Below are 264,570 nucleotides of genomic sequence, written 5' to 3'. Positions count from 1 at the left end.
CTTTGGGCTAAATTAATAGCATCGTGAAAACCAAACAGTCAATTAATTTATGTCAACATTTCCTTGTTTGACATCGCATGCAAACATTATCTTATTTACATAATGGTTTTGACCTCGAGTCATGAGTGGTGATTCATTGTTTAGGCCAAGTAAAATAAATAACGTGTATATCGTCCCCGCCCTCTCCGATTTTTGGAGATTTTCAAATATTTTAGTTATTTTTCCTATTTGCTTCCTTACTTTGTTTATAAAATTGTTGTGATGAAATGACATGTTTAGAAGTTCTTGGTTATCATTTATAAACACATTGCAAACACTTTCTTCAAGCTAGGGGTAGGGCTTTGGGGAAATAACAAAAATATTAGGGCCTCCCGATTTTATGATGTGTTGACAAACATTTGCCATTGCAATTTTACACAGAAATGAATGGTAAAACAATAACACGATAACAAATAATAAGGACCTCCCTCACCAATTTTTGAAAAAGTCCGGACATATACATTTTTTTTTACTTGGCCTTAATTGGCATACTCCTCTAAATATTTTACCGCAAAGTCCTATGGTGGAGGGCTATTTTGTAGTCCTACAAAGGTGGGTGACTAAAAAGTAGCCTGTTGGTACATGTTTTACCGTACAGTCCTATATATGTGTGGGTTTTTATTTTTTTATTTTGTTGTCCTAATTCGATTGCTCTTAGTTCGTTATTTATATAACTTCAAACACAAACCTTCTTAGGGATGCACCATTAGATTCTCAGGGTGGGGTAGGAAGTTTTTCAAAAAAAAAAAAACTTCACCCACTTCATGAGCAAAAAAAAACTTTCCCCACCAACTATAAAAATAAAAAACTTTCCCCGACCCCAACTTCCTACCCCCCCTCTCAGTATCAAATGGTGCGTCCCTTACTTTAATTCTTTCAATCAAAATTTCACTCCTCTGCTAATGATGACAAGTGATAATCGAAGTAATACTGCATTAGGCCAAATACAAAAATAAACATGTTTCACGTCCCCTCCCTCCTTTTTGGAGGTTTCTTCAATTATATTTTTATATTTTGCAATTCAGTTATAACTTTAAAAAAATTATGTCTAGGGAGTTGAGATGCTTTCTATAGCCTTCTCAATATACAAGAAACAATTTGGAAGGTTTGAGATCATTAGAGGGGCCTACCCTCAGAACAACAAATAAAAAGAGGCCTCCTCCTTTTTGCAGGCATTATTGTGCACGCTAAAATAGCTCTAAATATGGGTATTTACATCGATTCTGCGATACAAAATAAAAAGGCCCCTCCTACTCCTTTTTTTCAAAAACCTGGACGTGAAACATGTTTTTTATTTTACTTGGACTTATCAATATGGAACTACACCTTTATCTTGACAATTCATTTGCTCGCCCTATTCCTTTTAAAGGAATTTTTATTTATTGTGAACTTGACTTACTCATTCTTTCATTTCTCTTGACAATTTTTCATTTGCCCACCCTATTCCTTTTAAAGGAATTTTTATTGATGAAAGTCAATCTTTGACAAGATGTACATGTAACTTTGCTACAGAAAGTGCTATGACAAAAAGGTTTTCAGTTTTGGCTTTCTTTACTCAAGGGCTTTAATTTGATATATAAAATGATGCAGTTTGATGGCAAATTTGAATTCACCTAGCATACCTATCAAATTGCATCAGAATTCATGAATCAGTGAGGGGGTGACGCCATAATACATGTATGAAGCAATGGATTATTTGGAGTACTACTGTAACAAAGCCGATCACAGATAAGGTGTTGCACGGTTTTTCGGTACATTCAAAATTTTCGATGTTTTTACCACCATCGATCGAGTTGTCAATGATGTTAAAGTTTACTTGAGAACTCTAGCTTCGAATTTGCACACGATAGTTACGCATTCGATGCTAGAGTCTAATAGATGGTTTTTCGGTCGGACAGCGGTGCAATTTTTTACACCAGAGTTATTCTGTTAATGTTGAAATTTGAATGAAAGTTATTTCGATGAGTCAACTGTATCTTTTGAGCAAGATTAGTGTATTTTGGACAGTCTAAAATTTTGCTGAAGTGTAATTTTAGCAACATTTTTGATGCAATCGCCTGTCGTGATCGGCTGTGTTTACTTCTGAACTTCCATTGCTTTCCACGGTGTCATGCTTCAGCGAATCCGACTAAGATTTTGAATGCAACGGGCTCTAGCCTAGAATGTCAAAGCTATCGGTGAGCAAATTCTTGGCTAGAGTTTTCGAGCAAGTTAAATTCTCACCACCAAGTACACCAAAATTTGATGTTTTTGGTGTTCTAAAAGTGACATCAATAAAAATGACATCAAAAATTAATGTTTTACTTTGTCTTTTACTCACAGTATCTCACATATGGTGAAGAATATTCCAGCATGAAAAAGCTTGTAAAATCATAAATTTCATGATTTCATTTGCGAAACGAGCCTAACAATCGATTAACTTTGCTTGCGAGTGTAAATTTTTGATCTCTTTCATCGACGCTAGATTGATTGAGAACAATTCACCGCTGCAGGGGTGTGAGAGACTAGATTTTAATCTGTTTCCAGATTTTTTTTTCAACTTCCAGATTTTTTTCTACATTTGTTGTGTACAAATTTATATATGGTTTAAATAATTTCAAATTTTTTTAGCTGTTCCAGACCCTCCGTTCACCAAAAACAGATATTTTTTCAAAGACACACTCTCGGCCTGCCGCTGGCATGCACAATCGTAAAACCGGTCCAAGTGTAATTCACACAACTTAAAAAAGTCATACGCGATTGGTCTGGATATTCAGGATTAAAGATTCCTCACATTATTTTAATGCTCCAGCTAGTAACCTATAAATTTCTGAATGTAATGAAAAATGTAGACCTGTCTACTTTTTCTTGATTACTTGAGGAAAATTAGTGGTACTAAGGGCATGATAATCAACTTAGGAAAATGTGGAACCAATTATTGTAAACACTACATGACATTGTATCTTAAATATTGTTATTTTATACAGCTGTAAATGAATAATATATAGGTGTACTGTATGGGGTATTGGTACAATTTCGATGTCATTGGTCAATGTTTTTTTCCACCACTCCAACAGTTTAATCACGGACAGGTCTAGCCCCGAAAAAATTGCTAAAAAGGACACATTGGCAAAGTGTTAGCATCGTTAAGGTCGGATGTCATTTGGTTATCTTTTGTGTAACATAATGTTAAAGGGCATTTTGTGATCCACAACCTCATCCCCCCACTTTTCTCCAAAAAAGTTGAGATTTTTATACCACTGGAAACCTCTGGCTACATTATGTTTATGTACCAAAAATTTCTTGCAAATTAATTCGTTTAGCGAAAATATCGTCAAATTTGAATTTCGTTCTGGTATACCAGAACGAAATTACACACAGTGGCCTATGGAGCAGTGTAATGCACATAATCATGCATAACTCGCAAACGCAGAATCGGAATCAACTGAAATTTTGGGAATAAACTTTTTGCGTGGAAATCTACTGAAAAATGTTTCATGAAGATGCTAGTATCACAAAATCCTCCTTTAAATGATAAAAATATCACCAATTTTGATTCACTTCAACACAACTTTTAATAAATACGTTTTAGACCATTATAAGTATATATTTCTGGAAAGCTTTTATTACAAGGATGCCAAATCAACAAAGTATAACATCATAATACAGGGTGGGTAAGAAATATACAGGGTGGAACATCAACAAAATTAGCATCTTTCTTGTCATGGTAAACCCCATATTTTCTTTTTCTGAAAGCTATGTAGCTCAAAATAAATATGGATTCAGAAAGACATTGCATGTATGGGCCCTTCAAACAAATTAGGAAGGAGAGTTTGGTATCCCTTGCGTTAAACATACAGGGTGGTCAAAATTGTAAAATAATTTTACAATTTGGTATGACATCATCAATCAAAACTTTTTTCCTCCATGTCTGGCACTAAAACTATAAAGCATAATTGAATTCCTCATCTTTAAAAGATATGTGTACTTTTGAATAAGCAGGGTGACTCAGGCAAGAGCTCTGGTCATTTAGAAATGTCGGAGCATTACGTGCACACTTTATACAGTAACATAATAGGGAAAACTCTCTTAATTAGTATTTAATTAAGGGGGTACTACACCCCTTGATAAATTTATGACTATTTTTGCAGTTTTCTCACAAACTAATAAAACACTGGTAACAAAAATTATACATATTATAGGGGCAAGGAATCCAGTTACTACACTGGAATTTCAGTTACTCAAGACAAGTAGTTATTGGTTTTCCCTCAGTTTTGACTGTAACTCCACAACTGTTGTCTGTGCTGAAATTTTCAGTGCAGTAGTTGTAGTCCTTGCCCCTATAATATACATATCTAACTTGTCACCAATGCGCTATAATTTTTGAGAAAAATGCAAAAATAGGCTCAAAATTGGCCAGGGGTGTAGTACCCCCTTAAGCAATTGCTTAGTTACATCTTTTGTTACAGTTGATCTACTATGAGGTAGATCTACAATCTGTGTGCAATTTGTGGTCCATGCTAGTTGTACCTTTTATTAATTAAATTAAGATACAGGTACAAAGGTTTGAAGTTTGCCATATTTTCACAATTTTGTGTAAAACCCTATGGGGCTCCCCCACCCCAGCTCCTCGTCCTCCTCCATTGACACATCTTACATATATTTGAGTATAAATCTCAAAGTAGTTGTCCAATTGACTTTTTTGTATTTTTTTGAGATTTTGTATTTGATAAAGAACATAATTATCTACAAAAATGACACCAAAATTTCTACAATAGGTATTATACTTTTGGAATAAACCAAGCTTGAAGTGTGAAGAAAGCGTTTTCATGTTACGGCTCCTCTATTTTTGGGTGACATGCGACTGTATTGTAGGCTCTTAAAAATGTACAAACTTTGCTCCTGAAATTTAAAGATGTATGTGAGTCATTGGGTAACTTGGGTTCATTTTGCACATGGGTGGTTCTGGAATAAATTAAGCAAAACATTACATGAGTATCACCATGAGCTCTTATAAATCAGTGAAAATAAGACATTTTCCTGTTCAGTGAATTGTTAACAAACAATGAGCTTGGATTTTAATGGGGTGTATATTTTTAAATATATAGTATAAAGGTTATACAATGGATTTTTCAAGGGCGTATTAATAATAGAAACAGCCATGCAGAAAAGAATGAACTCAAGCGTACCGGTATATCAATCCACATGCACTATGAAATTGTGGCTTGTGAGTCATCCTACATACATGTTGCAGGGATAGGGAGGGGGGTGACCATGCTAAGAAAAGAGGTAGAATGTACCGGGTACCGGTACCTTATTTCTTAACATACAAACCACTTGTCTTGAATCACTGAAATTTCAGTGATCAATGTATTGGATTCCTTGCCCCTATAATATACATACCGTATTGTTTGTAATAAACACTCCCCCTCTAATAAACGCCCCCCTCCAATTTTTCTGTAAAAAATTGACAAAAATGCAAACATTTCCATGCCATATCGTGTAGGTAAGCTTAAAACTTGCATTAGTCATGTCAGTCACGATCGCTAAATTGCATGGAAAAAATCTATTTTGACTCAACTCCCATCCATTTCATTGCCTAATTATGGTAAAATTTCACTAATTCCATGCACTTTACAGCCTTACAGGTGTCATTTTGTTGTATTTCCCACGTAAATTGTAATTTTCAGTGGGCGTAGCCATCTTGTATGGTCGTAAATCCCTCGGTGTAACAGGAGCACCATCGGGAAATTGAACCCGATTTTTAAGCTTTTTTCACTGACAATTCACTTCCAATAAACGCCCCCCTTTTGGAAAAATGCAACGCCCCCGGGGCGTTTATTACAAACAATACGGTCGTTATTTTTTGAGAAAAATGCAAAATTAGTCATAAAATTTATCAGGGGTTGTAGTACCATCTTAAATTGAGTAGAAATTTTTGTTTACATTGTGCAGCAATCAATATTGGATAATAGAGATCTTCAGAAATAATTCACCACAAAACATTTGTAAAGAAATTGGGTCGATCCTTCATGTAATTATTTCATGTAATCTAATCCTAACTCTAACCCTAATCCTAACCCTAACCCTAAGCCTAATCATAATCATAACCCTAATCCTAACCCTAACCCTAATCCTAACCCTAAACTAACCCTAACCTTAACCCTAACCCTAACTTCGTGTAAAATTACATGAAGGAATAACCAGAAATTGGGGTTTGGGAGTTAGCCATCCATGATTGTGTCTGTTATAGAGGTTGTGCATATGACGTATCATACCGTAAATATGGCGGACTTCTAAATGCATTCAACAAAAGCATGATTGCAATCTACCGAGACAGTTTGTCACACACATTTAGAACAAATGCACTATGATCAAATAGGTTGATGACAACATTTGATTAAATGGACTGCACTGCGCCATGATTACGGTGAAGGACACCGGTTCAAATCCTTTGTTTGGAGCCAATCGATAAAAACATGCACTGCATGGCCTCTATGGGGGGGTAAAATTCCGAACGGCCCGCCAAAAATCGCTTCCCCCTCCCCTCGGCCAGCCAAAAATCTTTGCCCCCCCTTTACACATGCATATTAGAGCGTTTCTTTACTGTTTTCTTTAGCCTTTTTAGCGCGTTTTAGGCGCCTCATGAATGTGTGCCAAAAATCACTTGCCCCTCCCCCTCTCGGCTCGCCAAAAATTGCTTGGCCCCTTTGGCTCGCCAAAATTTCTTGCCCCCTCCCAATTTTACCCTCCCCAGGGCTCATAATTATTGCACAGCCCATGTAATACAAAAGTTTGTTGACTGCTCTATATTCCTATGGGCACATTTCTAATAGGTATTAAAAATGAGCACTACAGCCACACCAAATGTGACAAAATGCTATCAATTTCAGAATGGGTGTACTTGATGATTGTATGATGAATTTGAAAAACATTGTTTGAAAACATTGTTTTACAGGTGACTATTCTGTGCCCATTTTAGGTGCCACATAAAGGCACATCATAGAGATGTTCTTCGACAATGTATTTATAAAGTTTTCTTTCTTTTTTTCCAAACAGACTGGATGAGCTGCACGTCCAGCTTGAGGTAAGTACAACATTTGTTCCCTTAACCACCCAATAGACATTAACTTTCTTTGTTGACAAGTTGAAAACATGGTCATTATATTTGACAATATAGCCGGTATTGACCACGGATGATAACTTTACTCAGAAGGGAAGCATAATGGAATTAATCAAGTGGATGCTTAAGAATTACTTGCTTTGCAAGATGAAAAGTCACTCTGTGGAAGATTAAGGTCATGTCTTCCATAGGGGTGTATGGATTTCAACCGAATAGCCCAATACACAAATTGAATAAATAAAGTATGGCGCAACAAATGGAAGCTACAGGCAAAGTTCTGGATCAGTCTATTTTGGGGTATGGTCATGATTGCAATTGATTATTACCCAATCCTCTAAGATCACTTGGTATCTAGTTTAATAACTTTTCCATTTATTTTTTCAGAATGGAAAAAGCAAGCGAGACAAGGCTGCTGTGGATGGAGTGTTTTTCAGGTAGGAATTGAACTGTCACTTTGAAAAGGTGCCATCCAATCTATTTTGCTGTTCGCAGACTTCAAATTACGACGACTGGTAGTACAATTTGCAAAGTAATGAAAGTATAGACTACTTGACATATGACGTCATTGCCCGGCAGTATGCTTGCGTATTATGGCAATTTCCATTGTTCTTTGCTCTGCAGTGTGCGTACGCATAGAAAGCCATTGAACAGTTTAGCGGTTCGTTCAAGCATATCGATAGACCAGTCCCTCGCCTTTGTTGATAACCAATGATGTCAAGTGGTCTATACCTTTTGCTATACCACTCTCCATAGCAGATATATTAGAACATCCCTGAATGCAAAAGCAAAGTGCAAATGGGCAGCAAACTAATCCTAAACACCCTGATTTCAGTCTGCACATTGTGGGATAGGCTTCTACGACGGGAATTCATAACAATTAGTGGGTTTTTAGCAGGGTTGCCATCAGACAAGTTTGGAACTGTCAAGCTTTCACCAGGAGTAGCTCTGACTTCTGCAGGACAAAGTACCTAAGAATGAGACGTGTCGGCCGCCCCTTGCTTACTGATGACTCTGAAAAGAGGTGCATCAGACGAGGTCTGCTTGTTTTCTGTTGACAAGGGGCAGTCTTCAGTGAACGGCTCTTTTCAGAGCCATCAGTAGGCCTACATGTCTCATTCTTAGGTACTTTGTCCTGAAGAAGTCACAGCTACTCCTGACGAAAGCTTGACAGTTCTAAACTTGTCAGACAGCTAACCCGCAAAAAAACCCACTAATTCTCAGTCTGCTCATTGGTTAGTTCCAGGACACCAATGAGATAGAATAAAAGAATGCTGATTCCACCATGTTTGAGTGTCACTCATGGAGGGCAAATAGTGTACCTACGGATTATTTCACTCTGCACCCGGCAAACTTTGATTCAAAGTGTGCGTTCTGTGTGTAACACTCAAGTTTAAAGATTTAGCTGATGAATGTCAGAGGTACATGTACACTATTTGCTCTCCATGAGCGACAAACCATTATGGTTGATTTGCCATAGGCCGAGGCAATATTGAGTTGATACTCCTTGGTCCATATGCACAATGCAAGTTAAACCTGGTCTGACCATGGAGGTTGGACTCAGGGAGGAATCCTTTTACTCTTGTCTTTTCTTCCTTTATTCCTAGCAAAGTCCAAAAGGTAAACTGGGGCCATCTAATATTAAGATACATGTATTTGCCCTTAAAGGGACCATTGAAAGAAAATATGATTTGGTATCAAAATAAAGCTAATAACATATAGAATCCATTTCTAAAACGATAAAAGTAATTTTCCTTCATTTTACCCCCCAAATAAGCAAATAAAGACAAAGCGCCCAATATTGCGTCGTTCCGCCCAATTCATATGTTCAGAGACACGTGGCAACCCCTGTGACGTCAAAGTGGTTATCCTTTCCGCTGCATAGCAACACTGCATAGGCCAGACTTGGTCCTAAACCAACGCATGAACGTGTTTACAGCAATGAACTTTTCTGTGCCTTTTAGGCCTAACAAGTATATTAAAAATTGAATTACAAAGCTTACAATGACTGTTGCAAGATGCCGACCAAGAGAAGGACACTAGACTGGTAGGCCTACTATGATAAGCCTATAAAGTCTAGCTACAAAATTGGCCAACAACGGGGAAAGTATTAGGCCTACATATTGACAAAGTAAACCTAGCTGTGGTAGCTGCTCGGCTTTTGCAAGAGAGTATCATTTGTTTTGAGGCATTCTGATATAGCAACTCTTTACTTATTATTTACTCTGAAATATCTGGTGAGGATAGGAAAGAGAAGGCCATGATGTTTCGGGTTAGCCCATGACATGCGACGTAAATTCTTCAGGCCTAATAGCCTACCTCCCGGGCGTGCGGCCTAGGTTTACCACCGCCGGGCCTAAAACGCAAGCCGATCCTGACTCCGAAGTTTGGAAGCTGAATTGCGAATGATTAAAGTGTCGTAGGTTTTCTCCGGGATCCCGATTCCATGCTCGCTGTCGTAGGTTTTCTCCGGGATCTCCAGTTTCCGCTTGCTTCTCAAAAATCGGTGATTAGTTGTTTGGTTATCAAAAACTTCCTTCACCCAACATGCCCAATGAAATTTGGGTAGCTGCAAAGATAATTGGTGGATGTTTACAATCTAAGTGCGGCTAGGTTTGCGCCAGGTTCGGCAGCATCCAGCCTATTAATTGTTGATGCGATCTGAAGTACCATGGCAGCGAAATTACAGCGCTTTGAACCCTCCGAGATTTGGGAAAAGGCGCTATATATAAAAGCTAAAATTTATTTTTATTTATTTTTAAAAGCCTATGAAAAATGAAAAACAAATTTGAAGATAAAGAACCCCAAGAGGAACATATAAAGGCCACTTCCAAACAATCAAATGAACAATATATACTGTCAGCCTTTAGTTTGCGTTATGGAAATGCTTATAGGTCTAATCCAATCTCAACTACCACTGAAACTTGAAAGTGCAAAGTGTCCGAGCGTTTTATCAAAGGTAGGCCTTAAACAGTTCCAAATTTTATGTTGATTGGGTAAATGTTGTAAAATACAGCGCGCCCGGCTGAGTAGTTCGTTTTAGAAATGACTGACATCAATTTCAAGATAGCCTAGGCCTACCCGGGGCCTACCTCGGCCTAACCATCCATGGATTAAAATAAGTGTAGGCCTATATTACCCATTTGATGTTTGTACTTTTATTTTTGTAGCATAGGCTTTTTGAAGGCCTATGTATGTTTGTAGGCGCTCCTCGTAATTTATTTCATGAACAGCATGCATGTCATGTTCTTCATCTGCCGTTCAGCTACTGCCCCGGTGCCAATGGCTCAAATAATATTGGCAAGTGTCCCGTATAGGCCTACACATGGTAGGCCTATAGGGGAATGAATTTGCAAAATCGGGAGGGTCTATTTTGGCATGGTGGGGGTATGAAAATAAGCACTTTTGAAAGTTTAGTTAACTTATGGAAGAAAAGGCTTTTTTACCAATTGTCAGGTTTTGGGGAAAATAATCATCTCTTGAATATTTTAAGGTATATAGGCCCTACAGAAAAATAAAATCCATAGGCCTATAATAATACCCATGGGGCCCAGCTAGGCACGAGAGGTGCTCGCGCCGGCACATCATCTGCAATTTATGTGTTGCAGCAAATCTCGGCGATATTCCCTTCGTCATCGTCACTATCATACTCATAATTAGTTTTATGGTTTTATACATGTCATGTAGGGCCTACATAAAATCATCGGAATCATATCTTGGTCATGTTAACCGGGGGTTGAATTTATGAATAAGTAAAATAAGAAGCTGCATGCTTGATGGTGATAAAATAAATAACAATTTATCGTCCCCGCCCGCTTCCTTTTGCAGTCTGACATTTTCTTGCTATTTTCTTTATTTAGGCCTAAGCGAAAACTTCTTCATTTATTTTAATGTTTCAAAAGTTAATAATATTGTCAATTGATTAGATTTGCTTCTGTCCAATAAGCATTTCTATTTACAGGCTTTGTTTTAATCAATAATCATGCTCTCAGAGAACCATCAAATAACAAGAGCCTCGATCCTATCATCCTCCTTTACCATGTCTACAAGTTACACAACTAATAATGTCCGGGAATAATACATAAATGATCATTTTTCATTGTAAAAAAAATAATAAATGATAAATAAAAAGGCCCTCCACTTCCTCTTTTTGGTAACATGTGGACAATCAACTGGTATTTTGTTTTTAATGCTTGACCTTTAAATATATAAGAGGTTGTATTATTGCATCTGATATTTAGATCGCGATCGCTGTTGAAATTGTCCCGGCAAAAATGATAGCACAACACAAAACGCGTAACCACAATGACGTCATCAGGAAAGCGCCCAATTTTCTATTTTTGATAAACAACGCGCGATGTAGCGTCGGAAGGGGGTAAATCGAGTACGTTGTTTTTGTTGTATTTTTATTTCTAAAATAGTTAGTTCTCCAATTGTTTTAGATATTGATTCTATATTTTATGGGGTTTATTTTGGTACCAAATCATATTTTCTTTCAATGGTCCCTTTAACAGGATCTAAAATTGTATAGAATATGGTATGTAAATACCTAAGAGTTCCTTCTCCCTAAGTCTAATCTCCATGGTTAGATCAGGTCTAAAGTAAGACCTGGTCTGATGGTGCACATGGACCTTTGGGTCCAGTCTCTTAGCATGACTCTAAAAACTAAAGTTTATGATCCCTTCATTCCTGTTATGCCGATTTTAACAGTTTCTTATTTTTAACTCTTTTTAGCCGGTTGCTGAGCATAATGAAAGTGATCATACCACACTGGATTAGTAAAGAGGTATGTACTGGAATGTGTGTGTGTGGTGGGAGGGTTATTCATGCGCGTATTTTGGGGGGGGCTTTGGGGGCGCCAGTCCCCCAGGGTCAAAGTAGGGGGCGGCAAAAAGGAAGGGGCAGCAAAAACAGGGCGGCAAAAACGAAGGGGGCGGCAAAAATTGAAAAAGCATAAAAAATTAGAAAAAAGGTTGCTTTTAGGGCGCTAGCGCCTAAAATCCTTTTTTTTTTTTTTTTTTTTTTTTTGGCGTGAAAAAAAATTGGGTCAACCTTTTCGGGCTGTTAAAGAAGGGGCGGCAAAATTGTTTCTTCTTCAGCCCCCCGGGGTTGGGGCGGCCACGGTACGCCACTGTTATTGGTATAAACACCTGATACTGTGGTGTTGATCAGAATACACCTTACTTAACTGTGGACACCCAGCAACAGGGGACATTCTCGGTTCCTTTTTCCCCACCAAAGTATTGCAAACAATGTAATAATGCATGGAGACCATGACTGTTTGCTGCTATAGCATCAGGTCTCGGTTGGATTGTAAAACTTGAATGCATGTTTAATTTGATCCTTCCCTATTGAGGGTAATACCACTTTTTGCAAGCACTGCTTTCCATGTAGGCCCTCATCATACATAGAATGTGTATTATAGTACATGGTAAGTCCAGTGTTGCTAAAACTTTTCAACGCCAAGGTGCAGCGAATTTGCTCACCAGGCCGTGGTGAATGACTCTCAAGTAGTCCAATTTTTAAGATTCCACCAGCCCGTATACAGCTCGTTTTAAAAGCAATTAAAGTATGGAAGCCGCCATTACCCTGCCATCGCGTAGGCCTGGAACACTACCGCGATTTATACCGGCTATATCGCATCCGTGCTCTGCGTTCAAGTCATGAAAAATCGCGCTTGCTGCATCCACGGTTAGACTTTTTCAAGCCTGCTACAGTGCATTTTGTTCAAATGTTGAACAGGTTTTTGAATACTTTTAATTATATTTTTTAGCGCATCCATGAACTTAATTTATCAAATGCATTAAATCAACCAACAATCCCGCTATCCGGGCCAAGATTTATACAAGAAAAATACTGTTTCAATCACAAAAATTAACCTAAATTTCGCGCATACACATAACTTACGTAAGACTTGGCGATAGTCTATTCAGATATTGTTGTCAAGCTCGAGGTGATTGACCCTAATGATTGACAGTTGGGAACGCAGACTGTGCGAGATGCTGAACGCGTATTCGTGGTAGCCAGGTTCTAAAGTGGGTGCTAAAACCTCAAATGGCGACCTCCATGCGTGTACGGGGGGTGCTAAAGTGGAACCAAAACAACAGCGGGAATCGTGTGTTAAATCGACATAGAAAATAACAGGAAGGATCAGCGAAATTTACTGTCAGCCCTCTGATTCCACAAAAAGGTCCAATACCAGTTGTACCCAAATTTAGCATGTAAATCAACCAATTGGGTGGAAAAACACTTGACTTAAAAACTTCCAGTGCTTGAGTCACCCAATTGTGCGGAAAAGCACTTGACTTAAAAACTTCTGGTGCTTAATAGGAAGTTACTCACTGATCAATAAATGGTCACAAAATCCATTGTTCTTACAATTTGGAGCTTCAGAGACTAAAAACTTTCAGAATTCAGCTAAATTAAAAGGAAAATAAGTCAAATTACTGCCACAACCTGACTCTTGCAAAGTAGCCCAATTTGAGACAAGTAGCGGCACAATTTTTTGAGAAGTGTCAAGTGATAGCCAAGTAGCCCAATTGTGCGCCTAAAGCATGGCGTTGGCATCACTGCATGGTAATTTAGAGAATCACATTTACACAATATAATGCAAAAATCAATACATAATTGTGAAGTTTGCAGTGATTTGCAAAAATACAATGACTTGCAGAATTCAATGACTTGCAAAAATACAATGACTTCAAAAAATTGTTTGCAAAATCTGAAGTGATAACTTGTCTGTCTGAACAAGCATGTGCGATTGTGCGGGGGTGAGTGTGCACATGTGTTTGTGAGTTAGTGCATATACATGTACATTGTATGACTGCCTGTATACAGTTCACTGTACGGTAAATTGTTTACATTTAAACTTGATCTTAATCTTACGTAATCAGTGTCTAAATAAAACTTTTTCCTGTCTCATTGACAATATTATCAAGATGTAATTATTGACACTGATTATATAACTTACAAAAATTGTCAAAATCTCTGAATTACAGGTGAAGAGACTTTTTAAACTTGGATTTGCAAGTCACAATGACCAAGAAATAATGCGCAAGCCATACATACCATAAATTGTATTATTGGTAATTGTAACTATATTGAGAAATGTTGAGTATAGTTGGGAGGATTTTTGGTAGCACTCCTCACCACTGCGACACAAGTTTAATTGACCCTACTTGATAAAGGTCTGTTGGCCCATAATATCAGGGTGTTTTGTTTTTCCATCACCTAACTGTAGCGTGTATGACATGGACAATGTTTTATCCAAGATTTTCTAATGCACATATATAAATATATGTGGTATGATCAAACAAATTCAGTCTGATGTCGGGCGTATTCAATTTTTATTTTTCTACTTACATGTACAAAGCATTTGCAAAGCTACATTTTGCAGGAAGCCCCATTAATATTGGACACATCATTCCAATGATATGAGCAGTTGAAGGGTTTCCAAAACAATAGGAAACATAAGAAAATATTTCCTTTGTTTGGCTATATCTCAAAATCAGTATTTTCAACTTCCAACTGATTTGGCTTGATCTCATCACATACACACCAAGATCAAGAATCTGGGGGGTACTCAATTGTGGTTTTAGTAGAGGTGTGCCGGTGAGAATTTAAAAGTGCACCTATTGATATGTACCAATTTTTCAAGAAATTTGGACACATCAATATACAGTGTACCAAAAGTCACAATTTTCAGCCAAATTAAACCCAAATTGTTTAACTTTTTACAAATTTTCCTCCTAGATTGAGGCAAAATTGGGCTATTTTCTGACAATTTTTGGAAAATTTTGAAAAAAAGGACCGATCCATATACCAAACTTGGCCTAGAAAAAGGGGTCATTGATATACCAAAAGGCCGAAAATGCTACCCATGTTTGCAGCGCATCCCCGACCCTGTCAAGAATCCACTTTGAGGACAGTTTTGACCAGTATCTTTCAAATTTTCACAAACAATTCATTTTCATTGAAATAAATTTTACATCTCATATTTTGCTTTGTTTTCTGTAGACTGGGTTTATGTTGTTAGTGGCTGTTTCTCTGGCAGCTAGAACATACTGTGATGTGTGGATGATACAAAATGGTACAGCTATTGAAAGGTAAGATGCTGTACACTACCGGTGGGTGGGTGGGTGGTTGGGTGGGGTGGGCAAGGTGGAGGGTGCAAGGGTTTCTCTGGCAGCTAGGACATACTGTGATGTGTGGATGATACAGAATGGTACAGCTATTGAAAGGTAAGATGCTGTACACCACTGGTGGGTGGGTGGGTGGGGTGGGCAAGGTGGAGGGTGCAAGGGTTTCTCTGGCAGCTAGGACATACTGTGATGTGTGGATGATACAAAATGGTACAGCTATTGAAAGGTAAGATGCTGTACACCACCGGTGGGTGGCACTGGTGGGTGGATGGTTGGTTGGTTGGGTGGGGGTGGGCAAGGTGGAGGGTTCAAGCGTTTCTCTGGCAGCTAGGACATACTGTGATGTGTGGATGATAATTGACAGGTAAGATGCTGTACACCACCGGTGAGTGGGTGGAGGGTGCAAGGGTTTCTCTGGCAGCTAGAACATACTGTGATGTGTGGATGATACAGAATGGTACAGCTATTGAAAGGTAAGATGCTGTACACCACCGGTGGGTGGGTGGTTGTTTGGGTGGGGTGGGCATTGGCAAGGTGGAGGGTGCAAGGGTTTCTCTGGCAGCTAGGACATACTGTGATGTGTGGATGATACAAAATGGTACAGCTATTGAAAGGTAAGATGCTGTACACCACCGGTGGGTGGCACTGGTGGGTGGATGGTTGGTTGGTTGGGTGGGGGTGGGCAAGGTGGAGGGTTCAAGCGTTTCTCTGGCAGCTAGGACATACTGTGATGTGTGGATGATAATTGACAGGTAAGATGCTGTACACCACCGGTGAGTGGGTGGAGGGTGCAAGGGTTTCTCTGGCAGCTAGAACATACTGTGATGTGTGGATGATACAGAATGGTACAGCTATTGAAAGGTAAGATGCTGTACACCACCGTGGGTGGGTGGTTGTTTGGGTGGGGTGGGCATTGGCAAGGTGGAGGGTGCAAGGGTTTCTCTGGCAGCTAGGACATACTGTGATGTGTGGATGATACAAAATGGTACAGCTATTGAAAGGTAAGATGCTGTACCCTCCGGGGGGGGGTGGTTGGTTGGGTGGGGGTGGGCAAGGTGGAGGGTGCAAGGGTTTCTCTGGCAGCTAGGACATACTGTGATGTGTGGATGATACAGAATGGTACAGCTATTGAAAGGTAAGATGCTGTACACCACTGGTGGGTGGGAAAGTGCAGTCTCATGCCTGCATATATGGAATTAACACATTAGGCAGCTCCATTTGAATTTCATACACCTTCTGAGAAAGATTCAACCTGGATCTTCCACAGAGGGAGGGCAAGTTTCAAATTGATTAATATTGTAATTCCATTTATAATTCATTTTCCCCCTGTGGACAATATATTCTAACACCCTCACACTCACAGGGGTAGTGTGGATTTTAAATGGAATAGCCCATTGTGGAAAATTGAATTTAATGAAAAACACTTTGTTGTTGGGAAAACCTATGTGTCATTGGCCCCTGAACATGTTTAAGGATACGATACATGATTTACCGCCAAGTGGCTCATTTCGGAATGCGATCATGAATTTTGAAGCAAAAAAAGTTTCCACAGGCTTCGTTGGGACTCGAACCAGCGATTCTAAACTTCCTTCGATTACGCGTCTGTGAGATCAACGATGACTCGATCACACCATTTTGATTCAAGTGATTTATTAATCAAGGGATATGAGGGCGCTATAACATTTTACAATATCTTCAGACGGTGAGATACCTGAATACATTACATCCTCCTCCTTAAGCATAAAGATACAATAATTGTTCTTGTGTTCACAATGTAACTCAATTGTTATGATGATCAATAAAGTGTTTCACACAACAATGCACATATCTTGGTGTTACAGTCTCTTTTTGTTGTTGTTTCATGTAATTTCACTTGCTCATTTTCATGTACTTACTAACAATAACTAGAACTTAGCAGAGTTTGTGCCCAAGTTGACCTTGTTGAAATTAATGCCAACTTTCTTTTTTCTTGGAATTGTCACTTAACTCTGGTTTAAAAAACTCCAACTTATAAGTCCAACACTATCTACGCTAGTTTGATCAACAAACTTTTCTAACTATAACTTCAAATACATGTAACCTTACAATGTACATGTTCACTATTTTACATGTTATTGGTCCATTTCCATACTTGGTGCCATGTCTGTTTACTTTTCATCTTCATACATGTACCTAGGTGGCGGCTTTACTACACGCCCACTTCTGGTTTTTATAACCTGTGGAGATGACTGTGTATCTTGTACATTTTGTGCTTCTTTACTGGTGTCATCTTCTTGACCTGCACCTGTAGTTTGGTTTTCTTGGTTCAAATCAGGTGGATCTAAGCAGGGAGCTTTTTCATTTGTTTTCATCAGATGTTTGCGGTTCCTTCTCAAATCACCTGTAGGGGTTTTCACTATGAAAGATCTGGGTTCAGGAGATTTTTGAGTCACAACAGCTGGCTGCCACGTACCATTTTGTTGTTGAACTCTTACGGTGTCACCCACTCTCAATTCTGGTAAAAGAGAGGTGGTTCTGTCATAGTAGTCTTTTTGATTTTGTTGTCTGTTTTGCAACTGGTATTTTGCATTTGGCTCCACCTTTGGTTCCAACAACTTTGGATTGACTGGTATGGTAGTTTTTGTCCTTCTGCTCATTAGCAACTGACTAGGTGAACCAAGATTACCATCTATGGGTGTGTTTCTATACTCAAGTAGTGTGAGATATGGGTCTTGTTTACTTTTCATTGCTTTCTTGAGCAGATTTTTCACTGTTTGTATGGTTCTCTCTGCCATGCCATTAGACTGCGGAAATCTAGGGCTTGACATGACATGTTGAAATTGCCATTTATTGGCAAATTCTTTGAGCTTGTAACTACTGTATTGTGGGCCTCCATCTGACACTACTTGATCTGGGATACCATGACGGGAAAATATACTTTTCATGGCTGTGATGGCCCCTTCACTTGTGGTATTTTCTAGTAGCATGATTTCAGGGAATTTGGAGTAGTAATCCACTACAATCAAATATGTTTTTGTTCCCAAATGAAACAAATCGGTGGCAACTTTTGACCATGCACGATCAGGTACTGGATGTGGCTTCAGAGGTTCTTTTGGATTGGATTTTCTATTCTCCAAACACACAGTGCATTTGCTACACATGTCCTGTATTTGATTGGACATCCCTGGCCAGTAAAGGATGTCTCTTGCTCTTGCTTTACATTTGTTTATACCCAGGTGACTGCTGTGCACTTTTTCGAGCATTTCTCTTTGCATTGTTTTTGGTACAATTAGCTTTTCACCTTTAAATAACAAATTTTGTGCGGTATGAATTTCGTCTCTGAAATCCCAATATGGCCTGATTTCATTTTGAATTTCTTCCTTTGAATTTGGCCAGCCAGTCAACACCGTATTTTTTAGGTTTTGGAGTGTTTGGTCCTGATTTGTGGCTTCTCTGAACTCAGTGAGTTTGGCATCACTTATTGGCAAGTTTGAAACTAGCATGTGAACTTGAACTTCCAAATCCTCTGTTTCTTTGTCATGGTTTACTTCTTTTGGTAAGTATGCTCTTGACAGTGTGTCAGCAATCACCATTTCTTTACTTTTACCTGGTTTGTGTATTATTCTTATGTCATATTTCTGCACTGCTAACAATAATCTTTGGATGCGTGGTGGCGCTGTTGATAGAGGTTTTCTTGTGATGGTTTCCAATGGTTTGTGATCACTAATGACAACCACATCCTGTTTCCCATAAATATATTGATGGAATTTTTTACAGCCAAATTGGATGGCAAGCATTTCTTTTTCTATCTGTGCATAGCCTTTTTCTTTTTTAGTGAGCGCTCTTGATGCATACGCTACTGGGGAACCCTCTTGAATTAATACTGCCCCCAGCCCATCCTTGCTTGCATCTACTGATAATTCTACAGGTTTGTCTACATCATAATACCTTAGTGTGGGCGATTCGGTTGCTAGGTTTTTGAGTTTTGTGTACGCCTCCTCTTGTTGTTCTAGCCAGTGCCACTCAGTTTTTTTTGTAATAAGATTCTGAGTGGGGCCGATGTTTCTGACAGTGAAGGTATGAACCTTCCGATGTATTGTATCATCCCTAAGAATCTTTCCAAATCTTTCTTTGAAGTTGGCGTTGGCATTTCCAGTATTGCTTTGACTTTGGCTTGGTCTGGCTTAATGCCTTGCGCGGTGAGTTTATGTCCTACGTACTGAATTTCTGTTTGTGCGAACATGCACTTTTGTTTGTTCAGTTTGATATTATTCTCGCGTAGGCGCTCAAAAACCTTTTGCAACCGCTCGTCGTGTTCTTGTTTGTTTCTACCATACACTAGTATGTCATCAATGTAACATACCGTGCCTTCTACACATTCTATGACCTGTGACATCCGTTTTTGGAACACTTCGGATGCACTATGTATACCAAATGGCAATCTCAGAAATTTGTATCTACCAAATGGGGAGTTAAAACAACATAGATCAGAGCTTTCTGTATCTAACGGAATCTGCCAAAATCCGCTGTTGGCGTCCAAAATCGAGAAGTATTGGGCTTTGTCCAATTTGCTTATGAGCTCATTAATTGTAGGGATGTTATATTGCTCCTTTTTTATAGCCTGATTGAGCTCTTTGGGATCCAAACATAGTCTGAGCTTGCCATTGGGTTTTTCAACGATTACTAGTGAGTTGACCCAATCGGTTGGATGGTCTACCTTTTCTATTATATTTTCCTTAACTAGTCTATCCAACTCCTCTTTCAGTCTGTCATGCAGCGCGAATGGCACTCTTCGCGGTGGATGAATTACTGGTTCAGCGTCTTCGTTTAGCTGTATGTGGTGTTCTTTGGGCATGCAACCTATGCCGTCGAAAACATCTTCATACTGGTCAGCTATGTTGTAGGATGTCTCGACTTGATCTACCCTTTGAATGAGGTTGAGTGCCACAGCTGCTTTTAGCCCCAGGAGATTTTGACCTTCATTTACTACATAGAAATCTAGCTTTCTGTGACTACCTTTGTGCCTTACTTTTAACGTGCATATGCCTATCGCGGAGATTCTTTGGCGATTGTACGTTACTAGTCTGTTCTTTGTTTTTCTGATTGTGACATTTCTTGCTACCTGATCATATGTTTTCTTGGATATCAGGTTCGCTTTTGCTCCAGTGTCTATTTTCAGTGGAACACGCTTCTTCTTAATGCGTAGGTTTACCCACCATTCGTCTGCGTCTGTCTGTGTGTTGTCATTGCTCCAATGAACAGTTCTTGAATGTCGGCTTCTTCGTCATCGTCGGAAATTGCATTTATGGTCTTTGTACGGCAATATTCTGCGAAATGATTTGGCCTTTTGCATTTTCCGCATTGTTTACCCCATGCGGGACATTGACGTGGAGGGTGCTGTCTACCACATCTGCTGCAGGTGTAGTTATTTGAACCTGTTTTTGGTTCGCTGTACCTTTCACGGTTTTTCTTTGGTCGAGCCCCTGTGCCTGATGGCTTGTATGGCCTGTTTACATTTACTTTCTGGATTGTTTCTTCAACATTGTCATTGTTCTTGTCAGGATTATTTATGTTCTCTATTTGCTTTTTACTATATTCACTAGCACGACATATTTCAATGGCCTTTGTCAAGTCTATATCTGGTTGACTGAGCATCTTTTCTCTCAGGTCTTCACTCTGTACCCCAAATATAATTTTGTCTCTGATTAGACTGTCTGTGAGGTGTTCAAATTCGCAGTCCTTTGCCAAGATTTTCAGTTCAGTTACATAGTGATCGATTTTCTCACCATCCTTCTGGTCTCTGCTAAAAACTTGTTTCTAACGTATGCTTGTGAGGTGTGGCTTTTACAGTGTTCTGTGAACTTTTCCTTTACTTTGACTAGTTTATCTTTATCATCGGGATTGTCCCATTTGAAGGTGTTGTATACGCGTAATGCGTCTTCGCCAATGAGTGTTAAGAACATGGCTGTTTGCTGATTATCAGGTTTATTTACCTTGCCTGTTGCTAGCATAAATAGGTCGAAACGTTGAATAAACCATTTCAGATTATCCGCTGGGTTTCCGTCGAGGCGTAAACCTTTTGGTGGATCTATTTTGTCCATGTTTACGGTTCGTTTTCGTGCCCTTTTTCTGACACCATGTGAGATCAACGATGACTCGATCACGCCATTTTGATTCAAGTGATTTATTAATCAAGGGATATGAGGGCGCTATAACATTTTACAATATCTTCAGACGGTGAGATACCTGAATACATTACAGCGTCTAGCGCTTTACCGCTCGGCCACCGTGGCAGTTGAGCGGATGAGTGTAATGATAAAAGATAAATCTCATAATGCCATCTTTAGCCTTTTGTTTACTAAAAAAGACGCATTTTGTAAAGATATATTAGCCGTTTTATGCATAAATAGCACTTAACGTTTGGGAAAGGTTTCAAACAAATAATAAAGACACTGATGTGATGATGAAATTGCGTAAGTCGGGAATTATCTGCGTCGCAATGATTTGTTTTGGTTTTAGGAATTTGACCTTAAAATTTACGACTTCATGACATTATCATTCGAAATCAACAAAAGATATTTCAACACTATATGTCCTCAATCTTTCTCTAGAATGTTTTGTACATGTATGTGAAATAGCTTCAACAATGGTTCGCTGCATAATGGTAAAAATAGCCTTGACCTAAAAAAGGCGAGAGGTACCATATTTACGGATTCAGGCTAAATTTAAAATTGATATAAAACGTTTGTTTTTGATCGATTACAAAAATTAATTTTTGTCGTATAAAGAAATTGTATCTGGCGTGAATTACACTACAGTTTTTATTCCTAGGGCTCTTTGACTCCTTCAAATAATTTTTTTAATAATAGAGTGAATCCCCTGGCCCTCTATAATTACGCACAAAAGATCGAGTCCCCTTAAAGCAAAACCACCTACATATGTATGTAGCCTCTTGGCAGCTTTGTTTTAAACATGTTCTAAAGCCACAAGTATATACATAGGAGGTTTTCCTGCCCAACGATGACTTGTTATTGCTCATTCATGTTCTCCCTTATATTTTTTACAGTGCAATCATAGGACGTGATGTCAACAGATTTAGGAAGTTTCTGTTGAACTACGTCTTGGCGATGCCTGCGGTAAGTTTTAATTGAGACATGGACTTCATATGCATAATGGGCTGTTCCATTTGAAATCCATTTACCCCTTTATGGAAGACATGACCTTAATCTTCCACCCAGGGACTGAATTTCAAATGGGATTACCATTTGAAATCTGCACTCACTATGTGGGAGATTAAGGTCATGTCTTCCACAAAGGGTATGCACACATGTTTTCATGTTCTGTAATTATAATTATGTCAAATAAGGGGGGTTGTTTCAGAAGATCATGCACTTCCCATATCAATTAAAATTTGCCATTTTGGGACATTTTCTTTCTTTTTTCTTAAATTTTGAAGTTATTTTTTAAAAATGTTAACCGTACCCAGAATATAGTTGTATTTTTAGGTAAAAAAATGTGGGAAAAATTGCCAAAAACAGTAACGAAAAATGAATTGCACATTTTCCATTGGCATTTTTTTAATTCCTCTAGCTCTGGGGAGGGTTTTTTCCACTCTGGGGCAACCTTTTTTAGCCTAATCCATTGATAAAGAACATAACGTGTTTTTTCTGATCTAAAATGGCGTGCATAAGTTGCAATTTTAACTTGAATTTAGTAAGTTGTGAAAGAAGAAAATAGAAAAGATGGATTGTGTGACTTCACTGTTGAAATTGTGGGATAGGCTATTACGACAGCAGTTCATAACAATTAGCATGTTTTCAGCGAGTTGGCCATTGGACAAGTTTGGAACTATGAAGCTTTCATCAGGAGTACAACATGTAGCTCTGACTTCTTCAGGACAAAGTACCTAACAATCAGATTTGCCTACTGATGACTCTGAAAAGAGCCATTCATTGAAGACTGCCCCTTGTCAGCAGAGAACAAGAGTGTACAAGATTTGGTGGCCCTGAAAAGAGCCGTTCCCTGAAGACAAATTGATAGTGCTTAAAATTACTCAATGTTTCTTGTTTTTTTTACTTTTCAGATCTCACTTGTAAATAATCTTTTGAAGGTAAGTCTCTGCTGTTGTTAAGGAGGGATCATTATGTTGAATATTTTATTGAAGTAAACAATATTAACATCCATGAAAAGAGATGTTGTTGGGATTTAATGAGTCAATCCTACCAGGGTTCTAGCTATTCCAAGTTAAGTGCCTGCTAATTTTACTATCTACTATCCAATTAGAGTGCTGGCTTGGGGCACAATCTTTTTGGCGAACGTAAGGGATCCGGGACTAGACATGGGGGTATGATGAAAGAATCATGTGTTAAAAAAATTATATAAGAGGTTTTATTTTGGTTATTAAAAAAGAAACAGGCTTGGATTTTCGGGATTTTGACCCAGGCGCAGAGGGTAACGCAACTTTTTTTGGCCTTAACAGGGTACATGCATCAATCTGTGCAAGAGAGTACTATTTTTTTCTGAAAGCAAATGTAAGATAACGCAATTCGAAATTAATCTATTCAATTTTAATGCTATCGAATGTGTTTTATTGCAGTATGGATTGAATGAGATGAAATTACGGTTTCGAACTAGACTCACCAAAGCACTGTATGATCAATATCTCAGGTAAGATGCTTTTGCAAGGTTTAAAGAAGTAGATCAGTGGTCCATTTCACTAAACATTTAATCTTTAGTAACTCAAGTAACCGCTCGTAAAGTTACAAATACCCAATACTAGATGTTACTTTATGAAGGGTCCCTGTAGTAAATCCCTATTTCTTATGAAGGGTACGTAAGTTTAGTGAAATGGAACTTACGGCTCATCATAAGTTACGAACAATTTCGAGACTTGTATATGAAGCAGCGTAAAGTTTAGTTAAATAGACCCAGGCCCATAGCACTCGGTAGTAAATTCCTATACAGATTTGTAGTCGTCTCATTAGTCTCCTCCACAGCCCATGTGATTCCACTCACTTGGAATCAAACAGGTGGTGGAGGAGACTGCATGTTCATAATGTACATATGCCTGTCAGTTCTATGTATGTGAACTATGTAATGACTAATTATGAGTTTTGCAACAGATTTGCACACTAAACTCTCAGGGCACATTATCAGTGCAACTTATAACATACATCTAACATGCATGCCCTTCAAATTGATATTTGCCAGGTGAAAGACCACATTATCTTGGAATTAAACAGTTTTATAGAATCTGGAGTCTCCTAAGAATAACTAATTTCCTTTCCAACAATGTATACTTTTACATATCTTGCATTAATTTATGCATTTCTGAGATGGCACAGTCCCCTTAATGTGGTTATCTGTAGTGGTTCTGAAACAAGTTGTGAAGATATGATGAAGAAAGTTAAATAGTTACTCAAAACATAATTATTAGCTAACCTGAGAGCTTTTGGAATGCATCGCTATTCCTTTTTCACTCAGTAGATGGACTGGTGACAGATGCTTGTTACTGGTCAGAGACTGTCAGACTTGTGATATAAATCCCATGTCTAGCTCTGGTAGTAAGGAGTTGTGAAGATTGTTGTTACCATGCCCACGGCCGCGGATATACTGTGGTTCACATCAAATTTGGTAGTGACATCAATGATTTTTTGGGCGGTTGCGCTGCAAAATTACTTTTCCTTGTACGCATGTGTGTATGTACTGCGCAATTAACTTTATGCACACGGTTTGATACTACGACCAGCGAAAAATGCATGTATGTTACTACCGAACTTGAGGCGAACCACAGTTTAATAATAACACCGTCTTGTAAGAAGCGTCACTCAAACCTGATGAATGGTTGCAACAATAACTTTGACATGATGTGTCGTACCTTCATTATTCTCTCATAATTTACAGCTTTAAACCATTTGTTTCTTTTCTCCTTCAGGGGTTTTACATACTACAAAATGAGCAACTTGGACAACAGGATAGCCAATGCTGATCAACTACTCACACAAGATGTAGAGAAATTTGCTAATAGTGTAGCTGATCTCTATTCTAATCTTAGCAAGGTAAGTACCTAATGAATACAAACCTATATATCTGTTACAGCTATCCACAGCACTACCAAATTCTGAATTAACCCCATGAGAACTACCTACCGATTGGCCAAAAAGAAGTTTTCATTTTCAATTGGACCAATCAGCAACATTGTTAGAATAATTTCACCACACAAAAAAATTGGGATGAATTATTTGCAAAGCTCCATTCTATTAAAGTGAAGATATCATGTAATTGACCAATCAGAGGCAATGTTAGATCGGCAGGTAGTGCTCATGGGGTTAAGTGTAGCTATGAAGTGTTTTAGCCAGCCATCAATCAATCCACTTCTCATTTGGATAGAGCGTTTGATCCCGGAATAGGCAAATTTAATTCCTTTGACGCATGCCAAGTTGGATTATTCCAATTGAAATCCATACACCCCCTGTAGAAGACATGGCATTATCTTCCACACAGGAGTGCGATTTTCAAATGGGGTTACCTGAATGGGTGAGCGCACCCTCAAAAAATTAGGAAATTCTGGCTATATACAAAAGTATCTAGACAAAAGTAATTTTGACTAAAAATTCCATAAGCATGCAAGTTTCTGCTAAATATCAAAGAAAATGTATATATTTAACTAGCAAGTTTAAAGTCCATATCCATTAAAGTAATTTCCCAGGAGCAAAACAAATCACAGATTTTACTGTAGAAAACAATTGTAGGCCTCTCCAAAAGTACAAAAGTATAGGAGATTAACTAATTTTCCTCCTTTTTGTGCTTTTCCTCTTTTTTGATTGAATCTCCATCACATGCCTGTTACTTGAAATGTTGCTTATGTTCATTTTTTCTTCTTTTTTTTCACCCAGCCTCTTCTAGACATTGCTATTTACATTAGGCAGTTAACAGCAACAATCGGATTCCAGGGTCCTGGTTATATGCTTCTCTATCTTGCCATATCTGGACTTATGCTGACAAGGTAATTTTCATCCCATCCCGTTAAATGAGTTAGAAAATGGAACTGAAAGTGAGCTCCATTGCCTGTGTGTCTGCTAAAAATGTTAAAACCTATATTAATACCCAGTTTTAACCACCCTTTATCAGTGGGAGCTGGTAGCTTAAGGCTGAGTTCATATAGAAGTATACTGTATACAGTATTCGCTATACACTATTCGATCAGGCCAGTATAGGTCAGTTTGCCAATTTTAACACTGAACCTTCGTCTAATCAAATGCTTGTAACTTTACTTCTTGAGGTCACATTGCATTCAATGAGGTGTCATAATGTGCAGAATTAGATAGTATATCTATTAAAAAATAACTTTACCCACATATGATTTAGTTTTAAAATTAGGATGGTATATGCTGCACTAAAATCGAATGCGCATGAATCACATTATACTACATGTAGGTGCTCTCTTAATGACCCGGTATTATGAAATTACCTTGTCCGATTTAAGCTATACGTGTGCACCTGCAAAACGTGCACCATATACCCAATTAGTATACTTCTATGTGATCAAAGATCATGGGTTCAAATCCACGCTTTAGTTTTGTTTTCAAGTGGTTGAACCAGTTGTTTTCAGTTAGAACTACTAAAGGATTAGGATTTAGCTATGTTTCATTTGACAAAACATGGAAATATTTTTTTGATCCCAAAAAATTAGTACTGGATTTCTGGAATTGGGAGTACGGAGCAGGGCAAGTTCTCCCATTGCTCCATTTGAAAATAGTCATGACCATGACCATGACTAATTGTGATGACTAGACTATCTCTATCAGTCGTCTAAACTGGGCATGTAATGTGTAATGCTTCCTAGTGACGACTTAGTAACTTACAGTTCATATTGCATCGGACTTCTGAAAATATTCTATTGTAACTTTGGTTGTGCGCCATAGCGTGACAGATCGACTAGCGTTGCCCGTTGTGACAAGATTGCGCTCTGAAGTTTTAAAAACAACAAACTCGATCAACAGGATAGCTTGGACACAACTGTGCATGCTCTATGCCACAGGAATCCTGTTGCAAAGTCCGTCGAATTTTTCCACATAGTTTTCTCAGTCTTCGACTCAGACATTTGATGAATGAGGGCAGCAGTCTAGTCAATGACACCATGAACAAATGCCCATCCACACACACATTTTCTCTCTGTCCCTCTCTCTCATTTCACAATGTTCTTTATTTCTATCATTTACTACACTAGACTAAGGCGTCCAGTAGGCAGGATGACTGTGCAAGAGCAGCGGTATGAAGGAGAGTTCCGATTTGTCAACTCAAGATTAATCACCAATAGCGAGGAGATTGCCTTCTATCAGGGACACAAGAGAGAAGAGAAAACTATCTATAGCACATTCAAAAAATTGGTAAGATTTAAAGCCATATAAGGCCATAGAACAAAATTAGTTTGATTATTCTGTGCCGTATTTAAATTATTCACAATGTAAGTTTTGGGTGAATTTCAACTGTGATGACTTATGAGGAATAGGCATTTGAAATGTTTATTAAGTAAATTGTAGCATGTTTTCCCTTAGGCCTAAAAAAATTGTTTGATTGGCCTTACCCTAGACTTTTTCTCTTTTTTTGCAAAGAAATATAAAAAATTTAAAAAATTTAAATTAAAAAAAAAAAGTTCCAAAAGCCTTTATCATATGCAATTTACAGCTTAAAATGTGTTTGTAAAAAAAAAAAATTGCCAACTGACCTACCCGAATTTTTTATGTTACGCCAATCAAACAATTTTCTTTTTTAAGTGTTTAGGCTTTATCCAAGATGGCCGTCATCATCCTACGCGCAACTCGGAACATTGCAACTTGCGCTGGGAGTGTGATTTTGCACAACACTTGCAATATTGGGAATTGCAAATACCGTATTTCCTCGAATATTTGCCCCTTCCCTCAAATAAACACCCCACCACTTTTTTCAACCAAGATGTTTCAAAAATGCCGATAATTCCATGCTATCTTGTGTAGTAAGCTTACCAAGTTGCACACATGGTCGATAATAGCATCGATAATTGGCGAAAATCTGGTCGGAAACCCAGAAGTGAACCATTTCAGCGTGAGTTTTAAGCTTACCTAATGATTTTAACGGGAATTATCGTTCTAAAAAAATGATCTCTAATAAACGCCCTCCGTTTGGAAAATGCAACACCGGGGCGTTTATTCAAGGAAATATGGTAGGACTATGGGGGGCAACCTTTCTACTTCTATTAGTAAAATTTTAAATGGTGGCTTGGGTACAATAATGTTTTCTAGACGTGATCGTTACTTGTGCGTTTTCTTCCTTGCAGGTGTCTCATTTGCATGACTTCATCTTCTTCCGTTTCTCTATGGGTTTTGTTGACAACATCATTGCCAAATGTAAGTTTTCTGGCTGCATGAATTTTAACCCCCTGAGCACTACCTGGCCGATCTAACATTGCCTCTGATTGGTCAATTACATGATATCTTCATTTTAATCGCCAATCAGAATGGAGCTTTGCAAATAATTCGCCCCAATTTTTTTGTGTGGTGAAATTATTCTAACAATGTTGCTGATTGGGCCCATTGATAATGAAAACTTCTTTTTGGCCAATCGGCAGGTAGTTATCAGGGGGTTAAGCTGTTTTATTTCTGAAAATTCCAGGGTTTATTTTTTCTTGAAGTTTTTAGCTCAATTGCCACCAATTGTAGCTATAGGCATAGTCCGCATTTCTCTCTGTTTTTTTCTTTCTCTTGCTACATCGTTTGAGCAATGGAGCTGGTAATTTGAGGGAGCGATCTTTGCATGATCGTTCATGATTGTTACTTAATTAGCCAGGAAAATTCGGACGGAAAGTGTGATTTTTGGAGCATTTTGTTACGAAAATTTTTACAAAATTTCAGAGAATAGTCTCCTTTGCAGACTGTTTGTCGTGCTTATCATATTACAAACACTGTTCAAACTCCTTGATCTGGCCATTTTGTAGAAGAGATGTTGAATTTGATTGCTTCAGTGCCGCTTCAATGTTTGCTTTTCAGTGTTGCTTTGCCATACATTGCCAAAGCACCAATTGGGCTCGTGCTGTCTATAGGCCCTTACTTAGCTGTGCACCAGCCATGAGCAAGCAATGTCTCAAATCCTCCCAATTATATTCAGAACCATTGGCAACACTTAGTTTATATCATTGGTAATGAGGTCTGACCTCAAATCATGATTAGTTGAAAAGATAACAGCCCTTATGTAAACAAATGCTTTGTCCAGCTGCTCCAGCACATTTAAGGCTATATTGTGGGAAGTTCAAAGTTTTAGATAATTTAACTTTTCAATACAAATTATATGTTCAGCTACTTCAGTCTTTTCCTATAGAAAGATATAAATCTATACCAAGGTGAAAAATATAAAAGGTACGCCTATTACATGTAAATTTATTTATGCTTAAATGCTCTACATGTCTCTTTCTATAGGAAAAGACAAAAAACAGCAGCTGAAAACATTGATTGAGACTTTGAAAATTATTTAGGCCTACTTTTAAAAACTTTTGGTGAGAAAATCTTAAAAAAATAGGAATTCGGTAGTAGACAAAATAGGAAAGTTAGCATCACCACGCTTTCCATCGTATAACCTTAAATGTGGCGGTATTATAATACGTTATAGCTAGGCCCCTCTACCAGGATGTAATTGGCTAAGTAATCACTTGCAATTGGTATTTTATAGCCACCGTATAGCCTTAAAATTGGGAACCTGGACTTTTCATGCACACTCAGAGGTGATTAAAAATGAAAAAATAGGCCTATTTAAATTAAAGTGAAATGATGCAGTTCATGTGTACGAAGGTGGCTCAGTTTTCAAGTTATGAGCCTTCAAAGTTGACGCTTTTACTTTAACCTTTTCATGCATTTCAACTGCTATACATACATAGCCAATATCTTCTAATTGACATTGGCACTCAACTGTTAATTTCAGTTTTGGAAAAGATGAACAAAACCATGTGAGAAAAAACATGTGATCCTTCAGGTGGGGGTGGTTGGCTTCCCACAACGGCGGAGCTCTTGCGATTTTGTTTTTTTTGCAATTTAAAAACATTTAATCCTAGCACCATAGTGCTGTGATCAAGCCAAATAAGTTGTTTCTCAGGAATATTAATTTTGAGATATAGCCTGTGAGCGCTTTCAACTTCGGTTTTCTTTGCTCATTTTGAGGCCTTTTGGGCTTGTTTAAAATATTTTATGATAACCAGTCGATTGGAATTGCAAATCGATGAAAGTTTCAATGTTTCAATGTATGGGGGTCCTTCCACCTCGTTTTCCCGCTACAAGGCCACGAACAGCGCCCTCACTGTTTTTGACATGCTCTCAAGACTGCAAACCGGTTTCTGTCATTTTTTAATTCGCGGACCTATTTTCTCCATAATTATCAAATTTATGCATAGGCTTTACACTTTTATTTAAGCTATATAATTCGCTACTCTTTCTGATTAATTAGTCTAAAGACCAGCCAAAAATACCTCAAAAAGTTTCTGTATTTTACCGGAACTCATTAGGGTTACACAAATGGTGCATTAATTTAGTGGTGTGCCCCCTATACATAGCCATACATAGCTATTCATGGCTATACATAGCTATTCATGGCTATACATCTAGCTATTCATGGCTATACACAGCCATGCATGGCTATACATAGCTATGCATGGCTATACATAGCTGTGCATGGTTATACATGCACTATATATAATAATACATGGCTATACATAGTGATATGTGGCTATACATAGCTATACTTGTCTATACATTGCTATGCATTGCTATACATAACTGTGCATGGCTATATGGTCATATATGGCTATACATACATAGCTGTTGAAGTTATGAGCCTTGAGATTTACTCCAACCTTCTTTCAAAAATCTTCCACTTGGAAAGATCCTTAAATGAAGCTGTCTAAAGGCAGAGCTCAGCATTTTCTTTGAGGAAAGCTTTATTTTAGATTGCTCTATCTCTTGATGCAGATCATATGTATGCATGTGGCTCAGTTTTCATGTTATGAACCTTCAAAGTTGATGCCTTTACTTCCAACCTTTTTATGTTTTTCTTTAAAAATTCCTCCATATGGACTTAGTTCCTACTGACAGTTCTTAAAAATGGGGCTGTCAGACAGCAGCGCTCTGTCCATTTTTTTTTTTTTTCAGAAAAGCGGTATTTTAAAAAGGTTCATCTCATGATGCAGTTCATATGTACGTTGGTCAGTTTTCAAGGTCATGAGCCTGGCTTTAATGTTGACATTTTCCTTCAACCTTCTTTGATAAATCCTCCATTTCTCACTTACAATTCCTTAAATGGGGCTTTAAGATGGTAGAGCTTTCCCTACCGACAGTTCCTTATGGCTGTCAGATGGTGGAGCTCTGTCCAATTCTCTTCAAGAAAGCTATTTTTCAAATAACTCTACCTCATACTTCCAATTTCAATTTGCGCAGTCCATATATATAATAATAATGCTGAATATGGTAACTGACAATAAGTTGTGATATTATGCACCTATAATACCATGATACCAATAACATAATTCTATATTAGTTCCAATGACATGCCTATATCCAGAAACAATTGAGCTACAGCACCATTGGTGCTCTTGTTAAGAAGTGTCACTTTTCAATACAGTCTGATTACTTTAACAAATATTAAGTAAGTTTACCCTGGGAATACAGGTAATACACTTGAAGACCCAAGACAATATTGCTTCCAAATGATTGAACTACTTAAAATGATAGTCATAATATAGATTAATTTTAATTACAAAATTACTTTCTGGCAGAGCATAAAATAGGTGACATGGGCTGGCAACAGGAAACTTAACAGCAACCTTTATCAGCATAATCCTTACTGAATTTATGAATTAATTTATTTGTTTTTCAGACATAGCAACAGTAGTAGGATATACCGTCGTCAGTAGACCATTCTTGAACCTGGGTCATAAGCCTTTCTTGAACTTGTCACACTCAGAAATCATGATGGTAAGTATTGTCTACCCAGTTTTGCTGGTGTGTATACATTTTGCTGTCAAACATGGAAATTTGTATGATAAAACTCCTCCAACCGTGGACGCACACTGAAATGTGGATGGTCCTCGGTTGTAAACTTATACAATAGAATCGAGACATATTAAAATTACACTATTAAGGGACCGATCGTTATTTACGGCAGGGGGGGTAATGGGCATTTTGGGAAAAATATCGACAAAAAATTTCGCGTTCCCCCCTCGCGTCCGCTCAAAATTTTCGGATTCCCCCCGTGTTTTCCCGAATTTCTCCATTTAAAACTTCACATTCCCCCCTTGGTTCAACGAAAAATTTCGCGTTCCCCCTCAAGACCCAAAAAAATTTGATTCCCCCTCAAAACGCCCATTACCCCCCCTGTCGTAAATAACGATCACTCCCTAAGTCCCCCATTTGTTAGCACTATAAGCCTGTCCATGGGTAGAGAGGAGATCTTACACTTCCCATAATGCATTTCTTCCATGTTAATTTCTGTACTGATTTGCTATCTAGTGTAGCATGGGTTGATAGTGGTAAAAAAAGTTCCGCAACGAAAAGAGCACATCCATATGTGTTTCTTTCTTGACTATCAACCCATGTTTAGCCAGTCTATTATTCTCAAATTGAAAACAAAGTGAACCTATAAAAAGTAATATGAGTGTCAGGTGCTGTAATGAGGTGATGTATCATGTTGCAAAGGATTCTGGGAAGGGTAAGGTATCTTCCCTGGTCCATGCTTGCCCTATACTATCACGTGTTATTTGCATTTACTAAAATATTAAGCACAACAAATGGTGGAAAATGTCCTTGTATGTTGATGAATGCCAAGGCACACTGTGAATTTAGATAATTGAGTGTGTGGTCCTTGTCTGACAGCAAACTCATGTGGGTTGTTGGGGGATAAATAGGTGTTTGTGTTTGCATACATGTGTGTTTAGGTTGGTGTGAGGTGTGCGGAGAGAGATGGACTGTAAACACATTTTGTATTTGGTTGTGGTGTTTGAAAGAAAATAATAGCAACTTACAGTTTTAGGAGTAATACAAGGTGTCCCATAAAAAGGTTACATGTAGAAAATGATCGCATTTTGTGACGCTACAACAAAACAATGTCATTTTTTCAGATATTATTTATTCATCCTTCTTGTAACTGTTTACTAAGTTTCAAATCCTTATCTTAAAAGCAACTTAACTTATGAGCGCAAGATGACAGGGGTGTCGAGAGTGGCTAACCATCAAAATATCGCATAACAAAAGTTGAACACAACCACAACTTTGTTTTCAGATTTTTCTTTATTACTTTTTATGTTTCTCTTATTTTTCATTGTTGAACTTATTGCACAAAAGAAACATATTGAAAAAATTAAATATTGTACACTGCACTGAAAATAAATCAGTTTTAGAGGTGGTAACAAATAAAGGAAGATGTCATTAGCGAATAACACGTTTTTGGTGAAAGCAGTTCTGAATATTAACAATATTTTGCATTTAGGCCATGCTTGGATTTTGTTCACTTGAAATCGCTGCTATTTGTTTTTACATTTCTGACTGAACTCTTGAAATAAAACTGGACAAGTTTTATTCTTTGTTTATCAGAATAAAGTTCTGCATCTGCCATGCTATGGCTGGGCTTACTCAAGTGCCCCGCCAAATGCACGGTGGCTGTGACGGTGGTATATGAACCTTGTGTTGCATTATGTCACGTAAACAGCTTAGTCAGGAATGCCTGGAATGCGGGCTAAGTACATAGGTTGTGAACTTGACATTCACAGGAGTACTAGTAGAGGGTACATAGATTATGTTATGAAGAGGATATTTATATTTGTTAACATTAACTTAGATTATTTTCAAAAATCTACATGTAACCTTTTTTTGGGACACCCGGTAGTTATAAGTTTATTTTGAAAATAACATTCTCATCTGGATTCTTAAAGGGACTTTATTATCTGTCATGTTGTCACCTCATCCTTTTGGATGTATTGCAATTCACTAGTGATGTAACAGGATTAATTACCATGATAGGTCTACACTAAAAGCATTTTGCTCTTATAACCTGTATAATATGTGTGCAAATATACCACTCTTTTCAAAGACACTAATACAGGTGCGGGTGACTCATACACAAAATCACAGCACAATGTAAAATTTCTATAGAATTACGATCCAAGTCGCTATCCCTATTCATTGATAATCTGTGGTAAAATGCAGAGGAACAGTGTACCTTCTAGTGCAGGGCAATACATTCCAAAATAGTGTTCCTATTTTCCAGAATCCACCTCAAACCTAGTGTAAAGTCACCAGCTGAGCCAAAAAGCAATAGGAAAATCAATAGGAAACAAAGGAATTTCAAGATCAAAATTGATTTTTCAACACCTATTTCCCAAGAAGTTATGGCAAGTAACATATCATTTTTAAAGCTTAGATTTCAACTGTTTGATAATCTAAGATACTCGAAATTGTGACTTTAGACTAGGACCCGGTCCACACGACTGTATTTTTTCCCATCAATTATGATTGTGTCATAATCGTATTATGATATTGTTATCGTGTGTCAATTCAATGTCGTCAGCATAATTCAATCGTGTCATCATTCGCGAATGATGAAAATTTCCATCATTGGGTGTTTTGTAGCAGGATCGTGTCATAATTGCCGATGAAAATTACGCATTTAGTCATTTTATTTATGTTTACTCAATGGACTTCGTAATTGCCGTGGTGTGTGTATAACCAGAATGTATTACAACACAATGAAGAGGTGCTGACCGTGTGGACGTTCTCATCATTCATTTATCATAATCGTGTAATTACGCCACGATGACAAAAATATGCTGGTGTGGACTGGGTCTAGGTTCCTCATGGACGGTCACAATTGGAGTTGAGTCAGTTTACTCTTAAAAATCAGTATAACTCTGCTGCACTGTTGAGTATTAACCAATTGGGCTATTCCAGTTGAAATCCCTACACCCCCTGTGGAAGACACAACTTTATTCTTTCACATAGGGAGTGTGGTTTTCAAATGGGGTTAATGCGAAAGGGGAAATTTATTATTTTTTGCGCTCATCACGTCCCAAGATGCTAACGTGAAAATAACAATGCGCAAATATATTTCTTTTTTGTATACGTTAATGAAATGAAACTTAGAATTGTGAAATTTAACAACAAGAGGAACAAATCAAAATTGGAAAAGCAGGAAAAGTTAATCTTACAAAAATTCTTTTACGGTGCACTTACACTACCCAAATTACCATTTAACCATTACCTAAAGTTTGTTCGGCTTATAATTGGCGAAAAAATGAGACTCATAACATTGTGTATTGATATAGAATGGCAGTTGGGCGCAGCACTTACGCTAGTTGCGCATTGCTGGCGCACGCTTATGTGAATTGACACGCAGTTAGCAAAAACAAAGTAATTTTCACCAATTATAAGCCGAACAAACTTTAGTATTGACACGCACTCCATCCCATTATCCCCTACTTATTTTGTCACATAGAATTACTATAGATCAGGCTACATGATGGTGCGTATGGGGCAAGCCACAGGTCGTGTAGCACTAGCAGGTCGCGAACTCACCAGGCTTGCAGGGTAAGTGACTCCATTCCATTAATCAATTAATGTGGCACCCCCTGGGTATCTTGACTCATTCTGGTATGTTACCATAACAACGCTTGTTTTGGGCTAAATGTTGTTTGTTTTCTTTGCACCTTTTATAGGAGTTATGTTACATATATCTGTTTCAAATAAAACATTCTGTAGTTTTGTTATGTGATGTACTCTAATACCATCCCGGGAGCCAATGGTTGGTAACGTTTATGTCGGAGTTCGGTTATGGGTACATTACTATAATTGTTCAAGATACCTATAGGTCTGGTGCCATATTTAGTCATATTTTTATTTGATAGTTATTGTGCGTACATTGCTAACTCTTTATGTACATAGGAGTATTACCAGGCAGGTCGCATGCTACTAATGATGGCCCAAGCTGTCGGCAGGATAGTATTAGCCGGCCGGGATATGACACGACTGGCTGGGTGAGTGAATAGAGTGATAAGAGTGATACAATTAGGGCTTGAAGCTGCCCTATATTTCCTATTTTTCCTATATTTTTGAACTCTTTCTATACTTTCCTATATTGACTAAATAGATTCATCAGGTTTGTAGATATACAGTAAGATAAATTTCTTTTAAACAAAACCAAATTATGTTACTCTCTATTGGCGGTTTCACCTATCATGATCGATATTCATCATCAGAATGATGCTGGTTGATCCTTATTTCTGGTAGGTAATATGCAACTGTAGAGGGTGTATTTACAGTCAGGGAAGGATGGATCATGCATGTGACTTAGGTAGTGGGCCCCCATGTCAATGCAGTACTTTAAAACCGGATTTTAAAAAAAAAATTTAATAATGAAATTTTCAGAAAGCTTAGTATTATAATATACAAAGCAACAATTTAAAAATTGATTTATAGGTTGATAATGCGCATCATCATATGTTGGGAGAGAAATTGGACGCAATAATGCACGCATGCTGAGATAATGATGCGTCCAATGGGGTTTGATAGGATGAAAACATTTTAATCTGTACCCAGATTCAGGCATGAGAATTTTCGCGCTTTTGCCTGAACTCAGGCTATTTTGTTGTCCAAATTTATGCATTTATTTCCAGCTGTTTTGGGCCTTTAAAAGCCGAATTCTCACCATTTTTCAGGCAGTTTTTCAGAAAAAAGTTTGAGAAAAAAGCCATTCTCATGCCTAAGAGCAGCCAGTGCACATAAACATGCTCTGTTTGCATCAGTTATATGTTGTGTTGGACCTCGGAATATTCCTCATTACGAAAATGAATATCATTTAAACAACTGATAAGCATTTAAATAAGTTTTCTTTGTATTGTTCAGTATCGGATGCAATGTCAAGGTGAGACAATTAATGTGATTTCAAATTTTTTTTAACAATATGTTGTCTTTTCCCTCTCCAGATTCACTCAAAGAGTCACAGAACTGATGGATGTGTTGAAGGACCTCAATGCTGGACGTTATGAGAGGACCATGGTCAGGGAGTCCAAGGGTAAGGCTAAACCAGTGCTATACGGTGCGACCAATTTAGGCGCATTGGTGACTAGATTTTTTCTGATGCGACTAAACCTTCAATCCTTGGCGCCAATGGCGACCAACTGTTGAAGCTTTTATTAGCCAGCAAATGCAAAAGCGTGTAAATAATGTAGTGTTCAATAGTACAAATGTACGGCTATGAATATAATGACATCTCAATGAGGACTTTCTGGAAAACATATCTATAGGCCTACACTGTACATGCTGTGTATGGAGTATGTAGATTGAGTACAGCAACTATGATTCATTCAACGCAACATGTGGCTGTGACACGACAGGGAAACCCCCTTAAAATTGAACGTAGATATAAACATTGTGGCAGAATGACTTCGATCAAGAAAAGTTGGAATACGGTGCGTTGGCGCCTCAGTTTTTTTACTTGGGAGCAAAATTTGGGCGCCTAAATTTATAAAGTTAGGAGCCATTGGCTCCTCAATCAGTTTTTGCACCGTACAACACTGGGCTAAACAATAGGTCAAAAGAATAAGCATCAAATTCAACAACCTTGGCATACAAGAAATGCATATAACATTGATATGTCAGTTGTTATCTACTATTCGCCGTCGTAGTGCACGTTAGAATATGACCAATGCTAGGTCAACTGGATCACACTTTATTTGTTACGAACCACTGATCGAAATGATCGCAACACAAAGCCTATGGCATATCAAAATTCGGAACAGGTGTATGAGCCCAGGCTTGCACTACGACAGCGAATTCAAATTAGAAGTCCACCTCTGTCGACTATTTTTCACCTGTTCAAGTTGGTGACGTCAACGCTTTGAGACAGCTGTATTGTGGATGTATCTATGCATTGTCTTTAATGGTGTGTATGTGTATGCCAGCGCTTTGAACGATGGCTCGCAATTTGAAGAGGCGCCCCAATGAAATGTGCACTGACGTACTGACTTGCCTGGATGAAAAATAGTATATAGTGGAAGCTTTCATCATGATTAGCTGTGGATTCTTGTTGACAAAACTATCAGGAGTTGACCATGATGGCTGTCCCTAGACTGGAGAACTCAGTCTTCAATGATATTCCATCATTTACCTGTTGGTCATGTAATGCCTATCATTTGAACACTGAGCTATTATCATAAATCCTTTGTGGAGCAGTTTCAGACAATAGCTTGGGATTATCGGAGCACAGGTTACTTTTGAATCCTTTTCCACACCTCCCACCAGGCATGTGAAATATCAGCGTTTCCGTGGATTTACACGTTTTTAATAGAGCCATTTTCAAAACACTTGTCGCTTGCAACAAATGAATGTCAAAGATCATAAAATACAAATTTTGTGTACTTCCGCTACATGGAATACAGCTATATTAGGTTATATCTGGGCTGATCCTTGTTTGAAAGCGGTTTTGAAAAGAGCATTACATAGTTACAAGTAAGGTAATGGTCCATATCATGTCTGGGCACAGGCCGGAGTACACCCATATCTCTTTCAAAGCATTAGGGCAAGACTTAACAACACTAATATTTTGGGTGATATGGGTTTTCCACACCTCCCACAAGGCATCTGAAATGTCAGCATTTATCGATATATATCGGCCGTCCACAACATTATTTCTTGCTTTATTGCAGCAAGGATTGCTACAGGTGGCCGAGGTGATTATACCGTAGTTGTTGAATGTATTGCCATAGTTTTCACTTATCGTCGTTCGGCAGGAAAAACCTCCTATGTGTCATTGGCCCCTGAACATGCTTGAAGCAAAACCTCCTATGTAAATTGTTGGCAGTTTTGTTTTAAACATGTTTAGGAGCCACAAGCACATAGGAGGTTTTTCCTGCCCAACAATGTTATGTACTTAGCACATGAATATATTTTCTTTTAATTTGGCTGAATGATTTTATTGTACCCTTTGCATTAAATCCTATAGCGACAATATTGGTTATAATGTTAACCCTGATGCGCTAATTCATTTGAAGAATGCAACATAAAAGCACTTTATATATTTATGAAGGTTGTCATTCATCCTGGTATAATTAAATATAAAATTGAACCTCTAAAACTATTCAACTGGACTCTTTTGAGAAGCTTGGTATCGCACCTGGGATCCATTTCCCTAAACTTTTAACCCTTTTGTAACTCAAGTATCTGTTCGTAAAGTTACTAATACCCAATACTAGATGTAGCTTTATGAAGGGTCCCTGTAGTAAATCCCCACTTACAAAGGGTACTGTTCATAAGTAAGTTTAGTGAAATGGAAGTCGTTGTAAGTTATGAATGATTTTAAGACTTGCAAAGCTTCATAAAGTTTAGTGAAATCTACCCCTTATCCTAGTTGTAATTAAAAAAAACATACCTTAGTAGTTGGACTCAAAATCGATGACCTCTAGCAACGCCATCTTGTCATAGGTCAATGACCTGCCGCCAGACCAACAGTCGGCCTGAAGATGCACATAGGATAAGGTGCGATACCATAGCATCTCAAAAACCTGAGTCCAGGTGAATATTTTTACGAGGTCAATTTTATATGAAAGCACTTTGTCATTTTTAATTTCTTTTGATGAACTGTGACCTAGCTTAGCCATAAATTGTAATTCTTATCTTAACCCTAACACCAGCTATAACTGTTACACTAATTCTTATAATGCTACCCTAGTATTGTATGCTTCATTAATCCTTATTAATGTTAATGCTAAATGGAGCTGTATCTCTAACACTTGATCATATGGAGGAAGGGTTGTTGTAGTGGTTGTCTCACTCGCTTCTCACCACTGCAGGCGGGGTTCAATTCACCCAGTTGCCACATGTCAGTGTGGTTTCCGATCCATGCATGTCCTCCTATAGTTTATATCTGGATGCTCTGGTTTTATGATCAGACCTCTTCCCCTATCCCTGTAAAGTCATATTAAGTTAGCATCCCTTTAATTTAGTAGCCTCTGAGCACTAATAATATGCCTGGCTTCAACCAATTGTTACAAAAAATTAAAAATACTGAAGAAGCTGTAACCCATATTTCGACACACTATAAACTTATAAGCCAATCCTAAATATAACTGTAACCCTAATCTTTACATCAAACAGACCTAACTGTAACTAATAGTTTACCCAAGTATTGTCCAACTTTTAACCTCACCCTAAATTGATCTAACATTAACATTAACTCAATAAATCTGGTAAAATCTTACAAAGCAAAATCACTGTGCATGGGTGAGGACCGTGAGGATTAACCCTAATGCTCGAAGTGGCTTTTGGCTATCGGAGAGGAAAGAAGGAACAAAAAAGGAGAGAAGATGAACAAAAAAGTTGGAGTTTCCCTAGGTTTTGAATCGCAAGACCCCTCGCATGCTAAGCACTCCATAAGCGAAATGCAGCCACGGGTGTTGCGCTGGCTCGGCCAACAAAACCGTGTGTGTATGACTTAGGGTGATTGCATCACATTGGATGCATACATGCAACCATGACCTACATACATGTACTTGCAAAGTGCATGTTGTTTGTTTGTATACCTTCAGTGTACATGCTTTAATTTCTGCATTTGCTATGAGAAAACATTGCAATACCGTGCAATGAGTCAATGGTGGGGAACTATCCAAAAGTACCTGTCTGCTACTGTAAAAGTGGAAATTTCCAGGGTATTTAATTTTCTCACTTTTCGCACAGAACACAGCTACTGCGAAAATAAAAACACACAAATATGTTCTTTTATTGTATAGGTCTATGTAAGAAAACTCAAAATCACAAAATTAAAAACAAGCAATGTAGTTCAAAATCGGCAAAGCGTGAAAAATTACACATACGAAAATTTCCAGTTTTACAGTAGTCAGATAAGAATGTTACATCAGTTTACATAATTTATATATATTGTGTCAGTTACTTTGAATCAAAACTAACTGCAACCTAAATGGCCTAATATTACTAATTGCTTTTACCAAATTAACTACCCCAAATCATGACCTGACCAAAGTGACCATAAACCTGATCCCTGACCTTAACCTTTCCTATCCAGTGAATGACAATCAGCCCCCCCCCCCCCAAAAAAAAATGAGATTGGTTGCTTGTCGACCACTTTCCTTGGGTGGGTTGGTCAGTCAATAGAATTCCAGTCTATCATATCTTAAACAGTTGGGTTTTCTAGAAATTATTGTCGTCAGATGTATATTGTCGTTGGGCAGGAAAAACCCTTATGTGCTTCAGGCTCCTGAACATGTTTAAAACAAAACTGCCAACAGGTTGCATAGGAGGTTTTGCTTTAAACATGTTCAGGGGCCAATGACACATACAAGGTTTTATGATTTTTTCCATAGTCCTTATGTGAGCAATTAGTAAAATGGCATGCACAAGACAACACCAGTGGGTTTTTCCAGTTAAAATCCATACACCCCCTATGGAAGACATGATCGTAATCTTCCACACAGGGAGTGTGAATTTCAAATGTGGTTGCCTGAATGGGTGGCTCCATTTGCTATCTATACCCCCTGTATGGGAGATTAAGGACATGTCTTCAATAAGAAAAACTACACTTTATGATGTTCAATGTTGACCACCACCTTTCCTCATTAGGGGATTTGAATGTTTTAAATTTGTATAAGCAGACCATGTATAACTATGATGTTTTTTGTATATTTTAGTTGTGATTGGAATGTTGTTTTGTTTGTCATAGACATTCTTACTTGCACAATAGATGTAATTAGACTCTGTCCACAAACCCTGGTGCTAAATTCCCCCAATATTTTGACAAGGGGGATGGTCCATACAATCATCCCCCCCCCCCATGTTGATGCCTAATTGTGGGTTTCTGACCAAATTAACCTCATAATTTTTGGCCATTGTAGCTTAAAAAGAGCAAATTTTTGCATTCTTCACACCAATTTGGCAAAATTTTTTGCTCGCTTCACATGCATTTGTACCTTAAACTTATAAAGAAACATACGTTTCTTTATAGAGGTAGTGCCTTTTGGAATAAACTTCCAACTGATGTTAGATGCAACCTGTCAAATATGAGTGTGAATACTTTTAAATCAACTGTAATCAAGTAATTATATTTAAATTGTTTGATTTTTACATGTTGCTATTGCTATGTTGAATTTTATCTAATATGTGAAATGTTTATATTTAATATTTGTTTGTATAATTTTAATTAATCAGGGTCTCATGGGAGACCAGTATTGTATTACTGAACTGAGTAACCCTGAATAAATAAAGATTTACTACTACTACTACTACTACTTATTCTGTCACCAAAAGGTGCTGAATTCACTATACTTAAGGGGGTACTACACCCCTGCCCAATTTTGTACCTATTTTTGCATTTTTCTCAAAAATTATAGCGCCTTGGGGGCAAGTAAGATATGTATATTATAGGGGCAAGGACTACAACTACTGCACTGGAAATTTTATTTCAGCACAGACAACAGTTGTGGAGTTACAGTCAAAAATGAGGGAAAACCAATATTTGATCAATAAATCAATAACTACTTGCTTTGAGTTGCTGAATTTTCAGTACAGTAGTTGTAGTCCTTGCCCCTATATATATATATCTTACTTGTTACCAATGTGCTATAATTTTTGAGATAAATGCAAAGTAGGCCCAAAATTGGCCAGGGGTGTAGTACCCCCTTAAAGAAATTTGTTCCAAACTCTACACCACTGAAAAGAACTCAGGACCTTATTTAATCCTTGAAACCCGTACAATAAATTTCCTAATATTCGTTTTAGATTCAGACAGTGAAGATGACCGTGAACCCTTAGTACCAGGCAGTGGACATATCATCCATCAAGACTATATCATCAAGTGAGTACATAGTTGATTTGGAATCAATGTTGGCTTATACCAATATGACTGTTGTCGCAAATAGTATTGTAATAATAACTACCATACTTTAAAGTAGTTGTCTTAATCATATATAAATAAATATAATAAATGAATAAATAAAATAAGTAAATATTCATACAAACTAATTTGGTCCCCACAGTTAGAGAATTTGTTTAATCACCAAAGTTTCTATAAAAGAGACAGAAAAAGGTTTGTTGAAACCACAGAATAAACAGCTCTTTTCAGAGCCACCTGACTGTACAAAAATACTTAAGTGATTGGTAGTCATTTACTTAGGTATTCATAGTCTTTGAATATCTGTCCTTAAAATAACCAAGAAGTATGATTTTGGTTTTAAATAAGCAATCTCTAGAAAATCTTTCATTTGTTTGTAGAGGTAATAGTAACAGCTAACCTATAATTTTTTTGTATTTTTTTTGTCTTTACTCAGGTTCGAGCAGGTGCCTCTCTGTACACCAAATGGTGATGTGCTTGTGAGAGAGATGACATTCGAGGTCAAATCAGGGGTCAACGTACTAGTGTGTGGGCCTAATGGGTGTGGAAAGAGTTCATTATTTAGGATCTTGGGAGAGGTGAGTTTTTGTTCTTTTGTCCTTTCATACCCACTGCTAAAGCATGTGTGAACATAATATGCAGATCTGTGAAGGCTGTGTTATAGTGTGACATCATTGCGGTTGATTTTCCATTCCGACAGACGCTGCATGCCCAGTTCTTCTCAGCTACTCTTGGCATATTTCCTGCTCAAGTGATTAGTTGTCCATCGATTTGTTCACATTATCAAGGTTTTCTACTGCAGAAAACACTAAGGCCTATTGTAACCACTGCAGGGAATAATAAGCCGCTGCCACTGTTGCAACGGAAAAACGTCTAGACTATTCGGAACAAGGTTCTATCCGAAAATGCATGCTATATGTATGTACGCCTGTCAAACGCATGCTTTAGTTATCGTGCACGCATTGCAAAAGCCTACTGGGGCATTGCTAGGAAAGCACGAGAAACAAAAATGCACATTTTGCGCATGCGTTTGCAGGGAGAACCTCATTTTGGTAGCAAGATGGCAGATCCATGCAAAGGGCAAATAGACTAGCTGTTAGTCATCTAGAATTCAAGCCTGATTTTCTTGTCTTGGTTAAGCTGGATGTTGTATCCAACTAATAATGAAAACAGAATTTGAAATAATGTTATAATGTTGTAAAAATTAGTATGCCCTTTTATATCCTTTTAATAAGTTGAAAGCTCTCCAGAGCAGTAGTACTGCAATATATTTCCATTTTCTTACTGATCATCAGTGGTTTGTTACTTACATTGTTTTATCCTCATCATTAATTAATGTTGTCTTGAAATGAGGGGATAACATTCATGGTGATGCATGTATGAAAGAATGTGGGAGCAGTGTGGCATACTGGTTAAGGTATTTGCCTTTGGTGCAAGAGGTTCAAGTCTCCGCAGGACCCCCAAAAACTATTAAAAAACGCTCTCATGTGGCTCATTTGGAAAAAGGCGGGGCAGATGACCCATGTTGAAAAGACCTTGTTACAGTCGGTTCTAATCAGGGTAATATGCCCAATTGTTGCCAACACTTGCCTGTCCTGTAAAAATTCCCCGATCAGCTGTATATGGTGGCCCACTTCACCAGATCACTTGTGTCTGGCCAAAGATTCATCAGTGTTATCTTCCAGATTTCTACTGTTAATGCATTGATATGCTTGACAATGACATACATTTTTTTAAAAGATCTAAGATTTGTTGTGTAATTGATAAATGAGATTATATTATTGAACCAGATTTTAGTTGTTAATGTGTAGATATGTTTGACATAAAAATTTGTAAAAAACATTGTAAGATTTGGTGTTTAATTGATGAATGAGATAACCTGTCTTTGTTGTCTACACAGTTGTGGCCATTATTTGGAGGCAAGGTTACCAAACCACAAGCCAAGAAACTCTTCTATGTACCCCAGGTATGTATCTATGAAAGCTTAAAACATTAATGAATTATACTGTAAAGGAGTATTTTGTGATCCTTAGCATCCTCTTTTTATAACATTTTTCAGTAGATATCAACGAAAAAAGCTTATTCCCAAAATTTCAATCGATTTCGATTTTGCGTTTGAGATTTACGCATGGTTATGTGTATTATACTGCTCCATGGTCAATGTTGTAATTTCATTCTGGTGTACCAGAACGTAATTCAAATTTGACAATATTTTTGCTAAATGAATTAATCTGTAAGAAAGTTTTTGTACATAAACATGTACATATAGTTTCCAGTGGTATAAAAATCTCAACTTTTTTTGAGAAAAGTGGGGGGATGAGGCTGTGGATCACGAAATGCCCTTTTAATACCTTCAGTCAGTAAAAATATTTTGTCTTTCCAGCTGACCTCAGTATAGGCCTGTTGTTGATACATATATTTTGTTGTTGACATGTATGTTAACAAAATTTTTGAATTGAGTGCACTAAGCTCAGTAAAGCTCTAAACACTGACAAATTGACAGTATAGCTTTGTAGACAATTAAAGACCATACATAATATGTGACCATCCAGCACAACTGAGCCCTGAAGTCGCCAATCATCATTTTTGAGATATTCAACCAAAATATTCTGCTTGAAATTAGCTTTAAAATGATGTATATCATGTCTATAGTACTTGACATTTAAGTAGTGAAAAATCAATAAAACAGTCAATAAATCCTTTGTTTCCTATTGTTTATTGTTAAAGGAGGATTTCGTGATCCTAGCATCCTCTTTTTATGACATTTTTCAGTAGATATCCACGAAAAAAGCTTATTTCCAAAATTTCAGTTAATTCCGATTTTGCGTTTGCGAGTTATGCATGATTATGTGTATTACACTGCTCCATAGACAATGTGTTGTAATTTCGCCAGAACAAAATTCAAATTTGGCAATATTTTTGCTAAACGAATTAATCTGCAAGAAATATTTGGTACATAAACATTATGTAGCCAGAGGTATCCAGTGGTGTAAAAATCTCAACTTTTTTTTGGGAAAAGTGGGGGATGAGGCTGTGGATCACGAAATGCCCTTTAAGTTCAATGGAGCATATCTCAATAGTGGCACTGGCGACATTCGGGCTCAGGTGTGGAGGATAGTCACATATGTGAGATGAACAAGGGGAATGAGTCGGATGCTGCTAATATTGTTTTTGAGATATTGGCAAAAACAGTGTTCAAATTCTTTTGTTTTATATTGTTTTCAGCCATTGATCGATTGCTCATGATTCGGTAACCAGATGTCCAATTTTGATGGGGTTTGCATCAAGATGTAGCATTTGTAAACTGACAGAAATTGATGTAAAAGATTTCTGATTGAAAATTGCCGACATATGACTCATTCCCCTTGATCATGTCACATATAAGTCATCAAAAACATACTGTCATTTTCTGTTGATATCATTATTGTTGCTATAGAGACCATACATGACACTAGGGACCCTACGGGATCAAATCATCTATCCTGACAACAAAGAGGACATGTTAAGAAAAGGCATCACCGATAAGGATCTGGAAGATTCCATGGCAAAGGTAGGTGAAACTTTATCAAATTGAAATTTATATATTTATTTTTATGCCTCCACCGCGAGGCATACTGTTTTTGCAATGTCCGTGCTTCCGTCCTTCCGTCCTTCTGTCCTTCCGTGCTTCCGAGCTTCCGTGCTTCCGTCCGGACGCTATATCTCGGGCATGCATGGGCGGATTGACTTCAGATTTTCAGGATAGGTGGGTCATGGTCAAAAACTCTGGCTACTTTTTTTTGGGTGAGGTTCAAGGTCATATACTGAGGTTAAAGGTCATTTGAGGTCAGGGGGCCCATTTTCCTTATTTACCTCTTTTCTCAGAGACTAGGGGTCGCACGTTCCTCAAACTTGGTGGGTGGGTGCATCTTGACCCCAGGCAGAACGAGTTTGTATTGGTTAGTGGGTCAAGGTCACCTGAGGTCACCCAGGGGTCATCTGAGGTCAAATGAGCAAAAACTGTTGTATGGCCATGATACTTGGTACATACAATCAACATTTAGAGCCAAATTTTTGGAAGGTCATTTTGGGGTCATCTGGGGTCACCCGAGGTCAAATTAGTAAAATCTGTCGTATGGGCATGAAACTTGGTGGGTACAGTCAACATTTAGAGCGAAATTTTTGAAGGTCATTTTGAGGTCATCCAGGGGTCATCTGAGGTCAAATTAGTAAAAACTAGCATATGGGCATGAAACTTGGTGGGTACAGTCAACATTTAGAGCCAAATTTTTGGGAGGTCATATTGGGGTCATCCAGGGGTCATCTGAGGTCAAATTAGTAAAAACTGTCATACGTGCATGAAACTTGGTGGGTACAGTCAACATTTAGAGCCAAATATTTGGAAGGTCATTTTGGGGTCATCCAGGGTCACCCAGAGATTATCTGAGGTCAAATTGATAAAAACTGCTTTGTATCAACTGTTGAGTGCCACATCGCTCCCTTTGGTGGAGGCATCACGGTCGACGCTGTGCGTCGAAAACCGCGACATCCGAGAACCGCGGTCCATCTAGTTTATTTATGGCATCTGTATACTAATCAGGCAGTCAAGTTAGCTCAATAGATAAGGCGTTCGACTATGGTGTGTGAAGTTACGGGTTCGAACCCTGGTGATGTTTAGTATGCTCGATTGATCGGCCTGACGCTCTGAAAAGAGAAGAAAACAAAGAGCATTTCTGTATAATCAATTGAGTAATAATTCAGCTTTGGAAATGATGACTGTTTGTTTTGCAGGTGCAACTAGCTAATATCCTGGAGAGAGAGGGAGGTTGGGATTCAGTTCAAGATTGGATGGATGTACTCAGTGGAGGAGAGAAACAACGAGTAGCTGTAAGTAGCGCATGGGATGTTTGGTCAACTGACAGTTTAATTTTGACTATTGATTTATTTTGGGGGCACGACACAGGATTTACATTAAATATGTGTATTGATTAAGAGATGGCTTCAGAACCCAACTATTGGTGGACCGCAGACGCATTGGCAGAACTGGCAATTGGGCCTGGTTTCTATTATTCGGAACAATTGAATAGGTTTAAACTGCACATTCTCTCTGCCAGGAGTCGACCAGCAGTTGGGGGTTGAAGTCATCTCCAATGCATCTTGTATGAATTTTGTTTCATTTTATTTAGGTTTCAAGCCAAGGATTAAGAAACACAGAAAAGAATACTTACTTCAGTCTAAGATACAAGAAAGATTGCACTAAACATTATATTATATCAACTATTCAGCAAGCAAAAAACATACAATATTAGAAATACTGATACCGTTACCTACAAAGTTTGAATAATTAGATAAATTGAAATCAAACATCGGGTCCAGCCTGATTACAGGTAATTAAAAACATAGATTGCACACTCATTCTTAGTAGATATTGCTTCAAAAAGTGTTGTATTACTTCTTTCTTGAAAATATCTTGACATTGCTGAGATTGCACAGAAGGTGGGAGTTAGTGCCATATGACACATTGATTGCATTATATATAAAGGTTTTTTGGTCATGTGTGCCCATACAAGGCTTGAACAGCACATGTGTTCCAGACTATAGTCTGTCCACCTAGAAGTACAAAGTAAATAGACCTCGGAAACTGGAGGAATGAGAATAATAATTCAGTGTAATGCTTCTATGGCGCGCCAACTGCTGCGCGATTTGTGCACTACGCTCTTTACGCGTTGCGTCGCGCTCGCGTGTGACGCAAAGCATCGACCCCCGATGCCACAGATTTGGTTTATACTTCTAAGTGGACAGACTGTAGTTGAATGTTTATTATACCATCTAGAAAATAAGTTAAAATGAAATCTATACACAACTTATTGAATAGTGAGTACTATTCAATCCACACTACCCTGTGGAAGATTTTGGAAATATGTACTACAGGGGGAGTATGAATTCCAATACAATTAGCACATTAGACAGTTCTGTTTGAATTTCATATACCCTCTGAAAAAGATTCAACCTGAATCTTCCACTGATGGAGGGTGAATTTCAAATGGAGCTGTCTAATGTGTTTGTACCATTTGAAATTCATACTCCCCCTGTGGAAGATATTTCCAAAGTCTTCTACAAGAGTAGTGTGGATTTTAAATGCAAGAGCCCATTGTCCCTCATCTCTGTTCATATTTATTTTGATGTGTATAAATTTTTTGTAGATGTCTCGACTGTTTTATCACAAGCCTCAGTTTGCCATCTTGGATGAATGCACTAGTGCGGTTAGTGTGGATGTGGAGGGATATATCTATTCACATGCAAGAGAGGTAAGATCTGATTTAAATAGTTTCAAAGTTATAATGATGTATATTCATACGTATTAACGTAAATAGAAAGCAAATTTATACTTCTCGCTACTCAAATTTGGTACACTCACCGGAGCGCTTTCAACGGGTCAACCAGCGTCTTCAGTGATATTATTGCTCTGAAGATTGTTGTTAAAAGTGTTAGAAAGGGAGTCCAAGGACTTCCCTCGCAGGGTCTTGGAAGCAATCCATATTAGAACTAAAAGACCCAGACTGAACCGTGACAAAGGGTTGGACATCGACCCTGTCTGGGACAACCTCCTGACCCCCGGAACCAAGGGGCGGCACAACATCTTCAAGTTTGGCGTCATCAACATCTGTGGCGTCATCGGAGGTGTCCTAGTACTACATCACTAGCAACAACAATCTTCAGAGCAATAACATCTGCTGAAGACGCCGGTTGACCCGGTGAAAGCGCTCTGGTGAGTGTACCAAATTTGAGTAGCGTAGAAGTATAAATTTGCTTTCTAGTTTCAAAGTTTTTTAGCAAAATAATCTAACCCTTAAGGCTTCAATCTGTCCCTCTTCTTTCTTGTTGCTCAAAAAGAGAATAAATAAATAAAATAAACAATAAATGATTTAAATTAAGATAAATAAATAACAAAATAGTTCAAGTTTGAGTGAAATTGCTATGATTTTGGGTACAAAGCATCTTGTATAAGCCTGTTTTACTTTATATTTAATAAAAAAATGCAGTGATTTATAGTGTGCTACAAACAGATCCTAGACGTTGATCCGCAAGCCTCAGCATACTTTTCAGTTATTTGAGGGGGTGGAGGTAATCAAATCTTTCAGAACATGATGATTACACATTCAAATGTGTATTCCTATGCTACATACAAATCTATTTCAAATTGTTTCAATGTTTTTTTTCATCAGGTGGGAATCACTCTGTTCACAGTCTCACACAGAAGATCACTATGGAAACATCATGAGGTAAGTATAACCCCGTGAGAACTACCTGCCGATTGGTCAAAAAGAAGTTTTCATTATCAATTAGACCAATCAGCAACATTGTTAGAATAATTTCACCACACAAAAAAATTGGGGTGAATTATTTTCAAAGCTCCATTCTGATTGGTGATTAAAGTGAAGATATCATTTAATTGACCAATTAAAGGCAATGTTAGATCGGCAGGTTAAGATTATAAACACCCCAAAGATGTGATGTGAGTGTGCAGGTTTGGGCGATATTTTTGATGTTTTTGAAAAATAGCCCAATTTTGCCTCACTGAAACCAAAACGTTTTAAATTTCTCAAATTTGGGGTAAAATTTAGACAATTTGTGTTAAATTTGGCCCAAAATTTGGAATTTTGGTATAACGATGGCCGATGGGTCCAAATTTCTATAAAAACTTGTATATTGATGGGTCCACTTTTAAATTCTCAGTGGCACACCCAAACCAAACTTGAGTACCCCTAGGTTTATGTACAAAATCTAACATGTAATTGTAATCAACCATATTGTTTCCTTTCCCATTTCCAGTATTATCTGATGTTCGATGGACGTGGCGCCTACGAGTTCAAAGAGATAGAAGCTGACACTGTTGAATTTGGCTCCTAAATGCTGGCAACCATGCATGGTTCAGATAAGCAGGTTCTCGGCCAGTCTAAGGAAATGACTTGTGAGGATTACTTGAATTTTGTTTCATTCAGTTGTTCTGATGTCTGTCTGCACATGCTGCAAAATTTTGCAAAATCCAGAGGCGTGTTTCATTAAACTTTTAACACATCATATCGTAAATAAAGCGTCGTAAAGTTACTCTTTTAATACTCATTGTTATACAAACTGTATCAAAATGATTGGAGAGGACGACTGTTAATTTTTGCAGAAATTTTTTCACTATGATATTTAGGCCCAATTTTGTTAAGTATTTGAAATTATGGTAGTTTTATCTTCTCTAAGAATTTGAGGTCATGATGATAACACATTCCATTCAGAAGTTAATGATTTTAGTGAGATATTGATCAAGATCACCTGTGCAATACATTTTTTGGCAGTGAAGCTGTTCAACTTGTGTCATGTGAGTAAAACTATGAATATGTCAATCTTCATGTGAATGACAACAACTTCCAGATGCGACAACCTATCTATTGGCTTCAGATTATCAGATCATTTTAAATTTCACATCAATCATTTTGATAAAGTTTGTATTACAAATACATGGTAATGTTACTCATTGTAACGTTAGGATGTATCCCTTATTCTCTTATTAGTACCGTATATCTTATCATAAATGCCCCTGGGGTGTGAAGATTTTTAAAAGGGGTGGGGTGTTTATTAGAGGTCATTTTTACAACAATAATTCCCTGAAAAATTGTTAGGTAAGCTTAAAAATCATGCGGGAATGACAAAGTATGAACTTAGGATCAATGACCTCCGGTTCACTTTCAAGTTTACGAGGTAATTTTCACCAATACCAACACCATTACTGATCTTGTGCATGTGTGGACTGTGGTAAGCTTACTACACAAGATAGCATGAAAATTGTTTGTTTCAGAGGGAGTTAGGGGAGCAGTTATTTGATTCAATTAGTCAAAAAAACTTGAGGGGCATTTGTTTGAGGAGGGGCATTTACTAGAGGATATACGGTACATACAATGTGTATCAGTCATAAATCTCCTAATAAGTGAATAGTTACAATACAGCGTAACTTACGATCTATTTGGAGAATTGCGATGTGTCATAAATGTTTGTGAAACACACCCCATAATAGAGGTTGGCTAAAGACAAAAAAAATGTAGCTGGACTGCATTGAACTATACCATTTTCCACCCTGATGTGGCAGTTACGTCAAGGCACGGAAGTAGCCATTTCACGCGTGCATCCATGCGGCATCATTAAGCGGGTGCTTGTGTACGCCAGAGCTTTGAGCAAACACTAGCGATTTGAAGCTCGCACTGACATCACTGCCACATGAGGGTGAAAAATGGTATACATTATTTTATTTACCAGAAATATTTAAGTTTCCAAGGTCATATCCTGACCATAAGAATGGGCTATAATACATTGTAGTCTTCTTTACAATCTGGTAAATTAATGGTGAATTGTAAATTATAGGGTGACTGTGAGTAATTCTAGAATTGATTCTCTTGATGTAGTCTCCAGCACAGCAATGGGGTCATTAATTTTGACTAACATTAAATCTTAAAGTAGATAAGACTGGGGTAATACATAAGGGTGAATAATTTTATTTATGCAAATGGAGACCAACGAACTATTGAAGCATGATATCAAATGGTGCATATATTTTTGGGCAATGTGATTAATATTTTTATTATTATTATTATTATTATTTAAAAAGATTATGAAATTGCAAAGTGCACTACCACGAAAAAGAAAAGCATTGTCACCAAGGCTTATATTAACCAGGCACCCAGGCTTTTTTTACCCCATGGTTACCCAGTTTTGGCTCCTGGTGATCCAATATTTTACACTACAAACTATAGGACCAGGAGCCATCTTTGGGACCAGGAGCTCATTTTAGCTCCTGGTCCAGGCATGCTTAATATAAGGCCTGATTGTCACACTTCAAAAAAGGAGCATACTGCAAGATAAAGGGGCAATTATTATTATGTAAATGACTGTAAATGTAGTATTGAATGCGCAATTATTTCAAGGTACATGTACTGTGATTGAAAGCAAAATATGTTATTCTAAATTTTGCTTTTTTTTTTGGCCATTTCTGACATGAATCGCACCTTGCTGAATTAAGGGGGTACTACACCCCTGCCCAATTTTGTGCCTATTTTTCTCAAAAATTATAGCACATTGGGGACAAGTAAGATATGTATATTATAAGGGCAAGGACTACAACTACTGCACTGGAAATTTTATTTCAGCACAGACAACAGTTTTGGAGTTACAGTCAAAAATGAGGGAAAACCAATATTTGATCAACAAATCAATAACTACTTGCTTTGAGTTGCTGAATTTTCAGTACAGTAGTTGTAGTCCTTGCCCCTATAATATACATATCTTACTTGTCACCAATGTGCTATAATTTTTGAGAAAAAATGCAAAAAAAATAGGCAAAAAAATTGGCCAGGGTGTAGAACCCCCTTAAGTGAATTATCACATTGCACAGAAAGACTGAAACTTCATAATTACTTTACTATATTAAAATAATTGGTACCCAACAGTTTTCAATGATGATGGACAAAATACTGACATGTCAAAATGCACGTTGTGTTATTTTTTTTTATTTTTTTTTATTATGTCTAAACTATGCAAGGCATTAACAGCTGCTATCGGTATGATAGCGCTGATGGGTTGGCGTCAAGATAGTTGTTAACCTCCCGTTTGAAGCTCAGCCGATTCTGGTTAGAGATAATTGGACCAGGTAAAGTTATAAAAGTACTATGGCAACTTCGAGATGATATAATGATGCGTATGGAAGAAGCAGGCTCCATAATAAATATGAAAACTGATGGGTATCAATCATTTTGATACAACCTGTATTTCCCTAATATTTTTGGTAGTATTTGAATTTTAATCTCATAATTTTGGAATGATATTTGTGTCAATCTTGTTTAAATATTTGGAGGCATATGTCAAAAGCTTTGTGTCTTGATGTTCAGATCAGGAACAGGATATTTTGTATACTTTTATAGTCGGAATAACATGATTGAACTCACAGGCTAACCACAACTAAAATAATTTGTAAAACTAAACAATTTGATAAATCAAGCTACCGAAATTATGTGATCATGTACCACAAAGGTTATCTTGCCTTAAGAGGACTGCTTACGTCTCCTTTACCATGGAGAGATTTTAATTGAATGTCCTTGATTTCTTAAAAAATGTGTACAGATTCTGTGACCATTTTGTTATATAAATTCAAATTGTGCAATTTGGAAGTAATTTCACTGATTTGTTGTAGCTGGTATTAAATGGATGTAATTTTTGTAAAAATAACTGTTAATTTGTTGGTTCATGTGTGTGTAATAATGATTCTTTGTACTCATGAGAGACATGATCTTAATCTCCCACACAGGGAGTGTGAATTTCAAATCAGGTTACCTAAGTGGGTGAATCCATTTAATATTTGTACTCCCCTGTGTGGGAGAGTAAGGTCATGTCTTCCATTGGGGGTGTATGGATTTCAACTGGAATAGCCCGTTTAGAGCATAGATAGAGCATAGATAGATGGCATAGATGGTCAGTACCTTTTTTTCTAGTTTACCTCATTCCACCTGGGTGTAAATAAGGAGCTGTTTGGGGATTTATTGTCACAAGTCTAAGTGTTTGAAAAGTGATTTTCAGTGACTTGAATCCCACTGAATGGATGAGACTCAAGTGATTCTACTGGTCTCAAGCTGTAAAAACGGATAGAAGACTTTTGCCCACCATGACTGGGGCTCTTGTTGATGTAAAATGATCATGATTCATCTTGGTAAAGATATGAACATAAGTTTGGAAAACTTTAGGTCGATTCAAACAATTTTGCCCTTTTTCAGCTTGAGTGGTGTAACAGTTCTTCGGCTAGAGTATTTCAATGAAAAATGGACAAAAGTTTCCATGCCACATTATCGTGTGCCTGTGAGTAAGCTTAAAACTTGACACAGTCATTGTTAGTTAATATGCATGGACAAAACCTGTTGTGAATCAAACTTCCATCCAGTTTATAGCCTAATTATGGTAGAATTTAAATAATTTCATCAGATTCCTTTTTGATGTCTTCATGTGTCTGTTTATGTGCATTGAGATTGCCGCTAAGATTGAACCTTTTGTCACAGGTATCAAACTTAAAAGGTTGTTCCCCTCTATGATTTCTCATGCGTCTTGTCAGATCTTGATCATCTCTGAAAGTTTTCACACATTGGATACATTGGTATGGTCTGATGTCTTCATGTATGCGGCGTACATGTATATTCAGATAGGTCTTGTGTTTGAACCGTTTGTCGCATGTATCACACTTATATGGTGTATCCTTTGTATGAATGCTTACTATGTGATGCTTCAGACTACTTTCGTTGTCAATGTCTTCTGACAATATTTACATTGGTATGGTGCGACGATACAAATGTATGTTTTGTAACAAGTCATTTTGGTAAATATAATAAATCGCCATACCATGTTAAGGCTCACCAAAAGGTTCGACTTGGAGAGTTCAGATTTCCTATACCCCTTTCCAGAACACGAAATCTGACAAAGTTCGTTTCTCATTAAAGTAAAAGAGTACCCAAGTACCCACAGTTTGGCAAGTGGCAAAACAAAATATGTAGACTACTGTTTTGAGTGAATGCTTTGATGTCTATTTACACTAGATTTGTGTATATAGGCTTTCCCACATGTGCCACACTAAAATAACCTCTCTGCTGTATATCTAATGTGTGTTGACGGACCATTTTTGATGTCTTCATGTATTAGTTTATGTGCCTTGAGATTGATTCCTTTGTCACATGTATCACACTTAAAAGGTGTATCCTTTGTATGAATGCTTACTATGTGATGCTTCAGACTACTTTTCGTTGTCAATGCCTTCTGACTATATTTACATTGGTAAATGGTTTGATACCTTCATGCACAAGTATATGTGACTTGAGTTTGCTCTGTCATCTTAAGGCTTTACCACATATATGGTCTTTCTTCTCCTGGATGAACGCTCATGTGTTGAGATGACTTATCATGTATCCGTATAGAGGCCGTCAGCCTTTCGCCATCTTGTAGGTACAAATGATCTGTGTGTTCATGCGTCGGACACTACGCGCAGGGCGCAGCTTGCCACGCAGCTGTTATCGCGCCTCAACGCGGTGATTTTTGCTGCTCACGCATGGCACGAGGGCCGATCGCCGTTGACACTGTGCAGTCTTGTTCATGTTCACCGAACCAGAAATTACCCATCATGCAACGCTAGTTTGCCGAATAGTCGCGTCCATTTAGTTCCTCGTGGTGACGTCATCCCGCTTGGGATTGATACAAAACACAGGTTGTTCTGTTTAGGTATGAGACTACCAGGCCAGTTTGTGTTTCTAAATTTTATTTTACAGTCATATAAATTTATAGATACAATGTTTTATATATGGCATATTTTTTACACAAAAATGGATATTTTGACTGTTTTCAAACAAGAAATTTAGATTTATACCAATAATAATCCAAACTTTTTATTTCAATACCATAAACATTGACTGTCGTGCTCATTAAAACTAGAAACACATTTGGTCGGAAATGAAATGAAAGTAGTGAATTTCAACGATATTTGTGGGCCGTATTATGCACTGAATTTTGACATTAAAACATTAAAAACATGTCTGCTTGTTCGGTGCTTGCGTGATTCTTAAGGAAGGAATGTGTATGTTTTATAATTTCCGATAACCTGATTGGCTGAAGATTACTTAGGTCGGCGCAGATTGGTGTGCTTGAAGGGAATACAAAGCTCTACGGATGTCACATGGTGCTTGCATCAATCTGAGCAAGGGATTGCCATTCTTCTCTGAAACCAAGTGTAGTCTTTGCCGATTTAATTGTGGATAACGTATTGGAAAGATGAATTGTGTCATAGGAAAATTTGGTGATTTTTAAAAAATCAGTGAAGTATGTTGTCACACCTGGCGAAAGCTGAACGACCTTTTCAATACGACGACACACTTGTTATGGATTTGCTTTGTGAAAGCATCTCTATGTTTGTTTGTTGAAACTGTCGCTCCATGCAGAGATGCACTTGGGTCCTGATGGGACCAGGCTCAAACCAAATGTTCAAGCCAGGCTAAAAAGCTCATATTATATAATAAGCATGCTGTATGAGTGATATGATATTAACTGTCTTTAATTTGTGTAGTGGTAGAAATGTAATTAATAAATGCAGGGACTTGTAACGCACAACTTTATATCCATCAAGTGGATCTCTAGATGGATTGTTCTCACTCACCGTACTGGCTCATGAAATACTATGTACCCATCTTTCTTTCACCTTGTATATTTTATAACATTCAAGCTGAAGAAGTTAATTCATGTTCAGGGTGCTGTTAAAGTACTTGGACACACATTTCCTAGCTGTTTGCGTAATTGAAAGGAAAAGTATCATTCCTACTATTGGTTATCATTCCTGTACAGGTGACCAAAATTCTCTCTCGCAAGGACGGCACCGATGTCGAGTTGACTGTCACCCTGACGAACGAGCTTCCACCAAACTCGCCTATATGCCTACAGGTGTATAATATCATCTTCAGAAAGTAATTAAGTAATGCTAAAATAAAAGGCAGGACTATGTTGCCTCTAACAATCCCGTCAGTCAAATTACCCCTATAATTATTTGGTATCGCCTAACTAATGAAGACACGCCAAACTCGCCCAAGTGCATACAGGTGTATAAATATCATTTTCGGAAAGTAGGTAATTAATACTACTAGCAGTCACCCGTCGTTGAGATGACTTATCATGTATCCGTATATGACTAATGAGACTGCCCTTATGATTGGAGCATTTACCACATATATCACATTTATATGGTCTTTCTTCTCCTGGATGAATGCTCATGTATTGAGATGACTTATCATGTATCCGTATATGACTAATGAGACTGCTCTTATGATTGGAGCATTTACCACATATATCACATTTATATGGTCTTTCTTCTCCTGGATGAACTCTCTGTTCTGTAACAGTGGAAAGTGAGATGTCGATTGAATAACCAAATATCTTTTTAAGAGGGGTATTTTGTCCGATTTAGTTACTTCACCCCAGTAAATACACACGATAATGTGGCATGGAAACTTTTGTCCATTTTTCATTGAAACATTCTAGCAGAAGAACTGTTACACCACTCAAGCTGAAAAAGGGCAAAATTGTTTGAATCAACCTAACATTTTCCAAACTCATGTACATATTTTTACCAAGATGAATCATGATCATTTTATATCAACAAGAGCCCCCCCCCCCCAAAAAAAAAGACAAAAGCGGGGTCAAAAGACATGTCTGCAATGTTACTACATACAGTGGAATTACCTCTTTGCTAATGTCATTATATTGGAGTTACGTCTTTGTGGTTCTGAGCCCTTGATTACTGGAGTCTGGAAGCAGCTGTAATTTTATTTTGTTATAAACAGCCATTTTCAATGTCACATGTAAAATTCAAGTAAAAGGAAAGTATCTCGTAAATCAACTACCAATTTTAAAATGATATTCTCTGTAATATAATTTGAATTTAAAAAGTAGTTTTGATGTTAAAATCATTCCATAATTTATGTTGATTTATTAAATTCAATAGATTGTACTGATATTCCAATAGTGTAATGGGTCATTGGACGAAGGTTTACACAGCGGGTTATATCAGGTGGTCCATGAAAGGTTCAACTCTTTCCACACGTTATGGGTGTCAACTGCAGATGACAAGTTTTTATTTATTTTTTAAATTTAAAATATCAGACATGAACTTTAATGACAATATTTGGAATCAGCATAAAGAATGCATTAAAATGAGTACAAACAAGCCTAGTATTGGTTCAGTGGTTACTGGCCCACAAGCAGTTTGGAGTGGGCAGTAATTCATTTATGATTTTGATGTGGTGAAATCCTATTTTCCCAGCATGATATGCCAGAATTTGTCTTTAAAACTGGTATTAAAATGTCCTTATGTGACAACCTCTTCACACTAGGGTCCACAACATGAGCATTCATCAGGGCACAGTTCTTTAACCCCAATACATTTGCATATTCATTGAATGACCTTTGCCAATTTGGGTACAAAAACTCGTACTCTGCAACTTGAGGTCAAATTTTGCACTATGATTGTGTAATTGAGGTTATTGAACTACGCCATTGGGATGATGCCATTGTGGTCCATAGTGTCACTCAGAATGTAAATGTGGACCATTTTGTAATAAATAGACTTAATATTTACATATCAATATTTATATGGAGGCATTTTAGGGGGAACTTTTTTTTATTATTATTTAAAGGGAGTGAGCATATCACGAACATGTCATAACAATCAAACATGTTAGAAGTTGGAAGTTGAAATGTTTTTCTAATATTTTACAGCACCAACAAAAATGAATGGTCGCACAAAATTGTCACATTCACAGCACTTCATCTTGGGTTTTAACAATGAAGATATCTTACACTTCCCATAATGCATTTCTCATTTTAATTTCCTGTACTGATTTGGGTTGATTGTGATGAAATGTAGCAGGAACAGAGCACATCCAGATCTGGCAATATATGTGTATTTCTTGACTACTTGTATCCATCCATGTTTAACCAGTCTTTTCTCAAAATGGAAACAACAGGAACCTGTACAAAGTATTGGTAGTGCCATTTGATGAAATGAGGTGATGTATCATGTTGCAAAGGATTCTGGGAAGGGTAAGATATCTTCTCAGGGTAGTATCAAAGAGTATCAACAAGGCTGGTCGAGTGCAGATCTGTCGGAACACGCTTTTCAATACGGAATAAATGCTAACCTTATTGTGACATCATCCAAGCAGCAAAGTTCATTTCCCATTAAAAAAGCGTTATCCGACAGATCTGCAGTCGACCATTCTGCAACTCTGCCGTGTCTGTGTGTCACCCAGGGAGGGTAAATAGTGTACCTCTTGAATATTTTGCTGTGCGCCTATACTACCGCCTGGCAAACTTTGATTCAAAGTGTGTCAGTGGTTTCACCATTCTGTAGTGCCAAATATGTGTGATAAGTGCTGCATGCAGAAACCATAGACCCGGTCCACACAAGTGTGTTTTTCCCCGTCGATTATGTTCGTGACATAATCGTACTATAATATTTGTATAGTGTGTCTGCTCAATGTCGTCTGCATACAATGAACATGTCATGCCTTCATTTGCGAATGATGAAAATTTCCATCATTGTGCCGGTTTGTAGCATGATCGTGTCGTTATTGTAGATAAAAATGACCTGTGTGTACGCATTTATGTTTACTCAATGGACTTCATAATTGCCGTATAGCGTGTGCATAACCAGAATTTATTACGACACAATGACGAGGTGCTTACCTTGTACACTCTCATGATACATTTATCATAATTAGATAATTACGACACAATAACGAAAATATACTAGTGTGGACTGGGTCTTGAAAACACTCAAGCTTAAAGATGCCAATTATTGTTCTATTTTTGGCTTGAGCTAATTAACACAGGATGTTCACTATGGGCCAGTTTCTCAAAGCATGGCTAGTGGTCAGGCCTCCTAAGCCACCAGGCTTAAGACCAATTATAAGTCCTTTCATACCAGTGCTTACAATTTCACATCGTACATCGCCTAGAAAGATAAATCAGTAATGGATCCACTTGGTAGGGCTAACCTGGTGGCTTAGGAAGCCTAACCAGTACCACTAGCCAAGCTTCGAGAAATTGGACCTTTTTTCCTCCATGAGCAACAAGCCAATATGGCAGGTTTACCATAGTGTTTGAATCAATTCTATTTGGTTCTTATTGAAAGGGGAAAACAGGAATGGAAAAACAAAACCATGATTAAATTATTTTGTAAATAAGAATACAAATGATTGAGGGTGATATCATATTGTAAATTAAATATGCACAGATTACAAGAAACTTCATAATGACAAATTGTACATTTTCTGATTTGTTTTATTTATTGTGAAGGTCTTAAAATTTAATTTCAGAAAGTATTAAATGATAATAATCTGAAAATTAGATTCTTTGACAAGAAAACCCCTTCTCTTTTCTGTTTTGTCACTGATCAGATTATTTCTTCTTGAAAGCAAATGCATGATTTTGATCAATATTTTAATTTTGTTATTCTTTTCCAAATATTGTAAAATAATATCAATAATAACTATAACAGGGGTTCTCAATCGGCGGCCCGCGGGCCAAATCCGGCCCGCCAGCTAATTGTGTTTGGCCCTTGAATTGGTCTAAAATATAAAGGAAAACATAAGAAATTCAAGTGCATTTGGCCCTCAAGCAAGCAACTTGTTTTGCCCTTCAATGGCCCTTGAACATTTCTAATTGAGAACCCCTGAACTATAATAACTCTGTTTACTATCTTTGCTGCTTAAAGCCACGTTGTAACATTTTCTGTAAAAAAAAATAGATGTATTTTCTTTTCCATAAAATGTTACTTAATACTGTCAGATTTGTCCCCTTACAGGTTTGACTTGAACAGATTAGACAAAACAAAGAAATCGCTATTTAATACCAAATGTCACCAATGTGTGACTGAATTTGGTCCTTTTGATGCATTTTGACCTGGTCACATGCCAAGGGTGAAAATAAGAAATGATGAACCAGGGGCTCCCTTTTGTACAAAATGGCCCCTGGTTCACTTCATTCAACATGGAACCAGGGGCCACTTCTAATCAACAAGGGGCCAATATTTTGTTCTGGATAAGTTCATGTATTAATGGCTATGGAATTTAATTTTTGGGTGTAGTGACCAGGGGCCAGTTTCTGAAGAAAAGTGTCCCCTGGTCAGCTTATATTTAGATGGAACCAGGGGCCATTTCAGGGTTTCTGGGGGATAAACGGCTCCCGTTTCCGACTTGTTTTCACCCTTGTCACATGCCGTATATGTACAGTGTTATTGGTATCTCGTACATTTTAGACTAGTAATATTTCAATCATAGTGATTAAATGACACACTCTGCCGTTTTATTCAAATCTCAGATTTTGTCACAACTGCAGCATCTAAAGTCTTGATTTTTTCACGGTATGTTAGATTACCATTACATAACAATTGTGTAAAAATTAGAATTTTAAAGAAAAAAACTGACATAATTTCAGCAAATGTGTACATCCATATCAAAAGGATGCACTTGTCGGCTACTACATGTGTCTCTTTTTACATAGGAATAAATACCAGACTCATCTCAAGTATAACTTCAAATTATCTCCAAGTCACATTGTTTAGGAATATTCTCTGTATTCCTAAACCATGTAACTTGGGGATGATTTGAAGTGACCCCACTTGAGATGAGTCTGGTATTTATTTCTAGTTATCATGTAAAACAAGACACATGTAGCAGCCGACAAGTGCTTCCTTTTGATATGGATGTACACATATGCCATGGCTTAATTTGTGGAGCATTGCAAAACATTTTGAGAAAAAAACAAAACAAATTAATTTAAAAAGATAAAACATTATGGCTTTAAGCTGGGTTACTCATTCAATGGATCTTTGATCTGTTCTTCCATAAAGCCTCAAGGAAGAACAGATGATTAATTATGTTTTAAATTGATTATAAAGAAATAAAACAAACAAAAGCACAGGGATTACATAACAATTGAAGTACACCAAAATACATTGCAATATCGTAAAGATTCGCAAATGGCACAATTGGGCTCCTTTGCCTTGGGGTAAAATTTATGTGCAAATACAGAGCTTTCTCCTCTGAAATCCCAAGAAGAATAAAGGTTTTGTGCCCTTATTTGCTGGTGGGAATTTTACAGGAGGACACTTCTAGGTTATGCCTAAAATTTCACTTATTTCAAGGGAGCCCATAGCACCATTAGGCTAACCTTTATGGTATATCTGTATATGATATAGTACATTGTAACTTACAAAGATATAGGCCTACTGTATTAGCTAGTATTATATTTAATACCATATTAGTAATACATGAAATGATATTCAGACAATGAATACATTGTAATCAAAGTTATATAGGCTATATATTTAAAATCAAATTTACATCCAATGGCATAAAATATCATAAAAGATACTTGCATAGAGATGTCAATATAAAATAGAGAAAATGACATAAAATAATACACTCTAGAACTTGGAAGAGGCAATTTATCAGAATAGTCGACTGCAGATGGGAAATGAACTTTGCTGCTTGGATGATGAGGTTAGCATTTATTTTATTGAAAAGCGTGTTCCGACGAATCTGCACTCGACCGGCCTCTTATATTGCATAAAAATTGCAGAAATTTTTGTATAATTATTTGCATATGAATTGCAGAAATATTTTCATAATTAAAGCTTGGGACTGTGGGAGCCACAGCCACTGTGCCACATTTTAAGATAAATTTAACATTTCAAAATACATACAAATTAATCCTTACAAATAAAATTTTAAAACAAAATAGTAAGATTTTTTTTTATCTTCACACAGAAAAATATTTACAACTAACAATGGAAATAGTAAAAACTTGGAAGACTAAAGTAATAAGTTTCAATTTCAGTTTTTAGTTTCAGTGTTTTAATTTTATATTTAAAATATATACAAAATAATCCTTACAGATCAAATTTTTTAACAAAATAGTATGATTTTTTTTTATCTTTGAACAGAAAAATATTTACAACTAACAACAGAAGTACTATATTTTAAAAACTTGGAGGACTAAAGTAATGAGTTTCAATTTCAGTTTTTAGTTTCAGTTTTTAAATTTTATATTTAAAATATATACAAAATAATCCTTAATGAATAAAATTTCTGAACAAAATAGTATGGATAGTTTATAGATCTTTGAATAGAAAGATATTTACAACTAATAATGGAAAGACTAAATTAATTCAAGTTTCAAAATTAGATTTCAGCAACTGCGGTGCTAATTGTGTCACTGACAATCACTATTCACCCTTTGCACGAATCTGCCATCTTGCAACCAAAACAAAGTTCTCCCTGCAAACGCATTCGCAAAAAGTGCATTTTCATTTCTCGTGCATTTCTAGCAATGCACCAGAAGGCTTTTGCAAAGCGTACACAGTAATTATAGCACACGGTTTACAGGCACATGCAACACACACTTTGTGGGTAGAACCTTGTTTTGAGATGACCGTGCAAAGGATCTACTGTGTCACTTTCCAGACATTACAAAGGTAATCACATTTTGGTGAATGGGCTATTCCAGATGAAATCCATACACCCTTATGGAAGATATTTCCTTAATCTTCCACCCAGGGAATGTGAATTTCAAATGGAGTTGCATGAATGGGTGACTCCATTTAAAATCTACACACCCTGTGGGAGAGATTAAGGTCATGTATTCCATAGGGGTGTACAGTGTGGGCCAAAAACAACTTTACCCAATTTCAGAGGGTGGTTGCTCGAATTGTAGAAGAGCTGATCATGATATTGTTACAAATTCTAAATGTATATCTTTCTAAAAGTATGTGATGAAGAAATGAAAGCAAAAGGAGCTAAATTAACAAAATGGTGCTAGTTTTACGTCCGAGGGTTAAAAATCACTTTGTCCACACGTAATTCAATGGGATTTGTCTGATTGCTAAGAGTAAGGCATACATATGCGTTAGGCATACATGTAATTAGTAAACAGGTTTGGCCTGTCTTTGAAAAGTGATGATTGTTTTACATACATGAAAGAAATACAATCGATTTTAATCCCCATTTACTTGTCATATACTCAAACTTCACTCCTGTCATTGACCAACAATAAGCGTAATAATTATACAATTACAAAGGTTTCATCTGGCACATTTTTTTAATTTTAAATAGGTCTTCATGCATTTTGTGACCGCGTGGCTTATTTCTAAATAGGTTTGCAAGGTGTCAAGATAAGGCAATTCACAACACAAGAGAGGACCTTTATGGTAGAGGTATACTTAAGAACATAATGCTTTTTGGAAGTGCAGCATCAATGTCGGATTCGTTTCCCAGACGTAGGAGTCTTGCCAAGACCTCCCATAACTCTACTTACGAACAACTTTCACAACCTCGGAAGTGTGACTAATAGATGCAAAGCACGGAGCGGACGTCCATGAACTGGCCGTTCAGCTGCAAATATTGCAGCGGTACAAAGGAACTTGCAGCTAACCCACTACCCCAGAGTCAGTTGTCAAAGCAACAATTTACCCAACATACCACGAACGCAATAAGTGCAATAACTTTCTTGTAGATAACATTTGACAAAAAATGACAAAAATGAGGTATGAGGTTACAATTGCTTTGCGTATATTTGAAGAGAATTGTTTTTATATCTTTGCAGCAAGAAAGATGCATATCATGAGGAAATATCATAGCTTGACATTTAAATTGTTTATGTTTGATTTATATTATTGTGTTATATAAAACCGCTGAACAAATTTCAGAAATTTGTGCGTATAGTGAGTGGTTCTCATTCTCTATCGAACTCGCTATTGCAAATGATGCGACGCGACAGCTTGTAGGTCTTCGCGTGGACAAAGTTAATTTTGACCCTTTCATTTAAAACTAGCATCACGTTTTAAATTTAATACATTTTTGGATAGTTTTTCACCAAATACTCCTAAGAAAATGTTGTTTACGAACATGTGAAAACAATTTGAAGCAGACTTTTCAATTTCGAGATATGGACCTTTTAAATTGGGTAAAGTTGTTTTTGGCCCACACTGTATGGGTTTCAACTAGAATATCAAATAGCCCAGTATGAGTCTCAGTAATTACCATCATGCATTATAGCAATGGTCTATAAATTAGTTCTGCAATTATCTGGAATCAGGTGTAGTATGATTACGTTCATGTCTCCTCCGGTTACCTGCCTCTTTGAACCATTTATTACAGAAGTGACATTTATAGGGTTTCTCTTTGGAGTGAGTCCTTTCATGTTTTTTCATATGGGCTATCTGTGTAAAAGCTTTGCTACAAATTGTGCACTTGTAAGATCTCTTCTTACTATGTATACGTCTGTGTACTGCCAAGGAACTTGCATCTGAGTAGTCTTTCTTACATAACTTACATTTAAATGGATTTTTTCTAGTATGAATATATTCATGTGCTTCTAACAAACTTGAGAGGGCAAAGTTTTTGCGACAAAATTTACACTGAAAAGGTTTGTCTGTATGTATATATTCATGTTGCACCAAGGTAGATGACTGTGCAAAGCCTGTGTTACAAAATTTACATTTATACGGTTTTTCTTTGGTATGCGTATACTCATGTAGCTTTAAGCTATTTGCTTGAGTGAAGCCTTTGTTACAGAATGTACACTTATATGGCTTCTCTTGAGTATGAATTCTCTTGTGGGCTGTCAAGCTACCCGTCTGGGGGAAATGTTTGAAACATATTTCACATATGTAAGGTTTCTCTTTGGTGTGAATCCTTTCATGTCTTTTCATGGTACTTTGTTGTTTGAATCTTTGGTTACAAAATTTACATGTGAAAGGTCTATCTTCGTTATGCACTCTTTCGTGTATTTTCAAGTTCGATCCCGAAGCAAAACCCTTGTTACAAAAGGAACACTTGAACGGCCTTGAATTTGTGTGACAACGCTCGTGCGTTTTCAAATTACCCGGATGTGCGAAGCGTTTGTCGCAAATCGGACACGCATAAGGCTTCTCTTTCGTGTGACTGCGTTCATGTACCTTCAGGTTAATTTTTTGTTTACAAGTTTTGCTACAAAATTGACATTTATATACTCTGTTTTTGTCATGTACTATTTTATGCGCTTCCAACTCGAGTGATGTCGCGAAGCCTCTGTTACAACTAAACGGACATCTAAAAGGCTTTCCACCTGTGTGTATCCCTTCATGTTTTTTCATATGACCTTGTCGTTTAAATCCTTTGTCACAAAATGAACATTTAAAAGGACGTTCTCCAGTATGTATTCGAATATGATTTCTTAAATGAGCCGCGTCACGAAATCGTCTGCTGCAAAATTCACATGGGAAAGGTCGTGACCCGGTGTGCTTGCGTTCGTGAATTTTTAAATGACCCGATTGTTTGTAATAATTATCACAATATTTACATTTATAACGACGCCCTGACGTATGAACACCATATTCGTGTCTTTTCAACTGCTTTGGAGTTGACACACGTTTGTCACAGTATTGACATTTGAAAAGCTCTCCGTCTCTGTGAATCTGGGCATGAAGATTTAAGGCTTGCGACGTTGAGAAGCCTTCTTTACAAAATTCACATTTCAACAGCTTTCCCTTGATTTCCTTGATCTTGTTGTTACTCACTTTTGCCGATTCTTGCTTTTCCTCGCTAGGTTTGCCCCTCAATGAAGCATTCTGCAATCTCTTACATGTATCTCCACTAAAGCATGTCTTTCCTGTTTCTTCTTTACTTTCAGTCTTCGTTATGACTGTATTGTCCTGAGTTTGAGAATTTTTGACAAACTGTGTTTCTGTATTGCTAGTAACTTGTTTACTTTTCTGTTTGATGCCTTCTAGAACTTTGAAAATATTCTCACCATGGGTTCCTGATAACTCTGTTGTTGCAGACGCCGCTTCTTTACCTTTATGACATTTAGTCTTCACAACTTTAATGCTGTTTTCGGGATATGTTCTCAACTTCTCTCCGATTCTCATCCATTTTTTCACTTTTCTTTCAACTTTTCTCTTAACCATACACGTAAGCATGATCGAACTTTTGGAATCGGACAAAGATTTCCAAGTACTTGTACTTTTATAATCATACCAGTATGGACGAATCCACAGCTCGTGATTTCGTATGTGTGATATGTACCTGGACACATTATTGTAGAACCTCCGTCTGCAATAGGCACATTTGAGAGGATGTAGAAAATCCCAATCTCGTGGACGTCTGTGGGCCATTGTCAAAGCTAAAATAATAAAGTTCGAAAGCAAATTATAGAAACAATTCAAAACATGTTTCAATTTATAAATATATAAAAAATTTTAAATAAAAAGTGAACACTTTTATGTTGTTATTCAAGTGACCTGTTAGGGAACAAACGAAAAGTTTGATGACATCTTACTTTAAAAGTGCGCTTTTCACGTTCCAAACTTCTACCGTGAAAATAACAAGGTGCCAACATAATTCCTTTTGTGCTAAGGTCAATGTAAGGCCCTGCATTATACCACACACACACACTGACCCCACAACCCTATCACCCTATGCCACCACCACCCTAACTACCCCTATCATCATATTCCCCCCACACCTGAACCACACCACCCTACCCCACCCCACAACCCTACCACACCACCCCTACCACACCACCCCTACACACTACCACCCTACCCCACCATACCCTATCCGGGACCCTATCTCACTGCCACCCTAAGTACCCCTACCACCCTACCCCACCCCACCATCCTACCCCACTTGCTTGCCCTTCTCAGCTTACAAAAATTGCTTGACTCCCCCCCTTTGACTGGCCCAAAACCAGGCCAAATGCTGAGAACATAGGGGCTATAATTTTCTTCGGAAGGTGTGTGTGTGGGGGTGGGGGTCCAAATATACCGGGGGGTCATACCTTTTTGGAAAGAAAAATAGGGAAATTTTTTGATGACCAAAATGTAAGAAGTCGTAAGATGCCCACAGCTAATGTGTTTATTTTATTTTTAAAAAGACTGATTTCAATACAATTTTAGCCTGTTTAGGGGGTAAGGTGTATCTGTGGTTAGGGGGTCATAACACTTTTATTGCCAAAATAGGGGGGTCACAATTTTATTGACACCGACTTTTGTAAACTTGAGACCCCCTTTCTGAAGAAAATGATAGCTGTTAGCTAGATACCCCCTTATCCCAGCCCACCCCAGCCCCACCCAACATGACAACCCCACTACACCCAGAGAACACTACCACAACAACTACTGCACATGCACCGCAACCCTATCCCTATACTACACAGGGTTTAAAATTTGGTGAAGGAGTAGTCTATTCGAAATTTGTATAGCCTATATTATACCCTTCCAATTGTGATTTTTTTGCTCTGAAGGAGGGGGGTATAACACATTGCCCAGGGGGTTCTTTATATTTTTTAACAATGTACTGAGCTGTGTGTCTCAATTTGTTTTCGCCAGGATGCTCAAGAAACTAAAAGGTGGGGGATCATTCTCAATTTCTTTTCACTAGCAACTTATAAATGCCTACTATTAAGGGACCATTCACAAACACTTGTTAGGGGGCTGATGCAAAAAGGGGGGCCCTGAAATTTTTTAACTCTCCTAAGGGGACCTGAAAAATATTACCACAAATTTTCCTGGGGAAATTGAGTTTATATGCTTTTCTATGGGGTTGACCCATAATTTTCATGTCAAAAAGGGGGGCCCTGACATTTTTGAGATCTGTAAAGGGGGGCCCCGAATTATTTTCCGATTACAATTTTTTGCATCAGGCCCCCTCTCCCTAGCAAGTGTTTGTGAACGGTCCCTAACCCATCATCACTACCAAATGAACATTTTGGTTATTATTTCTATATGAAATCACTGACGCATGTACCGTATATTTTGTGCATTAACCCTGCCACCTTCGAGAAAAAACCAACCCTTAACAAGGATTTCTCGTCAAAATTTACCCCCTTTATTCAGGTTTGACTCAAATTTACCCCCTTTTTTTCAGGTTTGACCAAAATATTACCCCCTAAACATGTTTTCTTACCTATGACTCCCAAAAAAAACACCCCTTTTTGTTGAAAATCAGTATTTTTAGACCCCTAAACACGGAACGCGCATTACGCGTTCGTCAGAAAAAAGACCCTTTTACGCGTTTTTTGTTCACGCATGTGTACACCATTATAGCTGAGTGGCTCCCCCCCGGGCTCAGGCCTACTACCTCAACCAGGCTGACCCCCCCCAAACACCCCTCGCACTGACTAGTAACACTAGTACTACTACCTAGCTATTCCCATCCCCAGCACGGTCACGGGGTATTAATGGGAATATTACTTTATACCTATCGCCCGATACAATACGTATGTAGACTCCTACTTTACAAACTTACACAGCTTTAGGCCTAATGTAGGCCTACCAAGGATGCGAGAGTACGGAATGTAGGCCTCAGCAGCATAATCCTTGTGACCACAGCTAGCTACCACTAGCTACCACTTGTGTAGTGTACCTTGATCTTGCATGACTGGAGACTGTTACCACTTGGCACTTCCGGGTTTGATATGAACTTGACCCAACTCAAGTTCGTTGACCCAACTCAAGTTCGACTCACACTTAGGGACCGTTTGGGGGCTGATGCAAAAAAAATCATCACGGAAATTTTTCGGCCCCTCCCCCTTTACAGATATCAAACATTTCAGGCCTCCCCCCTTTTTGTCATGAAAATTATGGGTCAACCTCATAGAAAAGCATAAACTCAATTTTCCTAGGAAAATTTGTGGTCATTTTTCAGCCCCCCGTCAAAACTTTTAATCAGCCCCCCTAACAAGTGTTTGTGAACGGTCCCTTAGTTCGGCCAAAGAAACAGGTGGTGGCTGACATGATCGAGCCGGCAACTTATAGCGCCCGGCCGTATGGGATTTTCAATATACTTGGTTAGTTTTGTGGGGTTCATTATCGTCGATCGAACCCCAACGGTTTAAGCTTGTATTTATATTATTTATTAACATAGGCCTATTTGTTTGTGATATTTCAAGCGTTTTAAAATTTCAAAATAATCCCATTCAATAACACAGTTGACGATGAAAATTTACTGAATTTAGAGAATGCAATGCGGCCACCACCTGCAAAGAAAGAAAATGCCAAAAAAAGTTGTTTGCTTGTCCTCGTAAAGTTTTGTTTTAAACAATTTTTCCAAAAATGTCGTGAACTTTTCGTCTGAAAAAGTGAAGATATAAAAAGCTATGAAAGAAATGTTGTCAAATACCATTTGCTGCATAGTTTAGGCTAATTCCCCATGTCCAGTCGTAGGCTGAGGGTTCCTATTTATTGTATCATCCTCAGCGTCTACAAAACATGCACAAGTAAAACATGTTGAACCCTTAAAAGCAGTATTTGAAGTCTGCCAGACATGCACATGTCAAATAAAGTAGGATTTACTTGAATTTGTCTTTGGTGGACATTCTTCTGTGTTTGGAGCTGTTTGGTATGACTATGAATGTTTTGCATAGGCCTACATGCAAGTGCTTCACATGCCTACTTTTGGCAGGGCCTACTTTAAAAAAGAATATAAGAAGAAGAACAAAATAGGTCTAGATAATGCGAGCGCACCAAGAGAACGTTTCGATACTGTCCTCCTAAGCCTCTAGAGCATTTTATTTCAACTTAGCCACCCCATAAATGTATGTCAAAAATATCTTACCTTTTGATCTGCTAAAACTCTCAGTGACCCCCCCCTTACCGATTTTTTTTTTTAGTGGGCCAAAGACGAAAATAATCCCGGTTGCATTATTTTGACCCGCTTCCTTCGGGAATTTGATGGGAAACGGGCAGCACAGGAGTGAGAAGATTAGATTTTTAGGACCTCATTTCTTTAAAGGGGCATTTCGTGATCCACAGCCTCATCCCCCCCACTTTTCTCAAAAAAAGTTGAGATTTTTATATCACTGGAAACCTCTGGCTACATAATATTTATGTACAAAAATTTTCTTGCAGATCAATTCGTTTTGCAAAGATATCGTGAAATTTGAATTTCGTTCTGGTGCACCAGAACGAAATTACAACGCACGTGTCTATGGAGCAGTGTAATACACATAATCATGCATAACTCGCAAACGCAAAATCGGAATCAACTGAAATTTTGGGAATAGGCTTTTTCGTGGATATGTACTGAAAAATGTCATAAAAAGAGGATGCTAGGATCACGAAATCCTCCTTTAAGTTCTCTTTCTTTTCTTCGTTTCTTCTCTTTTCGCCTTTACCGATTTTCTCTTTCATTTTTGCCAGGAGGCACTTGCTCTCATTTTTTTTTATCGGGGCACTTCGAGTAAAGAATAAATAACGAATTGAACTTATTTTAGAATTTTATGACAATTGACCTATTATCATTCCTATAAACTTCCAAATCCTTGTTTCTAGGGTCTATGGTTTAGATTCTATGAGCAATTACAAAATAACCACTTTTAAGACTTTTTTTCAACACTGAGACAAAACTGCGCTGAAAATCATTGAAAAAAAAAGGATCACAAAGGTTTTGATAATGTGCCAAAAAAGTTTTTTGTCCCCCTCTTGCAACTCGGCCCGCCAGAAATTGCTTGACTCCCATCTCGGTCTGAGCAAAATATTTGTTCCCCCTTCTTTGAACGTGCCACATTTTTGGGACTACCGATTTTCAAAGCTTTTCAATTACATAATTCGAGCGTATTGAGAAAGACATACTAAAAAGGTGCATGTATGCAGTTATTTTTACCCTCCCCAAGAGTCATGATTGCACATCCCCTTCTGGTCCAAGTATGTTTCTGCATGGATGGACAGTCAAAATCATCATTGCACACATAGTGTCCGACCCAGACGGGGCTCGCTGGCATTCGTAACGCGACTTTAGTGTTGCTAGCCTCATTTTACGGCGTGGAACATTGAAAACCTGTGTAAAAGGCGCCGAAACATTTCAGTGACCATTTCCATCTATGGTTAATAATCCTACAAAGTAGCCCAATTGAGGTGTAAAATCGCGGTCGTCCTGTTGCTACCTCGTTTATGGTCACTTTTTGATATAGGGAAAATACGTGTAGATGTCAATCGAACAATTCAGTTATGCTGGCTCTAATTTGACAAATGGCGGCGTATGTCACCTGAGAATATTTTCCAGATATTTTCATCAATATTTCTGTAAATATTCAGGGTTCACTGGTGTTGTTTTTTTTGTTTGTTTTTGTTTTGAGGAGGTGACATTAAACAGGGAAAGGCAAAAAAGATCAGAAGAGATGAAAGAAAGACAAAGGCCAAATGAAAATGAAATAAAAGAAGAACAATTAATAATAATGTGAAGTATTATGGAAAAAGGCAATAAAAACAAAATAAAGTAAGAAAACTTGGGTTCTGTGCAATAATAATGAGCTCTTGGGAGTGTAAAGTTTGGGGTGGGTGGGGGGGCAAAGATTTTTTGGCCAGCCGAGAACTAGAGGAGGAAAGCAATTTTGACCGGCTTGCCAAAAGTAAAATATACTTCCCCCCCCCTCCTCGGTGCCAACTACCTATTACCTAGGATGATTTCATAAATGAGTGTTATCTACCTAAGATGACTTGTTCAATGGGTGTCATCTACCTATTACCTAAGATGATTTCATAAATGAGTGTTATCTACCTAAGATGACTTGATCAATGGGTGTCATCTACCTATTAGCTAGGATGATTTCATAAATAAGTGTTATCTACCTAGGATGACTTGTTCAATGGGTGTCATCTACCTATTACCTAGGATGATTTCATAAATGAGTGTTATCTACCTAAGATGACTTGATCAATGGGTGTCCTCTACCTATTAGCTAGGATGATTTCATAAATGAGTGTTATCTACCTAGGATGACTTGTTCAATGGGTGTCATCTACCTATTACCTAGGATGATTTCATAAATGAGTGTTATCTACCTAAGATGACCTGGTCAATGGGTGTCATCTACCTATTACCTAGGATGATTTCATAAATGAGTGTTATCTACCTAGGATGACTTGATCAATGGGTGTCATCTACCTATTACCTAGGATGATTTCATAAATGAGTGTTATCTACCTAAGATGACTTGATCAATGGGTGTCATGTACCTAGGATGATGTCATAAATGAGTGTTATCTACCTAAGATGACTTGATCAATGGGTGTCATCTACCTATTACCTAGGATGATTTCATAAATGAGTGTTATCTACCTAGGATGACTTGATCAATGGGTGTCATCTACCTATTACCTAGGATGATTTCATAAATGAGTGTTATCTACCCAAGATGACTTGATCAATGGGTGTCATCTACCTATTACCTGGGATGATTTCATAAATGAGTGTTATCTAGGCCTACCTAAGATGACTTGATCAATGGGTGTCATTTACCCATTACCTAGGATGATTTCATAAAATGAGTGTTATCTACCTAAGATGACTTGATCAATGGGTGTCATCTACCTATTACCTAGGATGATTTCATAAAATGAGTGTTACCTACCTAGGATGACTTGATCAATGGGTGTCATCTACCTATTACCTAGGATGATTTCATAAATGAGTGTTATCTACCCAAGATGACTTGATCAATGGGTGTCATCTACCTATTACCTAGGATGATTTCATAAAATGAGTGTTATCTACCTAAGATGACTTGATCAATGGGTGTCATCTACCTATGACCTAGGATGATTTCATAAAATGAGTGTTATCTACCTAAGATGACTTGATCAATGGGTGTCATCTACCTATTACCTAGGATGATTTCATAAAATGAGTGTTATCTACCCAAGATGACTTGATCAATGGGTGTCATCTACCTATTACCTAGGATGATTTCATAAAATGAGTGTTATCTACCCAAGATGACTTGATCAATGGGTGTCATCTACCTATTACCTAGGATGATTTCATAATAGTGTTATCTACCTAGGCTAACTTGATTTTATGAGTGTCATCTACCTGGGATGACTTCATCAATGGTGTATTATAAGGTATGATTAAAATCAAGAAATTTCTCATGTAACATTTGGGGAAAATTCATATTTATGAGCAAGGTCAATAAAGGTGACGAGAAAAAAAACCCTGTTCTACTGGTGGACGGACTTTCAAGTAGGGTCTGTCGGTTGGGCTTTTTTTTTAATGACCCCAAAAATCACCAAAATCTGTAAATATTTTGCAATTTGGGGAAATAACAAAATTTGTTCAAGATTTGTTCATTTGTACAAGAACAAAATTTCCCCAATTTTTGTAAAATCTGGGTTGGTCGGGCCCGTATAACAGGGTTTTCTTTTTTCGTCGCCTAAGCCCTAAAGTTTTATTTAACATAGCCCATACTTTCTGTCCACATTTTAACCTATTTTTCCATCAGGGCCATCTGCCCCTGTTTACATCATATAAGTAGGGGCAGAGCACACTGAGCACTATAAAACACGCAAGACTTTCTTTGAAGAAGAGCATGACCATAGAAGAAAATAATAGTCATAATATTTATTCACATATTTGCACATTAAGCTATATACAATTTTTCTTTTCTTGCTTTGAAATTATAATACAATATACAAACAAATAAAATAAATTGATTTCAATTTCATAAAACTAAAAAACGTGACCATTTTTATTGATATTTTATAGCAAATGGTGTATCTCTCCTATAGTATACTTTACTTTGTATCATTTTTGCTTTATTCCTGCCAAAAAATGAAATTGTTAGAAAATTAAGGTAAATAATTTGTTTGATTCAGTTACGAAACACATCACACAAAATACTACAGTTGTATTACTTGACCATATCTTGAATGTGATGCATATTATGATGCATAAAAATTTCTGAAAAACGGTTGTATGTGACAAATATCAATGCACCAGTAGTCTGCAAGTTTGAATAACTCCTATGGGATGACTACAAAACCAAACCGCCAGTTGACTGCTGGTGCCCTGGCATAACAGGTGGTGTAACCATATTGAAACCAGGCCCACTTCTACCTGTTTTCTCATGAAAAGCCTGTTCAGCAACTGCTATACAGTGCTTCGAATAGTCGGTGCTCTTCAGCATCTTCTATTTAGGTGGAATCACTGGTTTTGCCAGGGAGCTGGCAGTCAACTGGCGGTTTGCTTTTGTCGCCATCCCTAACAGCAATCACCCTTCTGGGTTCATTCTGTTTTCATAATTTGTCAGAGTTATTGGACTATTCCAGTTGAAATCCATACACCCCCTATGGCAGACATGACCTTAATCTCCCACACACGGAGTGTAGATGTCAAATGGAGTCACCCATTCAGGTAACCCCATTTGAAATTCATACTCCCTGTGTGGAAGATTAACGTCATGTCTTCCATGACAGGTGTATGGATTACAAATGAAACAGTTCATTTGCCATACCATAATACCAATTATGTAATGGTTTTAAAACATCTGATCAACCTAGAATTACGGTAATTTAGTTTAAAATACCAGAAACTAAATAACATGAAATAACAATAGCAGTTTCTCCATTGTGATGAACTATACTTCAGTGAATGGTCTTAAAGGTGAAATAAATCACAAAATAAGAAAAAAGAAGTGACATTAAGGAAGCAAATTAGAAAACACATTTTTGTCAGAAAATGGTATGAGAATGGTATTCCTGGTAAATCAATTAAGATATAAAGCTATTAAGATACATATGTACAAGAGAAAAGACAATAGGTGTTTGGAGATGCTGGCATGTGTTCTAGCTGATCAGAAAACAAGCATGGCTTCTTCTACAATAATTCTCACACAAACTTAAGCTATTGCCAAGACTTTATTGAGGGTTGGCAGTAATCTACGTCTGTGTGAAATTACGCAAAGGATCCACCCAAAAATAAAGACTTTTTGAAAGTTGGTAAAATTTGTAATTTCCCTGATGAAATATCAACTTTTAAATTTTAAAGAGATGTCTAAGCGATTCTATTTATTCAAATTTCTAACTAATCTCTTCCCTAAAAGTCGTAAAACCACTGAAAAAATAATCAAATTTGACTCAATTTATTAATTTCCCTCTTGAGCAGACCTGCCATCTTCCAAACCCCTCATTGTCGAAGTTATCACAAAAAACAAATAGTATTGCTTCCCACTTCTTTCTTAGCATCGTTTATGCCAGGCATTTCCTGTTGCCATGGCAACAAGCTCCATGCCACAAGTCAGTAACTTGGCAAGACTCCTCCTACATAAACCATGCCCAAAGGAAGTATCTCTCTTGGTAATAATACAACGATACATCCTTTTGCAATAAAATGATCACATTATATACTCCATCCAGTCTGAAATAGGAAGCAATACACAACAGGTTATGATTTTGAATACTCATGATTACAGTCCCAGCTTCCAGCTGAGATACTGTGTTCTACACAGCCTACACCACCATGTATGCAATACCACACCAAACTTCATAATAGATGAAGTATGGTAACAACCAAACAAAAAATTTGTTTTGAAGTATGAAATAAAACACAATAATCCAGTGCCTTATGTAATTTGCTCAGCACCACAATATCAAGAGATCAAATTTTGTATCATTGGGCTATTCCGATTACAATCCACACTACCCCTTTGGAAGATTTAGGAAATATCTTCCACAGGGGAGTATGAATCAATTTCAAATGGAACGTACACATTAGACAGTTCCATTTGAAATTCACCCTCCCTCAGTGGATGATTCAGATTGAATCTTCTTCAGAGGATGTATGAAATTCAAATAGAGCTGTCTATAATGTGTTTGTTCCATTTGAAATTCATTGTACTCCCACTGTGGAAGATATTTCCTAAATCTTCCAAAGGGGTAGTGTGGATTTTAAATGGAATAACCCATTCTACATCAGGGTTCACCAACGAACTCTGAATAAGGATGAAGGGTGCTACATGTTACCAAAAGTCTATGACCCAATCATTACGTCACACTTAAAGAGTGCACAATCTGGTCATTCCGCTGACTAGGCTGTAGTATCAACAGCTGAAAATTATGGAGATAACTGATTTCAAGAGTTAAATTTTTCTATAATTGTATCAATCTTATTTTGAAATCCTATCTAATAATAATATCACTTCATACTTCAAGCCAAACTTAGTATTATCACAGGGTTCCCGCACCTTGAAGCCTTTAAAATTCAAGGACTTTTCAAGGACTTTCAAGGTCCAAAAGCATGATTTCCAAGGACTTCCCGCAACATAAAAATCATGATGCGGCTCTCCATGCAGCACGTATTAATGAAAGCGACAGCTCCTCTCCACTCCCCAAATTTGGTCAAAATTATACTTTAAGTAAAATTCCAAATTTCAAGGACTTTCAAGCACCTTGTGCAAATTTCAAGGACTTTCAAGGCCTTGAAAAGATGTTTTCATATTCAAGGACTTTCAAGGACTGTGGGAACCCTGAGTATAGTCAAAAACACACTTAACACACACTTAATTGGAAATCCACTTGATGTCACAGCTACGATTTGGTCATAAGTTTTGTCATTTCAGTACAGCATATTCATATATATTTATCTGAATCTTAGAATCTTATATCTTACAATACAAGGCGCACTAACGGTTGCACAGATGGCTAATTTCTATAGGAACATATACAAGCTCTATAAAAACAATATTTTTTCTGTTATCTATTATACAAAGTAGTGGTGACTGATTTCAATTGAAAATTTTGTACAAAGATCACCGACTTGACTTCCATGTGGTGTGTTCTGTTCAAACAGGAAATTGTGGTATGTTCAGAAATGCACTTCACTTTGCCTGCGGAAATTCTGTGAGCATACAACAATTTTACATCCTAGAGTGTCATACTGTAAAACCAATATTTTCGCGACGGGTATTCCCAGCGCTTCACCAACATTTTTGCGGGCTTGTAGATTTCTTGGTGATTAAGCTTATTATGAACATTCGCGGGGTGTTCAATTCACAGGCCTATTTCAAATTGTGAAATGCATGAATATTGAAAAACTGCAAAATTTTTGGCTAATAATGTATTCTTGCTAAGCATCACATGATCAATGTGTACAAACTTTATGACAATGGATTCAGTTTGGTTCCCACACAAATACTCTGTATAAAACCACCCTACTGTTTGTTCAGAGCTAAATATTCACCACTGACATATTTTGTATCAATGCCCTTTTAACATTTTATATAGTACTAATACATACATCAGAGGTCTACGTTTAGTTCTGTCAATTAAATTAAGACATATTTTTTAGCAGTAAGCTAGCTGTACTGATACATTATACATTTGTCGATCTGATTCGACTCTAAGAAAGGGCTATTCCAGTTGAAACCCATACAACCCCCTTATGAAAACATAATCTTCTACACAGGGAGTGTGAATTTCAAATAGGTTACCTGAATGGATGACTCCATTTAAAATCTACACAGTGTGGTAGACTAAGGTCATATCTTCCATAGGTGTATGGATTTCAACAGGAATAGCCCAAATTTGGTCTACAACCCCATCAGTTTCCCATGAACATTATGTTGCAAAAAGCCTGATCATATCAGCTTGCAAGTTTATCATAACTTTACAGAAAATCCATACCAATTCATAAAACCGATTGATACATAAATTGCGTAAGCTGATACACTTGGTAGATATACAGTTCCAGAATTGTATAACTGTCCAGAGCAGCATAAGGAAATTATATAAACGTTAACCTTGCTAACATCACCGAGAACACCTTAACCACAGGCAAACTATAATATTTTGCAATAAACCTTTGACGAGTGCGTACTACGGTGATAATTCAAAGTCAGAGCTAACAACGGGTACGGCGCAAAGTGCATTAATAAATTTCCACTCGGCAACAGTAGATCGCCTCAGCAGCCAATCGGAGACATGTGTGTTTCAACGCAGTGAATACACGATGTATGCTTAAAATATGCTCTTGTCAAATGTTTACTGAAACTATTATAAAACTGGGGATGAATACAAATTCATCTCAAGTTTTAGTTAATTATTGAGTCATAGGACTATTCCAGTTGAAACCCATACACCCCTATGGAAGACAAGACCTTAATCTAACACAGGGGGTGCTGATTTCAACTAGAATAGCCCATTTATATTGATCAAAGAGACACTGACCCCACAATTTGCTATTTACAAATATTTATCTTTTTATATAAAAATTAATGTACACCAATTAATAGAAAAATAATCAAAAAATGAACACCAATGTTCATGAAATTGTATCACAACTTTCAGGTGGTAGTTTGCTTTATGTTTTTATAGGGAGGGGGTAAATATGATAGATTGGTTTCAGCTTGTAATAACCAAACTCCCTCCCTCTGTATTTGATACCAATCTTTTCAACACACATCTTGAGTGGAATTTCACAAATTGTCGTGAACAAAACAAGAAACAGAAAAACAACCCTGACATTTTTATAATATAGTATATATACAAATTCACTGTATTCATATAAGTCCTCTGCATTGCATTAAATACATAAAACTGAGCACATAATATATATAGATATATCTATGATTTTATAGGAAGTATGTACAATAACCACATAAATATTTCACACAAAAATGAAAACAAACCAAAGAAAGTTACATTTGCACATATTTGGACCGCAGTGAGGATCAGTGAGGGTATTAAGCCTTATTGGGCTAGTCTATTTAAAATCCACATTACCCCTGTGGAAGATTTTGGAAATATGTTCCACAGGGGGAGTATGAATATCAAATGATATTAACACATTAGCAGCTCCATTTGAAACTCACCCTCCCTCAGGGGAAGATTCGGGTGGAATCTTTCTCAGAGGGTGTATGAAATTCAAAATGGAGCTGCCCAATGTGCTCATTCCATTTGAAATGCACACTCCCTCTGTGGCAGATATATCCAAAATCTTCCACAGGGGTAGTGTGGATTTTAAATGGAATAGCCTTATTCAGAAGCCCGCACTATACAATGACTTTAGTTTATGTACAAAAATTGCCGTAAGTAACTATTATTATGTACAATAATTTTTCGTCTTAGTAGACATTTACAGGCACCATGCTTACGTATTAACAAAATAAAAAAATATGTGAAAATAATTGAGGAAATATGGTATTATTTTTTAATGAAGTTGTTAAGACTGATGATAACCCAACTTTTGACCATAATAGGTTAAAGCAAAATGGAAAAAGGAGTGCCAGGCCATGGTGTTGGACAAGTGAAAGCTCTTTCTATTATCCACTTTAAAATGATTTGTGAAAATAACACATCACTCTCTCTCTCTCTAAATGGGCTATTCCATTTAAAATCCACACTGCCCCTGTGGAAGATTTTTGGAAATATCTTCCACGGGGGGAGTAAAATTTTCAAATAAAATGAATACATTGGAAAGCTCCATAAGAATTTCATACACCCTCTGAGAAAGATTCAACCTGAATCTTCCACAGAGTGAGGGTGAGTTTCAAATGGAGCTGCTCAATGTGATCATTCCATATGAAATTCATACTCCCCCTGTAAAACATATTTCCAAGCCTTCCATTGGGGTAGCATGGATTCTAAATGGAATAGCCCAATGATTGAAATGCTGAGAAGTGTAAAATTGAATCTATTTGTATCCTGACGTCCAATATTGTTTACACTGGCCATATCAAATGCAGCTTAAATTGTTGACCTGGATTGAGAGATAGTGTACCCCGAATTAAACCACTGATTGGTATATTAGATAAACAGTAGACTGAAATGGCCTTCAAAAATGCACTATGAAATGAATTACTTTACCCTGTGTACATATTTTTAGTTGTTCACTGTCACATGGGTCTGTCATTGGAATGTAACTGGAGAGTTACAAAGCCACATCATATGGGATATTCCCATTGACATCCGAATGCCATCTATGGAAGACATGACTTAAATCCCACATAGGGAGTGTGAATTTCAAATGGGGTTACCTGAATTGGTGACTCCATTTGAAATCTACATCCACAGTGTATGTCTTCCATAGGGGGTGAATGGCTTAAATAGCCTGATGTATGAATATACATGTAAGCAGAAATCATACACAGCTGAATACCTCTATGGAACACTGCAAAGTCTTTGTTCGTACATCACAAATTAGGTACCTATGATGGACCTTTAGAGCACTGATAGCAAGTACCTACATATGGACTATGCAGGAACCCATAAGTTTCTAGTTGTGTAATGATAACTAGCATGTACACATATAATCACAATACGCTGATTTTTTCCCCTCTAAACATGGCAGATTATTAGTTAAATTAAAGTATATTGCTTGAAATTTAATTCCAGTAGTTGAAAAAATAACAACATTTTATAATGGGTGTTTTCACAACAACAAAAACAGGTGAATTTCAGACACTCCAAGTAATCCATCACTCTATTCACAGAACATTTTCAATAATACCTTGTTTAGGAGCAGTACTTGGAATACGCTCAAATGGTTAGGAATTCTGAAATTTGTGAAAGTGTATATTATTCAAATGACGATACTCCTCTTAAAAGGCTATGATTTCTGACATTGCAAACACTATGTTCTTGACAAAATTATTATGACATAACACATGTTAATTAAGTGAAAAAATTGTAAAACGTTGGTATTGCTTAAGCTCAATTTCAGTAGGAGTAAAAAATGTGTTGAAACCTTACATTAAAGTGATATTTTTAACAGTGTGTACACGGTGTATGAAAACTATTGTTTGTTTCACTAGTGTTTTCAACTGCCAAATTTTACCCTGAGTTTGGTAGTGATGTCGGTGTTTACAAGGTTGTGCTGCAAGCGCGCCGATAAACAGCCATTGTACATGTGCGTATACGCTTGGCTGGATCACGTTGGCGCATGCATTTTTGATACTGTGACCAGTCAAAGCTCATACCTCCCTACCAAACTCGATGTGAAACGAAGTATATTCAAGAGTCAAGGCCCCATTAAGTTTGGCTCAAATCTGTGCGCTGAATTATTTAAAAAAAATTACAATTGAAAACATGAAATGATGCAGTGATTTGCAGTCGACAGATAAAATATCCTTAATTACTTCGCTGTGTTTTAACAAAAACTTGTCACCTGCACCTTTTGATACACTTGTGTGGCGTAACCCTATGAGAACTACTTGCCGATTGGCCAAAATGAATATTGCGTCCAATTTTGAACCAATCAAGGAGGGTATTAATAAGATCATCTGCAAATGCAAGTTTGACCAAAAATAGTTTAAAGCCTAGTCATAATTGGCAATTGAAATGAGCATTTCAAGTTATCAACCAATCAGAAATGCTGTTATATGTTCAGTAATGTCCAGGGGGTTAAACATACACATGACTCAAATCATACATTTTGTTTATTAATTTTGTGTAGCATTAGTGTGTAATATTACAAGAAAACCAGGTTCCCATCAGTTGTAAATTAATAACATCGGAAATGAAAATCAAGAAAAATATTATTTTTAAAACCTGCATTCCGCATTAGATTTTGAACATCGGACTAGCTTTGAGACAAACTTTTTAATTAATGGGGCCTAAGTACTCATTACATGTTTGTGATGTTTGTTTTTATTGCAAAGAAAGAAAAAATAAATGCCACTACAGTTAAATAAGTCAGTCACAGCCTGAGGAATATTATCATTATAGGTACCAATAAAATATAACAACCATCTCCTCAATTCTATCCTAAACAACCTCAAATAACATAATTTCATCCCATTTGTGCAAAATCAAACAAGAAGGAAACTACAAAACAACATCATAATAAACATATTCATGGCAAATATAACAAAAATAACAAGATGTTTTTCCCTAGTTTTTTTCAGAACAATGTACAAGCTACTTACAGCTTTCTGTACACTAAAGTCAGTAAACATAGTAAACACATCAAAAGACATTCCTCACTTATTTGAGGGGTCATAAGTTTGATTAATTTTTAGCATACATTTGATATTTTAAGCATTTTATATGAACGATTGAAGAATTTTGTTCGCTGCAGTATGATACCACACTTGTGTGAAAAGAAAATGGAATAACGAGAGATATTCAAGATCGAATGAAATTTGGTGCAATGGGTTATTCCATTTAAAATCCACACTACCCCTGTGGAAGATTTTGGAAATATCTTCCACAGCGGGAGTATGAATTTAAAATGGAATGAACACATTAGACAGCTCCATTTGAAATTCACCCTCCCTCAGTGGAAGATTCGGATTGAATCTCTCGCAGAGGGTGTATGAAATTCAAATGGAACTGTCTGATTTGTTCATTCCATCTGAAATTATACCCCCCTGTGGAAGATATTTCCAAAATCTTCCACAGGGGAGAGTGGATTTCAAATGGAACAGCCCTATTCACGGCTGAATGAAATTTGGTGCAACATCATTTACTGTATGAAAGGATTATTTGAATAGGTGTCAACCATGCAAAATACTGTCCAAATACAGACCATGATCAAGGCAAGTTCTTATTGATCGATGACACGCTCTGACCTTCACCTACTTCAGGTGAGCGGAACATGTTAGGCTGAACTGCGTAACACTGAGTAATCTATTTCAATTTGCAACTTTTGAAATTGTATCAACTTTATTTATTAATTTCTTCATCATTCCCATTTATTTTTCCACAAGTACAGCATCATACTGTGGCTGTATTCTCCACACGTTCATATCGATCTTATTGCTTTTAATTATTTGTAACAATTCAAACTAGAGGAAACTTTCTTTTTTTTGATGCGTTTACATCAACAAGTGATTGTTAGAAGGTCAAAGCACAACATATACTTCATTACTTATAATTTTAATTACGATTATTCTGTTAGTTTTAATGTACAGCATATTAAATCTTTGGTCTCATCATTCTTAAAATAGCTCCTTCAGTGAAACTACTCATGCAAAAAAGTGTTTATATGCTTGAAATTGGTAGCGATAAAAAAAGAATACGATCAGTTCTGTAGGAGAAACAGGATTCCTCCGACTGTTCAACCCAAATTGCAGGTCAAATAATTTAGAGTCATCCAATTTCTCTCTTGACCATTGGTTTTTACGACACAAGAACCTTCGGAAACAAGTGGGGAGCCAATTTCAAAAAGTTGTCCAATTTTTTTGTACGGGCCATCAGGACTGGAAACGGTCAAAAGGTGCAGAAAAAAATCTTCACAAGTCACCCAATTGGGCTACAAAATAGCAAGTTTGGCAACCCTGACAAAGATCTCAAACATTCCAATGCATCATTACCCAGTTCTTTGACCCCCAATGTTTGTACACTCATACAATGACTTTGGAATATATTGGGTACCAAAACTCATACTCCAAACTTGAGGTCAACTTTTGAGGTATGAGTGCTGAATCGCAGTTACTGAACTATGCACCTGGAAATGAGACCAATGGGCTATTCCAGTTGAAATCCATACACCCCCCTTTGGAAGACATGACCTTATTCTCCCACACAGGGGGTGTAGATTTCAAATGGAATCACCTATTCAGGTAGCCCCATTTGAAATTCACACTCCCTGTGTGGGGATTAACAGTATGTCTTTATGGATTTCAACTTAAATGGGTTATGGATTTCAACTTAAATAGCCCATTTTGGGTCAAGCTGCAGAGGCTTGCAGAATGGACGCAAGAGAAAAAGATCTTCAGCTTGAAGTTCCAATTTTCAACGAACTGAGCACCTCGTATACGAGAACATACAATTTTTGGCAAAATTAAGCATGTTTAATTAAAGCATCTACAAAAAATGTGCTTATACATGATGTCCGATTCATTAATGACCTTTGACCTTCCTGCAATCATTCCAAGACAGTATGTTATCATCAATCAATACAATAATATTATAGTTTATCTATGTACAATGGCAGTACCAATAAGTGGAAAAAAAGAAATATACTCTTATTTTCTTAATTAAAAACAAGTATAAATATGTCAACACATATAATATTATATACACAAATAGTATAACTATACACCAATTAGTTTCTCATGCGAAGTTCAAAAAAGCACCGTTTGAAGATTTTACACATCTGTTGAGGAAGCTTATAAATGAAACATCCATCTCCTCTCACAAGCACAGTTTGTACAACCTACAAACATGGCCTCCTTCCTACATAAATAATCGGTCAATAGTTTGTTAGTTGTAAGTATTTGGAATAGAGAACTGTGCCTGTTGAGGATGATGTTGATTCAAGCTTGTAGGGTGCAAAACTAGTGCTCCATCACGTTTCCACTTCGCTTTAATTTCTGCTTCAGTTTTGGATCCTTGATCAACTTTTCGATGACAGATTTCTCTTTCTCCTTCGCTTTCTCTTTAACTGTTTCTCTCGACTTCACTTTCTCTTTAACTGTTTCTATCTCCTTCAGGGGCTCCTCCTGATCCAAGATAATATCTTCATCAATATCGGCAATAGGCACACAATCAAGTCCAGAGTCGGCGCGACTTCTTGGTGCACTCCCAAAAAGGTCTGCAACAGTTTTCTCATGCTCAGGAGACAATGCACGTCTCAAAAGTGGCGAGGGAGGTGTCTCCAAGTTCCTGGCTCTCATGCCAAATTTCTTGGTTTTGCACTTTTTCATTGGTGCAGCAAGAGTAGGGCTTGCGATCAGGTTGTGGGTCTGGTGATACTGTTGCGTTGTATTGGAACTGCCTGGCGAATGGCCAAAGTTAGTGACTATTGTTAGTGGACTAGGGCTGCGTACTGGCGAAGTTGGAATGGGCGACGACGTAAGTGGAGGTTCTCGAGTGGTGATAACGGAATGTGCCCGACAGATTTTCTTCGTGTCCCGAAGATCTGAACACTCTCGGCATCTTGTGGGCAAGCCCTGATAATGAACTAGGTCTTGAAGATGTATACTGTGACGTGGCTGGTGAGTTTGGGCAGCTGGATGACGGGGAACTACCCTGCGATGCTGAACTACCGCTACCACCTGATACATCTGGAGAATGATACATGGACATCGGTGGCGATCTTTGCGATTTTAAAAGAGTCGGCGACCTTGGAGAGGTGACAGGCGAGTCCCCCGACGATGCAGATCTATGCAAAGAAGTCATGCTACGACTCCCTGCCACACACACAAGGGAGTTATTATGATCACCCGATCCTCGTTTCAAACTGGAGCGTCTAAGAATGGAACTCTTCCGTCGCCTTTCCAGCGGGTCTTTCTTCCGGTGGCGCTTTCGTCTTCTCGCCATCTTGCTCTGGGCGGGATTTCGCCGTTTGCCATCTGTTTTGATGGTAGTGTTTTCCAGTGGAACAGCTCTGATAATGACTTGGTGTTCATCGCTGAGTAACAGCTCGATGATCTCACGGTGTATCAGACCCGACACAGGTGTGCTGTTAATGTGAGTGATGAGATCCGTTGGTCTCAGGCCAGATTCATACGCAGGGCTGCCACTCTCAACATGCTGCAGAGAAAGAAGAAAGAGTAAGTTTATGTTAATAACTTGCAAAACTGAAAATCTCAGTAGATAATACATACTTACTTACAGTTATATTTTTATTACTTCCCTGGTCTGTGGTGTGCGCCGAGCATACACGAGCGTAAACCCAGAAGTGATAAGCAATCACACTGATTGGCTGATCAATGTTCTTGACAACAAGACGGTTGACCCATTGTTGTCCGCACGTAGAAGTGGAGGACACTTCTACGCGATCGCAGATCACCAGCGCGTACCCGGACCACGGAAGTAATAAAGTATTTACTATAGAGAAGTTAATTGCTTATCAAATTACACTACTCTTACCAGACACATTTGTGACTGACTTCCACAAACCCAAAAAACAACTACCCAACAACATTTCCTCCACTCATAGGCTTGAAATTTTTCTTTCATAAGCAACTTTCAAAATTGAATTCTTCTTCTTCTTCCTTATTAGTGCCTCCCTCATATGTATGAGTATTATTACTGCGTACAGACAAGCTGTACTTATCTTTGACTCTGGAACCTAGAGTAGATGAGTGTATTTTGAAGTACAGTCAACAGTACCGGGATGATCTTTAACATGTACACTGCATTAAATATGAGAAAATACATGTACATGGGGCCGACGGCTTAAAGTGCCTTCCGAAGGACACAAAGAGCCAGCCGAACTCAAGCAGACCCACTCAGATTTCGAACCCGGAACATTCACAGTTCAATGCCTTAACCGTTCGGCCATGCTCCCCTCTCTTCTTGTACTTAATATTTCTTTGACTTTGGCACAGATACAAAAGCCCTTTACAGAACCAGGAATATCTCCATTTAAACACTATGTATCCCACATTACATGCACATTTTCCCTCATTCATGTCCTCGTTTTCGATAGGCAAAACACAGGTGCATACACACTTACCGTAACAAGGTGGTGAATAGTATAGACGTTAGTGTCGCCAATGAATACTCTAATAGATTTGATCTGGAACCCGTAGCGTTTGCTACGAGGTGGTTTTCTGATCACTATGGGAGGTTTGAGTGGCCCGGTAGCAGGAGAGAAATCCCTGGATGGTGAACCATCTCGTGAACTGGTGCTGGACTGGCCTGGTGATGTGATGGGAGAAGGCACATGTAGGTCTTCTGCTATGACAAAATGAGAAGGGAAAAAGCGTCACGTTTGAAGTTATTACAGTAGTAGAGGGTGAACTGTAGGGTTATACAAGTATGTTCCACATAATGTCACTGGGTGGGAAAAACCTCATGTACTTTTTGCCCTTGAACATGGATGAAGCAAACCATTCCAAAGTAAATATGTGACTTGCTACCACAAAATCAGCGTAAAGTCGCCACGACTTTATACTCATTTTGTTTCGAGATATTTGGTTTGACTAAGTTGATGTTCTTTGTTTGCCGCCACCTGTACAAGCCAGTAGTATTATCCTTCGTGAATGGCCCATTGTGCCCCATTCACAAAGGACATACAGATATACTTAGTGGTTTTAACAGGTGAGTGAACACCAACGCAGTAGCCAGGGCGTTTTGAGTGACTAACACCTTGCTGATTTCGTGATAGCAGGTCACATATGAGTTGTTTCCTGGATGTACTTTTGGCCCTTGAACATGGATGAAGCAAGCTCTTCAATATAAAGTATACACCTACAAGCCTTTATCCAGGTTCAAGGGCCAAAAGTACATGAGGTTTTTCCTGCCCAGTGACGATAACAGTAATTGGAATATTCTAGTTGAAATCCATACCCCCTGTGGAAGACATGACCTTAATCTCCCACATAAGGGGTGTAGATGATTTCAAATGGAGTCACCTGCTCAGGTAACCCCATTTAAAATTCACATTCCCTGTGTGGGAGATTAAGGTCATGTCTTCCACAGGGGGTGTATGGATTTCAACTGGAATAGTCCATTATTACACTCTTTCTTTTGAGTTGGGGTCATCAAATAAAAACATAACTACACCCAATATATTTTTAAAATTCAAATTACCATCTCAAATCAAAAATTACCATCTCAAATCAAATCAACAATTTCAGATGAATATTTGTTTTACGTTACTGCTGAAGGTCTTTCAATTTTACTAATGTTCATCTGTATACTACTTTCTGTTGTTTTATTGACCATACCTGGTGGGATGATAAGTGAGAGCGCCCCTGATGATGCCGACTTAATCACCGGCCTTGACTGGTGCTCCAGGCCTAAACCACCTGGTTTGGACTCGCCGTTATCCGATGGCGGTGATTTCAGTGCATTTGTACTGGGAGGATTATCCTCTTCGAGAGAGATGGAAAATCTTGGCAAGATATCTTTGAGGGCTGGTTTGCGAGTTAGACCCAGTCGACGCTTTGTGCCTGGAGAGAATTCGTCCGTATCTACAGGCTGTGAGTCGGTCACTGTCGACGATGAAGAATCCGCTGACTTTGTTTTCACGCTGAAAATGGAAAAAATTATGATAGTTTGTGTTACAGTACTTTGCACATAAGATAGATAAGAAACAGTTTTATCCAGTTTTCTATTCTATTTGAAACCCATAAGATTGAACCCCATGAGCACTACCTGCCGATCTAACATTGCCTCTGATTGGTCAATTACATGATATCTTCACTTTAATCACCAATCAGAATGGAGCTTTGCAAATAATTCACCCCAATTTTTTTGTGTGGTTAATTATTCTAACAATGTTGCTGATTGGTCCAATTGATAATGAAAACTTCTTTGTGGCCAATCGGCAGGTAGTTCTTATGGGGTTAAACTAAATCTTCCACAGGGGGAGGTGTGGATTTCAAATGGAACAGCCCATTTCAATACTTTAATGATGTATGATTTTAATCTATACTTTGATCAGCTCGTAATCGGCGAGCCTTATAACATCGCGGATTAACATCAAAATATTTTATTTTGAGAAACGTCTTGTGACATCTCGAAAGAAGCATCACAAATTATATGAATTCAAGTCCTACGTCTACTTTCTTTAACACACAAAATATAGACCAGACAGGTCAACTAATAGCACTCTTAACGTAGGTCTACTTTTCGGCGTAGTGATAAAAGCCTAACATTTTCCGCCTATTACGAGCTGATCAAACTATAGCGAAACATTAACTTTACTCCTCTTCAACTTACATAATAGGGGCAGTTTTCTCTGTACTGCTGCTAGTAGGTGATCTTTCCTTTGGTCTGGCCATGGGTGTCGACGTCAGCGTTGTCGTCAGTGATAAGTGCGACAGGTGTTGCATTAGCGATGAGGGACTCGTATCAGGCATTGGCATGGGTGCACTCAGCGAACGCTCTCTCCTCTCCGAATCGTCTGATGATTGTGACATACTGCTGCACGATCGGCTGTAACGTGGCGAGTATGCTGAGAAGTTGCCGATTTCTGGCAGCTCTTCGTCGTCGTCGTCAGAGTCCAGCTCGTGATTATAACGCTCAGATCGTGCTGTGTTAAGAAATATGCATAAACAGCTTGTTAGTTTTGGCATTTATGACTTTACTTGCAGATTAGCCTGACACCAGGAAGATAATACAAAATTAATTCAGTCACAGGTTTGGGACTTTTAAATGATGCAGACCGGATGGAAATTGATTCTATACTATGTTGTTCTTGTGGTTGAACCTTTTTTTTACTTTTACTTAAAAACACAGGTACGGGGACAGTCAGTATCACAGAGAGCCAGTTAGCTGATTTGTATGTTTTTTGTTTCATAATACCCAAATTTCCAGAATGAGCCAGGAATGTAACCAAAGTTTTCTCAACACAGGAAGTATTGGGTTATTACTATAACCTAAAAAACACAGGTACAGGATTGTGGGACAGTCCTTACATCTTAGAGAGCCAGTTAACTGATGGTATGTTGTTTGTTTCATAATACACTAGTACCCAGAAGATGCCCAGAATGTAACCAGTTTTCTCAACACAGGATGTTATTGTGGTTATTACAATAACGAAACATTCCTCTTAAATGCATGCATAAATAATTAAATAATGTGTAAACAGTTCAAAATATTACATCAATGGAAACTTAGCAAACAAATGGAAGTTGGTGCAGCGCAGCAACATATTGAGACATAGAAAACACCCCCGAACCCCAAAACCCTTTGAGAGGTTCTCCCTGCAAATTTGGAAGATTTTGGAAATATCTTCAGCAGGGGAGTATGAATTTCAAATGGAATGAACACATTAGGCAGCTCCATTTGAATTTCATACACCCTTTGAGAAAGATTCAATTTAAATCTTCCACTGAGGGAGGGTAAATTTCAAATGGAGCTGTCTAATGTGTTCATTCCGTTTGAAAGTCATACTCCCCTGTGGAACTTATTTCCAAAATCTAAATGGAAGAGCCCATTGCATGTGTTGGGATGGTAAAAACTAGCAGACGACAGTGATTGATGGTGCAAATATGTGACTCATCACATCAAAACACGTCAGTTGTCGTCAAAAATGAACTTACAGGTTTCTTTACCAGACTAAAGGACTGCTTTTAAGCTTTAAAATTACACCTCATCCATTGATGTCGTATGTAGAATGTTGATATTATGGGACAAATAGAATTCAAATTCCTTATTATATCCTTTATTTTTCGGGGCACATTTTCTTTATTATCTTTAAATGTGGGTTTCCGACAACTGCCGTGTTTCGATGTGATGGGTCACATATATAGAATTTGTGTACAAGTAATTTGCAGTTGGTTTACTTACTATCAAAATAGCTTGTGTCCTCTTCCCCTTCGAGCTGAGGCACAAACTCAGCTTTCTGTCTCAGTAATGAGCCCCAATCCTGCATAAAGAAGAAAGGGTGTTCCTTGACCTCATGGCTGCCTCCTGTACCTAGCCTGAACACTGGGTCTTGTGTGAGGAGCTTCATGATCAGATCCACCACATCATCTGGGACGCAATCTTCTCCTTCGGGCCAGTCAATGTCAACTGGAAAATAAATAAGATCAATAAAATTTATTAATAGAATGCATTTGATTATCAATCTATCAATCACTTAGACATGGAAAAGAAAAAGAAGAAAGAGAGAGAGAGAGAGAGACAGAAAGAGAGAAAGACAGAGAGAGAAAGAGACATACAGATAAACAGGGACAAGGAGACAGAGAGGAGACAGAGCAACCAACAGAAAGATAGAGGAACAGACAGACAAGGGAAGAGACCAATATCACAAAATTCCATCACCTTATATGACCAAAATGGGGGTGTATTTTTTTAATGGTTGACTATGAAGTGAACACAAATTATAACTTTACATATTGACAACACAAAATGTTCATTTTCTTAAAGTCAACCATGAATGATCCCAGCAATTAGCTCTTGATCCAGGGACACTCAAAATCCAGGGGGTAAAACAATAGATATTTTTTAAGTCACCCATGAATGATCCTAGCATTAAGCTCTAGGTCGAAATATTGGTGGCGGCACTGTACTCAAAGGTAGGACTATACATGTTTCAATACGGTAAGTTTTAGTCATGATTAGAAAAGTGCACTTATTCATCACAAACCAGACTTTACAATAAATCCATCTTTTTATTGGATCTCTTTTTACATTACAATCACTAGAAAAAAATTCAGGTGAATCTACTTTTCAGAACTTAATCATACTTCGAAATTCTGCCACATTTCATTTAATTATTGAACATAAATCTTTATGCGTGCAAGAATGTTTAGTATCAAGCTTGCAATCGTCTGTCTGGATGTCGCTTCTACTTTATCTGTGTTGTACCAATCCTTGTCTTTCTATCTCAAATTTTTGTGAAGGCCCATTACATAATCCAGATCATCGTTATCTATAAACATGGTTACTAACCCAAGGCATTGATCAAAAAATTGGGACTATTCCAGTTGAAATCAATACACCCCCAATGGAAGATATGACCTTAATCTCCCACACAGGGAGTGTGAAATTCAAATGGGGTTACCTGAATGGGCGAATCCATTTGAAATCTACACCCTGTGTTTGGGAGATTAAGGTAATGTATTCCATAGGGGGTGTATGAATTTTAACTCGAACAGATCAATTAGGTTACCACCCAAAAGGCTTAAATAATTATAGGTTAGAGTTACAGATGATTTATATATATTAGGATTGTTACACTTGTGTTTGCACATGGACCTCATTTTGTCAATGCCCAATTAATTGCAGAAATATTTAAGCCATCTTAATCGCCCCTCTTCTCTCGCCATGTAATTTTCCTCCCCCTTCCCTTTGCTAGTGGGGCGGTCATAGAGGTGCTATGGACCTGTTGATATGCATTTGTTTCCTCCAAACCCTCACTGAATTTTTTTTTCCTTTGTGACAACATTTTTGATTTTGATGAATTTTATATGCAATATATATCTATGTAATTACATACTTTCATATTAATGTGCCAACAGTGTGTAAAGTTGTAATAAAACAAGTGTATTAGAGTGTAATAAATAATATGAATAAATTATGCTATGATTAGGATTTGAAATATAAGCAGGATTACGCAAAGAATGAAGGGGATTGGTGTTGATTAAGATTGCAAGTATCAACTGGATTAGGTTCAACATGAAGATGACATTTGCATTACAGTGAGATTTTGGGATATGCTAAAAACAAAGATATATTTTGATGTAAATATTAGCATTAGTAAAATTAGGATTGAGGATGCCAACCTTCAATCGAAAAACTACGATAATCCCAAGACATTTCAACATAAAAACCTACTAACATACAAACCAATCCAGATATCATTTCACTACCTTAATCTTAACAAATTATCTCAAACTTTACTTCCTCCTTCAAAATTTGAAACTATTAACCCTCTATCAAAGCATGTTTACTTCTATTGATGAACTTTTTTTTATTAATTTAAACAAATCAATATTTTCCATATCCTATTGACTTATTAAGAAAAAACAGGAAAATACACTCAAATAAGTCCAAACATGCCAACATTAAGTTGGGTTCAGCGGTTCTTGAGAAAAAAGTTAATGTTTGATACGAAAAATTGCTTTTGGTTGTAAGTGTGCTGCGTGCAAAGCATAACAGTGATCCTATGACATGGCTGGTCTCAAGAGGTCCCCACCACCTCACGCACAGGGGTCCCTAGTGATTGCACGCTAATTATCTACAGGCTATAAATAGAGCTTTGACTGAAATATGAGATCAACTATCTCTTGCTACTTGGTGAAGACGTTTATCAATGCTGAGTCTTTTATTGCATCACGCTAGAACACCATAATTAATGATTTTGATCAACTTTGTTAAAACTTGCACGCCTAGTCGGCTATCTTTATTTATGTTACAACTTTATGATGGTTACCCTTCCCAACAGTATCGAAGTCAACTTTATTTCAATTGATCAGGTTAGCTTTAATTTCGCATACAAAAACATGTAGTACTTTTTATTTTTTTAATATGTGATGCGATCTGCTCCATGGGGGCCAAAGGAGGCAATTTTGAAATTGAGTTACTATAATTATTACCTTGTAGTAACATTAGGCTATCATTATACTGAAAACACCAAAAGTCTATCACACATGGTTCAAAAGTTATGAAGTTTTATGATGTGTATTTTTTTATGTATTTTATTGTTTTTTACTCCATATTTTTGCCTATATCTCAGTTTCAACTTTGCCGCCTTTGGCCCCCATGGACCAAATCGTGTCACATATATATGTAGATTGTTGAAATGTGTCGTAAAGGACTATGTTGTATAAACTTCATCAACACGACACATTACCAAATAGAGTGAAATACACATAAATACCCCAAATTGTAATGATATTTTGAAGGGTTTTTGTTTGTGTGAGGAAAGTTGTGAAAAATGAAGACAGGCAATTTGTTTGTATGTTGGCCCCCTTGAACACCTGATTTATTGATAAAGTAAAAAACCGTATACCGCATTAGATTTCAAACTCGCATGGGACATGAGACAATTTTCTTTTTGGGCTTAAGTGAAGAATAAATACTACATGCCTGAGTAAAACACTATTTGTACATAAATAGCATAGCAGATTCTTGTTGCTTATTTTTAAACTTTCTGAATAGGTCTGCTCTGAGAGTAAAAATGCAGTACAACAAGTAAAGAACATTGCAGGACTATTCCTGTTGAAATCTATACACCCTATGGAAGACACAACCGTAATCTCTCACACAGGGGGTGTAGATTTCAAATGCAATCACCCATTCAGCTAACCCTATTTGAAATTCACACTCCCTGTGCAGAAGATTAATGCCAAGTCTTCCACAGGGGGTGTATGTATTTCAACTGGAATACCCCATAATGCAATACACCTGTTCAGTAGTGTTGATGGGTTAAAGGAGGGATTGAACGTCTCAGGAATAATGACAAGAATCCCTGTGGAAATTGACACAGGAAAACGACCCTATGATACTCATCACAGCACTAATGTATAATAACAACCAGAGAAAGGTATGATACCAATCAAATGTATTCTTTATAATCCTACCATAACAAAATAGAAAAGGGTACCTCATACCCAATGATGGCAGTGGCAGTGTTTTTTGATCACTCACCAAACTTCAGTTATCTGAGCAGAGGCATGGCAATGGAACTCATATGAAACTTTTTCAGATAGACAAATGAATTCAGCTTTGCCACAGCAAGCCAACAATCTTGCGCGGAAATGTGGGGACACTTTGTCCATTTTGCGCATACCCACTTCCCTTAATCAATATTGAATGCTGAAAAATAGTGAAAGGTGGTTGCACTTGATGTCCACTCCAACATTCAGGGGTGTGCGAGGCCACACACTAAAAAAGAGGAAAATTACTAAAAACATTGAAAAACAGCATTAAATCAGGGTAAAAACACCAAATATGGGCTAAATATAAAAGAAAACACATAAATTTTGGCAACAAAAAAAGAGGAAATCAGCTGAAAAGAGGAACTCTTACACCCCTGAACATTGTTTCCAGGGGGAAGGAGGGAGAATAATCATTTGCAAGTACGTAACATGAGTTATGAATCATATCATGTATTTTCAGCTTCATGTACAAATAATTCTTCAAAACAGAACAGCATGTGTGTCCCAAAGATTTTTGCACAAGATTGTAGGTGAGGCTCAAACTTGATTTTATACTGGGTTCCCATATGGACATTCAATATATTTCAATGACTTAATTAACTCAACACCAACATAATTATACCAAAACATACTTGAAATCAGCTGCTGATCACCTTATCACTAATCTGACCTTACGACCAACTTTTAATGAACAATGTTCTTTTCTCTCTTTTATATTAATTTTACTTCGTTCATATTCTTGCCTTGAAAAATAACAACATTTCAATGACTTTTGACATTTTCGTAAAGTACTTTCCATATGCCAATATTCAAAACTCAATGATTCATTCACCACAACTTCGAACATTCAGTGGAATTTCCATGACCAAACTCAAAATTCCATGAAGTTTCCATGAATTTGTCAAATTTTAAGACTTTACCAGAGTATGTGGGAACCCCGTTATAACTACAATTCCACTGAGCCATAGACCGCTCAGATATCTCACCTTCTTCAACAGGTTCAAAGTCAAGAAACACATTGGGAAAAGAGTCCAGGAAAACACCCCCAAACCTGGCCTCTAACAAGGGAATCCAGCAATCATAAAAATGCTTAACTTTATTAAACGAAGGAAAGAACATATTGCAAAACTCATCAAAAGGTTTATTCATTATTTAGTTCTGTCATGACCAGACAGAATTGAAAACACCTGATCTACATTAGTTTAAATATTGGGTCATAGGGTTTATGCTGGCTTTCAAAAATATTGAAAAGTTTCTTCAAAAACAAGTGAACCATATAAATCATAGAAATATCATAGTTTGTTGTCTCTTATTAATACTTTTCTTTGTTTTTAATATGAAATCTTCACATAGTAAAAGAGCATTAGACAACACAACTATCTGTGAAATATTTTAATATGCCTCCACCTGCAACATGTGAGGAAAAACCAAATCAGCAATATTCTTTTATTCCTGAAAACGTGATTCTTTACTTTCTAATTGTGGCATTAACCAAAAGCAGCATCAATAAATATTATGCCATGATTTAATTGCTTATTATTTTGCCTTTGACTGCAATGAAGTAACACTAACTGCCTAAAATGTTACTAAATCTTACACCCTGAGTGCCTCCCCTGAAATATGGCCATGGTCAGAAAACACATATTACCCCCTCCCCCAACATTCAAAGCATACATTATTGTTACATACAGAGTCATTATTTGACATCAAAGAGCCAAAATATTTTACTTTGACAACTTATTCCTTCAGTTTCCTAGCTTTAATAACGGTAACACCCAAATAATAATATGAAGAAAACATTGAATGAAATAATTTAACAGTTGCCAGAGCATACAGATTTCCTTACAGAATTCCTTATCAAATGTAACCAGAATCTTTAAGAGGAAACAGTTTTTAATGAAAATAACACTAAAATGTAACAGAGTCATCAATCAAAGAACTTTCAACGAAAAAATAAAACTGCACCAAGTTGAACAATTATGAAAATAACATTAAAATGTAAGAGAGTCATCAATCAATTTTAAGAACTTTCAACGAAAATAAAACCGCGCCAAGTTTAACAATTATGAAAATAATACTAAAATGTGACACAGTCATCAATCAAAAGAACTTTCAACAAAAATAAAACCGCGACAAGTTGAACAATTACGCCGTGAAGTATAACAGGACATGACACTTTGGAGAAATGGAAGTAGGAGGAAATCAATTAAATTAGGAGGAAATTATCTCAAATTTGAAATAAATTGGTCTTAACCTGATAGTGCACATAGACTTCAATTTCCCGCCTTGTATGTATATACTATCATCACTCTATTCCAAGTTTGGTGTAATTAAGACTGGTATTTTCAAAGTGGGCTAATATCCTTCCTCACCATAAATTGGGCTCTTCCATTTAAAATCCACACTACCCCTGTGGAAGATTTAGCTAAAGTCGTCTGCAGAGGGAGTATGAGTTTCAAATAGAATAGACAATTGGGTAACTTCCATTTGAGACACAAATTTCCAGGTTTACTTGTTCGTATGTAACTGTGTATCGATGATTTGCTCCATGTTTTAAAAGTGTTCGATAGTAAGCACATATGCTAACTATTGAGTTTTTACGGTATGCAGAATCAAGCTGGTTACACCCAAATCTCTAGCAATGAGGCACTGTGAACTCTGAGACTTTATCCACTGTGAACCACTGTAAACTATGAAACTTTATTCTGATGCACCTCATGAAAATGCTGATAAATAAAGATTTTCATCACTCTTCCAAGCCAAGAATCGAGTCTTCTTGATCCTAAATCCATTTTCACTACATTTACTAACATGGCAAACTAGTAACACAACAACCAATTCTCAAATACCTCGCAGGCCCGCTTAAGACTTTTGGGAGACACATGGATCCTGCAGGGATTTAAGGTGAACCCCTGCAACATTTTCCTTTACATTTTTGATGTATTCCGGTGGAAACCATGTCAAAGCACAACTGAATCCTGATAACCGTCCTTGTCTCTTTATGTCATTATGACAAGCCACCAAGATACCATCCAGCAAAGACTTCTGGTGATTCCCACTTTCTTTTTGCACCTTTCTTTCAATGCACAATGAGGGAACCATGGGACACACTGAATCATACACCATCCTTGCCCTTAATCTGTCAAGGTAACGATCCATATGCCAAATATTTTGTCATTCCTTTCATTCAACATGCAACCATATCAATGTCATTCTGACATGGTATATGGTAATCATCCATCAAGGACATGAAAGACTTCTGCTGATCCCAACTACCTTTTTCCACTCCATTTTGATACACACTGAGGGAACCAGAAGACACAGTGATTCAAGCACCATCCTTGACCTTAATATGTCAATGTAGTGACCCACTTCCCAACCAGAACCCAATGTCATTCCTTTCAACATTCAATCATATCAATATCATTCTGACAGGGTGCCAGCACACAATCCTCCAAAGACTTCTGCTGATCCCAAGTACCTTTTCCTCCAAATTTTTGACACCCTTACACTATGGACCACAATGGCCTCATCCCAATGGCATAGTTCAATAACCTCAACTAAACAATCATAGTGAAAATTTGACCTCAAGGTGCAGAGAATGAGTTTTTGTACCCAAATTCTCAAAGGTCATTCACTGAATGTATAAATGTATTGGGGTTAAAGACCTGTGCCTTGATAGATGAGCATGTTGTGGATCCTAGTGTTATGAGTGAACTAAAAGACACTGTGATTCAAACACCATCCTTAATATTTTGATTCAAACAATGTCCTTGTCCATAACCTGTCAATGTACTGACCCATATCCCAATGTCATTCCCATTAACATGCAACAATTTACCATGTCAATCCACTCAAGACAACATATCTTTCAAAACATACCGGATTCCTTAACACCTAAAGCATATTCTAACTCCAATCGTCCCAGGATTTATCAAATACATATGTAATTCTTTGAATGACATAACAAGACATAATTCAATCAATCATTTTCACGCCTAATTTTTCTCATAATCAATCCACCAAAGACAGCGTATCTTTCAGATCATGCCAAAACACCTAAATCATGTTACATCCATGGATTTGCCAAATGCAAATGTAATTCTTTGAGTGACATACCAAGTCGTAATTCAATTAACCATTTTCACACTTATTTTTTGCACAAGATTTATTAAGTACAACTGTAATGCCTCGAGTGATATATTAAGTCACGATTATAATCTGTGTATCCGGTGTTCTATATCCCCATAACACTGACATCATTATGATGTCAAATCGAGGGCTTTGATACAAAAAATGGCTAAGTGGTTACGTTTGTATTGAAAACACCTGCTAGCATAGTAAGGAATACAAGCAAGTATTTGTGTAGTACTGGGCTATTCCTGTTGAAATTCATACTCCCTATGGAAGATATGACCTTAATCTTCCACACAGGGAGTATGAATTTCAAAATGGGGTTACCTGAATGGGCGACTCCATTTGAAATCTACACCCCCTGTGTGGAAGATTTACGGTCATGTCTTCCATAGGGGTGAATGAATTTCAACTGGAACATCTCATTGAGGAAGGTTGTCTTCTCCCCCTAAAGCTCTGCACTGCGGAACCGCAGAACTGGAGGCATTATGATCTGTCTGCACATCAAGGCCTGTTGTCTTTCCATATTTCCATGTTTCCCACATAAGCATCTTTGCCACAGTTGACTGCATGTTGACAGCTCATGTGCTAAGGGACGCAGCATTAGATATTATCAGAGGGGCTAGGGAGTTAGGGTCAGGCAGAATTTTTTTTCCCGCTGAAGGTGGCAAAATGTTTTTTCACTGTCTTCGGAAGCGGCAGCGAAGTTGCCTTTTTTCAATTTTAATGTATACCTCTATACAGAGCTGGGTAAGGACAATTTTTTTTTTGCTGATCAGTGAGGCAAAATTTTTTTTTTTTACTGATCAGTGAGGCAATTTTTTTTTACTCATCAGTAAAACAATTTTTTTTTTCAAAAAACTCCCTAGCCCCCCATCCCCGATAATATGTAATGGTGCGTCCCTAATCTAGTTCACAATCACCCTGCAGGATCTCATACATGCTCATTCATTAAGACAGGAACTTTTTAAGGTTGTGCTGGAAACTGAACTGATCTGAACTGAACTAAATGGAAGTCAATGACTATACAACTGTCAAAGAGACCATGTTGCCTCACAGTGAAACTGATGGGGATAGAGCCCATACATGCATATTCTGAATACTCACCATTAATTGCCTGTGTAAACAGCTCCTCCGGTGTTTCACCAAAGAACGGAGGACACCCAACAAAGAACTCATATAAGACGACTCCCATAGACCACCAATCAACTGGCATTCCATAGCCTTGTCTTAAGATCACCTCTGGAGCGATGTACTGGGGAGTGCCGCACACTTGTTGGTCGCGGAATAATTTGGATTCACGCTCAACACAACCCTCGTATAAATTTGTGGTTACTGTAAGATTAAAAGAAAGAAAAGAAAAACATTGTCAAGTTTTGGTCCATGTAGTGGCAGATCTTTGAAGGGTTACTGTCCAAAGAAACTGGAAAGATTAAGGTCCAATTAAATGTAATGGTTTTGCGATAACTATTACGTTTAGGGTCAAGTAGTCTAATTCTCATAACAGTACTGTAAAAATGTGATAGTTAGCATATGTGCTTACTATCAAGTGCTTTTGAAAACATGCAAACAAAAGTGCAAAGGGTTTTGAGTAAATCATTGATACACACACAGTTATATACGAACAAGTAAACCTGCAAATGTGTATCTCAACCCCATTAGCTCAGTTGGCTAAGTGCCAGACTTGGGTACAATTTCATGTTTTCAAAAGAGCTCGATAGTAAGCACATATGCTAACTATCAAATTTTTACAGTATGGTAATTTATCTTGCCTGTACTGCGTAGCTGCTTTACACTTGTGTAAACACACAAGACTATGACCACCTAGAGATGCAGTTACCTACACGGACATGATGATCTTAAATCCATGTTAATCTGTGGCACCTCAAGAGCTGTCATAAATATTCACATCAGCCAAGTGGCTCTGGTCATGGGTTTACAGTACAGTTTCACACAACAGACCTTTTCAAATTTATGTTTTCCAAAGACAACTGTTTGTTTATGACCAACTTCATAATTCTGGGTCATCATGCAACTGTTGGGCGCAACACTTACGCTAGTTGCCATGGTTGTGCTTTGCATAATGCATGTCACTGGTAAGCGCTTATGTGAATTTACATGAGCGTAGTATAACGTACATGCACACACCCCGTACACGTAGCCTGATTTTCCTAACCTTTCCGATGTTCATTTGAAAAAGTCTGTGGCAACATAACCACACAGTACATGGATGATGATACACCCCTAAAACTTGTCAATAATGTCTGAGAATTTGTCTCCAGGTTAGGATTTGACATTTACTAAGCCAAGTTTCTCTTTCACTACAAAACAAAACACGAGCAACTTTTAAGAGTCATTCCTCATTGTTTTTCAAACGCTTATACTCCGGACTACTATGTATAAAGAAGCACCGTGTTCAGCTTAAGGACTGTTGTATGGCTTATACCGCGGCATATTGGTTGAGTTGGAAAGAACAACATTGCTTGAATCCATCATGCTATGTTTCATCCCACAGGAAGGAAAGGATTGCTGCACTTGTTGAAAAACTAGAGCCCCCCTTGTAATAATTCTTCTTCGTTTCTGCTCCATCATTGTTATTAGAGCAAGGTTTGTCACCCACATGGGATTGCTTTTCAGCTTGGAATTATGCCCTTTAGAACAAGACAAATTATGAAAGACATTCATGGAAATTTAAGCCTTCTTATCAAAACTTGACTGAATGTCAAAAAATTATTGAATTTTTGTCACAAGTTGTAGAAAATAATTATTTGATTTTAATTGCTTCTTGGATGAAAGGATACATTTTGTAAGATTCTTTCTATTTTAAATTACACAGTCCAAAATTATTGGGGGTAATCCCATTTCGAACATTCGGTTTTGTTTCTTTTTTCGACTAGTTTTTAATGGTTATGAAGAAGCAAATCTTTAGAATGGAAAACCTTTAAGGGCTGGGGTATGAGCGACCTTGAAGTTCCGGTATCTGGAGAGGGGAAGCAATGAGTTACCCCAAATCACAGCGGCAGGTAGTGACTGGGCCACGAAAGTGCTAATATATATTTATTTTGGAAGGTTCGTGTTTGTTTTAAATTTTGGGGCGTTTTTCCAAAATTTGATATTTTTGGTCATATTTCAAAAGCGACATGCCAAAGACAACTCTTTGGGCACATAGTTTGTTATTGTTATTGCAGTTCTTTTCCACATACCTACGTTAACATTCGATTTCGTGATTTACTAATATTATATATTTTATGACTGCAATTTGGCGTTTTCAATGCGTTTTACACGTATCATGAAATTAACGCAAATATCTAGTCACGCTTGCTTTTAGAATTTTTACCTGATCGCCGGCTTTTGCAGGCAACAGAATGCAGATCGGCTCACGATAGATGGCGTATTCCTCTATGTGGTTCACTCATTGATAAAATGAGTTTGCATTCCTTGTAACAACACACACAATGCCGTCTGGAAACCGGGTCTGGTACTGATTTTGGGACAGCCAATAGACTTCTGCGCCGTATCAAATCTCATAAAAACCACACGACTGACGACTATGTGTTTATGTTTCCCGCACGAAAGCTTGTGTCTACATCTATTATTATACTTCTTTGGAAACGTTGACCTTTGACCATTCTTTGTATAACGCCCTGATATGACCTTGATATGTTCGCTTGATTGGGTACGTTATAGCATCCATTTCATTGAGGTGTTAGGACTTGGTCAGTATAATACTTGCAGGGATACAATAGTTTAACATGGTGTGTGAGCATGGTGAAAGACTCATTATTGATTAGGCGCGGACATATTAAAGGCACAGGTCCTTTGCGTGTATAGCAGAAAATTATAATAGAATGTGTGAATAGAATGTTTGAATTTTGCAACTAAAATACTAACTGCATTCTGCATTATGTATTTATTTATTTATTTAGGCCTATGCCTATTTATTTATTTACTGACTTATTTATTTATTTTATTTATTTGGAATATTAGTTAGTAGGCCTAGTTAGTAATATTCCATGATAGGCCTACGTCGGTTTATTATTGATTGTTGATAACTTGACAACTTGATTGATTGATCGATTGATAGTCATTTCACATTATATTCCTAGTTTATAGGCCAATTTGAATAGCATCGTACATTAGATAAATAGACCTATCAGTATTGATTTATTCTATTCAGCAATATCAAGGATTACTATCAAACTTCTCATAGCTGATTGTCAGTTGGCTCAGTGGTAACGCAGTAGGTTTTACGACACCGAGGTCCCGGGTTCGATTCCCACCTCTGCCTATTTTTTGCAAGGCTGAGAAAAAAATGAAATTTCTGGACTGCAAACTTATTTGGCGCGCGATCTGAGATGGTCCTTTTCTGGTGGCTGTGTCTGTTACAGGCACACTCCCTCTGCATCCAAACCAGGTTCACGCTCATTAGACCTCCCTTAATGAAATGACAAAAGCTTACAAACTTAGAAACATTCAAAATGTGTGTGTGTGTGTGGATAAACAACCGCTTTGATGCGCTCACTTACTGGAGAAACTACCCTTTGGGGAATAATGCCAAAAGACTCTGCATGCTAGCCATAGGCTTCAACATAAAAAGTCCCAAGTTTTGAGATGTTTTCTCAAAATATCAATAACTATCTTCAGAACCACTGAACCAATACTAGGCTTGTTTGTACTCATTTTAATGAATTTTTCATGCTATCTCCAAATATGGTCATGAAAATTGACAAATCTGAAATTTTTATATTTTTACAAAAAATTTTGAAACTTGTCATCTGCAGTCAACATGTGCATGGAGAGAGTTAATAATCACTCTACATATTATAGAAAAAAACACATAGCAATATGGTGTAAAAAGGTTCCTGTGCCTATATTATTCTCACATTTAAAAGGACTATAAAAAGGTTCAAAAAGGTATAGCCACAAGGAGAACTAAAAATATCAGGCATTTCAACACCACCAAGCAAGCCTTTCAAAGGTATTTTCTTTTAATTTCCACATCTTCCTCTCCTACATAACATTGTAAGTGTCTTTCAATTTGAACTGGATAATGTACTTTTTGAAAGGAAATGGGGAACTGACCTTGAAAACCCTGACAACGATGAAACGTTTCATGTAAAAAACTATAATTTTATTTTCATTTCCACACCTTCCTCCATAAAATATCCTTCTGGTTCTCATCAACTTATCAACTGCTGATGTACTTTTAAAAGGAAATGTAAAATAAACCTTCGCAACTATGAACAAAAGTTTCTTTTGGATAATGGAATGCAAAGACAGGATGTTGTGTGTAAGATTGACTACATTATGACACATTATTAATGTGTCACCTTTTCCTTCTCATTAGTCCAAGACCTACACCAGGTGGTGTGCGCCGTGCATTCTCTAAATTCAGTAAATTTCCATCGTCAACCGTGCAATTGAATGGGATTATTTTGAAATTTTAAAACGCTTGAAACATCACAAACAAATAGGCCTATGTTAATAGATAACATAAATACAAGCTAAAACCATTGGGGTTCGATAATGAACCCCACAAAACTAACCAAGTTTTTTTAAAATGCCATATGGCCGAGCGGTTTTGCAAGCTCTCTCTGACCATCATGCCTCTTGCCGCCTGACCTACACCTTGATTGACAAGGTACTTGCTCTTCAAGCACAGATCATAGTGGGTATCCAAAGCCAAGGTAATTTAACTCCAATTCCAAAGTTAGGAGTAAGATCGAGATGCCATCCCAATCCTTATCTGAACTCTGACCTAATCTCAACAACAATAAAATTGCTTTATTGTGACCTATTATTAAAGCCTAAGTTAAATTTAAAGGTTGTGCCACAGCATTGGACTATTCCTGTTGAAATCCATACACCCCCTATGGAAGACATTACCTTACTCTCCCACAGGGGTGTAGATCGCAAATGGAAAACCCCATTCAGGTAGCCCCATTTCAATTCATTCTCTCTGTGTAGAAAGTTAAGGTCATGTCTTCCATACGGGATGTATGGATTTCAACTCGCGGCTAGCCCAATTCAGCAGTGAAGAAACTTATCGTGACCTTTGAAATTTTACATATATTTTTCCTCTGGTCTGGATGAAACCAGGTGGGACACAAGTCTGATCATACAGCCCCAGTACTTATCAAAAAAGAAAAACAGTAAAAATGTCATGTATAATTTATGACCCGACGACTTCTTAAATCCACAAATGTGTCATTGATTTCTACAATTACAGATGAAGTTATTATGTTAAGTTACAATGACACATGTTTATTCAGGTGACACGTAACAAAGTCGTACATCAGAAGTTACGCCTGCGTCAGGAAATGAACGGGATTGAGAAATTGGTCTCTTGGTGGTAGCTTTGAAATATCCAAGGAGAAGGTATTAGGTGAGATCTGTGTTAGTCACTAACCCATAGTGTAATGGGTAATTGATTTGGGGCTATTCCAGTTGAAATCCATACACCCCCTGTAGAAGACATGACCTTAAGCATCCACACAAGGGGTGTGAATTTCAAAAAGGGTTACCTGTACTGGTGGCTCCATTTGAAATCTACACCCAATGTGTGGGAGATGTCATGTCTTCCATAGGGTATATAGATTTCAATTGGAAGAGCCCATGTTGACTAGTCGGCCACAAGCCCGGGGCACAAGGTGACATTGGTTTTGCATAGTTGTATTAATGCCAAACATGATTTTAACTCATTATTTTTGAAAATCTTCTTCAAGGTTAAGCATTTATCATTTTTAGAGTGATGAAAATGGGACACAATCTGATAAGTCAAATTTTTTATGGTAAGGTATACATGTATCTCTAGGTATTTACTTTTTTTTTTTTTTTTTTTGCATGAAACTTTAATCTTGTTGAGACTGCTAACAGGCATGCACCCAGATAGCCATCAACCTCCTTGCTGAAGCTCGCCCTAGGTCTGATAGCTGGGATATGGGGCAGGGAGAAAATTCCACATCATGGCAGGATTTGAAATTAGAATTATGTGCTTTCTGTCCTTTTGTAAAGCATGTTGGCACCATGTAATCAATTCATATTTTGAAACAAAAGCTCAAATTTTGTCATTGAAATTGATTACTAAAGGCTGATATCTTTTAACTTAGAAATTGGTTGACACTTTTCGCAAGACAGAATGCCTACAAACAAAAAGCAGTAATATTTATAAAAAAAATTAAATTTGACATAAATCATGTCATTTGTGATTGACATTTCTCGTAAATTGTACACATGCCAAATCAATCTGCTGTCAATCACTCTGAAATGGACTATTCCAGTTGAAATTCATGCACCCCCTATGGAAGACATGACCTTAATCTTCCACACAAGGAGTGTGAATTTCAAAAGGGGATCACCTGAATGGGTGGCTCCATTTGACTTCTACACACCCTGTGTGGAAGATTAAGGTTGTGTCACCCATAGGGGGTGCATGGATTTCAACTGGGACAGCCAAATTCACACTCAATGCATGACTTATCTCAAAATTGCAAACTTTGCCATGCAATTTCTCAAAATTTTCTTTATTTAATTTCCTTTTTATTGATAATTGCTAACATTCATTACCAATTCCCTCGATTCATTTTGATATTTACCACTCCAAAGTGTCATTTATAATTAGTAATTCATACGAATGTTGGTCACAATAAAAAAAGGGATTGGTCGTTTTCTGTCATTGTATAATTTTATTATTTCCATACCTTGGCTACCTTAAAAGCTAAAATGTGTAAATGTGTGCAGGTGTTTGTTTTCACCTACAAACATGGACTTTTTGAGTCCTGTAGTGAAAAACCACACATTGCGAACCATGGACGTCCACAGTCGTAAGACAGCGACAGAGAGTGCTATACAGCAATGGGGCAGGGTCCTCTATTGTAGGTGTAATACCAGGTCCATGGTTAGTCAATTAACTTTCATATTTTAACACAGAAGTCCACATTTGGATTATGATATGTATGTGTGTGGGTCCACTGTTGTCAGTGAACAACCACACACACATAATACGGGTCCACGGTTGTCGGTGAAAATGTGTAGGGGTGGGTTTGTGTTGTGTACATGCACACAGACTGTTTCGATGTCAAACATAGACTTGCACCTGTAATGTCAACCAAGCACCGAACCATAGATATTTGCAGTGTCCTTCCAGAAGCATAACATTGACTTTTAATGTGCCACTATTTTTTAGGGTATGGCAAACATCCTAATTGATATGTGACTAACAGCAATATTCATTCACCAATTACAAATTCCAATCTCATTTCAAAGTACTACACTTCACAGATAACAGTGTCATCAGACCCAGTAAAGAGGGATTTTGACCAGTACATGAACCCAAACCAGATCAATAGCATTTACGTCATCAGAAACTTTACTACTATTCAGCATGAATAGCTGTCATATATTTAAAAGGAGGGTGTTTTATGAGACACTATCTGATCTAACCAGGCCAGGCTTAAAACTCTTTGATGTAGTCTTATCACTTGTTGTATGTGATGCAATCAAGCTTGACACTATAATTGATTTGAGTTCTAGCCAGAAGAAGTTCTTCAATTCCTTTTTCAATTTCATTGTTTGAAACAAGGTGAAAGTTTTAAAAAGCACAGTGATTAACAGTTTGCTATGCACAGGCATAAACCCACAGGCCTCAGCTGCCTTCTTTAAGTCGTATACAGACTCCGAGTATTGTAGGTACAATATTGCATGTACAATATGTACGTTATTTAATCTATTGCCATTCTATTTCCAGTAATGTTTAAGTTCTAACGAATGTTTGATGACGAAAAATCGATAATATGTTACATACAATATCTAGCAGAAATATATTATCGATTTTACGTCATCAAACATTCGTTAGAACTTAAACATTACTGGAAATAGAATGGCAATAGATTAAATAACGTATATATTGTACATACAATATTGTATGCATACAATAAAAAGTCTGTATACTGCTTTACAGGAATTCACTGACCACTGTAGCACACACTATACAGGCTGTATCAAAATGATTGGTACCCAACTACCCATCAGTTTTCAATGATTATAGACAAGACGACCACATCAAAATGCAACATATGATTCACCTAATTTGTAGATGAATGTTGTTCAAGGATGTCAACTCTAAATTTTTGCAATATCGATATGATCCAAAGTTGCATTTGCAGGCAGCAACTTTTCAATAAACATGAAAATTGATGGGTACCAATCATTTTGATACAGTCTGTATAAACCATAAAACATCATTCAGGGACATGTATCTCTATAGGAGCATACCCTAGTCAGCCTATTATCTAGAATAAACCATCACAGCCAGGATTAGTTCCCTGAGTTCTCATATGGGTAAGTGAGACAATAAGCAGTTAGTTCCTCAGTTATTCACAAGACTGAACAGGGACTGAACACCAGGGCTCGAAATCCCATCGCCACACCATTTCACCTGAGTCATAAAGTTTGTTCGGCTTATAATTGGTGAACATCATTCAGTTTTTGTCAATGAGCAAGTCCTACCTTAGGCTCGCGTAAATTCGCATAAACGCACACCGGTCACGCAAGTAGCATGCTATTCTATCAATACACAATGTTAGGAGTCTCATTTTTTTTGCCAATTATAAGCCGAACAACCTTTAATGCTTTTCCGATTGCGCTAACTGGACTGTTTAAATATATCTCTGGAACTCTAATACCAATTTTGATTGTATTTTCAACAACCTCACACCAACAACTAGGGCAACATTATTAAATAAAACACAGTTGTTATTGTATGACAAACCATTCATCTTACTTGTTCACATCTGAAAGTGAGTTAGGAATAAATTGCAACTTACAGCTCATAATGCCCATCTTAGATAATCCAAAATCTGTCAGCTTTATGTGGCCAGTTGATGTGATCAACAAACTGTGAAGACAAATCAGACATATTTGTATCAGTATCACATTCAATCATTATGAGTAAACACAGAAAAAGAATTCTATCGGAAAAGATTTTAAGATAAACTTGTCAGCTTTTGACATGCAAGTAAGTTTTAACTGTCAGCTCTAATAAATTTGCTTTAAAACATGTACCACATTGCAGTACTTCTTGCTACGTTTTATCTTCGTAAATGTCATAAACATCCGACATAGACTACATTGAATGTAGTTTATTTTATTGGCTAAATGGAACCAAAATAAACAATACCCATTTACATTTAATAGCCTCAAAAACAAAATGCAAATTTACAAGTTCACTCTAAGCATAGGGTGTGTATAGATCTCAACTGGAATAACCCATTAGTCCTGTGTACTTTTATTACTTTCATTTGTAAAAACACACCCTTTTGGAGCACCTGTATCATGCAATTTTGAGTTGCAATGGCTGTAATTATTATGTTCTACAGGTCCAATTTCTAGAATTGTGAGCAGCAAAAACATGTCTAGTTAGTGCTTGAAAGGTCAAATTAGGATGAACAATTGCTCAGCAACCCTCAGTATATATGCTCAGTTTGTAGCTGAGATACTGAAAAGGGTGTTCATTATAACTTTGTAAGGAAAGTTAACTGAACATTGTCAAAGCGAAACAGGTTTGCTGTTCACAATTCTAGAAATTGGACATGTAGAACATAATAATTACAGCCATTGCAACTCATAATTATAATTGCATGATACAGGTGCGCCAAAAGGGTGTGTTTTTACAAATTAAAGTAATAAAAGTATATTGTATTTGTCCCAGGAAATTTGCATTGTTGTGACCTTTTTTGTATCTAACACACTTTCACAACAGATTTTGATTATAATTCAGCATCTGTGAGGCATTACTTTGTCCCATCCCAAGAGTAAACTCCCCGTCCCAAATGACAGTCGGTCAGATAGGTGTCTAGCTAAGACACTGACCCTCTTCACTTCAACACCCCCAGGGCTACTTACTAAGGCTGAATATGGTAAAAAAAGTGGGCAACATAAAAAGTTGGTTGGTCAAACAGATTATCAACTTACTTGTCTGGTTTAATGTCTCTGTGTACTATGCCATAGCTATGTAAGTATTCAACAGCTAACACTGCCTCCGCAAAATATAACCTGTGGTAAAGATAGAATTAAAACAAACACTTATTGTTAAAACACACAATAAAATACTATACCATACAATTCAAAGCAAAGTGTTCAAAGACAAAATAAAAAACTAGTGCTTCTCCACCTTCTTTCTCACAACAAAATAAAGTAAAGCTAAATTCAAATGCTGGAAGGAAGTGTCACATAAAGAGGGCATCTAATGAGCTGGCCATGCTGTATCCCAACATACAGATTTTTATGCAAAATTGGGCAGATTTGAAAGTGGATTTGCATATCTCAAGACACTCAACAATGTGACATCCACATTCTATGTGTATTGTCAATATAATCACAATGTTTTGCACTTTTCAAATGTTATTGAAACTTTGGTTGTTGTTTTGCACTTTTCAAAGAAACTTTGGTTGTTTTGTTGCTTTTGTAATTGTGTATTGAAAATGCTTTTGAAACTTGCCTGAAACTTGTTAACTGTTTGTGGCATAGGTATTTTAGTCTTACTCAAAGCTTGTATATGACAGCTGCGTACAATTTAGGCTGAAAATTTAATTACTGTAGGTTCAATGTTATTACTGGATCTAACCTTGAATTAAAAACAAATAATCGTTTATAATTGATTTTTACTTTTTACTTTATTAATCATACATCTGCACCAAACCTCTTATAATACATTACACATGCATAAAATCACCTAGAGAATTTCCAATTATAAACTTAAGAATACTCTCAGCTCTAAAAGTCACTACTTCCAATTGAATGATCTCATCTGATCAAATTCTTAATACTTCCAAAGATTTACGACAAAAGTGACTTTATGTCTGGATTAATCATACATCAACACCTACATTCATGGATATACTCCACACATATGAAAACACTAAGTAAAGGATGTCAAGCTATCAAATCAAGACATTCCCCTTTAAAGTTTATCATCACTTCCAAGCTCAATGATCCTGTTAGATTTTAACCTTCAAAATTTCAAATAATTTGTGACAATTGATATCTACTTTTTTCTCCATTAATCATACAATAGGTAACTTGCCTTGACATAAAGGGCTATTCCAGTTGAAATCCATATATCCCCTATGGAAGACATGACCTTAATCTCCCACCCAGGGAGTGTGAATATCAATTGGGATTACCTGAATATGGTTGATTCCATTTGAAAATATACACCTCCTGTGTGGGAGATTAAAGCCATATCTTCCATAAGGGATGTTTTGATTTCGATGGAGATAGCCCAATGTACTAACAAAAAATGATGGAAAAAATCACAGTAGTGAGTGCCAAATTATGAAGTTCCATACTGCATCAAGTAGAATTCTAGCTGAATACTTTAGAAGATTTGGCTATGACTTAAAATATAGACGGAATTAAAAAGACCAGTTTGCGTATGACGTCCTGTCAACCAGACCAAAAATGCTGTAATGCGCAGGTCAGCAACCAATCACGCCGCGCCTTTGCCCTGACGTCAGATGCAAACTAGTCTTTTTAATCCGGTCTTCAATTATACATGCAACTAAGATAGTGATTGCCATTTCTTCCATCTTGGTTTATTCAACCATTTCTGCAACATTCCAACAAAACCAATGCCCAGATTTTTATCAATCCTTTCATTATGGTTGGCTCAACCCCTATCTTAAAAATTTCAAACTGAATATGACTCCACAAAGGTGAAATTTGTTAGGAATTCCAAAAGATTTAACATATTTTACTATGTAACTTTTCAAGGCTGTCAGGTTGCCATGGATTTTCCCCTCTTTGGATGAACATAGTTTGGATCCATATTGGTTCAAGCTGTTGAATTTGGTCACATGTCAAAACCTTCCACATGGGGTTTGTAGATTTCATACCCCCATTGGCACCACTACCTTTCTTACAGTACCCCTGATTGGTTAATTAGATGATATAATCATCTTAGTAACCAATCAAAAGAGAGCTTTTATATTCCTCAGCGATAGCCTATTACTAATCCTCTGTATGTCATAATCAATCAATACTTAATTTTTCTTTGATTCATCATATATCAACTTTTTGGCTCGTAAAATTTTCCACAAATGCATAAAAATCAATCAGAATTCTACAAAAATTATCCCGTCACTGACATGTTAACTCTCTCCATGCGGGTGCCGACTGCAGAAGACAAGTTTGACAATTTTTAATTAAAAAAATTTCAGAATTGTTAATTTTCCTGACCATTTTTGGAACCAGCACGAAATATACATTAAAATGAGTACAAACAAGCCTAGTATTGGTTCTTAAGATAGCTCTTGATATTTTGAGAAAATATGTCAAAACTTGGAACTTTTTATGTTGAAGCCTATGGCTAGCATGCAGAGCATTAAACCATTTTGATACACCTGTGGGGTCAAACTCCCCAATGCACTTCACAGTGTGGGTCAGTGAACTCAGCATATCTTATATTTTACTTGGTGATAAAGCCATGTAATGCCTCCCATGGGGGAACACACTGTCATGCAAGGCACAACAGATATATGTACACATGGGAATTATAGCTGCCTAGCCACACCTTGGAGAAAATTTCAAACTCTTTAGAAATCTGTAATTGGTTTGATTCAAATATTCAGGAGTATAATGTGTATTAGATCTATAGTACTTATGTTGCTGGTTCGAGTATGTGTAGAATTTCATGATTTTGTTAATTGTATAACATAGATAAGGTTAGGTTATAGAAAAGACAGCAAGTTGGCGTATCAATTTGCAAACTAAAACTACAATTTGTAATTTTATTTATGAATAGCTGCCTTATGATGTCAGATAGATATGGTCTAGGAGCATGCATGTAGGCTAGAATCTCACAGTTTGCAAACTGAATGATTATATTTCTAATTAAAATAATGAGCAGCTCTGTCCTATAAGGTTAGATCAATAGTTATGGTCTAGGAGCATGATTGTAGGCTAGAATCTCACAATTTTCAAACTGAACTATATTTCTAATTAAAATAATGGATAGCTGCCCTATGAGTTTAGATAAATAATCATGGTCTAGAAGCATGATTGTTTATGTTTATGATTGTAGGCTAGAATCTCACAATTTGCAAACTGTTCTATATTTATGAACAGCTGCCCTAAGAGGTTAGATATCCAGCCATGGTCCAGGAGCATGCTACTAGATCCAGGAGCATAAATGGCAGCTATTATTTCTTTCCAGAGACTTCCATAATACTCTTCCTTTAGACAAGACTTTGTTTCAGGTTATTCTTTCATACAAATCTGTCACTGCATGAATACAACAAAAGGGTGGAAACCGCAAGATTTAAATCATGGGCACGACTTGGCGGTGATTCATGCCGATTTGGTTTCAGCTAACATTTTACATGTTACTTTATTGTCTTCAATTCTCTTGCTTGTATAGCCTAAGGGCAGTATTATATGAACAGCACATTCACATTCCTTGGCAGGACCTTCATCCGTTGCATTAACCACAGACATATATATAAGACTCAAGTTTATAAAAATCTATTTTATAATTTTTTTTTATAGAATTATCATATTTCATAATGATATGGTTGAGCACTTTGAAACTACTCTGAAAAACACCATTGACAAGTACTGTCCTCTATCAACTAAATTCCGTACTGTTCGGCCGCGGATGCCGTGGTATAATGAAACCATACATGAAGCTAGGCGTGTCCGCAGGCGTCTTGAGAATAAGTGGAACAAGAGTAAGTCCATTGTTGATAAAGAGATTTTTGTAGATCAAAAAGTTCTTGTTAATAATTTGATCACCAAAGCAAAATCTGAATACTTTCATGATAAGTTGTTTTCTGCGTGTAATAAAGATCAGTTCAGTATTCTTAACTCTCTTCTAAATGCAAGTTCCAAAGTGCTCCCCACTTGTGATTCCGTATCTGATCTATCAAACAGGTTTGCCACTTTCTTTGTAAATAAGATCAAGAAGATAAGGCAAAACCTTGACTCTAATGTTGAGGACAGTTTGGATCCTGTAAATGCCAACTTCTGTAGAAGTAGTTTAACAAATGACAATGCTTCCAGATTAAGTACAAGTATTGACTATTATATAAATCACAATGAGGAGATTGATGTCCCCTTGGAAGCTAACAGTTGTGACCTTTTGGAGCTGAGATCAATGAATTGTGACGAAGTGGCTGATCTTATTAAAAAACTGTCAAATAAGTCGTGCCTTCTTGATCAAGTACCAACTTGGCTTCTTAAGGAGAACTCAACTCTCTTCATTCCGGTTCTGACTAATATGATTAATGTGTCTTTTACGGCTGGAGTGTTTCCGACTTCCCTTAAACAGGCGATTATTTCTCCAATAATAAAGAAACCAACATTGGACGCAAATACATTGCAGAACTATCGCCAGTGTCGAACATAAAAGCTGTGGCAAAAATCATGGAAATGGCAGCGGCAACTCGCTTAAATGAACATATCAACAGAAACAATCTTTCTGAAAAGTTTCAATCCGCTTATAAACCAGCTCATTCAACTGAAACCGCTCTCCTCCGGGTAAAAAGTGACATAGCGTCTGCTATTGACAAACAACATGCTGTTCTTCTTGTAATGCTCGACCTTTCGGCGTTTGACACGCTTGACCATGTCATTTTTATCAATAGACTTCGTGAGACCTTTCATATCAAAGGTAACGCCTTGAACTGGTTTGATACATATCTCAGGAATCGCTCAAGCAGAGTTTGCCTATCTGGTACATTTTCTGACAATCATATCATGGAATTTGGAGTGCCACAGGGATCCATATTGGGACCGTTGGGATACAATGCCTACACTCACCCGATTGGAGAACTTCTTCGTGCAAACGGTGTCTGCTTTCACATCTACGCCGATTGACGACACGCAGATTTACATAAGCTTTGATCCGAGAGTAGACGGAGCGTGTCAACTTGCCTTGAAGAAACTACAATCCTGCGTGTCTGAAATCAAGCAGTGGATGACTTTAAACAAATTGCAGCTAAACGAGGCTAAAACCGAGTTCTTTGTTGCTGTTTCTTCAGGGTTTGCTGCCCGACTCAATAACATCACTCTGACTCTTGGTAATGTAACAATAACACCTACTAAGTCTTTGCGGAACCTTGGCATCGTATTCGACCCTCCGCTGAGTATGAAAGTCCAAATTTCTTCCATCATTAAATGTGTTAGCTATCATCTCCGGACTTTGTCACGCATCCGCCGTTACTTAACACAAGATGCTTGTAAACTTGCTGTTCAGTCGCTCATTTTCTCCCGGATTGACTATGGTAATGCTTTGCTCTATGGTGCCAATGAAGGTGACTTATTGCGTTTGCAACGCCTTCAGAACAGGGCCGCCAGATTAATTATGCTTGTTGGCCGAGACCATCCCTGTGCTCCTTTACTACGCCTCCTTCATTGGCTACCAGTTCGCGAACGTATCAAGTTTAAACTACTGGTCTACGTGTTCAAATGCCTCCATTCACAATCTCCATCATATCTTCAAGAACTGATCTCGGTTACAACATCTGCTTATGCCACACGTTCGTCAAAGGACAAAACACTTCTATCTGCACCAAAAACCAAGACACGCACCGGTGATCATTCATTTGAATCATGTGCACCCCGGTTATTGAACACCCTACCTCGTGACATCAGGGAAGCTGGTACACTCCAGCTTTTCAAAGCAAATCTGAAAACATACCTATTCAAGTAGTTTTTATCATGCTCTTATCCAATTGTCTTGACATATATTATGCTTTGTATTGTTTGTATTAGTTTCATGTAGCTGTATATATTCTTTTGTAAAGCGCTCCGTTCTTTGTGGGGCGCTCAATAAATGCCTATTATGTTATGTTATAATAATGAAATTACTTAGCAACAGCTTTATATAATGACCTAATTCTGGACAAACTTGATCTCAAACCTTTGTCCTGTATACTGATGCTAAACTGAAACTGTCTGACTGCACAATAGTAATGACTTCTATAACACTTCCCATTGTTTCTATCATGGGAATCCAATATAAAGTCACAACTTGTCATTGTTCTAGTTTTCAGGTCTTTGTATTTGTGTAAAAAGTTCAATTTTTCAAATTTAAAATCTCTCATCCAACCTTGCTGCCTATAGAATGAGGATTGAGATAAAATAGACTTTGTATCGGGGCATGAAAATAAGGATTACCAATTTTTTATTTCTTGACCCATGGACGAAGAGCAAAATTGTATGCTTGATTTGTTGGGAGTGGCCTTTCTTTTCCATGTCCTTTTTCTTAAATTCTAACTCAGATATAAGCAAAAAGTGAGGAGAAAAAAAACAAAACAATATAAAACATCAGAAAATGGACATAAAAAAGGTTCATAATTTTGCAACCAAGTATTCAAGAAACCTGGGGATTCAACATGAGTAAGTGTAGGTACTGAGCAAGTTAGTAATGGTAGTAACCTGACTTTAGCCTGAGTGGATCAGATTTGGTCACATATGTTACCTGTCTCCTATCTTGGGATCCATCTTTTTACAATAGGATAAATCACACTTTTTATACCTTAATCTGCAAATATATAGCCTAAACCTCTGCACAATGTATCAAACCATCCATCTCCCATCACTGCCTACACAGGGAGGGACCCTTAATGTCTCATGGAAGTGATTCAATGCTTTTTCATCAAACATAAATTGCACATTTTTATATCTTAATCTGTAAATACGCTACCTAAAACGCTGTACAATGTTTAAAATCTGTCATCTCCCCTCTGTGCCTACACAGAGAGGGCCCCTGGATATCTCACTTGTGATACAACAATACCTAGCTAATTCCCATGGGAGTGATTCAATCCTGTTTCATCAAACGATAAATTGCACATTTTTTAACCTAAAACTGTCTAAAATGCAGCAATACGTTTAAAATCTGTCATCTACGCTTAGAGCCTACACAGAGAGAGAACCTCGATGTCTCGTACCTGGCTAATTCGTCTGGGAGGGATCCAATGTTTTTCAACAAGGTCGCCACATCCCCGCCTTCCACATACTCCATGACTAAACACAGGTGTTTCTAGAATGAAAATAGAGAATGAAGAAAATTACATTATATCAAAACTATGTCACACTTTTGGGGTTGTCTAGGTATAAAAAGGAATTTGGTTTTGTCCAATAGTAGTGTTGATACTGCAACTTATATTCAAATTATGAAAAGAAATTTAGATAAGCATCATTCTAAATAGTTTCAGCAGGCTGCTTTGTACTTGAGATACATGAGAAACCTTGACAATAATTAACCTTGGCACACTCAACAAGTAGTACACAATACACAGGCATGAGACTGCACTTTCCTAAAAAAAACTGAAAAAACTGAAAATGCGCGTGAAATTGGGCAAAAAGTACCAAAAACAGGCTGAAATTAAATAAAGTTGCGGAAATTTTGACTATAAAAAAAACTGAATTCAGTTTTTAAACTGAAAATTCTCATGCCTGAATACAAATCGTCTATTGTTTTTCAGTTTGTTTTAGTGTGTTTTAATCTTTTGAGCAGAAATGAAAAAAGTCTTCACAACATTATCACTAAGTTGCTAGTTTATGTCGTTCAAAGCGGTGGTCGACTGCACAAACAATTTTTCAAATTTTGTTTTTAAAAATTCAAAAAGATCAGCAGAGCATTAAGAACCAGCACCAGATCATTACAAGATACACACACAGGACTGGAAAAAATGAGAATCCAATTAACTCATTCCTGAAAAATGAGAATGTTGACATTTGGAAGAAAATGACATTTATAATGAACTTATAGGAAACTAGATTTCACGGTTCTCGGGTTGGGTGGTTCTCGTGACAGGACTATCTCTAATTACCCAACACCCGTTACCCATATAGGCCTACCTGCCCTGACCTTTTAAACTACTATGATAATATAGGTCTGCTGTATGGCTTCTGCACGTGTGCCGTATTGACATATGTGGGGAAAATAGGCCTCCAATGAGATGCACCTGCACGATTAACCACACTGCAATAGCACACTGCCAGCACGTGTTACCGAGCCGCCGCTGCATACGCGTTAGTGAGCCACACGCACGCGATAGGCCAGCGGACAGAGGGACGGACGGACGGACACACCATGATTAGTATTGTGATGCTGCTCTATTTGCAGGAATAAAGTTTTATCTTTTTGTGAAAAAGTGATTTTTTTTCATGATGCAAGCATGTAATGGGTTATTCAAGTTGAAATCCATATACCCCATACAGAAGACACGACCTTAATCATCCTCACAAGGTCTGTGAATTTCAAATGGGTTTACCTAAATGGGTGATTCCATTTGAAATCTGCACCCCCTGTGTGGGAAATTAAAGTCATGTCTTCCATAGGGAATGTATGGATTTCAACTGAAGTAGCCCAATTATAGAGCAGACGACACTGAAGGGTGACTCCATTTGAGATCTACACCCCCTGTGTGGAAGATTAAGGTCTTCCATAGGGGGTGTACAGATTTCAACTGGAACAGTCCAATATACCTACCTTTGTTTCAAAGCTACAGTACATGCCAACAACAAATGGGTTCTCTGCAAAGGTCAGGATGTCTCTCTCTGCAAACACTTGGTCCACTTGGTTACGAAGAACAAGATTCTGTTTCCAGATCTTCTTCATTGCAAATCTTTGTTGTGTAAATTTATGTCGTACAAGATAAACAGCTCTGGAAAAGTTTAAGAATCAAATATTAAAAGGTGATTTTTCCTCGTTTAGATTTCACAACATTTAGAAAAAAGTGTGACATACTTGGCATTTGATCCGAGCCAAACGATATGCTCTTATGAAGACCATAGCAGTGCTCCATAACAGCAGCAGTCCCAAAGAAAAGCCATGAAAACTATGAAAATTATTTTACAGAAACTACACCTTCCATAGCATGATTAGATGGCTACATTTCATGTTCATTTTTGTTCTTTGCTTTACAGGAAAGCAAGTGCAGTAAACCAATACCTTCATCCCCAAATTACAAAGAATTTCAGACTTTCTATTAGATCTCTCAAATATATACTATTGACAGGTAGTTTGCAGTCTTCCAGACCCTGGTTCATGAATCATGCCTCTCTGGCTGTAAGTGCATAACCACCCCCTCACCATTCTAGTGGTATGTAATGTATATACCAGTTCAACATGATCCAGTTTAAGATCGCTTTTCCAGATCATTCTCCTAAGACGCCCTTGTTCCTTGTTACGAATCAGTTCATTAGAACCCCAAATGGGCTATTTCATTTCAAATCCACACTACCTCTGTGAAATATCTTCCACAGGAGGGAATTTCAAATGGAATGAACACATTAGGCAAATCCATTTTATTTTCATACACCTGCTGAGAAAGATTCAACCTTTCAAATTCATACTCCCCTGTGGGAGATATTTCCAAAATCTTCTACAGGGATAGTGTGGATTTTAAAAGATATAGTCCAGTTCACTGCACCAAATCAGTTGATAAGACTCCCATTTCATGCCAATTAGTTCCTTTAGACATCGCTACAGACCCCAAAATACATAACCATTCAAAAATAATACACACCCAATAGACTTAACCATATGCACCATTGCAAATTATTTTAATATCATAACACTACCAAAAGGCTTACCCATATGCACCATTGCTAATTATTTTAATATTATCAAAATCTTCTTCTTTGGGTTCTTTTATACTGCAACGGCCATCTTCTTCTGTTTTCTGTATCAAACAAACAAAAACATGCACGAATGTTAAAGTCAATCATGCATGACTTATATTTTAAAGACTTTGTCAGGTGTTATCTTCTACGGAGAGCAAAAGGATAGCAAGAGTGTATGCTCTCCCAAGTGAGGGTGATTTTTACCAAGTCTTTGTTTTGCCTTGTGCATTGGTCAAACACCTTGTCTAAAGTTCTTCTTAGCCATATAGAAGAGCTTCTTTCGTCACTATATAAATATTGGCAGTGACAACAAATTATTACAACTACCCAAAGATAAGACTTCATAGTTTGTATATTATGCTGAGCCAATAGCAATATGAAGATTTACAAGTCAGACTGACATTGATCTTTATAATTTAGCCACCCATCATCACTTATTGCAACAGAGCCTCTCAGCCTTTCACCATCTTGTGGGTTAAAGCTGGTAAATCAATACGGTTGCATTTCACTTTATTGTACATGGGTGCAAATCTGTGTACTCGTCTATAGGTTATCACATGAAAAAAATAAGCAAAGAAACGGTAATCTTGCAATTACTTACTTCTTCATCCGATTCTATTTTTAAGTCTGGAGCAATGTCATCTGCAAACATCACATCAGATCCTACATCTGAAGATAAAAAACATAACAGTAAAATATAAGTATATATCTGGCAAGATATGTGGTCATTATTCTACCAGCAATGGTGATCTTTACACATGGTAAAATCGCTCTCTTTTATGCTTTTTGTTTCAGTAAACATATGGATAATCGCTATTAAATAGGTCGAGTTGCAGGCAGGTATGATAAATGCATAAGGTACACTATTTACCCTCCATGTCCAACAAACCCATATGGGAGGTTCACCATAGCATTACACACAGGGCAATATTAAGTTGGTACTCTTTGGGTCTAAAGTCTTTGCAAGATAGAGAAATGGGCAGAAAAGCAAGAACATCTTCACATCTAAAGTGAGATGTGCAGAATAGATAAGACAAGACTGGAATTCAATTCGCTGCATATATTCATTGAAGGCAGAATTCAACAACTAAAGGTAAGGACGGCAAATCAGATCTGATCTGTTTTGTTAAATAATTATGCACAACTTGTATGCTAATACCAATGTGTCGCATGATCCAGTGATATGAGTGTAATGTCGAAAATATTCAATTGCATGTTTTTACTTCGATTACTAGCCCTTCAATAAAGCTATGTTTTGATACAAACTCCATGAAATTGAACTTCTGGTCACCAAGATATAGGTAATAGATGAGTTGCTGAAAACGGTAAGATATAAAAGAATATGAGCACCTTTTGCCAATCAGTTTAAATCAATATTAATTAGTGATATTAGATTTATTCCTCTTGATCACGTCACATTAATGACTGGTAACAAAACAATGGGTAACCAATAGATCAAGCCAGTAGCGGTGCCAGGAATTTTTTTCTTTCTAGGGGAGGGGGCAATGTGAATTTCAGTGGTGGAAAATCAACAAATCATTGTGCAAAATTGCTGCAAAAATGAAAACTTTTGTGATTTTATTGAGGGAACTATTGCTATATGCAATAGCTGCCAGGTGTCATATGTGTACAATATAGAATGCTTAAATGGTCAAATTGTCTATAGGGCAGCAATTGCAGATAGGCTTTTTCTTGCACCAAACCCTCAAGATGTGGCAGAGATACAAAGGGAGTTCAAAGGGAGTTCAAGATGAATTGGCAACTAGACAATATATGACCCAATGGGCTATTCCAGTTGTAATCCATACGCCCCCTATGGAAGACATCACCTTACACTTCCACACAGGGAGTGTGAATTTCAAATGGGGTTACCTGAATGGTTGACTCCCATTTGAAATCTACACCCCCTGTCTGGGAGATTAAGATCATGCCTTCCATAGGGGTGTATGGATTTCAACTGAATAGCCCAATAGCTCCAGCTGACATGACCTAGGGCAAAATGATGTGATTTCAGATATGGACAATAACATATGGTATTTAATGGATTTAGTGATTTGTTTTGTAAAGGATTTTTTGCTTTACTTTTTTACTTGTCAGAAATGCATTTGCAAATTTGGGGTTGTGGAAAATCAGGATTTTATTAAATGTTGAATTTACTTGAAAACACAAGCCTGTAAAAACTTGAGGAAAAAACCTTACTATATTGGCAAATTGTCTATGTCAACACAAATTGCATACCTAATGGGTCTTTGGTTAGGCCTAGCTGGCTTATAATGTACTTGGGTAATTCTGTGGTCATTCCTGCTCCAATCTTGACTCGATCTTCAGCCATCTCCAACATCTGGTAAAACTCTTCTGGGTCAAACTCCTGTAAAATGTCATAAAAGAAAAAAATCTTTGTAATATTTTAATAACCTAGAGTTAAATCCGAAATTTCACACGATCATGTCATTTAACAAAATAATGTTATGTACAATGAATAGTGGAAGCCATCAATATAGATATGGGTTCTGAACTTTTAAATCTATTAATTCATACTAATGGGTTTTACACAGGGGTAATAATAATAATAATAATAAACGGAATTTATATAGCGCCTTAGCATAAGTATGAACAAAGCGCTTTACAATGATCTTAAAAGTACAACTTACACTACATCTTAGGCTACACTTAATGTACAACTTAATTAAAAATAAAAAACTTAGTTTGGAAACAAATAGGTTTTCAGGTTAGATTTAAAAGTGGCCAGACTATGTGAAGTACAAAGTTTTAAAGGTAATTTGTTCCAGAGAGCTGGCACAGAATTGCAGAAGGCATTATTCCCATATGTTGTGTGAGTTCTTTTACATTCAAGCAGACTGCCATCAGCATGTGATCGTAGGAACATACCATCAGAAAATGTGTGAGATTTTAGGAGATTTTGTATGTACAGTGGTGTTGTTTCATGTCTACTTTTATGTTTAATGTGAGTAGTTTGTAGGTAATACGCTCATTTACTGGAAGCCAGTGAAGCTCTTTCAGCAGAGGAGTGGTGTGTTCCATACGGTTTGCCTTGAAAACAAGTCTGGCAGCTCTGTTTTGTATCTTTTGTAGTTTTTGTGTGTTTTTACAGTTGTTCCATATAATAAAGAGTTACAATAATCAATTCGAGAAATAACAAGTGAGCGGACAGCATGGTTGCAAGTATCGTTATCAATATAACAGCTTAATGCGCCCTATATTACTGAAGATGATAATTTAAAGAGCGAGAGACAGCAGATATTTGAGATGACATAGACATGGTTGAATCAAAAAGAACTCCAAGGTTGCGTACAGAATCAGATGGTTTGATAATTTCCTTTCATTTTCAGAGCACAAAAATCAATTTGATTTCTTTTAAAAGAACGTTGGTAAGAATCATTGGAGTCTCTTAAACACTGCATACCGTAAAAACTCGATAGTTAGCATATGTGCTTACTATCAAGCATTTTTGAAAACATAAAATTGTACTAAAGTCCTGTGCTTTTACCAACTGAGCTAATGGGGTTGAGACACACATTTGCAGGTTTACTTGTTGGTATATAACTATGTGTATCAATGATTTGCTCAAAACCCTTAAATCGTTTGTGGATAGGCTCTTCATGTTTGCATGTTTCAAAAGCGCTCGATAGTAAGCACAAATGCTAACTATTGAGTTTTTACGGTATATACCTCAACAGTTTATGAGAATCAACTAATCACCCAGGTGTGTGTATGAATCTTTTAGAGAACTGACTTGCAATTTTTTGTTGTTGAAATCGTAACTATGTTATGAATATGGTTCCTGTTGCTTACCAAGCACTCCAGGAGTCTGGCAGGTCTGGCAAGAACCATGAGTAATTCCCTCACAACTTTGGAAAATGCAATAGCCGATGACTGTGATCTCTTCTCCGCCTACAAAAATGAGAGAGAAAAAAATATATAAAATTACAGTTTGGTTTGATGTTGTTACATTTACCAACTCTATTTGAAACTCATCCTCCCTCTGTGGGAGATTCAGGTTGAATCTTTCTCACAGGGTGTATTCAAATGGAGCTGTCTAATGTGTTCATTCCATTTGAAATTCATACTTTCCCTGTGGAAAATATTTTCAAAATCTTCCACATGGTCAATGTGTATTTTAAACGGAATGGTGCCCTTTCTACTTGTTTTGCAACTGATCTTAAACTGGATAATTATGTCCTTTTATTGATATAAAGCATTTATTTTTCTTTTTCTTACTACACAACTGATGGAATTGAAAGAAAACAAATACAATTGCATTAGATCTATTGAATTGCTCAGGGAAAAAATATGAAATTAAAACAATAATAACAAAAGCACACATTTGATGTAAAAAGCACAAAATACATTTTCAACTGCGACCTGTCCACATTTTACTAGCATATGACTACAAAACGACAACAAAAAATCTTTAGTTAATCCCTCCTTACTAGTCAACACTTTAAAATTAGTAATAATATGTATGCAATGGTTCATAGTTTGGTGGGGTAGACGATGCTTGCATCCATGCATGGCCTCTTCACAGTTTATCCATTCACTCATACTTCCCTTTAGCTTCAAGCTAATTTCCCGTCCTACAGCAAAACCTTCAAGGGACTATTTAACTAACTATTACATCTACTCTTGAAATATTCATATATGCTCATTTTCAGATGCACTTCTGAACAAAATTAAGTTTAGTGATAAAAATGGACTCTGTGATATAGCAAAACTGATAAAGCGAAATTGATACTAAGCAGCTAGAAGAAAACTTTCATAAGTCAGAGGGGTACAGTAGTACTCCCAATCAGTGTTTACTCAGAGGCCGTATGTCTCAATTTTGGCCCAGTGAAAACTATTTTTGGTGCAAACAAATTTGCAATACTGTATTACAATTAATCAATTTGGGGAATTACTGAGACAAAATTGGGCCAATTTGGGAAGAAAATGTTTCATTTGGCGCACCCAATTTCCAGAGAGAGTAAACACTGCTCCCAGTCCCAATGAGGACACGTTTTCTCTGATTCTTTTCCTCTATTCTTATCAAATGTATGAAATTTCCAGCATTGAGTTACTCCAGTTGCAATTTATACACCCTCTATTAAGACATGACCTTCATCTTCCATTATTATGCTTTGAGAATCTTCCATCCTATACTTTACACACATTTTTAAAAACCAATTATTCTGGATATTGGCGACCAATTTCACCTGAACACGGAGGTCTCTGCATCAGCTTGCAGTTCACGATCACCATACATGTAGAATATAGATATCGCAACACCGTTCAGGGACCCCACTTTTAGGCGGTTACAGAATGTAATCGAGAAAATTTTGACCAATAATCACATTTTTGACCAAAAATCACAATTTTGACCAAAAATCACATTTTGACCAAAAATCACATTTTTGACCAAAATCACTTTTTTGACCAATAATCACATTTTTGACCAAAAAACAGATTTTTGACCAAAATCAAATTTTGACCAAAATCAAATTTTGACCAAAAATCACATTTTGCCCAAAAATCATTTTTTGACCAAAAAAAGATTCTCAAGGCATAATAATGATAAAATTGAATGGATCCTTTCAACGATACACAAGATATTGGTCTCGCTGTGAGTTTAAAAGATATCGTGTCGGCTATCGCCTCGCACGATATCTTTTAAAACTCACAGCTCGACCAATATCTTTGTGTATCATGCTCAATCCATCCAATTTTATATCAAACATGGATTGTAAAATTAAAATGTGGATACCTAAATGGACGACTCCATTTGAAATCTATACCCCCTCCCCTGTGTAGTAGATGAATTGCCTAGTTTGTGTTACTTGTTTATAAGGAAGAAACAAGGAAATTAATTATTTGTACTAAATTGGCATAAGACCAATGGCCAAAGTAGACTTGCCACAATGTGAGTTGGGAAAATTAACCCAAAGAGTTCTAATAATTCTTTTTTCTTCCTTTTTTTAGATTTTAATGTATTTCTTTCAAACACTTTCAAAAATCTTTCGAAACCAAAAAGAAGCATTTTATGTTCTTCATTAATTTGAAGACCAATACTCAACGGTATCAGAATGGTTAAGAACCTGCTGATGCTTACCTAAAACAAGTTAGATTACTCAAGTATTGTACCAAAAAAATTCTATAAATGTTACAGCAGGCATAGCACTTTTAAAGTAGGTTATCCATATCCAGTCCATGTAATAGAGTGTTTTTTGACGTCATCATCGTTTATAAGACAAACCCAGACATATTGGATGTCTGATGAGTGTATTGACAGACCCACTGGCCACTTAGAGGGTCAACTTACATGTAGCCAACAAGTAAACTAGGCGGTCTCCGACTAGATTTGTGTTTATCTTTACTTCTGCTGGCTTATTGGGCTATTCCAGTTTGAATACATACACCCCCCTATGGAAGACATGACCTTAATCTCCCACACAGGGGGTGTAGATTTCAAATGGAATCACCCATTCAGGTAACCCTGTTTGATATTCACACTCCCTGTGTGACACACTCCCTGTGTGGAAGATTAAGGTCATATCTTCAATAGGGGGTATGGATTTCAACTGGAATAGCCCATTTTGTGTGTTTCATTGTTTGTATTGTCTGAAACAGTATGTCCCAATTTCAATGGATTGCCAAGTTCTATAAAACTAGAGCTGTTGTCTACAGTTGGCTAGCTGTCACAACAGTCCGCCTACATTTGACTAACTTCCTCACACTCTGCGCTTTATTTGCATCACAAACTGCTCTGCTTAGCTTTTGAAAACAAACAATGTTAAGGTTGTTGTGGGGTAGTCAGTTCTGCGAATTTGCCTAATATGGACCCATAAATTCCGATTTATATCTTTATCAATATAGTACAGTAGAGGAAGAATGCAATGGTCATGTGCCATATGAGTTTTAAACAATTTTAAAGTTGATCTAACTGTTGAATTCAGCTTATAAACAGAAGCTTAAATTGGAGGTTTTGAAACACCACTCGTCCAGCCCATATTATTTTGTGCAAGGTCCTACGCTCATTCATGACGTTGTGCCTGTTTACGCGAGGGTTAATGCTTAAAAGGGACCTTGCAAAAGTATTTTAATTTAATTTTCTTACATTAGGCCCTTAAATTTTGCACTAACATGTTACAAGCCTTTGGTCATTGAGAAGTAGAGCAAAACATCATTGGGCAGGAAAAACCTCCTATGTGTCATTGGACCGTGAACATGTTTAAAGCAAAACCTCCTAGATGTAACCTCTTGGCAGTTTTGTTTTAAACATAGTCAAGGGCCATAGGAGGTTTCTCCTGCCCAAATATGAAAAATAGGAAGCCTATTGATTTTGGAACATGTTTCTGTGAAAAGTTCTTCAACACCTTAATGCTCTGCACGCTGGCAACAGGCTTCAAAATGTAAAGTCTCAACTTTTGAGATATTTTCTCAAAATATCAAGAGCTATTACAAGAACCACTGAACCAATACAGGGCTTGTTTGTACTCATTTTAATGCATTTTTCATTCTGAATCCAAATATGGACATGGAAATGAATAATTCTGAAATTTTTGGATTACAAAAAAAATTGAAACTTGTCGTTTGCAGTTGACACCCGCATGGAGAGAGTTATCATCTTCATGACAAATAGACCAAAGTGCCAAAAGGTTAGTTAAACACATCAGCTAGCATGGTCATGGCTGGTTAACTCTACAAAGTGCTCTTGAAAGACAGACCTCATTCAACACTGAAATCCACCACAACATCATCATACCCGAGTACTCAGTTCCATAACCCATACAATCAACTATGACTTACACACTTGACCCACTTGGTGCTGGGTATTACAAGCACCCACGATTCACATAGCGTATACTTTGATGTACATCGTCGACTGAACTCGGTACTTGAGATTCATGATTGCATAATTCTATAGCCTCGGTACGACAGATGCGACGAAAGACTTTCCTCGCTTGTTATTTCCCCCAGGTTTAAGACGTCAATCCAATTTATCAAAAAATATATCCACTAGTGGGGATGACGCTGTTTCTTTTTTTTTTTCAAGTGTTGTGTATCATTCATGCATAGCATTGGGGACTTGGAACTGTTATTGTCCAAAGCTGTAACATACATGTTCCAATTTTACATAGAAACCTATGTGCTGATACACCAACACACAATGCTGCTAGATTTACACTACAAATGGCATAAGACTCATGCAAATGTTGTTGAAATTCTTCTAAATATGATTTTTGTGAGTAGCATCTAACCGTTCTACATTGTTTTTTGCATTTGGGGAGTTTGTAAATATATGTGGTGTGATCAAGCAAAATCAGTCTGAAGTCAATTGTCAGTTTCTTATAGGAGTGTAAGAAGTATTTGCAAAGCTACATTTTGAAGAAAACCCAATTGAAATTGGACAACTAGTTCAAAAGATATGAGCATTTAAAGAGTTTCCAAAACAATAGGAAACAAACAGAAGTATTTCAATTGTTTGACTATATCTCAAAATCAATATTTCCCGACTTCCGACTGATTTTTGCTTGATCACATCACATATTACTTGTAGCTTCCATTTGTTGCACCATATTTTTTTAAATTTCCATATTGGGCAATTCCAGTTGAAACCAATATACCTTATGGAAGACATGATCTTAATCTCCCACACAGGGAGTGTGAGTTTCTGGGTAACTCCATTTGAAATTTACACTCCCTGTGTGGAAGATTAAGGCCATGTCTACCATAGGGGGTGTATGTATTTCAAGTGCAATAGGTCATTGCCCTGTCGTAACATCCTACTTACATCTTCAGCTAGCATCCTTAGTTTATCGGAGAGCTGGGTGAAGTAGTTATGTGATATCTGTTCGTCCTGAGACTTCTCCAGACAGTCACGGGCTAACTCTATGGCTTGGTGCATCAGAAAGGCAAATATGGCATCGTGGGCTTCCGAACTGTCTGATGTGTGCTTGGTGATGAATTCCTGTCAGGTGGGAAGACAAAAAAATATTACTGGTTAATTTTCAAGACTTATATAGGCCTATTCAGTGATCCATACAAAGGGGTAAAAAAATAAAATTCTTTATAAATTGAAGTGCTTTCTTTAAAATATCTTGAGACACGTTATTCCGTCTATGGACAACAGATGATGATGATGATGATGATGAAGATCTTGCAAGGTCAATTTATATTGGTCAGTCAACAATACTACATTGACAAAAGACCAATAGCATTTGCTGGGATTTTGGTAAAAGTTTGTCTGAGGGTGAGGGTGTATCAAAACATATCTCGCAACCAGACTGTAGGAAGTCTTGCTGAGTAATATGTAGGTCTGGAATTTTAAATCCAAGATTTCTTAGAAAACCGTCCTCAGCAAGTCAGCAAGACAAGTTAACTGATATTGTGCTACACGATCAATGTCAAATTGTATAAATATTTTCTTTACACATTGCAAGTGTAAGTATTGATATACAATGTAGAGAAGTGCTTTTGTATTGAACAAAATAATAATAATATTAAATTATTAATAATAAAGGACACTTAATAGTGCGCTAGTATCCACCTTGAGGTGCTCATGGCATTTCACCAAAAACAAGGGAAAAAGAGGCAATTAAGTAAAGTTAAACTGAATACCTATGAAGTACCTCTATAGTACCCAATGAAAAGCATTGTCAAGGTGTGGTGGTACTTTCAGTTCATAGAATCAATATCGAAATATATGTGAAATGGAACTAAACCCCATTTATTGAATGAAAACAGTTTACACATAGGGATCTACAGGGGCGTATCAAGAACCTTAGACTCTGGGATGCGCATCGGCAAGAATAGCCCTTAAATGTCCCCACATAAGTTGATTTTGCATGTTCTAGGCATATTCCCAGCCCTGGATATGCCCCCTGACCTACTACATGGAGGTAATATGGCTGTACCTAAGAATGAGACATGTAGGCCGCCCCTTGCCTACTGTAGGTTTGTTGGTTCTCATTTTAATGCATTTTTCATGCTGCGGATTCCAAATATTGTTGATGTTTATGAAAATGTGTAATTCAGAAATTTGTGAATCTAAAAAAAAAAATTGAAACTTGTTGTCTGCAGTTGACACCCACGTGGGAATGTTAAGCTTATATCAATAGGCTGCCATTTTTCTTGTCATAAACGACCAATTGATAAAGCCCAGCTTATTAATTAGGCCCTAAACACCTCATCCTTGTTAATTAACAGCTTAGGTGGCAACATATAACAAGGCCTAATCATGGATGGTGTGGGCACATAAGTTAATCCCTATTACATGACTAACCACTGTAATGTTGCCATATCAAGATCGTGAAGCTTCACAGACGTTTGGCTTTTATCAACCGTGATGACTCCTAGGTGAGGCGAGACATGAAGAAAAATGTTCTAGCTAATTTCTATCAAATGTAATTCCCCGTGCAATTGACACATTACTACTGTGTTACGTCAAGAGTTAGGGTCATGTTGTCAACTGAACATGATTGTATAACATGCATCATTTCAACGCAAATGTCTTTTGGATGTCCTATAAAACTGACAATAAAATTGCAACCATTCCCGACTTTACAAGTCATAATTTCACTTTTTTAAGAAACTGTTTTGGCAAATGCTCCTCAAACCATACATATTGACCTTTTTCTATATATCGACTGCTCCGTGCCAGAAGTGATTAAGTGCAATAGCTGCCATGTGTTGTTGCCAGTGTAGATGAGTACAAAATACTGTGTGTAACTTGCCAAATGTTCACAGGGCACCAATTGAACTACCCACTTCTGGCACTGAGCAGTCAATATCCCATCATGCCTCCTATGCGAGAAATCTGACATTCGGACGCAGACATGAAAATATCGCTTTGGAGAAGTGCATTGTAACCATAAGGCCACATAAAGTATACGCCTAATGGGTCGCTTTATTGTACAAAAAATCCCTAAACAAGGGTCCGGATTTAAAAAAAAAAAAAAATAGGGGAAAATCAACAGCACTTTCAGCTACCTGAACTAATTTATTAATTTCCCAAATTCGATGTGTTCAAAATGAAGTACGTTGGCACAGAGTAAAACCAGATCACTACGTGACATTATCAACTTAATTAACTTCATTAGTTGTACATTTGCAAGAAACAGGTCAGCATGTGTTTAATAATCAACAAATTACTAAGTGTAAAGTTTCCAATATCCACTGACATGTGACCTATATTTGGGATGAACATGAATATAGTCTTTGTTACAGACCATGTAGGCCTACCCTTATACATAGGGAGAGGATCTACTGGGTCGTAGGTACCACACACTCACATAACACTGCTTGATATCGGCAACTTGCACCTCGGTCGCATACAAGCGACAGGCCCCCCCCTTGTGGCACCACCGCTTCCCCATCGGTCATGGATCGCCAGGATCTTTGTCATAGGCTAGTACAACGGTCATAAATTCACCCTACTTCTGTAACTCATAAACAGACAGTATTTTACTCATAATTCAGTAGGGTATACTGCAAAAACATTGGGGATATTTTGATATGAACTTATAATTGTGTTGGAAACATAATTCATTTACTTCTTGACAGGGATTTCAACTATTAATGTCAAATTTAGGGCTCTTTTGTTTCAATGTGTCTAGCTTGGAGTTTGTATTTAATTCAAGATTGACTGAGTGCTATTGCTATGGATTTCATATTGGTTACAAATAAGATTGATTGACTGCCTGATTGACAAGCGGGTTGATTGATTAGTGGATTATCTGATTCATTTGTTGCTTGCTTGCTTGATTTATTGATCAATCAACTGATTGGTTGATTAGCAATGTGATGTATGAGTGCTATATTTAATGCTTTTTACTGTAATGACTAATAAGATTGACCTACTGACTATTGGACCAACATTAAATCATGATTTGTCAAATTCTTTCAGATTATTATTACTATTATTATTATTAGTTCCATTTCAAATCACGGATATAATTCCAATCATGGTTGGGATTAGCAGATAGGCGAGGTCTGCTTGTTCTCTGTTATTATTATTATTATTATTAGCTCCATTTCAAATCACGGATATAATGGTTGGAATTAGCAGATAGACTCTCTGTTGACAAGGGGCAGTCTTCAATGAACGGCTCTTTTCAGAGCCACCAACATTTTTTACATTAGCAGATAGGCAAGGTCTGCTTGTTCTTTGTTGACAAGGGGCAGTCTTCATTGAACGGCTCTTTTCAGAGCCACCAAACCTTTTACATTAGCAGATAGGCGAGTTCTGCTTGTTCTCTGTTGGCAAGGGGTCTTCAGCGAAAAGCTCTTTTCAGAGTCACCAAACATTTTACATTAGCAGATAGGCGAGGTCTGCTTGTTCTCTGTTGACAAGGGATAGTCTTCATTGAACGGCTCTTTTCAGAGCCACCAAACCTTTTACATTAGCAGATAGGCGAGTTCTGCTTGTTCTCTGTTGACAAGGGATAGTCTTCATTGAAGGGCTCTTTTCAGAGCCACCAAACCTTTTACATTAGCAGATAAGCGAGGTCTGCTTGTTCTCTGTTGACAAGGGATAGTCTTCATTGAACGGCTCTTTTCAGAGCCACCAAACCTTTTACATTAGCAGATAGGTGAGGTCTGCTTGTTCTCTGTTGACAAGGGGCAGTCTTCAATGAACGGCTCTTTTCAGAGCCACCAAACCATTTACATTAGCAGATAGGCGAGATCTGCTTGTTCTCTGTTGACAAGGGACAGTCTTCAGTGCCATCATTAGGCAAGGGGTGGCCTACATGTCTCATTCTTAGGTACTTTGTCCTGAAGAAGTCAGAGCTACTCCTGACAAAAGCTTGACAGTTCTAAACTTGTCCGACTGTGAACCCCCTAAAAAATTTCTAATTCAAATCATGGTTTCAATCATACTTCTCAAAATCAGACAACAACATTTCAAGAAAATCTAGAGATACAAATCCTTTCCTCGTCCCTTATTCCTCAATACCTGCTCTTTGTCAATAACTGTCAGTTCATCTCATCAGATTTCATTCCCAATCATGGGATTTTTCATCAATGATAATCTCTCTGACAAAACCAATTGAGGGGAAACTTGGACATATGATGGGCATATTGAACCAATACATTGGAAAGAGTGAATCAGAATGTTAACCCCCGGAGCACTACATGCCGATCTAACATTGCCTCTGATTGGTCAATTGCATGATATCTTCACTTCAATCACCAATCAGAATGGAGCTTTGCAAATAATTCAACCCAATTTTTTTGTGTGGTGAAATTATTCTAACAATGTTGCTGATTGGGCCAATTGATAATGATAACTTCTTTTTGGCCAATCGGCAGGTAGTTCTCATGGAGTTTTAACTCAATTGTTAAAACAATTCCCAATTTGAGATGTAATTTCAGAAATTAATATTCTATGTAACTAATATCACTGAAGTAGTGCGGACTCTTGGGAGAATACTACATTCAAGCATGAATGTCAAGAACATAGAGGTTAAACTTGGAGAGTCCAAACTGTGTTTAGACATGTTACTCATAGTCTGTGTTACAGACCATGTGCCTATATTACCCATAGGGAGAGAAACTACTGGGAACCACACTCTCTTGGAAACTATGCTGCTCGCTTTGCTAGCTATTTGCGGGGCTAGTTCTAATGACTTGCCGCTTTGTGGTTCGATGTTGCGGCTTCGCCACTTGCCCACATCAATTGCAAGTAGTCTTTGACAAAGACCAGTTACTCATGGAGGAGATAATGGTGCATCAAAAGAGATTAGACCAAAAGACTACCAACTCTGTCATGTTTCCATGTCACGCATGAGGACAAAACAGTGAACCTCCAGATTATTTTGCTATACATCTGGTAGCATGTCTGTTTGTTTTGGGTTTTTTTAATTTTAAACATTGTGCCAATAATGGGTGCTTAAAGCATTTTTCACCCTGATGTGGCAGTGACATCAGTGCGAATTTCATTGGGTGCAGCTACAAATCGCTAGTGTTCCTCAAAGCGCTGGCGCACACACACGCTTAAAGACACCACATAGATGCATGCACGAAACAGCTGTGTCAACGCTTCGATGTCACTGCCAAAATTCTTTAGTGTTACATGCAGGGGCGGACTGGCCACTGTGGCGTTGTGGCGATCGCCACATGGGCCGCTTGGTTCTGGGCCGCTCAGGGCCGGTTGCTCAAAAAGAAGAGAAAAGAAAGAAAAAGGAAAAGAAAGGAGAAGGGGAGAAAAAGAGAAAGAGAAAAGGAAAAAGAGGAGAAAGAAAGGGAAAATAGAAGAAAAGGGGAGAGAATGAGGAAGGAGTATCTTAAGACATAGGCCCTAGGGCCTGAGGCATAGGCCCGAGAGCCGAGGCCCGAGAGCCGAAGGCGTAAGGCCCAAGACATAGGCCCTAGGGCTTAAGGTATAGGCCCTAACACTAAGCTATTATAGGTCGGCCACTAGGACACCGTCAAGGCATCATCTACAAATGGCCTTTTGAATCAATTCTTTAGACCGTAAACACAGCAAAAGGCCAATACTTTAGATGCGATACAGTAAAAATTTTAAATTTTAAGCCAACAGCAAAATATTGGGCTGGCTGTCAATAGAATGTTGGTATTTCATTGCGGCTGCGGAATGAGGCTAGGGCCGGTATGGGCATTTGGTATTAGGCAGACATAGGAGAAAGAAAGGAAAAGAGAAGAAAGGAGGGGGATCATTGAGGGGGATGAGTAATATAAGGGCATACACAGTGTGCCCGCTGTTTGTCTGCCAGATAGTGATAGGGCCTAAGGCCTGTAGAAATAGGGGCTGATAGGCCTACAGGCACGACTTTCAAGTGACGGGAGTGCGGACATGGGACACCAGTTTGAAACTATACATGCTATAGGGGTCTTTTGGTGAGAGCTTCGACGCCATATAACCAAGGGGGTCATTCAGTAAGGAGGCCTCAAAAGGGGGTTCTTTCAGTGAGACTGGGACAAAACTTGGGTCAAAATATAAAAGTTGACAAAGTTTTGATAATTGTTTTTCAAAAGTCATCAAAATCAGATTTTTTTTTGAGAAACAACGGTGAAAGACTACCAGAAATTTGTCAAAAATTCTTTACAAAGGGATGTCTTATTGTGACAGGAAAAGAAAAAAATAGGGGTCATTGAGTGAGGAGTTCAGTAATTCAGTAAAATAAAAATAAAAAAGTGGTCATTGCGTGAGAGGGAGTTGAAAAATGGGGGTTAATGTGGGTTGTGGCCGCACTGCACGCACATCGCTTCACTCATTTTTAGTGAGTGCCCCCTCCGGCCTTTGGCCCTTTGGGCCACCATCAGCTGTCAAAACTAGCACGGCTAGACCATCATTCGAAAACCTCTGGGCTGGGGTGCTCCTTGTAATGCAGGGATTACATTACATAATACTTACAGCCACATTACTCAGTTCAATACTCAACTCAAACCAATTTCTTTCCCTTTTGATGCGTAGATCCCGGGGATAACCCCCCCCCCCCAATATTTTAAAAGGGATGGTCCATACAAGCCCCCCATAATGACACCTGTAGGCCTATGTGAGTTTCTGACCAAATCAATCTCATATTTGGCCATTTTAGCCTACAAAGTGTCAATTTTTTCGCGCTGCGCGCGAATTTATCCCACTGCATCATCACCGGGTTAGCTTCAATATGCCAAAATGTCTATCAGCGCTTGGCAGCATTTGTACAATAAACTTATGTCGCCAAAAGGTGCTATTTCAAGAATATTTTTCCAACCCCAATGTTAAAAACAAATCTATGCCACTGTGGAGTTTTGTCACGCTCGCTATGAAATGATCAATGCAATGTTTGCCAAAGCTCACTACCATTCGCTAGATGCTGTGAACTACCAAATCGCAATAGTTTAAAAAAGTTGCTATTAACCTTTACCCAGTAGGCCTAAACAATTTTTAGCATTTGTCTTTAATGATTGAATATCAGTACTCACGATATGACAACAAAGTTCTGCAAAGATGTAATTCTATATGTGTGCAAATGAGTCAAAACATAAAACATGCACACTACTTATAAATTGAATAACTGTTGGTTTGATCTTGATTATTGCAAGTGAGTGACATTGGATTAAGAATATTTCAAGTCTGTACAAATGGAATTTGGCTTCAGAAATCGTTGTAAAATCCGGGTTTCCTGACCCCTAGAATAGCTAAAACCCTTAGTTGTCCGGGGCTTCGCCCTGGACCCCACCAGGCCTTTGCCCTGGACCCTACCAGGGGCCCTTACGCTGGCCCCTGGACCCCATAAGTGCGCTAGTCGCCACGCCGCTTCATGGCCTGCGCCTATTTGAGTAATAGGGCCGGTCTTAATAAATTAGCCACGGCCGCCTAAAACCACCAGTCCGCCCCTGGTTACATGCGTTTACCTTTGAAACGCTCAAGCTCAACGACACAAATCACCATCTCAGCAATATGCTCAAGCCCCGGTCCCACTAGGACTCAAATCTATAACTTTCCACTAATTAATGTCTCCACACCATTTATTCATCACATCATACTAAAACCAGGTCATTCAATCCTGGGTCAATTTGATCTAGATTAACCATTATTGCTTATTCAGCACTAATAATGACATAGCATGCCTCACACAGACACCTGTACCTGTTCTAAATGTCACACAAGTGCAAACCAACTGACTACCCATGCATCTGTCTTTTATTGAATTCCCTCTCACTGCATGACCCCTTTTTTGTTTTCCTGTCACCAAAACATCCCCTTGTCAAGAATTCTGGACAATTTTCTGATAATCTCTCATCGAATGACCCAGTTTTTTTCATTATTTTTCTTCAAATTTTTCAAAAATTTTCAAACTTGGATGACTTTTTGAACATTTTGTATCAACTTTTATATTTGGCCCAAATTTTTCTCAGTCTCACGAAAAGACACCCTTTTTTTTAAAGCTTTTCTCCAGTCTCACAGAAAGACCCCCTTTTCTGATGTCTAGTTTTGAACTGCTGTCCGCACATCCCCGTCACTTCCAAAGTCAAGTGCCCCTCCGGTTTGAAACGCTGAAGCTTAACAACACAAATTATCATCCAAGCAAATTGCTTGAGCCTAGGTCCCATCAGGACTAAAGTGTACCTTCACATGTCGCAACTACAACTTTCCCAGTAAAGTCCCCACACCATCATCACATCATACTTAAAACCAGGTCATTCAATCCTGGGTCAGTTTGATCTAGATTAACCGTTATTGCTTATTCAGCACTAATAATGACATACCATGCCTCACACAGACACCTGTACCCGTTCTAAATGTCACACAAGTGCAGAGCAACTGACTACCCATACATCTGTCTTTTACGGAAATACTGATTAACTGTCATAGAAAACGCATCATTTTTGGCAACCTTAAAACGGTGACATTTAAGACGCCAAAAAGGTGCATTTCATGATATTCATCACCAATTTAGGTTAATCCTGATAAATATTTAGTCCATAATTCAGTTTGTGGTTATGAAATCAATAATATCAAATATCCTGGCAGTATCTCACCAACTATCCCATCAATATCATGATTTTTCCATAATTCTGAATAACATTACTTTACCCGGCCCAGTGAATTGCTCTAAGTGATTCGCCAAGCACATGAAGCTTGAAGGAGTGTAGCGTTTTTTTTTAAATGATGTGTGCACTTCTGCTGCTGAACGGAAGACTGACTGCCAATAACTAATTAATCGGTAATATCGATAGCATGCCAGAGCTGTTGACTTCAAGGCAACTGACGCTCCAATGACTGCGATGTTGCTGGCTACCAGCGTTTGATCACTAGCAATTTTTGAATCGCACACTGTGACTGCTAGTATGGTATACCCTTTATCATAAAAGCACCACAGTTCCATAATACACTATATTTACTAACTAAGCCCTCGGCTATGAGACTACTCATCATCACACCCACCTTTAGTTTGGATTCCATCTGCTCCTTGGCCTTGGGGAATCTCTCTTTGTACATGCTATTCATCATAAGAAGCTCCGTATCAACGGTGGGCACCAGCGGACTACTTGCACCACTGCAGTGGGAGATACACAGGACATAAAATACAAAGTCATCAAACAGATTTTAACCAACACTTGCAAACAACAACAAAAAGACCAGTACAAAAGTTTGAATTACTTAATATTAAAATCATCAAACGTTCTTCAAACATTTTAGAAAGTTTCAAATTGACACACTGAGGTTATACTTTTTAAAGTACAAATTAGTAAAGTTTACGTAATAAGCTTAGTATAACTCATAGTATAAAGATAAGGGGGTGACACCTCCTGTTTCAATTCAGCTCATCCAGGTTATTCTTCTTAACAAGTTAAAATTAGTAAGATTGCATCAGGGTGACTTCATGTGCACTAGTCATCAGATGTTATGGAAAAGTGTATGACACCTTAACACAGTATTGATTAACATATAGTTTTATATGCCATTATATACACAGTTAATTAATGACAATTATACACCATTTTAGACACACTTTTTTGGGTACAGATAGAACATGGAGCTTGACAAAGCAAATTTACAAGCAGATCCCGGTCTCCGGGAGAGGAAGGCACTCACAATTTGGCCTGCATGCACCCCTATGAAATCTCCCATTTCCAGGCTCTTTTCACACTCCATGATCCCTCTTTTACATTGTTTTATTTCCTATAATGTCCCACATCCAGTTTAATACCTTGGACAAATGCCTTTTCCTGCTCAATTCATACCAATTTTCAAAAATAAAATTTTATTCCCTGTGCTTGGAACTGGTGGAGGGAGAAAAAGACATACATAATGGACCACATTTAAGCTCGTGCATTGCCAATTCTCCACCAATTTGCAAACCCAAGTTTCCAAGACCCTACATAATCCGATTCCCAAGACCCTATTGTTGGACACCGGAGTGGCAAATACCTACCAAATCAAAATTGAGTACACCCCTTCCACAGTGTCGTTGTACATAATAGTTAGGGTGTTAAGTTTCATGATGAGTTTAGTCATTAAAATCCCTCTTATTCATACAGGAATTGGGAAGTAATATAATATTGATTCATTCACCATGTTCACAGATGCATTTTGTCACCAAAAATGTTAAGACCAACGGATAGGTCACTATATTTATAAAAAGGTCCATCTACAAAGTTTAGAAGCAGTACACAGAACATGCCCAACTTTTAGCAAAATTTTACAATCATTTATACCATTCAAAAAGTGAACACATTATTCATTTGGGGAATAGGAATTGCGCAGGGGAAAGTAAGGCTTTGTAAGTACGATTTTGGAAATATCTTCAACAGGGGGAGTATGAATTTCAAACAAAATGCACACATTAGCGGCTCCATTTGAAATTCACCCTCCCTCAGTGGAAGATTTAGGTGGAAGATTCAGGTTGAATCTTTCTCAGAGGGGTATGAAATTCAAATGGAGCTGCCTAATGTGTTCATTCCATTTGAAATTCATACTCCCCTGTGGAACATATTTCCAAATCTTCTATAGTTGTAGTGTGGATTTTAAATGGAATAGCAGATTATTCATTTGGGGAATAGGAATTGCGCAGGGTAAAGTCAGACATCTGCATGATGGAAAAGCAAAACAAGAAATTGACGCAATTACAGATGATGCAACTATTTGATCATGACATCCATAATATAATTAGGTTGATTTGTATTGGAGGATATTAGTCTAATTTAGTATCCATTATATCTTACATAAACCCAACAGGGATTTATATAACATCCCATTCATATTATTTCCTGTTTCATACATATACAAAATCAATATGGTATATTTCTCTTTAGTACATATAAACATTGTCACTAATCTGATATAAAAATGCCTTCTTTCCAGCTAAGCTTGAGTGGCTTGAGCAATTTCTCCAGACTGGTCCCAGTAGGACTTCAGCTTGTTTCCACATGGGTCAACTGTTTTGATCCGGATTTCCCTATACATATACATGTACCTATGGCTGGTTCGGTCCATGGTTGGATTTACAATGCATCTAACCCTCCCCAACTCTTTCATTGGATTTAGACCTACACTACAAGATTCCTATTAGGGCCGCCTGCACAGGTACACCATACTGTACAGTAACAGAGGAGTACCAGTGCAGTACCACTGCCTGTGGATCCTGTGCAGTAGCAGCATTGGTACAATGTATGTACTTTATGTGTGCACCAGTCACGTACCTTGGCGACGGTGTACCTGTGCAGGCAGCCGCAATAAGAATATTGTAGTGTAATATGTGAAAAGTTACAATACAATGCATCATAATGGACTATTCCAGTTGACAGCCACTGCCACACATTCACCTATGGAAGACATGACCTTAATATCTCTCACGCAGGGGGTGTAGATTTCAAATGGATTCACCCATTCAGGTAAACTGGTTTGAAATTCATGCTCCCTGTGTGGAAGATTAAGGTTATGTCTTCCACATGGGGCATATGGATTTCAACTGGAATAGCCCAATGTTGATGCACTCCACCCCTGGTGAAATTTCCCTGTTTTCAACTTGTTACAATACACTTCTTTTTCTTCTTCTTCTTCTTCGTTAATACTGCTTAACTTCCCTTGACGAGATAACACAAGCAGGGGTGTGGTGTGCGCAGTATAACTTAGTCCTTCAGTTGACTGTCCTGCACTCGCAGATAGTCAGTGGTGGCGGTTTTAAAGTGGTCTGGGTTGCATAAAGATGTAATGGTGTCTGGGAGATTATTCCAATCCCTCATTGTTCTTGCGTGCTGTTCGATGTAGTTATTTGATCCTGATCTGCGGGTACGCCGTTGGGCTGGCGTCAGGTAGTTTTGTACCGGTATAGCGAGGTGCCCCCTATGGCTTTGTGTAGTATGCCAAGTCTATTCGCTTTTCTTCTTGTTGATAAATTGTCCCATTTCAGCTCCCGTATGAGTCCTTGAACACTTGTCTTCCAATCATAATTTTTGTTGACCATTCTGGCAGCCCTTCGTCGGACTTTACCTACTTTTTAGTAAGGTCTTGGGTGTATGGGTCCCACACAGCTGAGCAATACTCGACTGTGGGGCGTACCAGGGTCATATAGGCTGAAGACTTGATATCCTTGGTGCAAGATCCCAATTACGCCGGACAAAACCTTGCAAGATTAAAACATTTTGGCAGTTTTTTATACATGTACTATTACTTCTTACATTTTTAACATAGTGTATTTTTAGCGCAAAAATTGTTTTTGAAAAGTGGTAACATTAGGGCTCCATAGGGCTATTCCAGTTGAAATCCATACACCCTCTATGGAAGAAATCACCTTACTCTTCCACACATGGAGTGTGAATTTCAAATGGGGTTACCTAAATAAGGGACTCCATTTAATTTGCAACCTACACCTTTTGTGGGAGAATATGGTCATATCTTCCATATGGGGTGTATAGATTTTAATTGAAAAAGCCCTTAGCAACTTGCCTAATAAGAAGTACAAAATCTCAGCATTACAAATGTTTCAGCAACACTGATGATTATGACATAAATAATACACAAGTTATATGTGATTATCATATTTTAGCTGTACAGGATAATAGGGTGACTTTGAGTAATGTTGTTGGAAACTTGACCTGAATAAATACAATGCAATAGGTATATGCCTGATTTATATAAATGTCATAAACAAGTCAAAAGTAATAACAGAAACATTTAGGTCTAATTACATGGATGTTTGGATAAATAATGGAAATTGAAGAAATTCTGTCTTTTCCTTCTGATAATTTGACATAACCTTCCTCTTTGTTAATAATGGGTGAGGTGATGTTATTATCAAACATGATGTATGTGTTACTTGCAAGGTTGCCAAAAATATGCAGCTTAAATCATGTGTCACATTGGTTTCTATATGACCCTGTAAATAGTGGTAGCCACAGTCAAAAAGTCCCCAAATATTTCTCATAAGCTATGGTTACTATTCACCCATTGCAAGGTTCCGCCACATGCGAGGAAATCTGACAGCATGCATGAATGGGAATTGAACCAGTCATATATAACATTGCAAAAAGTTACATAATACTTCCTTTCATGTCTATTGCCAGTTTCAGGATCTCCCCGCATATGGCGGAACCGTGCAATAGGCGAATGGAGCAGGAGATGGTTGGAAATCATGTCAACAATCTTCAAAAATCACCCGATGTCAATTAGGCTACCATATCCTCAAAACATGGAATTTTTAGATTAAAATTTTAGTTTTGATCAGTATTTTTAATTTAATTTTCTCATGATGGGATACCTTCCATAAGTCAAAGAATCAGTGGCGATCAACCAATTTTGCACAAATTGCCACAAAAAGTGGAAATTTGTGTGACTTTTTTTGTGTGGTTTTTTGTTTCAAAAAGGGGGGTAAACTGGGGAGAAAAATATCACTGCATAGAATTTGTGAATTTTAAGACCGTCTGAACTTGGCTTATGAAGTGGATTCAACAGTATTCAAGAACACTAACTCAAATATAATGTAAAATGAAATCACTTTCCAAACAAAACTGAAATTATAGAAACAATATTCGTTGGCACAGCTTGAATAATATTCACATAGTAAACAATTTCAATTCTGTTATAATTCAATTATTCATTTCATGACAGCAGATTGACATCAACTGTTTGTTCACTGCAGAGAGCGAGGCAGTTTCACATTGAGAAGAATATAATTAAGAGTAGAACTCGGATCTTCAAAACATAATTAACATTGTCAATTCTAGGATATACTTCAGACAATGCATGTAACATTTGATTTCTAGCTAAGATAAATCCTGTACATATGTTGTACTGATAAGTTGATAACAGATGAACATCCACCTCCCCTTGTATTGGGCTCTTCTGTTTGAAATCCACACTCCCCTGTGGACGATTTAGCAAAAGCCTTATACATAGGGAGTATGTCTTTCTAATGGAATTGGCAAGGGTTAATTATTTTGAGACCCAACTCCCCCTGTTTATAGCTTTACCTAAATCTTCCACAATGGGAGTGAGTATTTCAAATGGAAGTTGACAAATTGTCTATTCTATTTGAAACCCATACTCCCTCTGTAGAAAACCTTGATAGTTAGCATATGTGCTTACTATTGAGTGCTTTTAAAACATGTAAACATGAAGAGCCCCATCCACAAAAGTGTAAAGGGTTTTGGGCAAATCATTGATATAAATGTACCACAACCCCATTTGCTCAGTTGGTAAAGTGCCAGACTTTGGTACAATTTCATGTTTTCAAAAGCCCTCCATAGTACCCACATAGAATGCTAACTTTCAAGTTTTTACAGTATACTGTTAATCTCCACTTTTTTTCAACTGTAAATTTTTTTTGACCAAGAGGGCAGTTATTGACAGTAATTAGCTCCTGGTCATGTCATGTTAGAGACTTAAGTTGGTCATTACAAACTTAATGTTAATCTAGTTTTTTTGTACGTGTCTGTCATCACAAAATTGGGACAACTTGGTCATAACACACTTAATGTTAATCTAGTTAATGTGATATGTCTGTCATCACATAATTGGGACAACTTTCAACAAGTCCAAATGAAGGAAGTGCCCAAGTTAGTTCAATGTGAGTTGATTTGATGAAGGACCTGCAACATGCAATATGACTTGTGTTATGAATGCATTTACTATACATCTTAATCACCTGTCACTTTCTTGTATTCAAATATTGATTTAATGCATTCAATTCTAAAGGGACATGTAATAGGATTGGTCAAATGAATTCAATGTGTTCAAATACATATAAGAGTATGATATTTTAACTACAAAGTTATATCTTTCAAACCTTCCAAACATTTAGATGTCCCACATATGCTGGCACTGTACATGTAGTTCTGGAGCCGTCTTAAAGAATATGCGATGAAACAGTTTGGCTGCTGCAAATCTTCTCCTATATTACAGTTGGTGCATTGTACTGTGGTCCAGGTACTCTTTTTCTCGAAGTCCAATTATAACATGTTTAGCTCTGTTTTTGATGGAACTGTGTTTAACTACACCAGTAGATTGTGCACCAAGCCATGCAGAGCTGGCATACTTCAGCGGAGAATGTATCATAGCTGTTATGTTTGTTGATGAATACAATGAACAATAGGGGTCCCAATATGGATCCTTGTGGGACACCAGCATCAATCAACTGCACATTTGAACTAATCCATTCAGGACAACAACCTTCACTGGCTTGAGAGATCTACAGTTGACTAGATAAGTGTTGCAGTAAAGCCAGATGTGCAGACATTAATGCCAAAAGCTCTGCTGATGCTAATGCAGTCAAGAGTGCATCTTCCCTGATGTTCTTCCGTGCTGTTAAGTCAGTCAGCGAGGCATTGTGTATGAATTATGGTCAGGTTTACAGAACTCTTCTTGCAAGGCAATGCACAATGTTGGCTTTTGAATGTCTGATATTTACAGTCACAATTCTGCCTTGTTATAAGGCTCATGTTATGGGTTTAATTCCAAGAATTCTCTTTAATAATAGGCACAAAAAAAAGCAAAAGGAGCTGAAAATAGATGCAAACATCTTCTTTTAACAGTTTATGGCACAAAAGTATTCTCACCCAGAATTCTCGCTCAATTAATTTTTAACAGACTTAAATGCCATTGTTCCCAAGAATACTGTTTCTTTGTATATCTGTTTCTGTGAAAAAGACATTTAACTGTCTATTCTTGTCCAGAATGTAATTTTTCTTTCTTTTTTCCATGTGATTTCATACATGTGACTGTACGCACGTGCAAGTACACATCCCTGCATTTTTGTACACATGTAACCTTTTCTTTAGCATCACATCAGGGGTAGCGCATACACCATGACAAGAGCACTAATGGCGCTGTGGCTCTGCACTTTTTGGTGACACTGAAAGTAATTGTTCTTGGGAGTCAAATGCGCAACAAGTGAAATCAATTTAGTATATGAGCCAATCCATGTCAACTCCACGGATGTGCACCGCAGCACCTCTTTCTGTGTGGTAGTAGATATTGGCGAGAAAATAAAATCCTGAAAATTTGAGATTCAGATTCCATTTCTTTTTCCTGTGGCAGAAATTTGAAATTTAGGGGGGGGGGGTCAGCATAAAAAATGTGTCGTAACGCTTTGGTAGGACATTTTGGTGGGACATCCCATATTGAGCCTATTAGAATACTTTTAGCTGAGATCCCAATTGAACATTTTTTGTACATTTGTGATCTCTCTCCTTGCGATCTCTCTTTGGGATATTTTCACAAACCCACATGACAGAAATGGCGTAAAACCAAGTATAACACTATACAACTACAATATCTAGTAATACATAAAGTGCAGCATGAAATATGTTTGGTAAATGGTTTTTAAGCAGAGTGAATCAATTCATTTCACAAATAACAGCATTATTATGAGCTTCAAATCACAACACTGTGAATGAAAAAATTGGAAGTGATGCAGCATGATGTATCAAAAATCACTTATTTACACTATATCAGCTCAAAATTACAATAATTTTACAAAATTACACTGTTACTAATCTAATTAGAATTTCATCAAAATATACCTGTGAACATAATGATTTTTGTGCAGGGCAAAATCTGTTGACAACAGCAAATGTTTACTTCAGCAATGGCTGTGAGCATGGAAGAAATACATCATCAAATTTGGGCTATTCCGGTTGAAATCCATACACCCCCTATGGAAGACATGGCGTGTGCATTTCAAATGCGGTTACCTGATGGGTGACTCCATTTGAAATCTACACCCCCTGTGTGGGAGATATTAAGGTCCTGTCTAGCACTACTTTCGGGCTCTGTAGCTTTAGTATACTGTTGGCCACTCACACTTCGGTGCAGCGCTTCAGGCTGGCCTTGTGCTACACCCTTGCTAAGTTCTTGAGGGCCACAGACTGGCATCGCACTTTGCGTTCAGTCCAGCAGGAAGGGCTGGTTACACGCTACATGCTTGCTAAGTCCTTGAGGACTAGGTCCTAATGGATTTCAACTAGAATAGCCCAATACATCATTAATTCTACATCAATTTACCAGGGATAGGCATACTACAGTCTTACAAATCAGCAAAAATTACACAGATTGCTTTCTTGCGCTTGCTTATTTACATTTTAGCAACACTTATTTTGGGGTACAAAGTACAGAAGTTAAAAATACTGTAATGAAAAATGCTCCTCCTTATTTACACAAGATAGACACACAAACGAACATTAAAACGAGCAACAGACATTAACAGACAAACAGCCGTAACGACATAATCTTAACACAATCACTCATATGTTATGGGTACACTGGGATGAAACAGATTTCTAAAATCACATAATTTTAATATCATGTGTAGATTTTCTCTCTTGAATAAAAAATTTCACTAGATCTTTTGCATGCCATTGAAGTCTGCAAATGAAGATGACATGCTTTGAAGAAAATAATGTACTAATCAGCAAACATGTATGCCATTTTTACATTTTAAAAGGGGAGAAAGGGATGTCGAACTCAAAAGATTAGCGTATTAGCGAGATGGGAACACGAAAAGGAATGATTTTTTACAAATTCGCACCATTCTGAAAACTTGAGATCATTAGCAATAACTTCAGATTTTAAATTTCTTAAACTTGTCATAGAAGAACACCAATCCTACAATTCACAGTCTCATAACCAACTGTAATGATCTGCAATTATAGCAGGCCATGTCTACAATATTCTCAATAGTATAATGAGATAATACTGTATATGGTAAGGTAGTATGAGATTAGACTATGAAATTCATCATTCATCAGTAAAACACAATTTTTGAGTAGAGATGTTCGGTGCAGCATTTAGTGCAGTGTAAATGGGTGACACCAAATGTACATACTTCTGCCAAATATTTTGCTGCAGAAATTATTATCCTGGATGAAGTATCGTTTTGAGGGTCAATGGGCTATTCCATTTAAAATCCACACTACCCCTGTGGAAGATTTTGGAAATATCTTCCACAGGGGGAGTATGAATTGTAATTTGCATATTAGGTAGCTCCATTTGATTTTCATACACCCTCTGTGTAAGATTCAACCTGAATCTTCCGCAGAGGGAGGGTGAGTTTCAAATGGAGCTGCCTAATGTGTTAATTCCATTTGAAATTCATACTCCCCCTGTGGAAGATATAATTTCCAAAATCTTCCACATGGGGTAGTGTGGATTTTAAATAGAATAGCCCTAATAACAGGATAGTGTCTGACTGTATGGTCAAATTCATGCCAATTCTGTAAATATCTTGATATATAATGCATGGCAGAAGTATGTAACATTCGTCAATGGAGATGGACAAATAGTTAGAATAAAAAAAGATGTACGAGTAAAACGATAATCATGAGTAAAAATCTTACGAGTGTTTTCTGGCGGTCAAGAGATTTTTCTTGTCTATATCGCTTAAGCTTAACCAGGACAAACTGTATCAGTGAGGAAGCATGTAGGATGGACAAATAGGCAAAATGTATTAACCCCCTGAGCACTACCTGCCAATCTAACATTGCCTCTAATTGGTCAATTACATGATATCTTCACTTTAATCACCAATCAGAATGGAGCTTTGCAAATAAATCACCCCAATTTTTGTGTGTGGTGAAATTATTCTAACAATGTTGCTGATTGGGCCAATTGATAATGAAAACTTCTTTTTGGCCAATCGGCAGGTAGTTCTCATGGGGTTAACTCAACTCTTTGATTTCAACAAGCTGTTAAAAGTTATGAGAAAGATTACGCACAGATGCAAGTCCTAAAAGCGTGTACAATCCTGACATTGATGAGACATCAGGTGTTTTTTGTAAGCATAGAAGTTTATACAGCCATCTGCATTCATCTGTTATATGATATGTTATGACTTTATTTGCACAAAATTGTGGCCCGGAGGCAGACTTGCATTCCCTTGTCACTTACCTATAGGATATTCCTACTGCCACGGACCATTCCCTTTTAAAGAGAATTTATTTGCACTATTATGAGAATTGTTTTAGGAATACTGTATATGTTCCTGAGGGTTATTTTTTCTTATACTTTACAAGCACTTTGAGATGCAAAATAAACAACATGTAAAAAGATATTTTTATACAGCATTATATTTCACTACGCGTAAAATTTGTGCAATAAACAACCCATGTAATTTCTTTGACCACCAAAACTGAAAAAAAAATCTGTATGTGAAACAGAAATTGTAGAATTTCAGACTTGAAAGATATTCCAGAAGAGCTTACTAATTTGTCACACACTCTTTGAATGCCCTTATTTGCTTTGTAAGGACTGTTCACAAATCGCAAACAATATGAACGCTCATTCACATCTGACTCTTTTCATCTCATTCTCACGATCCGGTTCAACAAGAGAGCAAGCAGATTGCTCACAACTGCTCGCCCATCTTTTCTAAGGGTAGTGACGCATCTCATTACCGATTTGCAAACATAAGAGATGTAATTACTGCCACGGCAACAGAAGTCCTGACAATGGTTGATCATATTATTAGAAGTTAGAACTGTTGCATTTTTCCCCCTTTGGATGCATTTAAGGGGTCGGATTGCAATGTTTGCACAGTATTTTTGTGGGACATGAGTGCACATCGGATATATCGAATTGCATTCTGAATACAAGGAATGTCCTCCTGATATCAAGTAATCCAAAAATTTCCTGAAATCTTTGAAACATCTTGTTTTTCGTTGTACAGAATTATGTTTCCACATCTTTAAACATTTGACCCCTCTCCCTGCCCTCCTTTACTCTTCTCTATCTCATTCCTCTTTCCCCTCTCACTCCTCTCTTTCCCATGACATATATCCCACTAACTCCTTTCTCTCTCCCTCTGGTCCTCTATTTACTAGCTAGCATCCTTTCAAACTGATTCATCAAGTGCCTATTATATCAAGTGCATATCAACTCTTACAGCCTGTATAATGCCATCTATTATCAATTGCCTCACATTGTGTGCTCTACAAACAAGTGACACACGTGGCAGCCCTGACTTAAATGGGCTATTCCAGTTGATATCCATACACCCCATGGAAGACATGACCTTAATCTCAGGGAGTGCAGATTTCAAATGGAGTACCCATTCAGGTAAACCCATTTGAAATCTGCACTCCCCGTGTGGGAGATTAAGGTCATGTCTTCCATAGGGTACGGGTGTGTGTGGATTTCAACTGGAATTTACCTTGATGAGAAGCTTGAATGGGCTATTCCAGTTGAAATCCACACACACCCGTACCCTATGGAAGACATGACCTTAATCTCCCATTTGAAAATCACACTCCCTGTGTGGAAGATTACGGTCATGTCTTCCATAGGGGGTATATTGTTTTCAACTGGAATAGCCCAAAAAGGGTAACATAAAAGCTGATTCCAGAAGGATGCTTGATATCGTCATCTGCCTCACATGTCTTATCTCAACAGGCTGCCTTGTGTGAATTTTATTATCATTGTTGTATTTCATATTGCATGCTGAAGAAGCATCAGCATGCTTCTTTCTTTTATAAATGGACATGGGATTGTGATATTGTAATAACACCTCAAAATTAATATATGACATTAATTTTACAGCGTATCGCATCACAATTAAATGACACTAATAAAAGAATCACACAAGGCAGCCATTTGTGATATGACAGTATGTGATGCAGATGACGATAGGAATCCAATACCACTTGTGGCAAATGGACAGGAACTATTCATTCCTTGTGACTGGTATGGATCAATTACAAGGGGCTTGCATAGGACGTACAAAATACAAGCCAGGTCTTTTACTTGGAATTTCATTAAAACAATTTATGATTGTATTCACGCAACTGACATCTTACATCCGTTTGGAAAGAGTTGAAACACACTTTTTTTGAAATATGGTACACCACTTATGCACACCAACTACGCAAAATGTGCTTTGAGTGTTGTGCGATGCCAAGACCAACGCATGGTAATGGCCGAGCTTTTGTGAATTTACGTTGGCATAAGTTTGACTTTATTGTCGCACGTATAGACAAAAAAATAATAATTTACACCCATTACAAGCTAGGTACACTCTTGTGATGTCATACATCCTTTTCAATATGGTCTATACAGAAAATAAATGGGCTATTCCAGTTGAAATCCATACACCCCTATGGAAGACATGATCTGAATCTTCCACACAGGGAGAATGAATTATTTCAAATGGGGTTACCTGAATGGGTGACTCCATTTGAAATCTACACCCGTCATCCCCTGTGTGGGCGATGAAGGTCATGTCTTCCACTGGGGTGTATGGTTTTTAACTGGAATAGCCTAGATAGGAACAGGTCAGTCTTTTTTGGAGCAAGTCACCCAAACATTCAAATTTCTTAGTAATTCCCATCCATTTGCACCACACTTCATTCAAATCCAACTTCACCCACCCTCCTTGGTTAACACATACCTAATGCTTCTGGAGCGTTGCCTGAAAGAGGGCGACCTCCTTCCGTCTTCCTCATTGGACACATTGCCATCACTGCTGCTGAGCTGCTGCGACAGAAGGCGTAGGTCTTCAGCTGTTGGTTGGAAAGGAAGCTGATGAAGTCGTTCTTGACTGGAACAGGATGACTGCAATAACAGAAGAAGAAAATTTTCAAGAATTTGGTTAGAAACTTAAGATTTATCCACTATATAAAATTGTATGGTTATGTACTGTGTAAGCCATTGTTTTCATGTTCAGAAGTTTTGGAAAATTGCTTTGTTGTGTAATCTTTACAAATATGTTATTGCGAATCTATATAACCACATTCCCATAGAGGTTATGCATATGAGGTATCATATGTAAATATGGCGGACTACTCAAATGCATTCAACAAAAGCATGATTGCAATCTACCGCGACAGTTTGTCTCACACACATAACAAATGCACTACAATCAAATAGGTTGATGACAACATTTGATTGAATGGACTGCACACTGCACCATGATTATGGTGAAGGACACCAGTTCAAATCCTTTGTTTGGAGCCAAGAAATAATGTCATGCACAACCTCTATACCAATGCAAGAAATCCACGAAAATAAACCATATGAAAATTACAGCTTACACAGTGCTTCCGGTGTATGATTACTACTTACTACATTGTGATAACTCTTGCTAAGTTTTTTAAGTTTCCTGCACAATATATGAGTGCATCTTGACTCCCTCCAATGAGACATGTTTACATCCAGGAATCTGTTGAGTCCACTTAGTCCACTGATTTGATTAGGTATCAAAGAATGCACTCTATGCTCAAACACCATGCTCAAGTGTGATCAAAGTTAACCATTCAAACACCAGCAGCAAAGAATGACTGAACTGAATTCATATTTCTACATCACACATTCACCACGGCCACAACCAAAGGAATTCATATCAGTTTTAATACACACTTCACAGTTCCTGTCATATGGCTATTCCAACTGAATCTGCCACACCCCTGTAGAGGATTTCAAATAACATCTGCCACAGAAGGAGTATGTTTTTTTTTAAATACAATTGGCTAGGGTTAATTATTTTGAAACCCACACTCCCCCTGTATTATGGCTTTACCGATATCTTCCACAACCAGAGTAAGGATTTCAAGTTGAAGTTACCTAAATGTGTATTCTATTTGAAACCCATCCGCTCTCGGTGGAATACTTTAGTTAAATCTTGCACAGAGGGAATATGGATTTCAAATGGAACAGCCCATAAACAGGATGGTTTGAATGGAAGGCAAATGCCTGATAAGATGATAAGAAAATTAGGTGTCACAGCCAAACATGAGATACAATCTAGCCTAATTTCATGCCTAATGTTATGCAGCTGGAAATGCTTTGTTTTCTATGCAAGGTTGCCAGAAGGTCCTTTTACCCACCCAATAGGGATACTTTCAAAGGGCTGACCGCACCTTGGTTACTTTTGCAAGTATCAAAGTGTTTGTTTGTTTGTTTGTTTTATTTCTTCTTTAACCTGGGACACTCAATCAGTTGAAAACACAATTAATCATCTGTTCTTCCTTGAGGCCCAGGGTGTGGCAGTATATTCAATGGCAATTTCTTATTATTTTGCAATTGTTCACAGCTTTCCGTTTTCCCAATGAGTTCAGTTGCCCTTTCCAAGAGTTTTATGGCCACTTTATTGATACACCATTTCTGTAATTCCCAGAAACCTTTGTCAGTAATTTCCAAAAGCCTTTGCGAATTTCACTCTAAATATGGTACACTGATGCGCATTGTTATTATTTTGTGCAGTGACGAAGTCCACATCGATATCAATGGATTCTGTGAATGGCCGAAAAGATGAATGTAAATACAGGTATAGGAACTAAGTGCTATGAACCAAGTGGTAATCCACCCAACTGATGTGATTTCTTAACTAGAATTATTTTATGCACCCAGATTTTAATTTGCCTTTAATTTTGCACTCTTTAATTCCGAAAAACGCCAGATGGAGGTACACTATATCTCCAAGAGCCAAAAATTAAAACAGATTTAGTTTTACCATAGCATTACACACAGGGCAATTTTGAGTCTGTACTCTTTGTGTATAATTAATCTCTATGGTGGATTTACCATAGCGTTTTACACAGGCCCATTTTGAGTTGGTACTCTTTGGGTATAATCTCTATGGTGGATTTACCATAGCGTATACACACAGGGCAATTTTGAGTTGGTACTCTTTGGGTATAATCTCTATGGTGGATTTAGCATGGCATTACACACTGGGCAATTTTGAGTCTGTGCTCTTTGGGTATAATCTCTATGGTGGATTTACCATAGCATTACACACAGGGCAATTTTGAGTACATACTCTTTGGGTATAACCTCTATGGTAGATTTACCATAGTGTTACACACAGGGTAATTTTGAGTCTGTGCTCTTTGGGTATAATCTCTTTGGTGCCTTTCCATTAAGAATTATAATTGGGCTACTTAGAGTGACATCTGCCGCCATCTAGATGTGGTACTCCCCATGTCTTTGGTCTAAAACACTGTGGCAACACTGTTTCCACTCTCCTTTTCCATGAGGAAGTTGCCAAACATGTCCAAAATTCAACTCATACATAAATCTGTATTTTATTGTACAAAGGGTCTACTATGCAAGTAGTCATTAAAATGTGGTGTTGAACATTTGCAGCTGGTAACAAACAAGCACTTTTCAACTTTTGGAATTTTATATATCTTGAGTTGAAGAAGATGTGATTTGGTGGATTATAATATAATGCTCAGCATCTATTTTACTATTTTACAATCGCTACTTGTCTCTCATGCATTGTCTGTTAATGCCTTACTGATGATGTTGAATCCCCAGGTCTCTTGAATACTTGGTTGCAAAGTTATGAACCTTTAATATTCATTTTCTTATGCTTTTTATTGTTTTTTATCCTCACTTTTTGCCTATATCTCAGTTTCATTATTGCTGACTTCAGCCTGAGTGGATCAGATTAGGTCACATAAGAGCAGTACTTCTAGCACAACTATAATAGTTTGTAAAATGAAAGCAGATTTAATCATTTTACCCAATATCCACTTGGATTTGTTTACAGGAAATTTTAGAAATGATATCTATTGGCAATCCTGATGAACTTATTTACGGAGATTTAATTGTTTTTTCTTCATCAAATTTGAAACAGTAATACTTTCTATCCACTTTCACAGGGCACACAATATGCATGACCTAAGTTACACAACAACCATGGCACAAGGCCTCAAATCGAACGGTTTAAGAAAATAACGCAGCAATGCTCATGTCTACACCTGATTATCAAGAATGGAATATAGGAATGCAAGATAAGGCACTAACCTGTCATGATACATTGAAATAAACGACAATATGTCCCTTAAGCAGGTGAAATGTTCAGTTTAAAAATACTCTGCTTTTATCTCGCAATTTACAGAAGCTGAATTTACAGAAAAAGATGCAGAGATATGTTGCAACAATGTTAGATATACGACAAATAAATGATAATTTCTCTTTCTGATCAAGTCATAGTTTTTACCAAATCATGTGATTAAGCCTAAATTTTGCGAACATTGATAGTCTGAATTTCTTTTCCTGAGTTTGAAATTAATGTGATCGCAAATTAGAGATGCTTCATGGCTAGTACGGTTAATTTGGAAGGGTGGTGCTCCGCGTACACAAGGAAGGCACGTGTCACAAGCAATGTTTGGGAACTGCTAAGAACATGAATGAACTTGCAACAGAGTTCACTCACCACCTGATGTAAAGGAAGCAAGGAAGTTCTTTCCCCTTTTGGTAAGCCATGTGTGCTGTATGTTACAAGGGGTTTGATACAACTTTCAGTCAAAGTAAATATTTCTAACTAAAGTGGTTCAACCTCAAATCCTGTTTTTACATATAAAAACTTTGCCAACTGCAACAGGGTTTTGAGTAGGTTTATTCATTAAATACTGATAACTTGTTGTTGCTAACAAGAAGGAAAAAAGCTCTCAAAGACTATTTCATCATAATTTAAAGATTGAAATTTAAAACAAAAAATAGACAGTTGAATGGGAGTGATGCCGTGGCAATTTATAATAATCTTTAATAATAAAATGCATTAATACTGGTAGTTTATAATATAAATGAAGTCACATTCTTCTTTTGTAGTGTATAATTCGTGGTTGTACATTTTAACAAATCAGGGATATGCATTTACTCAGTTGCTTGTCCAAAACTCCAATCCATTAAAGACAGGCTTAGAATTTTTCCACCCGTCTAATTTTAAAATTGCCTGTCCGAACGACCGGTGGACGGGTCTCTGGCTAACACAGTCAGAACCAAGGCTACCCGCCTGCTCTCTAATTTCAAATAATGAGACTTTGGCAATTTGCAATCTTTTAATGTCACAAACATGTAAGCAACAACAAGAATCTCTGCTTCTAACACAAAAGCACAGGTAAAATTGTGATATCCAACAATGGTCCTTGCACTTTCCTGATGTAGAAAAACTGGTTTTGATAATATATAAAGCTTTGTCATGTGCAAGTGGTATCCCTGTTATAATCAAGTACAACTTGACTGTTAAAGGGAAGAACCAAACCTTGGCAAAAGTACCTGATGAAAGACAGAAATAACACTATCAGTATCATCATTTCAACTTTAATCAATATCAAATCAAGTTCCCAAACAGGTGATTATATGAAGTTACACCATAAGTCACTTTTCCTGATGACAAATCATTATCTTTGTCTGATTTCATGGGTTAAAATGTCACTTCAAATTGAAGACTATTTTACTAAATTTCACATTGTGATAATGTGATATGGTCATTGCAGGAGAGTACAAAAAAGTGATTCAAGCTTGATATAAAGCATTGCCATATACAGCTAGTTCTGATATATGAGACCACTGCTTTAACCCTAAATGTGCCCATGGTTTTTTTTTGGGGGGTTTTGCTATCGGAAGGAAAGAACAAGCGAAAAAGGAGAGAAGATGAACAAAGAAGTCACTTAGAACCCCTGGATTCGAACCTGGGACCCTCGCATACCACGCTGAAGATCACCAACCTGTAGCCAGTGGGGTGTCACTCAGGCCCGACAGAAATTCCCTGGGTATATATGACTTGAGCTGATTGCACCATCGCATCACATGGAATGCATGCATGCCCAGTGCTTTTCATAGTGAGCTTTAGTGAACTCTGGTAGTGTTAGGGTTAACAAGGCCTAAATCTAGGAAAAACATGTTAACTAACCCTAACCGTGCCCATGGTTTTTTTGCTATTGGAAAGGAAAGAACAAAGGAGAGAAGATTCGAACCTTGTACCCCTTGCGTGCCACGCAGAAGATCACCGACCTGTACCATTCCCTGGGTATATATGACTAAAGCTGATGGCCTCATTGCATCACGTGGAATGTGTACATGCAGAGTGGTTTTCATAGTGAGCTATAGTGAGCTCTGGTAGTGTTAAGGTTAACTCAGTACACAAGAACAATGCATAAGTTTTAGGGGTGAAAAACAGCAAAAGTGCTTGATAAAAGATAAAAATAACTGTCAAAATCATCATCTCAACCGCAATCAATTATATCAAAAGTTCCAAAAACAGGTGATTATATGAAGTTACACCATAAGTCACAATTGCCAATGACAAGTAGTTGTCTCTGGGTGACATCGTGGCCCATCTATGCCACCTAATTATTGTATGCAACTAAATTGATGTCGACACAATGCAATGACAGTGTCTATTTGATACCTATTGCTCAACACACAACCATGACTTCCATGCAATGACGCAAATTCGGAGTCCGTTTAAAGTTTAGTACACGAATACCTTTCTTTGGGAATTGTCCTTTCTAACCCTAACCACCTTAAACCATACAAAACTGTACAAGCTGGGTGGTGGTGGACTGATGGTGGGGTCAGGCAACCCCCTCCCCAATTTGAGTAAGGGGTTGTGTAGCTTGGAGGCAAACTGTCAGAAATGCAGGCCAACTGCAGTTTGACACCGCAGTTTCGGTATGCATGAAAACTGGTCAATATACATTAGACTGAACCCTCAGGCTCTAAGCCGACATTGGAGGCAATGAAAGTACTGCAGACCACCAGCACCTCCACTGTGCGTCCATAGCCAGCATGCCCAGCCCTCCTCAACACGCCTGCAACACACCCTCTCTTTTTTGCCTCTGACCACACCTATGACACATTCACGCCAAACACCTCTTCAGCATGCCTACTAACCCTAACTGCCCAAACCTAAAAAAATGTACAGGCTGGGTGAGTAAGGGGATAGGGGAGATTTTCTTTCACTATCAGTTCCCATGTTTTAGCACTGAATAAATAGTATAAGCAATATTCACACTAACTCAACTGTATTTATAGCAATCCTTTGTCGCAATCAAATTTCAGATTGCATATTGAATTGCGACTTTTTTAAAGTGTAACCGAGGTCTTAGTGTATTGAAGCTTACTAATCAAGATGAAGAGGGATGATACTTGCTGGTGTAATGATAATATGGGTGTTAACGCTAATAAGGAGAGAATTATCATCGCTTAGGATGTACACTAAACCTGTTTCAGTGCTAATCACGTTCAGAAAGACTGGGGTAGTGATAATTGATGTGGGAGGAGTATGACATGGGTGATGAAGAATTACGTGTAACATGTGAAAACTGAGAGTGATTCATGAATAGTACTCGGGACTTTCAGACTCTCTAGCTTAATTATTATCCAGCTATTCTCGATTAGTTCACCTTATAACAGGTGCCGGGGTAACCCCAGCCCGGGAACTGGTTCACCTGAAGCTCGGTAATGATGTAGATGCATATTTCGCTTGGTCGCTGTATCAAATGCGCATGCGTAACGTTTAATCATGCAGTGTACACACAGTCACACATGCATATAAGGGAGGTTTGTCTGCATGCTTCCAGCAAAATGGCACATATGAAGCAGCACCTACGCCATGTTTTTTGGGATTTTCATATAGACATTTTGAATCCTTGCAAATTTCATGCATACTTTCTGTTCTTTTGCTATCAATAACAAATATGTTTCACATACACTTTTGATATTTACAGAAGAAAGTTGGCTTAAATCGTCAAGTAAACTATAGTATGACCACCCTCATAATATAGGATCCATGGTCTGGTACATAACATAGCATATAAGCTAGGGAGGTTAGGCTTATTTAGTATGACTTCAAGCAGAATGAGACTCCTAATTTTGCTATAAAAAGCAGATGTAAAGAAGGGAAGTTTGGACTCGTCAAGGATTGTGGCATGAATACACAACAATCTGACCAGGTACAGTTTTAAAGAGGGGTAATAAGCAACAATTTCCCATTTACAAGCCAAAAATATTCTTCATCGGATTTGTGTGGGCCGCACATGTTACAAGTAAAGAGGAAGCATCTACAGTATTCAGCAAGGTTTTTCAACAGTCTGCCGATTTGGCGCTGTGCTTAGTGCAGTGCTGAAGGACCTTGCTGAAAACTATAGTAAAAATATGTAGTTAAATAGGTGCATAGTGTGGGTAAATTGTGACATAACCCAATGGGTATAAAGCCCGGGGGGATCACTCCTATTGTGACCTGTACACCATCCGCGATAATGAAAACGCGTAAAAGGGTAGTTTTTTTTCGTGGGTAGGCACGATACTGGGCGTGCGTAACGCGTTTAGGGTGTCAAAAACATGAAATATTGGAAAAAAGGGTAGCAAAATTGCAATTGTTAATACGCGGAAATGAAATTTAGGGTATGAAATTTGATGCAAGGAATAAAATCCCTGTTTAGGGTGTGAAAACACCTGTTTAGGGTATTGTTTTAGCCAAGGGTTAAATCCTTGTTTAGGGTGCTTTTCGAAAGTTAATTATCGCGGATGGTGTACAGGCCACAATGTGAGTGACCCCCCCCCCCCCGGGGTATAAAGGGATATTTTTGTTCAAAACATTTGCTGATGAAGAGAGAATAAGAAAAAAACATCAAATAAAAAACTTCCAAGAACAATTAGAAATCATGAGATTGATTGACAACCAATAGTAACCCATATACCATAAACGTTCACCTAATGGCGCACCTGGGCTCCTTTGCCTTGGGTAAATTTCATGTACAAATAGAGAGCTCCCTCCTCTAAAAATCCCAACCAGAATTAAGGGTATGTGCCCTTATGGTGGGATTTTTATGGGAGGGCACTTTTAGTTTGTGTCTAAAATTCCAGTTATGTCAAGGAGCCCACCCATAGATTTTTTGCGCACCAGCCAATCGAATTAAAAAAAAAAAACGTGCGGTCCGGATTTCCGGAAATATCCGGAAAACTGGCATCCCTGAATACAGTATACCACCACCACCTCAACGCACGCTACAGTATATATACCTCTCTTAATGACGATTTCATAACACATATAAATCAGATAATATTTCCGCCCTGGCCTAGATATTAAACTGCAATCCCAGGCATGGTATTTCACACATGGTGTGCATAGCTATCTAGAGTTACATCTGAATCTCTGTTTATCAATTCATCAAAACAACTCCTACTATGATATTCATTGGTGTATTATGTATTATGTGTCCTGCACAGAAAGCGGACCTGTTTATCACTAAAAAGGTAACTTGAAAAAAAAGAAGTAGAAAAAACAAGCTTTTTCAAGAAAATAGTATTGTAAAAATTTTGCAGAACATTAATTTTCACCTTTTTTGTACCCAATACAAGTACCGTCAAAATAAAAATGAGGAAATACTTTTACTTTATGTGTAAGGTAAGAAAACTCAAAATTGCACATTTGAAAGCAAAAAAAATAAAAAATCCAGCAAAGCACAAAAATCTATATATATATATGCAAAATTAACCGGTTTTACAGTTCGGTTGTGGAAATTATCATCTGCAGGCATGAAAACTGAAAACCATGTTTTTTATCATTTTCTGTAAATTTGATTCAGAAATAGGCTGGAAAACACTGAAAACAAAACAAAAAATACTGAAATCAGCTAAAACTCTGAACATTTTCATGCCTGCATGTGCGTAAATTATTGCACTTTGCCAATTTTGAACTGTTTTTAAATTCAGGACTTTAAGTTTCCTTACATTGAACTATACACAAGAGGAATATATATTTGTGCATTTTTATTTTCACAGCAACTGCTTGGAATGCATGAAAATAAATGTAGCACAAAATCTGCATGTTTTTCAGTAACATAATCAACAAAGCACTTATCATGCTACAGCAAAATGTCAAGTTTCTTGTAGAGTCACTCCTGGTCAAATCAATTTGTATTAAGCAAGAAAACAATCACAGATGGAGCAAAATACTGTTACCTATAGTTCTTTGAACTGACAAATTGATACAGGTTTGGTACAATTGAATACCTGAGTGGAAGAAGGGCCCAACTCCAATTTTTTACAAAAATGAGTTAGACCCAGCATTTTATTGCCAGCAGACTGATCTTCCTTGTGTGTGAAAGATGAGCCAAAATCCACTCTCTAAATAGTCTTTCACGTACACTTAATCATGGTTTTCATGGAAGAAAGGCCCTACTCCATGGAGTTGGGCCCTTCTTCCACAAATATAGGGTTAAAGAGGAATTTTGGTCATCCATGAAATCTGCTTTTCACTACAATAAATTATCTTGCTAACATATTACATGAGTTCTACTTGTGCAATTAATGGTGATTACGTAATTTCTGTAGCTATTTATAACACAGAACTGGCACTTGCAGTATATTAGTGGAAGAAGGGCCCAACTCCAACTCGTATTAAGACCTGTACCGCTGCCATGGAAACATCAAATATAATTTGAATGTATGTACTATTGTATGTTCATGTATTAAAGGTCCCCTGAAGATGAAAACGTTCTGTCTATAAAACTTTTCCAAATATTAAGTTTTTTCTTAATATCTCAAAAACAGTTTTGATGGAGTTGGGCCCTTCTTCCACTCAGGTATTCAATTGGTAAGGAACTACAGTTACAACTAATTTCCTTGTACCTGACCACTTGACATGACAAACCAATAGTGGCCAGGGAAGAAAAGGAGATAGTGGTTCATTGTCAATGCCAGAAAACAAAAAATATTGACGTTTGAAGACTTTTGCGGCCTATACACGATCAATTTGATTGATCAATATTGGGGACCCTAGATGTAGGATTGGATGCAAAATATTATTTCTCTTCAATAGTATACTATTGAAGAGATCTAATCTAGTTTGATTTTATTGACAGTTGGACAATAAAATCACTATTATGTTTGTGTGTAGAGTGAGTGCACAAAGGCAGATTTTGTATCCACTCTTGTATATAGGGTCTTTGATATTGATCAATCAAATTGATTGTGTAGGCTGCATAAGTGAGGGAGCAACCCTGACAAGTTATACCCAAGAATTCAATCCACAAGTATGCTTCTAAATGAAGGCTTTTTTTATGAGTGTGAATAAAATGGGGTAACTTGAATGGGCAGGTAACCCCAATTGAAATCCACACCCCCTGTGTGGGATATTAAGGTCATGTCTTTAATATGGTGTACTCTGGATTTGTTTTCGTGTGGGTGCAGATTTTCAAAAAGTGAACATTTTTTCCAGGGAAGGGGGAAATTTTGTGAAAAGTGGACCTAATTCCAAAAATGTGTATATTTTTTGAACAAAAAAGCATTAAAAAACATTACGTATATCAAGCAAGTTTCTTCAATATTGGCTGTGTATGGGGGTGCACGCTTGTAAAATGTGTGAAACGGGTACATTTGATCATTGTCACTTTTTCTAATTGGGGTGGGGTATAGTTACACTCCCTGTGCCCCTTCTGTGTAGGGCCCTGGGTGTATGGATTTCAACTGGAACAGCCCATTTCCCTGTAGCTTGATGTCAAACATACTCATCTGTCAGGCCATAGTTCTTTAACCCCAATACGTCTGTACATTGATACAATGTTCTTACAATGTATTGAGTACTAAACTCATTCATACCCACAACTTTAGGGTCAAACTATGAGCTATGAGCTATGATTGCTGAATAGAGGCAAATGAACTTCACCATTAGCAATGAGAGCATTTTAGCTCCTGGTTATCGCTTAGACAATTGCCCATTAACCTTTTGGACACGTCTGAGGTGAATTGAATTAAGGGAAAGAGAGTGCAGTGCTTGATTGAATAATTTTTACACAAATAAACAGTTTTGTTTTCAGTGCAAACTTGTGACATCCCCATTGTTGGTCAGGTCTATCGAAGGTACATCAAATTATAACTCTTATAAAGGGCAATTTACTTTTGTAACTCACTGAATGATTATTTTATTTATCACATGCAATCAACCACCTATTCAGTCCCATTACTGAGCCAGGATTCATTTTTGGACTTTCAGGTCCTATTTTAAACATTTTCATTCATAAAGGTGGACCAAATGTGTTTTTTTCCCCCTAAATTAGGACATTTATGGGCACAAAAGTAGACCTTTTGGTGGATTAGGCTATCCCAGTTGAAATCCATATACCTCCTATGGAAGACATAACCAGCTAACATATAGGGTAGGTCAGGCCTTGCCTCGCCACCGCTCGCCCAAACTCAATTTCTAGTGATTTTCCACTCGCCATAGACACTAAGTATCGCTCGCTGCAAATCACCCAAATTGAATCCAATTTACATTCAAGTTTCAGCACTTTCAATGTATTCGTATATAAACTTAACCTTGACCCCTGAAAACCAAAGGGAAGATGTCAACAGTGCGTAAGTGTGTCACATTGCTATTGCTTTCAGACCCAGAGAAAGATTCGACCACTAGCGAGTGATCTGATCACTCGCCTAGCATCATGATAGCGAGCGATTGACCACTCACCTTTAAAATCTAGACGCCAAGGCCTGGTAGATGTTGGTGGTCATAATGCAGAAAGTTTGAAAACGCTGTATATCGCTTTGCGCATCTGAACTGTAGCTGTAGCATCTACATCAATCGCACTTATAAAGTAGGTTACTTCGCAATAGGACCATAAGAGCAATTTTTCACCCATTATCACCATCACCAAATACCTGCAGGGACTTCCTTCTTCCTCTTCAGCTTAACCTTTATTTCATTTATTTATTTTCATTATTCAACCAACTGTCAAGTTCTTCAATAGGTCACCTCAGCCAATTTATATAATTTATATTTTTGTTTAAACTTCAAATATCCTTAGTTCCTGCCACCCTAAGGAACAAAAACATCACAGGGATTATTGTGTCACCATACACTATGGACCACAATGGCCTCATCCCAATGCCATAGTTCAATAACCTCAATTAAACAATAATAGGGCAATATTTGACCTCAAGTTGCAGAGTATGAGTTTTTGTACCCAAAATTTTCAAAGGTCATTCAACAACTGTACAAATGTACTGGGGTTAAAGATCTGTGCATTGATAGATGAGCATATTGTGGATCCTAGTAATATGCACATACAAGATCACATTCTTAGAAACAATGGAAGAATCCTGAACAAAAATCATCTAGAAGCACTTAAAATGGGTCGCCTGAGTGACCTCTGTAGAAGTATAAATGAAATCTGTCATTTCTTGTTTTCAACTTCCTGAAGAACTGACATTTGGTGCATGTTTTGTGATTCCTTCTGTCACATCTCTAAATTGATTAGCTGTTGTAACATACAGTATATCTACACAAATCGATTCTCGGTGCAAGAAGTGGTTAAGTGCAATAGCTGCCATGTGTAGATGAGTACAATATACAGTGTGCAAATTGCCAAAATTTCACAGGGCAGCTATTGCACTTTCCAACTTCTTGCACTGAGTAGTCAAAATTCCCTTACAAGTCATGTCCACAGTACAAATACAAGCATCTACAGTCAGTCTGCTCTGAAGTACAAAGTACTGACGCGAACGCACACATTGTGCCGACTTTGAAGGCACGCATACCTGCAGCAGAGGCGCACTGTTTACACGCTGTAAACGCGCGCATTGTCACTTTGTACTTCAGAGTGGACAAACTGTATGTAAGTACACTTGTATAACACACATAAGTTGCACACCCCCATGCAAGCACAACACACACAAATGTGTGCACCCCTATTCACGGGCATATACGACGTCAAACAAGGACATCATAATGAGAACCTGTAATGTACTATTCAATTGTGGACACACAATAGGCTATTCTATTTGAAATACACACCCCTTGTGTGGGATATTAAGGTCATGTCTGCCATAGATTTCAACTGGAATAGCGCACTCCTGAAGTCAATTGCCACATTGAGGACATTCACTTTTACACACAAATACCATCAGCCCATCTAACCGAGATGTCCTATACACCCCCTCTCTAAATTAAATAGCATTTTTATACTATTTTCAACCTCTTGCCCCTATCAGGAAACTGTGGATGTCCTCAGTTCCATGTGTGCCTATAGTTGCAATTAAAATATATAGGGCCTATTGTATGTCCTCATTTGGACACACCCTCACACATACTCCAATGACTTCCCTCATGACTTAGCACCAGTCCCCATTGACCCCTCTTGTACAGTGCTATTCTCTCTAGGGCTGCATCCCATCAGTATTTTTGGAATCATCAAGGAAGCAGGTTATTTTAAATCATGGGTGGGTGGTGGTAAGTTCCTTTTATATCACAATACTTATAACACTAACACACTGTTTCTATATTGAAAAGGCACAAGCACATGTTCATGTTTAGCATATTTTGTAGTGCAATGTGTGTGTTACTGATAACAGTTGGTAGGCATTGACTGTAGTATGATATTTCTTCCCCCTCTCTTTCTCTGATCCAATTGTATTCACAACTGAACACAGTTACAAAGTAGACTGTGTGTATTGCTAACCAGCCTAGACGTGTATATGGTGTTTTCATCACCATACCGTGGACTAAAATGGCGGATTTTTTTTGTGTATGATAGGAAACAGAATTTCACCCATCAACTGATGACCATATTTTTTACACATACAGTTCACAGTTTTAAGCAAGTATCGCTCAAATGCATTTAGCATGCATATGCAGTCTATTGCAGCAGTTCAAAAACGTGGACGGTCCTCGGTTATAGGAATGTCTACGGTGGAAGGTGAACAATATTGTGTGTGTCTACGTTTGGTGGCAAACACATACGCCACCCCCATACTCGCACCCCATGTACATAGCCAATACTGAACAAACTTGCTTAAACTTAAATTATAAGCGCTACAGTGACATTTAAATCACAAATTTCCCAAACTAACATTTGTTTCCTGAAGGAAAAGAAGTCTAGTTCCACTGTTATCACTGGTAATCATAAAAACAGTTTACTATTTGTCTCAACTCGCTCTAAGGAAAACAGAAAAAACACAGATTTTAATTATCGATATTGGATAAAGATAGCTTTCCTGCCTTCATTCATCACACCTACAGTCAAAGCCCTTGTAAGACTTGATGTGAATTATCCATGCCACAAGATTGGACATCATCCAAATCTTTGATTCTTTTCACAAAAATCCTCTTGGGGCGCTAACACAATTCCCGAGTTGTCTCTTTTTTACCTTCAAATGTTTATAATAAATGTTGAAAACTTGAATCTTGCAAAAATAGGCCAGTAATATATAGCTGATGTTTACTTAATTGTAGCTCTAGTCACCGCCAAAAAAGCCACCAGTCAAGTAGCAATACAATACATGCTGTAAAAGTGGAAATTGCTGCGCTTCATTTAAATACTGCGAAAATAACAACACACAGATATATTCTTTTTGTGTGCTGGTCGATGTAAGAAAACTAGGAATCGCAAATCTAAGAAACAGGGGTGTGAGAGGCCACAGACCAAAAACGAGGAAAATCACTAAAAACAGCATAAAATCAGGGTAAAAACACCAAATATGAGCTGAAAATAAAAGAATAACGCGTAAATTTTGGCAACAAAAAAAGAGGAAATCAGCTGAAAAGAGGAACTCTCACATCCCTGAAGAAAGACTGGCAAAGCGCGAAAAAATGAATCGCATAAAAATGCCCATTTTTACAGTAGCAATAGTAACCAGCCTGAGTTTATACAGTATACTGAGGTTTTGAATCGTGCTGTTGCCCTCATCGCTCATCCCTTGCAATTTTTGGGACATTACAAGTGGAGGAACATGGGCCAGGTCTATTTCACTGGTGACAAATGTGAAGGAAGACAGATTTGTTGCAGTAACATGATCACATATTTATGTTTACCAATCAGAGTTTAATTTTCTCTCTCTCCCTTGAATACCACTTTTATCACACACCTGCTACCCAATTATACACCTAGGTGGAGAGAGGCAATTAATGTAAATTGCTTTACATAAGTACATAACATATAAACAAGAACATATCAGCTTTCTTACAGCTTTTTGTGTAAACTTTTTCGCTCAGGTACACCTGAGTGAATATATACATTCAGGTTAGACCTTGGAATAAAATTTGACCCTTGAACCTAAGTAGCTCCAAGTCGAGCTTCTTTTGCAAATGCTTTTGCTTTGTAATCACTAAAAATATTTTGTAGAATAATGCATAGTATCTCTGTAATAGAAATGCACTAATGCAGACTAATGCCAGCTCCAAAATTAACCTCACTCCTCATGACATAGTTCATAAATATATGCAGCAGTGAGATTTCTAGTTTGAGGTGGGGATAGGATATTAGCCTCATTCCACATGAAATTATTTATAAGACTGTGTTCTGTAGCCCATAGTGGAGGGTTTTGTTACCTGGGAATGATAATCAGTTTCAATATTATGAGTGTTGACAGATTGATAGTGTAGTGGTCTGGAAGTTGAAGTTGAAGTTAATAACAAGTTACAAACTGTCCATGAACAGATTTTGTTTTTATGGACAAAGTCAGCTAGCTAGGTCAGCATGCATGGTCAATTATACCAAGTTACCAAATGTCCATGAACTTCTTAAATTTGCATTGAGAGATAAGTAATGTGTTCTGACTGTTCTGGATTTGCCAGAAGTTTACAGTGGTCATCTCATCCACACTATATACACAGTAGCCATCTCATTCACACTCTACACAACAGCCTTCCACAGCATCATCTTCAAGAATCAAGACCAACAGAAATTGGAATATTCCGCAGATACAAATTTATATCCAGCATCATCTTCAACACCAACAGATTGGAATATCCCACAAACACAAATTTATCAAGTTTAAACCATTTTGGGTAAAATGGCATCTGAAATAGAACAGAGCACATTGGAGCTAAGGGCTTAAATTTTTTTTTTTGTGATGCATTGGTGATAAAGTGGTGTAATATTTAATTTGAATTGTATTATTTAGATCATTAACATGTACAACTTAAAATTTACTTTTTATTTTCATGGGTAACATTCAAGTGCATAGGCCTACATGTCTGTTCCGAATCACTAAATGTGACATAATATGTTAAAGGAGTATTTCACAATCCTAGCATCCACTTTTTATGACATTTGTCAGTAGATATCCAGGAGCAAAAGCTTAAATCTCACAACTTCAGTTGATCAGATTGTTTGTTTGCAAGAATAAAATAAGCATGTACGCTTATCAATCAACATCAAAATTGATGAGTACTGGTATCATTTTGATACAGCCTCTATGTGTATTTATATGCCCCATATGCCACTTGCTGTGTTGTAATTTGGCAAACAAGTTAGACGATATGCTTGCTAAACGAATTAATTGGCAAGAATTATTTTATACAGAAACAGTTCTGCCAGAGTTTTCCAGTGGTATAAAAATGATAAAAATCTGAATATTTCTGTACAAAGTGTGGATCACGGAATGCCCCTTTCAAATTGTGTTGAATTGATGTCCAAATTAGTGCACATCATTGAAATTCCATACATGTTTGTAAGTACTTTAGTATAACTTTGGGTTTACTTTTCATTACCATTTGTATATTACATGTAGCCTACATGTTGAAGTGTTTAAAAAAATCCAATATGGGGTGGGCCCTACATATACACAAAATAGACCTACGTACACCATCGAAACCCGTTTCTTACTTCATGTATGTTGTGTTATACTCTGATCAGCTCATAATAGGCAGGACTCATAACATTGTGGATTGATATACATGTAGAATGGCGTACACACACAGCTGGGCGCAGCACCTATACGCGAACTGCACTTTGCATATTGCGTGAATGACACATGCTTTTGTGAATTTACGCGCGGTGTAATTTGGAACTTTATTGACTTGCGCAGTAACAAAAAAACAAATACTTTCCCACCTATTAAGAGCTGATCATATTATAAATATATAGAATAACATTAAAGCTATGGTACACTAGGACTACATTTTTTATAACAAGAAGTTTATTAGTAGGCCTACATGAATTACCACCGACCTACATGCACAACCATGTTTCCAATCATGCCTGAGCACTCCCTTTTAAAGGGTTTTTTATTTCATTTTGAATACTCTCAATCATCTGGGAATTGTAAACGAGAGAATTAATTCTTTTCAAACAGATTGATTCCACATATCAAGGAGCAACCAATGTTGCGGTCAGTACCGTTGACGCGGTCAGTACCGTTGTCCTGCAGCTGGGATGCGATATTAAACACCTTGATTCCCAGCAACTTCCTCGCCAAATGGACCAACCGGCAGTTGCAGAGAATCACAACCCAACTGAAGTTGGTTGCTCCAATGTGGAATCAATCTGTTTGATAAGAATTCATTCATTCTGGAATGGAATAGTCCATTGTTCATTTTGAACCCCTCAAAGTTTATCTTTTTACACAGTAGAGACATTGCAACTTTTCAAATTGCAGCAAATTTTTAAAAAAAAAGGTAGAATTCATTTGACTTAAATAAGGTATCAATCTATTAAAATTTTGTATACATGTACATATCAATTTTAATGTTCTTAATGACTTTTGTTACATTTTTGTAGGAGCTACAACCACTAAATGGGAATGAGCACTTTCTTTTTGTGGAGTTTAGTATGGTATAAAGAGACAGAAGCCCAAACTATAACAAAATTGCTCTCATCATCTAGATCTCTAAATAGCATTATCATTGCGCCTTAATTTAATAGCCTGCCCCTGATGAAACTATCTGTATATAAACAAAGTGGATTATGATTAATTTCCTTAGATAAAGTTCTCACACTTAAAAATAACTTGGAGGGTCTCCATGGACCGCCTCATCCGGAGCAATCTACGGGATGATTCCAACACTAGCTAACTGGTTTGCCTTCCAGTTATTGACCTCGTGGGTGGCTTATAACATTAAATCTAACGGAAAAGAGATATGGAAAAATGATGTAGGCCAATTATGTCTGAGTTTTAGGCACTGCGTCGCCTGAAAACAAAAGGGTTGCATATTCTGTAGACACTATATTCGATGAATGTTATGTAAAGGGAAATGTGAGAAGATATGTGAAATGATTCAAATCTAAAAAAGAAATGAGCATGATGCAGACTACCTGTTCCTAAGAGCTGGATGTTTACCAAATGCGTTTTAGGCAGTGTTGCTTTGATCTGCATTTAAAGTGTTACAGCTCAATAGAACGAAGGGTCATTAGTCTGAAAACACAATAACTTAGTTGTAATCCCTAACCCTTATCCAAAGCCCTAAACTCCACCCTAACCCTAACTCTAACTTAAACCCTAATCCTAACCCTAAACATAACCCTAACCAAAAACATAACCATAACTCTAATCCTAATACTTATCCTAACTCTAACCTTAACAGATCCCTAACACTTAACCCTAAACATAATGCTTACACTAACCCTAACCTTCACATAAAATGCCCCAAAGCCTAACTTTAACCCTCTTCTGACTGATGACCCTTCTGGCTATTGGGTTGTTCCCATTTTAGGCACTGCACCACCTGAAAACAAAAGGGTTGTGTTTTCTATAGACACTAAATCTGATTAAAGTCATGTAAAGGGAAATGCGAGTAGAAATGTGATTGAAATCAACAAACATGATGTCAATTACTATAATGAATGAACCTGTTCCTCAGAGCTGGACGTTGACCTAATGTATTTTAGGCACTGAATTGCCAGACGGCAAACGGGTTCTAACACACAATCTCTATACACTAAATCTACATGACTGTTATGTAAAGGGAAATCTGATGAATGTTATGTAAAAGAAAAATGCGAGTAGAAATGTGATTGAAATCAACGAACATGATGTCAATCACTATAAAACTGTTCCTCAGAGCTGGACGTTGACCTAATGTATTTTAGGCACTGAATTGCCAGAGGGCAAAGGGGTTCTAAGACATGATCTCTAGACACTAAATCTACATGAATGTAAAGGGAAATCTGATGAATGTTATGTAAAGGGGAATGTGAGTAAAAATGTAATTCAAATCTGAACGGGAAATGAACATGATGTAGGCCACCTGAGTTCTTCTGAGCTGGACGTTGACCTTAGATGCATTTTAGGCACAGCATTCAAGTATTGTTATGTCTGTGCTTTAGGCATTGCATTACCAATAGACTGCAGACATGAAATCTGATTAATGATATGTGAAGGGAAATGTAAGGAGAAATGAAATTTTATCTTAAAGGAAAAGACACCCCTGAAATGAACATGATGTAGACCGTTATACAGATTGTACCTGTACCAAATGCATTTTAGGCACAGCATTGCTTGGCTTAGAGAGATACATCCCACCAATGTGTCCTTCATCATCTGGCTGTTGCTTAACCCTAACCCCCGAAGGGCTTTTTCGCGACGGGAAGGGAAAGAAGGAAGGAATAAAGAGAGAAAAGAAAGAAAGAAGTTGTTTGCTCCAGGTGGGATTCGAACCCGAGACCCCTCGCATGCCAAGCACTGGGTCGGCGACACCTTGCCACGGGTCTTGGGTTTCGCTGGCCAGCGAAACCGTGCCTATATATCACTTAGGGCGATTGTGTCATCACACCACGTGGGATGCACGCACGAACAGCGCATATATCAAGTAGTATTTTGTAGTAATTGGTCCTGTTAGGGTTAATGCATTATTTTTCTGATAGCAGAATGCAGTACACACACAATAGGACCACAATCGAAATTGCCGTGTGGCGATGTGCCATATTGGCTCCAATTGTCGAGCATACCATGAGGGATAAACTTACTGGGGACCAACACAATCTGTTATACATCTTTTGTGATCTAGAAATCGTCCAACTAAGTAGCAAGTAGTGTTTTATTTAAAAAAAATGTCAGTATGATAAAAGTCAATGTATATGCAGATGATACTAAGTTGGGTGTGGACAACTAATTCATGTCAAAACGGTAGTCTGAGGGAGGTAGAAAAATCTCTCAAAGTGCATGGTTAAAACAAATTGTGATAGGATTGTTTGGTTTGAAAACAAAATCAGGAAACTGATTTACTATAAACCAAGAAAACTATTTTTAGGGTACTTACATGGTACAAATATAATGATAAGTTACACAAGGGGAAAGTACGAAATGACAACATATATACAGAAAATTTAGGTCAAATATATCTGTTTTAGGCAACTTAGATTAGAAGAAGTACAGTGCAAAAATGTCACGTACGAAGGAAATGCAACTGGGGAATATAGAGATTTGATCAACGTAGGAAACTAATGTAGGCCAACAGTTTTTAGGAATGCCTAATGGCTCTTTAGTAGGCGGTACTGTGTATTCAATCAAACGTTCATACATACAAGCAGCTATATTAACAGTCAATGATGTTTTCACCTAATCATTCAACACTACGAATTGATTGAATGATTAAACCCCTATACAATTTTAAATTTGCATCAACGATTTGATTGATTTAGGAAACGAAAGTAGGCCAACCATGTTTCCATCCATTTTTAGGAATGCCTAATAGCGTCTTTAGTAGGTGGTACTGTTTGTTCAAGCAAATTTTGTCTGCATATATACATACTTGCAGCTATTAACAGTCAATGATGTTTTCACCTAGTCATTCAACACAACATGGTGACTTGAGTATTCAAACCCTAAAACTTAAAAAAGATTGCATCAACGATTTGACTGATACAGGAAATGAATGTAGGCCAACCGCTTTCCCTCCATTTTAAGAATGCCTAATAGCGCCTTTAGTAGGCGGTACTGTTTGTTCAAGCAAATGTCGTCTACATATATACATACTTGCAGCTATTAACAGTCAATTATGTTTTCACCTAGTCATTCAACAGTATATGTTGACCGACTATTCAAACCCTAAAACTTAAAAGATTGCATCAACGATTTGACTGATACAGGAAACAAAAGTAGGCCAACCGTTTTCCCTCCATTTTTAAGAATGCCTAATAGCGCCTTTAGTAGGCGGTACTGTTTGTTCAAGCAAATGTTATACATACTAGCAGCTATAAACAGTACATTATAATGATGTTAAGCTATACTTTGATCAGCTCATAATCGGCAGGATTTATTAGGCTTTTATCACTACATCCACGTCTAAGTAGACCCACGTTAAGAGTGATATAGTTGATCTGTCTGGTCTATATTTTGCGTGTTAAAGAAAGTAGACAAGTACAGGACTTCAATTAATAATTTGTAATACTTCTGGCGAGATGTCACAAGACAATTCTCCAAATGAAATATATTGATATTAAGGGTTTACCGTCGTAACTAAACCGTTCGATCAAATTTTTTTAAATTGACATATTTTGTACATTAATATGTGTAGATAATAAATCCGTAAAAAAAACAGGGGGTGCCGGACCTCACTTTTGAGCTACAGCCGTTTTAAAAGAGGTGCACATTTCCAAAAATCTCTGTACACGTCAATGGCAAAATCAGCCATTTTCTCAAAATAGACAACCTTTTGCGTTGTAGAAAAAAATTGTATCGATAAAATTTTTTAAATTTTATATATGTTATGAAAAATAAAAAGCTCTGTAAATCGCACAAAAAAAATTTGGGGGTACCGGACCTTGTTTTCGCAGTAAATTGACCAAAATAGGTCAAAATGCATTTTTTCTGCGACACCATGCGTAGTTAATTGCGCACATGGATATTTTTAGTGCGTATCAACGCGCTGGTATACACGCCTGCGATCTGATGCCGGATAAGCGCTCGCTTACGATATGGCCACAAAAAAGGAGTTGTCTGTTTACGCTGTAAAAAAAGTTACCTAAGAAGTTACCATAATAGGAACAATTATTCTAATGATGTCGATTATTAAGACTTCTTACTAATTTGGTGTATTTTGGTCATAAACGGGTGTAAGAAAGACTCCCATTCTGCAATCTGCAAAGATATTGAACCAAAGAGTTATCAAGTTACACAAAGTGAGGAATTTTCAGCTTTCACCATGTTCACCTGACTGGATCGACCAAAAAGAGGATTTATTAAACATGTTAAAGCGAAGCGTTTGACACCATTGCCGGAAGTGTTTGACTATAATAGGCCTACAATTATTATAGGCATAGGCCTACTTAGCATGCTTAGTGCCGCCATCGAAAGTGGAAAACTTTTTGGTCACAAAAACTATAATGGAATTATCTCGAGGTGGATTCATATCACATAGCAGTTCAATTAAAGCAAAGTTAAACACTGGGTTGCCTATAGTTGTAGAAAAACGTTTGGCCTATTAGGCTATGATATTATTTTTGTAAATGTATGACACGTTTTTTTTGAAATTGAATAGTTTTGATGGTGTTGTCTATATCGCATGCATTATGAATTCAGTGCACGATTAGGCCTAGGTCTTTACCCAATAACACAAAATGCTTTAAAGATTTAAATGTTGGATTATAAACTTGCCGTGTGGTGCGTTTCATTATGAAACGTTCTACAAACGTATAACCTTTAATAATAGGCCTATAATATACCGGTAGTGGTTACCCAACATTTAGGCCAAAATATTATTAAAACGAATTAACCAAATTATCCAACACTCGTTTAGGCCTAATGTTAAACAAAAAACTTGATTCTGTGTTTGTTGGGTAGGCCTAGGCCTATAACTTCATACCATCTATTGGACCCTACTGTCGTCATGGTCGTAAGCCTACTTTGGTGGAGGGGTCCAGGTCCGTTAGGCCCTTCACAATTGATCCTTAGTTTCCTGTTTCATGGTTAAAAACAAGGGATGAGGCGACTTTTAATTATTAATTATTAATTATCTATTATTTTCTTTATTTTAAAACAAGTGGTCGCAACCTACATCAACCCGTTTTGACTAGGACCATGCATTTAATTATTTTACAACTATGTTTGATTTTATAATAAGTAATGGTAGAGTTAAATGTTCTTTGTTTATTCGTCATTATAGTTGATATGAGCAAAGTCAGAAAGAGCAAAGGAAGTCATTAAAAGTTATTTTAAAAGAGAAAATCCAAAATAAAAATAAAATAATTAAATATCATGCAATTCTCTATTTAGGACGCGCGCGGGAAACAGGAAACTAAGAATTAATTGTAAAGGGTCTTATCAGTGGAAGCACGCTGGCAAAATTTGGTTTGTAGGCCTACATGTTATATTTAAGCGCCGCACTTTTCTTGCGCTCAGCAAACATTGTTTTCTTTTATTTTGTGGCCCTGGTTATCGCCGGTGCGTTAAAAATAGCATTGACACGCACAAAACGCATCGTTTTCTGCGATGTTCGCAACGCAACGCCGAAAGCACGACGCGAGTACGCACGCGCTGAAAAGAGCGCCAATAGTCGAGTCGAATCGGGTGATGACGGAAAACCCTTAATCCTAACCCTACCCATAGTTTTTTTGCTATCGGAAGGGAAAGAAGAAACGAAAAAGGAGAGAAGGTGAAGAAAGAAGTCACTTGGTATCCCTGGGATTCGAATCTCGGACCCCTCACATGCCACGCAGAAGATCACCGACCTGAAGCCGCGGAGGTTACGCTGCCCCGGGCAGCGATTCCCTGGGTATATATGACATAGGCTGGTTGCGTCATCAAGTCATGTGGAATGCATGCACGCACAGTGGTTTTAATAGTGAGCTTTAGTGAGACTTCGTTCTGTTAGGGTTAAGGAGGCCTAAATCTAGGAAAAACATGTACCTTAATCCGCGATGTTGTAAGGCCTGCCGATTACAAGCTGATCAAACTGTAGTCATTTAACACAACATGTTTACTGAATATTTAAACCCTAAAATTTAAAAGTTTGCATCAAATATAGAAACAAAAGTAAGCCAATAATTTTTCCATCCATTTTTAGGAATGCCTAATAGCACCTTATAATCAGTAGGCGGTAGTTTACTCATGCAAATATTTGTATACATACCTGTAGCTAAACAGTAAACGACATTTTCACCTAGTCATTCACTACTAGTGTTGACAGAGTATTTAAACCCTACTTTTTACCTTAATCAGTGTAGGCAGTGTGAAAATGTCATGCCGCATGTCAAAGGAAATGTATGTTCTGAGTTCCTCCGATATTTGAATGAGTAAGAACATACAATTTTGTAAACTTCAGTTCAGTTTCTAACATATACTGCTTGATTCTGACTATGTTTATAGAATGCTAATCCACCCTCATCTAGCCTATAGTGGGAATTCCAACTCAATGAACACAGCTTCAATAGCGTGACGATTTTTTGCGTGTGCGACTGTGCGTGAGTAACGCGGAAGTGAATCCAACCATACCAACACTCTCCTGATTGGTTAGCTTTGTATCCAAGGTCAAGTGTTCACGTTGTAGTTTGAAATACGCGATATACGATTGCGGTTCGATCGAGTACAGTTGTTGAAAGCTGCATTCATACAATTGGAATTCCTACTATGATTGGACCAAAGATGACCCCTCTCCAACTGAGCATGGTACAATCAGTACTTGGTATCAATTTTCAGAGTTATACAAATTTGAATCAACGGTGGCACTAACCTGTGCTTGGTGGCCCAGGACCCACAAATTTCACCAGTTGGCCCCCAAAATCTAACTTCTCATGTAGCAAAGAGCCTATGGACCCCTTCCGAGACCCCCAAGTTTCAGAGGTTAGTGCTACCCTGGTTTGAATTACACAAAATATCACACTACAGGTGCCACATGAATTTTCAAACTCAAGGACCTTTTCAACTTCCCTCCACCCTACACCCACCCTTCATTACAAACTACACACCCCAGACATCTGTGGTTATAATCTTGACATTTTCAGGTAAAATAAAACTGTCTAGGAACGGAAATCTGCGGGTAAAATTAGCCTTTGCTTTAATGGAAATAACACAGGGCTTACTTTTTGCACCGAATCGCGTGAATGAGAATTTACTATGCCTTTTCTCTCTAATGGTGTCAATATGATGATGACTGTATGTAGGTTTTAATAATCTTCCTATTTTATGAATTTGATTGAAACCTTGTTTGGGTATAGATAGTTTCTATCAAACATGGGACAAAACTGATGTGAATGAAGAGGCAGACAAGACAAGACAAGACAAGACAAGGCACCGCATCAAATTTGGTCCTATAGTGCTATCGGTGAAAACATGATGTCTGTAGCGACACGTAAAATCGCCTGCAAATATGTCAAACTATAGCCTGGCTTTAATACACACAAAATAGAGAATAGAATTAGCCTAAAGCCACGATTTCTCCGCAATACGGAAAAACGGTAAAATTCACGGAATTCAGGGTTTGCTCATGGAAATTTGAAAAGGCCACAAAATAGAGAAAACTGTGTAAAAATGTCTAACTTTTGTGTTGATTTGCAAAATAAAACAAAGAAAAGTGATTATTTAGCAATATACGTCTAGCCCTCTTCTTTTGTTCCATTATCTATTGTATTTCTTTTGTTCAAAGTCTGGTCAACTGTCGATTATATCAAGTAATGTGGACAGGTCAAGATAATCTGGACAGGTCAAGATAATCTTGGTCAGGTCAAGATAATCTTGGTCAGGTCAAGATAATCTTGGTCAGGTCAATAAATTTTGAACAAGAGAACTACATGTTCATATTTAGAAACACTGGCCACATTATTTGACTTTTTGGACATTTCAACAAACTTAAAATGCATCAAAGTTTAATATATTTTACACCATCAGCATAAATTATTATGCAAGTTTATGCATATTATATTTAAATGAAGATGGTAAACAATACTTGTGTGTATTGAATGACACCAAGAACACCTTTATTGAATAATGCAAATTAGTTTGTATTATGTCTTAAAGCCTGTATAATTAGGACGAGGATGTCAATCTACCTTTGTCCCCCTCTCCCAACTAACGCAGATTCCGACAAAGTAGGTAACAAAACAAGAGCCATGAGGTCTTACAAATTAAGTTCAACCAAGGATATTTTGCACCTAAAATGCAGTACATTACAGGCCACAAGACTAGATGTAAAAAACTACAACAATTCATGCCTAACCCCAACCAAAAAAGGTCGAGGAAGGTACCCAGGAATATGCGTTGATTTGGTTCAGGACATTTGTTCTATAAGTATATTAAAGATAAATATAAATTCTATGGTGTTTTGAGTTACCGCCATGTCTAGGTAAAACACACCCACTTTGACCTTTGAACTATTTACATATTCATTATTAATATTACGAATATGTATAATCGAGTGGGACATGACCACAAGTGAATTGAATAGGATCTCCGGTTAAAATCAATGCTGTATTGATTTGATTAAATCACTTTCAATTGACACTAGATAAGACTCGTAGACTCAAACGCAGGACACACAGGAAGAATATTACACTGTCCCGGTGTGTTTTTATTTTTGGAAAACCCTCAACTTACACAAGATAATCATATCAGCTTTTCCAGTTTGTCTTTTGGAAAATGAATTAACCATAACAACAAATTCGTTTATTTTGGCTCATCAGATATGTAAGATAACGGTTCAAAACAGACCATTACCATAGATAATCGGTGTCATGTTGAGGTATGGTTAGCATGATAGTTAGTCGCTGAAGGCTCGACCCTTCGGGTCTCGCCCGAGCTTACTAACATGCTCACCATACCTCAACAAGACACCGATTATCTATGGTAATGGTCTGTTTCTCACCCTTTATCTACTACGTAATCAACATAAAAACAATCCATTCTAGCATTAATTCTAGACCTATGATGCAAGATTCTGACCATCATAGCCTACAGTAAAAGGTAAGACAAAATACACTTTTAAAACATGTTTGATTTAACTTTTCAGTGCTTTATAATGGAAAACAGAAAATGATGGAAATAGTCCAATTTGTAATACAGATTTTAAATTTTGTAACACAGAGAAATCGTGGCTCTAAATTAGCCCTCTGATTTTTTGAAATGATTCAGAATATTAAGATACCATCAAACAGACCTTCCTGACTTTGACATTTGTCACTAAGTTTTTTGACAACAACTGGGATATACTTCCTTCCCATTGAATCCATGGTTTTTAATTGGAGCCTCTTTGACTCTTTCAGAAAGACAGCAGGTGTCACATAAAACAGAATAAGAACCAGGAACTATGAAAAATGGTGAAGATTCCTTCCTTCCTTCCTTTCCACTGGAATGACAGTGACAATCTGTTTGGCTGAAACTGCCAGGTCAGTAAATAAATTTGGTTTTGACAAGATGAACATTTGTACCACTGTACAAAATGACCCATCAATTTCAACCTGATGATGATGACACTTGCCATCAAGTTTTATATGATTTTTATTGGTCAAAACCAATTAATGATTGGTTGAACTTGATACATTTTGATCATATTCTATTATTAGTTGGGATTATACTTCCTTCCCATTGAATCAGTGATTTTTAATATCAGAAAGACTGCAGGTGTCAAACATGGTCAAATCTAGTTTGGACACAAGTAAAAAAAAATACAAACCAGTCACTCTAAAAAATGGTGCAAGTATTCCAGGATTCCTCCTATGGAAATGACATTGCCAACTGTTTGACACCATCAGTGCATGTTTGTACCCACTGTCAAGAATGAAACATCAATTTCAAGGACATTTGTCATCAAGCGTGGTCAAAAGCAATTAATTTTTGCTTCAACTTGATCAATTTGGGTCAAAATCAATTATTCGTTGACACTAAATGTGAGGACAACTGGAATACACTTCCTTCCTGTCAAACGTGGTCAAATCTAGTTCAGACACAAGTAAAACAGAATATGTAACAACGATTTTGAAAAACTACGGATTTTCTTCACTTCCTATTGAAATGAGATGATACCGTTCAGAGCAGTTCGTACCACTCTTAATAATGAAACACCAATTTCAACGTGCTGATGATGACACTTGCAATCAATTGTGGTCAAAAGTAATTAATTAGTGCTTGAACTTGATACTGACTGTAATGCCACAAGGATAAACTTCCTTCCCATCTCATCAATGACTTTCACTTTGAAATTTGTTCTGGACTGAGGGACCACTTTGCCAACTTTGCTTAAACCACTGTCAAAACTAATTCTAACCATGTGAGACCAAAAACATGAGAGACTGTTGGTTTGAAGAAGACTTAGATATCAGTGATGGTCGAATGTAAGTTCATAGGTGCTGGTTATAACTAATTTTCAAAAGTTTAAACTGACATTCAGTACAACAAATTCAACTAACCAGCCCTCAAATTAACCCACGGCACCCATGGCATTTTGCCGTGGGTGCCCATCCCCACTGCCATTATGCCCTCAAAATATGTCCTTTACCTAAGGCAGTCACTTGCCGTGCCCTCTAATGAAGTTGCCGTCGGTGCCCCAGCCCTGCCCCTTCATTTAAAATCATTTATCTATGTTTGTGTGTGTTTTCTTCACTTTTGAGAAATCGCCTTGATGCCCTTCTCAAATTTTCAACAGTTGCCATGATGCCCTCTTGAAATATTACAAACTGCCGTGCTGCCTTGCCTTTTCAGTGAAAATCCAAGGCAATTATCGACTTGCCCTAAAAAAGTTGCCGCGCCCTTTCAGATCCTTAATTCGCGGGCTGCAACTAACCTTGGAATTGATGTGTGATACTTGTTTTCATCAGAAGAAGTCCTATGATGTTGAGTGAGACTTTCCCTTTTGTTGAACATTGGTGACTTGTGGTTGAATGAGGGCATTGTATTTAAGGATGGCAACCCTGATCGCAATTTAGTTCTAATGATTTTTTTCTTGATCGCGATCTCAAAACGCAATTAAGAGACTAGAGTTGCCATCCTTATACAATGCCCACATTCAACCAAAAGCTGCCAACAATATAAGGGCAAGACCAACATACAACTTCTTCTGATGAAAACGAGTGTCACACATCAACAATTCAAGGTTAGTTGAATTTGTTGTACTGAAAAGTCAGTGATGATGTTCAGTTGTGATTAAATTGAAAGGGATGCAAGCAACCAAAACTCAGAATAATACAAAGTACTGCAATTTGTATTCAAGAAATGAATGATGGGCCTGAAACAAGTCCACAATTGTATGTCCTCAAAAATAGGAAGGAATGTAATTTGAATAAATTTTCTGAATTGATGCTTCAAGGGAATCCAACTTTTAAACTTTCACAATATTGACATAGGGTAGAAAAATAAACTTGTTTTAACTTTTTTTAGCTGATCAATATGTTCCTAAAACTACACTGTTCACTGTTTAGTGTTGAAGGTGTTAATCAGTGTTCTTCAAAAGGCATTGGTAAGAATTAAATATTAATTTAATTACCCTATAAAAGCAAAAAGTTACCTTGTCTTGCATCTAAGCAATCATTTCAGAATGAAAATTCAATACATTCTGACATGAGAGATATAGTCATATTTTGCCCAGGCCATGTACACAAACTAGTTGAGTCGTTGAGTCATAATTTCTTGATCTCTTATTCCGGAAATGAAATTTCAACTACATTTATTTCAGCCCACATTTCAACCCCCGTGTACACCTCACTACTTCAAAAATAGACCGGTACATTGTACAATCACTCAAGAGTAAAATTAGTTCAAGAAAAAGAAATCTTCCCTACCTCATTGTCATTTCACTGACTTGTATTGTTTTAGTATCCTAGGTTTTGACAAACTTATACCAGTTCTATGCAACCATCACAGCATTTTTAATGTTATATGGGCGCTGTTATATGGGCGCCATTTTTAATGTTAAATGGGCGCTGTTTAGCTGCGACCACGACGATGTTTTTCTTCCCAGTTTACAACCGTTTTGTAGCCTTGTTGGCTGTTTTCGTCAACTATGTATTGTACAAGAATGTTTGTGAGAGTGTAGTGACCATAAATCAACATGGGATAGACGTGAACTTGAATTCTGAAGTCCAAACAACAACCGGGAAATTCGAGTTCGGAAACCATGGCATGAGCCGGGATTGCATTAATACTGTACTGGACAATGACCGTGCACTGAACACGATCCACCATGCTCCGGACTGGCTACTAATGGTCATTACGCACCAGTGCACAGTGAGTACATGTATACCCGTAATGAATTGATCGCATTGAAGCAACGACAAAAACCTGTGTTATCAAACGCCACATTAAACTCTATTAAACTTAATGGTATACCAGCCAAGAAACGTGGTCGCAGAGGTGGCAAACATATTAAAAAGAAAATACCTGTTGTATTGACGGATAGAGATAATAGTAGGCCTACCAATTGTGGAACTCATGGCGTAAACAACACCAATCTTATAAACATTGCTTTAACTACATCGCATAGCAAGCCTTGTGATTATGATTTCCCATCTATGTATTTGTGCAACGCTCAATCATTGAACAATAAAATTGACGAATTTAGATCAGTGGTTTTTCAAAATAACTTCGATATTTGCGCCGTGACAGAATCATGGTTTAGACCAGAAAGATCCACGGACTATCATGACATTGACGGCTATACGCTGTTCTCTAGACCACGGACTGACCGCAGAGCAGGGGGAGTAGCTCTTTATATCAATCAAAATCTCCATGCTAGTTCCATCGATATTGATACTCATCCCGCTCTGGAAATCCTTTGGGTTCAATTGCGTCCCCCGAGACTACCAAGATCAGTATCTACCCTGATAATCGCTGCTGCCTACTTTCCTAACCCAAAACATGAAGAAACACTTATGCTTAATCACATGCAAGATACTTTGGACATGCTGAATACCAAGCACCCGGTGCTGGTATATGTATTCTGGGTGACTTGAACAGACTTGAACTTTCCAAACTGTGTAAACACAATAGTTTAGTTCAGGTTGTCAACAAACCAACCAGAGGCAATGCAATATTAGATAAAATTTTAACAAATGTTGCTGGATATTACTGCACCCCCACCATCGGGTCCCCAATTGGACTGAGTGACCATTCAACAGTGATTTGGCTACCTAACAAAACAGTGCATAAAGTTCCAAATAAGACAATTACACGCACCGTTCAGCCCTATAAAAGATTCAGACGTGCGAGAATTTGGATCATGGATAGTTAATCATGATTGGAAAGAAGTAACAGAACAAGCTAATGCCAGTGACAGTACAAATGCTTTATATAATACTCTCCAAGAGCGCATGAACGTGCATTTTCCAACACGCAAAATTAAACAACATGTTTCAGACAAACCTTGGATATCGGCGAAAACAAAAGAACTGATTCGCAAACGCCAGGAAGTTTTTGACCATTCCAGACCGCCAGTCTGGAAGTTCTACAGGAACAAAGTACAACGTGCGATTGCCGCTGATAAACGTGATTATTACAAAAACAGAGTTGAAAGACACAAAAAGTCAAACCCATCAGAATGGTACCGCCAGATACGAATCATGTCAACAAAGAATATCTCACAGCCCCTTATAAAGCCCCCACCTGGTACTGATCCTTCCAACACCAAAGAGGTGGCAAACAGCATCAACAATCATTTTGTCTCAATTGGTAAAGATATCAAAAGTTTGGACACGTCAGATTTACCCGCCTATTTACCAGCTCCTGAAAAACTCCCGGAGATTTACCCCTGGGAAGTTTGTGCCAAACTCTCTAAGATTGGTAAGAAAAAGGCAGGGGGTCCAGATGGAATCCCCGCAAAATTGATTCGCGCGTTCCCTTTCGAGCTTAGTGTGCCGTTGACCCACATTCTTAATGCTTCTTTTCAAGAAGGATCAGTACCGGACCAGTGGAAGCGTGCAATTGTGGTGCCCATACCCAAGAGTAACCCACCTATATGGAATAAACTCAGACCTGTGTCATTAACAGATCATTTTGCTAAAGTGGCAGAATCTTTCATCACAGACTGGTTAATGAATGACATTGAACTGCAAATTGATGAGGGGCAATTTGGGAACCGTAAAGGAGATCCACAACTCATTATTTAGTCAAACTTATGAATAACATTACAAAGCATGCAGATCAACCAAAAAGCATGTCTCGTATTATTATTACTGATTTCAGTAAAGCGTTCGATCGCGTAGATCATAATATTGCCATCCCTAAGTTGCTGAAAATGGGTGCTAGACCGCAGTCCTACCATGGATATGCAGTTTTTGTCTAACAGAGTCCAATGTGTTAGGTATCATAATATATTATCTGAGTGGAGTGAACTCACGGGAGGGGTCCCACAGGGCACTCTGGATGGCCCAACCATTTTTCTTGCCCTGGCAAATGATGCCGCTATAATGAAAGATACCAACAAACTTGGGCTCAAATATGTTGATGACTTGACTATGGTTGAGAATACATTTGTTGGCCAGAACAGTACCATCCAGTGTGACTTGGACAAATTTAATAATTGGGCCACTGACAATCATATGAATTTGAGCGCGTCTAAGTGCATGTTTATGGATGTCACCTTTGTAGCAATCCCACCAGTGCTACTCCCACTTCGTTTGGGTAGCGAGCATTTACAAAGCACTGATGTGGTTAAGATCTTGGGAGTAAAAATTGCTAACAACCTCAAGTGGGACAACCACACTGATGACATCATTAACCGTGCAAATGGACGCCTTTTCATGCTCAGTACACTCAGGCGTTATGCTCTAAGCATACATGATCTGGTCACAATATATGTCGGTTTTATTCGCCCTCTTCTTGAATACGCCGTGCCTGTATGGCGCCCCGGTCTTACTGAGAATCAACATTATGCTTTAGAGCGTATACAGAAGAGGGCGTGTAAGATCATCATGGGTTCTCAATATATTTCTTACCAAGATGCACTTATCACATGTGACATTTCTGAGCTCTGATTACGTCGTGACAAAATCTGTTTGGACTTTGCCAAAACTCTTTATAATTCAAATGAGTTTCGCGATTGGTTGCCAAAGTTAAGATCTGAGCAAGTCAGAAGGACTCTCCGTAATGCCAACACACTGACTGTGCCAAAAACACGCACTAAAAGATACGCTCAAAGTGCAATTCCTTTCATGATTAAAATGTGGAACGAAAAATGTCACATGTGATGGGTGCCTCAAGAGTCACATTTTCATGAAATGCTTGTTGATATAGTTTTTAGTGTGTTTTTGATCATGCTATGAGATTTAAGTTTGGATGGGGGTGTGTGGGTGTGTGTGACGTGTTGGGGGGGTGGTTGTGTGGTTGTGAGGTGAGGAAAGTCAATCTCTTTGCATATTTTGTTTGTTGTACTAATTTTGGTAGTTGTAGGTCAATTGTTTATTGGTGATATTTGGTGAGTGTGATGGGTGTAAGTGGGTGTGAATGTGTGTTGCAGTTGTGTAAATGTGAGTGACAGCTTGTATGAGCGAGCAAGGAAGGTTATTTGCATTTGAAGTGTCTTTGTTTAAAAATATTGTCAATTTATATTTATATGCCATTTATTATTTAGCTTATGTATTTTTATATGTGCAATGTATGTAATTCAGCCTTTGGCTGCGAAGTGCATTTTTTCTAATAAACCTTGAATAATAAAAAAAAATAAGGAGCAAAGTTGTTTGAATTTCCATTATCAAAAGATAAATTAGTATGAAAGTATCAAAAAGTGTTAACAAAAACTGAAAATGTGCAAATCATCCACTTTTGTTGCAACCATTTACACTTTGTAATATACACAGATTTGTATTCTTTAAACAATATGGTTGGATTTAAGCCTTCGCATGAATACTGTGGCTGGATAATAGCCTTCGAATGAACACTATGGCTGGATTTAAGCCTTCGAATGAACACTATGGCTGGATTTAAGCCTTCGCATGAACACTATGGCTGGATTTAAGCCTTTATGAAAATTATGGCTGGATTTAAGCATGGCTGGATTTAAGTCATTGTTGAACACTATGGCTGGATTAAAGCCTTTTCATGAAAACTATGGCTGGATTTAAGCCTTCAATTCCACCATGGCTAGATTTAAGCCTTCGCATGAATACTATGGCCTTCGTGGCTGCAGTATATGAGATACATCAGTGTCTAAAAGAAACCAACGTTCTAGTTTAGTGCCACAGTAAATTCTCCATAAAGTTGTTCACATAAAACCAAGATTTACTCTCTTGGAGCTGTTCTCAACAGGCAAGTGCCAGATGTCAAGAAAAAATTGTTTGGGCTTAACTTGGGATAAACTTGCCTGTACTAAAAACAGGCAACTCTAGAAGAAACAGTAAACTTTTTAAACTATATGGACACTCCCTGAAGATGGGTAACATTTAATGTCTCCATATCAGAACATTCTAACTACGCTGCAAGAAAATCTAAGGGGATTCAAACCATGCAGACAATGTGTGGGAGGACAGGTACGGGCTTACACCCTGTTTCTAATAAACACCAGCCCATCTCTGACAGTGCAGAATCACACCAAGACTAGCAGTTTTAGGTTAGTTTCGAAGAGATAATTTTGCTTCAAGAAAATAACAATAAGAACACTAATGATACAATGATACATGATGATAAATTTCTTAATTTCCACTTTAAAAATCTTGCATTTGCGATTCCCTTAAAACAACACCTAAATTAAATTACGACAACTTGGTGCCTTTCTTACTAGTTTTGGTGTTGCTGGTTTGTTTGTTGTCGTTGTCAAGACAAGCAGAAAAAGTGATCCTGCCCAGGAATCGAACCCAGGACCTCAGGTTTACGAGACCTGTGCCTTAACCACTTGGCAACAGGAGCTTCATGATTAGGCTGGTTGAAATTCAAACCTATAAGCAGTCAAACTTACCCCACAAATAACAAGTTTTGACTCATTCCAATTCAAATAACTGTAAGTACTTTATGGCTTGTCTTTGTCCATCATGATTGATCAGCGACATTTACATTTAATGACACAAAATGAAATGTAATTGCTCGATATAAATTGCAGCTCTTTTATCCACCCACACAATGACAGAAGTCATGATTTATTATTGTTTTAAATGAATCCTAATGGTGAATCTTTCCTACCAATAAAGCGAGTCAGATTTTGCCCTTATTGGATAATCCAATTATCATAATGCAGTTATCATCGGAAGATTAGGTAATACATTATGAGATACAAAGGGACTCATAATGGCTGTGATGTCATGTTATCTTGTCGAGACATGAAGACTGTATGCTAACTAGCTGCCTCCTGATATATTAGTCGCACACTAAAGAACCAACCTGCACAGTTAGGCACATGTTTGCAAGCACCCCCACACACATACAAAGGGGACTCATGGTGGCTGTAACAAGACATGAAGACTGTATGCTAACTAGCTGCCTCCTGCTATATTAGTCGCACACTAATGAACCAACCTGCACAGTTAGGCATATGGGTCTATGTTTGCAAGCAACCCCCCCCCCACACACACACACAAATACAAGGGGACTCATGGTGGCTGTGATGTCATGATATCTAGTCAAGACTGTATGCTAACTAGCTTCCTCCTGCTATATTAGTCGCACACTAATGAACCAACCTGCACAGTAAGGCATATGGGTCTATATTTGCAAGCACCCACACACACATACAAAGGGGACTCATGGTGGCTGTGATGTTATGATATCTAGTCAAGATAAGAAGACTGTATGCTAACTAGCTGCCTCCTGCTATATTAGTCGCACACTAATGAACCAACCTGCACAGTAAGGCATAATGGGTCTATGTTTGCAAGCACCCCACACATATACAAAGGGGCTCATGGTGGCTGTGATGTCATGTTATCTCATCCAGACATGAAGACTGTATGCTAACTAGCTGCCTCCTGCTATATTAGTCTCACACTAATGAACCAACCTGCACAGTAAGGCATAATGGGTCTATGTTTGCAAGCACCCCCACACACATACAAAGGGGACTCATGCTGGCTGTGATATCATGATATCTAGCCAAGACATGAAGACTGTATGCTAACTAGCTGCCTCCTGCTATATTAGTCTCACACTAATGAACCAACCTGCACAGTAAGGCACAATGGGTCTATGTTTGCAAGCACCCCACACATATACAAAGGGGACTCATGCTGGCTGTGATATCATGATATCTAGCCAAGACATGAAGACTGAATGCTAACTAGCTGCCTCCTGCTATATTAGTCTCACACTAATGAACCAACCTGCACAGTAAGGCATAATGGGTCTATGTTTGCAAGCACCCCCACACACATACAAAGGGGCTCATGGTGGCTGTGATGTTATGTTATCTTGTCAAGACAAGAAGACTGTATGCTAACTAGCTGCCTCCTGCTATATTAGTCTCACACTAATGAACCAACCTGCACAGTAAGGCATAATGGGTCTATGTTTGCAAGCACCCCACACATATACAAAGGGGCTCATGGTGGCTGTGATGTCATGTTATCTTGTCAAGACAAGAAGACTGTATGCTAACTAGCTGCCTCCTGCTATATTAGTCTCACACTAAAGAACCAACCTGCACAGTTATGCATAATGGGTCTATGTTTGCAAGCACCCCCACACACATACAAAGGGGCTCATGGTGGCTGTGATGTCATGTTATCTCATCCAGACATGAAGACTGTATGCTAACTAGCTGCCTCCTGCTATATTAGTCGCACACTAATGAACCAACCTGCACAGTAAGGCATAATGGGTCTATGTTTGCAAGCACCCCACACATATACAAAGGGGCTCATGGTGGCTGTGATGTTATGTTATCTTGTCAAGATAAGAAGACTGTATGCTAACTAGCTGCCTCCTGCTATATTAGTCGCACACTAATGAACCAACCTGCACAGTTACGCATAATGGGTCTATGTTTGCAAGCACCCCACACATATACAAAGGGGACTCATGGTGCCTGTGATGTTATGTTATCTTGTCAAGACAAGAAGACTGTATGCTAACTAGCTGCCTCCTGCTATATTAGTCGCACACTAAAGAACCAACCTGCACAGTTAGGCACATGTTTGCAAGCACCCCCACACACATACAAAGGGGCCCATGATGGCTGTGATGTCATGTTATCTTGTCAAGACAAGAAGACTGTATGCTAACTAGCTGCCTCCTGCTATATTAGTCGCACACTAATGAACCAACCTGCACAGTTACGCATAATGGGTCTATGTTTGCAAGCACCCCACACATATACAAAGGGGCTCATGGTGGCTGTGATGTCATGTTATCTTGTCAAGACAAGAAGACTGTATGCTAACTAGCTGCCTCCTGCTATATTAGTCGCACACTTAAGAACCAACCTGCACAGTTAGGCACATGTTTGCAAGCACCCCCACACACATACAAAGGGGCTCATGGTGGCTGTGATGTTATGTTATCTTGTCAAGACAAGAAGACTGTATGCTAACTAGCTGCCTCCTGCTATATTAGTCGCACACTAATGAACCAACCTGCACAGTAAGGCATAATGGGTCTATGTTTGCAAGCACCCCACACATATACAAAGGGGCTCATGGTGCCTGTGATGTTATGTTATCTTGTCAAGACAAGAAGACTGTATGCTAACTAGCTGCCTCCTGCTATATTAGTCGCACACTAATGAACCAACCTGCACAGTATGGCATAATGGGTCTATGTTTGCAAGCACCCCACACATATACAAAGGGGCTCATGGTGCCTGTGATGTTATGTTATCTTGTCAAGACAAGAAGACTGTATGCTAACTAGCTGCCTCCTGCTATATTAGTCGCACACTAATGAACCAACCTGCACAGTATGGCATATGTGATGCGATCAAGCAAAATGAGTCTGATGTCGATCAAAATCAAAATTCGGTTTTCAATCTCATATTACATGAGCTATATTCAGAGCTTTATTTTGCTGAAAACCAAATTTGATAAGATTGCCTTGTCATTTAATGAACTGAATAGGTTCTTGTCAAAAATGAATAGGTTTTTATCAAAAATTTAATTTGAATAGTTTGTCTTCTCCGAGGGGATTGAACAGAATCTATTCAAATTCAAATGGATAATCTTGTCAAATAAGAAGTTGGAGATCTTTTCAATTTAAATAGTTACTTCTTAAAATAAAATGGAAACTATTCATTTTGATAAGATTGTCGGTTCAAAGTGATAATATACCTAATCAAAATGAACAATATTATCTCATCAAAACGAATAGTTACGGATCATAATAAATGAGTAGGGATTCTATTCAGAAAAATTAATATTGTGAAATTAGAGTGTATTATATACTTCATTAATATATTCTTGTTCATTGATTGGTTAAAAGTGGATCACATGACCAAAAATAGTTTTACCATCAGTACTCTTATCCGTAAATAGTACCTCTAAGCCGTAAATAGTATTTTCAATGTCCCGGATGAGCCGTAAATAGTACCTCCAAGCCGTAAATAGTACTTTTGACCATGCCTTCGGCAAGCAGCGCATTCGATCTTGACGGAACAGTTCACGCATTACCGAAACTGCCATAAGCGTCATTTCAAGGCGCTGCTGTAATTGGTTAGCCCGATTTTAGGCTATTCGATTTTTTGAAGGGTAGGTTGTGCTTAAATTAGCCGTGCTGTTCACTCAGGATAGAAGCGGGAGAGTCAAAACGTCAAATAATTTTCTTTTAACAAATCAATGAACAAAGAACATATTAATGAAGTATATAAAACAAATATATACTGCCTTTATTCGAAGTTCTGGTTAAAACTATGGTCCCTCGTTGAGAACAATTAATACTATTGATCTCACCTCGGGCCCATAGTTTTAACCAGAACCTCTCATGGCAGTATATATTTGTATACTATAGCTCTCTGGCTTACACCCTTGTTGCATTTCACCTCACACATCAAGCAAGGACTCCTCCCAACCAGTAGGGCGTGATTCAATACACTTAGGGATATATCATGAATACATTCTGACATAGGTTAATCCTTCAACGGAACTAGAGCGCATAACGCTGGTGTCATCATAGACCCATCTTCAGTATGTTCTGGCACATGTGTGGCAATGTGAGCAATGATTTATGGAGACCCATATCATTCAAACTATTGCATTGGGATGACTTTTAGAGTAACGATAAAACCACTATCCTAAGTTATGCGCTTCTGAAGTTTTCAACACAAGTGTATGAAAAATTAAGCAATTCTAGTTGAAATCCACACCCAACTATGGAAGTTATGGGGAGTGTGAATTTCTAATGGGATTACCTTAAGGGATCTAAAATGAGCGTTTATTGCGTTTCGACAGTATTTTTTGAGGACATGAGAGCACCTCAGACCTATCGAATTGCATTCTGAATCTGAAGCATGTCTTTCTGATATCAAATAATTTTCATTTTTGAAAATCACAATATAATACAAATTTTATGACAAATTATAAAAATTTGATATTTTTCAAATTTTGATATACAACAGTCCTCGAAGTAAATTATATAAATCTAATGATATATTCTTAAAGTGTATGTAGCAGGGAGGAAAAGCCGACGGTCAATTGAAAAATTTGACCTTTCATATTGAAGATATAGATTTTTTCCCAAAAGACCTAATTTTTGTTGGGTGTTTTAGGAAAAAAATCCATATCTTCAATACGAAAAGGTCAAAATTTTCAATTGATCGTCGACATTTCATCCCACCTACATACGTTAAGTATAAATCGTCAGATTTATAAAGTTTACTTTCAGTACTGTTAAATATCAAAATATCAATTTTTAATGATTTGCCATAAAATGTGTATTAAATTGCGAATTTCAAAAAACAAAATTATTTGATATCAGAATGACATTCTTCGTATTCAGAATGCAATTCGATATGTCTGATGTGCTCTAATGTCCCAAAATAAATACTGTCCAAACGTTCATACCCCAGCCCTTAATGGTCGTCGCTGCATTTGAAATTTATAAACCCTGTATGGGAGATTAACATTCCATAGGGGGTGTATGAATTTCAACTGGAATAACCCAATTTCCATTAGATTCCATCAACTTTGACCTCTGCTAGCTTCACAGGATTATGACAGTCCAATTCAGTATGTTGGCTACAATGGTTTATTTTGGCATTGGCTGATTAAGGTACTTTACCACTTTGTCTGTGAAATCCAACATGGCGTTACTCTCTACTTGAGATTAGACAAACTTTAGTGCAATGCTGCCATGTTTCTCTGTCTAGCACGTCTTCTTCACTCATACTCATCATTATCTATAACACACAAGGGAATGCATCTAATGCAAACCATTCATAGACATCAATCAAAGACAACTATCATAGGCTACTAATTACCTAATCACTACTTATTTTTTATTTTAAATCATAAGAGAGATAAGGATAGAACCTGGCGAGGTCGAGCCAGGTGATTTTTTATGGGTGTACTATGATGAAACAGTGTGGAGTGATGGGTACAAGAGCTGGATCCACATTAAAACGCTTCAATGCGATCTCCCCAGATGCGCATCCATAATAAAAAGTGTCTACATGCAAATCTGCATCCGAGTGATGATCGCGTATTGAGCGCCTTTTCAAGTGCATTATAGAGCGTGTGCAAGTAGAGCCCTCATGACGCATAATGCCATGGTGCATGTAGGGCGCTCATGATGCCATGCCGTCTACGCGCACAGGATGAGATCATGTTGAAATGCATCCCAGGAATGCATATTGATGAGCATCCTGCCTCTCGTATTGAGTCATCCATTGTTCGCAAATTAACAGTCCTGTGAGAATCTTGCATCATCAGACTGACTATAGACCACTTGACATGTGACGTCATTGCCCGGCAGTATGCCCGCGAATTATGGCAATTTCCATTGTTCTTTGTTCTACAGTGTGCATAAGCATCGTAATTTGCACAGGGCATGTGCATTTTAAATCACCCACCACATTTCATAATGCCATTGAACAGTGTAGCGGTTCGTCCAAGCATATTGATAGACCAGTCCCTTGCCTTTGTTGATAAACAATGTCAAGTGGTCTATAATAAGCCATTAAAAGCATGCCATCTACCTCTCACCTGCCTTCAAATTTTACATAGATCACATAAAGCTCCCTATTTCCCTCATTAATCGCCTTTCACCATGTTTACGCCCTATCCTTCATTAATTTTAATCCACAACATTCAATGTGGTGGAACTTACATTCATTATGATAAAAATAGCACTGACCAACATTTTTCGGGGAAAAGGGGAAGTTTTCAATGTGCACTTAATTGAAGTGTTCCAACAAATGTTGCAAAGATTGAAATTTATTCTTAGGCTATTAGCTCACCCATATTTACCAGGGGTGGGGTGGAAGGGTGGGAGCAGTAAGAGCGTGAGCCTTTCCAATGAGAACCCTTGACCTCAGAGAGGACCCATAATTTTCCCACAACTAGCCAAGAATTTATTCCGGTATCTGAAGGGCTATTTCAGATTGGGCTATTCCATTAAAATCCACACTACCCCTGTAGAAGATTTTGGAAATATCTTCCACAGAGGGAGTATGGATTTCAAATGGAATGAGCATATTAGCAGCTCCATTTGAAACTCACCCACCCTCAGTGAGAGATTCATGTTGAATCTTTCTCAGAGGGTGTATGAAATTCAAATGGCGCTGCCTTGTGTGTTCATTCCATTTGATATTCATACTCCCCCTGTGGAAGGTATTTCCAAAATCTTCTACAGGGGTAGTGTGGATTTTAAATGGAATATCCCAATTTTCCACCTTAGAACATGTAAGACTCCCACCCGCCTGTCTAGGTCACTGATAAAGAAACACTTCACAATCAATAACATATTCAACTTGATTAGTGCCCCTCCCTTGCCCTACAAAAATGTTCAACAGACAATTACTGTCTGAAGTCTTATCTTTTCGATATGCATGAACAAATCAAATTTGTCAAAATAAATTTACCATTTACGATTTTAGCTGATTTTAACTTTCTTATTATACATTGGGGTTTGAAATGTCCTTGTATGTAAATCTCCCATTTTCATTTTCATCATTTTAATAACCACCCCTGGCGCTAATTTAAATGGGTCAAATACGGTAACCTACAAAACTTTAGGTGTCTCATGAATTTTGGTCACTATTTGAGGTTTCACTTCAAAAAAGGTAGCAAATAAGAAAATGCTTCTCTATTCCCCACAAGCATAGAGAAAAAACGCTGCACATGGAATACACAATTGTGATGCGATCAAGCTAAATGAGTCTGATGTTGATCAAAATCAAAAAATCAGTTTTCAATTTTATTACATTCATAAAGAGCCATTTTCAGAGCTTCATTTTCCTGGAAACCCCATCATAATTAGACTAAAGGTTATAGAGATATGGTCATTTTAGTATTGCTAAGAACAATAAAAAACAAATGAAGTTGAATACTATTATTGTCTATATCTCAAAATCAATATTCTCGACATCGGACTCATTTTGCTTGATCGCATCACTATTTACGTGTAATACGTGAGCGGCACGGCCTTGATTTCAGTTCAACCTGCGACATATATCCAAGATGATTGATACCTTTCACTCAGAACATACATCCTACCTGAGCCAATACAAATAACACAGCTATCAAAAGGGTTATTATTGGAACTCGCTGTATTACAAGTCACTAGGATCCACAACATGCTCATCTATCAGGGGCAGTTCTTAAACCCCAATACATTTGTACATTCATTGAATGACCTTTGAAAATTTGGGCACAAAAATTCATACTCTGCATCTTGAGGTCAAATTTTGCACTATGAATATGTAATTGAGGTTATTGGACTATGCCATTGGGATGAGGCTATTGCGGTCCATAGTGAGTGGGACATTCAGTTTCATTTCCAATAGTCATCCAAATTTAGATGTTAGACTTATCTGTCTGTCTATGGGCTATTCCAGTTGAAATCCATACACCCCCTGTGGAAAACATGATCTTAATCTTCCACACAGGGAGTGTGTATTTCAAACAGGAGCACCCATTTAGGGTTGTCTACTCCAAAATGGGCTATTCCAGTTGAAATCCATACACCCCCTATGGAAAACATGATCTTAATCTTCCACACAGGGAGTGTGTATTTCAAACAGGAGCACCCATTTAGGGTTGTCTACTCCAAAATGGGCTATTCCAGTTCAAATCCATACACCCCCTATAGAAGATATGGTCTTAATCTTCTACACAGGGAGTGTGAAATTCAAATGGGGTTACTTAAATGGGTAACTCCATTTGAAATCTATATCCCTGTGTGGGAGATTAAGGTCATGTCTTCCATAGGGGGTGTTTGGATTTCAACTGGAATATCCTGATGTGCTAACATGCTACTGATTGTTCTCTGTGTCTTTGTTTTCTTTCTATCATTTATTATATAGGCCCTATAACTTGTAAATGATTGTACTGTGGGTGAGTTCTTATTGCTATATTTGGCATTTATATCATCACCTTTTTGTTTCATCCTGTTACTTTCTTGTATTTAAATTGACTCCAATTGTTTGTTTTAGAAGCTTTTTAGTTTGGTTGGTTTGTGAGCTTCACAAGTTATAGGTATTTTTCTCTTTTTTTCTCTTCTTATTCTCTTATACACCAATAAATCCAATAAATTTAATGTTCTAGCATCTCTGATCCAAATTCAGCAGCAAACCTCCAATTTTTTGTACACTCTATAGCTCTATGTTGAATGTGCAACATTCAAAAGGAAATGATTGCTTCTCTCACTGGCACCAAGATGTTACAATCCATATCCTGCCTACCATTCTGTATCATGGAAGAACTAGTACCTAAGTCAAGGATTCAAGGACACATGCGATTTAGTCCGAGGTTGCGCTGACTGAAAATCTCAAAATTAGAAATTTGTAAATTCAGGGTTTTTGGTACCCACGCTACTGCACTTGTTAGTAACTTTTTTCTACGACTTTACATTTCACATACTCTAGAATGGTAAATCCTATAGTACACACACAGGCTAAAGTGTCATCCCACATGTTATTTGGCACATTTCCAGTCTTTCATTATTGAAAAAAGAAAAAAGAAAAAAAAAAATTCTGTATAGCATTGAAAATCATCCGAAAAATCATCAGAAATATTTGTGCCAAATATTTCATTTTTTGAAATCAATCAAGCAATATTAATTTAAACAATGTATCAAATCTGTACATACACAAAAGAAGTGGGTAGATTTCTTACTAGTAGTTGAAAAGTTTGTAAGCTTACTTCTCAGGTCTTATTGCCAACCAACCAACTCATCGCAAGAAGGCTGAAAATCCTGTTCATTTTTCCATACACATAGCTTGAGGCACTGGCACAATATGTATTCGGGATTTGAGGCTACAGGAACTGGGCTATGTGTGAAAGCACTAAATGCAAAATTTCATTTTCCTCTTTAGCTTATTCCAAAGAATTTGCTTATGACACAAATTTGAACACCAAATGTGACCCTACCTGATCCAACAACGATTCTAAACCTAAATTATTATAAGCCAAGCTTAAACAGTTGGCTCAAGCCATGTTCCATCAGGACTTGAGCGTGTTTCCTCATATAATATAATCAAACTGTACAAAAGCAATATGCTAACACCTGCATTTTTGTGGCTACAATATAAGTAGGTGACTTTGACGTGAGCATTGTATTTTTCCAAGGGACTAAAAAAACAAGTGGTTTTAATAGACTTCTTGCAGTGATCTACCCTGGATTTAGCAACAAATGGTTTGAAAAAAAAGCTATAAAAGGAACATGATAACACATTTTAAGTATTTGTAACACTCTTGTACTGTAACAAAATATGTATGTATGTGCCAGTTAAGTCTATGATAGTATTTTTTCCAAGGGGCCACACAATCAACAGTTGTTTCAATCCCTTTGTTAAATCATCTATCCCGCATTAGTAATATGATCCGTCATTACACCAAACACACTAATAGATAGTGCAATTCATGAATCAGCAAATAAACAAAACTGATTTGAGTGAAACTGTGCCAAAATGTTAATGTGAGGAGAGCAATAGAAACTTTCTGAAATTTCACTACAAAGTTTTCTATTTCATTTACTCTATGGCAAGATAATGTCTTACACTTCCCATAATGCATTTCTCACATTTTAATTTCCTGTACTGATTTGCTTTTTAGTGCAACAAGGGTTGTATTGTGATGAAATGATAGTGACCCAAATGAACCAAGCACATCAAGATCTTGCAAAATATGCTTCTTGACTGTCGACCCATCTTCAACAAGTCTACTCTCAAAATGAAAACAAAAGGAACCTGCATAAAGTAATGGGAGTGTCATTTGATGAAATGAGGTGATGTTTCATGTTGCAAAGGATTCTGGGAAGGGTCAGATATCTTCTGCTTCATGGCATCTCAAAAGTGTTGCCACTTTTAAGGCTCCCCCCCCCCCCTGTTTTTTTCCTCAAAAGTTTCCGGTCTCTCATGGACAACCTTATAATTAGGAAAAGAAGAAAACCAATGGGAGATAATTTCGCTTCAAACTCCAAATTTTAAGAAATTTTAAACTTAACTAGAACAGGCAATCAATCTCCGTATTTCTTATGGCTTCAAAAGTCCTATTCCTCCCATATTTATCCCAAATTCCTGAAAAACACTTTTTCATAATTTTGAAGTTTTATTTTATGTTCATTAGTTCACATTTCAAGACATGTGCCCAGCCAATTCACATGGACAGCCACATGTATCTGCCACATATTATTTCTTTCTTTAAGTACACCATCCATCACCACATCTTGTTTAATATTCTCGAACAAATTTATTATGCCACTAGCACGCAGGTCGGTTAGAAATAATGCTTTGGTTTCGGAAATGTGTCAAATATACAAGACAACCTGATTAAAATTCTTAATACGGTACTGTTGCTTTCATAATGCAAAACTTTATACTCAACGTAATTATTATTTCCATATTTATGTTTGAGATTTCGGATGTTAAAGAAACATGGGCCTGAACATGACCAGATTGGTCGGCACAACCTTAATCAGAGAGCTGCTAGCAGCAAAGTCTTTTCTGTTGTGTAATAATTCTAAGCTATTCCCAATCGCTGCCCACCCCTGAAAACAAATGTCCTGGTCAATTAGCATGATGGCCATACAGTTTGTTTTGCCCAGTATCGGATGCCAAAGGGCTTACCTTTGGGAGTCCGCTGTAGCCAGAATGTGTCCATGGTGTCTTAGTCATGATTTGCTTAGAACAATACCGTTGGACTTAAAAGATATCAACATAACACTTTTCCCTTACATGCTTGAGCTTAACAAATATCAGAGTACTACAATATTATAGTGGATATCAGAATAAGTTTGTGCGTGCATTCCATGTGATGTGATGACGCAAACGCCCTAAAGTGATATATAGGCACACGTTCGCTGGCCAGGCCTGCGCAAGACCTGTGACAAAGTGTCGCTGACCTACTGCGTGGCATGCAAGGGGTCTCGGGTTTGAATCCCACCAAGAGCAAACAACTTCTTTCTTTGTTTTCTCTCTTTATTCCTTCCTTCTTTCCCTTCCCATCGCCAAAAAGCCCCTGGGGCATTAGGGTTAAATCTTTAAAATAAAATAAAATAAAGTAATTAAATTAAAACAAATAAATGAAGCAACCCTATTCTACACAAAGGTAAGTATTTATGGAATGCCTGTTTTCACTTAGGATAAAATTCCTTTCCTGTTCAATTTTCTTTCTTTTTTCCTGTTTCCTCTCTCTTTGAATTTATGTGGCATTTAAGGGACAGCATCAACTTAATGCATTGGTCGGGTAACACTAATCCTAACACCCTGTGGTCTATCACGAAGACTAGCCTATAACATTTGAGGCACAGTATCAACTTCATGCATTGGCTGGGTAACACTAATACTATCAAACACCCTGTGACAATTTTATTCACTAAGCAATAAACATTTTTTTAATATTTCATATTTGAATTCGGGTAAATGACAGGAAGTTGTTGATATAATCTTATTTCAGATGAACTGTGTGTGTTAATCAATGTTATAATACAATGGGCTGTTACAGTTGAAATCCATACACCCCCTATGGAAGACATGACCTTCATCTTCCACACATGGAGTGTAAAGTTCAAATGGGCTACCTAAATGGGTGATTCCATATGAAATCTACGTCCCCTTTGTAGGAGATGAAGGTCATGTCTTCCGGGGGTGAATTTCAACTGGAATAACCAATATAATATTTGATTTGATCAATGGGGAGACCATTCTTGTCATTTCTTGTCCCCAATAAAAACAAACAATAATATGTCAACTAATGCCAAATGTCGAGCATACTTGCACTGAATAGCATTGTTTCAATTCTTGATGCTTTCTCTCAAAATAAACACCCAAGCCAACTTGTAACAGTTGCTGACATTGTTGTTGTTATATTACTCCTAGCAGTGTTGCCACTAAAGGTTTTTTCCTTGCCGTTTGTTGTCTGCAACTTGAAATCACATGTTACATGTCACGTCAGAATCACAGACCCATTTTTAATGTCCTAACTGCTACATGTACTGCTGACATTGTTTCAGTTCTTCAGAGGAACACACATGCTTCCTTTCAAAATAAACACCCAAACAAATTTGTAACAGTTACTGTTGATATTGCTGCTGGTACTACTGTCGTCAATGTCATTAGTAGTATTTTCTGTCGTTTGTTGTCTACAACATGAATTTGCATGAACCTGTCACAGCAGACCCATTGTTGCAACTGCTACTACTGTTTAAAACACTACTGTTTAAAACAAGGTTTCAGTTCTTCATTGTTCTTGCACTTCCTTTCAAAATAAACACCCAAACAAATTGGAAACAGTCACTGTTGATATTGTTGCTGCTCCTAGCGCTTAGATTTTGGTCATTGTCCACAACTTTAAATTTGCATGTAATGTAATAGCGTGTTTCTACTGAGCAAACGGTTGACAGGGAATGCAAGGTAATTTGGGGTGATGCGAGGTAACATCCCAGTAGAAACAAATTGGGTGAACGGTGATGCGGGGTGATGTGAGTGAACTTCGCTGTTAACCTTTATTTAGCGGTGCTTAATAGTGATCAATATGCGGTAGAAGTTCAAAGTAGAAACAGCGTGATGATTTAGTGGTTGACACCAGAAATCACTTACTACAATACAGCGTGAGCAATCAAAATCTGACCTTGAAGATCACCAAAAAAAACTTTCTGGACTCCCACCCGCCCCACTAAATATGGGAGTAGTGAATCGTTACCCTGCATTTGCAGCGCAGCAAAAACATCGCGGTTGACGGTGATCGGATTTAAAATGTGGGGAAATAAAAGCATGGTAGTGTGAAGTTCTCAGTATAAACACATTCTTAGCATTGTCTCTGACATAGTGAGCACTGGTCATTTGTATCACTACATCAGTAATTTTGTGCACATCACAGAACAGACTAGTTACCCTCAAAGCCCTACGTTGTCTGGCAACCTTTAGCAGTACCCAATGCACGCACCTATGTGATGACATTCCCTTATCACTGTAACTTATCAAACACAGAAACCTCCAAATCCAATCAAATCTGAGGGGTTTATATTCTAAATTGGTCTCTGATTGAAGCAAGATTCAATGTCATGATAAATCAGCCATCTTGGTTTTTCAAGCATGGAGACCATAACGGATTAACGGTGTACCTGCAGCATTTTGTCCTCCATGAGTGACACACAAATATGGGGGAGTCTGTTCTCTTTGGGTCTATTCTCTTTGCCCCTCCCAGATTTGATCATAAAGTCTTGGTGGAACTATCATGGGCTTCTAAGAACTATTTTGATTGGTTATGAAGAGGGCTATATCATGAATTGAGCCAATCAGAGATATGGTAAGAATAGTCAGTAAGATCTGAAGAGGATTAAGCTTATTAGAGATCAAAAACTTAAGTGCAATTTTGATTGGGTACTCAGGTGATTATATCATGCAATTAATCAATCAAAGGTACTGTTAGAAAGGCAGAAGAGATCATGGGGTTTTCTTCTTTGACCAAGGTGTTAAATTCTTTACCTCAGGAACAAAAATCATCACCCACAATTCATGCATGTGAGTAGTCAATTACTATGCCGTGAAAAAGTTGTGATTCAGAATAAGAAGACAAATTTAAATTTGTATATCTGACATATTGATCTGTGTTAGTGGCGCCTAACACGGGTGGCTAATGGCAACAACAACAGGTGTGCTTCACTGCTATCTATTTCAGTTTAAATAGTACAGCACATGGTCATAACACATAACAGTTTGGAGTTAACTAGAAGGCTATTTTCAGACCAATTTGATACTGACAGAAGCTGATGTGTGTATCCTCTTGTACATTCATATCTTAATTATAGCTGTAAAAACTGCATTTTACTTGTTGGCTGGGAATTAAAACACATTAATCTATGCACATTTTAGATAACAAGGATTAGTTAAGATGCGGAGGTGGACTGCAGAATAGTTGTCATGCAGTGGTATTCATCCTATGTGCAATTGAGTTCACTCTATCTACAGCAAACACTTTCTGCACTCCAAATAGCTCCTTCGTAACTTATCCTTGTAATACATGTGCCTAATGCAAACACACTTGTTGCAGATGATGTGTCCAGTGCAAGAAGAATTCATGTCGCCTCACTTTTGGTGGGAGAGTAGATGTGAATAGGAGGAAGAAATCCTAAATAAACTTTATTTCTTCTTGAATAACAGTATTGTCTTCTTAAAACTAGCCCCGTTCACAAACTGCGATGCTCTCGAATAGCGAGCACAGAGTGTAGGAGTGGAATATCTTGGATCATCATAGGTATCAGAGTACAGGACAGAGCCTATGCTATGCCTTCTCAACATATTCAGATACAAAATGTACATAAGTCTACATGATATAGGCTGTACATGTTGTAACTGGAAATGTTTGGTCTTAACAGACATAAAGTAAATGTTTCAATAATTCTTCTGCGGTTTGATCACATTGAAGAGGAGAGGTTGACACGCTGATGACCAATGACTCAAACAGCTTGTTGTCATGACCATTGATCAGCCATTCAGTGTCAACCGCATGATTGTTTATGCACTGCTGCGTTCATGCTCATACACTTGACGCACAGCACAGAAGAATTGAACAATTTACTTTGTATCAACTTCGGAAAAACAGCACAGATGTCACATTAACTAGTGAAGAAACAAACCACCAGCCCACAACATGCAAGACTCTGTGGAGAGAAGAACTATCCCAGTTCTCCAACTTACCGACACCGCTGAGCTTGGTGTGTTGGTGCCATACCCTGATGAGGGCAGGGATGCCAGAGACCATCTTCTTCCATCGCCCTGTCTGAGAGATGCAAAGGGCACAAACGGGAAATGTGCTCCTCCGTGTGACGTCGCTCTTGGACTCTCAAGTGGACTTCCTGTATGATTGAAAAAAGAAGATGAAAAAAATATTTGGTTATAGGAACATCATTTAAGAATTAGTTTCTGTACACAATAAATGAAAATTACATCCGTTTGGAAGATTTGTAGTTGATGCATTGCTAATTTGCTGTACATTGTACTCTGCCGCATCAAATATGGGGCTAGGGTCTGATTCCTTCAAAACCAGGGACTGCCTTTTGAGAGCAAGCGCAATCACTCTCTACTGCTCTCCATAAATCTGATATATATATAGGAGAGTGATTTTTAGCTCTCCTTAGTTGACCATTCTCTCCTTGCATTCTATTGTAAATGCTCTAAACAACTCTCCTCAGAGGTGCCAGAAGAGCTATTTAGTGCTTTCCTGCAAATTCCAAAAGACAGTCTCTACAAAGCTTTCATTCTGTCTAGAAGAACCTTGAACTACTCCCGATTAAAATTTGACAGTTCACAGTAAATCTGCTATCAAGTTCCATCCTTCATGTCCGACATATGTCCAACATACAACATATCCCCCCACACCAACTACATACAAAATCAATTATATCTGACATTTACAACATACAGAACATGAATGATCTGTAACAAGTCACAACCTTTATGACAAAGTCGCTTTAAATAAAGCTTGAACAACGACTCCATAGTTATCTCATCAAGTAAACCATGAACTAAGCATGTAACTTCCAAATGACGCTTTTCTGTATCTGGTTTTCATCTCCTGACAGAAGGACGTGCGAAGGAAGGAAAATGAAATTTACGACATCTTGTATTCAATTGTGGCGTTAGTTTAAGTGCCTGTGGTCCGTTTCTCAGGCATCTTGGCAATTTCAACTTGAACTTATGGAATAGATAAGCTTAAGAAGTTGGATCAGTTTTGAGAATTGTTACAAAAAAGATTTGTGAAAGTTGGCAATGTCTTACTTAACGACATCATTGCCAAGGTATAATTTGTCATGTGTCATTTAAAATTTGTAGCACTGTTAATGTGTCATTTCTGAAGAAGGCAGCACTTGACATGCTTCCAGGAGCAACTTCATTGCGCCTGATGGACAATCTCAAACCAAATACCTCATGAGCTAAACATTTGTCAAAACTTTGGATTCCTCTTCAAGAATGCAATTTCAAAATCTAACACAAGACAGCCTTTTCTAGAATATTATATAACAGTCCTCCAATATTCTGCCTTTAGGCCAAAAAATAAATTGTTTGTCCACGTCCGACCGACCGTGTACCCTGGTCCCGACCGTGCTTTTTTTTTTTTAATTAGCGTTAAATGTGCTAGTAAAACAGTGGTTAGTATAAATTTAAAGAAAGAAAATGTAAAGAAAATGAACAGTATAACATGCAGAACCATCTCAAGAGTTAATACAGTAAAAGTGCTGTGTGTTTTGACTTATTTACCAGTCTTCAAATTGTCAGTTTCAAGTGCAATATCTGTAAAAAAAAAAATTTTAAAAATAAAAAAATCCGACCTACCGACCCAACTGTTTCATAAGCCTCTATGGACAAACAAACCTTTTTTTTTTTGGCCTTATCTTCATTATGTACATAGGCATGAGAATACATTTTATGAAAAAACAAGAAAATCTGAAGAAAAAAAGAACAAGTGCATAAAATATGCTCAAAAACGGGCTAAAAGAACTAAGATTTAAGATTTTTGATCCTACTCAGCACATTACCAAGTGATCTAATCATTCCCTGCTATGGTGTATTATTTTAGCACTTATGAATAGTCAAAAATCAGCTTCCTGTGCTGCTGAGGGCAGGAAGGATGAGAGGAAATTCCAGTCAATTAAATTTTGTCTTAGCTTATCAATACCTACTCAAACTTAACCGCTCATTTAATACACATTGGTGCATTCCATGAAATAAACGATTTTATTCCAAGGTTAAAAAAACTTGTTGAAATTGAAAGAACTGCGATTAGATATTGATTATAAAGGAAACCTCAGTTAACATCCACATCTGTGCCAGGAAAGTATTTTCTGTTGAAAATTAGTTTTACCTTTAACCTACATTGGCATCAACAATTTTTTGTCCAAAAGTTTGATTGTACTATCACATGGGTAGGCATATTTTACTTGAAACATATTGTATAGCATTTTCAGTGTTTTTTCTGTCATTTCAATATGACAGATATGTGACGTGTCATATCAAAAGGAGATATTTTGCTCCACAACGCCGTTTTCCCCAATGAAATCTGACATTCCTAAGCAAAGAAATTGAGTTTGTAAGTTACAGTATTATAAAATTGGAAATTGAGATATCGGCCTTTAAAAATATTATTGACAATGTTGAGAGTAGGAATTACCTTGAAAAATGTCTCAAAAAATACAAGATGCCAGTTATATTCCGGTCTGAAACTTTCAGACAATATTTTTAACATTAATAACATCACAAAATTCGCAACAAACCCAAATTGTGAAAAAAATCGCCCCGGGCAGATTTTTGGCTATTTCTCCATTTACGATCCTGCCCAAAAGTGTCTCCTTTTGACATGACATGTCACATATGTTCTGACAGTAATGAGTAACTAGAATTACGTGGTTCGTGGGGGCCAAAAATCTTGTGCTTAATTATCGGTGTTCTGGCAGCAGTCTCATCAGGACTGATGTGGTTTTTTTTTCATGAAATGATAATTGATGGAGCCTGATGATACTATTAGAGCTAACAAATAACCTTTATAATAATTTCAGTATAATTGTCTGTCTAGCCCAACATGGTCTGTGCCACAGTCTTAACTGATTATCAACTGCAAATCATGCGTAGGGTATGTAGGAGTATAATAATTATTGTTAGGTATGATCATCAAATTTTCAAGTATGCTATTTCACATTGAAATTGATTTATTTAGAAAGGTGATTATTTAACTTAAAAAATGAGGGGTCAACCATGTCTGTAGGACAAAAATTAGCAAAGTTATAGGCAAATGTAATTTTCCAAGTTCTGTGACCATCATTGACGGTACCTTACAATGAATTACTGCACAAATAAGCAAGTACATGCAACATTTTTCAGTATGGCGATCCATTTTACAGAAAAGCGATTTTATTTGAAAAAAAATTACTATCACTGTATGATAACTTCTGTATCAAAGTATACCAGTTGACACTTTTTATCTTTCTCACGTAAGGTTTCTGGCGTCTAAATTTCACATTTTTGTATTTTCCTATGGGGATTACACAGTTAAGCCATTTCTGTGGTCACAAGTAGGAGTTGAATGAGGCCCTCTGTAATAAGCAATACATTTCAAGCCAATTACCGTACTGGCTTGCAGTATAGTCCCACCCGTTTTGTATGTGAAAACTTAACACAATTGGGGGTGGGACTATACTCTAATTTCAAAAAAAAAAAAAATTCAAGTTTTTTATTTTTTCGGTTTTGTAGTGTCCCTGGACCTAGACCTAAATGCTAGGTCATTCATGGTTGACCTAAAAAAAATAAATAAATTCAAGATGTTTTGTATTTTTAATATGAAAATTGATCATTTGTATTCATGTCATACTCTATTAATGATTTCAAAATGCATTGAATTTGAATGCATTTTGAAATCATTAATAGAGTATGACATGAATACAAATTATCAATTTTCATATTAAAAATACAAAACATCTTGAATTTTTTTTTTTTTTTAGGTTAACCATGAATGATCCTAGCATTTAGGTCTAGGTCCTGGGACACTCAATAACTTTTTTATTTTTTTATTTTTTTTAATTTCTGACATTTTTCGAAAATTTGGGGGTGGGACTTTACTCGAAGGTGGGACTATACTCGCGTCAGTATGGTAGTCTGTGTTGGAGTCTAGGAAACTGATTATAAACTACAAACATGTGGCACAGGGTGTGCTCTGTGCTTATGACACTAAACTTAAGGGTCTTCAGCACTTGATTAGTTTGGATCTCAAAGTCTTTGACAAAGACTAGGCCCAACATACATCATAACAATTCCTCCACATATGCTCTCAAGAAGACCTGAATACTCTCTGAACTGTAAAAGACATCTCAATACACTATGGACCACAATGGCCTCATCCCAATGGCATAGTTCAATCAGCTCTATTGAACAATCATAGTGCAAAACTTAACCTCAAGTTACAGGGTATGAGTTTTTGAACCTAAATTTTCAGAGGTCATTCAATGAATATACAAATGTATTGGGCTTAAAGAACTGCGCCTTGATAGATGAGCATGTTGTGGATCCTAGTGATATCTTTACCAATCTAATTTACCATGGAGATACAAGATGCTAATAAGATCAGCTAGGGTTCATAAAGCTGGGTTATCTTTAGGTGTGTTCACACTGTCATAGAATGAGCTATTCCACTTAAAATCCACACTACCCCTGTGGAAGATTTTGGAAATATCTACGACAGGGGGAACATGAATTTCAAATGGAATGACCCCATTAGGCAGCTCCATTTGAATTTGATACATCCTCTGAGAAAGATTCAACCTGAATCTTCCACAGAGGGAGGATGAGTTTCAAATAGAGCTGCTAATGTGCTCATTCCATTTGAAATTCATACTTCTTCTGTGGAAGATATTTCCAAAATTTTCCACAGGGGTAGTGGGATTTTAAATGGAATAGCCCAATGCTTGAGATTGGCAAACTCAAGCATTATGATTAAAAGGCAATACCCGATTGGGTTAAGCTCAGAACTGGAGAATCACAAAATGGCTTGTTCACACTGCAGGACCACTTGATGATCACTCACAGAAATCAGAAAATCCCCCAAATTTCTTAAGGATAAATTTGAGGATAAATTTGGGGACAAACTGAAGGACTGGAATCCTCAAAACAGTTCACATGGATGACTTCCACAGGTTTATGCTCAAGAAACACGCTGCTTAAGCACAATGCCCTCCGTGTGGATGTGCCCTTGTGGTATTTTTTAGCCGAGATTTCCCACACGTTTTGCTATCTACTAGTACAACTTCATCTCTTAATATGGTCTAATCCATTTACTATGTACTTTGCATTCACAATATACCAAATTGACCATTAAACTTCTTGAAACATTGCTGCAATTTTTCACCTAATTTCAAACCAGGCTTGTAGCAAGCTGACAAAACGTAAAGGGTGCATGTATTGAATTTTGTCATTGGCACTACAACAAAATCCTTTTCAGTCGTTAACTAGAACTTGGTCAGTTCGCTCGGCTTGCAATGTCCAAGAGTTAGTAGCGCTGACATCGAGGCGTGCAGCGCCGAGGTGCGAAGAGGCGCGTAGCGCCCACATCGAGGTGCGTTAGCGCAGGCCTCATAATTACTTGTGCTATTGGGCAGTGGCAGAGGCTCTAAACTAGAGCTAGTCATTAACCTCTAAACATTACATGAATTCAAAAACAAAAGTACAGGCTCCCTGTCTGTCATTTGATGTTCCCAGACATGATGTATCTCAAAATTAATCTCCTTTGAAATGCAACCCTGGTCAACAGTCGACCAACCATTCAGTCGCACAGATACGTTTAAAAATAACCTTAATTTGTAAGAATACACCAGTGACATGATAGCAAAAACATTTACAAAGCCGCCAACAAATGTTCAACAGCTAACTAAATTTATCCACGCATGAAGAGAGGTCCAATTTCCTCTGCCCTTAAAACATTGACATCAGGACTATGAACTGGATGCACAGTTGCCAACAATTTCACCCAGTATCCCATGTAAACAGATCCCAATTTCTTCTGGGATTTCTAAAATACACACACACCTAAAGACCTAAACCGTACAAATATTCTGCAACAAAAGCACCCAAATGGTGTAAAATTTGAGGCCAGGCAATTGGGTGAACCTTTCCCCTGTGTTGCTGTTGTGTTTTTATGAACAAAAATAGCCACCTTATGGCGTTGTCACAAGATATAATGTGGACAAAACAAACCTACACAAAATATACAAACTAACAACGGGGTGAGGAAGGGGCCTGGTGAAGGGTATCCAAACAACAAGTTAAAGGTTACAACAATTCTATGAAGTAATACTGAAAAATCAGATTCCTCTAAAACATACTCTAGATTCATTCATACTATTTAAGTTGAACTCTAAAGGGTGTATCATACTTACTACAGGGTGTCCCAGAAAGAACTGTATCATCGGGAACGAATAGGAAATCAGGAAACTTTTCACAATAATTACCCCCTCATCCAAAAAAATAACTACTAGTACTACAGCTATGCTTATGTATCTCCACAAATTACAACTAGAGTGCAACTCTGAAGTTGTTCCCTTTTCTGTTACCTTATGCAGAAGGCCTTTCTGCTTTTTCCCCAAGTATAAAAGAAGGAAGAAAAGTACAGAAGAAGAGAAAAGCTGTTTTCCCTGTCCCAGGTTTTGAACCACTGACCCTTCGGGCGCCAATCACCAGATTGGGGATAGCAAGCCATGCCTATGACCATCACCCCAGCCAACGGTTTCATGCGTGTGTAGTTTGGTAGGATTACGCAATGGGGTCGTGCTGAATGCATGGTCTTATAGTCATTTTGTGGTGTATGGTTTTGTATCATCGGGGAGTAGCAGAAGGGTTCAACAGAAGAAAGGTCTGGGGTTCAAGTCCCCGCACAGGCAGGTATGTCCGGAGTTTTTACTCTGGTATAGCTGCCTATGTATGTCATGTTTCCATTTGTAAATTCATGTTTAAATGTGCTAGTGTGCGATGCATAATTCTTCTTCCCCTGTATATTGATATATTAATCACGATTAAGCATCATTAATTTGATCTTGTGCACTGTAATGTTTGAATGTTTCCATGTTCCAGTGTATGATGCATAAGCCTCTTCCCTTATTTAAACAGTAGACCTTTGGGTATTTTGGAAGCAGGAACATAAATTTATGTACTTTTATCAAACAACATTATGTCAGGAAATGTGAATTACATTGTTGGTTTCCTTATCTTCATATCAGTGCCACCACCCATGCATATAGTTTAAATGTATACATTTATGGTTAAAATAGTTCAAAATATATACAAGAAAATGAAAACTTATACACCTTTTATTTTGGATCATATTTTGATAGGCTAATTAGTTGTGATTGAAGCTCCTATGAATCAGAGGTTAATGACTGTACATCACTTAATGTAAGGAAACATGTAGAAAGGCAGAACATTAAAGCTTTTGATGTGAGGAATTTTAAGAGGCAGCCACCGCACTGAGGATATTCAGAGGTGTACAGAAATATTTGACAAATGCATTTGTGACATGTAAAGAAACATTATATAAATCTAAACATTTTTGATTCGAAAGCGAGGAATTTTAAGAGGCAGCCATAGATCTGAGGGATATTCAGAGGTGTTCATAAATATATGATAATGCATTTGTGACACTGTTGTTGGAAAGAAACATGTATAAATCTTAACATTTTCACTTCAGAACCAAGGAATTTTATGAAGCAGCTCTTAGGTGTAAAGAAAAATGTGTGGGGGTGTTGGGGAAGTGCGGTGCATATGCATGAACATGAGTTACGCACATCATGTACATATCCATTGTTTGTTGTGAAGGGGGTAAATGGGTGTGTTTACATCCTAATTTGATTTTAACTAGGTCAACACATTTACCTATGTTATAATCACCTCCGTCACCCACTCGTGATAGGAATCCCTAAATAACCCAATGACACTCAAGGTGTGTCTTCTTAAAACCAGATTAACCATGTTGATTTTCTTCACCCGCTCATGCCACAACATTGGGCTATTCTAATTGAAAACCACCCTCCCCCCAAACAAAAATTTTGGAATTCACTCCAAATTCAATAGCTGTAAATTATTCCACATCCAGCCGTTTTTATCCATAAAATGTGGAAAAAGTGAAAAATTTTGAAATTTAAAACAAAAATTTGAAATTTTATGCCAAATTATGTACAATTCAACCAGATTTTATAAATTTCAAAAAATTTCAACAGGAATTTAATATAAAACTAGCAAAAATTTCCACCTGAATTGAACATAAAATGCACCTGGAATTAAGATCTTTTACAGGGGGTGTGTGGATTTAAAATGGAACAGCCTATTTTCCCCATGATGTGAGTGCAATTTCCTCCACAACAACATCATTATAAAAGGATATCAAAAAGTAATGAATTAATTTTCAAGACGAGAAGCGACTGGGGATATTATGATACGGACAGTCAACTATAGTATCGGTGTTTTGAAATTGGATCGTGGGTAAACAATGTCGAAGCAAATGATTTGAAATGGATCAAGGGAACGGGTAATTTAAACCGTGCTTGTGTGGTGCTGTAAAAGTGGAAATTTTCGCGCTACATTTATTTTTGCTATTTTTGCACTCCAAGCTGCTAATGCGAAAATAACAATGCGCCTTTTGTGTAAGATTAATGTAAGGGAACATCGAATTGCAAATTTAAAAACATGCGAAACAATTAAAAATTGGCAAAGCGCAAAAAAATAATCTCGCAAAAAAATAATCCCACGAAAATTTCTACTTAAACAGTAGTTTTCAGGGGATGCGCTTAATTGAGAGTTTACAATGGCGGTGCGAGTTTGTAAAGATTTAAATGTCTGGATATGAGTTGCTTATTAACCGAGTGCTATGTAATGATTTGAGACAGTGCTTTATAGGGGCACTTGCAGATGGGGGAAATCAAATCAAAGAGAAGGGGGGAAATTTGTTCAGTTTGATATTACCATAAAGGTTATGTTCATAACACATGTGTACCACACAAGTCTTTTGTGGCCAAAAGTTTTGGTTGAATTTTGGCCACAAGCATCGAAACCAATAGGAACCAGGGTTAACCTTTCCAAACAATAAAAAAAGTTACTTTACAAAATTTACAAAAAGTTACAACTTCCAAAAGTAATTAGCTTTAATTATTTATATATTTGTAAAGATCTGCAAATGAATCTTGGATGACCACATCATTGACATGCAGGGGGCTTACCCGTCCCCTTCTCCAAAACCGATCAATTTTTGGCATTTATGGACAATCAATAGCCTCTCAACCCCCAGTACTATAGAATCCTGGGCATGGCACTGACAGTTTCATTTCCAATATCACAATTCATGTCACTAGACAATTATTTTTAGTGGAGGGTGGTGTTGGGGGAAAAATTCATATATATTTATCTAAAAAATAACCTAAAATGTAAATTTTTGACTAATTCAGTAAAATCAATGTGTTTTTGACACAAGCTTCATTTGAGTAGTGGACTGCTGCACCAAAATTATTGTAAGTGGTAAGCTTAAAAAGTTAGTGGTGAGGGGACCACCGCCCACGACAGCTACAACCCTTGACGTTGACATACACATCAAATTCCCTGATTTCCCTGAAAAAGGCCCCTTACCACACTCTGACACTACAACATATTTCCGTTCTAATTCTTCAAGACCTCTCATTATTACGGCCTCTTGTTTGGACAACATGTCACATTCCCAAAGCTTATATGGCTTTATATGGAAGTCTAGTTTGGTCATCAAGCAGCTGAACTGGCTCGTTTTCAATTAGGCTGTTTAGTTTTAAATCATAGAAATCAGGAGAATGATACATGCAATAATGATGTAAGTTGTCATAACTTGTTAATGCAATTGAAGTCATGACAGATGCTGTCCATTTGGCTGTACTATTATTACTTATCAGTATCAGGATTATAGGGTTTAGAAGATATGTAGTATTGCTGTAGCTATAGGCTTACTCATTAGGAATATTATAAAGCTCCACATAAACACTTTCTATTATAGATACACATCTTGGGAGATTCCATAGCCGCAGTTTGTGGCCCTTGCGGACTTAGCGAGCATGTAGCGCGAGGCGTTCAACCGTCGTCTTGCTAGCGCAACCTCTCTGGATAGTATGTAAAAGCAATAGAGCCCGAAACTAGTGCTAGAGATCGCATTGATCCGGGTCCTGCTCTCGTGTGAAATAACCCATTGAAAATATCTTCTTCTGACATGGTACTTCTCACAAGAGAGCAATAATTATATGGGGATGGACATCCCTTGGTGATATGTAAAGTGTCAATGTCTTACCAAGAATAACGGGAGGATTAAGAAGATTTTCTTGTATCTTAAATACCAGAGCAACAGCATTTGTACGATTAAGACTGTATTTCAAGAGTTATGGTTATAGAGAGTATTTCAGTATGATTACCAATATAATATGTAGTACCACTGCGCCGTAATGGTACTATTTTAAATACACTGTTTTTCTATTTCTGTAAGATATTTCCTATCCATCTCTCTTATGTGGACAAATTGGGATTCAAATCAAGGTATGGAAGGGGGGATTCAAATCAAGGTATGGAAAGGGGATTCAAATCAAGGTATGGAAGGGGACATTTAAATGCCCCAAGATGTTGGCAGATCTTCTACCTATAATACTTTCAACAAGCACATTTAGCTACATCAGTGTAAATTTCATCAGGCGTAGCTTAAAGTCGTAAGCAAGTGTTCACTCAAATCGCTGGTGTTATACATACACAATGTTAAAGGGATGTGGAACAGATGCATGTGTGAAACAGTAACCTCAAAACCCAACACACTGACGTCTCTGCCAATAATATGACAAAAGCACCAAAACTGAGCAGAGCTGAAAGAGGAAACTTCCTTGCATGCTTAAATCATGGCAAAAAGATTGAAATTAATCCCTGAAATCCATTTCATTATCCCCCTTCCCTGTACACCTGCATAGCATCACCTGCATGTTGAACATCTACCAGGGTGATAACAGCCTTCCTAACACATCACAGATGCTTGCAGTATCCTTCCTTATCTTGGGACTTCCTCTGGGGCAAAATTGATACACCCTACAGAAACTGTCAAGATGTTCCTACTAAGAGATAATACATTGTCAGTGTCCTTCCGGCTAAAACAGGTCCATCAGATAATTTCAGAGTTTGATACTGTCAGAAATACCCATCTTAGGTATAGCACAGTCTTATGATGTCCAATTGACCTGTCCGGAGGTTTCTGACCCATCTCTGACCTAACACAAAGATCCAACTGATCTTCAATTGATACCATCAGCAAGTAATTTCAGAACAGGATTTTGTCAGATATGCCTCTTCTAGAGATAACCCATGTCCAACTGACCCAAGGTCTCTGACCTGATACAAAAATTCAAGTATCTTCAATATCTACAGCAAGTAATTTCAAAACAGGATTTTGTTTGATATACTTCTTCTAGAGATAACCCATACCCCTGTATCTAACAATGTCCAACTGACTCATCCCAAGGTCTCTGACCCGATACAAAAATCAAAGTATCTCCAATATCTACAGCAAGTAATTTCAGAGCATAATTTTGTCAGATGTACTTCTTCTAGAGATAACCCATACCCCGGTATCTAACAATGTCAAACTGACCACTCAAAGGTCTCTGACCCGATAAAAAATCCAAGTAGCTTCAATATCTACAACAAGGGATTTTATCCGATATGAGTCTGCAGGAGATAACCCATACCCTGGTATCTAACGCTGTCCAACTGACCCACCCCAAGGTCTCTGACCCGATACAAAATCCAAGTAGCTTCAATATCTACAACAAGTAATCAAATTGTCAAAATTATCAAAATTATCAAAATGTACGTGGCCCATGTACATGAACATTTGACATCATCAAAATGTGAAAATAACTGGCAATTGTCTCGAGACATCAGGAAAACACAACACCAAAGCAATGATTAGACTCCGCATTGCCCTCCCGATCATGAGGACCATTTATTAAGCTATTTATGACCATTCAACAATTTTATATTCATATACATAAATATAATTGAGATAAATAATGATAAATAATGATATATTTCATAATATAATAATAATATAATAATCATAGCACTTTCATAGCAGTTAAGACATAATATAAATAGTTATTTATCTTCCAATAAATATTATTAATAACACAATACAAGAATTATTGGAAAAATGTGTACAACAAGCCAACCATATAGGCTGGACATGCAAGAATTGACTTCTGTATCACATTTAACCAAATTTCATCTTAAGCAAATACAGATACCTCTTTGGATCAAACAGAGGATTGAATTGGAAAACAATATTTATAATAATTATTAAATAAACAGAAATCTCCAAAAGAAGAAACAATGCCAACTCTATCAATGAATTAAATCTTTAAATCCCTATATAAGCTGGTAATTATTGAAAAGTCAGCCAAAATTTACTATAAAAAATATATTAATAAATGAAATAATCCACTGACAAAAACAATCAAGCCAAAAAGATACTTCAAATAAGCATAAATTACTCTACATAAAGCGTAGTAGAAAGTGGAGACAATCTACAGACAAGTTTCATCAGGTATTGACGAGACTCCATACAAAGCGTAGTAGAAAGTGGAGACAATCTACAGACAAGTTTCATCAGGTATTGACGAGACTCCATATAAAGCGCAGTAGAAAGTGGAGACAATCTACAGACGAGATTCTTCAGGATTGGAGAAAATCCATAAAAAGCATACATTTCCCTTCAAAAGCGTAGTAGAAAGTGGAGACAATCTACAGACAAGTTTCATCAGGTATTGACGAGACTCCATACAAAGCGTAGTAGAAAGTGGAGAAAATCTACAGACAAGTTTCATCAGGTATTGACGAGACTCCATACAAAGCGTAGTAGAAAGTGGAGACAATCTACAGACGAATCTCATCAGGTATTGACGAGATTCCATACAAAGCGCAGTAGAAAGTGGAGACAATCTACAGACGAGATTCTTCAGGTTTTGAAGAAAATCCATAAAAGCATACATTTCCCATTAAAAGCGTAGTAGAAAGTGGAGACAATCTACAGACAAGTTTCATCAGGTATTGACGAGACTCCATACAAAGCGTAGTAGAAAGTGGAGACAATCTACAGACAAGTTTCATCAGGTATTGACGAGACTCCATACAAAGCGTAGTAGAAAGTGGAGACAATCTACAGACGAATCTCATCAGGTATTGACGAGATTCCATACAAAGCGCAGTAGAAAGTGGAGACAATCTACAGGCGAGATTCTTCAGGATTTGAAGAAAATCCATAAAAGCATACATTTCCCATTAAAAGCGTAGTAGAAAGTGGAGACAATCTACAGACAAGTTTCATCAGGTATTGACGAGACTCCATACAAAGCGTAGTAGAAAGTGGAGACAATCTACAGACGAGTCTCATCAGGTATTGACGAGACTCCATACAAAGCGTAGTAGAAAGTGGAGACAATCTACAGACAAGTTTCATCAGGTATTGACGAGACTCCATACAAAGCGTAGTAGAAAGTGGAGACAATCTACAGACGAGTCTCATCAGGTATTGACGAGACTCCATACAAAGCGTAGTAGAAAGTGGAGACAATCTACAGACAAGTTTCATCAGGTATTGACGAGACTCCATACAAAGCGTAGTAGAAAGTGGAGACAATCTACAGACGAGATTCTTCAGGATTTGAAGAACTCCATACAAAGCATTCATAAAGCCATCACAAAGCGTAGTAGAAAGTGGAGACAATCTACTGACGAGATTCTTCAGGATTTGAAGAAAACTCCAGACAAAGCGGAGAGTAGCATAATTTGACATACTTTTATTGAAGCATCTTGGACAAATGAGATAACTGAATTACCCTTCCAGCTACTGGGAGGGTGGGTGGGATTTTTTTTCCAGCATGATCGGAGGAGCAAATGCAAGTGGCTTACTAAGAAAGGTGTGAACACAACAAAAGAAATGGAATTAAAGCAGAGACCTGATTGGCTGCACCCCACTAAAGTGCCATCTGAATGGCCAAGAATCTGGGATTGTTGCTATAACAACACAACAACCTACATCATTCCAATACCATGACCCAAATCAATAGCATAAACTTTCAAGAGGACTTGATATGGCTCAAGTGGAACTGATAGGATAATTGTCCAGACTTGGCTGCACATGAATGCCCAAGTTTCCCTGATGCTGAGACAATCTGGTTTTTAAAAGATTTTCAACTTTGAAAAACGTCATTCTTACAAAAGAATAACTAGAGATAAAATGAAATGAAACAATCTTTCACAATAAAGATCTCCTGGAACTGCATAGTGAGTTACAAGGACACCCAGCAAATGCATTTCAGACCCAACATCATATGTGTGGACCTTGCAGTTGATTCACTGTATGGTCACTTTGCATTGCAGGTGCAAATCTTGGATACCTATCACACATGATCAGTTATTTGTGAAGCACAAATTATCAAAGATATCAAGAAAGACTTAGATCCAAGCTTAATGTAATCGGATGTCATCCTCAGATACTATTTTTCTGCTGAGTTGGCAATCTGGATCAATTTATTTCATTTACCTTCATAAATGGAAAAAAAATCAAGAGGAACAAAGTTTTCATAGATAAAGCCAACATTTTGATGATAAATATCCTTGCTAAATTGACAATAAATTTAACAGGTGATGAGCTTAATCACAAGGATATGGTGTTTGTGCACGAATACAAGCCTGACCCTCAAAAACTTCATCTGCTTTATTTTACAGCCTAGATCAGTCCATCCTGTTGCTAACAAGAAAAGTACATCTCTTCCATAAAGCTCAGGTGCTACATAAAGAACTTCACTCTATTTGCCATATTTGTGCCCTGCTCCCACGAAATGAGCGTCAAGTCGCAAGTTGGGAGTTTCAAGACATTCCAACTGTTGAGTTGCTGTTCTTTGTTTGAAGACACCTGTATTGACTGTGGTATGTCCTTTGTGAATGGGGACATAATTGAATACAGAGTACAGCATATTATGTCCCATTCACAAAGGACATACCATTGACTACACAGGTGTCTTCAAACAAAGAACAGCAACTCAACAATAGGAAGGTCTTGGAACTCCCAACTTGCGACTTTATGCTCATTTTGTGGGAGCAGGTCACATTGCTCCATTTGGAGACTAAGTGCATAGCTTTTGAAAGAACAAATTATTGATGATACTTTAAAAAAAATATTAACAAAATAAATGACCAGAGAACCAGAGCCAGCACTAAAGCTAATTATTATATTAGACAGTATTAGACATTAAACCCATCTTCAAACCTTTCTAACCATAAATCTGTACCCATTTTAACTACACCTACAGCTTACATACAGTAAGCTTGTCTTATCAGCCAAGGAATCTAGCATATATTGGTAAATTATTTCAAATTGATGGAAAATAATTCAGATACTCCAATAAATTTATAGGGAATATAAACCACAATATTAGAGCTACTTAATTGAGGCCATATGTAACAATGACATGCAATACTCTTTGCGATTCTTAATTTCTGCCATGAACTTGTTTTCTTAATACCGCAAGAAATTCAAGAAAGACGATCAAACTAATATTTACAATGAAAGAGATACACCTCAGCTCACAATCAAAACAGTGACTGATTATATAATGATCCCGAATGCTGACTATCTCCCAAAATATAAGCTTCAAAACTTTTCTTTAATTTTGATGTTAATCTCGAGAAGCTAATCTACGTCAGCGCGGGGGGAAGAATTAATTTCCAACGTTTCCTCTGGAGGCATACCGCTTGCTAAGGAAAAATTGGAAATCATCCTTCAACGCCATGTCTGCTGTGATTACTGATGATATACCCCTGATTTCCTAGCCGATGAAATGCGACCCGGAGGGCCCCTCAAGCCATGTGACAGGTTCAGTGTTTACATAACAATAGAACCATAGCGGAGATAAAGCTGTCGGACCATATCGGACATTGAAACTATTTTTATTTGGCACCTTCAATGTTCTGCTTTAAAACAAGCATGGAATGATGCAAACCATGAACAGTTTGAGAATTACGTGTGAAGGAAATCAAAGGGAGATATTTGTTCTTGATAGCATTCTATATTTGACATGATCTGACCTTCTCACACCAAAGTCAGACATTAAGTGGAGAATTGAGTTATTATACTGTGTAGTTGGTCAATACCTACCTATGCTTACTAATGTTGAAATCCCAACCTCCCTGGCAAATTTGGTTGCAAAGTGTTTTAACTTATTTTCTAATTTTTATGATATTTTTGCTCAATTTCATTACTGTCAAGCACAAAATATTCATGTGGATGAAAATGTCATGAATCCCACGAGTGCAATTAATTTGCAAAATTTTCATGTTTGCATATATCAGGCACGAGAATGGTTTTTTGAAAACTGCCTCAAAAAGTGCTTGAATTCAGCCTAAGGCCCAATACAGGCTGAAAAAAATGTTTTAATTTGGACAACAAAACTGTCTGTATTCATCAGGCAAAAGCCAGAAAATTCTCATGCCTGATATATTTTCTTCCTGTAAATCTTCTTTAAGGAAAATATACAAATTCGCGAATATTTCATGTGTTGCACAAACTTGAGTTCTCTCCAACCGCAAACTTTTATTGCTGTGAAAATAAAATGCTTTACAGTATTGCAGACTTTGGTTATTGAATCAGATCAGGTTCCCGGATTCCCGTCCAAAAATTCAATTGGGTACCCGAGTACATAATTACCCTTTAGTTCAGTCTTACTTTTATTGCCATGACAATATGATGCTTGACAGTATTGGGGACATTGGTTATTGAATCAGATTATGTCACATATAGTGTTCTACTTTGTGTTGTATAAAGTTCCCCATTCCAGTTGTTCACTTACATCACGGGCACACATTTACACTCTACATGCTCCAGTTGGATCCACTACTTGCCTTCAAGTATGAAATGCACAATTTTGGCTAAGTCATGTACATTGGACATTTCATGTTAGCATAAATGCAAACTGATCTGCTATGAAATCTGAAAAAGCATAAAATACAGATTAGAATTTCATCACAGTGTACGAGAATCAGTTGCGATTCTTTCTAAGGATTTGGTAGCAATCATTTGTTAGCGCTAATCTTTACACAAGAATCTTTGTCAGAGAAGTCCACTTTTAGCAAATGATGATCTACAATTTTGATGCAAAAAGCTGAAAAACAACTTCAAAAACTTGATCAAAACACGGAAATAAGTTTAAAACATTGACAATTTTCATATCTGGATATTGAGTACAAAATGATAAACTGACTTCTTACACATTCAGAGATGTAACACAGGTACTTGTCCAAATATTGAAAATTGGCAAGTGCTTGTGCACAGCATCGAATATCTATGGGAGCTCTTCTGGAGAATAGGCTACAGGTATCACTGACTAAAAAATATAAAAAAACCCTCTTTTTGTACTAAATGCTTTTTGTTTTTTCAAGTAAAAAGGGAAAAGTTTCAGTTTCTGCATATGCAGTGATTTGTTAACCCATGGAGCTTTGCTTAAGGCGGGTCAGAGCCTTCAGGCCATATCTTCCTGTTTGGGCAATTTCGCTTAAATAATACTGTTTATTTCTGCAAGGTAATACATTGATCTTATAGGAAATAGTCAAGGAAGCCACTGGTCACATTTATATTTCCATATGTATTATAGTTATTGAGTTATGATAAATAATAGGCAAAAAGGAAAATATTTATTATATCCCTCATTAATATATTCTCGTTCATTAATTGGTTAAACGAGTATCATGTGACCAAAAATAGTTTTGCTATTTTGCAAACTTGTTAAAAAGCCGATTGAGGAGGAGCAGGGTACTATTCAAAGTACTATCTCCGGGAAATAGTTTTACTATCTCCCTCTGAGCGCGTCCCGGAGCGCCAGATGACCTCATAACTGCGTCGCAGTTCCTAGTGGTCAGTGCAACTCGCCACATACACGGGATATCAGTACCGGTTCCGGGGTATTAATGTGTAGCAATTCGTTTTGTCTTGCGAAGCACACAAGCAGCACAGAAGTGCAGCTAAAGTACGGCGGTTTAGTGGCATAAAGCTGAGTTACATCAGGATCAATATCTTATATTGATGGTGAAATAACAAAGAACATGGTTACTCGTTTCACGGCGGTATTGTAGAGGTTACAACAGCTTACAACGTTTTCACGGTAAGCTTTAGTCACTCAACTGTGTGCGTGCTTTGTGCATTCAATCACAACAAAGCAAGGCCAGCGTAGCCTTGACTAGGCCTAGGCCTAGCCTACATTTATGCCTAGGCCTATGCCGTGTGTTTAATGAACAAAGAATATATTAATGAAGGATATAAAACAAATATTTACTGCTCTAAATTCGGGATCTGGTGGAATCTATTGGTCCCCTCGGTGAACTGGAGACCGTGAGCCTACTATTTTCCCTCGACCTGGCGGTCTCGGGAAAATAGTAGGCTCACGGTCTCCAGTTCACCTCGGGACCAATAGATTCCACCAGATCCCATGAGCAGTAAATATTTGTATACTATCCCCCTCCCAGGAAAAATCATACACTTGAGGGGAAAATAAAACCCATTCTAATAAGCCTTGGGATCTCACATGCATGAGCTGTATTTTTCTCAATATTTGAGCACAGACACCGTTAGCTCAAGCAGCGGTCCAACTTGCCTTAATTCAAACGTTTTGATCAATATTCTGGATTTCAATGGAATGTCATTACAAAGTTTGTTTAAATCAAGGAGCACTTAATGGAGATATGACAAGGTCCCTTTGGGGAAATGATTAAGAGAATGCCATCAAAGATTGCCAAAGTCACTTAAAAGAAAAAACAGTTGTCAAATATGTAATAGAAATGTTAAGGGAAAATGCACTCAATGTGTAATATGAGTAATGCCAAATCCGTTGATACGTTTTGGATCAACACTTTACTTCACTTGTTGTAATTCCAATCGTTTAAAGTGAACGAAATAAAGACTCATTTGCATTGTGTGAAGAATTTCCTGCCAATTTACATCAACACCGATAAACATGATTGATAATTAATCAATCAATGGCACATCTGTCGAAACAAGAACAGACATTTTTCTATTAACTTCAGAATAGGCATGCATCATCACGTCAGTCGCACCTCTTGTCACTAGCGATAAGCGAGAACCTCTGTATCAATTCTCACTTTTTCACGTTGAATGAAATTGATGAAACTTTCTTGAAGCGATAGACAAGGAAGGGCATTCACCTATCAGGGTATGTGTATGCATAATGCCTAACAAAATGGCTGCCGTATTGGATTCCCTTCCTGAGCTTTACTTTGGGCTAGCTCTTCATAAAATCCATACAACCTCTATGGAAGACATGACCTTAATCTTCCACACAGAGAGTGTGTATTTCAAATGGAGTTACCTAATTGGGCAACTCGATTTGAAATCTAAACCCCGTGTGTGGGAGATGACTATGACTATGGACTTCAACTGGAATTGACCACATCATCATTTTTGTATCATATTGATTAAAATAAAAATTTATCCAGCTAACCCAGATATGTTACAACAGGAGAACCTAGACTCTGTATAAAGAACTGTGTGTACCACTGGGAATTCCTCCATATTGGGTCACTGTGCAAAAAAAAGTGTTTTTGACTAAATGAAATCAAATGATATTGGGATTTTAAAGGTTTGTGCATGAATATATCGCTTAGTGTGCATAATCTACACAACATATAACATGAATAAATCGCAATGCTGCATGAGATCAAAATTTGCCATGCGTATGGCAAAATAATTCAACGGTACACTATTTTCTATACAGGAGCAACACACAAACATGGCACAGAGTCCAGACTCTCCCAGTTTCAAATACTTTGAGCTAACCTCAGCACTGAGACCAACCTTAACCCTTACTTAAAACAAAGATTGGATGGGCACGCACATTTCCTGCATTTCTAATATGTAAATTAATTCTGGTCAAGTTGGTAAATTGTGACTGATAGATCCCATTTTGTGTCAATTTGGTGAAATTTGTATCTCCTGATAAACTGATAAGAAAGTGCATTTTTATTTACAACAAAGCTAACTTCAGTACAATTTTAGGAAGAATCACTCATCATTCATTGTAAATGTGTGTTGGAAAAAGGGTTCACTGGAGATTGAGCTACCAATTGATTAGAACTTAAAAAGTCCCAGTCACAAACCGCAACGCCTCTTGAAAAGCGAGCACCGAGCGCAGCGAGGAGAATGAATATTTTGGGTTATCATCGGTATCAGAGTGCAGCACAGAGCCTGTCAATTGATAAAAGTTCAAATAAATGATCATATGACACATAGAAACTGACTAAAAGCTAACAACTGACCCAAGTGACCAACAGAAATTGGCACAATCCATGCAACTGACCACTGGTCATCTCTTCAAATTGAAAACTCACAATCAATTTTGACATGGCAGGAGAACAACAACAAGTTATGCTAACAATTGATCCTTAAACTTCCTTCACACATCCTATATTTATTATATAAAGCTTTATTTACAGACACTGACCAGAGCTACCCAAGAGTGACACCATGGTAGTACTACCATGGTGACACCAAGTACGGGCAGTTCCAAAGATTAACCAGGACTTCAAAGCAGTGAAAGGTTACATATACCTAGTTTATCCATCTACCTGAGCCAATTATCACAGGAAAATGACCAAAAACAAGAAAATGCTGAGCACGATACCCAGGCACGATAGTTCATTTTACGACTTTAATTCACTTCATTTCCTAATTATTTTACATCATATTTTATTTAATTCTCTTATTTTCTTTCCCTTTCCTGTAATAATTGGCTCAGGTAAGTCATATAAAATGCTGAGCAAGATATCCAAACACTCTAAGTTGAAGAATACAAATGGTACAAATTACGTCCATTTGACTCGTAATCCATGACATTTTGTACAGGAAATTGGGAAATTTGGAAGTCACCCAAGGTTACAGGTTCAAATTTAAGACCCTTTCCTTAGGTATTCTTGACATAGCTTTGACGCATCAATCCGATATTTCGGATATAGGTAGGTATCGGGCATTCCACGTTTATGGGGTGGTTTGAAAGGTCATCGGAGGTCAAGGTCAAAGGTCAAAATTTCAACTTTTTCCGATCGGGCTCAAATTTGGTAGGTGGAATCCTTGGTGCGAGGGGAATATATGCCCGAAATGAAATTGAGGTCAACCGAGGTCAAAGGTCATTACGGAGGGGTTAAATTTCAAACTTTGTCCGATCGGGCTCAAACTTGGTGGGTGGAATCCTTCTTACGAGGGGAATATATGCCCAAAATGAAATTGAGGTCAACCGAGGTCAAAGGTCATTATCTATCTATACTACTAAAATAATAGCCGTTGTGTGTCTGTCTGTCTGTCCGGCTATGCGTTCGCCGCCGCTTCGACGCATCGTTCTGATATTTCACACATAGATGGGTATCGGGCGTGCGCTGTTTACCGGGTAGTTTCGAAGGTCATCGGAGGTCAAGGTCAAAGGTCATGGGGGAAATTCCCTACATGGATACAAAGCAGCAAGTGCACATGGATAAAAAGAATCCAGTAGACAATCTACAACAAGTTTCAAGCTGCCCAAGCCGGTGAACAAGGTCATTCATTCATAGATTCCAGGATATGCTGTAATGTCTTCCCAGCATTCATTGCTGAAATCTATCTATCTATCTATCTATCTATCTATCTATACTAATAAAATAATAAGCGGTCTCTGTCTATCTGTCTGTCTGTCTATCTATCTGTCTGTCCGGCTATGCGTTTCGCCGCTTGACGCATCGCGCTGAAATTTCGGATATAGGTAGGTATCGGGAAAAGCATGTTGGCCATGTGGTTTTGAAGGTCATCGGAGGTGAAGGTCAAAGGTCAAATGGGGAAAATACCCCACATGGATACAAAGCAGCAAGTGGATAAAAAGAATGCAGTAGACAATCTACAACAAGTTTCAAGCTGCCCACCGGGTTTCATTCAGCTTTTGGCTATCTGCCCAATTTGAAATGCACTGTAATGTCTACCCAGAATGCATTGCTGCAAATGATTTGCAAATTTCAAACTTTGTCCGATCGGGCCCAAACTTGCTGGAAATGAATTCTATAAGCGCCCATACGCCAATAAGTGCCCACACCCCAATAAGTGCCCATACCCCAATAAGCGCCCATACCCCAATAAGTTCTCTCACAGCATCAGGGCTCTCACAGCCACAGGTGCACTAGTACTAATAAAATGATAAGCGGGCTGTATCTGTCTGTCTATCTGTCTATCTATCTGTCTGTCCGGCTATGCGTTTCGCCGTGCTTCGACGCATCGCGCTGAAATCTCACATATAGATAGGTATCGGGAAAAGCATGTTGGCCATGTGGTTTTCAAGGTCATCGGAGGTCAAGGTCAAAGGTCAAATGGGGGAAAATACCCCACGTGGATACAAAGCAGCAAGTGGATAAAAAGAATCCACTAGACAATCTACAACAAGTTTCAACTGCCCAAGCGGGTTTCATTCAGCTTTTGGCTATCGGCCCAATTTGAAATGCACTGTAATGTCTACCCAGAATGCATTGCTGCAAATGATATGTACATTTCAAACTTTGTCCGATCGGGCCCAAACTTGCTGCCAATGAATTCTATAAGCGCCCATCGCCAATAAGTGCCCACACCCCAATAAGTGCCCACACCCCAATAAGCGCCCATACCCCAATAAGCGCCCATACCCCAATAAGTGCTCTCACAGCATCAGGGCTCTCACAGCCGCAGGTGCACTAGTATGATAGAAAACAGAGAGGTCACACAAAAAATGGAATTATGTAAAGGCCAGCCCAAGAAAAGCTGCAAAGAGTTTTCCACCTTGGTCAGTGTAAGTGAAACCATAGCCATCAAATGCAGTAGAAATTATGGCCAGGAAGAGGAAAAAAGATGAGCCAAGGAGATAAGGCGTCTAACACTAGGATCCACAACATGCTCATCTACCAGGGAAACAGTTCTTAAACCCCAATACATTTGTACATTCATTGAATGACCTTTGATGATTTGGGTACAAAAACTCATACTCTGCAACTTGAGGTCGAATTTTGCACTATGATTATGTAATTGAGGTTATTGGACTATGCCATTTGGATGAGGCTCTTGTGGTCCATAGTGTAAAGGCGTGGTCATACCTTTATCATCCTGGTGTATCCATCATCAAATTTAGGACAAAACTTTTGGAGGGCAGACAAAATAGACTTCAAATACAGTGTATATTAGACACAGGAAAAAATGGTCAAGGAGATAAGGCGATCCAGGTGTGCCAATTACGAGATTTTGGTCAGAACTTGAAAAGGGTGGGTAAAGCTGGTTAGGTCAATTCAAGGAGGTAAAAGGCTGACTTTCAGCAGTTCATCCTGATCTCCAAATTCAAAGATTTCACTTAAAAGTTAGACATACTGAAATCAGAAAAGTAACCCAAGTTAAAGATATCTTGCAGAAGAGTAAATAAACAAAGATGGGCAGGTCACTGATCAAGAAGCGAAGATAACAGGTGGACGAAGACACTTACAGAATGGCAGCCAAGGACTGGAAAGAGGGGAAGATGGAGACAAAAGAGATGTTGGAGAGAGTACAACAGCTTGGGAATCAGCAGCTAGGAACAGAAGTAGATGGAAAATGCTGCAGTGGGGGAAACAGCCTGATGAGTGAGTTCAAATTTAGCACAGCCAGACAACTAAAATCAAGGAGATTAGAACACCAGAGGGGTGGTTATGCCATCTATGTATAGTTTGGTGTCCCCTGGCCACAGATTTAGGTCAAAACTTAACAGGGGCAGGCAGAAATGACTAGGCCAAGGATATAGCAAGCTGAGATGTGGTCAACACCTTCAACAGTCCAGTCTAGTGTCCCCATCACCAAATTTAAGACAAACCTTAAAAGGCAGGCAAAGTCATGTTCAAGGCAGGTATGAAAAGCTCTAGACCTTCAACACTCTATCCTGGTGTCCCGATGATTACCAGATTTTTGAATAAAAACTTGCAAGGGCAGGCAGAAATGACAAGGTCAAGGAGGTCTAAAGCACATCCAGGTGTACCTGTTGCCAGACCAAGACAGAAGGCAGCAAGAATGGGTCAAATTGTCAAGGTCAACCAATGCCTGAATGGACAGATTAGTGTTAGTTCTTTGAGGTTAGACTTTGTTTCCAGATGTTCCACTCCCACTTTTTATGGGGAAAAATATTGGACCGGGGAAGCATTGACAGTTACATAAACAAGATGGGGAAGGCACGAAGACCTGGTAAAGTTGAAGAGGTCAGTAAGTGCCAAAGGAAAGTCAGAATGAACACAAGCATTTTATTACATCCTGAGAGCCCAGTCGGTTTAAAACTAAAAACTGGGCCAATCTCCTCCCCTTTTGTCACTGGGGGGCATTCCCCCATGCCCCCTGGTGCCGTCACTGAAGAGAAGGTGGCATGAATTTATCATAAGACAAGTAGCAGAAGACATGGGCTTGGCTTATTACATTCTTCAACCTGTCTGTAAAGCCATGTCCTGAGGTTCAGAGATCTCATATGGGTGGAAGCTGTTGTTCATGTCTTTCCAATCAGAGAATGCTTCCACAAGGAAGTTGCAGGTGTTTGGCTCTGAATATGTTAACAAAAACATCAGAAATCTCACATGGGTAGAAGCTGCCATTCATGTCTTTCCAATCAGAGAATGCTTCCACATGGAAGTTGCAGGTGTTTGATACTGAATATGTTAACAAAAACATGTTAATTGGTCACAAGCCATCACATGCAACTTTCATGTGGAAGTATTCATGGGATGTTATGAATGCCTTCTTTGCCTACATCCTGAATTCAGTAATCTCATATGTCCAGAGAGTATGGTTCATGTAATCCAATTCAAGATTGCTTCCAAGTTCCACATGGATGTTGCAGGTGCTTGTTCTGAATCTGTTACATCAATATCAAGGATTCAGAACCAGAAAGCCGTAACTCACCATGATCAGCTCTCACAAAATGAGCATAAAGTTGGCTATTTGCTTTGGTCTTCAAAAATCAATATTTCTTTCACAATGTCTTTTGTTTTCTATTGAATTTTGTTATGATAAATGAACTGTATCTTCTATATAGTCCAGGAGCAAGATCCCACAGGGGGCCTAAATAAGGACTTGGTTCACCCACCACTACATACAAGGTTTGACACCATAGGTAGTTAGTATGGACCCTCTAGATCACTGCTAGGTAGGTAGTGGACTCAAATTGTGGTATCACTTTTTTTTTACAGGTCATTTTATGTATGGACGTATAATCGCATAAAATCACCAAAAATAGGACAAAATTAAGGGGTAGGGGAAATATAAACTCCAAGAACTCAACTTTTACTCATAATAATGAATTTATTTTGGTATGAATATGTAGCTAATTGATTGTTCTAACTGCCTAGTATTATTTGAAAGCAAACCTAGGTTTCATTTGATCATGATTTGAAGTGGCCAGTCCATACACTTGTGAAAAATCAGATTTTTCACAACAATGCGTAGTGTGTGTGTTTTTGTGACATTGGCTTCAAATTTTACTATTGTGCCAATTTCTATTTTCAAAATTAATTAAGTTTCCATTTTTTAATTTTGTTTTTAATATCAAGCATATCTAGGCAAACTTTGATGTTCTGGTTCAAATATTTATGTATGTGCATGTTTGCATGCATGTTGGTTTGTGTTGTGTGGGTTTGGGGTAGGTGGGGTGGGTATGTGGGGGTCGGTGCAGGGTGTGTATAGGGTTCAGGGTTGGGGTGTTTTACATGTCTTAATATGTCACTCGGCTGAACTATATAAGTTCTATTAACAAAATTTGTTTGGTAAGTTGCCATTCATGTAATATTTTGAATATTTATAGGTGTGGGGTGAGATCAACCGCTGTTTGTCAGGACAATAGACTGAAAATGTAAAAAAATAGTTACTTTTCCACATGTAGCAGCGTGTGTAACAATATTAAGGGGTAGGGGAAATATAAACCATCATAACTCAACTTCAACTCATGATAAGGAATTCATTGTGGAATTAATATGTAGCTAATTGATTGTTCAAGCGTGTTAGTATTATTTTAAAGCAAAGCAAACAGTAATTGTCAGGTAGATAGCCATAAAATGTGAGAAAAGGTTACTTTTCTATGTATAACCATGTCAAATATGGCATTATTAAGGGTAGGGAAAAAAAAAACAACCATAACTCAACCTTTACTCATAATAATGAATTCATTTTGGTATCAACATGTAGCTAATTGATTGCTCTAACTTTCCAGTATTATTTTTAACAGAAAAACCATAAGATAGACATAAAATATGATAAAAATTTTAATTTTCCAATGTGTAACAGCGTAAAATTTGACAATATTAAAGGTTAGGGGACGTACAAACCAACGTAACTCGACATTTATTCATTATAATTCATTCATTTTGGCATTAATATATAGCTATTTGGTTGTTGTAATCTTTTAAAGCCAAATAACCATTAATTGTTAGCTGGAAAGACATAAAATGTTTAAAAAATGTCAATTTTTCATGTGTAGTACCGTAAAATATGACAATATTAAGGTGTAGGGGACATTCAAATCACCAAAACTCAAGTTTTACTGATAAAATGAATTCATCTTGGTAACAATATGTAGTTAATTGATAGTTCTAACTTTCTAGTATTATTTAAAAGCAATTAAACCATTAGTTGTGAGGTAGATAGACATAAAATGTACGAACATGTTAATATTCCATGTCTAACAGCGTAAAATATGACAATATTAAGGGGTAGGGGACATACAAATCACCAAAAACAAGTTTTACGGATGAAAATGAATTCCATTTTGGTATTAATATGTAGCTATTTGATTGTTCTCATTTTCTGGCATTATTTTAAAAGCAATTAAACCATTAGTTGTCAGGTAGTTAAACATACAATATGAGAAAATGTTGATATTCCATGTCTAACAGCGTAAAATATGACAATATTAAGGGGTAAGGGACATACAAACCACCCAAACTCAAGTTTTACTGATGAAAATGAATTCATTTTGGTATCAATATGTAGCTATTTGATTGTTCTCATTTTCTGGTATTATTTTAAAAGCAATTAAACCATTAGTTGTCAGGTAGTTAAACATACAATATGAGAAAATGTTGATATTCCATGTCTAACAGCGTAAAATATGACAATATTAAGGGTAAGGGACATACAAATCACCCAAACTCAAGTTTTACTGATGAAAATGAATTCATTTTGGTATCAATATGTAGCTATTTGATTGTTCTCATTTTCTGGCATTCTTTTAAAAGCAATTAAACCATTAGTTGTCAGGTAGTTAAACATACAATATGAGAAAAATGTTGATATTCCATGTCTAACAGCGTAAAATATGACAATATTAAGGGGTAAGGGAACATACAAATCACCCAAACTCAAGTTTTACTGATGAAAATGAATTCATTTTGGTATCAAAATTTTTGAGGTCTGTAAATTGTCACATTTAAGCTGTTAGACATAGAATATTTACCTTTTCCTCTGACAGTTTCTGTGTATCTACCTGACAACTAATGATCGCTTTGTTTATAGAAAGTTAGAACAGCCAATCAGATACATTCTGATACCAAGATGAATTCATTTTCATGAGTAAAAGTTGAGTTATGGCAGTTATAAATTTCCCCTACCCCTTGTCATTTTACGCTGTTAGACATAGAAAATTTACCTTTTCCTCACAGTTTCTGTATATCTGCCTGACAAATAATGGTCGCTTTGCTTTATAATAATACTAGAAAGTTAGAACAACCAATTAGATACATTTTGATACCAAGATGAATTCATTCTCATGAGTAAATGTTGAGTTATGGCAGTTTATATGTCCTCTACCCCTTAATATTGTCATATTTAAGCTGTTAGACATAGAATATTTACCTTTTCCTCACAGTCAATGTGTATCTACCTGACAACTAATGATCGCTTTGCTTTGAAATAATACTAGAAAGTTAGAACAATCACTTATACATTTTGATACCAAGATGAATTCATGTTCATGAGTAAAAGTTGAGTTGTGGCAGTTTATATTTCCCCTACCCCTTAATATTGTCATATTTATTTATGCTGTTAGACATAGAATAGTTACCTTTTCCTCACAAATACTGTGTATCTACCTGACAAATAATGGTCGCTTTGCTTTAAAATAATACTAGAACGTTAGAACAATCACTTAGATACATTTTGATACCAAGATGAATTCATTTTCATGAGTAAAAATTGAGTTATGGCAGTTACAAATTTCCCCTACCCCTTAATATTGTCATTTTACGCTGTTAGACATAGAAAATTTACCTTTTCCTCACAGTTTCTGTATATCTGCCTGACAAATAATGGTCGCTTTGCTTTAAAATAATACTAGAAAGCTAGACCAATAACTTGGATATATTTTGATACCAAGATGAATTCAATTTCATGAGTAAAAGTTGAGTTATGATAGTTTACATTTCCCCTACCCCGTAATATTGTCATCTTCACGCTGTTAGACATAGAAAAGTTACCTTTTCCTCACAGTTTCTGTATATCTGTCTGACAACTAATGGTTGCTTTGCTTTAAAATGATACTAGAAAGTTAGAACAATCACTTAGATACATTTTGATACCAAGATGAATTCATTTTCATGAGTAAAAGTTGAGTTATGGCAGTTTATATTTCCCCTACCCCTTAATATTGTCATATTTACGCTGTTAGACATAGAAAACGTACCCTTTTCTCACAGTTTCTGTGTATCTACCTGACAACTAATGGTCGCTTTGCTTTAAAATAATACTAAAAAGTTAGAACAATCAATTAGATATACATATTGAATTGAATTAAATAGAATTAATACCAAGATGAAGTCAATATCATGAGTAAAATATTGAGTTCTGATGATTTATTTTCCCTACCCCTTAATATTTTTCTATGTTATGCTGATATACTGAGGAAATCAACATCAGTTTTTGTTGGGTTTTTGGTTTTTTAAACATTTTTTGTCTTTTTCCCAGTGGTTACTCACGTCCCCACATAAATATTCAAAATATTACATCAATGGAAACTTAACGGATTTTGTAAATGGAAGTTGGTGCAGTGTAGTGACATATTAAGACATGTACACACACATTCATCCCCTCCCCCCACGTATACCCTATGTACACCCAGCACCCCACACACACCTCGTCCCACAGACACCCCAATGAACTCATACATATTATAATGATTGGAACTGTTACAATAATGTTTCCCTTGATATGCTTAACATTAAAAACAAAATAAAACATTAAAATTTAAATTAAAAAATTAAAAATGGAAACTGAATCAATTTTGAAAATATAAAGTGCTATAGTTGTGAGATTTGAGGCCAATGTCAAACTTTACACATATGGTTTTAAAAATCAGATTACCACTCATTTATGGACTATATACTTCCAAATATGCTCAAATGAAACCTGTTTTTGTTTAAAAATAATACTAGAAAGTTAGGAAAATCATTTAGCTACATATTGATACCAAAATGAATTCAAAATCATCGAGTAAAAGTTGAGTTCTTGGAGTTTATATCTCCCCTACCCCTTAATTTTGTCCTATTTTTTGTGATTTTATGCGATTATACGTCCATACATAAAATGACCTGTAAAAAAAGTGATACCACAATTTGAGTCCACTACCTACCTAGCAGTGATCTAGAGGGTCCATACTAACTACCTATGGTGTCAAACCTTGTATGTAGTGGAGGGTGAACGAAGTCATTTTTTTGAGGTTGCTGCTCCTGTACTAATAGTGCCCTAGCGACTTTATGCTCAATTTGTGGGAGCATGTGATTGTGAGTTGAGGCTTTCTGGCTCTCAACCCTCGATATGTCAATTGAGCCTGGTGATTGAGCAAATGCAACTTCCATGTATGTAGAAGCATTTATGGGATGATATAAAAACATTCTTTGGCCAAGTTCTAAATTAAGTGATCTCATAGTTGTTCATGTTACAAGTCTTCTCAATCAAAAATGCTTCCACATAGAAGTTGCAGGTACTTGCTCTGAATCTGTCACAATTACAAATCTATAAATTGGGCATATGTTGAAGTGTTTGTGAGATAAAGTGAATATCTACTTCTTTTTATAACCTGATCTTCACCAATCACATGTATTGTGGATAGAGGGTGTGGTGCATTTTGGGTCCATCCAATCAATCATTGCTTCCACATGAAAAGTAGGTACTTGATCTGAAACATGTAAATTGGTCCCATGCAACTTCCATGTAGAAGAGTTTCAGCCATCTCATACAAATAGAGGGTGCAATTCATGTTGGAATCTATCCAATTAAAGAATGCTTCCACATGGTAGTTACAACGAGTAAATGTGATACATATCACCAATATAGTATACATGTACATCTGTCCAGCAATATAAATAAAGTTGCAGGGGCTCACTCGGTGTATGATGCAAAACATGCAAATTGGTCACATATAACTAACATCATAGCCTACATATGTCCAGAAATGTATATCGCATGTTTCATTGAACATATCAATACACTTCCATGTATGGGTATGGTGAGTGTTACGAGTGAAGAGTATTTCCACAGGGACGTAGATATTTTCATACCCTTAATGAATGCAAGAACATTTGTCACATTAGGAGCAGACATCGGATGGGTGGGACACGTATGAATCTAATGAAAGAATTAATATTTGCTAGTTCTGCACACCTGCCAAATTAAATCTCTATGTACTTGTACTTCTGTGACTTATTAGAAATGCGTATATTACTGAATGTAGTATTAGATGCAATGAGTTGGGGTTTTTTGCTTTCTACCTCTTACTCTTAGGGTCCGTCCATATTATGCCGTAATTGCTTTGCGATGCGTTGCTACACTGCATCATACTGCAAAATACTGCATTGCGGTATTGCAATAAAGTTACATATATTTTAACTTGGGAATGTGACATGCTGCATTGAGTTGCGGCAAATAGTAATTGATATATCAGCCACGCACGTAGTATGTATATATGCCATAAAATTCAATATTAGAGTCATTTCCCATCTAAACACATCATGTCTTTGCCTAATTGTGTTTGTCTTTGTCAAATTTCAAATAAAATTTTGTACAGCAATGTAACCAAATTCTAGTCTATTTCTACCCAATTTTAAATGAGTTTCTACCATCAAGAATGAAATTTACACATTTAATCCATTAAACCAAGATGCAATCCTAACTTGCAATTTCAGACAGCACTCCCAACAAATCCCTAATAAAAACCATTTTTCCCATCTTAATGTCATGATTCTCTTCAACTACATGAAAAGGGGTAATTATCTGAAAGAGTACATTATACTCTTTCAGATAATTGCCCCCTTATTCAATAACAACTTACCCATGCCTGTGACCTCCGGCTGACGTAACTCCTTTAAATTCCAGTCAAAATGGAAGCGTTAAAAATACTCACATCCACAAACGTTGATGTCACTTTCCACTTAACACATTAATTTTAATAGAACATAGGTCAACTGATATTTCACAACAACAACATTTACAGAAGACATCCAGGATCAATATTTTGTTATGCATTTTAACGAGTCTACGCCATGATATGTACACAACATCAATTAATTAGTCTGTCTGGCTCACGCGGTGGCTCAATATCACTGATTGCTCCCAAATTAAGTCAGTTTGGTTTGCGTATATTGTATCACCGATTCTACTGAAATAAGTCATTGGTCGGTATCAGACATTACCCATTTCAATTGCTAAATTTCTACGTATTTTATCGTTTTTAGCAATACTAAATCATATCATATTTCAGGTAACACAAGTCTATTTGAAATATCTTTCGAAGACAATTTAATGTCATGATAGATTATTCCAATGCTTAGAAAATTTGGAATTGATTTTAGCCATCAAGAGAGCGTATGCTGCTTTATCACATGACATAATGATTTGGGCGATTAGCTTCACTTTATCATTGACGATGCCAGTCTGACTGTCATTAGTATAGTAGCTGGCATATCGTTGTCTGCATCACATACGGTCGTATCTCGAAAGGCTGCCTTGTGTGATTTTTATATTATTGTCATGAGATACACTGTAAAATTAACTTTATATGTCACTGTTGAGGTATTATCCTGGGTATTATAACAATATTTCAATCTCATGCGCAATTGCGCATTTATTAAATACAGAAGCATGCTGAAATATAACAGTAATGTTAACAATATGAAATACAACATTGATAATAAAAATCACACAAGGCAGCCTTTTGAGATACCACAGTACGTGATGCAGATGATGCTATGTTATGTGTCTATGATTTGGTAAAGAGAGGTGCTCACTTATACTATAATCATTTAGAAATAACATTTAGCACAGAATGTCTGTAAAATTTTTGTAAATTATATAAGTTTCACACAAATTATAATGTGCTGTGCCACAGCAGATGAAAGGGCTTTCCATTAATCCCATCATGCATTACAGTGTATCTGCTTGCTGCGAAACAAATGTACCATATTTCCTCAAATAGTCGCCCCACCACTTTTTCCAACCAAGATGTTTAAAAAATGCTGGTATTTCCATGCTATCTTGTGTAGTAAGCTTACCAAATTGCACATATGGTCAATAATAGCGTTGATAATCAGCGAAAATCTGGTCAGCAAGCCGGAAGTGAACAAGAAGTCAGTGTTTCTAGTTCACAGTTAGTCATTTCAGAGTGAGTTTTAAGCTTACCTAATGATTTTAACAGGAATTATCATTCTAAAAATGACCTCTAATAAACGCCTCCCCCCTGGAAAATGCAAAGCCCCCGGGGGCATTTATTTGAGGAAATACGATAAGAGCCGCTTAAATATTGAGGCCTATGGATAGTTTCCCCAATGGCCATACCATTCAAATTCTCATTTTGCAAATTGATATCCTAAAAACAAGAAAAATAATAAAATCCTAACCACCTCCTGCCTCTAGCCAGGATCAATTAGCAAAAGAGTAATGAATGAGTTTCCCCTCCTTCACATCGCACCAATTCCCTTACTGTAGAATTAATACCCCCTCTCGAACCCCCTAATACAATGAATTACTAACCCTATGAAACACAACACCTCTATCAAGCTAGAGTCTCATATAACATAGTCGTCTGCTTGCTAGACAGTCACTTCAGATTTTAACATTATCTAAAGTGCTGTAGTTTGAATCATGTGCTTTATAATCAGCTGTTTGCACTCTCTATACTGTGATCAACTCGTAATAGGCAAAAATTATTCGGTTTTTGTTACTGCACGAGTCAATATAGTTCCAACTTACACCTGCGTAAAATCACAAAATCGCGCTACAGTCACGTAATATGCAAGGTGCAGTTCATGTAGGTGCTGCGCCCAGCGGTGTGCATGCCATTCCATATTAATCCACAATGTTATGAGTCCTGCCTATTACGAGCTGATCAGAGTATAGAAGGGGTACTCCTAAAGTTTGTTCGGCTAATAATAGGCTAAAATTATTCGGTTTTTGTTACTGCCCACTATAATGTCCCAACTCACACTCGTGTAAGTATAGGCGTGTGCTAGCCACGCATTATGCAACGCACAAGTAGCATAAGTGCTGCATCCAACAGTGTGTACACCATTCTATATCTATACATGGTGTTATGAGGCTTTTTTTTTGTTTGCCTTAAATATAAGGCGAACAAACTTTAGTCCCAGTTTTTAGGCCTGTTTTAGGGATGTGCCATTCAATTCTAAGGGGGGGGGCATGGGAGTTTGGGTCAGGTGGATTTTTTTGCTGCCAAAGGCATTGAAATTTTATTTTTTCAATTTTAATGTTAACCTTTATACAGAATTGGATGGGGATTTTTTTTTACTCATCAGTGAGGCGAAATTCATTATTTGGGTACAAAAACTCTGCAACTTAAGGTCAAATTTTGCACTATGATTGTTTAACTGAGGTTATTGAACAATGCCATTGTGATGAGGCCATTGCGGTCCATAGTGATATCCACAGTATCAGATTTTGTATCTCAGCACCCAGTAAATGATATCACTATTAATTATGCAGTAGTCTGCACCCATATAAAAAGGGTCATTAATCTAAGTGCATCAGATACTGGATAGAGATTTATTCTGATGATTCACATGTATTCATTGCAAGCGTGCTTGTCCATTTATGAAGGCATTTATAATGTGTTGAATAAAAATCTCAGATGGCAACTCTGTAACTTTATTCGCCTCACATTTTATTGTCCAGAAACACTGACAAGATTGAGCATTGAAAGTAGAAGACATTTCAGAAGTTCTTTTTTGATGATAAAATGTAACCAAAAGCAATCAGATATTTAACTTTAAGCTTATTTGTTAGATTGCCTCTATGACTTGTAACAAAAGGCCAAAAAAAAACATGTTTGTTTCCTGCAGCAGGTCAAAAAAGTCAAATGCAAAATGCATTTTTTTTTGTTTTTTGGTTTTTTAGATCCATGTCTTCAAATGACAAAAAATACCTTTTTTTGCTGCAAATTGGAAAGGCAATTTACAGTGGGTCTCTCCTACACACAAAAAAAATCAAAACTTTCAATGCCAGAAGCATTCGAATTGAGCTGTTTTATTTGGCAAAACATGATGATATTTTTGAATCCCAACAATATTAGTACTGTATTTTTCTGGAATCTGGAGTAAATTGCACTTCACATATCCCAACATAAATAGGCTGATGTTGATGTATATTTCGATGCCACTAAGCCGGAGACATGCTTCATTTCCTGACAGTTAACTTCTCAATCATAGTAGTCTTGTCAAATTCAAATCACACCACAACTCACCAATCATACGTGTATTTTCATTGTCATAAACCATGCCAGTGGACATCTGCCTCCAGTTTTAGACAGAGACGCAATAACACTCACATACATGTACCTTTTGCCGTGCAACTATAGTAAATGTGTAAAAATCCTCCATCATGGCAGACAACATTAATCAGTATAAAATGAAATCCAGCAAGACCAGCATCATGGTAAAAAAAACTACAAAACAGGGACCACCCCCACCATTTTTTCTTTGCCCTCTTCCTGAAAAAAAATCCCAGAAAATCCACCATTTGGGGCTTAATTGCCATATATTGTGCGAAAAAGCACCCCATTTTGTCAGAAATTTCCAATTTTTTGGAAAGGTTTTCTGATCCCCCCAGTGTGCATCCCAATTTTCTCCCCCCACCCGAAAACAATTCCTGGTGCCGCCACTGAGTGCACTTTACATTAATCCTACACCAAACACAATGATATTGATGTCTGCAAAGATGTCACATACCCCCAGACATTCTTTGATTTCCTGAGATAAACTTTTCAATCATAATCATGACAGGTTTCATTCACACCAACCTCATGTTTTATTTTGTATTTTTATTGTTATAACTATGCCCAGTTTAAATCCATCTCTATTTCTACGCTTGTTTCATCGTATTGTTTGGTAGTGACGTAGGTTCGTATTTTGCTGGTCAGCGAATAGAATTAGATCCTAAACCAATCCTACAGAGCATAGATAAACATGATGTGAAAAAACGCATACAAAAACTGACGTCACTACCCATACCAAACTCAAAGTGGTATGTATCTTAGACTCTGCCAAGATCCCTTTTCAGGTGCAACTATAAAGAGGAAGCCCCGCTAGAGCAGTTCTTCTGGGGTGAACCAAACCTGCCTGGTTATCAAACTAATCAGTGATCTCTGAATTTGCTTGGTGTTTTAATGTTATTGCATCAAATAGCACCTGTCAAATTCAGAGATAACCTTGTTCATTTGATAACCTTGTCACAGACTATTTTGATAACCAGGCAGGTTTGGTTCACCCCAGAAGAACAGCTTAATGGCAGGGCTTCCTCTTTAAGCAGAGTGATTTAAAGCTCACTTCATGTAACTCCTAAGGAGTGTAATTCTTAGCTCTCCTTGATACTGTTAACAAGGTAAACAATTTGTGATTCTTTTTGACAGTCCTAAACAAGTGCTTCCTTCACAGCAAAAGCAATCCTTCATAAACTGAACTAATCCAGCAACATTTACTTTGAAAATGCCAATATTTGCTATGAATCCAGTTTATTCTTATTAACTTTTCCTATGAAATACTTCATAGCTCCCTCCCCCGTTTAGTTTTGCAAACTTCTATTTTCCTACAAAACAAGCTTTCATTTCCATAATTTGATAGCCTGCTTTTACAAATTTCCACTATAAAATATTAGGTTTTAGGTATTCTTACGTTTGTCAACTGAAAGGCAACATTTTGTAATTATATACCTTTCTTGATATCAAACCTGCTTACTTTTCATTTTGAAAAACCTATAAATAATAGTAAAACCATGAATCACGACCAGTTGTAATCGCTCACGATTCTCTCACCGGATCCTAATCAGTATTGCGACAAGAGTTTTTAAGGTTTCCTGCTCACTCGCTGGGCATGTGACATATTGAATTTATAGTTGTGACAAACGAATTCAAGCTAGCTCAGGGATCAAGAGTAAATCCCTGTTACTTTGTGTGCGCTATGATGAGTGAGTATACAGCATACCTGGGGCATTTGCTATGTATGTTTGTATGTGCTGTATTTGGCTATTCCAGTTAAAATCCATACATCTACTGTTGAAAACTACATCCCCTGTGAGAGAGATTTTAATAGTCGTGTTCACATTGTGAGTTACATCCGGCGTAAACTTACGCTAACAATTATAACAATTCTACAAATATTTTCATCACACCTAGCCTACTCCTAGCACTACGCCGACCAGTTCCACCAAGTATTCACTTCTGGTTGGCGAAAACATTGGCTACCACTTCCGGTGTTTCTGTGACCTTTTTCAACCACACGATATGTAATGTCTTAGTTACGACCAACAAAAAAACTTACACCGGGTGCCAGCAGTAGCAGCGTTCATATTGCAACTTACGCCTGGCGGAGGTTACACTCAGCTCACTACTCCTGACTTTTGTCAGGAGTAAATCATCGGACGTACACCTGGCGGAACTTACGCTGACCACTGTTCACACTTTTGGCAGTGCCTACCACTACTCCTAGCAACTTGCGCCGACCAAGTTCCGCCAAGCGTATGTCCGACAATGTGAACACAACTTATATTAAAATGTCATGTCTTCCATAGGGGGTGTATGGAACAGCACATCTTGCATCTGATGAAAAATGTTATTAGACCAAATAGTACAAAGACATTGTTTCTGATTACCACCCCTATATAGGTGAGCATGTTAGACTACATGATGGTCTTAACCTATCTCCGCTCTCAATGACAGGGGGAAAATCTGTGATAATGTCAGATGATAGTGGAATGTCATGAACGGATTCAATGTTGAAATATCTCAAAATATTTTTGTTGTGCATATACTGGGAAGAGGAAGTTTAACTTGGTTAGATGCAGTGGTGTAACTGTCCCCCTGAGATGTCTTCCCCCCTCTTCCCAAAATGAAAAGTTACCTTGCCCCCTTAACCCCACCCCTATGAAAATGTCTTGGCTATGCTACTAGCTAGATGTGAGTTATTATGTGACAATCCAAAGTCTTGTAACTTCAAACAATTCATTTTCCCTTCCTCTAAAACAGCATTTTCGCAACCCGGATTGTGGTTGCAAGCTCTAGTTGCCACGCTCAGGTGAGGATGGAATGTGTGACCTCCATTCAATGAATGCTATTGCTTAACAAAGTTTAGGAAAAAATCAGTAATTCAAAAGAAAGATAATTATAACAAACACATTAGGCAGCTCCATTTGAATTTCATACACCCTCTGAGAAAGATTCAACCTGAATCTTCCACAGATAAAGTTTCAAATGGAGTTGCTTAATGTGTTCAATTCCATTTGAAATTCATACTCCCTCTATGGAGGACATTTCCAAAATCTTCTACAGGGGTTGTGGGGATTTTAAATGGAATAGCCCATTTTCTTTGGTTCCTAGATGCAGAGTACTAGTACTTGTAGCAGACGACGCCATGAAGCAGCGAAAAAATACATACATCTCAACTAAATTCTCTACGGAGACCCATAATCTGAATTGGATACCACTAGAGACATACTAATTCATGTTTCAATTCATGTTGCTTGCCATAAAATCCCACCATTGAAAACATATTCCTATTTATACCACAAAACCAAATGTGACATCACAGTTTCTGGCGTTTCCTGTTTTTGTGTGCGACGTCAAATTGTCTACATGCTGTTAGGCTGTGTTATAGACATCATAACTGTGAAAGACAAACTACTGGGGATCTTTTTCAAGACAAAGTGCTCAATCCTGTGCAACCTTACTTTCAACCAGGGGCGGCGCCACAGGGGGGGGCAAGGGGGGCAATTGCCCCCCCTATAATTTTCAAAAAAGAGGTAAACGAAAGGAAAAAAAGAAAGAGAAGAAGGAGAGAGAAAGGGAGGAGGGAGAGAAAGAGGAGGAGAAGAAGAAAAGGAGAAATTCCCTCCCTGGCCATGGTTAAAAGGAGGAAACTCCCCCTTCGGATCTTGCCCTTGTGGAATGCTGACCCACGCGGTTTTAAAGTTGTTGATTTTTATATTTTGGGCCCATTTTCGCAAATTTTCCCCATAAAAGTCGCATGGCCTCTCTCTTGCCTTTTCTCCCAACAACTTTGGAAAAATCCTGGCTACGTCATTTTCCTGGCGCGGCAACACATGCAAGTCTGTGTCATGCAGCAATTAATCATTTTAAATAAGTTTACTTTCAGTCCGATATTACACAACTTTTACGGGGTTTCATCACATTGTATCAGAAATAGTGTAAACATTATGCACCAATATACGTAAATATAAGCAATTGGCTTCATTACGGCCGGCCAGGGGCGTAGCCAGGATTTATTGGGGGCTGATTTTGAAATGATGGCCCTGTTTTGGACCTTTTCCTAAAATTTTGACCAAGAAAGCATAAAGAACCTAATTTTTCGCTCGCTACACTCATGATTGGGCAATTTTGTCCTTTTCTGACTGAAAAAGCATTTTTTTTCTCGCCACGCTTCATAAAGTGGACCTTTTCGCTTTTAGTGATCATAGGGGCACCTTCCAACGCTCCTGGTTTCTGACTAAAGTAACCTCATATTTGGCCATTTTAGACTAAAAGTGCCAATTTTTTCTTCAGCGACTTTATTTTACATTTCCACCATATTTCACTTCTCGCACATTTGTACCATGAACTTATTCTGTTGCCAAAAGGTGCTGGATTTGCCTAAAACCAGCGGGCTGAAAGTCGGGCCCATGAATGAAATCCATAAAAATATGCGGTTAGAAAATAAATAAATAACCCTAAAGGGGTGAAAATGGTGCATCAAATGGCTTCATTTGTGCTTTCATTTTGCAAATTTTCCCAATTCTGAGGGGGGCACATCCCCCCTCAGACACCCCCATGCGTCGCGCAAGCGCGACGGGCAGCGCTGTCGCGCTGCATAACAAATTTCCAAAATTGCTTTGCCCCCCTATCAAAATACCCTGGCGCCGCCCCTGCTTTCAACCCTAAAACACTATGGACCACAAGAGCCTCATCCCAATGGCATTTATAGTCCAATAATCTCAATTACATAATCATAGTGCAAAATTTGACCTCAAGTTGCAGAGTATGAGTTTTTGTACCCAAATCTTCAAAGGTCATTCAATGAATGTACAAATGTATTGGGGTTTAAGAACTGTTCCCCTGAACATGTTGTGGATCCTAGTGAAACCACACAGAACAACTTTTAAAAATATATCGCATGTATAGGGACCAAAGGGACCGAGTATTTGAGTGGGGGTGGATGGGTGGGGATGGGGTAGGGCAAGCAGTGCCGAGTTCTGGTGGTGGTTTTGATGATCAGTTGCTTCTGGTGGTACCAAATTTAACACTATAGGATGATTAGTACAGAAAATCAAAAGGAAAATGGACCCTCCCCTTCGTTAGGTGTTCTTTGGCTTTAAGAAGATTTTCAACATGGGAGGGGGGGGGGTTGGGGGCTGATCAAACACAAAAAATATGGTGACCCATCCTGGGGGTGCACAAAGTGTCAGAAAATTTTGCGGAAAATAGGTCAAAAACACCCATTTGTTCCAGTATCTGATCATATTTTTTTACTTCATCTGGAATTATTGGGGGGCTGAGCCCCCAGGACAAAATATTGAGGGTCAAGCCCCCCCCCCCCCAGTTCCTAAAGCCTATGCTGTTTTATGATAACAACAAAAACAGTGTTAGATGAGAGTCACATATCACAGACATTTTAAATTGAACCTATAGCTGTCTAAAATAAACATACAAAATTACGGAAAATTTCATGTATCGTTTTGGGCAACCTAGTTCATTGTTTTCTTCCGTCACAGTTTCCAAAATGTAACACTATGGACCACAATAGCCTCATCCCAATGGCATAGTTCAATAACCTCAATTACATAATCATAGCACAAAATTTGACTTCAAGTTGCAGAGTATGAGTTTTTGTACCCACATTTTCAAAGGGCATTCAATGAATGTACAAATGTATTGGGGTTAAAGAACTGTGCCCTGATAGATGAACATGTTGTGGATCCTAGTGATTGGGAAATACCTCATTTAACCTAACACTTTTGTGTAACACCCTAAATGTCATGTTCCAAAAACACTCATTTTTACAACCATATTATTTCACTGATAAATGTATACACCTATTTTTATGGTGAGAAATGTTTACAACTTCAAGTAGTCTGCTACACAACCTCTTCCTAAGGTATAAAACTTGTGGCATTTAAAATTAACAAGTAAAAAAAGTCAAAAGCAAAAATAAAATTGGAAAAAAAATGCAAAACATTATTTTCTATTGTTTCTTCCTGAAAGGAAAAGGAAAGGTATTCCATGTAGACTTTAAGTATCAGACTAATCACTATAGGCCTAGGGAATTGGGAATGGGGTGGGATCATTTTCCTTATTTTGCAAAAGATTCGGAAAAGCTCTTGTAAATGAATAAGATATTGTAAAGCCTACAGCTAATAACTAAACATTAGTGTGCTGAGGAGATGTCTGTGTTTTGATAACATTTTTCTTTACATTTATGCGGGTATTTATGTGCCAAAACAACATTGTGTGGGCGTATGATCCACGGGGAATTAAGAAACAGTGCGTAAAATGGTACTAGAGTACATAGAAATGTCACATTTAAAGGAGGACTGTCGTTTATGGGTCTCGTGCTAGGTGTTGGGTTTCCATAGATTTTAAGGACACCTGGAATAAATTCAAATTTGAAGATTAATATGTCAAAACTTGCTTTCACATTTAAAAAATAGATATGTAAGCCTACATATTTTATTCCATAAACTTTCATGTGACTGTTAGAAAATTTCTTAAGTTTGTTTGGAGTTATCTTTGCAGCTAAGTGTCTTAACCTTTGTGTGGACTTCATTTACAAATGGGAAATTTTAAATCCGCCATCTTGGTTTGCGCTCGTGGAAGACAAATTGTGTACCTGCAGCTGAAATTGAATGATAATTCAATTTGCATATCTGTAAAGTTTAAACTTGCATATTGTGGGATAGGCTTTTACGACGGGAATTCATAGCAATTAGTGGGTTTTTAGCGGGTTCGCCGTCGGACAAGTTTAGAACTGTCAAGCTTTCGTCAGGAGTAGCTCTGACTTCTTCAAGACAAAGTACCTAAGAATGAGACATGTAGACTGCCCCTTGTCTACTGATGACTCTAAAAAGAGCCGTTCACTGAAGACTGCCCCTTGTCAACAGAGAACAAGCAGATCTCGCCTATCTGCTGATATAAAGGTTTTGGTGGCTCTGAAAAGAGCCGTTCACTAAAGACTGCCCCTTGTCTACAGAGAACAAGCAGATCTCGCCTATCTGCTAATATAAAGGTTTTAGTGGCTCTGAAAAGAGCCGTTTACTGAAGACTGCCCCTTGTCTACAGAAACAAGCAGAACTCACCTATCTGCTGATTTTTTGGTGGCTCTGAAAAGAGCCGTTCACTGAAGACTGCCCTTTGTCAACAGAAAACAAGCAGGTTTGTTGGCTCTGAGAAAGAGCTAAAAACCCACTAATTGTTAAACTTGCATGTTACACAGATTTGCACATGCAGACTGCTTTGCGCACCCTTTGGAACAACATGTTACATGCAGAATAAAAACCATTTGCACTTTGAATCAAAGTTTGCAGGGTACATATATAGCAAAATAATCCCAAGGTACATTAAGTTGGCTTCATGAGCAACATGCAAGCATGGCCTAGTCGCCTAGTCGGTACTCTTTGATTCTACCTCAATGGCAAGGTAAGTACACATATGACCCAATCTGATCCACTTGGGCACATTAATGCTGAAACAGCGAAAAATTCTGCCTCTCATCAATGAACCTTTTTAAGCACACATATATATGAAATAGAGTGGACACAGTAATAAGATGGATGAAACCTTTTAACACTATAATTATTGGAGAGCAATATGATCATAATCTGTGATCATCTTGTCACTCCCTACATTTTGGTCATCAAAAATGATTGTATCCCCATTTTCTTTCCAAAAATTTATGACCCCCAGTATATTTGGGACCCCCCCCCCCTTCTGAATGTCAAACATATCTAGGCATTCACAGCTGAATATAGGAGATAACGCTGACGAAACTTCGGCTAGGCACAAGTGACCTGGTGAAGGCGGTATGTTGCATTTTAATGTAAATATTACAAGTGACACATTGAAACATTTTGAAGACCAATGTCTAACCTGCCCCTTCGAATGTGCATCTATGAGCACATTTTAAAAATAAAATAAGAATGGACACAGTTACAAGACGGATCAAGCTCTTGTAACACCATCATAATTGGAGGGGAATATGATCATAATTGCAAGGGAAACCCAAGGAGGAGTGATGCTTAAGGGGGAAATTATTTAGACCACAATAAGTTTTGTGCTTCATCACAAATGATTTACTTTTGCATGTTTAAAAAACTGTGCTAACATCGAATATCAATGTGCTGTAATAACTAAGTACAAAGTTCAAATCTAAGACTGTCAAGGGAGCATGCTGGTGTGTGAATATTTAACCCATTTGAAAATTACTACTTTCAATACTTGGTAAAATAGTATTTTTCACACCATTATTTTTCATGATGCAATAACTTTTGCTCATTTCAGGTTTCTAAGTAGCTCCAGACAATAAAATAAACATTTGTGTGTGTTTTATTTCACACTTGTAATGAAGAGCGCAAAAGGTGTGAAAATTTAAGTCCCTCAAAAATTGTTCACTTCTCTATAACACAGAGCAGGTTCCAAACCCTTATGAGACATGGCCTGGCCGGCTGCCCCAAAGAAAACTTTGTCTAGTTCCTTCCTTGTCAATTGTGCAAAGGCCTGTAGCGTGTTCAACAATGACAGCCAGTTCTGCATATTATATGATCCAATTTTTCGACAAGATTCTTTGAAAAAAATTGTGCTGCAACCTAGAACTTCAATATATGCGGTAGTTATTGATTGTATGTCGCTTTAAATAGCAATCGTATCCACTGGAATATCACGTGAGTGCGGAAGATGAGAGTGCTCAAACACCCAAGGGCCTGGTGGTATGGAAGGAGTGAGGAAACTGATAAAACATTTAAAAAAAATGCTTGAAACGGTGTGAAAACTTTCAATATTTGGTAGCTTCTGATCGTATGCCATTTTGAGCAAAGCACCATACATAGTTCAGGTATGCTGTGAGTGTGTGTGTACCACAGTGGTGTGTGCAGAGGATACTTAAGTATTCAAGCACTATTCAGATCTAATGCCATAAAGAGGAAAATATACAAAATGCTGAATTTTAATTTGGAGAATAAAACCTCCAGAATCACTCTCACAAGTGTTACCCACCCAGATAATCTATGCAGGCCCGTGTACACATAGGGGGTGCAAGTTTGCAAAAGTTTAAAAAAAAAAAAAAAATATCACAACTTGTGAGCGTAGCAAGCAACAAAATCACGCTTTTTATGCCTTTTTGGTCAAAAAAGGTCCAAATTTTGAGAAGAAAGTCCACTTTTCACAAAATCGCCCCCTGGCAAAAGGTCCACTTTTTCAAAATCAGTACCCCCAAAAAATCCTGCATACGGGCCTGTGTTCATGTAACCCTAAATTGTGATGCTTTCTCAAAATACTCCTTATTTGACAAAGATGGTGACACACCATTATGAAAATGGCACCCTTTTTTGGCTGCATACCTCGGGTGCATAGCAAGACATCTCTTAGTGAGTGACGCCCCTCTCCAAGCCAGAAAGTTATACAAAGACTTGTCGGTATGCTCCTTACTTAGCTATGAATAAAAATTCCCTTTAAAAGGGAAAGCCAGCCTCAATGTAGAAGAGGTCTTGTAATTAGTTTTGGTCAATATGAAAGGCATGTTTAGGATCACGCTTACATCTACATGACAGTCCACCAAACCATCAACGATGAGAACATGCACACTGAAACAGCAGAAAACATTAATTCCTAATCTCATGTCAACTCTTTTAATTCATTACATGTACTCCAAATTGTTCTGGTCTGTTTGTTTTGTTGTTGTTGTTGTTGTCGTTGGTTTTTTTGTCTTTTCAGCTTTTTACCCACGATATCTCAATTTCCAATTTTGTAATACCAGAACTTACGAACTCAATATCTTCGCTTAGGAATGTCCGATTTCACAACTTTCGATATATACACTGCCGGTTTGAGTTAACTTACATGTACATTTTATTTTAAAATAACTTAATTAATTAGCAATGTATAGTTTAAGCCTACTATATTATAATAATAGATAGTGGCCAGCACATTTATAAAGGACTGGTTACTCACTACAATCTTCACTCTTAAACTGTGTTTTTCTGAATGTGCTGATCATGTTGATTGCTAGTCGGAAACTCCTGCGAAGCTATGGACATGGCATCTTACATACTCCATTCTATAACAGTCTGCCTAGTGCCTTGTGTGTTTTCTCTTCAATCATTTTGTTGAATGTAATTTTATGAATCAAATAGTTATGTGTCATTTTATTTATAATAAAGAAGTTATTAAATTAATAAAGTAAGACAATTTATTTATCTATAAGTGCATGTCAAATGGGGTACATTGTTCAATACTATATGCATAAATTATGCCCATATTATAGCTAGGCCCTAAAAACTTTATTTTGCATCGGATTTTTCCTGTTGAAAAGACAAAACTGATGTTTATGATAGCAACCATTTCATCAATAACATTTTGAGTCATTTTATCCATAAAACGACACAGGATATGATAGATAACTACTTTCACATCAATATGGTCCATAAGATCACAGATTGTTGAGAATCTGTGATATGATCCGGGATATGATGAAGATTTTGATTCTATAGATCTGTTATCAACATGATATCACGCTGTTCAGTGGTCAAGGAGTAAGGACCCCGGTCAAGGACACTGATATGACATCATAGGTGATGTCAGATTTTCTTCTGCTGACCATATGATGCTATATATATTAACTATTATTGTTACATTTAGGCCTTTAAACTTTTAAAGTCATAATTAATTAGTTCAAACATAACTTTGTTAATACTCACTCGTTTTCGTTCGTTGAAACGGCAAAACATACTTACTTTTCCTAACAAATCGAATTAAAATATTTAAAAAAAAATTTAACCACAAAAAGTAAAAAAAAAAAATCATTCCAATACCACTAAAATATAATCTCTTGAGTAAACTGACCCCAAACCTGAAACAGGTACCAGCCCGAATGGGCTGGCGAAAAACAACGATACTATCAAAGCGAATGATGAAGTCATAAATGCCTTCTTAGGACAACCAGAGGGTAGACGAGGTATTGTTGGTCGAATCAGCCCAAAAAAAATTGATTTTCGTTATTCAAATCAATATATTGTTGAAAAATAACACTTTGATTTGTTGCAAAAGTTCATTCTACAAATCATATACTTAGAAAATGTGCTTGATTTATTGCTGTTAATGAATTATGTGTGTTTTACAAAAGTGGTGTTGTTTCAGCCCTTTTTACAACATACCTCAAGAACCACAGGACCTATAAAAGTATATCTGTGATATTTGAATTCTCCTACATGCTCGCTATGAAATGTTCAATGCAATTTTTGCCAAATCTCACTACCATTCGCAAGATGCTGTGAACTACCAAATCGCAACAGTTTAAAATAGTTGCTGACCTTAAGGTTACACGAAGAAACGTATAAAAAACGTATAAAAGACGTATAAAGTTGTTCTCTAAAACCGCGTTTTCTCAGCAATTAAATATCGCAGTGAGTCAAATGTTGGTGCATGGATGTATCTTAACATTATTTTTGTGTGTTTATACAAATTTTTAGAATCCGTTTGAAAATCCTTCGTTTAAATAATTTTTACGCACCATGTTCACAAGATCAAAAACACGTTCCATGCAGTTTTTTTCAAATATTCGCTCCGTATAAAACCACGCCGAGTGACTGTTTTCTTCTTTTTTGTATTGTACTACAAATCGACCAAAGAAATAATGTTGCCATGGGGAAGAACCAAATACAGTACCGATTAAATTTTATTAGCCCGTTTTTGGGGAACAATTTTGAGAATCTTGTACCACAAAACACTGTTATGTTACATTATCGATATCTGGATTGTGGAGCGTTAATTTTGATTTCTAACTGCCTACATTATTTCTCAAAAGTATGTCGATTCCTTTACCATTTGAATTTCATTCCAAATTTAAGCTACTTTTGCAAAAATCGAGGTTTTTCGCCATCGATACCTCCGACATTTACAGCGGTGATGAGATTGTTTACCATAAGAGCCTGGTATGCACTATTCCATAATAGTCAGTTTGAGATCAATCGATTTCACAGATCACTCAGTAGCTCAATCGGTTAGCGCTGCGGTCGGACTCACGTTCGACTATATAATACTATAGTTTTGAGCTGGAAAACTTTGGTACGTGTTCGAGTCCCTATGTGGTCCATTCCATTCTCTCACTTTTTTTCTTTTTTCTTGTTCGTTTCTTTCTTTCTGACTGCAGCGATTGATTGTTTTTGCCCGTTTTTTTTTCATTATATAATTCAGGAATTTTTAGGCTATACTAATCTAATTAGATTAACAAAATATTGGTTGTTGGTTTTGTTACTGTTGTTGTAGTTATTGTTGTAGGCCTATATATTGCATAATCAGGGTATAAATAGGCATACTAGGCCTATTATAGCCTATAGAAGCATTGATTTATTTCACGACAGATATCATCCAGGATAATTTCACAAATTGAAAATTTAGAAAATCCAAAGTAAAATTGCCGAAAACGGCTGCCCACAATCCCCCCACCCCCATCAGCCCATATGGTCCTATCATGGTCGCCCCTTCCCTATCCCTGCAACATATAGGATGACTCACGAGCCGCGGTTTGTCCGTGGCCCAAGTTCAGATTGATACACTATTGTACGCGTGAGTTCATTCTTTTCTGCATGGCTGTTTCCATTATTAACTTACGCCCCTCTGGAATCAAGCCTTGAAAATCAGTTGTATTTAACCTTAAGGTGGTAATACACATAAAGTACTACCTTTAATTGACTGTAAATAGGTCAGGTTATCTTTCTGATAATTCTTTCCCTATAAATTTTTTCCACCCACCCACTTTCATCCATCTAATCCATTTTCCTATTGCTACCGACTGCTACACGGCTCAGTTTCAGAAAAATGATAATGTCAAACTCTACACCACCCTTCGATATATTGAATTAAATGTGCCTCGTCCCAGCGTGCTGAAAATAGGCCATGTTGTCTCTTTTATAATTTAAACTGTTTATTTTTCTCCCCACATTCAGTTATAATAAATTGACGCTATGCTTACATGAAGTGTTTACTTGGACACACCACCCTCTGATATTGAATTCAATGTGATCAACCCAGCATACTGAAAATAGGCCATGTTGTCTCTCTTATGATTTAAACTATTTATTTTTCTCCCCAACTTAATTTATGTAATTTAGATGTCATAGAAACTAATGCAAAAGGCTCCCATGAAATGTCAATTTTAACACCACCCCTCGATACCGAATTGAATGTGATCATCCCAGCATGCCTGAAAACAGGCCATGTTGTCTGATTTACAGTTCAAACTATTCATTTTTCCCTCCCAGTTTTATTAATAATAAATTGCCAATTGTAAGAGTAATTCATTGAAGTTTATGGCGTGGAATATAATTTTCAACACTTTCCATTATTGAAGTGAATGTGATCATCCAAGCATGATGAAAATAGACCACACTGTCTCGTTTTATAACTCAAACTATTCATGCTCTGTCTCTCATCTTCAGATCTTCAAATTATTTGCATATTTTGCCTACATTTTCATTAATCCATTCTGCAGTTTAAACGCAATCATCGATCAACTTCAAACTTGTTATTGTGATAGTGTATGGTGGCCTGACATGCTGTATAATGCCAACTGCTTTATTGCTTTTAAACTATAACATAAAAAGTTACCTTTGTGACATGCAAATGTCAATTTTGACACCAACTCATTCAATCCTACCTACCGGGAATTCAGCACCAAAAGCATCATTCAAATCCACAATGTTGTTTTCGCCAATTGTTGAGTTCCAATATGCATTTAGTTGCTAAGTTCCTGCCACCAAAAAAGCCCAGTTGACTTAAAATAGGTCCTAAATGTCAAATTCAATATCACCATCTGCCTTCATGAAAGTCTCACTCCCAGTGCCACAGTTCAGTAACTTCTATTACAATCATAGCTTAAACTTTGACCTCAAGTTTTGGAGCATGAGTTTCTGTACCACCCATCACACTCAAAGGTCATTCTATGCGTGTACAAACATATTTGGGTTAAAGAACTGTGCCTTGCTAGATGAGCATATTGAGATCCTAATGCTTGTTATTGAATTCATTTCAGCATTGAATGACATACACCTTTTAACTCATTATTGGACCAAAATTGTTGCAATGAACAGTACACTTGCCATGCTACGATCTGATTACAACTCCCCCACAACAGACTTCATTCCCAAGTTTACTCTAATGTATCATTAAAACAATTGAATTTTGAAATGAATGGGCTATTCCACTTGAAATCCATACAACCCCTGTAAACTTAATCTCTCACACAGGAAGTGTAGATTTCAAATGGACTCACCCATTAAGGTAACCCCTGTTTGAAAAAATACACCCTATATGTGAGAGATTAAGGTTATAGGAGGTGTGTGGAATGCAACTAGAATAGCAACTGGAATAGCAACTTGAAATGAATGGACTATTCCAGTTGAAATCCATACACCCCCTGTAAACTTAATCTCCCACACAGGGGGTGTAGATTTCAAATAGACTAACCCATTCAGGTAACCCCTGTTTGAAAAGTACACCCTCTGTGTGGGAGAATAAGGTTACATGGGGTGTATGGATTGCAATTGGAATAGCCCAGTGCATCCCTAGATGACTATTGAAATCAAATTCTATTCTGTACTAATTTCTGAAGTAAACTACCTTTGCTCTGCACTTTGTAAGAACACTACAGTCTGTACACTCTGCTTTAAATTGCCATATTTTGACTCAGGTTTGCTCTAGCAGATGTTAATTTGTGCCGAAAATCCTTCCCATGATGCAATAGGCATGTTGCATAACAATATACAGTTTGGAGGTTGATTTGTTCATTGTTAAGTAATACATTTTGGGATGTGCCACAAACATTTTGCCCGGGGCATTTTGGTATATCAATAACCCCCCCCCCCCCCTTTCTATGCCAATTTTGGTATATGGATAGGTTTGTTTTTCAAAATTTTCCTCAATATTTCCGGAAAATAGCCCAATTTTGCCTCACGGTAGCCAAAATTTTGGACATTTCCCATAAATTTGACTTTTGATATATCAATCAGTCCAAATTTCTTTCAAAGTTGGTATATTGATGGGTCCACTTTCAAATTCTCCGCTTCACAACTCTACACATACCAAACATGAGTACCCCCGGTGCACATACAGCAAAGAAAAAAGGAACAACTTGACCAAAACCACCAATGAGGAAATGTGCAGTAATTAAAGAACTTGCTAAAGAAAATAGTATGACTCAAAATCAAATAGGAGGAAAAAATGGTGAAACAAAAGTATTAAACAGGTTTTTACGTACATTGTATGGTACACCATGTTTCATAGTAACAGCCCTGGGAAGCTTACTACCCTAGTCAATGACTGTGACTCCCAGCCCCTGGATTTCCTTGTAATACACAAACTACAAGTACGGGACAATTCAAATCTCAACAAATATCCTTATTTGAAGACAATAACTTCTATCTTCAATGTGTGTATTCACATGTAGAGTAGAGCACAACGGGTGATATTTTTCTGCGACTTCGCTTCATGGAGAGTGAACTATTTGTTATTCAGATGCAGAAATTGTTTGTATGATGGAGTCATTTGGTATTAAATCCAATCTAACCGAGAAATATGATTCAAATAATTTTGTGTCTTGGTGGCAAACTATATTTGCGTAAATCAAAAAAGTTGCCTTATATCGATCAACCAACAATTAGTCGGCTGCTCAGTTGCTATAAGTGTGATTTTTTTATAAATTGCGTCCAAATCATATCTGTCATCTGCTGTTTCTAATAAAAGAAATGAGCCTGTTGTCTGCTATTCCAGATTCTCAGCAGAATAATTTAATTTTGCGATTTCCCATTGTCTGAAACCTTGACATGCCCATCAAATTCATGATATTCAAAATATTGTTGATGAGACTTTTTCAAGTGGCATACACAAAGAAGGAGAGAGTAATGGTACCATCGTTGTCCGACAGTCTGGAGAGTCGCACCCAATCGGCATGGTACGTGCAGAAAGGAATTTGAGGTTATATTTACCTAATATGGGATATCCCATTTCAAAGTCCACACTTTTCAGTGAAAAGGGTACCTTTTTTATGGTGGTCAGTGAAAAGGGTGCCCAAGTCTAGTGAAAAGGGTACCTTTTTTACAAGAAGATCAGTGATTAGGGTTGGTATTTCACATGCTCCAGATCAGTGTTTAGGGTGTGAAATTTGAGGGCCTGCTTGAGGATGACAACATATGAAAGTATATGAGTGGCTCCCCGGGTCAATTTCTATCTAGCTTGGCTTTTGTTTCTGTTAGGCTTATAAAATTCAGGGAATTGAAACCTCAGATTCTTGACAAGAATAATCTCTGCCAGATTCTGAATTTTTAAAAGAATAATCTCCCACTCATCTTTAAAGTGGAATTGACGACAATTTAAACAGGACAAGTCACTTGCGATGTAATGATATTCTCTGCTATACTTTTCCAGGTAAAACCCTTGGCTTTTCATTACAAAATTATATTGGATCCATTTTCTTATTAAGTGTTAAATATGATAAGTATCCTGCTATTATGAGCTATGAGAAAGACACTGACAATGATAAATTGATGATGAAAATTAGCAATCCCACGTGACATTGCATTTAGACCAGAATGTCAATTTCAATTAATAAATAAGATATTTTCGACCAGAAATCGGGAATTTGCTCGAAAACGTGGTTTAATTCAATTCTGCCTTAATTTATACTGATTAATGGTGGGCGAGTGTACATGCAGAGGTGTGCCTGTGCATGCATTTAGGGTGGGTAAATGTGTGTCTTTCTCATGTCATTGTATGCAAAGGGGAGTGTGCACAAACTTTGAACCTGCGGCAAAGTCCGATAAATGAAAGAAAACACATAACTTTCCCAGTTTTCTCACACAAGAGGAGCATGTGTGGCCGAGTGGATAAGGCGCCCGACTCATAATACATAGGTTGTGAGTTCGAGCCCCACTCGTGCCAACGTGTTGTGTCCTTGGGCAAGGCACTTTATCCTCATTGCCTACTGGGGGATGGGGTTGGGTTGGATTGGATGTTTGTATAGTTGTTTGTTTCAATGTTGCAATATTGGCGCTGATTAAGCTGCTGCCTGCAAATTGCATTGTGTCTGTTTAGTTGTGTTTAATGTACAATTCTAGCAATTTGACCTGCGGGTCACCATTAGAGTTTGAAATAAAACCTTCCTTTTTTTTTTTCTTTTTTTTTTTTACAAGATTGGTAAAATATTTTATCTTTAACCTCACCCATAAGTCTGTTCAAATTTTAGGGTACTCTCTTACAATGCTACCTTCGCCATTGTTTCCACATTGGCAGCATAAGTCCTGAACGTTGTCTTTGTTTTAAAAGTGGAACAATTTGGTGGCTCTGAAAAGAGCTGTTATTCAGACTGCGCCATTTCCACTGGAAAGAGTTGTACAATGGGATGAACACATTTCTGACCGAACAATATACTTATGATAAACAAACTATAGAGGTATACTAAAATACACATATCATGTATACTATAACCTGAAGAAAGGAAGTTTGTTATTTTGAGATAACAAACCATCAGACTAGAATTTGTTATCACAATGGAGTTGTATATTTTTCATTGCAAGAATAATATCAAATATTATTATTAAAGATAATAACAAGATTTGCAGTGGTGAAACAAAATGAGAGTTGGCAACTTGCCCTTTAAAAGTAGGTAAGTACTAACTAAAATCACACAAACTTAAACTCTATGGAAAGCGAGTCACCATCTTATAGCTGTAATCATATTCCTAAAATCATATGAACTAAAATTATGCAACCATTGCACTTTTTATTTATTGCTAGCACAAGCTCTGTGCAGAGACTCTGATACCGGGCTCTGACACCTGTATGATAATTTCCCAAAATATCCCACGCTTCGCAAACAGGGTTGCAATTAATGTCCTAACTTTCTACTTTCATTCATATTTTTCAAACTGTCTATTATTTTGAAAACCATTTAACATTTTTTTCTGGACACTAAAATTATCCTAAAATATCACAGAAAGCCTGAAAATTCTGGCAAAAATTTGATGATTTTTTCTCTTTTTTTCCGAATCATATTTTGAAACTGTTCTGAATTGCTTTCAAACAAATTTTCAGTCAAAATTAATCAATTTTGACCAAAAAATGACTGATTTTACATGATTTAAGCAATTTAAAAAAATTCTCCCACAATACCAAAGTTGGGTCGGTTGGGCCCGAAATAATCAATTGTTCCAGGTTTTTTCATTGCCTAAACCTTATCTAAAACACCAAGTATTAATGAGAGCACATGCAGACAGACAAGCAGGTGTACTGGCCTGGAAGATAATCCTGGATAATCATCTTTATACTAGTATTGCAATTAAAATGAATTTTTAAATCAAATCACCATATAAACTGCATACACAAATATTCTACCATTCATTTTACTTCAAATTATCTAATATACTTTTCCCAACTGTGCAAATAATAACAAAATTGTTCAAGCTTGTGCAAACACTTAACTCGTTCTGTATGCAAATAAACAAAATGACAGTATAATCACTGAATCAGGTCATGAATTCCTGAAAAAATATATCAATTTGTAAATTTAAGTAGCGATGTAAACCAAATCCATGAACAAGTATCATGCTATAAAAGATGAAAGATTCAATGGTTACAATGCTATAAAAACAGAACAAATAAACACTTCGAGGAAGCATCACTTTACATTGATATCAATATAAAAATTTCAGATGCAAAATGCATTTATCAAAAGGCTGCTTGGTGTATTTTAATATTTTTAATGTAAATATAGATCTATATGTTTGTAATGGTGAAATAGGGTGACAAAAAAGAAATGCTACAGGCTGACAGACCTTTCAAGTAGGGTCAATCGGACATTTTGGGGGGGGGGGGGCGGCAAATGACTCTAAAATTCACCAAAATCTGTAAATATATGACTTTTTTGTTGCAATTATTTCCCTCATTTTGCGCATGTTTTTTTAAACAGTCAAAATAAATCTCATTTTTTGCCCAGAACAGCTGATTTTACATGCATACAACAATTTCTGTCAAACTTAGTCCACTTTTGGCCAAAAAACAGCTGATTTTACATGTATACAGCAATTTTTTTTTAAATCTCAAAAATGGAAGGTCGGTTGGGTCCGTAGAACAGGTTTTTTTGTTGCCTTACGCAGTTTAACACTTAATACAGTGAATATGGTAGTAAAACCTGATAGTATAAAATCACATTATCAATAACAATATTGATTAAAAAAAACCTCAAGGCAGCACATGGTTTGTGCCTGCACTCTTCATATATCTATTTTCCTACTTTAATAGAAATGTGAGCTTATTTTGCGTACAGAATTTTTCCCAATTTTTGACAAAGGAGCCTTTGTACATATTGGTATTGTCACAAAATTTATTTCTTATAACAATGTTATTATATATGACATAAGTGTGTTGTTGAATTCGCAGCCTAACCCCTATTCACAAAATTCAAAAGTAAAAACCCTCACGAAGATTAACACTTATTTACAGTACACTTTGCCATGATCTATATTTGATATGAAAATGTAAAAACCATAATGTGTTGATTTATACTCGCAAGAATATGTGACTTCACACCCTTGCAGACAATCATTTCTACAATTTTGTAATAAGGCATTATTCCAACAAGGTTGCACGTTTCCAGGATTCGGCATGATTTATAATTGATATAAGATGTGACAAAAACAATATATTTCTCGGCACCTGGGAGTTAAGTATCCATTGTTTATCCTTGGAAGACGTTTCATATCCAGGAAGACATTTATCCAATTCTGAGATTTCGCGGTAAGGCAACATCCTCCGAAAGTCACACAATTTTGCATATTATACCTTCAATACTTCACATACGTCTCTTCTGGTATAACTTAACAGACTATCTCTCAGAATACCTCTGAACCAATGGGCTATTCCATTTTAAATCCACACACCCCTCTGTAGAAGATTTAGCTGAAGTCTTTCACAGAGGGAGTATGGATTTTAAATAGAATAGACAATTGGGGCACTTCCAATTGAAAAACTCACTCCAGTTGTGGAGAATATAGGCAAAGCCACATACAAGAGGAGTGAGTATGAGTTTCAAATTAATCAACCCCAGCTAATTAAATTTGAAAAACATACTCCCTCTGTGGAAGACTTCTCTTAAATGTTCCACAGGGGTATGGCAGATTTATGCTAGGGAAATCCATTATATGGGGCCTACAGCATGACGAAGGTTTGCATATCTAACATTCAAAATGAGCATCTCCTTGCTGATCAGGACAGATAAAACACAGGGGTGCCAAAAAATTTCAGCCTGAATTGCGGGTCAAATAACCAAAAACTCAGAAAAGTCACCGTGTTCATTTGGGGCAACAATTTCCTGTCCCATAGAAACCAATGGTTAAGAACAAAATTGGGCAACTTTTCAACATTGGCTCCCGGGACTTTAAGGAATTGGGCAACTTTTTGATTATTTGACCCGTGATTTGGGCTGAAATGTTTCGGCAACCACAAATACATAAATACATGTATAACTGACAGATATATCTGAAATCCTATAATTTGGTTCACCTCAAGTTATGTAGTAACATACGTCCGTATTTCGCTGGCCATATTATCGCATCGTGCACTTTAAGTTAATCGTGTAGAGCATACACGCACACGTAAAGGGCGGCTTGTCGGCACGCTTGTGGCACAATCAGTGGCGTAACTTTGGGACAGGGTGCCCGGGGGCGAAAGTAGTTCGGGTGCCCCTAACCAAGGGTGTGCATGGTGCAGAGCTAATCAATTTTGGTATTGAAAGGCATAGTATAGACCTACCGAATAACTTACAAATAGTGTTTCAGATTAAATTTATTTCATGTTTCAATACAAGCTAATGCAGTGCATGTTAATAAAACAAAATGTTTTCATATTCTCCAATGTCTTTACTTTTGAAGACTCATCACTAGCAGCTACTTGCTGCAGTGACGTAGCTAGTGATTGTGGCGATCAGGGGCAAGAATACAAAATACCCCCTCTTCCTAAAACAATTGCGTGCAGGCGTGCAAAAATACCACTAATTTGGTATTAAATCAAGTTGAATTTAGGTCTTTAAAATGGCAATTTATGTTTCAATGCAGCTAAGCGCCTTGCGAAAAATTTTGTGTTGAAGGGCACCCAAATGAAGAGTAATTCTATGCATGGTGGGTAAAGGTTTCCACTTCTTTCCTATAACAAAGTATTATCGTGTCAAAGGCTATCCAGGCTTGGGTGCCCCTTAGCCCGGGTGCCCGGGGGCGCGGCCCCCCAGAGCCCATAGGAGTTACGCCACTGGGCACAATCACAAAAAAGTATTGATGTTACTACCGAACTTGAAGCGAACCAATGTATAGCGATTCTCTTGGTCGGGTTGACGTCACACATCTGAAAAAGCTTTGTCAAACCAGTGTCCGCATGTGCAGTTCCCCTTCCTCAAGCTGGTCGCTATACCCGTACTTTTGTAAAGGGGACAATGTTCTTGGATGTCTGACCGAGCAAATAGGAGCCACGCAGCTCTTGCTTTGCAATTTGGAGTAGATCTTCCCTCCCTCAACCCCAAATAATACATTATCTGATTAATAATTTCCTATAATTTGCTAAATTAATGAAAACAAACTAATTACTAGTAATCTTACCTTGCGAATTCGGTGACGTAGATCTCTTCATGATTGGAGACCCTACTTTCCCCTTACTCCGTCGTCCGTATCCACTGCAAAAGTTACAAAAGATACAAAAGAAGCTTGCATTAAAAATACGCTATTAAGTGCTCACTATCCAGCTCTTGCAAGAAGCAAGCCGAGCTCAGAAATATGAAATATTAATCCATAATGCACGGTGGTGGGTTTCATGTAAAAAGTCACATAAGGCTGTCGACAGCATGAATTTGTCCAATTTAGGAGCGTAAATGATGCTGTTTTCACCATCAGGCTTCTTAAAACGTTAAAAACATGCGGCCCGGGTAGCCCAGGCAAGCCAGCTAGCCTAGCCAGGCAAATTCACCAGCCGTGCAAATGCCTGACTAGCAATGCAATGGAGAAAAGCCCCAGAATTGTGACAAAATATCACATTTAGCGGTTGCCATGACAACCTGATCACAAGTAGATCTCATGATACCGAAGTACTCTTACAGTTACCAAACACTTTGCACACATCCCGAGTTGTTTTCCCATTAAAGTGTCACCAAAGAAGATGAAGATGAAAAAAAATGAAGATTCAATACACTGCAGTCTATTTCAGTTCGTGCACATAATTTGCACGCCATTTTTTTCTCCCAGTCCTGTATACAATTGTTCTTTGAATTGGAACAATGCTAAATTTCTGTCGGCTTAGTCAAGAACTGCTTGGGTGAAAGATGAATAATGATAAAAGCAAAGTATGAAATATGTGTATTTTTTGTGACATTATTATTCAGTTTATGACTGAGATATTATCCTAACATTTAGATGTTTTTAATTATTCATCCTGGTAAAAAATGATAGCTATTCAGTAAAAAAAAATTACACATGGTTCAAAATTTTTGTTGGCTTGGTTAAATTGATACTTACACAAAAATATATCAAGTAAATTTAGTTAAGCTCTATTGATCCATTTCCCTGGCTCAATGATAAGCTGCCATCATCTAAACAAAAAAAGCGAGCCGCCAAAAACGCATCCATAATCTGCTTGTGGGGTTTCGTATTATCAACACAATCCCCCAGGCCTGCATTCGTTGACCTTTATTGATGTTGGTTGCTCGAAAAATTTAACCCTGTAACTTCATATCTGGGTATTGCTTAGAATTTTATCCTAAAAATTGTGAAAGTTTGATTTGTAAGATCTTGTAGGGAAAAAATAAATTCATTATACACTATGAGCTTATTCCTTGGCAAAAACAATGTATGGTATTTACTTTGTTTACTATGTTTCTTACAACGGGTTATTTTTTATTTAAACATACTTATACTAGTATCTACTATCACATCCATCTTCTACAATTAATTATATAATGTATTGTTTTACCCCCTATGAACTTCCACAACAAGTAACACTGATCGAACTCATTATTTTGAACACTCATCTGCATCGCATCATTTGCTCCCCCTCTGTATTACACACACTTAACACCCTGCACCATGCCCCCAACACCCCAAACGTGGACAGTGGTACACCACTTGCAGTTTTTACTATTGAAGTACAACCTGACCCTAACTGTGGTTCTTGATAATGCATTATTTCCCTGTTTTTCAATCTAGTACCGTCATCCAGGAACCGCAGACGTCCACAGTTGCTGTGCATCAAAAGTTAATACAGAGTTATCTCATGCATGGTCCTCATTTACCAGTGTTTACAAAGCATCCACTTGCATACACCCACGTTAATAACCCAATTGGCACGCATCCATCCCGGGGTACAAGTCCCTGGGCTATATCGTATTGTTCAAGTTTGTTTACTTTCATACTACACTTTCCATATTTAATATAATCATAATTGTCATAATATTTGATGAGAATAAAAGAAATATTAAATCTATTCACTGCAGTAAATGAATCTAATTGCTCTTTTACACAAGCTGCAATTGCATAAGGAACGGATTATCTTATCGCACTTGCACTTACACAAAATAAACCTAATTTCAGATACATTATTTTGCTACGTATGCAGTTTCACACATGTTACTGTTTATGTGGAATTAATATCAATGTCTGTTTGTTTATTTGGGATCTGGCATCTTAAGACGTGAAAGCTGATCGTAACATCAAACAATGATAGAGCAATAAAAAAGTAAATTAAAAGCAAAATCAGCTGTAGTGTTGTCTCCGAAAAAAAAATTATTTTAGAACACATTCGCTGTACATCTCAGAATAACTACAAAATCCATAGTGTGTTTTGATACAGAAATGATGTCTTACCCTTCCCAGAATCCTTTGCAACATGATTCATCACCTCAGTTCATCAAATGACGCTTCTATTACTTTGAACAGGTTCCATTTGTTTTCAAGTTGAGAATAGACTGGCTAATCATGGGTTGATAGTCCTGAGATAAATATATTTTGCCAGATCTGGATGTGCTCAGTGCATTGAGGTACTTTTGATCACTATCAACCCGGGTTGCAGTGGATAGCAAATCAGTACAGAAAATTGAAATGGCAGAAATGCATTATGGGAAGTGCAAGATATCTCCCCTGGTTTTGATACAGATATCTGTTTTTGACAAATCCAATTTGACAAATTCAGTGAAAGATCTCAGGAAGCCCCATATCTTTGTGAAACTCTTGGGAAATTCAGCTAGCATTAAATCCCTTTCTAATACCTCCTAGTGACCCATATTTCCTAGCTTCATTTATTACTCCCGATTCCAAAAAAATACAGCACTCATTTTTTGGAATTTTACCAAATGAAACAGCTTAAAATCCTAAGCCTTTGGTTAGTTCTAACTGGCATTAAAGTCAAATTTTAATATTTTTTAAATTTGAGGGCAAACGGGTCAAAAACATGCAATTTCTTACAATCATAGTCACAATTAAATTGTAATCTTGGCACAAGTCTGTAAAGTATTCAAAATCATGAGTGTAGGCTAAAAGTGTGCTCATAATTTTAACAATTTCTGTTATTTTTGATAATCAGTTATGAAAAAGATTAGAAAATGTGTTTTCTAAAAATTAAAATGCATAACTTGAAATTAAACTTTATACAAGTCTTTGGGCTTGATTAATGTCAACATACGAAAAATTCCCCCAAAATGCATGTTTTTGGCCCTTATTTCTAAAAGTTGACCAACAATGAAAATTTTATTTTCATTGCCAGTTAGAACTACTCAAGGATTAGGATTTAGCTTTGCTTCATTTGACAAAACAGGATAATGTGTTTTTAATCCCCCCCCCAAAAAAAGTGCTGTGTTTTTCTGGAATTGGAAGTAGAGTGCCTTCACTACAATCTCATACAACCCTATCTCTCAAGCCATCGTTCTCTAACCCCAATACGTTTTTACACTACTGAAATATCCCTTGATTATTGGGTACACAAACTCATACTCCACAACTTGAAATCAACTTCTTAGCTATGGCTTGTGAATGGCGGTTCTGAACTATGCCATCAGGAATGAGACTTATTTTGATACCTTGTGTTTTACCGTACACTCTCACTCTCCACACAGATCATCAATCACCAATATTTGTTTTTGATTCATCTATGACCATTATACCTACTTCCCGGCCACAATCCACCTCATCCTTTCTTTATAAGATTTTTGACAGGGGCCTTAATCTTTGTTTCTCTTTAATTATTTTCAAAATCATAAGTCTGCCATAACATCAAACTTTTGTGATTTCTAGTGTAAGTAAATACCCAAAAGGGGTCGTGCTAATAAACTGCATTTTATAAGATGAAATTTTCACGCTGGTATAATTTTCATGCCTTTACATTTGTATAATCTTGCCCCAAATTGAAAATGCATTAAACTGGGCACTGAAAACACTTCTAGTACAATGTACTAAAAAAAATTATTTTTTAAATTTCAACTAGCCTCAGCACACTTTACTACTGCAAAAGTTGTTACATGTATTCATTGTTATTTGCATGTGCAAAATCTTTGTGTTTTGCTAATTTTTTTAACCTGTTCACTTTTTTTCAAGTTTGCAATTTTGAGTTTTCTTACATAAAAAAAACATAATCACATTTTTAATTTCACTGCAGCTGCATTGAGTGTGAAAACCGCGAAAATTAATGTACCGCCAAAATTTCCTGTTTTACAGTATTGGACTGATACCTTTAAATGAGATTTTGCCCAAGCAGAGGTGGCAATAATTATTTCTTGCACTGTCCCTTTGATGCTAGCGACACACATCTAGGCAAAATTGAAATATTTAGATGACCCAGTTCTTATGAATTTAAAAGCCTTTTGTGATGTTTGTTTGTTTTCACTGCATTGATGACAATTATTATTAATTCATTAAAAAAGTGCCAGCATCTCTTTCACAAGACAAGTTTTGCTACATGTGGTCACTGTTTCATGGCTAGTACAAATTCAGGGATGGATCTTTCCTACAAGCTATTCACTCTCACTTTTAATCTCCTATATTCTGCTCCATCTATTTAAAATAATTACTGTATTTACTACTTCCCCCCCCCCCCCAATCTTTTTACAAAGAAAAAGAGAATGTAATGCAGAAATTTCCAAGCCATAGCATGTATGTAAGCATCTAATTATTTCTTGCACTGTCCCTTTGATGCTTGCGACACACATCTAGGCAAAATTGAAATATTTAGATGACCCAGTTCTTAAGAATTTAAAAGCCTTTTGTGATGTTTGTTTGTTTTCACTGCATTGATGACAATTATTATTAATTCATTAAAAAAGTGCCAGCATCTCTTTCACAAGACAAGTTTTGCTACATGTGGTCACTGTTTCATGGCTAGTACAAATTCAGGGATGGATCTCTCCTACAAGCCATTCACTCTCACTTTTAATCTCCTATATTCTGCTCCATCTATTTAAAATAATTACTGTATTTACTACTTCCCCCCCAATCTTTTTACAAAGAAAAAGAGAATGTAATGCAGAAATTTCCAAGCCATAGCATGTATGTAAGCATCTTAAGATCACAAAATTGCATGGTCAAATCCTATTCATCACCACATGATGTTCATATATTTAACGACATAAATCGCATTCATGCATAAATATGCACTTTTACAGATCAAATTAGTATAGTATTTCCCACAGAATTAGAGAAGGAGAACAGGACTCCTATACCGCCACATACAATCGCGCCATCAGCTATGGGGAGAAAATTGGGGGTATTCGGGTCCTTGCCGACGGTGCGTGGAGACGAACGAAAACAATTCTGCGTCTCATCTCAAGCGTCTTGGTACTCTTGTGCAGGTTGCATAAAGTGTGTCTCTCAAACGCGCCCACCATCCATGGCGCGCTTGCATGAAAACGAATGCCTCGAGCGCATTCCGAGGGAAACCGAATACCCCCAATTTTTGCTCCATGCCTGTATCAAGATGGCGGTCGAGTCCTGGTTCTCTGGTTTTAATTCTGTGGTATTTCCTGATAATTATGTAGTCCCTGTATGCACGCTGTAATGTTGAATTTCAAACAGGAGATCCAAGATCGTATTTTGTGAATTCCAGAGATCGTATTTTGTGAATTCCAGAAGTTATATTTTGCAAGTTTTTTCATACATTTACACACACCCATCTGCATCACAAACACCCCCACACACCTACCCATCCTACACCACATACACCCACACAAACGTACTACCTTTGCCCACAATGATCAATCTTTTCATTTGAACCTGTCAAATTCTGCACCCTGTCTCCAGGCTAACCTCTTACACATCACCATTAACATTCATTACTCACATAAATCAATGTTTCATGCGCTGCTTGATACATCAATCCCCTACCCCACAAGGAGAACATTAATCATGTTCTGATCAGTCCCTCTCGCCAGTAAAATCATGTGGCACTAGCTAATGTTCCGTCTACCTGTAATCTTTACATGCATTTTCAAATGTCAACTGCTATGACTCATTTTGACGGTAGGGCACGAAGCGATGTTTAAAGTGGCTTGCAGGTTTTTTCTCTCTCTTCTCTTGTTTTTGATCTAACCAGCCGACCTCATTATACTCTCATCAACATCTATCTGCAATTCAGCACCATTCCTTTACATCAAGAGTCATTCCTTCATCAAGGTATCGGTATTCAACCTTATTACTGCCTCAGGTGCGTAAGTGTTTTAAAAAGGGCACTTATTTACTGTGACAGTGTTAATACTAGTCAAACTGGATATTTTTTTGCATTTTAGGACAATTTTGCTAAAATCATGTAAAATCAACCTTTTTTTCTGCTAAAATTGATTGGTTTTGACTGGAAAGTTTTTGGAAAAATTCAAAACATTCTGCCAGATTTTCAATCTTTCGGTGATATTTTTGGGTCATTTTAGCCTTTAAAAAAGAATTTAAATTTAAACCCTGACCGATCGACCCTATTTGAAACCCGTACAGCAGGGTTTTATTTTTCTTCGACTTCTGCATGAATTTGTTCGTCCAGTTTTGTTTCATGACTGTAAACTGAGCTCTTGTCATAAGTGGGCCATACATCCTACTCTGTAACTCACCACTCATTCACTCACCTATATGTAGGGCTTTGTGCAGAGGGCATATTATTAACATCCCACAATGCACTATGATTCAGTAACTGGGCTATTCCAGTTGAAATCCATACAAGCCTATGGAAGACATAACCTTGTAGTTACCTGAATGGGTGACTCCATTTGAGATCTACACCCCCACCCCCCACATGTTAAAGATTAAGTTCATGTCTTCCATATAGGGGGTGTAGAGATTTCAACAGGAATAACCCATAGGGGCACTTTATGGACATGTAATGCAACATATGATTGGATTACACACAAGTGACAAAGAAAAATTTTAACACATTGAGCCAGTGTATCAGTATTTACAAGAATTCTTATTTTCCCCCCCCCCCCCCCCCATCAGCTTTTATGTCAGAAGAACACAAGGGGGTACAAAAAGTTCTTGTAATCACCCAGAAGTGATGGAGCTACATTGATGAAATTTTGTCAGTGTAATCACTGGTCCTTATGTACATGGTGCAAAAATTGTCTCCTATATATAGCAAGTTACGCGAAAACATCAAAATGTTAACTTGCAGATTCAAAACACAACTGTAAAGCACACATACATTAAAGATTGGAATAAGTTTGCGCAGACCACATAGATTATGGGGTGGGAAATCCTGTTGCATGATGGGAATGCTTTGAACCATCCTGTGACCTGTTATGAGCCAAAATTGTCTCATTTCCAGCCAATGAAAGGATTGATGATAAATAATTGACTTGTTGATTAATTCATCAAAAATTCTATCATCATTCAATTTTTGTCATTCAAATTTGCACTTTCAATTTCTTCATAAGTTTTCTCATTGCTGCTGGGAATTTCACCAGCTATGACGGATAAAACAATTTCACGAGCTATGATGGGTAAACCTATGTAAATGTTTGTTAAATTTCACTCATATTATTGAAAGGTATTTGTCACATGTGGCCCACAAAATGGGCAACAATTGTCAATATCATTTGATAAATC

General features: G+C 37.4%; 3 protein-coding genes across 6 annotated transcripts; 1 reads left to right on the top strand and 2 right to left on the bottom strand.

Annotated features, from left to right (window-relative positions):
- Positions 1 to 7,077: 7,077 nt before the first annotated feature.
- Positions 7,078 to 52,835, top strand: LOC140141123 (ATP-binding cassette sub-family D member 3-like; the record flags this gene model as incomplete). Of its 4 annotated transcripts, none has more annotated exon segments than XM_072162909.1 (23): positions 7,078 to 7,105; positions 7,526 to 7,575; positions 11,873 to 11,924; positions 15,155 to 15,243; positions 22,325 to 22,394; positions 23,342 to 23,368; positions 23,855 to 23,925; positions 25,193 to 25,316; positions 26,154 to 26,263; positions 27,488 to 27,647; positions 28,574 to 28,643; positions 32,152 to 32,249; positions 36,207 to 36,298; positions 37,247 to 37,335; positions 38,969 to 38,992; positions 43,050 to 43,125; positions 43,598 to 43,739; positions 45,062 to 45,127; positions 46,598 to 46,711; positions 47,932 to 48,027; positions 49,344 to 49,448; positions 50,367 to 50,423; positions 50,974 to 52,835. In XM_072162909.1, coding segments are annotated over 23 exon segments (1,888 nt in total), but the record flags the coding sequence as incomplete, so codon positions are not given.
- Positions 52,836 to 65,750: 12,915 nt separating this feature from the next.
- On the bottom strand, positions 65,751 to 70,111 carry LOC140140315 (uncharacterized). Its single transcript, XM_072162089.1, has 2 exons — positions 70,047 to 70,111; positions 65,751 to 67,920 (listed from the first exon to the last, which is right to left on the bottom strand). The coding sequence occupies exon 2, from the start codon at positions 67,910 to 67,912 to the stop codon at positions 65,840 to 65,842; it is 2,073 nt and encodes a 690-aa protein (XP_072018190.1). The 5' UTR covers positions 67,913 to 67,920; positions 70,047 to 70,111; the 3' UTR covers positions 65,751 to 65,839.
- Positions 70,112 to 83,953: 13,842 nt separating this feature from the next.
- On the bottom strand, positions 83,954 to 257,212 carry LOC140141121 (microtubule-associated serine/threonine-protein kinase 2-like). The gene is given in 22 exon segments (XM_072162907.1): positions 83,954 to 86,310; positions 86,313 to 86,371; positions 86,374 to 86,989; positions 87,918 to 88,138; positions 89,134 to 89,438; positions 90,131 to 90,443; positions 91,703 to 91,927; positions 100,762 to 100,989; positions 109,479 to 109,549; positions 110,626 to 110,706; positions 117,606 to 117,697; positions 119,153 to 119,327; positions 120,259 to 120,347; positions 120,890 to 120,957; positions 122,527 to 122,656; positions 124,102 to 124,200; positions 129,074 to 129,250; positions 138,179 to 138,290; positions 148,118 to 148,150; positions 150,612 to 150,775; positions 200,799 to 200,956; positions 257,110 to 257,212. Coding segments are annotated over 22 exon segments (3,966 nt in total). The 5' UTR covers positions 257,141 to 257,212; the 3' UTR covers positions 83,954 to 85,791.
- Positions 257,213 to 264,570: the final 7,358 nt, after the last annotated feature.

The sequence above is a fragment of the Amphiura filiformis genome, chromosome 19, assembly GCF_039555335.1.
Source record: "Amphiura filiformis chromosome 19, Afil_fr2py, whole genome shotgun sequence".
NCBI lineage: Eukaryota > Metazoa > Echinodermata > Ophiuroidea > Amphilepidida > Amphiuridae > Amphiura > Amphiura filiformis.
Note: the sequence above shows the minus strand (reverse complement) of the source record. Positions and strands in the feature narration are given on the sequence as shown.

Bases quoted from the DNA above. Each gene is read 5' to 3' on its own strand.
- LOC140140315 (XM_072162089.1), bottom strand. From the start codon at position 67,912: ATGGCCCACAGACGTCCACGAGATTGGGATTTTCTACATCCTCTCAAA.